This window comes from Vulpes vulpes, chromosome 4 (assembly GCF_048418805.1).
Source record: "Vulpes vulpes isolate BD-2025 chromosome 4, VulVul3, whole genome shotgun sequence".
In the NCBI taxonomy this organism is placed as follows: Eukaryota; Metazoa; Chordata; class Mammalia; order Carnivora; family Canidae; genus Vulpes; species Vulpes vulpes.
In genome coordinates this window covers 73,478,965-73,767,322 of record NC_132783.1, presented here as the reverse complement: position 1 = coordinate 73,767,322, position 288,358 = coordinate 73,478,965, and the positions used below count along the sequence as shown (strand labels likewise).

The following is a 288,358-nucleotide window of genomic DNA, read 5'->3' as shown; positions in this document are numbered from 1 at the left end:
ACACTTGGAAGTTTTATAACCATTCCAAACTTAACATGACCTTCTACTCTTCTCTCCCAATCCTGATCTTCTCAGTTCACCTGGAGAATACCAACTGCATGCTCCCAGTTGTGTGAGTCAAAACTCTTTGAGATCATCCTTGGCTTCTCTAGTTCCTCCCTACTCCATGTCCAATTCATCAGTAAATCTTGTTGGATGTATGTTTAAAATATGTCCACAATCCAAGCTTTTATCACCTCTCCATTGCTTCCACCCTCGTTCAAGCCATCATCATCTCTTGTCTGAATTATTACAGTTGTCTTCTAACTGATCTCCCTGCTTCTGCTTAGCTTCCTGTTATCTATGATCAGTCCTGCAGACAGAGGGATCCTGTCAAAAGACAATTTAAGATACACTGCATGCTTCTTCCCTACTCAGAAACCACCCAAAGGCTCTCCATTTAATTTAGAGTAAAAAGGATGCCTGTGTGGCTCAGGGGTTGAGCGTCTGCCTTTGGCCCAGGGCATGATCCTGAAGTGGAGGGATCGAGTCCCACCCACATCGGGCTCCCTGCATGGAGCCTGCTTCTCCCTCTGCCTATGTCTCTGCCTCTCTTTGTGTCTCTCATGAATAAATAAAATAAAATAAAAATTCAGAGTAAAAGCCAAACTTCTTACAATGACCTATTAGACTCTAAATGATCTGCTGACCCCTTACCTCTCTAATTTTATCTCCTACCACTCTTGAGACCCCTCACCCTCTCTACTTCAGACATACTGACCTTTTTGCTGTTTTGAATATGCAAAGCATATTCCTGCCTTGGGGCCTTTGCACTTGCTATTTCCTCTGCCTGGAATGTTCTTCCTCCAGTTTTGTCTATTTCCTTCAAGTTTTAATGTGAATATAACTTTCTCAGTAAGTCCTGATTGCAACTCCTACTATACCCTTCCCTGCTCTAGTTCTCTCCTACAATTCATTTTTACTGATTTATCGTCGTTATCTATCTCTCGGACGTAGATTGCTTCCAAAGATGACTACTACATTAGCTGCCATCCCACATGCTCTTTTCGGAGATGACATTGCCACTCCCCCATCAGGAAATGGAGTCTGTTTCCCCTCAGTCAGGTCTGGGCTTCTACATTCTCTTGGAAGCCAACAAACAAGTAGGAAGGTCAACTACCCTGAGGCCACCAAGCCCGAAGGAATTTCAAGCTAGCCCAATGATGAGAGTCCACATCTGGGTAAGTACCAAGGCTCCGGACAAGTAACTAAAGCCTTCTTGACTTTGAAAGCCTAGCTTATCACAGCCATCAGCTGAATGGACTCAAGTGAATGACCCAGCCAACACTATATGGAGCAGAGCTATCAAGCAAGGCTTGACTAAGCATTCCTGGCTCAGGAAAGAAGTTGTGTTTGAAGATGCCATGTTTTGGGATAGTTTATTAAGCAGCAGTAGATATACAAAACATTCTCATACTAGAATGTTAAGTTCTGTGAGGACGAGGATTGTTATTGGTTTTGTTGTTTGCTGTATCCTCACTGCCTATAGATAGTGCTTGGAACAAGGTAGGTACTCAGTAGACACCTGTTGAGTGAACAAATAAATAAATGAAAGGGAGAGACAACATAAGAGAAATGACTAGTGCATCTGTGTTTCTTTCTAATGCTATGAAAGAATAGGATATGGAATCTTAACTATGGCAGTGAGAAGAGAAATTAGTGGCTGCTGTGCTGCCTGCAGGGCCAACAACCCAGGCTGGCCAGGGCACAGAGGAAGCTCGGCATTGCATCTGAAGAAAAGCAGGTTTATAGATACTCTCTTCAAAATTTTTATTTGAGCTATCAAATCAATCTTTTAATAAACCAGATAAACTTTTAATATGAAGTTTGTTTTCATAAATATAACAGTAACACAGACACATTTAAGAATTTTAAACAGCACAGAAACTTGTGCAAGGTAAAACAAGTCTCCGTTTTATCCCTCTGCTAGCAGTTCCCTCGGTAGTTGGTCTAGCAAATAATGTCTAGGCACAAGTGAGCTCTTAAGATTCCCCTTATTTTTTGAGGAACCTCCACACAGATTTCCAGAGTGGCTGCACCAGTTCACATTAAAAATAGACCTGCCCTACGACCCAGCAATTGCACTGTTGGGGATTTACCCCAAAGATTCAGATGCAATGAAACGTCGGGACACCTGCACCCCGATGTTTCTATCAGCAATGGCCACAATAGCCAAACTGTGGAAGGAGCCTCGGTGTCCATCGAAAGATGAATGGATAAAGAAGATGTGGTTTATGTATACAATGGAATATTACTCAGCAATTAGAAACGACAAATACCCACCATTTGCTTCAACGTGGATGGAACTGGAGGGTATTATGCTGAGTGAAATAAGTCAATCGGAGAAGGAAAAACAGTGTATGTTCTCATTCATTTGGGGAATATGAATAATAGTGAAAGGGAATATAAAGGAAGGGAAAAGAAATGTTGGGAAATATCAGGAAGGGAGACAGAACATAAAGACTCCTAACTCTGGGAAACGAACTAGGGGTGGTGGAAGGGGAGGAGGGCGGGTGTTGGAGGGGAATGGGTGATGGGCACTGAGGTGGACACTTGACGGGATGAGCACTGGGTGTTTTTCTGTATGTTGGTAAATTGAACACCAATAAAAATTAATTAAAAAAAAAAAAAAGATTCCCCTTATTTTTTTTCCTTGTATCCCCTCTACACAATATATTAAAGAGGGTTTCCGGAATGTGTCTTAAACAACATTTAGCTTCTATTTACTGAATGTCATTATAGCCGTGGCCCATTTAATCCTTGCAACAAGCCAGTGAGGTAGGTATCATCATTATTCTCACTTTATACATGAGGAAATTGAGGCTTGAATAGGTGGCATAACTTGTCCAAAGTCAACACTTCGGACATGATAAATTGAAACTCTTAACTTCCTTCCTCTATGGCCTCTGTCACAGATACCAAACTCATTAGCCTTAAGTGCTACATTCTTATACTCCATTGCAGTATCAGGCCAGCAATTTTGAAACTATCTTCTCTGCATTGTAGGCTTGAGCAAATGATACATTTACTGAGAATAATGGGATCCAGGTTTCTACTGTTGGGTTACAAGTCTGAGAAGGGGAAGAGTAAAAAATACCCTGTATTGTTGGATTGGAATTGGAAGTCTTATGACTCCTTTTTATTACATATGTATATCTATATCATAGCTCTATCCACTGCGAAGGCCTGGATATGATGACATACCAGTATCATTGAGTATACCTAGTGCCCAGATCTTGGTTCTAAATACTCTTCTCCACTAAAAGAAACTGGAGTTCCTCATAGAAATGGCTGACACTATTGCTGGGATAGTGACAGCACAAGATAAGTCTGGAACACTTTGCTGTACCAGAAAGTACAGAAGTGCCCCCAATAGCCAAAGCTGGAACCATGGGAGCAACAAAATAAAGTAGTATTAGATTATAACACAAAGTATAAAATAAATATTCATGAATCTATACTGCTGTAAATAAATGATTGAATAAATAACAGAACTCCAATATACGTTTATGTGATATATATTTTTATATATACTATATATATTCTATATACTGTGTATACATATACATACACATATAATTATACACACACACACACACACACACAATTTATGTAGATACTTTCTTCTCCAGGAGATGGAACATAACCCTCCACTCCTTAGGCTGAGGCTACAGAGTGACTTTTTTCCAGAGAGAACAGTATGGGGAGGTGGAAAAAAAGAGAGTAACTTCACCGTGGTGAGACTTGAGAAACTCTACCTCAGCCATGTGAGCTCTTTCACTTGGCTCCTGTGTTTCTTTGCCATACCCTCAATGACTGTGCTTTTGTTTGAGTGCTTTCTTACTTTCTGATACCACAAAATTCTTCAGGCTCATCTGTGTATTTCCTGCCCTAGTCTTAGAATCAGGCATTTCTTCAAAGAACCCTGGTTTCGTTTACTCATTGTTACTGAGTATTCTTGCTTCTAGATCTCTCCGCTGACAGAGCAAGAAAATGGGAACACATGAATGTATCCATATCTATAAATATTTCTACCTGTAATCATGTATTTATAGTAAGTTAAACATGAGTTTAACTTACGTATCCAGCTCGAAACCATTACTACAGAGATCAGTGTAGCCACTTCCCCTTGATTGTATTAACTTCCTACTCAAATAGTGAGAAACCTGGCTCCCACCTCCACCATCATTTTGCCTAATTGTTCAATTCCAATGTACATGTAAAATGGCATGGCACTTTCAGTTTTAATCATTTTAATGAGTAGGTAGTAGTATCTTACTGAGGTTTCAATTTCCATCTTCCTAATGATTAAAGATGTTGAACTTCTTTTCATGTGCTCATTTGCCATCAGTACATCTTCTTTGGTGATGTATCTATTCAAGTCTTTTGCTCCTTTAAAAAACTGAATTGTTTTCTTATTATGTTCTGAAAGTTCTTCATATACTCTGGATATTTGGTTTGCAAATATTTTCTCCCAGTCTGTGCTTTGTCTCCTCATTCTCTGACCAGTGATTTTAATGTTGATGCAGTTGATTTATCAGCTTTTTATTTCATTATTCATATTTTTGGTATATCTATAAAGTCTGCCTAACCCAAGATCAGTAAGGTTTTCTCAAATGTTTTCTTCTAAAAGTTGAGTAGCTTTTAGGTTTCACATTTGGTCTCTGATCCATTTACAGCTTATTTTGTATGTGGTGTGACATATCAGTCAAATTTCATTATTTCTATATGCATATTCAGTTATTCCAGCACCATTTATTGAAATGACTACTCTCTCTCCACTGATCTGCCTTTGCACATTTGTAGAGAATCAGTTGCCCATGCATTCATAGGTCATTTTTTTTAACTATTTTTTTTAATTTTTATTTATTTATGATAGTCATACAGAGAGAGAGAGAGAGGCAGAGACACAGGCAGAGGGAGAAGCAGGCTCCATGCACCAGGAGCCTGATGTGGGATTCAATCCCGGGTCTCCAGGATCGCGCCCTGGGCCAAAGGCAGGCGCCAAACCGCTGCGCCACCCAGGGATCCCTCATAGGTCATTTTGACTTGGACACTCTCTATTTTGTTCCATTGATCTATTGTTCTGTCTTTATACTGATGACACACTGTCTTGATTACTCCAGCATTGTAGTAAGTCTTGAAATCAGATTGTTCGTCCTACAGCTTTATTCTTTTTCCAAGTTGTTTTGATTATTTGAAATCCTTTGCATTTCCATATGAATTTTAGAATCAGCTTGCTAGTTTCTACAAAATCCCTGCTGGCATTTTGATTGAGATTCCATTTAATCTCTAGATTAATTTGAGGCCTCAAACAATGAGTTGGGAAGTATAACATTCTCTTCAGTTTTCTGGAAGAACTTGTATAAAATTTGTGTTATTTCTTCCTTACATGTTTCATAAAATTTACTAATAAAACTATCTGGGCCTGGATTGTTTTTTCTTTGAAAGATTTAATTCCTTTAATAGATACAGGGCTACTCAGTTTATCCATTTCTTCTTGAGAGAGTTTCATAATTTACGTCCTTCAAAAAATTTATTCATGTAATCTAAGTTGTTAATGTTGATATAACATTGTTTATAATATTCTTTTATTATTTTTAATATCTGCAGATTCTAGTGGTATCACTTCTCTTATTCCTGATGTTGATTATTTGTTTCTTCTCTTATTTTGTTCTGATCAATCTGACTAGAGATTTATTGAGTTTATGATCTCAAAAACAGCCTTTATTTTATTAGTTTTCTTTGTTGAGTTTTGTTTTCAAGACCATTCATTTCCATTTAATTTTCTATTATTTTCCCTCTGCTTACTTTAGTTTCATATGCCCTTCCTTTTCTAGTTTCCTTAGGTGGGAACTGAGTTCATTAAAATTTGAGACTGCTCTTCTTTTGTATTATAGGCATGTAGTGCATGGATTCCCCTCTAAGCCTGCCTTTCAGCATCTTACAAATTTTGACATGCTGTGTTTTCACTTCATTCAGTTCAAAATACTTTTAAATTTCCTGTTTTATTCCTTCACTGATCATAAGTTATTTAGAAAAGTGTTATCTAACCTCTAAACATTTGGAGATTTTTACAGATCTTTCTGGCATTGATTTCTAATTAATACCACTGTGTCAAGAAACATACTTTGTATAGTTTGAATACTTGTAAATGTATTCAGATTTGATTTGTGGCCCAGAATGTTGTCACTCTTGATTAGTGTTTCACATGTGTACACTTGTGAAGAACATCTGTTCTTCTGTCATTGGGTAGAGTGTTCTATACATGTCAGTTAAGTCCAGTTGCTTGATTGTGTTGTTCAAGTCTATCTACCTGTTATCTACCTTTTATTTACCAGTTTAATCAATTAATGAGAGATGGATATTGAAATCTCTAACTGTAGTTGTGGGTTTATTTATTTGTCCTTGTAGTTTTATCAATATTTACTCATATATTTTGAAATTCTGTAATAGATTCGTAAAAGTTTAATATTTTCATATCCTTCTGATAAACTGATTCTTTTATCTTTGTGAAAAGACCTTCTTTCTCCCTGTCACTATTTTGCTCTGAAATCTACTTTATTTGATGTTAATGTAGCCGCTCTGGCTTTTTTTTTTTTTTTTTTTTTTTAATGTTAGCATTTTAGCCTTTAACATCTTTGTACATTTAACTCCATTTGTTCCTTATATTTAAAATGTGCTTCTTGTAGACATTATATAGTTCAGGTCTTGCTTTTTAATCCAGTCTGACAATCTCTGCTTTTTAACTAGACTCCCTATTTAGATAATTTGTGTTTAATGTGGTTATTGATATGATCAAGTTTAAGTCTGACATCTTGCTGTTTGTTTTCTATTTGTTCCATCAGTTCACTGTTCCCCCTTCCTTCTTTTTTGCCCATTTTAGATTAACTGAGTATTATAATAACAATTATTTTTACATTTTGTTATTCTTTTTTGACTTATGAGCTGTAACTCGTTTTAGAGGTTCTTCTAGGCTGCATAGTAAAGAACATCCTTTTATTTTTTATTTTTATTGCTTTTAAAGATTTTATTTATTCATGAGAGACACAGAGAGAGAGGCAGAGACACAGGCAGAGGGAGAAGCAGGCTCCATGCAGGGAGCCCGACCTGGGACTCAATCCCGGGTCCCCAGGATCAGGCCCTGGACTGAAGGTGGCGCTAAACCGCTGAGCCACCCGGGCTGCCCAAGACCATCCTTTTAGATAAGCAATGGTATTTCTCTGCTATATAATGCCTATCTCTTAAAACTTTTACAGAAATAACATTTTGAATATCTACTATGTGCTACATATTCTTGAGCACTTTAAATACATTTACTCATGTAATGCAACAAAACTAAAAACAGTCCCAGGAAGTTCAGGGTTACCTGAACTTAAGGTTACCACTCTTTCCCTAGCCCTAGATCTCTGAATCTTAGTAAATTTAAACTAGTTATCTCAAATCAATATGGTAAATGCTTTGTTTTAAATTGTATTTTGTGTTGTTTTTATTGTTATTATTTTAACTAACAAGCCTGTTTATGGTAGCTTAAGCATTAAATCATGAGATTTAATTTTAACTCTCATTAAATCATGAGAGTCTCTGCCTCTCTCTCTCTGTGTCTTTCATGAATCTCATGAATTTTTTAAAGATTTGTTTATTTATTTATTTATTTGAGAGAGAGAGAAAGCACAAGCAGGGTGTGGGGGGGAGCAGCAGAGAGAGGGAGAAGCAGACTCCCTGCTGAGCAGGCAGCCAGATGTGGGGCTCAGTCCCAGGACCCTGAAATTATGATCCAAGCCAAAGGCAGATGCTTAACTGACTGAGCCACCTACGTGCTTCTCCTTGAATTTTTAAAATATTTTTTATAATTAAATTGTTATAATGAATTTTATTATTTGTACAATTATTTTTACTATTTCTATTTTTATTTTAATTCCAGTATAGTTAACATACAGTATTATATTTGTTTCTGGTGTATGATATACTGGTTAAACAATTCTGTATATTACTCAGTGCTCATCAAGATAAATGTACCCTTTACCTGTTTCACCATCTCCCCTCCACCTCCCCTTTGGTAACCATCTGTTTGTTCTTTATAGTTAAAAGTCTGATTTTTGGGTTGTCTCTTTTGTTCATTTATTTTGTTTCTTGAATTCCACATATAAGTAAAATTATATGGTACTTGTCTTTCTCCTCACTGACTGATTTTGCTTAGCATTATACTCTCTAGATCCATTCATGTTGTTGCAAATGGCAAGATGTCATTCTTTTTTATGGCTGAGTTATATTCCATTGTATATATGCCACATCTTTTTTACTCATTCATCTAATGATGGACACTTGGGCTCCTTCCATAATTTAGCTATTGTAAATAATGCTGCAATAAAGGTAGGGGTAAATATATTCTTTTGAATTGATGTCTTTGTATACTTTGAGTAAATGCCCAATATGGGATTACTGAATTACATGGTAGATCTATTTTTAATTTTTTGAGGAACTTCCATATAGTTTGCACTGAGTTCACCCACTGCACAAGGGTTCCTTTTTTATCTATATCCTCACCAACATTTATTCTTTGTGTTTTTTATTTTAGCCATTCTGACAGGTGTGAAGTTATGGCTCATTGTGGTTTTGATTTGCATTTCCCTGATGATGAGTGATCTTGAGTATCTTTTCCTGTACCTCTTGGCCATCTTGATGTCTTCTTTGGTGAAATGTCTGTTCATGTTTCCTCCCCTTTTTAAATTGAATTATTTGGGGATGCCTGGGTGGCTCAGTGGTTGAATGCTTCCCTTCGACCTAGGGCATGATCCTGGAGTCCCGGGATTGAGTCCGACATCAGGCTCCCTGCATGGAGCTTGCTTCTCCCTCTGCCTGTGTCTCTGCTTCCTCTGTGTGTGTCTCTCATGAAAAAATAAATAAAATATTAAAAAAATAAATTGAATTATTTGTTTTTGGGGGGTAGTAAATTGCAGAAGTTCTTTATATATTTTAGATACTACTTTTATCATATATGTCAGTTTTGCAAATATCTTCTCACATTCAGTAGATTATCTTTTAGTTTTGCTGATTGTTTGCTTCCCTGTGCAGAAGCTTTTGATTTTGATGTAGTCCCAATAGTTTATTTTTGCTTTGTTTCCTTTGCCTCAGGAGACATAGCTAGAAAAATGTTTGTATGGCTGATGTTAGAGAAATTATTGCCTGTGTTCTGTTCTAGGTGTTACACTTAGATCCTTAATCCATTTTGGGTTTATTTTTGTGTATGATGTAAGAGAATGGTCCAGTTTCATTTTTTTGCATCCAGCTATCCAGTTTTCCCAGCACTATTTGTTGAAGAGACTGTCTTTTCCCATTGCATATTCTTGCTTCTTTGTCAAAGATTAATTGACCATATATATACTCATGGGTTTATTTCTGGGCTTTCTATTCTGTTCCCTTGATCTGTGTGTCTATTTTGTGCCAGTACCATACTGCTTTGGTTACTACAGCTTTGTAGTATAACTTGAAATCTAGAATTGTGATACCTCCAGCTTTATTTTTCTTTTTCAATAGCTTTGGCTATTTGTGTTTTTCTTTCTTTGTTTGTTTGTTTGTTTGTTTGGTGGTTCCATAAGATTTTAGGATCGTTTGTTCCAGTTCTTTGAAAAATGCTGTTGGTATTTTGATAGGGATTGCATTAAATCTGTAGATCACAGGGCATCTTGTGGCTTAGTGCATTAAATGTCCGACTCTTGATTTCAGCTCTGGTCATGACCTCAGGGTCATTAGATCAAGGCCTGCATCAAGCTTCATATGCACATAGAGTCTGCTAGATTCTCTGCCTTTTTCTTTCCCTCTGTCCCTCCCCTCGGCTTGCATGTGTGCTCTCTCTCTCTCTCTCTCTCTCTCTCTCAAATAAATAAATAAATAGAATCTTTAAAAAAAATCTATAGATTGCTTTGGGTAGTATAGACACTTTATCTTTCTTTTTTTAATAAATTTATTTTTTATTGGTGTTCAATTTACCAACATACAGAATAACACCCAGTGCTCATCCTGTCAAGTGCCCCCCTCAGTGCCCGTCACCCATTCACCCCCACCCCTCGCCCTCCTCCTTCCACCACCCCTAGTTCGTTTCCCAGAGTTAGGAGTCTTTATGTTCTGTCTCCCTTTCTGATATTTCCCACACATTTCTTCTCCCTTCCCTTATATTCCCTTTCACTATTATTTATATTCCTCAAATGAATGAGAACATATAATGTTTGTCCTTCTCCGACTGACTTACTTCACTCAGCATAATACCCTCCAGTTCCATCCACGTTGAAGCAAATGGTGGGTATTTGTCGTTTCTAATGGCTGAGCAATATTCCATTGTATACACAGACCACAGCTTCTTTATCCATTCATCTTTCGATGGACACCGAGGCTCCTTCCACAGTTTGGCTATTGTGGCCATTGCTGCTATAAACATTGGGGTGCAGGTGTCCTGGCGTTTCATTGCATCTGTATCTTTGGGGTAAATCCCCAACAGTGCAATTGCTGGGTCGTAGGGCAGGTCTATTTTTAACTCTTTGAGGAACCTCCACACAGTTTTCCAGAGAGGCTGCACCAGTTCACATTCCCACCAACAGTGTAAGAAGGTTCCCTTTTCTCCGCATCCTCTCCAACATTTGTGGTTTCCTGCCTTGTTAATTTTCCCCATTCTCACTGGTGTGAGGTGGTATCTCATTGTGGTTTTGATTTGTATTTCTTTGATGGCAAGTGATGCAGAGCATTTTCTCATGTGCATGTTGGCCATGTCTATGTCTTCCTCTGTGAGATTTCTCTTCATGTCTTTTGCCCATTTCATGATTGGATTGTTTGTTTGTTTGGTGTCGAGTTTAAGAAGTTCTTTATAGATCTTGGAAACTAGCCCTTTATCTGATACGTCATTTGCAAATATCTTCTCCCATTCTGTAGGTTGTCTTTTAGTTTTGTTGACTGTATCCTTTGCTGTGCAAAAGCTTCTTATCTTGATGAAGTCCCAATAGTTCATTTTTGCTTTTGTTTCTTTTGCTTTCGTGGATGTATCTTGCAAGAAGTTACTGTGGCCGAGTTCAAAAAGGGTGTTGCCTGTGTTCTCCTCTAGGATTTTGATGGAATCTTGTCTCACATTTAGATCTCTCATCCATTTTGAGTTTATCTTTGTATATGGTGAAAGAGAGTGGTCTAGTTTCATTCTTCCGCATGTGGATGTCCAATTTTCCCAGCACCATTTATTGAAGAGACTGTCTTTCTTCCAATGGATAGTCTTTCCTCCTTTATCGAATATTAGTTGACCATAAAGTTCAGGGTCCACTTCTGGGTTCTCTATTCCATTCCATTGATCTATGTAGACACTTTATCTTTAAAAAAAATCTATAGATTGCTTTGGGTAGTATAGACACTTTATAGACATTTTTACAATATTTATTCATCCACCCTATGAACATGGAGTACTTTTCCCATTTGTTTTTGTCGTCTTCAATTTCTTTCATCAATGTTTTATAGTTTTCAGAGTACATATCTTTCACTTCTTTGGTTAAATTTATTCTTAATTATTTTATTGTTTTTGGTACAATTGTAAATGGGAAGGTTTTTAAATCTCTCTACTGTTTCGTTATTAGTGTATGGAAATGCAATGGATTTCTATACATTGATTTTGTATCATGCAAACTTAATTCATTTGTTAGTTCTAGTAGTATTTTGGTGAAGTCTTTGGGGTTTTCTATACGAAATATCATGTCATCTGCAAATAGTGAAAGTTTGATTTCTTCCTTACCAATTTTAATGCCTTTTATTCCTTTTTCTTGTCTGATTGCTGTGACTAGGACTTACAGTACTGCCTTGAATTTTTAATTTTATATGATTTGGGAAATTGTCATATCACGTGGCTCCATGCATGACCTTCTCAGTTCCTGGAAAATAACCCATCAAACCAAAATCATCGTATTAAATGTTTTAAATATTCTTCCACTGGATGTTAGGTTGAATTCCATCACTTCTGGGATTCTTTACCAACTTTATCAGTCTTTTAAGTTCTCCTGAAAACTAAATACTAAAAAGTTATAATTTGTTTATAATTTTTAAATGTGGTATTGTCCATGTAATATGGATGTACATTTTCTTGTCCCAAGAAAATACTATACCAAAAGAATAAGAGTTCCTTGCTCAATGATTTCAGCTAATATGAATGTATATTTAGCAGATTGGTGTATAACACTGGTTAAGTGTGGTCCACAGATCCCTGGCTATGGAGGTAATGGGGTATATCTGAGACCTTTTCAGCAATATGAGAAAGCAAAACAATTTTTACAATAACACTAAAAAGATAAATTGCCTTCTTCACTATATTGACGTTTGCACTGATGGTAAAGAAGAAATAATGGATAAAACTGGCATCTTGGCAGGAACACCAGCTAGTAGTCATGATATTTTTAACTGCCATGTAGAGGGAAAAAGAAGACAGTTTTGTTTAATGCCCTTGGTAGAGCAGTTAAAAATTATTACGTTTATTAAATATTGACCCTTGATTACATGTATTTTTTAATATTCTATCTGATGAAATAAGTATGTATAAAGCACTGTGTCCCTAAGTATGATGGTTACCTTCAAGAGTGTGACTGCTTGAGTTGTAAGCCCCACTAGCCTCTCTCTCTCTCTGTCTCTCTCTTTCTCTTAAATGGAACATTTTTACTTAAAAGAATAACTGACAGACAAATTATGGTTATTTAGACTTGGTTATTTGGCAGACATTTTCTCAAAAATGAATGAAGTCAGCCTGTCACCACAGTCATGCAATTGACAGTAATTTTTGCCAATGCTAAAATTTAAGCTTTCAAGTGAAAATTAGAATTTTAGAAAACTTGTATCTGTCACCATGAATGTGACAGTTTCTTGATACTTAAAATTCTTCAGATAAGATTGGTAGTGATACCTCCCAGCTTACACTGAGCCTGCGTCTCTGATAATTGCCCCTTCCTCTGTCCATGGGGTTTGATTATTTGCCTAGGCTATGCTCCTTCCCCATCAGTGTACTGGGGGACAGAAAGGGAAGTGGAGCACTGAGTGAATACCTATCTTATTCTCTTACAATTCAAGTGGGGCCTAAAAAGTGCTGATGTCTCTCCAATGCCTGGTCCCATACTACATATTCTCTGTTACCTTATTGGATCCAACTTTCCATCTAGTGGAAGTAACAGAGCAAGTATTGGTTTGCAGACTAAGAAGAGAATGAAACAGATAAACAAAGAGAGTAGAGTTGAGAGGCAGAGAGGAAAAAATAAATTCCCAGGGTTTCCCACAGACTTCCAATACTTGGTTTGAGCACAGTGAACCAAGGGGTTGTTTGTGGGTTCCATGGAAAAGCCCACTATCAGAGTAATAAAGAATATCTTTTCCTTTAGCTAGCTTGAGTGGGTGGGTGTCTCTTACTTGAAATCACATGAATCATTTATAGTTAATAAAGTAGGACATCTGTGATCCGTTATCAAACTTTGTTAAGTTTATGATGTGCTCTACATTTTAGAGCATGATTAGGCTAGAAATACAAAGCCAATGTTTCCTGGAAATGCAAAGATACTATTTCTATATTGAAGTTAAGAAGAATTACCATAGGCTACACATGGATTAATTACTATCTTCAAAGAATTAGAGCTCTATCAAACATCTTACCACAAAATTATGCTGAACAAAAATTTAATCTTTCTGTGACTGTTCAGAAGAATTTAGAATCTTTTAATGCTCCAGGGACATTACCATTTTATAAATTGCACAAAAAAATTCTCATTATTTCAGCTTTCTGATAGTTTGGATTCAGAATAAATGGGAATTTACTGTAATACTTTGAATTATTAAGTTCTAGGGAGCTCAAAGTACTTCAAATATACATGAATTATATCACTTATCTTTCTCAACAGTAGAATGAAATTTACAAATGGGAACGGCAATGGGTAGATTCAGGATACAAAGTCATGTTTCTCGATGTTCTAGTGAGTAATCCTTCTATTTGGCTATTCTGGCTTCCTTTTCTACTTAAAAGTATGATTTTATTTTTCAGCTAAAGACCAAATAGGACTAAGGCCAGCAGCAAAGAATGTGGGCTATAATTTTATTTTATTATTAAGTACATAGTGATTTGATTATAGGTTTCAGCTCATAAATTTTCAGATGAACCTAGGTCCTGCAGTTTACTTTCACAAAAGAGAAGAACTCAAACAAATTGGGGAAAAAATCAAATACATTTACATATAATCCTGGCATTTGTCAGAACTAAAAATATGCTTTAAAATATACAGGAAATAAAATATTTAATTAAAAATTGTTTTGCTCTAGTACTTAAACTAGAGCTCAGTATCCTATCGTTTGACTTTCTATTTATGGATTTTTTGTGACCAAATGTATTTAAAATAAAAATCATCCTCTTGCCATCAAACTCCCTTCTGAACATCTCTCTCCCTTAAAATGTAATTAGTTTCTTTCTGCTACTAAAAAATTTAATGCTCTCTAAAGCAAAGCTGATTTCTGTATCACCTGCTGTTTTGGAGTATCTGTACCTTTCCTCCTGCCAGTTAGCATGGATAATCAAAAGTGAACTGTAAGGAGAAATCTTCAATTTAGGAAACATCAATTTGTACTAAGTCTAATCTAAAAGATTAATATGGAGCATGTGGTACATTCAATAGGAAGATGGCATTTAAATATTAATACTAGATAAATACACTCTTGCTGCTATCTTTGATAATTTATAAGTCATACACTTCTAGAAGGAAGTAAATCACTTTTTTCTTTTATGCTGTTGCTCAGTAACATTATACAGCAACATGTCAAACAAGGCACCATTTTCCTAGTCAGATCTGACAAGAGGAAGTGAAATATTGGGGTCCAATTTCAACCTCATTTCCTTACAGCCTAGATTTGTGTCACATGCCTGATCCTAACTGGTGCTTTCCAAATTAAATGTATATTTCTCAAACCAATATCTTAAGTGGTAATGTTCCAACAGTCCAAATGTCGATTACCAAAACAAACATTTGTTTCTCTAGTAAGTGTTTTCACACAAAAGCATTTGATTCACGTACTGCAGCAAACAAACATTTGCTTTAGGCAGTTAAGGCAGCCAAAAGTTCTTGCAGAAATATTTCACAGGCTGGCTGGCATCCCTCCCTAGAGCAGGGCTTGCTGAGGTCCGAGAATTGCTTGAGAAGCCAGTTGCTGACCAAGAGAATCCTTTGCAAGACATTGAGGCCATGAGGAGGCACAAGCATCTTCAAAACACATCTATTGAGAAAATGTGCTTCTAATTATGATATTTCCATTAGAAAATGTTTTCGTGTCTTCACAAGACTTCATTTGTTAATATAAATTCAGCCTTTGATGTAATCACAAAACTAAAATTTTATGAAAGTTTGCAAAGGCACTTTTCACATGGAAACATTAATATAGTTCAGGAATCATTATTTATGCAACAGCCCATGAGAGTTCATCACATAAATAGTCCTATTACTACATTAAAGTCTATTTTCTCTCTGAACAAGATGTAGATTATATGTGTAAATATGTTTTTCTTAAGCTCATGTCTACTTTGCTGTCAAGATGCAGCTTTCACATAAAAATCTTGTTTTCTATATTATTTAAATGCTTTTGGAATGAATCAATATTTCTGAGAAAGTCATTTACTTAAATACAAGTTCTTTAAAGCATGGGGAAATTGATTCTTAACTTCTGCTCCAAAGACAGAGTTTCCTAGCAACCAGGTCAAGATTGAGTCTTGGCTAGCTCTAAACTGAGACTAATTACTAGCTCACTTAAAAGCAAACTAAGAGGAGTTCTTCTTAGATAATTGAATGAATGAATGAATGAATGAATGAATGAAAGCACATACACACATGCACACACACAAAATATCACTTAGAATGTATTTGATGGAACACACGACAATTAGCTAATCAACTTTCAAGAAGAGCTTTCTGACTACTTTCCATGGGTTTGATTCTAGTTTGGCATTGACGGGGTGGAGCAAGTATGCTGCAGAGAGAAGGTAAGCAACTGTAATCATTAGAATAACGATTTAGCATGTATTATGGGCTGGTACACACAAGTGAAATAACTTGAAACATGGGCAGAAAATGGCAGATCAAGGTCGAACCCAGGTCTGTCTTATCTTAAAACCCTGTAAACTATATTGCCTTTACATGAGAAGCCCAAAGTGTTTCTTGTGTTCCAGAAAATTCCAACCTCACTGTAATGAAAACATATCAGAGTCTGTGCTAAGGATCTGACTTCATGAAGGAGATGGAGCTTCAAGCCTGGCCTTGAGACAGACTGGGAGAAATGGGAGCAAAAAAGGAGGATCTTTCGAGAAGAAGCAGCATAGGGAAGGTGGCATGATTTGGTATCTGTCACGCTTGGGGTGACAGGTTGGTGTACAGGATAGGCAGATTATGGAGGGCCTCACAAACCAGGCTGAGTTGCAGAAATTTGACCCAGGAGGGAAATGTGGATTCATTCTATGTTTTTGAACATTGGAGACCTGATAATTATCCTCTATAATTACTAGAACAAAGGGAATATGCATTTTCTGTTGAAATAGCTACTGCCAATATTCTCTCCAAAAGGCTTGCCATTTACACTACTGTCAATATGCCGATAGGATCTTAGAGTTTTCCATCTGCTGTATTTTCAAACATTTTAATATTTGCTAATTTTTTCTTTAAAATGATATCTCTTTTTAAAACTTTACTACATCTCTGGTTTTTTTATATGATTGTGCATCTATTTATAGGCTTACTGGATATTTGCATTTATTTTTCTGTGAATTCGTGTTTGTATTTTTTTCTTTTCTCATCCTTATGTGCAGTTTGGGTTTTTTTTTTTCCTTGTTGATTTATAAAAGCTCTTTATATATTTTGGTTTGTCTCTTTGTTTATCATATATTTGCAATATTTTCTCAGAGTATTGTTTTTCTTCCAACTTACAGTGTATTGTTTTCCATATAGAAGTTTTTACCGTATATTTAGCTAAGGGTACAAATCTTTTTAAAAATAGATACTGTGCTTCATATGCCTATAAGGAAATGCCAACATTATATAAATATTCCAATATTTTCTCCTAGAACTTAAGTTTTTTAAGTAGATTCACTTTTCTATACATTTGATCCATCTGAAATATAATTTGATTTAGGTGTGAATTAGAAATTCATTTTTATTTTTGCTATTGATTTGATATGCCTGATTATCACATGTTAATTTTCTACATGTGGGTCTGTTTCTTATCTTTATTCTATTTCCTTATTCTATGATGAGATGGTCCTATTTTGGCTTAATTGCTATTGTTTTGTAAAAAAAAAAAAAAAGTTCTGATAGAGCATAGTACAGTGGTTAAGAGCATAGATACAGCATATAGATAAGAGCACAAACCCTGGAGCCAGTTGACACTTTATTGTTTACTAGTACTGAGACAAGTTGCTTAATCTCTGGCCTCAGTTTCCCCATTTCGGAAATGAGGATAATAACAGGATGATTATGAGGATTTCATGAATTTTTCCTCCCCCCCCCTTTTTAAAAGAGAGACAGCACGCATGTGCACACATGCACAAGTGGTGGAGGGGAGGGGTGTAGGGAGGGGAGGACAGAGAGAATTTTAAGCAGGCTCCATGCAGCACAGAGCCCCAGGTCTCAATCTTAGGACCCTGAGATCATGACCAGAGCCAAAATCAAGAGTGGGGTACTTAACTGGCTGAGCCACCCAGGTGCCTTAGATTTCATGAATTTCTACATATAAAATATTTTGAGCACTATCTTGCATATAGTTAGCATTTATAAATGTGTTGGCTATTATTATTTGTCATAACTTCTTCCCTAAATTTTCTTGCTTGCCTATGCATCCTCTGGATGGCTTTTATAATTGGTTCCTAAGAGTACTGATGAAGAGATTTTCAAAAGACAATTCCCTTCCTGCAGTGAATCTGATGTCAGCTATTAAGATAATTCATTTTTCTGCCTGACACGTAGTAAGCACTCAATAAATGGCAGTCTTTATTATAGTCGTAGTTATTATTTTGGAAAGAATAGTAATGGTGCAAAGTGAATACATTTTCCTCATATGTCTCATTCTCCTCTGCCTGGAATGGAATCTAATGTAGAGAAGGGAAAGAAAGAAAGCTCAGATGTGAGGGGTATGGAAACAGAGTGTGGAAAGAGCTGCTTGTCTTAAATTTCTTTGGGGGAATTTGCAAATCAGTCTCTGTTGCCCATCAGAGCATTCTCCTCTGTGGCCCCTGCCTTTAAAGAGTTTTTGCAAGAATTAAAAAAAGCTAACCGTCCTCTGTATTTCATTCAGCACCTTCCTCTTTGGGAGACATATCTCCCAAAGGCAGATATGTCTTTGGTTCATCAGAGATCCAGCAAGGGGTGGGGGTGGGGGTGGCAGGGTGAATAATGCTCCCAAAAACTTCACTTGGGGATTAACACAGGCTTTAGCATAGAGTTGCTCTGCTGTTTTGCTAAGGCAGGAATCATTGACCAAAATGCCACAGGTGCCAGCAGGCAGAGCAAATCAGTGGTAGTCATGAACATTTCCCAGATTTTTGGAAAACCATATACCCCTTACCAGATTATGAGGTTAATATCTAAAAATTTTTTTAAAGATTTTATTTATTTATTCATGAGAGACACAGGCAGAGGGAGAAGCAGGCTCCATGCAGGGAGCCCGACGTGGAACTTGATCCCAGGACTCCAGGATCAGGTCCTGGGCTGAAGGCGGTGCTAAACCGCTGAGCCACCACCCGGGCTGCCCAACATCTAAAATTTTAATCATATGCTTAATCGCTATTTCTTAAAAAGCAGTAGTGTACTGTAAATGGTAACACTTTAAAGTCATTTACATCACTCTAATAGAATTTAGACCCCATAGCAATTTGATAACCACCATCAACCATAAAAAGAATACACAAACAAGTTCTTATTTGACGAAGAGAAATTTTACTTCCTTTTTCTCCCTGAACTCATATTTTAATTACTCTTTCCCCACAAAATTTTATTCACCTATAATGTTTGATTTAAAGTGTTTTATTCATCACACTTCCATACTTTTCTGCAACATAAATAAAAATACAAATTAAAAGTTAATTTCCTGTGACCATAAGGCCATAGGTCTTAAAATATTTTTCTTCTGGAAAAATTTATTTAAATAACCTAAATATACTTGTAAGTTTTGTGAATAATTATTAATGATAAAATTTTACTTAAACTGCATACCTACACGAGATAGATGGGATTTTATTTCTTCCAGTTAGTTCATGTATGCATGCATGAATATTATCTAGAATGAGGTAGGGTTCTGCACCAAATCTGTTCCTGTGTTTGAAGTTCATAAATATAAATGCTGAGAAAAATGGTTTATTAAATAAGTAAATGGGAATAGAATCTTTTTTTTTTTTTTTTTTGTTATGGCAGCATCAACATCAATACTGCAAATTGTCAGTTGTTCCCCAGAGGGTTGTAATACCCTGTAGCAATGCACGGTAGTAAGACCTGAGATGGGTCAAAGGTGTGCATTTCTTTTGCATAGCAGGTTGAGTTCTCTGGAAGCAGTTGCTGAGACAGAGTGTGGGAAGCGAGGTGTTTTCTTGGGATCACAAGTGCACAGAAGGAAGTGGGAGCAAGCCTGGATGAGAGGAAACTGGTGAAGGCTTCTCAGCAGGCAGCTCTGAAATGAACACTACCCGTTAGAGCTGTCTTGGAGACAGGTACCCCACATGCTCCATTGCCAGATAGGGGGCTGTCCAGGGAAGGGTGTGACTTCAGTCAGGGTGGCCTCCTGCAGCTGAAGCCAACCCTGAAAGAGCTCCGCACAGAGTATACTGGTTTTCTAGGCCCACCATAACCAAAATACTGCAAACTTGGTGGCTTAAAGTAACAGAAATTTATTTCGTCCAGAAGTCCGAAATCAAGGTGTTGGAGAGGTTGGGGCCTTTGGGAGGTTCTGGGGTAGAATTTGTCCCATGTCTGTCTTGCTGATCCTGCTAGCTCCTGGCGCCCCTTGGCTTATACGCATCACTCTGCTCTCTGCTCCTGTCTTGACATGGCCTCCCCCTCTGTGTCTCCATGGCTGTTTTCTGCTTTCAGCTTCCTTATAAGGACATTTGCCATTGGATTGACTATCTCCTGTAACCCAGGAAGATCTTCTCTCAAGATCCCCACCTTAATTATATCTACAAAAACCTTTATCCCATGTTTTCTGAGGTTCCAGATGGACATATCTGTTGAGGGTCACCTTTCAATCCACCATGGGCAGCAAGTTCTTTGTAGCAAGTTCTTTGCCATTTACATTTCCGTGTCTACTGCAATTTGTGAGGTGGGAGAAAGGTGATCTTAAAGGGGACCTGAGAGAGAGAAAGGACACATGTGAGGGCTCAGAAGGCAAGCAGGTTGCCGAACAGATCAGCCTTAGAAATGAGAACATATGGAAGTTGGGTGTCTGGAAATTGATACTTCTTGGAAAACCTTTGTGTATCCCCCAGGGTGACAAGTAACCCACTTTGAGGATTTAGTACAAGCTGACTGCTCCCATGCAGGAATACAGGCCCCAGATTGCTTGATCTCCAATTATTTAAAGAGAAAGTCACACTTTAAGTGATATCTCCTTATGTTTAAATGTTGTTAACTAATTCAAAAGAAATAAACCATGTAGGCCCACGGAAAAATGTTTGTAGGCTGAATCTAAGCCCCTGAGGTAACCCATGCTCTATATTTCTTTCCTCCTACCACAGCAAATAGAAGAAAGATCAGTGCATCTTCCTCTGATAGCCTCAAATTTATCTTCTCACCTGGAGTGCTGCATCAGCCAGGGTTCCCCAGAGAAACAGAACCGATAAGATAAATGTGTATTTATGTGTGTGTATATTAAGAGATTTATTTTAAGAAATTGGCTCATCTGACTGTAGGGGCTGGCAAGTCTGAAATCCACAGGACAGTCTGGAAAGATGGAAACTCAGGCAGGAGTTCAAGCTGCAGTCCTGAGGCAGAACTTTTTCTTCTCTGGGACACCTCCGTTTTTGCTCTTAAGAACTTCCAGTGGACTGGACAAGGCCTGCACGTATGATCGAGCATAATCTGCTTTACTTCAAGTCACCTGAGTGTGGATGTCAAGCACATGGACAAAACAATCTTCACAGCACCACAACTAACTAACTGGGTACTATAGTCTCACCAAGTCCGCGTATAGAAGTAATCACAGCAGGAGCTGTTGCTTACTTTGTTGAACTGAAGAATCTGAAACGAAGGGATCGTACAGGCTACCAGGCTCAGTAGCACCTCATGGTATAGCAGAGGAAGGTGGACCCAGGAAGGTGAAGTGACTTCTCTGAGATCACACAGCTGGCTGGGGAAACGACAACCCAAAGCAATACTCTGGCCTTGCAGCGCAGTGCTCTTTCCATTATTCTATCTTCATGCAACTCAATGTCTCAAGACCAAAATTGTGGCATTTAAGAGCACAGAAAGCATCTCAGGGGTTATACAGGCCAAACCTCTCATTTTATAATGAGGTTCAGAGGCATTAAGCCACAAGAATTTTGATTCCTAGTGAAGAGCATTTTCCATTATACTACATAGCCTTTCACACAAAGCAAAGATGATTATACTCAAAGTAAACTCATCTCTGTTAAGTTTTCTCTAAGACCAGAGCATAAATTTTCCTTGGTGACAGTGTTCTGCTTCCTTCTCCCATACCAGCCAGGATGCGGGATAGAGAGGACACAGAGATGGGCCTGAATAAATAAACCTTATTAAATAACCCTTGTCTACCATTAATTTCCCTCATCAATATACCCGTTTGCAATTTACCACTCCTAGAAACCCATACCCTTCCTTCTTAAAACCACAAAATCTCTTCCACCTCTCTGCCTCTACCCCACCCCTAATAAAACAACAACAAAAAAAAGGGGAAGAAAGAACGGATATAATTTTACAGCAGCATGGAGTTCACTGTTTCTCTAGGCAGTGCGGGGTAGAATAAAGTCTGTGGGTACCACATGTTCTCTGAAACAACAGCGAAGGAAAAATAATGTAGCAAATTCTATTTATTTTCACAGCCAATTCTCTTCCCACAGAATCGAGGTCTAGAATCCTGATATCAAATTTAACAATACCCAATACTTTATTTTCCAGGATAAAGAGGTTTGGGAAATGGCCAGTGGAACTTTCCAGTTCAGTAGCCACAGTGGGGAGTGTACGTTGTTACACGATTGCAATGAAGTTTAGTAATGAGCATCACCATGGAAAATTAATAAAAGCTCAGTATAGCCCAGCCCATTCAAGTAATTGTCAATTAAGTCTACAATCAATACCGAGGTAATAGCTCATGAACGAGATAGTTGGGTACTTACTTCATTAATGTCGCAAATCGATGTCGACCATTTGGGAGTAAGTGCAGAGAAATGAGCTCATATACTGGAGGTAATCATATTTGGAGAATTTGCTGGCTAGAAGTTGACTTGGGGATCAGAGTCTGCAAATAGACAAATGTCAAGGAATGGCCCAATCTGGTTACTAAAGTGTTCTGTTTCCTAGAAGACGAAATCTTTGTTCCAACCCTTGATGCTGAGATCTTTTGAAAGGACCTTAGTCTCCTTTCCTGTGCTTGGAGCACTGATCAATTTCCTATTCACCCTGAGTCTACTGCAGGTATCTGTGTCCTCCTTCTGCTACTAAAAATCGCTATAAATTTATTTCTTCTATGGTCCTTTGTATCACCAGGAAACCCTCCCTGAGCTAGGTCTGTTTATTCAACAGGTAGACCTTTAAGAGATGTTTGCCTAGAGGATAATCTCTTTAGGGTCTGCATTTGTTGGCACTGTGTCTTTGCCCTAGCCTCACCTCTGGCCCCTCCTTCCCTGCACTACAATATCACTTAAAACAAATACATACATAATATGAAGTTAGAATGTATTCCTAAGCCTGAAACAATTATTAAATTATATGCCTAATGGAAGGAGCCTGATCACAGAGTATATCAAACAGTGCATGGTTGCTGACTTTCCAATCTAAGCTGAACACAGTACAAATCCAGCACAGTAATCATGCTGATAAATTCTACCAGCCCCTTATTGTCACCCAAATAATTTATTTTCTTGACCTTATTGTCTAAGAATTTATGGGTGTCCTTCTTGCCTCGTGTTCCTCCCCAGAATGTGCAGCCCGTGGCATTGATAGTTCAGATATAAGCATTTCACAAAATCCTTGTCCTGCTGTATGAAAAAGAGAGACAGAGACAGGGCTGGGTCAGAAGGCTTGGAGGGGATTCTCATGCCAACTTTGTAGATTTGGGGCTCAACAACCTTCTACAGCCTTCTTTGGCTTCTGAGGCATTTCATGAGGCTCATGTGTTTCGACACTTCCACTTGGGACTCACAGAAAAGCAGATCCGTGGGCCAAGTGGAAATCGTAGGTAAGAGTATGGAAGGAGCTGCACTCTTAGCCCTCAATCTAAGAGCATCTCTTTAAAAGAAAAGTAGAGAAGAGAGCAGTAAGAGTTGGGGAAATGAATGTTTATTGGGCTCCTACTACTAGAGTCAAGCACAGAGCCATGGGCCCTAGTAACATCATCTCACAGAAAGAGCCCTCGCCCAGGAGGTCAGAGACAGGATTTAGAATCCGCCTTGTGTGGCCTTGGAGAAGTCACTTAACCTGCACCGAGCCTCCATTTTCCCATCTACAAGCCATGTCAGGATCCAGCGAGACAATATACACTCGAAAAAAGATAAAAGCTCTCTGCCCTCAAGTGCTTGATATCATCAGAACATAGCACTGGTTATGTCGGCACGTCCAGGTCTGGGTGGAAAATCCAATGAATTTAAGCTGTATTTATAATCTTTCAAAAATGACAACATTTAAAAGAGACAGTTAAGTCTCTTTTAAACAGACAGTTTCTGTTTTTATTTCCCCATGGCTTTTTTCCTTTTCCAAACCAAGTGTTCTCCCCCAAGAAGAAGCAATTGGGATTCTATACTTCAGGTGACAGTAGTGGGGACATCCACCCTTGCTACTACCAGGAGAACTGTAAATTGGGGCACACAAACGCAGCCAGAGGAAACCATTTCCTAGGCTGTCACCTCATATGTCAGCCATCAGTCAGGAGCATGTTTTTACGGCCCAGGAAATGGGGGACCCCAGTGGAGCCGCCAGCAGGCCCTGGACGACCCCACCACAAACTGCGCACATTTTTGTGAGCTTGTTTGCCAGGAGATGCTTTCTTCACAGAGTTGAAATATGAGGTGTTTACTATCGCACTTCATGAAGATTCTCCCCTCATTACAAATCCCTCATCTCTGGAGGTTTCCCTCCCCCTCATTTTGTTCTAGGGGGGCAGAAGCTTGCTCCACAAAGGGTGTGAAGGGACAGTGTTCCCCACCTTCTGAGTTAGTTCCTTCCAAAAGTATGCAGGGTGTTTGCATGTGCCGGGCTCCGCCAGACTCCAGCGTGACGGCGTCCCAGCCAGCTTGACCTTCCATGGCTCCCCAGCCTCCCCCAGTCCCTCTACTGTTCTACACTGTCGTCACCAACAAATGGCAGATCAGAATTCCTCCCTGGCCCGGTCTCCTTGGTGGGATTTTGTTCAGATGATGCCCAGATAATGCTCCCCGGGGGTGCTTCAAGAAACAGCTATTTGAAAATCACAACTGTGTTGTCTTAAGGGCGTTGTTATATACTATCTCACAGAAAATCTCTTTATGAAGACTATAAAAAAATTTCTTTGACTCAGTGCTAGAAAGAGCTGGGCCCTTCCTAAGTCCCTGGCTTCTTGTTATTGTTCTTAATTGTGTTTCTGTGAATCTAGCTGCTGAACTTTGCACTCTTGTCACTGGCTGCTAGTAGTTCTATCCAAAACTACTCATTAGGGGTTTTAACCATTCACTTTAACCCTAATTTTATCTTATTTCCCTTACCTTCGCATTTTCTTTCTCTGATTTATTATTAAAATAAATTATTTTTATTTTTTCATATTTTAATAATATATGTAGTTCTGTGTGAATTTCAAAGCAGTTTCTGAAATCCCTAAGAAGCAGACTATCAATTCCGACATTTATTGAGCACCTACTAGGTGCCAGGTATGATGCTTGTTCCTTAGGCGCATAGATAAAAGTAACCCACCCTGCTGCCCCTGGGGAGCCCAAGGCTTGGTTTCCATGTACCCTGGGGGCTGGAAGCCACCACCAGGCAGGCCACACTTGTGGGACCCTGGGGATGTGGGAGCCAGAAGCATGCCAAGGACGGGCCACCTTCTCTGGTTCTGTGACTTATGGGTCATTGTTTCCTTCTCATACTTCCTCCAATGTGTGGGAATTGTTTTTCTGAATGCTGACTATTTGTATCTGTCTTTCCTCTAGAATGTTAACTCTCTAGCACCACTCCTACCCAAGAATGCCAGGCAAGAGCAGGATCTCAGGTCATGTTCCTTGACCAGACGGATGGATGCAGGAAAGTAGCTTTCCTGCCTAAATCCTCCAGTTTTTAAAATCACATTTAGCATAAATTCCAAATTCCTTACATTGGCCTGTAATAAGCTTCCTCATCTGGCATCCATCTATCTCCCCCCAACCCCCACCTTTTCATCTCCTTTGCTCTGCTGTCAACTTTCCCCCTTTTACTATTCCTGGTGCTTAGGTTTACCCCCAGGACATGACAAGGCCAGATCCTTTCCTTCTTTCAAGCCTCGACTCAAATGTTAACCATTTTGAGAGGCTTTTCTCCCTGTGAAAGTACCACCACTGCCAGCCTCACCTCCATCACTATGGACTGAATGGCCCTGCTTTCTTTTCCTTCGGACCATTCACGTTGACGGCTGGTTCCTACACAGACTACTGAAATAGCCTGCTGATTGCACAAAGCCAAGTTTATTGCTTAGTGCAGTAAGAGATACTATCACTTTGATGGAATCATAGAAGCTCTTTAGAAGGGAGAGGTCAAGGGTGGAATATTGATAGGATTTGGAGGGTCTAGTTTAAGATGGATCTTTCAATGTGGAGCCCTGATTGGAGCTGTGCAAAGTGTGTGATATAATAGTCTAGGACTGATTACCACAGCGAGGTGTGGGCCTTGGAGGGGACCTTGAAGAATATCCTTCCCAGCTGGGTTGTTCAGAGAAGGGGATGACTACCGTGATGAGGACAAGTGAAGAGTCTGCTGCTCAGATAAATGGGTTTTCAGCAAGTTCCTAATACAAATAGTCACATTGTTTGCAACTTCATCTTTTGGGGCTGGAATTTTCCAGAGTATTGCAGTCATGTTAATGCTGAGTGCCAAAGAGTTTAATTGTGTTAGCATGAGCAGTACGCTGTGTGGCTATAATGGTTTTCATTCTCATTCATCACTCTATGAAATTATTATGTTTATCTATTTACCACCCTTTTATTGTCTGTCTCCCTACCACTACCACACACACTAATCCAATTTCACATGAATGTTATTCTCTATCCCGTTCATGTCTGTACCCTCAGTACCTGCAGTGGGACCACTAAATGGCTACCAACTTTAAAATTTTTAAAGAAGAATCAGGACTTTGCCAAGGCTCAACGCCAGAGGCCACAATGCTGAGCTCTGACTTGTCAATCACTGACTGAAGTCCTGAGGACCTCTTTGTCTGGTCAGAGGGAACCTGTATCTGACAATGTGGGTATAGTGTTTGGACTAGGGTGCTCCCAGGGCCTAAAGGGCTTCATTTATTTATTTATTCGCTTGATCATTAAGCCTTTCTGGAATCCCTCCTCTGGGGCTGGCATGGTTCAGGATCTTCCATATCAACATCTGATGGCTAACTGCTGTCTGCAAGCAGAGGGGGGTCTGAGAAGCTCTGTTCCTCTCACTCTCCTGTATGCTGGGAATTAGCGTGAGCATTTTTCAGCCATTAAAAGACCTGCTAATGGACATTATTTAATGACAGGAAAATACAGAGTAGCAAATATATATGTAATGATATTTCAAATAAAGTGTTTTATATGTCCGCACACACACACATACACACATACATGTAATGTTATAGGGGAAAAGCATAATAAAAACCGAATACTTGGATGTTTGGTATAATCCCAGTTTTACAAATACATGCCTGACAATAAACCACACATACAGATGTACATATGGAATAGACCAAAATGTTAACATGTTAGCATTGGTTAACAAATCTGGGTGGTAAAATGATGACTGGTTTTAATTTTATTTTTCATATTTCTCTACACTTTTAACAGTGAATGTATGCTTTTTAAAAATGGTATTTGAAAATGTCACTTTGCTGTTTGAGGGTGGAAAGGGTGGGAGAGTTGCCAAACACATGATGCCCAGTTAGATTTGAATTTCAGACAAACGCGTCTTTCTAGTATAAGTACGAACCCAGCATCACATAGTACATAGGAATGCTACAAGGCGTTCCTTGCGTTTGTCTGAAAGTCACATTTCACTGGGTGCCCTGTGTTTTTTATTTGTTAAATCTGGCAACCCTGGGGGGTGGGGGCAGTTCATCAGTATCATCTTGGGAGCCTGCACAGACTTGTTCTCTGCCCGTCACCCACCATCCCCCATGACCCCCACACAGCCAGCTTCAGATGTGTCTGCTTACCCATCTAACAACATGCAGAATTTGGAATCTCCAGAAGTTGTCCCAGAAGCAGGGGCAGGGGATGAAAGTGGTATTGGGAGGTTCTGTGGTCTGACCAAGCTCCAAGGATGTTTCAGTCATGGCTGCCCTGGTCCCTCTGGTAGAACTTACTGCATCCTGCACTGTAAGGATAGCACTTCTGGAAGCTGCTGGGCCCTCCTGACTGTGTTCTGATTAGGCTGCCTTCCTAACTTCCTGCTCATGAAGGCACTGTGTGGGCTTCTCTGTGGGAAAGGGCAAACTGGCTGGCGATACAGTTCTGGGGGCTGCTTGAGGCCTCTGGCCCTAAAGATAATCCTCTGAAGCCCTGGATCTCCCACAGACCCTGGGGTTGGGACAGAGGAAGGGTTGCCCCCTCCCGCCTCCAGAGCACAGCTGTCTTGGCAAAGCCACCTATGAAAGGCCAGGAGCCCGACTGAACTGTTCCACCCTCTGGAAGACTTTCCCCTCTGGAAGCCAGGGAAGAATGCCTTTCCACCAGGGGACAGCTGTGTCCAGAGAGAACAGCCCTCTTTTGGGAGTGTAGTATCTAGGCCCCTGGTAGTGGCTATATACCAGCCTGACACCAGAGCTGTGAGCAATCTGCTGCATTGCCCTTTTGGAAGACCACTGCCAAAGACCTAAAATAACCCCATGTGGCAACACCTCACAAAATAATACTGGAGATGCAAACAACTAAACATTAGCTGGGATTTGTAAACCAGACTTCAAAAAGGTGATAATTAACAAGGTGTAGGGCAAAGAGCAACAGAGAAGAAATAGTAGGCTTTTAAATAAGTCTCCCAGAGCCTGCAGGTCTCAGTTTCATCCTCTGCGAAATGGATGGGTTGAACAAGGCGATGGAAAAGTACCTTCTAATTTTGATGTTCTCGAACATTAATTTGGAGAATTAACTGGGGGTCAGTTTCTGAACCAGGGAAGCAGAACAATGACTCAAATAAACCCAACATCATTTGCTGAAACTTGCATCACAGAGGGAGTGGAGGGATCAGTATTCCCCCAGTGTTTACGTTGTACCAGCCATTGTACATGTTTGATCTATGCTTTATAACAGCTCTCGGGACTGGTATTATTATCCTCATTTTCTATCCAGGGAAATGGAGCTAAAAGGAGGTTAAGTGACTTTCTTAAGGTCACAGCTGGCAAGCGCAGAGCCAGAATTTGAACGAAGTCTGTCTTCTTCTGAACCCGATGCCTGTCTACCACATCATGTAGGCCTTCATGGGCCCCACCTTCCAAGTTTCTTCTCCACTTATTGTCTGACCCCTGAAATATCTTGAATAACACCCAAAGCTTTTTAGAGTGCAAGGAAAGAGTGTACTTTAAGTACTCTGAGTCTCCCCTCCCCATCCCTTACGAAGATAATAATAATAGCCTGGGCATCCCAGCCACTAATCATTTCTCATGAATAGGTTTTGACTGGGCAAGTGAAGAGAGATGTGGGTGGCCTCTGCCTGAATGAAGTCACCGGGAAAGAAAAAGCCTCGAAAAGGAGGAGTCAGAAAGTCTACACTGATTGCAGAGTAAATATTCAAGCAAACTTGTTTGAATACAGTGATCAATCAGAGGAATTATTTGGCTACTATGGACCCTGATATTTAGACAGGCCTCCAAGGGATAGTCACAAGAAAAATATAAAGTAAAAAGATTGGAAACAACCAATGGCAAAGAATTTGGTTGGGCAGGAATAGAAAAGTTCCTTTATTTGTATGAGCAGCCGCCACTTAAATGGTGTCAGCCACTTCACTTGGAAGAGGTAGATCTTCTTGGGGTCAGTTGAGGGAAGAGCCCTTTTGGCTGTGAAAATGTGAGTCAGAAGGCACTCACCATCTTGAGCTCTTTAGCTCTTTGGATGGTGTCCTAAGTTGAGTTCTCCAGGGGCAGACTCTGAGCTGAGAGCCCTGAGGAAGTGGTTATTAGGGAAGTGTTTCCAAAGGAAATGAGTAAGGTTGGAGGAAGAAGGACAAGGAAAGGAAGGAAACGAAGTAAGAATATGAAGTAGCTTCACCATGATCCCTCAGAGAAAACTTTTCCATTTCATTTCACCTCCAGCCTAAGGCTCCTGTCTGCTCCTGGTGGAGCACACAGTAGGACTCTAGTGAATGGCAGTTGGGGGATGATGTTAGATAGAAATTTCCAGACACTTCTAGCTCCAAGCAAAGGCAAGCCACACACTCCTACCCTCAGGGTTGTCCTCTGAAGATCCTCAGGTGCCCACACTCTATCTCTCTCTCTACATCTTGGAGCATGGAACCAGTCTCTGGAGAGTGAGTAGGTGAATCAAATGGACCTAGACCTGAACTCTTCCCTTTTGAAGATCTGATACACTGAGATGGGGTCTCAGTTTATTGGATCAGAATGAGGCCTACTTATAGGAAAGCTCAAGCTGGAAGAAATTCACCTTGAAGACAAGGTAGTATAGGTTTGTAAATGCCCCTATTAAATGATCTACCCTGGCATCATAGGTTCACTAGGGGACATTCACTGAATGTGTGAGGGAGGACATTATAACTTCAGGAGTCCAAAAGTAGAGCATACATATACATGCATAACATTGAGATGCAAAGGTCACCCTCAAACATCTACTATAGTCTCTGCTGCAGGTAACATTACGGGAGCAGTGGGCATCATTGGGCTGGGAGAGCCACGTCTTTTCAACGGTGGCAGTCTAACATAGTCATTGCAGTGAGATGGGATAAAAAGGGACATTTGTTAGTGGACTGGTTGATTTTACAGTTCCTCTCTGTGAAATATCAGAAAGCTCCCAACTAACTAAATAAACTAAATGCTCGTATTCTTGGACAATACAGCCAGGAGTTTCCAACATAAAGACGTACTACTTTCTGCCACTATGGACATTTGGTGGCTCAATATGTTAATTTAGTTTTCAAAAACAGACCTGGTGAACTTAGGTTTCTAGTCCAACAAGTAAAGTGCTTGGAATTTTCACTTGTGTCTTCACAAGAAAAAAAGCTGAATCCACTGAAAATCAGCATCTCTTCTTAGATCTAACAAAGACTTGTGGTCACAGGGGAAACTGCTGCCTCAGAAATTAGACAGACAGGTGGTTGCAGAGAAGCACAGCTTACATGGAGCAGAAACACTTTACTGCAGCCAGTATTGATAGGAATATTCTAAACTATAACTAGCAATTTGCTGAGGATTCAGTGTGGAGAAGCATGAAAGTCTAAAACTCTGAGAGGGTCCAACTTTAGGGAGGACTCCCTACATTTGTGAGTTTTGTCTCCCTGCGTTCTCCCAAGGTACTCAATGTGAAGATGGAAGAAAAGTGCCCTCATGCTTCCAGCAGGGGGAAGGGCAAAATAGCCATTCTGAACTACAGCCAGAGCTCACTCTCCCCTCCATAAGACCTGCCTTCAAGAGAAAACTAACATACAGTGTCTCCTCTACTGTGGTTTTACTGAAGCCTAACCACCCTGGGGAAAGGGAAAATACCCAACTCAGGCTCACTAAAAACCTAAAGTCTAATTATAGGACGACAGAAAATTCCCCTCCCCCTCCACCTTATTACCACATCAATACAGCTCTAGTACTGTAACAGAGGATTGCAGCTGCAAAACTGCTGGCCTCAGACCCCTTTTAAAGTGTCTAGGAAAACCCAAACAACAAGGGAGAGAAAAACAAGGAAACTAGAAGGCATTTTATTTCCTGACACCACAGCTCCAGCGAACAATAACACCACCTCACTCCCAGTCAGATAAACATAGAACTTCACACAAAAAGGCCAATCTAATTGAGCTCTTCTTACCCAGTACATCATGTCTGGTTTTCAACAAGAAATGACAAGGTGAGCTAAAAGGCAAAAGAAAAACACCCCTCATAGTCAGAAGAAATAAAATAAGTGCCAGAATCAGACACAGACACACCAGAGATTTTGGAATTAAAATCATTATGATTAATATGTTAAGGGCTTTAGTGGGAAAGTGGGCAACATGCAAAAACATATGGGCAATATAAACAGAGATATCAAAGCTCTAAGAAGGAAAAGGAAATGCTGGGGATCAAAAATTCCAAAATAAAGGAAGAATGCCTTGGTGGGCTTATGAGCAGATGAGATACAGCCAAGGAAAGAATCAGGGGATTTGAAGATATGTTAATAAAAAACTTCAAAAACTGAAATGTAAGGAGAAAAAAAAAGGAACCAAATATAAAAACTATGGAGCTTTTACAAAAGGTATAACATGCATATAATGGGAATATTAGAAGGGGAAAAAAAGGGAGAAAAGGACAGAAGAACTTTTTGAATAGTAATACTAGCTGAGAAGTTTCCAAATTAATGACAGACACCAAACTACAGATACAGAAAGCTCAGAGAACACCAAGCAGGAAAAATGCCAGAAAAAGCTACACCAATTATATCACATTTAAACTGAAGAAAGTCAAAGATTGAGAGAAAATCTTGAAAGAAGCCAGAGAAGGAAAAGCAACTTATCAACAGAGGAATAATGATAAGAATTACATCAGACTACTCTTCAGATACGATACAAGTAAGAAGAGATTGGAGTGAAATATTTTAACTGTTGAAAAATAAAACAACAACAAAAAAACCCCACCAACCTAGAAATGATAATTACCCACCAGTGAAACTCTTCTTCAAAGGTGAAGAACAAATAAAGACTTTTTCAGACAAAAATTAAGGAAATTTGTTGCCTTGCAGGAAATGTTAAAAGTTCTTCAGAGGTATGGAAAGTAATATGTGTCAGAAAATCAGACCCACATAAAGAAAAGAAGAGCATGAGAAAAGGAAAATGAAGGTAAAATAAAATATTTTTTCTTCTTCTTCTTTTTTAAAGATTTTATTTATTTATTTATTTTAGAGAAAGAGAGCAAAGTGGGAGGGGGAAAGGGAGAGAGAATCTTGAGCAGACTCCACACTGAGCATGGAACCTGACTTGGGGCTCAGTCTCAGAACCCTGAGATCATGACCTGAGCTGAAACCAAGAGTCAGATACTCAACTGACTGGCACCTGGGTGCCCCTACTTATTTAATTCTTTTTTAAAAAATATTTTATTTATTTATTTGACAGAGAGCAAGAGAGCACAATCAGGGAGAGTGACAGGCAGAGAGAGAGGGAGAAGCAGGTTTCCCAAGAAACAAGGACCCCAATGTAGGGCTTGAACATTGGAATTATGATCCGAGCTGAAGGCAGATATTTAACCAACTGACCCACCCAGGTGCTCCTGTTTTTTTCTTCTTAATTGATCTAACAGATAACAGTGTCTTCAAAACCATAGCAACAGTGTTTTGGATATTTATATCTTATGGATAGCTGAAATAAATGGCCATGATATTAAAAGATACAGGAGAACAGAATTGGGGATGTACTGTTTTCTAGGTACTTACACTACCCATGAAGTGAAGCAATATGGTGTTATTTGAAAGTGGGCTTGTTTTCCCTGAAAATGTATATTGCTAACTAGGGAAACCACTATAAAGAAATAGTTATAAAGAAGTATAATTGATACGTCAAGATAGGAGAGAAAATGGAATCATACAAAATGTTCAATTAAAACCAGAGAAAGTGAAAAAAGAGTGGAAGATAAATAAATAAAGAGGAGGGCAGTGAATAGAAAAGAGTTACAAATACAGTAGATATTAATCCATTCAGATAATCAGTATAAATGTTAGTGATCTACATACAGCAATTAAAAGAGATTCTCATAGAGGATTTAACAACAGCCAAGGAAAACAAGACCCAACAAAATGTTGTCAGCAGGTAACCCACACACACAGATCGATGAAAAGTTAAGCAACAGATAAATATAGAGTATGCTAACATGAATCAAAAGAAACCTGTAGTAGCTATATTTCAGGCAAAGTCAATTTCAGAATAAGGAAAGTTACCAAGGATAAGAGGGGAATTGCACAATGGGAAGGGGGCCAATTCTCTAAAAAGATACAGCAATCCTTACCGTGCTTGTGCCTGCTATGCAGCTGGGCTGTTGACTACCCAGAGTTAGTGCAGACCTCACAGATGAAGGCCTCAGTTCTCTACAAAACTCCCCTCATTTAGACTCTAGCTGTTAGGCACAGGGTTCCCAGACTAAGTACACTTCTAAACGACTGGCACATTTGAGGGTTTCCATTTACCCCCTAGGTTAGATAACTTGTCAGAATGACACAACACTCAGCTATGTGCTTTACTTTTTTTTTTTATTACAGTTTTATTGTGAATAATACAAATCAGGACCAGTCAAATGAAAAGGCACATAGGATGAGGTGAGGTCTGGGAGGGTCCCAGACATGAAGGTTCTTTGTCCTTAGGATACATCACCCACCTAACACATCGATGTATAATGACCAACTGGGACTCTCTCAAGCCTCAGTATCCAGTTTTTATCAGTGTTTTATTATGTAGGCATGAAAGATCCAGTCATTGGTCACATGACTGAACTCAAATCTCTAATTCCCTTCACTTCCTGGAATATCACTATGAGTTACGGTAATTAAGATAATGTGATAGTGGCATAAGCATAGACAAATGAATTGTTAGAACAGAGTAGAGAGGCCATAAATAGATCTACTCTGTATACAGTCGTATGATTTACGGAAAACATCCTTTTTCAATTCAGTAATTCAGTGGAGAATAGTCAGCTTTTTCAATAAATGTTTCTGAAACCCCTCTCTGTACAAAAAGAAAAAGGACAATCATTATTCACCCCATGTGTAAAAATTAACGCAAGGTAGATATAGACCTAAAGTTGAAATTTTCTAGAACAAAAAGTATGTGTTATGTGTGTTCATGTTAATGATCTTAGCATAGATAAAGATTTTTAAACTGGACCAAAAGCACTAATTATAAAAAAGTTAATAGGTTGGAATTGATTTAATTAAGAACTTCTGTTTACAAAGGACTTCATCATAAGTAAGGATTTGAATCCAGAATATACTAAAACCTCCTGCAAACAAATATTTGAAAGACCAAAAATTCACAATTAAAACTTCGCAAAAGACTTTAAGAAGCAATTCACAGAAGAGGATATCTAAATGACTAATTAGTATATGATAAAGTACTGAGCAGTATTAATCATCAGGGAAATGAAAACTAAAACCACAGTAAAATAGTAGAATGTACCCATTAGAATGACTAAAATTGTACAAACTGGAAATACCCGGTGTTGTTGAGGATATGGAGCAACTGTAACTTGTATACATTGCTTATGGGAATATAAACTAATTTAAACATTTTATAAAACAACTCAGTAGTAATTACTAAATATACACCTGCTCTATGACCTAGAAATTCTGCTCTTAGATATATACCTAAAAAAACTGGGTAAATTTATCCACAAACAGTCATATACAAGAATGTAGCACTTTTACCCATCATAGACCAAACCGAGAAATCACCATCTCCTCTCCATCGACAGGAGAATGAATATATCCCGTGTGGTATATTCACACAATGAAACATCTTAGCAGTAAGAAAACGACAACTATGGATACATGCAACAACATGGATGAATATTAAAAAATTATGTGGATGCAAGAAGTAAGACACACATTAGTATACACCCTTTGATTTCTTGTCTGAAACTCAACAACAAGCAAAACTAATCCATGACAGTAAAAGTCAGAATAGTGATTACCTCCAGGAGTGGAGAGACAACTGGCAAAGGACTTCAAGGGAAATTTCGGGTGACAGAAATGTTCTTATATCTTAATTTGCATTGTATTTCAAGTGCACAGACATGTAAAAATTCATCAATCTGTACACTTATGTTTTGTTAAGTGTATTGTAAATTATACCTCAATTATAACAAAGAAGAAAAATTAGATGTATTAAAGGTCTAACTAAAGCTGTTCATGCTAGTTATAAAGTCAAATGGCAAACGACGAATGAAGCATTAAGTAAACTAAGAAACACCCTTGCTACAAAACATTATTTTTTAAAAAAAAGGTCTTTAAAAAAAAGATTTTCAAAGAATTTTTCATGACATGGAGAAACACTAAGGATATTACATGAATAAAGGTCAAAATGAGGGGCACCTGGGTGGCTCAGTTCATTAAGCATCCGACTCTTGGTTTTGGCTCAGGTCATGATCTCGGGGTTTGGGGATTGAACCCTGTGTGGGACTTCATCAGATGAAGTCTGATGGCCATCAGTATACCTAGATGTCTGTTGGCCATCTGTATACCTTCTTTGGAAAAATGTCTTTTCAGATCTTTTGTCCATTTTTTAACTGGATTGTTTTTTGCTATTGAGTTATATGATTTCTTTATATATTTTGGATATTAACCTGTTATTGGATGTATGTATCACAAGCATTTTCTCCCTTTCAGTAGGCTATAGTTTGCCTTTTTATTTTGTTGATGATTTCCTTTGCTGTACAGAAGCTTTTCAGTTTGATATAGTCCCACTTGTGTATTTTTGCTTTTGGATTCAAATTAAAAAACCAATAATCAAATGGATATAGATGTGTGTGTGTGTGTGTGTGTGTATATATGCGTGTGTGTATACACACACACACACATATATATGTATATACGCACACATATATATACACTATATATACACAATGGATATATATATATATATATACATATATATACACATATAAAATGGAATGTTACTTAGCCATCAGAATGGATGAATACTTACCATTTACATCGACTGGATGGAACTGGAGGGTATTAGGCTGAGTGAAATAAGTCAATTGGAGAAAGAAAATTATATGATTTTGCTCGTATGTGGAATATAATAAATAGTGCAGAGGATCATAGGGGAAGGAAGGGAAAACTGAATTGAAAGAAATAATAGAGGGAGACAAACCATAAGAGACTCTTAACTCTGGGAAACAAACTAAGGGTTACTGGAGGGGAAGTGAGTGGGGCGATAGGGTAATTGGGTGATGAGGCTTAAGGAGGGCATGTGATGTGATGAGCACTGAGTGTTATATGCCACTGGTAAATTGTTGAACACTACATCTGATAGTAATGAGGTACTATATGTTGACTTGTGGAATTTAAGTAAAAAAAATAACCCCCCCAAAACCATCATCAAGACAGATGCCAAAGAGTTTACCACCTACCTATGTTTTCTTCTAGGAGTCTGATGGTTTCAGGTCTTACATTTAAATCTTTAACCCACTTTGAGTTAATTTTGTATGGTGTAAAATTGTGGTTGAGTTTCATTCTTTTTCATATGCCTGTCCAGTTTCTCAGAAACCATTTATTGAAGATATTGTCTTTTCCCTTTAACTCCTATGTCAAAAAATTTCTTAAATTTTATTTATTTATTCATGAGAGATACAGAGAGAGAGAGAGAGAGGGAGGCAGAGACATAGGCAGAGGGAGAAGCAGGTTCTCTGCAGGAGCCTGATATGGGACTCGATCCCAGGCCCTGGAATCACACCCTGAGTCAAAGGCAGACACTCAACCACTGAGCCACCCAGGCATCCTACTTCTTTGTCAAAAATTAACTGACCATATGTGAGTAGGTTTATTTCTGGGCTTTCTATTCTGTTTCACTGATCTATGTGTCTGTTTTTATGCCAAATACCATACTCCTTTTTTACTAATAGCTTTGTAGTATGGTTTGAAATCAGAGAGTGTAAGGAAGCTCTATTCCTTCCCAAGATTGCTTTGGCTGTTTGGGGTCTTTTGTGATTCCATGCAAATTTTAGTATTGTTTGTTCTATTTCTGTGAAAAATGCCACTAGAGTTTTGATAAGGATTGCATAGAATCTTTAGATTACTTTGGATAGTAAGAATATTTTAACAGTATTAATACTTCTCTCCCAATTTTATTTTAAACAGTTGGGGATTTTTAAAAACTAGTAACAAGTAAACTGAAATATTAGTGGCAGTTATATTTGGGTGGTAGGATTAGAGATGGTGACATGTTTAAAACATAGATGCAAATTCTTTAACCATATCATATCAAGAGGTGGTATCTATGCCCTTTCTCCTTGAATGTGGGTGGGCTTTGGATCACTTTGGCTAACGAGTATAGTGGAAATGACCCTATGTGACTTCCAATGTGGGTTCATAAAAAGACTTCCACCGTCATCCTGGGTCTCTGGAATACTCACTTGTAAATCCCCAACCTGCCAGTTATCAAATCCAACTACCCTGAGACTACCATGTTGTGAGAAGGACAAAGTCCTCACATAAAGAGGCCATGTGCAGGATCTCCAGTCAACAGCTTCAGCTGAGCCCCACTACTGATTCATCTCAGCCTAAGCACCATGCATACGAATGAAGAAGCCTCCACCTGGAGAAAATTCCAACTCCCAGACATGCAGTCTTTCATACCTGAGGTCCCAAACATCTTGGAACAGAAACAGCTGTTTCCACTGCCCTGTCTGAATTCCAAAGAGTTTGTGAGCAGAATAAAATGGCTGTTAATGACATTAATTCGGGGGTAGTTTGTTATTCAGCAATAAATAACTGGAAAAGAGGTGATATTGTCTTAAAAAAAAAAAAAAAACTAAAGCAAAACATAAAAAGTTCAGAGTCTCAGCTGCTTTCCATAGTAGATCTTTCATTAGATCCGGAAGGAAGAAGAAATTGCTTGTCTTACCCTCAAATGGTCTTTCATGAAAAATGTATCTAATACCCCTTACCTGCCCTTATCTAAGAGATACCTGAAGATGAAGAATCTCAGAGAATGTTTGCTATGATGGGCACATGATTCTCTGCTCTCTTCCTGGGGCTAGCCTAGGATAGGATGAATTTTCCAGGTGGAAGACTGCTTTGGAAAGGCCATCAGTTGGGAGTTAACTTCACAGCACACTGATTACATTCCACACTGCCCTGTGTGGTCATAGCTCCCTCCAACACAGCCACAGTTAATCAGAATATTTGAAAAAAGCCAGCTATACTTAATGAAAATCTATTAATCCAGATTTAAGCCAAAACGTACTTGGTGGAAATCTTTTTAATATATTATGGGTTTAATTGTTAAGATTGTGGTAGCCACTACAACAACTAAATCCAAAAATCTATAGTGGTTTGAATTTAATAGAAGTACCAAGCATTTTTGCTCATGTAACAGTAATGGAAGGGAGATTATATTGGTGGGATATCCAGAGACCCATTTGAATAGAGGTTGTGCTGTCTTTCACGTGTGGCTTCCAAAGGCACCTTGGCAAGTTTCTCCATTTCAACCAGAAGGGGGAAAGAACACAAAACTGGGGGACCTGTGGCAGGTCTTATGGACCAAGACTAACAATGGAACACATTTTATGACATTGACTGGTACTCAGTCACATGGCCTCTCCCTAGGGCAAGGAGGCTTGGTAACCTAATCTGTGAGCCCAGGTAGAAGAGGCATCAAATATTGGTAAGCAGTTAGTAGTTTCTGCCATAATAATTTCTATGTTCAAAGGTAGATGAACAAAACTGAGTATTTAAAGAAAATCCAGCAGGCCCCCGCCTGGGTTCATTCTGAACATTGCTGATCATTGTTCAAGAGCTAAGTGAACAAAGATGAACATGACTCCATTCCAACTTCACAAGTGTTATCTTTATTCAGTGTATTATTGTCATCCACATATTTTTAAATGAAATAAAACTGAAGAGCCTATTAACCATGTTGCCTATAGCAAGAAACATTCATATATATCATTTTATTTTATCCTCACAACAATCCTGTGAGATGTGTGTTTTTATTGTCTCCCTCCCACATTTTGCATATGAGGAAATGAGGTTTGGAAAGTAGAGGGGCTCATCCCAAGTGATAAAGCTGAACCTTTAATTCGGGTCCTTTTATTTCAGAACCCATGACCCATCAGTGTCTGTAGTGAGTTCTGATTAATAGATACAAAGCCTGTCTGTATCTCCTCGGGTCTTTCCAACTACCAACATCTGCCTCTTTGTGCTTGAGGGTTTTCCCTTACTGCTGGAGAGGCTTTTACCAAACTTTTCCTTTTACCAGATGTGCTTTAACCAATGTGACTTGGGCTCCTCTGGGGCCTCTTTCTGATAAGGCTTCATTCTTGGGCTCTGTCCTTGTCCCATTTAGTCCAGTTTTAGCAAAATCCTGCTGGATCAGCTTAGTAAATGCCTCCACCCTAGCCATCTGATCAAAAATACAAAAACACGAGTTCAAAGAGATACCTGTGCCCTTGTGGTTATTGCAACATTATTTACGATAGCAAACTATGGAAGCAGCCCAAATGTCCATCAATAGATGAACAGGTAAAGAAGAGGTGGTATATATATGTAATGGAATATTACTCAGCCATGAAAAAGAATGGAGTCTTGCCATTTGCAACAACACAGATGGAGCTAGACAGTATAATGCTAAGCAAAGGAAGTCAGTCAGAAAAAGACAAATAGCACATGATCTCACTCATACGTGGAATTTAAGAAACGAAACAGGGCACCTGGGTTTCTCAGTTGGTTAAGTGTCCAGCTCTTGATTTCAGCTCAGGTTATGATCTCAGGGTTGTGGGACTGAGTACTGCATTGGGCTCCACACTCAGTGGGGAGTCTGCTAAAGGTTCTCTCTCTCCCTCTCTCTTTGCCTCTGCTTGCATGCACTCTCCCTCTCTCTCTCTCTCTCAAATAAATTTTAAGAAAAGAGAAACAAAGGAGCAAAGGAAAAAAAGAGAAGGAGAAAGACAAACCAAGAAACAGACCCCTAACTATAGAGAACACATTGATGCTTACTAGAGGGGAGGTGAGCAGGAATGGGGGAAATAGCGGATGGGTACTAAGGAGTACACTTATCATGATGGAACAATAATTAAATGGAAAAGCAAAGCAAAACAAAACCAAAAAGCCCACAAAATTTTGATCCCCCACTCTGGCCTGTTTCAGCAAAAATCCCACCACAGTTGGTTCAGCCAGAATTCTCCTTACCTCGTGTTCCCTCTTAGTAATTCTCCCCCACTCTTCTTGTTGGCTATAAATCTTCGCTTGTCTTTGTTGTTGAGCCTGATCTCTCCTCTATGGCTAAGCCCTAGTGTAGTAGCCCTCTTGAATAAAGTCTGCTTTACCATCTTTAACAAGTGTCATGAATAATATTTTTCATTAACAGAGATTTAGGCCCAGTTCCCCTTGATTTCACAGCCAATGTTATGGTCTCTAAACTTCTTTTTTTTTTCCTTAAGAATTTATTTATTTATTTAAGAGAAAGAGGGAGAGAGAGAGAGAGAACGGTAGGGGGGGGGGGAGCAGAAGGAGAGAGAGAAGCAGAATCCCTACTGAGCAGGGAGCACAACACAGGGCTTGATCCCAAGACTCTGAGATCATAACCTGAGCCGAAGGCAGATGCTGAACTGATTGAACTATCCAGGTGCCCCTGGTGTCTAATCTTCCGACAGAAGATTTCTAAAAATTTCAAAACTTGAACAGTAAAACCATAAATAAATATGCTTAGAAACAAATACACAAATTTTACACATATTTTATGCGCAGTGAAATGGTTAAGAGAACTGACCGTGGTACCAGCCTGCTTGGCTCCAAGTCCTGCTCTGCCACTCCTGAGCTGGAAAAGTCACTTAACTCACTGAGCCTCTGTTTGTTCATCTGTACAATAGAGATAATATCAGCATGTTTCTTATGGAGTCGTTGTGAAGATTCCATGAGTTAGCATGTGAACACCTTGAACAATGTCCAAATACATTTTATATCTTGCACTAACAATGTCTAAACACTATTAATTGTTTGCTATTATTATCACAGTATATACCATATTCATTACGAAGAATATCCCTCCTGAAAAGAAAATAAAAACGATCTGATAAATAATAGATAAAATGGAAGTGCAGAATTTTCTGCCTTCCTGAATTGGCTTGCACAGCCATTGGCCTCCCTAGCCTCTCCTTTGGATAACACTAGGCTGGCCTACACTCACCTTGATGGATGAAGGGCCATGAAGACTACAGTCTGGGCCTGTTAGGATGTGCTCACAGACTCAAGGCATACCATCTTGGAAACATGCTCACAGTGAGGCCAAGTGTGCATTCCCAGTCACAGAGCCAGTGTGTGGCCAGCTCCTCACTGGGGCTAAGCACAGGCTCATACTTCAGAGAGGCTTTTCCAGACCCACCTCTTCAACTAGCCTCATCACCCCCAGTATGCTCTGGTCCATTCCAAGTGATATTTTGTTCACAGCTCTTATCCCTTTCTGAAGGGATAAATTTCTTCATTTATTGTCTGCCCCTTCATCAGAATAAAGGATGTTGTGTATTTCATCCACCATGGTATTTCTAGTGGTTAATGCCCATGCCCTGTACAGAGAAGATGCTCAACAGGTATTTATGGAATCAATGAGTGATGGAATGAACCCTCAGATGCCCCAGGGACCACAAGAAACCATAAATAGGAGAATGAACCCAAGAGCTTCTCCAAACGACTCCTCCCCTATCTTTCCCCCTTGTCCCACATCCCTGTTCTATAGATGAGGACTCTATAGCTCAGAATGGTTAGAAGATCCAAGGATGCACGCAGGGTGGGACAGATGCCTCCTGACTCTTTGAAACACAGTGACCACACCGTAGTGCTTTGCCCCATTGGAAGGAAACAGAAGAAGGCAGAAATATTCTATGTGGGTTTAATAGATTAGAAGATTGACAAACTAGCCCCATCATCTTTTCATTGTGTATCAGAACAAATCATGTCTTCTCTACGTGGTTTTGAAGTAGTTTTGACCTTGAAGGAGAGAGAGAAAGGAAGGAAGTGCTTTCCTGGGTCCCATCAATTCCATTTGCCCAAAGATTTTGATGGGATACTAGATTCCAGGTCCATTTCAAGGGGTAAGAGGATTGGCCCACTGCACCTTTCTGTTCACATTTTTTTTTTTTTAGATTTTATTTATTTATTCATGAGAGACACAGAAAGAGAAAGAAAGAGGCGGAAACACAAGCAGAGGGAGAAGCAGGCTCCATGCAGGGAGCCTGACGTGGGACTCGATCCCAGGTCCCCAGGATCAGGCCCTGGGTTGAAGGTGGTGCTAAACCGCTGAGCCACCAGCGCTCACCACCGCTGAGTCCAAAGTTGAGGCTTTCCTTGATCTACTTCTGGATTACATTCCACCTGATTTTGCTCTACTTGTATTCTGGGTAAGCCTCACCTCCTACATATCTTTCCAAATTCCCAACAAAAGTTTTCTCAGCTATTTACTGAGCTGGGATCTCTTGTATGCAGTGGATTTTCCCCCCTTTCTGTGGAGACTTCAAATTTCTGTCTGAGTAGCTGTATTAGTCCCATGTTATAGTATTGAGACAGAGGCCCAGAAAACCTAAGGAATAATTTATCCAACTAAACCACAATACTAGAATTTGAAGCCAAATCCTTCAGTCCCGAGACCAATTCACATTCCACTGTATCAGACCGACTTCCTCTTACTGCCAGGTATATCAGTGAATATTGGATTTAACTGCAAATAACAGAATACTCAATTAGGAGCAGCCTCAACAAATGGAAAGTTTATTTTTCCCAAAGAACAGATTAAGGAGGCCAGGAATCAGGTCTAGTGCAGTGGTCCAACGATGCCAGTGGAGACTCCATTCTCTTTTTGTAAGATGGCTACTTCACCTCCAGCCTCGTGGCCACATCCCCAAAGAAAGAAAAAGGGGAAGAGGGGAAAAGGCCAAAAGAATATGTTGACTGGGTCTGCCTTTTTCACAAGTCTTTTCTTTTTTTTTCATTCCAAAATTTCTGTTTATATCTCTTTGCCAGAACCACGTCATGGGGCTGATCCTTGCAGTACGGACGAAGAGAAGATTAGCTGGAGATGGGGTCAAACAACACATCTGCTCCATCTCAAAATCCTGGCTGAAAGTCCCTCTTTAAATACCTGCTTTTGCTGCTTAGTTGTTTTCTGACATTCTTCAGAAGCATCTGGCAGTTCTTTCAGTGAAGAGGCTAAGTTTTACCATCTCCTGTACCCCACGTGATTCCCCACACAAAACTGGTCTCAGCAGAGACTGATTGGAAGGGCACAGGAGAAGAAGAGCCTCAGAAATGTGTGTTGCTGGGGAGAAGACCCAGCCAAGGTCACGGGACACAGTCCTGAGGGCCTGGAATCCAGGTGAAGCCAGCTGCCTATTTGGGCCACTGAGGCATGCAGGACCTAGAGGAAGGTAGAATGGGTGTGAGCTGTCTTGGTCTGCCCAACCCAGTGGAGGGAAAGCCAAGGCATGAGTAGACGCTGTATCAGGTTTTGTCATCTGTAGAAAGGACATGCTTGCACAAATAAGGATGACATTCTTTTTTTTTTTTTAAATATTTTATTTCTTTATTCATGAGAGACACAGAGAGAGCGCAAGAGAGGCAGAGACACAGGCAGAGGGAGAAGCAGGCTCCCTGTGAGGAGCCTGATGCTGGACTCTATCCCAGGACTTATGTTATGGGATAACATAAGAAGAATGATGCTGCACCCATGGTCCTATAACTGTCTTTTTTCTGTATCTGTGCACAAAACCATTTCATGTTCATGGCTGCATGAGAACCCATCACATGGGGGTCCCATACTTTAGCTTTTCAATCAGTTGTTACAAACAATATCTCAGTGAATACACCTGCACATACTTTTTTCTTTCACTTTGTTCTATTTTCATAACCATTTGGCAAGTCTTTCTCTCCCCAAGAGGTAGTTAAGTAATAGGAATATATTTCATATACATATTTCTTGACCAACATCTCTAGGTTTGTTTATATAGGCAAACTCCTAGCAGGATAGTTGCTGAATTAAACAACACATATCCGTATGCTTATAAGTTATGGAAATTTATTTCTTACAGTTCTGGAAGCTGGGAAGTCCAAAGTTAAGGTGCCAACAGATTCAGCCTCTGGTGAGAACCCCTTCCTGGCTCAAAGAAGACTATCTTTGCTCTGTATCCTCTGGCGGGAGGGCTGAAGGAAATTTCTGGGGTCTCTTCTATAAGGGCACTGATCTCATTCACAGGGCTCCATGCTCATGACCTCATCGCCGCCAAAGTCCCCACCTCCTAATACCATCACATGAGGTGGGGAGGACTGAACATGGGAATGTGGGGAGGACCCAGATATGGTCAATGGGAGCACCTTTAAAACCAGATCGATCTTGCCAAGTTTCCTTCCAGCAACCCACCACAGCCACAACCCCCCACGCGGCGGCCCAGCCTCTACTGGAGCTGGCCTCTCCAGTCTTCTCAGAATGTGCCTCCTCACTTTACTCTCTCACAGTCTGAGTTCCAAAAAGTCTCTTGTTGCTCTTTCATTTGCATGTCTTATGAGTAATGTTGGGTGTATTTTCATATTGACTGATGATGACTTTTGATTTCACTTTTTGGTAACTGCTAATGACTGTTGTTTGTCATTTCTCTATTTTATTTGCATAAGCTTTTTAAAAATGAAAGAAATGAGCCCTTTTCCTGTCACATGAGTTACATATTTTCCCAACTTGTGATTTGTCTTTTCTCTCCATTTGTGGTGTATTTTTATCCCCCAAATTCCAGTGTGCATACTGTCAAACTTATCAGTCTTTTTTCCTTTATGGCTCTGGGTTTTGAGCCCTACTTAGCAAGGACTTTCTAATTCCTGGTGTATGAATTCAGTCATTTATTCTTCCAGAATTTTTATAGTTTCTTTTTTACATTTGGATCTTTGATCCATCTGGAATTGATATTAATGTAATAAATGAGGCAGAGACCAGCTTTATTTTTCTTTCCAATTAGTCTGTTCCTCCAATACCATTTATTGACTAATCACCTTCTCCTCACTATTTTGAAGTGTTACCATTTCAAACATCAAGTTTCCATATGAATTTGGTTTCATTTATGGACACTTCATTCTTATTCATTGATCTATTTTTGTCTCATAATGCACTGTTTTCATTATTACAACTTTAAAATGATTTTGGCATCAGCCTGGGCTGGTTCTTGTTGTGTTTTATTTTTAAAAAGTTTTCTGATTAATCTTAAACATTTGTTTCATAAAAAAATTTTAATATCATTTTTTCAAGTTAAAAATTGTTCTTTTAATTGAGATTTCATTATATTTATAAATGAATGTAGGAAGAATTGGTATCTTCCCATCAGAGACAAATACTTTGTCTTTTGATGTCTTAAGCCATCTTTGGGTCTGTTGATAGATGGCTAAAGTGTTTTAAAATAAAAGCCTTGCAAATTATATGTTACATTCATGTCACTTTATGGTTGCTATTTTAAATGAGACCTTTTCTTTTACCACAATTTCTAACAAGTATGGTTTAGGAAACGCTATTGGTTTTATATATCTACTTTGCAACTCATCTCTGAATTCTCTCATTGTTTCATGTTGTTTTCCAGTGGTTTTCTCAGGTTTTTCTGTGCATGGCATTCTCTCTTAGAATGTAAATTATCCCCATCGGGGTAATATTTGTCAAATCACTTATGTGACTAATATTTGATGTCCCTATTCTATGGGAGGATGTGCTAGGGTTGGGGTGCATGAAGTCAGTGCCTTTGTACTTCCCTGTTCAAGTACCCCAAAAGCCTTGCACTCCCACTCAACCACCCACCCCTCTGCTCTTTCTCAGTTCCTAGAACACCCCATGCTCTCTTGTCTGTGAGATTTCATGTGCCTTATTTCTCTATTCATCACTTTCCAGATCTCTGCTTAAAAGTCACTTCCTCCAAGAAGCCTTCCCTGAATCCTCGTTGCAGTCACCATTCCCCTTGCTCTGTGCTCTCACAGCTCTTTGTTATCTCTCGTAATACTCAACACATGTAGGAGCAGTGCTTCCATATCTGTTTTCCTTGCTAAATGTCAAGCTCTAGAAAAAACAGAGACGTGCTGCCTTCCTCAGAGCTATGATTGGGAATTCTTCACTATGCCCGGCACATGGGAGCCACCCAATGAGCATTTGCCAGATCGCAGCCTAAAGCAGCCTGCTGCAAATTTGTTTTTTTTTTTAAGATTTTATTGATTTAATCATGAGAGACACACAGAGAGGGGCAGAGACAGAGGCAGAGGGAGAAGCAGACACTCCATGGGGAGCCTGATGTGGGACTCGATCTTAGGGCCCCGGGATCAAGACTTGAGCCAAAGGCAGATGCTCAATTGCTGAGCCACCCAGGTGCCCCAAATTTGCTATTTTTGATGTTTTTGGTTTTATTCTTAAAACTCCAAGGAATTTGGCCTTCAATTACAGAACATATCTATGCCATTTTCATGATAAAAATCATGTTGCTTTTTTAATGGAATAAATTAGGACCCCGGAGATGGCCATGGTTTTTCCTTGCCTTTGTGAGCTGCGAGAGATTTAAACTCTCCATCTTGAACTTAAAGGATTAAGAATGATTTAGCTTCCCAGTAAAGTTATTCTATGGATCTTAGTTGGAGGTGAGTGGAGGAGCTTTATCATTCATGCTTTTCTGTGGGCTCCTTCACGTCATCCGTGTGAGCAGGACACAGAAGTGCAGGCTGTGGTGAAGGGTTGGTGATGTCTGGCTGGACCACGGGCCGGCAGAGGAAACGGCCTGCTACAAACATGCCACAGGCTGTGTGTGTGGCGGTAGAGCAAGAATACACAATAAACACATAAATGAACCTCCCAAAGATGTGCTTCTCCAAGTTTGGCTGATAGACCTGGAGAAGCTGGAAGACGGCAGTCACTGAAAGGCCAGGCACAGATGGAGAGCCCAAGTGCCCAGATGTGAGCCTCACGTTCACCCCCATCGAGAGCCTGACGGCAAAGGTGCACATCTTGAGAGGTGAATTCCTGCTGGGTCCGCTCAGGGCAAGAGGCTGGGCCCTCCGACATGAGCCATTCGTCCTGTGTTCACGATCACAGTGCTCACTCTAGTTGGGTAGTTAGGGGCCAGTCACTTACTCTTTCTGAGTCCTGGTTTTCTCATCTAGAAGGAATTTTTTTTTTTTTAAGATTTTATTTATTTATTCATAGAAAGGGAGAGAGAGAGAGAGAGAAAGAGAGAGAGAGAGAGAAAGAGACACAGGCAGAGGGAGAAGCAGGCTCCATGCAGGGAGCCCGACGTGGGACTCGATCCCGGGTCTCCAGGGTCACACCCCAGGCTACAAGCGGTGCTAAACCACTGAGCCACTGGGGCTGCCCTAGAAGGAATTTCGATGAAAAAATGAAATTATGTGTATGAAGAACTAACTCAGTGCCTTGTTTGCACTGCAACAAATGAGCAACAGGCATTAGCCTCCCAAGTTCTTTAAATCAGAGCGTGCAAAAAAGTCCATTTTTCATCCACCAACATTGAATCCCCAGATCTAAGCTACTTGCTTAAGAAGACGCTCAACCTGGTGAAGACCATTGATCCTCGGTTCCCTTCTAGAACTTCCCAAATTCTTGGAAGCTTGACTTACTTCCTGAATATGACTTGGTTTAAGCACATGGGTGGAGCATCCATCTTTTGGGAATCAGACATTATATTAAAAGTGAGGGAGAATGCTCACAGCCTCTAGGAGGATGTTTTTCTACTATACAGCAAAACATCTGCCCTCTTAGAGCCTCTATGATAGAAGAGATGATGGTCTAAGACATGCTCTTAGAACCAGAAGGTCTGGGCTTGAACTATAGCCTTGTCAGAAATGCTCTAGATGACCTTTGGCAAGTTGTTTAACCTCTCTGAGCTTTAGTGTCCACTGCTGTAAAGAAGGTGTAATCACATATCCCTGAAGGATTGTTATGAGAAAATTATATATGTGAGAGCACTTAAACATAGTACCTGGTTACACACACACAGTGGAGGAGGAGAAATTGTAAATGAATCCTCCTGGGTCATGAAAACTGGTCCCATTACTTTGCAGTCTCAGTTTCTCAGGAGAGAGCTTGGACACCCACACCTACCCTATTCTGATCCTCCCTCCCTGGGTAGGCCCGCCTTCTATTCCACACCCAGCAGTGTCCCACCCACACAGGGAGTAGAAGCCTAAGCTGGAAATCATTCCCATTCTGTTCTTGAAATCTGCAAAGTGTTGCTTCAGAAGAAAAGCAGAAGGGTGCTCTTGTTCAGTCCACGGGCACCAGTGGAGTAACTGAGGGCCAGCCCCACCTGGATCTGAGGCCAGGGGTGCATGCAGTTGAGGCCCGGGCTGAGGATCCCTGCAGGGCAGAGCTGAGGGATAGAATGATGTGCCTTATGGGGGATCCAAGCCCTGCTGAGGAGATGCCCGGCCTCACCCTCTATGTTAGGCAACCGGGGAAAAAAAATCCCACCTTGCCCAGAAGGTCAGTTGAGGGGGTAGGAAGAGAAGAAGTAGGCAGGAGTCTCCATCACACACGAGTGTGTTGGGAGGTATGTTTGTGTGAACACTGACAGGCCTGGGCTGAGAGGTAGCCAGCCAGTGATCCCAGGCTGAGGCTGGAATGAGATGGGCCTGGACCAAAGCTTGCATCTTCCACCTGCTTCCCCAGGAGCCCTGTGGCGTGCCCTTAGCCTTTCTGTGCCTGCATCTACTTGTGTCTCCAGGTTGTTCCCAGGGCACGTTGGCTAAAAACATCTGAGGCTTGTAGCAAGGGGCGGATGCCCGGGAAGGACCTGGTAATCTCGCAGGAGCGGCGACAGCGTCGCCAGTGTCACAGCGCCACTCATCAGCAGCGACGAGGACGCTAGCCACACAGGACCTTGCGGCTTAGGAAAGGTTTTCAGCCTGTGACAGCGGCACTGACAGGAGGCCAGGCAGGGGCTGTTGACACCACCCCCCTCAACCCCCACCCCCTCCACTCCCCCGTTTACAGATGAGTTACTGAGGCTTGGAGGCCGCAAACCCGCAAATCCACGTGTCTTTACTCTGCCTGCCGTGTTATGTGTCAGTTAGTTTACTTCGTAAAGTAGGAACAATTTCAAATACACAAAATATGTCCTAATACATCACTACTTTGTTTCCACTCAAATTCAGTGAATATTAACCTTTTGCCATTTTGCCCCGGATTTCAAAAGAAGTACATTTTATAGGCTGCAAAAGGCCTCTTCCTCCTCCATCAGATTCTGCTTCCTCCCTCCTATAAATAACCTGATGTTGATGCTTTGCTGCTTATGTCTTTATATATTTATGAACTATAGTTACAAGCAGTATTACCCTATTAGTTTATGTTTTTAATTCTTATCATACTGTGTGAAGTTTTTTGCAGTTTCTTTCCACTCAGCATCAAGTTTTTGGTTACTTCTTTACATGGGTACATAGACATTCAAAATATTCGTTGTCACCACTGTATACTAATCCATATGCTCACTTATCCACTCTTTGTTGCTGGATCTTTATGTTGTTTTGCTTCTCTGGGTTCCTTCGTGCTGCAACAATATCCCCCTCCTTACTCCTTTTAGTACAAGAGTGAGGGTTTTCCGGATCCATCCAGAAGTGTTCTTACTGAATTTAGAGTAAGCACATCTACAACTTGACTAGATTTTGCCAAATTGCTTTCCAAGTTGTTTTGTTAGATTTATTCTTAGTTAACATTTGCTTTTATTGCTACTCTAAAGGAGAATTTTCTTCAAGTGTCATTTCCATTGTTGCTGGTAGATAAAAATATTATGAACTTGGGTGTTTTAATGTTATATCCGTCAAATGTGCTGGGCCCCTTCATTCATTATAATAATTTATCTGTAAATATTCTTGGATTTTCTGGATAAGCAATCATATTGTTACGAAAATTTCAATTTTATTTCTCTTTCTGAAGTTTATACCTTTCATTTCCTTTCCCTATCATACCACGGTGCAAAGGACCTATAGTATTATGTTAAATAAAAGCAGTGGCGTGATGGTAAATATCTTTGTGTTCTCAAATCTTAAGAGTGCTAAAAACAAATAAAACCAATCTGATGGTAGGAATCAGAATAGTGATTGCTACTGGGTCAGAGTAGGTCAGTTGACTGGGAAGTGTCATGAGAAAACTCTCTGCCAAAATAGAGATGTACTATATTTTGTTTTTGGTCATGCTCACATGGCTGCACACATTTATCAATGTTCACTGAACTGTACACTTAAGATCTGTACATTTTACTGTCATTTGCCCATTTTCTTCCTGATTTTTAATGAATCCAATATTTATTACCAACATAAAGTTTGCATTTTGAATTTATATTTTGTGTATAGAAATTTAATTTTTACATAGACAGGAAATCATCTTTTATAGTTTCTGAATTTTGAATCACAGTTTGAATGACTTTCCCCACTCCTGGATTATAAAACAACATGAGAACATGTTTCCTTCTGTGAAATTAATCTGTGTATTGTTGTATATTGTTTGAGGTATGTGCCTACCTTAACTTTTTCCAAGTTAGCTTTTACATGTTATTACATTAAAAGAATTATTAATGTTTCACCAACTTTATATCTCTAGGATAAACTCTTCCTGGTAATAGTATAATATTGTTTTTAATACATTTCAAATATTCATGACATTTTAGTATATGTATGCACCTATATATATATATGAAGAATACATATTTATGTGTGTGTATAAATGTACATATATTCTATAATGTACATAAACTTCTACAATTTTCTGGAATTTTACTTAGGATTGCTGCATCTGGTTTATAAATGAGACTGATCTTTTTTTTTTTTTCTTTCACTGTCCTTTTTGAGTTTGGGTAATGAGGTCAAAATAAACTCATAAAAAGGATCAAGTAGTTTTTCTTCTTTTCAAGTCTCTGACGAAGTTCTTAAAACCATCTGGGCTCAGTGCTTTTTGTGGAGAACTATTTGACTCCTGATGAAACTTTTCATTGTCATTTGTATTTTTTTATTTCTTGGGAAATTTTTGTTAATTTCTATTTTTGTAGAAAAGAACTGCTTTCATCTAACTTTTCCAATGTAGAAGCTTAAAATTCATGCTATTCTCTAATAATTTAAAACGTCTACTTCTTTCTCTTTCTTAATTCTATTTCTTGGTGCCTTCTCTTTTCTTTTGCCTCATTAATTGACAAACAACTTTAGGGTTTCATGTGACATTTTTGGCTGACCACTTGAATTTCAGAGTCAGGGTGGCAGGAAAAAGAAGGAGAGAAGGCCACAATAAGAAAAACTTGGAAAGAGTCTTCTGGTAATGCAGGGCAGCCACTGCACGCTTCTACCAGTCATCAAAAACTCAGTTATGGCCTCGTTTTCCTCAGCTATAGGGTAGGAATACAGATAATAGCTACAACGCGGTGCTTGAGGATCAAATGAATCAATACCCAAAGACAAACCGACAAACAAAGCAAAACACGTAAAGCAGTGGCCAGCACACATGGAGATGTCACTCTGCATCATGAGTTGCTGTCGTTGTCACTGTGTATAAAGGAGAAATAAAGTGACAAGCCCAGCTTTCAACTACAAGGACTGAGACGCTGAAAATATTTGGTCATGGATTCCTCCCACACTTGGTCCCTGAGTCCTCCTCTCCCCACCAAATCACTTCCCTCATGCTGAATACATTCCCAGTCTCCAGAGTCAAAGATGCAATTTCCGTGGAGTGAGGTGATGTGGCTTGGACATGGCCACACAAACGTTGCAGAGACTTTCTGGAAGTTGCGTTCCAGCCTTACTTACACAATCAGATTTAACATAAAAGGCAGGACTTGATTACAAAATGTCCTAATTGTAGACTTAGTTCTTAATGTGTGCTTGATGATTTATTTGTTCATTTAGCTGAGTATTTAAATGACTATGATGTGTTGATCCTGAGTGAAAAAATAGTGTTAGATATATAGCCACCCCCAAATGATGAATGAAGTTTTGCCAGGAAGAGACACAGTGTTGCCTGCTTTAGTGCTTGTGTTAAAGTTTGCATGCAGATACTGACCTGTCTGCAGCTGAGTCTATACCTGTACTTGTACATTGACCAATTGGACCTTCTGGGGCTGTGCTGTTCAATGTAGGAACCACTAGCCACAGTGGCTATTTAACTCTAAACAAATAAAAATGAAATAGAATTAAAGAGTCAGTTCCTCTATCCCATGAGGCACATTTCAAGGGCTCAGTAGCCACACTGACCGGTAGCTACAGTGTTGGAAAACTTTGAATTGTAAAACATTTCCACCGTCCAGGAAGTTCCACTGGACAGCTCTGTTCTAGAGAGAGTTTCAACAATAATTAAAATAGTAGTTCTTGAATGGATGCCTCAGGGAACAGATCACCTTGTCCTTACTTGGTTGGCTGAATGCCTAGAGTTATGGCTAGCATGATTAAAAATAGTTTGTTCTTTTAAGCAGGTTAAACAAATACTTTGGAATGTTTTTTATCCTAGGACTTAGCCTGGAGATTCCAAAATTTAGGAATTCTGAATTAGCAAAGTCCAAATTAATGTGATTTACTATACTCTCTGGGCCAACCTTGAAGGCTATGCTTTCTTTCACGTTATTCCTGGCCAGAGGTCACCCCTTACCCTGCTCCCACCTCCTGCCCCTTATATACTTGTTGATGTAAATGATCATCCACTTCCTGGTCACTATCAGCCCTAAAACATTTGTCAACTTTGGCCACTTTCCTAGAATAAATCATTGGGCATTTTCATTGCTTTTGCACTAACTATGAGTGACATCTTTAGCAAAAGCACCCTCCTTCCCAACAGTATTTGCCAGCCAGGCCTGGTAAAAATAGATAACTTATCATGATGTTTCCTGTTGTGTATGATTCAAGTATCAGATCTATAAATGCTGAATGTGTCATAGATGGAAGAACATTTTTTTTGATGTACTCATGGCAGTTCACGTGATATGGTGAAATCCACGTGAATCAGAGTGAAGGCAAGAGACCACGGGGCTTGGGTCCTTCCTGGGTCTGGAGGGTTAGGAGTAACAAAGGGATGACAGCCAGCAAGAAGAGGGTGAAGCCCAGGACATGTTGCTGCAATTGCTGCTGGTCCTTCCCCTGATAGGAAGAAGGATCTAGTGTCTTTTATCAGAATATCTGTCCGTTCTTCCCCCCAAAATCATGGTGACACGCTTGCTAGCACCTTACTCTCTTCTGTCTCTTCCACGTCCATCCTGAGCAGATGGTGTGGGTTGTAAACTAAGACCCCCACTGAAGTTGCTCAACCTCTCCCTGGCCCCGGTCTCTGGGACCCATTCAGAAGGGAGCACACGGGGGCGGGGTGGGTACTACTTTGCGAATACCTCCTTTCAGCTCATGACAAGCTGAACAAAACCAGGGGGAAGCCTGGAGGCAGAGGGTTAAAGGGATAGGCCATTAGAACTCTTTGTCCATCGTCATTGGGTGTCAGAACATGCTGCTCTCCCAGCTTCTTGGCCCTTCTGGAATAGGCGCCAACTGTCCCATTTAATCCATTGCTAAGTCTCCTCACCCTTCTAAGTATCCCTGAACTGTGTCCCCCCTACCATTCCACAATGAAATGACCACCAGCTTGGTGTTCGCCTGCTCTCAGAAAGTGACACTGAAAGAAATCTGAACAAGTTACCTCCCTGCTTCAAACTCTTCTTACTTAGGAAAAAGACCAAAATGCTCAGCTTGGCCTGTTAGTCCTACCCAGCTGGCCTGTTACGCTCTCTCACCTCACCTCAACCTCATTCCCTGGACCTTGTAAGTCATGCTTCTGCCACACAGGTTTGTATATTTCTTTCTTTTGTTCTTTCTTCTTTCTTCTTTTCTTTCTTTCTTTCCTTCTTTCTTTTTCTTTCTTTCTTTCTTTCTTTCTTTCTTTCTTTCTTTCTTTCTTCTTTCTTTCTTTCTTCTTTCTTTTCTTTTTCTTTCTTTTTCTTTTTCTTTCTTCTCTTTCCTTTCTTTCCCTGTGATAAGCCAAACTTTTTCCTGCCACAGGGCCTTCGCACATGTGGTGCCCTGTGTTTGGACTACTGTTTTCCTAGTCAATTCATACTCTTCCTTCACATGTCAGTTTAGTCACCACTTCCTCTTCATGCATCACTTTAATTACCACCCTCCTCTCCCCCAGAACTAGGTCAGGGTGAAGTTTTGTATTTACATGGGTGACTACTTGATTAACTCTTCCTCATAAGATATATAAGCTCCAGAGACAATCTTTATCTTTTACTCACCATTGTATTCCCAGCTCCTAACACTATGCCTGGCAATTGACGCATGAGTAAATCTCTGGGGACCAAGTAAACAGGCAGTGACTTTTGTCATCTTCCAGGAGAGGACTATGGCATACAAAGGAAGTCATGGACTTGAGAGCTCTGGGTTTAAGTCCTGACTGATGGTTTGCAAGTCAGGTGATCTGGGGTGAGTTGTTTTACCTCTCTCAGCTTTAGTTTTCTCATCAGTAAAATGGGCATACTGTATTCACATGGGGTTGCGAAGACTAAAGACACTGTATGCCAACCGGGCATCTGGCAGGTTCTTTTTTTTTTTTTTTTTTTTTACCCGGCAGGTTCTAAACAAACTACAGACACCATCCTCACTGCCACCACCACTGCCACCACCACCATCACTGTCACTACTGTGATCCAATTTGGAGATAATGGGGTGGAAAGAGCCCTTGTGAGGCCCCAGTACTTCTCAGGGAAAAGTAACAGATTGCTCACACCCAAAAGGAAACAGATAGTAACATTTTTTATTAAATATTACAGTGGATCAAAAAGTACAAAATATCTCTTGCCTGCTATGTGATTGGGAAACTATTGGCACGTAATACAGTATCAAAAGCAGTAATAAGTACAATTTGGAAAACATACAAAATTGAGTGTTTATAGTTTGGCTCAGCATTCTTCTGGTAGTGTTTAAACTAATGCAAAGGTTACTCAATAACCTCTCCATTGGGAAACTATGTAATATCACTGGGCCATGTTGCTATATACAAATAATCACCTTACAGAGCATAGAGGTTACATAGCTGGAATCACCAAAAGTATACAATATTTACAACACAGGAAAGTTTAAAAAAGTATAAACAGCCAAGAGATTATGCTGCTATTTTTCAGACATATTTCAACCATGGGGAGACAAGCAGAATATCAAATACATCAACAGCCAACACTGGAATTTAAGTGCTCAAGATAATCATTGCAATGGTGTGGGTCTCACCAGGGCAAACTTGTTCCCATTTCTCTTTAAAACTGGGACAAGAATAAAACTGGACCAGATGGGACTTGGCTGACCACCACCAAATGTGACTTTGTGGGACAACAAGTGAAGAGAAAGAAATGGTTCTCTTTGAAGGCACACTACATAAAATATTTTTGTGGGATCACCTCGAAATTTCCATCAGACACACCAACACACTGAAATACAGTACTTGAGAATTCATGCACCAGGTCAGAAAGTTGTAAAGTCAACATTGAGTTTTAACAAACCCTTCTGTATATGCCCTGATAAACAAGTGAACTTAAGAGCTTCTAGCTAGTAAATAAATAAGTCAGTCCTGTGGCAAATATTACAAGTTCCAATCACTTACTAGAAGAATACTTAATTCTGAAACTCAGTTGGGCTGGGATAGGTTTTTTTTTTTTTTTTTTTGGTTTTGTTTTTTCGTTTTTTCTTTTTTTTTTGTTGTTTTGTGTTTTTTGTTGTTGTTGTTGTTGTTGTTTTGTTTTATTGAGTTGCCAAAAGTTAAACCAGAAGTTGCATGGAAAGGTTTTTCTTTTCTTTTTTTTTTTTAAATATTATTTAGAATCTCCAAATCTCCAGTAAATCATGGACTTAGTGCTATTTTGAATTGCAACATTTCTTGGAAGCCACGCTCAGTAAATAGATTTATGACTCCATTGCCAATTAGATTCCACAGTTTCCTTTACTAAACTACCAATAACAATGGTTTGATTGCACAAAGAAAGGCTTGTGCAATTCCATTCAATAATAAGGCCCCTTGAACTCAAACAATGCAAACAAAGCCCTATTTAAGACTTTTTAAAATGTAGTTCTCAGCCAATGAAGAATTCAATGGTCTTTTTGAAAGATTTCCAAGATCTCTGTCCGGAGTTTTAAAACAAATAACACACTGCTTCTGTTGGGAATGTATACCCCCATTTCTCTTTATTTGTCCTGATGTTTTGCCGAGGGTATGAGCTTCCTCAGACAGAAACAGTGAGTCTCCTCTCGGAAGAGATGAGAAAAACAAAAGCTGGACTCTGTTAACATTGTTTGAAAATGGTGTGATCGAATTCCAACATGATGAAACCAGACTGAAATCACTGTAGTGGGGAAAGCAAATGCCCATATTCCAAACGGATAGGTGAGGTCCACTAGGGACAGAAGGCCCCCATCTCTTGGAGACACAAACTCCTAGAAACCGCGCACCATCTAGCCCATATCTGCTGCGGAAATGCTGGAGATTCCTTGTTGTTCCATGTCTTCTGATTCGGCCACCATTCAATCTAGTGCAACTTTCTTCTAGGTGTCCAGGCTAGCTAGCATCCTGCCAGCTGGAATTGAGATCTCTTTCCCCCTCTACCTTGTGCAATAGCAGGATAATCTGCACTCACACATTTATAATCTATATTCTACTAGTCTATCTATGGTTCTATTAAATATATATATATATATTTAAATATATATATATATATATGTGAAATTCCACAGGAAGGTAAATAATTAATTGAAGCAAATGGAACTCTTAACACTAGATCTCTACATTCTTTTGTTTCCACCTTTGGATATTAAGTATGTTACATTGAATATTTGGCTTCATATCATGGAGACATTTCAATACAAATGCACGGCATGCATGGCTTTGTGTAAGAGCCGCAGTGTCATCGTTTACCAGTTTTGATTATTTTGCAGTCGAGTTACCTATTTAGAAGTCGAAAATTGTCATCAATTTTCATAGAATTAAATATCTCAGAGGTAAAAGACTGGTTAACTATGGTTCTAATGTCTACTGGGAGTGTTGGAGGAGGGGAGAGGGGGCTGGCTGGGGAGTTCATCAAAGCAGTCTTATCAGCAGGGATGGGACTCGGAAAGAAAAATCCACTCTGTATCGGATGGACTTTTAACAGGCTTAGAAAATGTATCCACCTTGACCTTTACAGCTCAGCAGCAAAGGGAATAATGTGGCAAGAATGACAATCCACACTCTCCACATCTTTTGACTGCTTGAACAACATGACCGTCTCTTCCAACGATAAAAGAAATCATCAAGTGGACCGTACTGCCAGGCGGTTAAAACCATGACGTGCACCACCAAATGTGTGTGCACACACCCAAATCGAACGCCCCATAAACCCAAAGAAGAGGACTTTCTTTTGAAATGGATAATCCAGTATGCCAATTATCCCCAAAGATGTGGCCTGGGAGGTTCTTCTCGGGAACAACCAGAAGCCAACTCGATGAAGGCAATGTGGCTACCTATTACTCAAAAGACCATGGCCCAGGGAAGGTATCTGGTTGGTGCCCGGGCCTGCAGCTGCTGGTTTTCTTCTGGAGAGTCGAGCTCCATCTTCTTCCCAACCCCCTTTCCCACACTGTTTAAAGGGATCAGTGCCAACACCAATGTAAATCATTTTGGCTTCTGTTCTAATTTCTGAAATTCCTAAAATATCTGTGCAGCCCACAAATATGTCCTCTAGACTCTTGTTATTCAGCAACTTGCTGCCGGTGAGGTTTTTGTTTTTATGATTCCTCTGGTATGTAGGACAGTTTCACAGCCTAGATAAGGTAAGTACAATGCTCGATATTTTCACAGACCCCAATACTTCAAAGCAAAGCATTTGGCCGGGTAAGCAGTGTATAAGCTCTTTCAACTATGCCACTTATGAGGAACAAAATCCTTAAGTTGCGGATCTGCAAAGGAACATTCTTTGCACTATTGTGTGCTCAACTGTTTCTTTTTCATTAGTTCCACTAGAATCAGTTGCTTCAATTTGTAAACAATAACTTTACCACCCAAAGCTGCTCAAAATGATAAGATGTGGAAAAAATTACAAACACACATCAACAACTAGGACAGTCAGTCAGCCTTGAAAACAAAACAAAACGAAATAAAACAAAACGAAAACAAAAGACCTGCAAACAAAAGCGATACTGTTTAATTAAAAAAAAAAAAAAAAAAGGACAAGGAGGAAGTGGGAGAAAATGGAACTACCTGTATATAAATTAGGTGAGCGAACAGTGATACGGGTAGTTTTAAGAAGCAAATATATACAGTCATTTTAACAGTGTTTACTTCTCTGGATTGTTTAATAGTGTCAAAATGAAAGATCTATTGAAGTTTCACTATACATTGCATTGATTGAACCTTGGAGAGTTTTAGGAAAAGAGGGGCATCCCTTGGCAAACGCTTTGCCAGTCTTCCTTGCCCCTTCCTGTGAAACGCCTGTCCCTTTTACTCATTTGTTTATTTATTTGTTTATTCATTTAATTATTTTGCCCAGATTGTTCCTGACCGTCGGAACTCAAGGCGGGGTCTTCTAAATTCTTCCCGGGTACCGCACCCCCCTTCGCGAGACCCACGTGCACAGTGAACCATCCAGGTGCAAGGGCATCTGCGGCGGAAGGGGCTCGGGGCTGACCGGCCAAGGCTGCAGGCGTCGCAGAAAGCAGCAGCTCAGCTCTGTGCACCTGCCTCCGCGGCCCCTTTGGCGGGGTCGGCCCTCACCCGGGCTGGCGAGGAAATACTGACTCCTAATGCCGCCGCCGCCGCCGCGCGCCCGGGGTTGGGGGGGAGCTCGGCGAGCCGCGCGGGCCGCGGCCGGGCTCACAGTTTCGTGCTGGGGTGTACGGACGACAGCTGGGAGGACGGGAAGGCAGCTTGAGGGTTGATAGCAGCGAGTGGGTAAATGCTGTTGTGCAAAAGGTCCCCGTACGAGCTTCCCACGGGGGTGGCCGCAGCCAAGTGTCTGTAAAGCTGCTGAGAATTTGTCGGCGACGTAAAAATGCCCCTTTGCATCACGAGCGAGTGGAAAGCCAGGGGCTGCATGAGCGGAGAGAGCACGGTCTGGTTCTTCAAGTACTGCAGCGAGTGGGAGTAGCCGGCGGGCAGCCGGGAGCCGAGGCCCGAGCCGCACAGGCTCCCCGAGTACAGACCCGGGAAGATGGGCGAGGACAGCGCCGCCTTGTGGCCCTCGGCCGCCGCCCCGCCCGCGCCCGCGCCCCCGCCCGCGCCCCCGCCCGCGCCCCCCGGGCCGCCGCCGCCGCCGCCGCCGCCGCCGCCGCCGCCGCCGCCCCCGAGCGCCGCCTTGCCGCCCTCGCCCTCCGGCTCCGGGCCCTTGTCCTTCCCGCAGGCCTCCTTGGGCGGGTCGAGCGGCGACACGGCGCGGGCCTTCTTCCCCGCGATCACCAGGTCCAGGTCCTCCAGGCCGCGCTTGATGGGCCGCGCGGCGCCCACGGCCTGCGGGCCGGCCTTGCGGTGCAGCACCGGGTGCACCACGCCCTCCAGCCGGCGGAGGCCCTCGAGCCTCACGTGGTGCGGCCGGCCCGGCCTGGACAGCGGCTCGGGGTACCTCCTGGGGCCCGACAGGGTCATGGGCGAGACCCGGCAGGCCTTGGGGTGACCGTCTCGGCTCTGGCCGTTGCCCGCCTGGAACTGGGGGCCGCCCTTGCTCTCCTGGGGCCCGGGTGCCGCGTGGGCCAGGCCCAGGACCTTGCCCGTGGGTTTGTGCAGGTTCTTGGGGAGGCTCAGGTCCGTGGGCTGCTCGTCGGCGGGGGCCTCGGCGGGGGCCGGCTTCTTGTCCTGCAGGTGCAGCGAGGCGAGATAATTGACGTGCAGCTTCTCCTGGTGCCTGTGCGCGGGGAAGGAGCTGTTTTCCGCCTCCCTGTACGCGTCCCTGCAGGCGTACTTGGAGGTGTGCTCGGCGTGCAGGTGGTGCTCCGCGTGCCGGTAGAGGCTGTGCAGGTGGGGCGACGAGTAGAAGTCGGCCAGGAAGCCGGGCACGTGCGCGTGGGGCAGCGCCCTCTTCTCCAGCAGCTTCTCCTTGCCCTCCGGGGCGTCGGGCTTCAGCACGTAGGAGTCGGCGAGCGGGCCGAGGTGGTGCTTGGAGAAGCTGCAGCGGTGCGGCTCGGGCCGCCCCAGCTTGTCGTGCTTGAACACGTCGCCGAGGCCCTTCCTGTCCTCCGAGGGCCTGCCCCTGACACTCTGCACGTGCTGGATCACCGACGGCCGGCTCACCGCCGCGTGGTCGCCGCCCTGGCCCTGGCCCTGGCCCTGGCCCTGGCCCTGGCCCTGGCCGGGGTGCGCCTGGGACAGACCCGAGCACAGCTCGTCCCTCGGCATCAGCTTCTTTTTGCTGATCAAGGGGGGCGGGGAGCCGTAGGGGTAGCTGCCGGAGAGGCCGGCCCCGCTCACTTGGGACAGAAGTTTCTTCTTGGCCAGCGGGGACATGATGCCCGGGTTGCCCCTGGAGTAGAGCAGAGGCGTGTAGTTGAGCCCGTGGTTCTCGTTCATGGGCCCGGTCAGGTCTTTGTCTTTGAACATGTCAAAGGACTGAACCACGAGGACCTTCGGGGTCTGCTTGAGCGCATTGTGGATGTCGTCACTGCCCAGCTGGTCCACCTTGACGGTGCAGTTGGCGATGTAGTCGGCCACGGCGGGCAGCTTGTCCTCGTCCAGCTCGCTCGGGCTGGCCAGGGGCGGCTGCGCGGCGGGGAAGCCGGGGAAGGGGGGCTCTTGGAGCTCGCTGTCCGGGCTCTCTGCGAAACAGCAGGGCTGGGGGTCTTGCTTCGAGTCCACGAGGGCACTGGGAGAGGTGAGGGGCTGCTTGCCAGCCCCGGGGCCCAGGCCCGGGCCCCTCTCAGGGGCGGCGGGGGCGGCGGGGGCGGCGGGGGCGCTGGGCAGCGGGGGGGCAGGCCCCTGCTCCCGCACCTGCTCCGCCGCCCTCTCGCCGTTGGCACCTTGATCTGCGTCGCTGTCCTTTTCTGGGTCCGCTCGGGACCCCGCGGGCCTGGCCGCGAAATCCTGGTACCCTTCCGCTTTTCTCTTCCCCTCTGCTGCTGGGAGAGGCTCAGTGATGCTCTTCTGATTTAAAGTCTCTTGTTCCTTCTCTGGCTCTGATGAGACCTGATAAAATATTTCAAAAGGCAGTCAGAAGGAAGCCAAGTGCATGGACACATTGTGCTATGAAGCAAAATATTACACGCAGCAGTTTTTCCTGAAAACGGGCTTGTCAATCAGCTCGGGGAGTATCGGTAAAGCTTTATTGCCTCCCAATCACAGCTCTAAACAAAGAAATCTAAATTACAGAAACGTTAGGCTAGAGGCGCAGATTCGCCAAGTCCCTTGTGAGACACCTATCAAAATGGCAAAGTGTTACGTACTGATGGTATACAACCCTATCACTCCTTGATTCTAATACATAGTTTAATTCTGAGGTTGTTTTCTTGTCAAATCAGTCAATTATCCAAATGGGTTTTAAATTACATGTTGTGCTTTATGACGCTTTGGAGAAAGATTTTTTTTTTTCCCCCTAAGCATCTCTCTCTCAAAAACCAACCAACACCGTGTCAACAACAAGCAACAAACTTACTAGAACCCCTTGCCCTTCTTTGAGAGGGCAGATCCCATCCCATTGCGGCCCGTGCGATGCATAAAAGTAGCAACGCGGAAGTGTTAATTTCTACTCGGTGCCATATGACATGCAGAAAATGGTAAAATACTGGAAAATTATGCAGATGCCACACCAGCCTTGTCTACCTGGGGACAGAAGGACTCGAAGCCTGCTAGGCTGCAGCAAACTACAGTTCTATTAAAGCTAAAAATGAAGTTATCAAAATTCAGGCAGTGAGCACCACCACAAATACAGCTTTTCTATTCACTGGAATACATTGTAGTCAATGAGATGGATGCTCTTTATGTGTCCCTATTGACAGAAATTGTGGGCACAATTTGACCCATTCATTGCTTTATGTAGCTGTGCAAAGTTTGACCTTAGAAGGTCATTTTAACTTTCCATCTGTGACCCAGCTGGCTGACAAGCCCTTTCAAAACTGTCACTCTGCCCTGACATGTCTTAGAGAACAGTCACAAAACAGTTGTATTGAGCTGGTCTTCTACCCCGAATCCCCGCCCCACCCCACCCCCACCCCCACCCCCACCCCCACCCCCACCCCCACCTCAGGCCCCACTCCATCTCGCGTCCCTTGAACATTGTTCTTCTTTGTTAAGAAAAGAAGTGTCGACCACATTAACATCTTTGGGTAAAACTGAGGATGCTGGTGTAGGGATGCACAGAAACAAAAATTTTAAGGAATCAAACCCTTTCGGAGATCCACTTGAAGATATCCCTGTCTTTGAGGGATGTGTTAGACCTAAGAGCTTTTGCTTATCATCTTTCTCTTCTTTCCTTCCTTCCTTCTTTTCTACCTTCTTTCTCTCCTCTCCTTTCCTTTCTTCTCTCTCTCTCTCTCTCTCTCGTACTAATAGCTGCCTTTTCCAGTACAAATATCATTACTTGTTCTACATTAACAATCACCATTGGTCTCTTGAGCTCATACACTACATGAAAATACAGAAAAATGAGTCTGGCAAGGGAAAAAGGCAAATTGCATTTAAATGTTAGTTTCTGATGGGGCTGTTGTTTGAAGTGAAGCTATAAGGGATACTCAGTCTCACTGAAGTGTCTGTGACCTCGGCCTTTGGTTACAGGGCGCTCTATGGTTTTCATCGTAAAACCCCCAGAAGAGGGAGCCTGCTTCTCCCTCTGCCTATGTCTCTGCCTCTCTCTCTGGGTCTCTCATGAATAAATAAATAAAATCTAAAAAAACCCCAAAAACAAACAAACAAACAAACAAACAAAAAAACCCGAAACAAACAGGTTTAGGGGGTCTCTGAAAACTAGGCAGAAAAAACGTGATGACCTTTTTTCTAGGATGGCATTTTATGATCTTCCTTGATAGGTTAAATGGTACCTTCCCAACAGGCAGCTTGCAATCCAATGACCTGAAGACAGTGGGTTTGACTGGAAGAGCTTTATAAAACCTCCTATCTCCATTGAGTTCACAGCTTCATATTGAAAACATCAAAAATTAAGGACAATAAAAACCGCAATGACAGCAATAAAATCCAAACCCCCAACACCCGGTCAATGAGAAGGAATACACGTGGTCCAACACGTGGGTGTACATTGGAGATGGGGAAGCAATTCTTACCATATGGGCACCTTGGAGAGGGTATGAGATGCCAGGTTGTTCAGGTGACCTGATCATGATAACCCTTGACACTTACAGGGCCCCAAGGCATTGGGGCCCGTAAGAAACAGGGAGCCTGAGGGCTTTAAGGGTTTCTTTGAGCTGGAGGGAGTCGGGGCCCTACTCTTGGTAACAGGCATCTCCCACACTGATGGGCTTTAGGGCAATGGGCTGAGGATTCCACCCCCCACCTCACAAAACCGCCATTTCAAACTTCATCCCCAAAGTGGAGCCACTCAAAGGTCAGCTGGCCTCTGGCCTCAGTTTGTCCTCTGGTGCTCTGGCAATGCTGTACATATGGTATCTAACAGAACTCACTGATCCAAAACCCTATAATAAATCACCAGGCCAACAGGATAAAGGAAGAATGGAATGTGAGCCTTAACTTGGAATTTCCTTGCTTTTGGCCATTTATGTTGCAAGCTTGCAGATGTTTAGAAATCTCTGCATCATCTCTTTGCCCCCATTTTTTTAATTACTAAAGCTTAGAATAATTATGAAACAAAAATAAAAACAACAAAAAAGCCTTTTCTTGGTACTCCTATTATCTTCTTAAACAGGAGTCAGTTGGGTAGGTTAATTTCTAGTTAGGAGGTTGCTGTGTGTTGTGTTTCAAGCCAATGTTTAATTAAGGAGTCTCTTATGTGTTCATTATAAACCTGATTTTTAGGGGGTGTTTAATATCAGTACCAAAATTCCCTCTGGGGTTGAATCCTAGAACATGCTGTCTCCAAATGTGGCTGCTAAGTTTTTTTGTTTTGTTTTGTTTTTTATGGGCAGCAGGGTTTTTTATTATTCATGTTGAAACAGAGCCCAGATCAGCCTCCATGACCGGCTGGCTGTACGCTGACAGTGATGGCTTCTACCAAAGAGCTGCTGGGGGCTGTGGGTAGCTGGGACTGGTTTTAAAAGGTTCAGAAACTACCTGTTAACATGAGAGATAATAATGGTTTCAGAGGAACGATTTCAAAATTCTCCCATAAATAATATGTACTTAAGATGTTTCTAAATTGGTCTCAACCCAAGGCTGTCGCACAGAGGTCAATTCCGGGAGGCCAACAAATCTCTGCAGTTTTGAGGACAGTCCTGCAGAGACACGGCACATCGCTTCAACATTCCTCCTCGCTAGAACCCACAAAAGTGTGTTTCGATGTCACACCAACTCCTCACACAGACTGGCTGTGAAATGGCAAAGAAGCCACATCGTTCACACTGGAGTCCCTTGGCTTCAAAGAGCTGAAGCTCTGGCTCCTTCTATCTCAAAGCTGGCATTCGCTATCTGAGCTTTCTATAGGATGATCCCATCTTTCTAGATCTGATTCTTGGCCTATCCCATGTAGCGCCACGCACTGCGTTCCAGCTCCTGAGCAGACCCAGGTCCGCCCTCTGGGGAACGGTGGGGCTGAGACTGTCTGATTTCTCAGTCTGGGGTTGCGGCTGTGCAGGCACCGGCTGTGACTCGGGGCTTCAGGAGACCTGGGACAGGACGAGTCTCACAGAGGGGTGTGTGTGTGTGTGTGTGTGTGTGTGTGTGTGTGTGTAGGAGAGCAACTCACCTCTGGTGATTCCTGGGGCTTCGGGGCATTCTCTTTTTCTTTCTTGCTCTTAGGGATTTCATGTTTGATGCGTTTGGTTCCTGATACTTTTGTTTTATTCTCATTTTCCTGTGAACTGTTCTCCTGTTTCCGAGGTTTGATTGGAGGCAGGGGCTTATCTTCCTCCCCTTTAATAAACCTTTCATACGGTAGGATTAATCTGGAATGACATCAGAAGACACGATCAATCATGAGAGGCAATTCCGGGAGCATCGATGCTATTGGGGTTTCGTTTCTTTTCTCAATACAAGCAGTTCATTGATGACTCCATCTCCAGTGACACCAGCGCGTTTCTAGAAACTTACTCCACAGTTCAGGGATATACTCCCTCAGTCAAAAACCAGTACCTGGTAACATACCTACTTCTTTGCAAGACATCTTTGTGGTTTTGTGAATCTATATACCAGAGATGCCGACGGAAGCGTACGAAGTTAACATCGTTATCATAGCTTGTGAAACAGGGCTAAGTGCCAACAACATCAGCACAGCAACAAGAGCAACACTCGTGAAGGCTGCCATTCGTTTATCATTCTGCCAGCAACTGCTTATTGAGCACCTACTGTGTACTCAGTGTTCAAGGCACTGAGATACAGCAGTGAACAAAATATTCAAAGCCTCTGACCTCATGAGGATGATTAGTCTAGGAGGTACTAGTGTATGTGCCAGGTTAGTGTCCTAGATTATTTCATGTAATCTCCACATCTTTATGGAGTATTATTATAACTGTTACTACTAGTACTACCACTGCCACTACTATTTTTATTTCCTTTTTAACAGATGAGGGCCCCAAAAGGCTAAATAATTTGCCTAAGCAGCACACCATTTGTTAGAGATGGACTTTCTGCCTGCCTCCAAAGTTGATACTTCCACTCATGTCAAAATATTGACCAGACGCTTCGGATAAAGAGGCTAACGGGAGGCAAGCACAGTGGGGCTGAGAGACAGCTGTCTTCTCCTGAGCTCTGAGGTGGGTAGGGGATTCCGGTATGAGCTCAGTTTTAGGGTGCCAAATAAAAGAGTCCCTGGTCAACAGGAGGGCGGACAGACCACTCAAGCCACAAAAATCAGAGGGCTGAAAAATTCAAGCGCTTTAATTATATAACTTTTTAAACAAAGTACATAAAATTGTTCTAAAAAGAGAAACATCAAACAGCTCTAGTTTTAATCTGTTTTCCCTTTGCGACATAGCTCTTGATCTGAAAGGGAAAAATAGCTGATGTAATTAAAAGGGATGGATTGCATTACAATCTCAGTTTCAACTTCAGTGATTAAAGTTTTTATAATGCATTTGGTATGATTAATGACTCACTGTGGGATTAATACAAGACTCAGCCTTAAAAATATGAACTTTAATACAGCAAACATAATTTGTTTTAAATAAGACAAGTTGACTCAATGAAGAAAATGTACTTGGCTTCTAAACAACATAAATCTGTTCAAATATTGGGAACCCTAATTATTTTTAAACTAAGACTTCCAGGCAAAAACTTCTTGGGTTTGGATATCAGTTAGCTATCCTGAAATTGGTTTCTAACCACGCAATCTGGATCTCAGCCCCTTAAACATACACAACTGTTCAGGTTTGCGAGTACAGACGTGGGGCATTTGTGATAATATTTCAGTGTTTAATAAAATACCAAGTAAATTATGGGAAAATGAAATCCCAATTTACAACGTATTAGAAACAGAATTCATTTACTGAGCATGCTCGGACAAGGTATGTGCAAGGAGGCGTGAATAATAGTTTCGAGCCCTCCATCTGGCAGTGGGCCAGCCATGAAGATCAACACAGCCCATGGGGAATAGTTATCTTCAGATCCCATTACAAACTGAGTTTAAACATGTTACAGCTGCTAAAACTGGAAACTGTTCTCTCTATGTCGACTTACTAAAATAATATATGGCTGCCAAATACCTGCTTCCCACTGTAATATTACAGTTAATGTTTATATAATAAAAAGCATAACTAAGCAGAAGAAGAGAGAAAAAAGCAATCTTGTTCATACTTGAATTTATCCTGTCTCGTCTATAAGTCCCCAACGTTACCCCGATCCCTTTTATCTACACAGTCCTGCCAGGGACTCGATCCCCTTTAGCAGGTTGGGGATTACTGTCTGGGAGCCAAACACATCAAATATTTTAAATTGGAAAAAAATATTTTAAATAGACTTTAATGAAAACATTTTTTTATTGTTGGGACAGATAGGTTTGTTTTACTTGTGTTTGGTTGCCATGGGAACCTGAGCAGCACTGAAGTCTGGGTATTCCAGTGGTGGCTGCTGGTTGGGACTGGGACCACCCTGCCCTCGACTCCATTCTCTAATTGAGACGGCGACACCTTGAGGAGCTCTCTCGGCAGAGAAGCACGGTAGTGTTACCTCTGAGTGTGGGGAGAGGGTGACAGGAGGCAGAGAACTGGGTGGGAGACCCACCCAGCGTGGGCCCCAGAGGACCCCTCACCTCTGGGTCTGACTGTCCTGGGGCTACCAGGCCCCCCAGAGGGGTGGGCGCCAAGGACACTTGAATTTCCTTACACAACTGCAGATTCAAGAAGCAGGGCAACATTTCCATTTCATTTCTTTCTTTTTTCTCCCCCCACCCCTTCTTTCTTTCTTTCTTTCTTTCTTTTTTTTTTTTTTTCTTTTTCACTCAACTCAGCAGCTGGCTGGCCGACAGCAGTAAAAACTACATTTCACTTTGCTGGTCAAAGGCCTAAAGCCAGAAGCAGGAAATGTGGAATTAAATGTTTCTTGTATCTGGAAAGAGGCATGACTAAGGTAAAACTGAATCCAAACACAAGCCTTGCTTGTTCAAGGCTTCCAGAGGGAGGGTATATGTGAGCTAGTGAGTGAGCAAGTGAGTGTGTGTGTGTGTGTGTGTGTATAAAGGTCAATTGAGTGGCTCCCCCCCCCGCCCCCCCCCCCCCCCCCCCCCCCCCCCGGCCCTTCTAAATCACTGAAAGATAATTATAGTGGCTCAGGGAAAAAAGGTTCCCAAAATAAAACAAGAAAGGCAGCAGCTAAAAGGAAACAAGTAGAAATATGACCAGCTAAGCCCTGAAGAACAGGGCTCGGTCTCACCCGGCACACAAACAATCGCTGTTCATATAGTGATTTCCGTTTGGTGAGATTTTCACTGAATGTTTTTTCAGTTATCCTGTCACGGTACAACACAATTACCCCACAGGATATGATCTTATCATTTGATTATTAGAAGTTTTTACAGTGCGAGAGGACGAGAGCTATGATAGGTTTCTGAACATTTAAACGTTCAGCGTCCATGTGATACCATTAAAAACAGGTTAGCCAATATGAAGGCCAACATTGCCCAATACAGGAAGCTGAGTAGGTTCGTATTGTATAAAGAATCTAGTATAATGCAACATGCCTATGCCTTGCGGATGATTATTCCTCAAATATTTGTAGTACGACAAAGATTTAATCAGTTTCTAAACTATACAGATAACAGCAAAAATGCACCCCAGCCCCCAAGAACTCATTACACAGGAGAAATATTTTCAATGGGCTGCAACTCTAAGAATGTGGGTTGGGTTTTAGGTGGGTGGAAGTAATGGGGAAGAGAAGCAATATATTCATTAGAAAATCCAGAGAGATTTTTGCCCCTGATCTACATCTACTCTGGGAATTGAGAGCGAGGCAGATAAATGGGCCTTTCTTATTACCCAGATTTCACATTTCAGATTAGCAAAATGCTTATTTACGATGCCATTAATGGATCTGAAATAGGTAAGCCATCATGTATTAAAAAATAACATCTTTCCATAGGCATAAGATTTGTAGCAGCATGAGATTTTATTTTTCCCTAGGAATAATACAAGAATAACATTTTCCACCCCAAAGCAGAAACAGTAGGGGAGCCTTTTGCTATCACCAAGATTCCTATTAAATTCAGTCACTGTGAAAGCAAGATTTTTTTTCTCCTTCTCCTTCTTTTTCTTTTTTTTTTAAATAAAGACGACTCAAAATCAACCCGAGTTAAAATTAACAAATCAATAGCATGATAACCTTGATTTATTAGCATCTGAGCCACTAAATTATCATCATCCAAGAAATTGCTGCTTTGAAAAGATTTCGGCTTTGTTAAATCTCAAGTTAAATAATGGTGCTCCGTATACTAGGTTTTTAGATCGGCCTCATCTGATATTATGAAAAATTCAATACATTTCTCTACAGCAGAAGTCAGGGGTCAGCAAATCTATTACTGTAATGTAAGTAATCTGGCAACCTGCCAACTCTTTCTCCCTTTTATTATTTTTTTTGAAACACCAAGGCAGATAATTTTATATTTACAAATTCTAAAATCCTCCAGGGTCTTGCTTCTCTTAACAAAAACCGGCAGCCTCACATTCAAGAACTGTATATGGCACATGTCCTCATCATTTGCATTTCATACAAAAGAAGAAAGACTCTTCATCTTTATTAGGCAGCGTTCCCCCTTCCCTCACCATAGGCAGAGGGAAAATAATGTCAAATCTCATCTGAACGAGTAACCACTAATAATCTTCTGTATTGATTAATGCTTGCGTGGAATGACTGAACTTTTGGGCCAAAACATTGAGCAAACAGTGCTTAGGAGAAGAAATGAGAATCCATCTATTTATAGAACTCTGCAAAACGGTATTATAATACTGTCTAGAACTGATTCAATTTGGAGAGTCGGGGAAAGAAGTAGGAAATTTTTAGGGTTGAAATTGATCCTCGAACTCACCCTAGTTACTTTATAGACATTCTCATGGCATCAAACCTGTGAAAAAGTCTAGGCCCAAAGATCTGCTGGTGACCTTAGAACAGAATATCTTAGGGGCACAGGGAAATAAAGTTGGTGTGCATGTCAAGGCAAAAATGCTACTGCTATTCTTATACATATTAGGTTTTTTTTTTCACGGTCGTAGAAAAGAAATGACATATTGGTTCCACTGGGGTTTCGGACCTGATCTGATCCCAAATGAAGTCATTATACCTCCAAGTTGATTCCAGGGTTGATAAATTCTAAGGCTTGGCCAGACATTTCCCTTCTCAGCCAGAAATTGAAAATATAACTTCACTGTGAAGTGTGGGAAGCAATCTTTCACCAAATATGGAGCCAATAGAAGGTATATTTTTCTTTTTCGAAGATGATGTATGCACACTGGTTAAGGTTCCAAGAAGAATAGAAAGTTTCTAATCTCACATACTGTTCACCTCTCAGGGTTCCAGACTAAGACCATAAAAATGGCCCAGACCAAGACCATAAAAATGGCGGAAGAGCATTTAGGTGACAGCACCAAAACAAAAGTCAAATATATAAATGTGCTGTGGCAGCGCACACAGAAGCGGGATGTTTCCTCGGAGGGCACAACACTCACTGGGTACAAAAGAAACTTTGTTCCTGTACTTTTAAAAGCCAAGCTCCATCTAAGAGAGATGTGGGCCCTGGGTAAAGATCTCCTTGATTTTATGGTGTGAGTTTCTGTAAAGCAGAAAAGAAAAAAAAGTGTGCAGAGTATGAGGAGCAAAATTTCAGTAACCATGAGAGCTGAGAAAGAGGTCTCCGGTGTCTTTCTCCAACAGATGAGAAGGTGAATTGAAGACTTTGAGCATCAAGCCATGGAGCGAGAGTCCATGCTGACATGGAGGTCATGGAGGATGAGTCTATGGCAGGACTCATGGGAGACAGGAAAGCAATGGGGAAAACGCAGTGTGGATTCTGTATAGAAGACTTAGCTTAGCCCGTGAGCTCACCAAGGGTAAATTGTACCGAGCTCTTTAATAAGGAAGTGGGTGTAGTAAATAGCATCATTTGTGTTCTGTGTAAGATACCCAAAAGGTATGTGGCACATTATTATCAACAGCATTATACGGCCACTAGTCTTTAGAAAAGCTCTTTCTTGGGAAAATGACCTGCCTATCACTACCTACTCAAGAGGCATGAGAAGATGAACAAGAAACTTTTTTTGAGGGCATTAACACTGTCCATTTGCCCCTGGAAGTGGTGGGAGGGTTGTTTCTTCAGCCCATTAATGACTCTGACACCTTCCTCTATGGTCCTGGAGTGCCTGTAACCCTAACTAAACAAAGAAAGAGAAAAAGGGTTCATGGACCAAAGCCCTAGCAAGACGGTGGCTTGATTCCTATAAACGACTGTCGATGTGAGAGAGGTGGTTCGAGGATGAGAGGCCCCCTGAACTGGAGTTACATTGGTCTATGGGGACCTTGGTTAAAAGGTGAGGTGGGAGGGTGGGGTGGGCAACTTCTGATTGTTCTCATATATTGATTAGGTATAATGATATTAATGGTAGCCACCGTGTATTAAGTGCCTATCAATACCAGGCGTTTTGTATATCTTAAGTTGCAACCAGTACAAAAAGATGTATATCCAGATACATTATTTTATCCTCATTTTATAGCTGTGGAAACTGAGGTTCAGAGTGAAATAGTTAAATGACTAGTCAAAGGCATGCAGCTAGTAAATGTCAAAATTTGAGTTCAAACACAGATCTGCCTGCCTCTCTGAGCTGCTTTCATATCAGCAGGGTAGCAGTGCATTTTCATACCTTGTCTTAAAAGTACCAACACCGAGGAGACACTGAATGAACTGATCACCCCTGGCTTAAGAGAATCCTACGTCTTAAGGCACTAAAAAATCAGGGTGAGCATTCTCCTTTTCTCAGAAGCAGCAGTCCTATAAAACACTCATGTGGCCATTCCACAAGGAGTCAGCCCGTTACAACAGAAGCAGCCCTATGGTTTGGGCACTTGGCACAATTCTCCTCTAACAAAATGCCAGCAGGTTATCTATGTCATGACTCTCTAAAAGGTGGTAACTCTGGGTTAGGTCAGGCCCAACTTGATGTTGGACGGCAAGAGAAAATTAAGAATAATATATCCTCCATGGATTTCAGCCTGTAGCACTGAATCTTACCACACACACGAGGTTCTCATGGCTTCCCCATCTAGAATGAAAGCTCCTCAGGGGGCTTTGCTTCTAGGGTGCCTCCTTGCCACTTCGGTGAGGGTCTAGACTGACATTAGCCCCATGTCTTTCAACTTAAGACCACACTGAAGAAAGCTGGAATGGATTTAAGAAAGGCTGACATTATGCCCCTAGGGATTAAAATACACGCTCACAACAGAGGGCATAGACCCAAAGCAGCACCCAGCCCTCCACAATGCCAGCAAGCAAAGATGGCGGCAATTATTCTTCTCGATGAGAAAACAATGACTAACTCAGAATCAAGTTGCGTGGATCCATTTCAAGGGCAGATGAACATTATTTCAAGAATAATAGACAAATACAACTACAGTGTTTTCAACAGAATAAGCACCCCAGAAATGAAGACAGGCAGTGTTCATTATGTAAAAACAGGCAAAGAACTATTGCATTTAGGTCCCATGTATGTGAGATAGCGTGGATTATGGAGCTTCTGAAATGTTCATCAGGTCCCCCAAACATTTATTATTTTGATCGAACTTTGTAATAACTCATCTAAAAACAAAATGTTCCAAGAGGTTTTCAGTGGAAGAGTTAAGGATATATTTTAATGGTAAACAATTACATTCTTCTGTCATCTGATACTTTTTTTCTTTCTTTTTTGGAAACAGGCTCTCTGAATTTTCAATAGTTCCTTTGTGAAGGCATCTGTTACTCACGTAATTGAAAAGATGTTTGTGCAGTGGCATGCTTGAGAGTACAGTTATTTAATCTTAATGATAAAGCCCTGAGGACAGAAAATCATAAGTAGAAACCTCTTGTTATTTATCAAAAAGAAAAGGGGCTAAGACACCTAATCTATTCTCAAATTTAAATTCATGCTTGATGAAAACTATCAATAAAACATTGGACCTGAAAAGTTTCTTAAATACTATAGCCAGGTTCAAAGGGGTGAGTTAGGGGGGGAGGTAGGAAGAAAACGAAAATGAGACAATAAAGGAGCTTGACAAAGAAAAACTGCTGTTTGGCAAGCTTTTTTTTTTTTTTTTTTTTGGGTCAAACAAAGAACTTGCTGTAGTTTACAGCATGACACACACACTTGATTAGTTTGTGCCTGAGGGTGTTTTTACACTCTATAGTGTAAACTCCAACTTCTATTAATTACAACTTGCATTTAGAGGCAAATTTAAGAATTTTTAAATAGAGATTTTTTTTTCCAAGGCTGTTGTTTATTTTTTTTTAAACAGAAACCAGTTTTTCTACTCCAGGGCCTGGCAAGGGCTTTGTTTTCCTTTTTAGAAGTTTTTTGAAATACTCAGGCATTGGAAAGGTAGCAGAGCACTTTAAGCACTCTGAGGGATACAGAGGGAGGCTTTTGCTTATGAAGTTAACTGACCGTCCTTTCGGGAGAAATTCTGTAGGTCCCCAAGAACAAGCTTGGTGGGGGTGTAGACAGAAGGGCTGTGGCTATGCCTCAGCCTGTCTGAATCTTGGTGCCTTGTTAGATTTCCCTGACCGCTGGGTATTGCTAAGAGCCAGAGGCCTTCTGTGGGTTTAGGGGAAAGGGTTGAGAGGGCATGCGTGGCAGTGTTGCAGAGGTGTTGCTGTGCCCACTGGCCAGAGCCCCCATCATTGAGATGATGATTAGAAAGGAGTTGCAAGTCCATAGACTGCTCAACCCCACTATGGGTGCCCATGGGGGAAGATGGAACAGGGTCTATCCTTTGGACCTCGGGGCAAGACAGTCAATAGGCACTAAAAAGGTAAACTGTAATACCTGCCTTGGTGTATCCAATTCAGAAATTCAGCCTTAGTACTCACCTAATAGCTTCTTCCATCACCTCATTCCTTACCTCTTAACACACATTCCCTAGAGGAAACCATCCTTTTTGTTCAAATTTAATTTAATTCATTCAATCCCAATTTCCTGAGTCCCTGATATGTTCATGACATATCACTGGGTCCACTGGAGAGACTCCAGGAAACCAATAAATAGCCCATGATCCTTGCCCTCAAAATTAGTATCTTTATCAGTCTCAAATTCAACAACTGAACATTTTAGGCAATGTATGATGATCTCTAAAGTTATAACCTAACTCTTTAAGACCCGGTCAGAATTCTAGATCCTCCTGAAGACTTTGCTCATTCCAGCTTGAAAATTCTCTCTATTCTTTCTTTGATCCCTATTGAATTTGTTATTTGTATCAATTTCTTATAGACCTGAAGTTTTTATAACCTCAAATAATTTAACTCTCTTTCAGATATGTATGGACTATGAGTTGGATTGTATGATGTTAGGTAAGCCAAGGATCACAGCACCTTCCAGTTCTAATGAGTCAGTGGTAATGGCCTGTGCGTGCCATACTGAGGAGAGTTCTGAAGCTGAACTTGGGCTTGTGGAAACCAGCATCGTGTTTCCTTCGCGTTCTCTGGTAGCATGGGCACTTCCTCGTTGTTTGCCAGCCTTATTCCAAACTCTTTGGTTCATACGTTTTCATTATCCCAGAGGGTGCTTTGCAAGTGGTAGACGTTCAAAAAACACCCATTGGCTCTTGAAGGCAGAAGCAAAGGAAAAACGGCAGTTGCTCAAATGGCAAATCTATCGTACCTCAGAAAAATAACCCAGCAACTAGGAGGGCTTCTTACCAATTTCAAATGTAATCTTAGGTTATGTTGATAGACTGATACTGCTACATCCCAAGAAGTACTATATGCCACATCTGGAATCGCTCTGGGTATTCTGAGTGACACAAATTGGAGGCATCTACATGACAGCAGGCCAAGCTGGTGAAAATCCATAAATCGTGCTCTGAGGCTTGGCTGAATGGAATAGGAGGACTTGAAGTGAGAAGGGAGCCAAACATATGGAGGCCCATCACCAAGGAAATGGCATGCACAGAAAGTCAGCCTCCACAGGCAAGGTAGGGTCATTGGGAAGCCACAGAAGGTGTCCTGCTCAGTATGTGGAAGAGTGTTTAGATGAAAAGCACGTTCAGTGATGGTTCTTCTTTCTCACCCCTCAACCGCAGGGCATTTGAGCAGAGACTGGATTAGCCCAGTGCCAAAGTTGGTTCAGTCCTCACAGAACTTGACAGCCTATAGGCTACTTTTGCCCAAAGGTGGGTTTAATTTAACTTATATTTTCAGAAATACTGGATCTACCATTTTTAAATCAGGTGATTTCACATGAAAGTCATCAAGAAACCATGGAAAGTCTGACAGCACTGAGACTCTATCTGCCCAAAGCAATGGTGTTGGCAGATCCCACTGGACCTCTCTGGCTCGGCTGTATGTACCAGCTTCCTACTTTCCTACCTGGCCACCTGCATCCACCTATGCTACGTCCCCCATAAACATCTGAGTTTGTGATCAGTGGTGTGGAGCTGTGCTTCTTCAATGACCTGACATGAAGGACTAGGTTTCTAAATTTTCTGTCTTGCTGATGGGACACTTTTGTTAAATTCATAATTCATGAAAATGATTAGTAAAACAATGAAATTTAAAGCAAGGCACATAAAATACCCCCAATGTTTTATTAGTCTCAATGGACATAAAATTATTCTGGCAAATTGCTATATAAGTGTAACAATGCTTATTTGTAAACTGTTCTGTTCGTGGAACACAGACAGGCCAGAAAGCCTCACTTGAGTAGTACTGGTGTAGAGGATGACTAAGGGACCTCTCAGATCTAAAATGCTGAGACCCTGCCTGTATCTTTCTGAATCGGGTTCTGATTAACTTCAAGGGTATCAAAATGAGCAAGAATAGATCAAATTGTGTCCTGGACATAGGGAGAGCCGCAACTCCCCTTACTTTCCCCCTTGACTTTCTCCTCATGACATGATTAGTCAAGTTCCTTAGAACTTGATATCTTTTTGGCATTTACCTTAAAGCACATATTTATCTTCCTCAAAACGTGAACCTCCCACACACTGCCTTTTCTACCTTCAGAGGAGAAAGGCAAGAGGTTCAGCAGACTGTCACTTGGGTTCTACCCAGATGCATCTGGCTTGGCTTCAGCTCCCCCCAAGCCTCCCCCAGCCCTGCAGCAGGACAGTCTTGCCTGGGGAATGCTTACGGGAAAAGCCAAAGGTTAGAATTTGAAATTGGGCATTACGCACATAAGAAGATGAAGCATAATTGCCCATTTTCCCCATAAGCAAATACATTTGTTTATGATTTTGATTTTCTAAATACCCGACAAAGCACATCATAAAGTCCTTTTGCCTTAATGCTCCTTTTTCCATCCTTAATAACAACTTCATGTGCTCCTCAGACACACATCATGCAATTTATCCAGGAAAATTCAAACCAGTAATTTGGTATTCTGTGTGAAGATTTTTTGTCCCCCTCTGGCATGTGCTTAAAAGACATTTTTCTAAAAAAGAAAACAAATCTGCATGTGAAAACAAAGTCTTTAAGGTGAATTACTATTCCAGAAAATCAAGCTGAGAGGACTCTATAAAAATAACCATCTTCCTTTTTTGTTCCTTTACTCATAAAGGTGACTCGGGACACCTTCAATGCAGAGATGGATGAGAAAGAAAATGTTCTACTTAGAAAGGTCCCACCCAGCTGACAGTGGGCATTTTTTCTTTGCATTCCAACCTCTGGTAGCTTGACTATATATCCTGAGCAAGAAGTGTCCAGAATAATCACACTTCATGAGCTTTACTGAGTTTGAGACATCCACGTAGCAACAGTCTCGCGATGTGGAAACATGAATGCTTTTTATATTGGTGATCAGCTGTAACATGAGCAATTAAGTACAGTACTAATGGACTATGGCCAGGAGCCTGGTACTAATATTAAAAACTGACAGAGATGAATAGGTTTGGAAGCAAAACCAGGCTGACAAAGACATTTTTATGAAGTGCCTGGACCTATTTGATTTAAACCAATCAGAGGCAAGTTTGGACGAGTCAGGCCTTCAGCGACAATGATGCATTCACAGGCATTGTACCATTTCTGTTATGCCTTAAATAAAAACACCCATTGATTCTTTTCAACAACCCACACTTTCATTATTACACTCATTAATAAACCAAAAGTGCTCAACTAAATATACAAGTAATATTTACTGAGGCCCCGGCTACTTTTTTCTTGTTGGAAAATGAAAACATTTACTGGAAACACGAACCGCACCACATGAAAAATAAATCAGAGGATAATGCATAGATCACTCCTTTCTTCTTCATCTTCTAGGAAAGCAAAGCTGGCGATAGGGAAGGGGGAAAGGGATCAAGTCTGTACACCGGAGTGAAAAGAGTGAGACCAGATGACTGGCTGCATAGGAGCAACCCAGTCATTCTGATCTGATGGGGAAAGGTATGAAAAATGTCCATGGGCATCTCTGGATGAGATGTTTGCCCGCAACATCCTGATATTTGTCTTTCTTACTTCTTGATCCTTCTTGAAAATGGTGAACCTTCACCAATCTAGGCCACTCTGTTTTGTGTTAGCACAGCCTGTAACTAGCAAGAAGGAAAGCGATCGGCCAAGTCTTTAAGCACGGATTCAGCCAAGAGCTCCAGCCTCTTCTCTGACCAAAGCAGAACTGTTTCTAGTCCCTGGGACAGATCTGAGTGTCCTCTGCCCTTCTCTGAGAGAAGTGTTAAAGAGAAAGAAGATGTAAGACACCTAGAGTAGTTGCCCCCAGATTTTTCTCCCCACCACAACACATAGGAGCAGGGATCAGTCCTTTCGGATCACGATTGGTGCAAAATGAGTGAGGCTGGTATAATTATAAGTGGAGTCTCATTTTTTTCTAAAGATTCTATTTATTTATTTGAAAGAGAGAGAGAGAGAGAGAGAGAGAGAGAGAGAGAGAACATGAGCAAGGGGGAGAGAGGGAAAAGCAGACTCTTCACTGAGCAGGGAACCCAATATGGGGCTCAATCCCAGGACCCAGAGATCATGATCTGAGCCAAAAGCAGACACTTAACTGACAGAGACACCCAGGTGCTCCCTGGAGTCTCTCTTTCTTTTTTTAAAGTCAATTTCTGCCAATTTTAGTACTTCACTATTATTAACTATTAGTCATTCAAGACATCCTTGGTATCTGATCACAGCAATGTGAAAGGAGCCCGGATGATGAAAGGATATACAAGGAAGGGTAAAGGACCTTGCTAATCACCCTGTTGTAACTGGAGTTTCTGAATCTGTGCAGGGATTTCCACGTTGGGGGGCCCACTTGGCAGTTGACTATTGTTGTAGCTCCAAATCTACTCTGCTCTGCTTGGTGATTCTGGGACCAGGGTTCTGCAGATGACAGGCCTCTTTTGTCAGCTGTCTTCCTTTTGGGGTTCTGTAAATGGGGCCCTAGCCAACCAGGGAGGGGAGGAAGGACTTCTATTTTGCTTGTTGTTCATTTCAGGGCCAACCCAACAGTAATTTAGCAGCAGCATTTGGTTCCAGCTTCTAGCTCCTGTCAACAATCCCAGACCAGTTTCATGGCATTTGCTCTGAGGTCCAACACCAGTCAGGGAGCACTGCCTCCTCAGGTCTGAGAGCAGCTCCTCGGTGCTCCACCTCTGGGCTCAGTAAGGACCAGCACTGGTTGAGAGCCTCTTCCCAGGAGGGTTCTAAACCCCAGCTCTGTGAGGCATACTCTCTAAACTTCTAGGTGGCAACACCCTAACCCTCTTTCCCTATTCTCCTGGTCCTAGGGAACCTGTGGTTATTACCTCTATATTAATGTTGCACTTTACGACATTTTTTTTCAGTAGGTTCTCTTTGTTGAATACCTAGTGTAGTTCTTATTTTCCTTACTGTATCCTGATACACACCCAACAAATTCCAGATTTAGCAAAGTGAGTGACATAGTTTTTCAAAAAATATAATCCAGTGGGAGATCTAACCTTTATGAAATACTTCTTTTACTCCCAAGAATGAGGAGAGAAGAGACATTTTTTTAAGAATCTTAAATATGTTTCTCAGTAAACTTTGAGGTATCTCTATTAGAATTTTCCAATTTGACTGATTGAAGGCATTTTGGATGCTACTACTCCAGGTGAGGTAGATCATGAAACAAAGTACACAATCTTCAAAAGAATATATACTGGTATTTCATTTAAGATTTAGGCTCTTTGGACCCCTGACCTCAGTCAGTTAAGGACCTGCCTTTGGCTCAGGTTATGCTCCCAGAGTCCTAGGATCAAGCCCCACATCAATGGGGAGTCTTCTTCTCCTCTCCCTTTATCCCCTCCCCCTGCTTGTGTGTTCTCTGTCTCAAATAAATAAAATCTAAAAGAAGAAGAAGAAGAAGAAGAAGAAGAAGAAGAAGAAGAAGAAGAAGAAGAAGAAGAAGAAAGAAAAAGATGATGACGATTGAGGCTATTTTTATCCAGATAGCTGCTTGAGTTAATTATACACATACACACTCACTCTACTATTAGATCCAATCCTTTTTCTATCCCAAACTCAATCTGTTTTTTTACCATGTGATAGCTCTGTAATATGTTTGATTAATTTTCATTCTTTAACTGGATAAGTTAGCTAACAGTTGGGATACACTTTTTCTTGCAAATTTTAACGGCTATCTGGTCCTTGAAGTTTGATGGTTCAGGTTTTGGGAACATTTGCAGATAGGGGTAAGGGGGGTTTCCCATCAGAATAGAAGTCCTTCGAAAATACAGTGTTTCTAATGAAAATGCTCTGATTAAAACCTTGACTCCTAAGTCAAAACCAGCCAAATGTGTTCCCTCAAGCGCTCTTTACACAGTACTCACCTGAGACATGGATACTATTTTGTAGGAGGATTTCAGTGGTGTCCCCGTGATGTACAGTGAGAATGTAGGTTTTCTATTAAATACTGAGAGAAATAACACTCACATTTGAAAAGTTGATATAATGTACTGAAAACAATGCTAGGACGAGTAATAATTCAAATTCCTGTTACCAATTTTTAAAAATTCTTTTGGACCATAACCCCAACATGTAAGGCAATCTCTTGGGAATACTTTGTGGGGATTATTCATGGGGTACTAGACCCAACCCAGTTTACTATGATTATTCCTACAAAAACTATTCTAAGTTTCATTGAATGGCTATACTAAAAGAGGCTCTTTGCTAAATGCAACACAGATAAAAATATAACTGAACTAAAAAAATATGACTAAGAGTTGATCTACTAGATAACATGATCTGAAGATGCATTTGTAGGATGCAAAGGCGGGTGTTGAGCATCTGGGTTGAAGTTGGAATGCTAAAGAGCAACTATTACACTTAGCAGTTCTGTTTTACCTCTCAAACTAGCAAGCCGACTGGCCTGTTTGTTCATCTGGGTCTTGACTTCATTCCATTCATGACCGTTATTAACACACACACACACAGACACACAGACACACAGACACACACACCTCTACTTGGATCTTACAAGCTCTGAATCTGAAACCAGGTTGCTGAGTCAGTCAACATGTCAGCAGGGAAAGGCCAGGAATAAAGAAGTTGGCGCGACCTTAACAAATCAAGTATGGAGTGGGAGCACAGAGCAAGGATAATGCATGAATTTGCTAGCAGATCTGCACTGTTGTGGGCAACAACAGTCCTAATGCAAAGAGGAAACACTCCTGTGGATACAACCGTCATAGTAGCTAATTCGGCATTACTTCTTGTTTGCATGATCATTACCTTCTGAGAGAAGCTGAAACTGTTAGAAAATGGAACCACGCAAGACTTGGCAAGAAAGGATTTTCTTGGTCAAAAGCAGAGCCGTAGAAGAAAAAATACCAAGATGGCAAAAAAACAATGGATCTTATCTGGGGCCGATTTCCTTATTAAAGAAATGCTTACTTTTCAATATTAATACATTCAACATTAATACATTTCAATGTCAATACGGTTACATGGCAACCTCATAGTAACACTGCAGACTTATGATTGCCAGAAGCTGAAGGTTCTTGTAGTAAATGAACCTATGGAGAACACACTGAGTAATCTAGGCTTGTGGGGGGCGGGGAGGTATTGTCAAATAGGTGATCACAGGATAAAACCAAACAGAAAAAAACATCTAATTTTAGCCCCTGTAACTAGAGAAAGCCATGTCCCCTAAAAAATCACAAGGCGGTATGCAAGGTAAAATGCCAGAGGATATTTTCTATTTCCAGAAAGGTCCTTTAGACTTCCCCTTATCTTATCCTTCACCAGACGCCTCTTCCAAAGAACACACTTTTAATTAAGCAACGGCTTTCCAAGAAAGGGCTTCTTACCTTTCATAATGTCTGCGGGTGCAAGTGGCGGCGCTGGTGCTCCCAGGATTACCGCCTAATTCATCATAAATATGTTTCCATTGTCGGCGGGCTGTTATCTGAAAAAATGGCAATGGGAAATTCAATCTTGCATCATAAGAGGTTCACAGTGCCAGGACTCAATACATATGCAACAGGCAGAAAAGGACAGTCTGTTCTGGAAACCCAGAGACACAGAAGTCCAAATGAGGGTATGGGGAGACTTGGGGTTTCACAGTGGGATCTGCTTCGTGGTACTTTTCTTTACAATAAACACAGAATTCTGCTTTGGGCTCTATATTTTGTCACCCTTAGAGCATTTCACCTAAGGCATCTCCCGAGATATTTTATGCAGCTCTTTCCCCTCAAGGACCCAAACTCATACTCTGATCCTTTAGGTCATGTGATAAAGCACCCCATAAAATAAGATTTCAGCTAAAGTGTCAGTTTAAAATAATCAGAATTAACACTGGTTGTATAAGGGGCGGGGAACTGGGTGGCCAAGATTATAGAAAAAGAGAGAGGCTTTTCCCCAAGCTTCCTCTTGTATCTTCTGATTTTTGACCTATGTGATGCGTTGACTACTTTAAACACTAAATAAGATTACTACATAAGTTAATTAAATTGATCAAATTGCTTATGGAATTTGCAGTCATCTCCGGGATACTTTTATGCCAGCTCCTCTAACCACCAAGACAAAACCAAAATCTGAAACTGTGTCCGTTGCAACCTGTTTACTTTTATTCACTTAGGTCAGCAAAACGGGCTATCCATCAAATCCTACGAAACCAAACAAATTCCAAAGGGAAAACACAAGCTACGTCTACTGTGGCGCTGGGTGAATAAAACCGGGCAGCTTGCAAAACTACCGAGAGGCACATTATGGTCCTGTTTAATTTCTTTCTTTAATTTTATTTTTGTACATAAATTAAGATTTTACAAAATAACAGATGCATGATCTGGCAAATGATGAATTTGGGGAAACCACGTCATCTACTACATCCGAGCGAGTCTAGCATTTCCTTGAAACCAGGAGACAGAGCACAGTCTGAGGTCCTTGTGAACCTTTCTGAACAGAGTTACAGGAAAACTCTGTTAATGGAATGTGCAGGGGGCAGGGCGTGGCAGGGGTGCCAGTGGCACTGGCTGCAATCAGAGCACCAGGCTTCTTTTGAAATAGCCCCGCAGAGCTGCCAGCGGAGTTCACTTACAGGCTAAAGGCATCAATCCGAGAGGAAAAAAAAAAAAATCTCAACTTGTAAACAGGGGCTCTGTCAACTGTAATCTAATGAGGAGGGGAGGGGTGGCTAAATATTATAGGGTAAATGGCACCTTTTCCATTTCAAATAAAACCCCCTTTATTTCTATAAGCCCTTCTCAACCTCGAGACAATGGGAGGTTTGCATTGTTCCATTTCCCACGAAGCATTCTTGAACCGATTTGTTTCAATAGTTCTCTCTAGACAGAACCACGTCTTACATCTACTGGCAGGTATGACTAGAAATAAAATCTTCCTTTATTTAGAGCTTGGCTTAGATTATAATAAATGGTTTCAAACCCCTTTCAAAACACTCAAAATACATATTTTAGTAATTATTTTATATTTAAATACAAGCTCCCTCCGATCTTTCAAATAATATGCTTTCAGGCTGGTCTATTCAAGATCTGTGTCAAGGAAGAAGCGAAACAGGATCCCCTCCCACGTGTCTATGTTATTCCTCAAAGCCCTTAGAACATTGAGGCCCCTTGAAACACACCTCCGTATTTCCCTCCCTCAGATGATGTGTGTGCACCCTGGCGTGCCTGGAATGGTCAGGAAATAGCCTATGTATGTCCCTACATGCACTTCAGAGGAAATCACCACTCTTGTCATCTTTGTATCTCTTCCGTGCACTCTATTTCATATTTTATGAAGTATTTTCACATGCATGGTATCATTTCATCCTCCCATCAACCTGAGGTAGATTATAGGAATCTTGTCAGAGATGAAGGAAGTAAGACACAGAGAGGTTGCACACCTTGCTCAAGGACACACAGCAGTAGAATGGCCATGTCAGGACTCACACCAATGTCTTATGTCCCAAGAGCAGACTTTTTTTCATACATCAAAACAAACTCCCCATCAGAATGAGCTGGTGAATGGTCCACGTGTATAGCAGGGTGATAATACAGAATCTGGGGATTGTGTGCTTCACTTGAGGCAGAGGACTGTGGAAATCATAGCTTCTGCTATAAGTTCTCAATTTTGAGCTGTGGGTCTCTTACTAGTGGGGAAATAGCACAGCGACAAGGTCAGCAAGAATCTAAGGGGGTTAGGTTAACAGTGCTCTGAAAGTTTACTTTCATCCAGCAAAACTATGGCTCCTTCTACCCTGACCACTCGTGTATCTTGTTAGAACAGAGGTTCTCCATTATGTTCACCACTGAATCACAATAACTCTCAATTATATTTAAATCCATCCATTCACTTGACCATTTATTCACCAAACATTTCTTTAACATCTCCTACTTGTTGGGTGCTATGCTAGCATCTGGGATGCAACAGTGAAAACCAGACCCAACATCCAACATGACCACATCCTAGCATGTGGGGTTGAGGTGGGGGAGGGATACCAAACATAGACAAAGGACCACACATATAACAAAATAATAAAGGTTGTGAAAAATGTAATGAATGAGAGACCACTGATGATGGGATACTTAATGTGTGGAAACTGACCACGCCCCACTCCTATACCCTATCATCTAGACTAGGAAGTAGTATCCTAGTCAACACTTGCCTTTCACAGAAATGACAAAATTCTTTAAGAACAAATAATGAATTATCAAAAGGAGGGGAAAAAGATCTTCCTTACTCTAGGACTGAAACTATGGCAGCAGGGGGCCAGCATCAAGGATTACTTGGCAATAGTAAGCCATGTGCGGTAGGCGAGGGGTCTGCGATAGCCCTTGCTAGCAGTTTCTGGTGTTTAAATACAGTTTTTACCAGTGAGGGTTCATCTGGAGCAAAGACAAGGGCCAGGCCTTCCAGGAAGTGGTCCCTGTTTACTGAGCTTCCACTGGCCAGCCTGGATGAATCAGGCCATTTTGAGATATTTTCTTTCCACAGGAAAGTCATAAAATGTGCTCTTTCCAACTGCTAAACGCTTTTATGCTCTTAAGTACACAATTCTCCTGGGTACACATCTCCATTTTTTGTGTCCAGATGCGCTTTTAATTCAAGTGCTATCCACAGGCTGCAAGGCAAGAAACATCTAAATCCTCCCGTGGTCCAAACCCACAGTGGGTCCAAGAGTCCAAAAGGAGAAAGGAAAGGCACAAGAGTTGCTCCTGGCCCAGCTACTGGGCATTGTGCTCTCACCTGTACAAATGTGCCTCCTGAACTAGTATGCTTTCATCATGCCCAAGCGTGCGTTTGCTTAGGTTTTTTATTCTGCTGTCCAGAATGTGCATTATCTTTAAAACTCCAATTGGGAAAACCCAATGTCTACCTAGTAGTCGCTAGCCCTCTGGTTCCACTCAGGTGGAAAGTCTGATCTAGCCACGGGTTGAGTTTGACTAACTGTCATTAAGCCGGAGACTCCTGGTCATGTTCGTGTTTCAATTTGACCTTCTGTTATTTTAGGTTTTTAAGGATACGAAGAACTCTGGCTCTTTGCTTCCTAAAGAAAATGGCCAAATTCATTCAAGCAATGATCTCTCTCGGGCTGTGCTTCCCCTGTCATCTCCTTTAAGATCTTCACTGAAATGATAGGGATTCATGACAGTCAACCCATCACCTACTGCCTGCTATTTTAGGGCACTGTGCCAGGTACAGAGGCATGGAGGGAGCAAGTAGAGGATGGAGGGTTGAGGGTGGGGGATACTATAAAAAAGAAAGAGAAGTTACTACTTTAAATGGTTCATAATTTAGCAGGAAGCATGATCCCATATGACTAATCACAAAGCAAGAGAAAAAACTGAGCAGACCACACCCAAGGAAAGCAAATCAATCTCATGCATGGAGACCTCATCTCACTTTGAAGACACTTGTCAGTTATTCCTTTCCCTGGTGTGAGTAAGACCCAAGAAACTTAGTGAAAAGCACTGCATACCCATTATGTTTGTGTATGTTCATTGCTTCTAAATATAGTGGTTTTCAAATCACTCTTTGGAAGCCAGTTTTAGAGGTGGCCTGAAACTAACCTCCACACCGCGGCCAAGAAAACGGGTCCAGGGGGTGGGAAAGAAATCTGTCTTGTCTATAGTTTACTTGATGAAACTATCCCAGTCCTTAAAAAAAAAAAAAAAAAAAGGAAAACTATTTTAACCCAAGACATGGCCTTGGAGCCTTGCATTCTTTACCTTTGAGGTTGCAAGGATGAAATAATCTTAGAATTTTTGTGGCCTGGTTAGGAAACGGCAATCAGGAACCTTGCAGGACTTTAGTGTGTCTATAGCTTAAGAATGTAGCAGATGTGAAGTCAAAAGGAACATTTGCCTGCATACAGTTTTGCCCAGGCTGCTCTGAGAAACAGCCTCTTTCTCGGGACACCTTGAGGGCGGACTGAATTCAAGGAAGATGACTTTTTTTTCCTGGTAGTACTCCAGGAACTGGAGCCTTTCAAAACTACATGACATCATCTTTGGCCTCGAGAATTCTGAATTAAGCAAGAGGCTTTGTCCGTCCAGTTTACTAGGGTTAGATTCAAAGGATGTCTCGAAATGATGTCAAAGCCAGAATCTGGTGTCAAAGCCTAATCCTTCCAGCAAAGAGACATGTGACTTCTTCTTCTAGATGAGAAATAATGGTCCTATCTCAACCGTGGAGAGAGATGGAGCTGCTAACTGGGCATTCTTGGAAGGCACCGCTTGCGTGGTCCTCTGCCTCTAGAATAAGGTTTTCTCAAGACCCATTTCCCTACTCTACCTTCTTTCCAAATATTGCCTCTGGTTCACCATCACATGGTTAGCCAAATGGAAATCACTTTAGCACACCACCCTCAACACGCTACATCCTGGTAATACCCCAAGCTACTCTTCAAGCTGTAATTGCTTCACCAGACACTAGAGTGAAGACCTTGCCCGCTGCTCAATGCAGCTTTATCCCATTCTCCCTCGGCAACTGCAGGTGACCTACACTCTAAAATGCTTGGAAGGAGAAGTTGGATGTATGATTGTAGAGGAAGGATCTTCACTGCCAGCCAGTCAAAATGTCAGGATATTATTTTTTTAGGGAATCAAATCCATTCAAGCCCTGTAGGATCTCTAAACCTAAGGAAGCAGAGACACAAATTTCAATCCAGCAAAGGCAGAGGAGGCCAAGAGAACTGAATATAGTCATTAGTCAAATGCTTATAAAGGCTTAAAATAAAACCTCTGCTCCTCTTTTTTGTTGTTGTTGTTTTAATTCAATTTGAGGGTTGTGAAGGGCTGCAATGAAATAATCCATAATCCACAATTCAAACCAGAAGGTTTGGAATAGTTTATAACCACAAACAAAAACAAGCCAATTAAGATGGCCTCTTTTTATAACCAGAAGGAATTCCAGAGAGATGTCTTTATCCAATCACAAGTTAACAGCAGAAGAGATACATCTACACATTTTCAACTTGCAAGGTTTTACTATGACTGAATGTTTTCATCATGCAGCCCTCTCGACCCATCTCCTAGGTTCACACATTTTTCTCAAGAATCCGATAAAATCTCAGCTAGTAGTCAGTGTGCCTGGTAAGGTTCGGGGTAGGTACAAAGAACCGACTGAAAGGTAGGCTATTAGTGGCTTTTCCCAAAATATCACCCCAAAGAGGGAGAAGGCATTGTAGACGCCTAGGAGACTTCTGGGGGTGGAAGGACAAAGAAGGGTCATTAATGCATCTCTTTCCTCCCAGTGTTGCTACAGAGGTAATGGCAATGGTGCGCAAACATTCTCTGCAAGTCAGAATCCAAAGAAGCCCACAACGACCCCTTGTGACTCATTTCACCTCACTGTGCCTCAGTTTCCTGATTTGTAAAATGAGGGTATGGACTGGAGCAGGGTAAATACAAGGCCAATTTGCAAAACAAGAAAAGGTTTCAATGCTATGCTTTCCCGCATTCAAAATGAAAATGGCTTATCGAGTCCCAACTTAGTTGGATTACCACTTCACCAAATGGAAAAACCTTCATTGGAAATTCTGTGCTGCTTCGGAATCAAAGAAACGGTAATATTCTGGCGGGCTTCTTTAGTAATAGCGTGAAGACAACTTTCTAATCTTTGATGCTTGACTTGGATGGGTCTACACCGTGAAGCAAGGAGCCACGAGGGCCAGTGGTCACTGCTACCACTAGCTTTGAATTGACATCACCCGGAGTGCTGGGAAAACAGGATTCTTGGGTTCTTAGGCCCAGGGCCCACCGCAGAGTTAATATCTCAGGGTGGACGTCTACACAGCTCTGAATACTACAAAGTTCCCCTTTGAAAATCTGAGCCCTAGTTCTTGAGTAGCCTTTGGGAACCACGGATCTAGAAGATTCCAAGATCTCTTTTGAGCTCTAGTGACAAATCTGCACTTGCTTCTGATATCAGATAATCGCATAGATAAATGTCTTTCAATAACACAGTGACGACAACTTAAGCCCTTGGACGGGATCTTATTCATACACCCGCTGGACCGACTTCAAAATCGAATCCTCAGTGAACATCTCATTTCATTTATTGGTCAACATATACCAATAGAAAAATGTATCCTGTACTTGGGGGATTCAAAAGCTTCCAGTAGCACGGGAGTGGCAAACTTCCCTGCCCATAGGGACAGCAAGATCATATGGATCATTAAGGAGATAAAAAGGAAAGGGAAGAGAGAAGGAATGGAGGGAGGGAGGCAGGGAGGGAGGGAGGGAGGGAGGGAGGGAGGAAAAATCTGACCAACCGACCAACCGGCTTCAGCCAGTTCATGACCTTGGATGTAGATTTTATAGCGAACAGAGAAATATGTTTTCTAAGTAGATTCCCTGCCTCAGAGGAGATGAAAACGTTGGAGGTGAGGAATGGCAGGGGCCCAACGGACAATGAGGGAATTGATGGGTAAATAGGGAGAGGAGGAGGGAAGCAGCTTTTCCAGGGGTTGCCAGTCCTCTCTGTGGCTTGGCTGGAGAGGCCTGCAGCTCATACATCAGCAGATGGGGAGCAGATGCGATCTAGTCTCCCACATGCCCCCATCCCAGCCTCTCTCCACTTGGCTCCACCTACACCCGGTGAAGGCAGAACAAGTGGCAAAACGTAACACTTAGCTTGTTATCAATCTCCTATACGCCACTCGTCCCCCACCCCCACCCCCACCCCCACCCCCAGCCAGACTACAGAATAATTCCAGGGGCTACCAACCAAAAAGCTCCTCTCACAGGACTCCATCCTCTCTGGACCCCCCTTTGAGGTCACTTGTCCCAGACACCTGGTCACCCACTTTAAGTTACTCAAACTCTCTATGTCCAACATCATTCTACCTCCACATCTGATTTCTCCATCTGGCTCTCTCTTCCTGGAAGGCCATGATCATTCCTATCTAGATTCCATCTATTCTCTAAAATTCTGCTCAGATGGCACGAGAGCCACAAGTCCTCCTTCCCTCATTTCTAAATGAAGTAGTACTTTCCCTGATCAGGGAATGGATCTTTTTCTACCTTGTCTCTTAATTATAATCCCTGCCTCTCCTGGACAGCAAGCAACCAGAACCACTGGCTTAGATATCATTGTGTCCTCCAGAGCATCCCACACAATGCCTCGAACACATAAGACGTACTAAATGTGTGTTCAGGTGATCTGCTGATTGCGAGGTCATTTGTTATTTCTACTCCTTCAAACAAAAGAAAAAAAAAAACTACTATGGGTTCAGAATACTGAAAATGCCCTGAAACTTATCAGAAGTTTCTTTTGTGCATTCTACACCCACTTGCTGTTGCATGGGGGGGAAAACAGATCCTTGTGAAGATACAGAGGATACAAAGAAGCAGGAAAAACGGATTCTGTGAAATTTGTTGGCACTCTCCCTATCAGTAGACAACAATACATTTCTGGGTTTAAAAAAAGACATTTCATAATATTGTACAGTATCATGTAACTTATCTGCAGTCCATACAAATGTGCATTCCTATTCTTAATATCAAGCGTTAGACTTAAAAAATCTAGGCTATGGGGCTGACTCCTGCATCCATGAGACTAGCTCTGAATAAGTTATCTTTTTCACATGGACAAAAGCTAGAATTAGCTTAAGGTTTTGCAAAACTATGAAGCCACCATGGCAAGAAGTCAATCTCTCTGCCTTATCAACAGATCCAACCAAGTGAAAAATTACGTTATTTATTTTTACCCAGGGTACTTGATAAAACAAGTATTTAAGTAAATTCATGTCTCTGAAACACACATTTTATAGTGCTTCATATGAGCTTTATATTGCTTTATATACGGGTATGTATATCCCAGGTCTTACACAAACATTTTACACCCACATTTACTCACATCTTAGAGTTCTGAGTCAGAATTCATAGCAGGTATCTCTAAAGTAAATACCAGATTATCTGAATCACTTCATGCTAGCCATCTTTTCCCATTCCAAACCCCTGACATCAAACCATTATATTAGTTTGTGGAACAATATGCTATATCTGGCAAGAAACACTGGTTATTATGGTGGGGCTAAAATGAATTTCATTTTCTTGACTTTGTGTCTCATACTGTCATTTTACTGTGATATAGAGATATCCCTGGTTACTTTGTGAGGAAAGAAAAAAATAATTTCTTATTCAATTGCAGAGGAGACTGCACAACTTAATCTGATCATTGTGTGGAGGAGAAAATATTTCCAATGACGACATCTTCCTATGTCAATTGATTTTATTACAGATTTCATCTCTGCGTGCTATATTAATACAGCTCTTTCTTCTTCTTTCAAGATTTTAATCTTAGTTCGTTGCTCTAACATTTTATTGGTTCAAAATACATGCTGTAAAATCCGTGGCCATCAAATTTTCCTGTGGGCTAAAAATAAGCCATTCCTGTCAGTTAGAATTAGCTGATAAAGAGTGTCAGAGCCTGTTCTGAATAAGTTTGATAACTTCCTGTTTATGCGGCACTGACCCTTGTCTAATAAAGCTTCCTTGCCCTAGAATAAGAGAAGATTCTGCTGCATTCTATTCCTTAATGGCCAATACTGATTACTTTTGAAAGCCTTTAATACATTTCCCATATTAGACATGAACAGATGTCAGGTATGTTGCCAAGGGAAATTTCTTTTATGCAATCTTGGCTTGTTGTACAATAATAGCCCTTTCTCAACATGGGAAAAAATTACAGACCCAACTAATTTCCCTGACAGGGGAGAGTTACATATGTTTTCCACTTGTAGTTTTTATGACAAGTTTACAATTTTGCCAAACCTGGAACTAATTGGGATCATTTCCAAAAGCGGCCCAATAAACCCCCAAAAGTGTGGAGCCATTTGAGAAGGCAGTCAGTGATGGTTTGCTTTTACATTTTCTCCATTTTGGTCAAAGAAGGGGTGGGGGAGTTAGATTGCAAAATTATTTCATTTAAGTTGCTTAAACACTTACTGTTTCATATCCTCCCAGTTTTTGAGCAGCTTGAAACATAGTCCAAAGGTTAACTGTTAGAGGGACAATAAGTATTTAGATAAGCATTGCATTAACATACTTCCAAGAAATGTCAATTAAAACATTTTGTTTTGTTTTGTTCTCAATGAGAAAGAGAAAAAAAAATGCAAAAACAAAACTAGTACCCCAGAGAGCTAAGTTCTTAGGAAACAATTTGCCAAAGGGCATTTGACAACAGGATATACTATTACCACTTAAAATATTTCTTAAGAAACAGTCACAAATACGGAAATGGTTCTACTTTGGGGATAAAGGATAACACAGCTTTAGTCATGTTGCCATCAGCAGACCCAGAGAAGCTAAGTTACAGCGTCCTTGGGAAAAGTGTGAGATTTCAAAATTAGGGTTGGTCTTGTTCAACCCTTAGAAAGAAGCCATTGATTAAAGGGTACTATATAATGCTTCCTTCAGATAAGAATTTACCATAATCAATAAATAACAGCCACTTTAATACACGATTACCTTTCTAATAGAAATGTCTGATGGCAGCACTATATTAAGAACTCATACCGTATTTCACTAACACATGGTGCCTTTGTAACAAGTAGGAAAACACATATTTTACCCTTGAAGTAGTAGTGATAAAACAGATCAAAGGGAAGGAAGATACTCATTCAGTAAGGATTGAGTCCTGAGTCCACTTGGTCTCCTCCTCACTTGCCTGTGTGATATTTCGAATATATACCTTTTTTCGCACAGATTTCTCTTTGTGGGGCTTGCATACATTTATGCTGTTAAACAACTCTGCCAAATTGCTAGCGATCCTGCTCATTTGTCCCAAATACTATGGAATGGGACTGCTATGGCTTTGACTCTTTTACAAGAGGGGAAAGTTGAATTTCAAGTAATTCCTTGGTAAGGGAAATGAAGAATAAAATTAAAATTAAAAGAAAAAAAAGGCTCTTTGACACAACATGTTGGAAAAGCCTCATTGAACCTTGCACTATTTCAAAGCTATCAAGAGCCCTGCCTCGGCCTTGATTTAATCTGAACCAATGCATAATGCAACAAAGCTGTTCATAGTACATTAATTTTACTTCTATTTCAAGCAACCAGTTTTCAGACAAACATTGTAATCATTCGTAGTTATATAAGTTTATAATGGCTGTGAGGGTTCTCTTGCAATCAGTGCCAATTGCTATTAGGTATGTAAATTGTTATGTAAAACATACAGGTTTGACATTCTTCATCAAAATGACACATGGTTTTAATCTAGGAAGATACGTTTGGAGAAAATACTATTTCAAGCCAGGGGCTCATTGCTTTGTGTGCTACAAAATCCAGACAGAGGCAAAATATATATTCGGTTGTGAAATCAGGGCTGGATCTGGGTTTCTTCTCTTTTTCTATGGAATTCTGCTCAGCTGTGAGTTTCCTTTTCTACTTAAAAATGTATTATGATGCTTAAGTGTCTACATCAAAGTAATCCAAAATTGGGCTTTCGGTTCCCATCTGTGTATTTCGGGCTTCCTGTGAAGTCAGGTTTTTGTTATCTCTTCACAAATTTGGGGCTTAGGAAATACGTTTTTGCTTTCTGGTTGTTTTGTCCACCTTTAAATGTCTTCCTCTTGAAAGCTGCCTTTTTTGCAGGCAACATCTGTGTCTGATAAAGCTACGTCATATTATTATCTCAGAAGAAAGGCGTTACAGACACTCAAGATTGACAAAACAGAAAATGAGAAACTTTCAACATGTCTATTTCCAGTCATAATCAGTGGATTCAAGCCTATAAATATCTCACTGCAACTGCCCCAGTAGGGAACAATGTAGCGGGAAGGGGCAGGGAGAAAAATCTGTGGCCTGGATGATTTGTAGATATAGTATAAACAGAGAGAGCATCATCCCCACATTAGGATTTCAACATAACCCTGAGTCAATTTTTCTTCCCAATTTAAAGAATCTGAGCAGTTTTGATATTTCAGAAATGAAAACAAGCATACTTACTCTGTTTAAAACCTAAATAGGGTATTCGTTCTATTGGCGTCTTCCTTTCTTTCATGTATTTATAGAGTGCCACCAGGAAGGCCTGCTCATCTGCCCTGCACTCTTCACCAATGGCAACCTTTGGTTTCTCTTCATTTGAGACCTTTTTACAGTTATTATGGTTATTCTTCGGCTTGGACAAGGCTGACCTGGCCTCACATTTCACCTGGAAGTGGGGGAAAAATATGCCACATCAAATCAAGTACAGCCTCGGAACGCTTACAGACACAGCCAGTGACAGCCTGCACAGTGTGGGAAGGGTGAACCAGTAAATAACCTTGCCCTGAAGTAGCTTTTTAGCGGCAACACTGAATACCATTGGGTGGTAACTTTTCTGTGGAGGGCCGGGTAGTAAATATTGCAGGATTTAGGGCCAGATAATCTCTGTTGCAGACACTCAACTAGCATAGAAGCAGTCACAGACATGTAATGGAATGGGTATGGCTGTGTTCCAATAAAACTTTATTTATAGAAACAGGTGGTGAGGGGGCCATGGTTTGCCAAATTTTCCAGCCTCTGTTAGAGTCCTTACAAGCATGTTGATGTGAAACCAGAAACAGTGTTCGGATCTGGTGGTACCATTCCGTTGCTTTTTTGTCCACATTCATTTTCCCAAGGGCCACCATCTGTTAAGGTCATTGAATGAAACCCTGTCTTCTTAATGAAGAGTCCCATACTTTGCACTTTGTATCAACATGAAAGAAAGTTTATTTCTTCATAGTAAACTTAGCTTGTTGCTACTATTTCCAGCAACCTGAAAAAAACACACGTCAATGCCAGAGGATGTTGGCCTCAGGAATAACAGCAAGATCTGTCATGTGACGGTGATGCCCAGATACACCCTCAGAAGGAAACAAAAGATTCCACTCCTAAACGAGGGCTCCTGGCTCTTCAGTCAGCTCTGGGAACGTAATAGGAGATATAAACTTGCCACAAAGCAAAGAGTAGAGGTCAGCTAAAAACCCATGGAGACTAAAGTGGAAAGCACCATAATTAAAAAACTAATGGCGGCCACTGTGCCAGATGTCATTCCTTCCACACTCTAGGCGAATGTGGGACTCGAAAAACTGAGTGGCTAACCCAATGTTCCCTCCTCACTGCCATGTTCTACAAGAGGCCTTTGATGGTTGTTAAATATAACGCCAAGTTGCTGAGCTATTTTAATTGTAAAAGGGGGAAGTACAAAGGGTCAGACTTTTGAGTTCAAGTGCGCCCATGGGGAATGTGTACATTCCGATATTCTTTACATCTCCGTATCTAACATCGGAGAGAAGAGGGCAAGCGCTGGGGAAATGTTATGAATAAAAATGTCCCACATATTCGACATTGTTTTCCATTTCAGATTTTGACCGCTCTTTCTCTTTCCCTTCGGCGTCTCCTTCCCAGGCCTTAAGAATATAAAAGGCTATGCTTATTTATAAAAGGGAATTGTATCCTCCTGCAAGGGCTTTCTTTAACCTCTTTTCTCAAGTGAACATGCGAGGTTAATATCTTTAGACTGGTTCTGGAAAAAATAAAACTTCCTGTACAACTCATTCAACCGGAGCCTCTAGACTCTAGATAAGATTTTAATGTTTAAGGGGGTATTAGAAATGGTACTAAAACACTTTTCCATGTAGAATTTTTACTGACGATATTTTCAAACTTTGGTACTTTGTCTCATTATGTTAAGGTGAACATCCTGTGAAACTTTATGTCGTCGTCATTTCTCACTGCCAAATTTTAGACTGAGCCTCAAGTTCTGATGAAATCTCTAATTGAATGGCTTTTTTGAAATCATAAAATCATTCCAGTTTTAATCTGTATTGCCCCTGGCCTTCTGTGAGTGCTTACGATGTAGCCAGGCTCCGTTCTCAGCACTTTTTAAGGTATTATCTCATCTTCTGTCCACAAGCTAGTGAGGCCTGTGATTATTCTTGTGTTAGAGATGAGGACACTGAGGCACACAGGGGATGGGTGACAGCAATAGGATCATGTCCAAGTTAGTAAGTGATGAGCTTGGGATCTGAACCCAGGTGGTCTCACTCTTGGGCTTCTGGGATTAAACACTATAATTTACTGATACTCATTAAAAAAAATGGAATCGATAGTCAAAACACACTTCCAATTAAAAGCGTATCTTATTACTAGGCAGTAAAAACCTACAGCTTAGAAACGTGATCTATCAAATGAAGAATATAAGATAAAGCTAGGTGGTTTCCACAGTATAAAAGGGCTCCATTCCTTCTATTGTATATTGAGCAAAGGGAAGGAAACCAGTATCAATTGAGCTCCTACAATGAGCTGGATACAGTGCTGAGGGCTTCACATAGTCTACCAAATGTTCCTAACAACCATCAAAGGGCGGCCTCTAGCTCCATTTTACAGTTGAGGAAAATGAAGCTCGGCGAGGTTATGTATTTTGTTAGCTGGCTCATGGCGGCAAAAGAACTCTGGGTTTAGACTCTCAGGTCGGCTTCACTCCAAACCCCGGTTTTGCACAAACAGGAGTAGATCTAAGATTTGCATCTAGAACAGGCCGAGTCTTAAATCTGCAGCGAAAATGGGCCAATTATTTATATTATGAGGTCAGAAGTGGTGCTTCTGACCTCATAGGTTAGGCAGTCCAGGTGGCCGCCTAACCTCCTGCCTCAAACTGCAGAATCACCCAGAAACAGAAAGAAAGCATGGACGAGGTATACAAACCAGGCCCAGAGTCATTCAGACTCCCTGCTTTGTAGAGAAGGCTCCTGGTAAAGCCAGGCTGCCACCTACTGAACTCTGTCCTGAACCTCCGTGGGTGAACCAGCAGATTTCTCCTCGCCAGGGGTGGGAGGTGGGGGTTCACAGGTGCTTTGTAAGAAGTCAGCAGTGGTTTCCTTTCTCAGGCTGCCCTTTAGGCTATTACTCTGTTTCTGGGTAGGACCTGGCTAAGTTCCTTTCTACCTATTTGCACATTTACCCCAAACAGTCTCATTTTAACTTAACATTTTAATCTACTGCAATTTTAAACAGGAGCTGGTCTTCATGCTGACCTTGAGAAAGTCCAATCTTTTGATGGTGACAGTTAATTACTAGATCTGTTTTTCCCAACCTGAACACCTTATTCTTGTTGAGTTCACTAAGAGCTCTGGGGTTTCTAAAGTGATTGAGGAAGTGCTAATTAAAGAATCCGCATTTAATGTTTTCAATGAACCACCACCTATTTGATATTAACCACATCCTTTCACTGGACTGAGTTATAACTAATCCAATCTTCAACTGGGGCAGCAAGATGTGATGAGCCAGCAAGAAATATGAAGCTACAGTCTAATCTTGAATTGGTCACTAACTTGCTAGGAGACCCTCAGTTTCTTCCCAGGGAAGTAGGAAGGATAATCCCTGGGGATGCTTCCTGAGGACCAAACTGGATAAAAGATAGTGAAAGCATCACATTTGTGAAATATCAAAGGGAACGTTTATGATTTAAGCGAAAGAACATGGCACACCGTGATTTCCCTTTTTTTTTTTTTTTGTTCCTTTTAGAATATAAGCCACCTGTAACGTACTTCTGGCCTTTTGAAAGTGCTTACAGAGTGTGAAACGTCATTTGCCTTCCATCAGTGGAGGCCTCCCATTAGATGCCTGGACTGAGAAGACTTTTCTCGTATAGATCACCACATGAATGGGCTTGAGCCCATATCTGCTGCCAAAGGAGGATCCCAGGGAAATAGCAGGATTTGGTTGGACATTTTGAAGACATCTTCAGAGAACTGGTAGCCTCTTTCCCCGTGTGACTTTTGCGGTTTTTGGAAAGCCATGAAATTCTCTGTCCCTTGAAAAAAAGAGTCTTGCAAAGCTGGTTTTTACATCCCCATTGAGAGACCGGCAAATTGCTCACACTGTTCTTCCAGCCATGCAGATGACCACAAATCCAGGAGGTTCTCACTCCAGAGAGTTTTGCTGTGTGCAGGAAGCTGGTATGTATCCATAATCAGAAATAGTCTGTTTGAGGCACTTTTGTAAAACACAGTCACACAGGTATTGGTCATAAAGCCAAACTGTCACCTGAAATATTGCCTCCAGTTTAGAAGTGATCAGATGGTCACAGGCTTGTAATCTCTATTACAGTATTCCATGAGAAAAGACCCCTTTAAGACATAAATGCCGTTCTAGTGATCGTCCTGGGTCCCAGAGGTGGCTTGTTCATCCTGTAGAGACTTTACATTTATCTGTTGGTGTCAATGTACAAGCCCGCCATATTTCATACCTACGAGTCTGTTTCTTTTAGTTGAAGTGGTCTTACCAGACCCATTGAAAGCAATCAAAGCAGAACTGTAATCCAAGACCCTGAGAAGAGCGGGGGATTTAGACCAGTGCCCAGGAGCTGACAGTGGCAGATGCCTCATCCACTCACCACTGAAACCAACACTGGATGGATGATCCACCTCCTTGTATAGATTCTTAACGGCAGCATTGGTGGAGGGGGGGGAGGGTGGAAAGGGTCACTCAGAAAACCCAGGTTTGACTATGATTCCTCCTAAGAAATCAGTGAAAATGAAATACAGAACAGGCCCCTGTCCTGTCCAGTCTTAAGGGTCTAAGTCAGAGCATTGAGTGGCCTTCCATGGTGAGAAATATTGGAGGTACAGTTCTTTCAGGTCAATTTGTATGAGTTTTGTAAAATTCCCAGAGGCATACTTTGTTAGTAACTCCAAATGACATGAGAAGAAGCTTCATCCTGCTGGGCTCAGGTACAGAACATACTGGGGTAAACACATGATGTCACCTTGGAGGTATGGGGCAGGGTGCCAGCATAAGACACCAGCAGTGGGAGCTCAGCTGAACATTAAGATCCTAAAACCTTCTCACTCCACTCTACAGTATCTTGCAAACCACTTCGCAGGGAATAAACTGTTCCTGCTGACATTCTTCAAGACCATGGAAGCTGATAGGTAGTCCTAGGGCTGAGATGTCCAAATTACCAGAAAATGTCATTCTTGGTACCCATGTGTACTCATTTGCACAAGGCTAAACGAGCAAGACACAAATAACTTTGGGGAAAGGCAGATCTGTGTTTAGCTAGAAAATGCACATTTCTACTGGTTGATCTCTTTTTAACCCTTTGCACTCTTGGAAGCATGAAGAAATCCTACCCAGAAAGTCCTCAGAACTTCCTGAAAATACAATCATCTGCTGAAAATAAGATTTATAAAATGTGAAGGACTGGCTTCATGAACACAGGGAAGAGGAGTGGCCTACATGGCAGATAAACAGTAGATTGCCAACACAGAACTAAATTCATATTTTTCTACATCAGAATCTCCCAAATTCACCACTAGTTAAAATGCTCTCGTTTTCATATATTTAATCCTTAGATCTGGAAACATAGTATCAGTTGGCATGTGATCTTCAAATTTAGGTCCTAAAGGGCTTATTGTTGTCTTTGGCACAGAATCAACACCTAAGCACAAACACCCAGTAAACAGAACCATGCAAATCTGACCAACCCCACAAAAGTCAAAAAGATAAGTCTAAATATACGAAGTGACACTTCACCCTTCATGGTGCTAAATACCTCAGGCATGTACTTTCGAGACTCCAAGGAATGCTTGGGCAAAATGGGCCTGCGCCCTGAAAAACCATTTAGAGTTTGGATTTTCATTCAGTGTTAGTAGAGATTTTTAAAAAGATACAGATGCATATATGGGTACATGTATACATGTAACTCTTTTTCCATACAGGTAAATATCTTCAGTTTTAATCTAAGGTAAACTAGAGGTGACTTTGAAAAAAAAAAATATATATATAACTAAAAAACTCAATTCTAGCCATTTCTAATTTCATCCTCTGTTAATCTCTGCAACATATTTAGATGAACACGTTCAGAAAGAGGATGGTTCAGCTTGGTCTATTTTTGATACAAGCAGAGTAAACTATGTCATTGTGTCACCTACTATGAAATCTCAGCTTCAATGACGTGGGCGCTTAATCATCTGTCCTTTCCCCCAACAGGCCTGACTGGGAGGTGGGAAGTCTTTCTGTTGACTAATCAAAATGCCTACACTCCCCCCTCCCCCAACCACCCAGGGGAGGGGAGGTGGCGGGAACAGTCACAGAGGGCTGTGAATACCAAAGTCAGACTCTGAATTGAAAACTGCCACCAAGACACAAGAGCAGAGAGAGAAAGAGAAAAAAGGGAAAACAGAACGATGCAGCCAAACGGATAGCAGGGACCAAAGGACCGTACCTTGGCAACAGCTTTGCCATCGGAGTTGTTGTTGGAATCTTTAACACCACTGAATGAATCTCTTCTCTGTGGGCATGGTTTCTTTTTGCGTGGTCTGCCTTTAAGATTTGGCGCTGAAAACAAATGAAGAACAATTGATGTACATTTTCATTTGCATTAAAGACCAGGAACGGTGACAGCGCGGTGCCCTCCTGCCCTCCACACCGTTCAGAGAGGCGTACCCACGTGTGGCAGCCAGCCCTCACGGTCCGCTCCGCGCCTGTCCCCGAAGGGCTGCCTCTTAGCGGGCTGTACGGTTCTGTACACGCTTCCCAAAGCCAATCTATTTCACGTTAACGTGTCTAATTAGTATAAATAAACTGAAGCTCTCGGCTCTCGAGGACAGTAAGAAGGAAAATGCACGTCCCTGTTGTTAGAAAAGAAACATGCTGAGCTGAAGGACAACCCTGGGCCAGGCTCGGAGATTAATTCTTTGTTTTTGTTTTGTATCTCGTTTTCAGAAACCTTGGTGATCTGCAAGCCCCCTGTGGTATCACAGTAATGGAGCGTTGGCAACCTCCCTCCTCAAAACTGGAGACATGAGCATTTTCTTAGATTATGAGAGATAAGTGGATAAATAAGTGGATAAGTGGATCGGATAATAAGTGGATCGGATACAAATAAGTAGAGAGAGAGCTACATGAAGAGCGTTCATGGTAACAATCAGAAAGGTGTTCTTACGTGTATTGACTAACAGTATTGCGCCCAGCATGTTCCGAATCCCACAGGTCGGGCAGATACCTTCAGATCAGCACGCTCCCCTTTCCTTTTCAATATAGAGTTTACGAAGATCTTGAGGGTCATTTAAAATAACTTGCAAAGATCACACTGGGGTTAGCCTGATTCCGTGGAGATTATACTTTCTTAAAGCCACAGACAAGACGCAGCTCAAAGCTCTGCTTCATCCTTCATGTCGAGCTTGAATCCCCTTTAAGATCCATACAGAAAGCAGCAAGAAGGGGGCTGCAGCTGTTTACCTCGGCTCCGACTGTCCTGTCCGGCATCGGCTTTCACACTGAGCCTCATCAGTCACCCAAGCCGAGCAAAACTAAAACAAACCACTAACCGAGCAGCCCTTGAACAATTCCAAACGAGTGAATTATCCCCGGAGCAGTTTTTTCCAGCCCTTCCGACGTACCCACACTTTCCTTGATTGCTTTAAGTCAAGATTATGCCAGCGCCAATTCTGAACAACTCGGAGCGCTTTGAATTGTCGCTAGCCTGCCTCACATCACCCCCTGAACCAGGGGGCTAAGACCTTTGGTATGGTGTACCCCTCTTCCCAACAGGACGAGTCCCCCTCAGTTGACTTTCCACTGTGGCTAACAGCTCTGCTGTCGGGGACGCTCAGCAAAGCCGGGCTGCCTTTGCAGTCCGGCCAAAGTTTACCAAGTGGCTGTGGGGCTCAGGCTCCCCCTTCCCAGCCCCGGTGTCCCCTCGGTTCCCCTCGGTTCCCCCCAGACGAGTGTGCACAGGTGCGGCCCCCAGAGCCAGCCTGGAGTGATCACAGGTAAACAGACCCACAGCCGAAAATCAAGCAAAGAGAAAGTAGCGATTACCCATTCCAGTCGCCGAACATCTGCCCGAGGATGTCTGTGCTCATGAAAGCCACAGCATGTGACTGCCGCCCGGCCCTGGAGCCTGGAGTCGGTGGGTGTCAGCTTCCCTCCCCGCGCGCCCGCCCGCCCGCCACTGCCACTGCCACTGCCACTGCGACTGCGACTGCGACTGCGACTGCAACTGCGAGCCGCCGGCCGGCCACTCTGCTTACAACTCCCCTCCCCCGGCAGCTCCATTACTCATGTAAACACACCGCGGTGACTAGCACGGAGTGTGTGGGATGAGCTCTGAGGACCTCGCCGACTTGCCAGACTGGCAGGGAGGCTCTGCTCTCTCCCCCTCCCTGCACGGGGCTGGTGATTTCATCGGGCCGGGCCGGGCCGGGCCGGTCGGTGGCTCCTGACCTCCCGCTCCCCTGTCACAGCCCGATGCCACCTTCCATGAACTGGCCGGGCCTCAGCCCGGAGCCAAGGCGCAGACTATTTTGGTTTGAAGACTCCGTGTAGCACAGAAGTGTTTCCACAACTGCCCCAAGTGCTAAGACTTTAATGACCGTGAGGGAAGGATGTACTTTCATGTCCCTTATCAAAATAATAGCCGAGCAGAGAGCTGACGGAGAGGAACAGAACTTGGGGTTGGTCTGAGACATTTCAGGAAAAGAAACAAAACAGTATCGCCTCTGTTCTCAGACTTGTGAACTATGATCTCTCCTTCCTCACATTTTGGCAAAAAAAAACCCCACTTAAACCTAAAAGCATTTATTTCCAGAAAGCTTTCAAATCCCAAAGGCCTTTTAGATAGAACTTGTACTGAACAGGCTGTTTTAAATACAGGCAAAGGTTCCGGGAACCGACAATAGGTCATCCTCAATTCGGGTCTATTTTCTCCATTCTTTGAGCTGTTTTCAGAACCCAGAGAAGCACATGCCCTTCCCCAGCAGATTCTCAGAATTGTAAATTTAGAACAGGCTAGCACCTAATATTCTGGTCACACAAACTTAAACTCTAAATGGGATCTGATCAGGAGAAAAAAAGCCCTTTGTTCCTAATGAGGCACGTGGCTGACATTTCAGGTAGGCTAGGCAAATCCCACCAATCCTCAAGCCTCAAGCTCCAACACCTCTCTTCTGGTTTCCCCTCGGCCCTCCTTCTCTGACTTTCTCTTCTGGAGAGTACCACTGTATTCTTGGTACTTTAGCTGTGGTTTATGGGTTATTATTATCCTCAGCCGGAGAGTCCTTAAGGGCAGAACCATGTGAGATGCATCTGTCACCTGCCCGGCACACACCCAGGAGATGGCATTACATAATATAAATCTGTGGAATGAATAAGTGACTAATGGAAATAAAGATGCCCACGTGTACCTTCTTCAAGTCTTCAAGATCCAAACCCACCAACTTGGCCCTTTGTGTACCTGTCACACCAGGCACCTGTAAAACTGTACTCACTTTTACTGTTTACACTTGAGCTCTGGGAACATAACCCAGTGACTTGAAAGTTTCCTCTGGGAATTGAGACAGAAAAACCAAAGGCCCTTGGTTCCTGATGACTCTTAAGCCTCTGTGTCTGGCATCTCAGAAGGGCTGTGATCTTGTCCCTAGTGCACCAGCGCCCTGAAGACCAGATGTTCAATGTCCCAGGGAGAATGGAGCATGCAGGACTGGGTGGGAGGCCCGTGATACAATCTGAAACCTTTTGGAACCATAAGACCCCAGGTGAAGCTTTGGGATTGAGGGGCTGGTATTTTGGGGAGGGAGGAGTAAAAATTCTGATTCCCAGGCTACTTTTTTTTCTCCCCTTACAGTCAAGAGAACAAATCATTTGCTAGGCAGGCGAGTGAATACAAATGCTTTATGATGTGGTGGTGGTCAGGAGTGTGGGAAGCCAGCAGTACACTTGCTGATAGCACAACTGGCTCTAGTCAGTTCCACTCCAAAAAAAAAAGTGTGAAGCAATAAATGCACGGTTACTTTTACATGTGTATATAATCCACAGCCCAGCCCGGGCCTGGCTCATTCACGGAGTTCAGTCAATGCTCTTTACACGAATGTTTTCAATATTACACACAAATAATAATGATAGCTGGTATTCACGGAGCACTTTCTCTGTGCCAGTCAGCACTTTGCATACAATAACTCATTTAAAACTCACAGCAAACCAACAGGAAGGTGAGATTATTATCCCCATTTTCCAGACCAGGAAACTGAGACAGAGATGAAATTACTTTGTCACAGGTCATGCAACTGGTTACTGGGAGCAGAAGGATTCCAACCCAGGCAGCTGGACTTTATCCAGAGTCCTTGTTTTAAGTAACTTCTAACAGACAGACACAGGCACTCATTCTGCCTCATAATGAGATACTTATATGATTAACTTGGGCTGGCAGTCACCAGGGAGCTTTCCCTAAACGAAAACACTCAAATACCACAGAGTACAAGGGTGCTAGAGCCATCTCGGGCGGCAACAGCATCCTACAGACTTGACACGGAGCCGGGTCCCCGTCAACCTGACTCAGCAGTAGGTGAAAGGTTTCCACTAAAGCCACACAGTTCTAATAAAACTTGGAGCACCGCGCACATTACCCCTTTGCAGTGGGCCACTGATTCTTTGGCCTCAACAGTGGAACATCTCTGTGGTTTTTAAAAAATCTTTCCTTTCCAACTACCCATCTGTTCCTCTTACTCAGGGTCATGAAATTAACGAGTATGCACCTTTGTGAAGTCACTGCTATTTCTATAGGCGTTAATCCCAGGAGAATCAGCCACCGCCAGTGCTCCAGGCTCCTTTGACATCTGACCCATGGGTTTTGTTTTTTCCTTTCCTTAATTCCGTCAAATATTAATAAAATATAGGCCCCCCCTCTTTTTTTGACAGCATAGCAAAACAAGGCTTTTTTTGTTTGTTTTCTTAAAGTGTCTAGAAGCTCAGAGTTTCCAGGCATTCATTTATATATTCACTTCACTATGGGTTCTGACAAGTTATGTGTCAGGGCAGTGCAGGTGTGGGAAACTTTCAGCTCAACCCCAACTCTTGAAATAATAATAATAAAACAAAGGAAATGTAACCAGTTACTGGCAAAGTAAATTGCTTTTGGCTTAAACGTTCCTGTTTTTTTTCTACTGTGTTCTTCCTGTCATGACCGTCTCTCTTTTTTTATAACATTTATGCTCTTGGAAATACCACGAAGATAAACTGCTATAAAAGCTGGATTGACTCATCAGTTAACAACTCTTTCTTCTCATTTTGCAGAGAGGATTCTGTTGCCAAAGCAGCTCCATATTCTCTCGAGAAATTCTTTGTGAGCTTCCACTTAGAGATAGGACTAGCTCGTTGGTGGGGACTGCAATTAGGGGGATGGAAAACCAGGAATCATTTTCCTAAGAGTTTGACCCCCAGGGTCAATATCTAGAGGAAGTTGGCAGAGTGTTAACTCACTTGATTTGCAAGTTGTGCGAGAGCCCTTGCGGGGCGTGTGTGTGTGTGTGTGTGTGTGTGTGTGTGTGTGTGTGTGTGTTTTAAGCACTAAACACAAGCCAGAAAACTAAACTCCTCTGACTGATGTATTAGGGACTGACAAACATGGTTCCATGTATAGTACGCATTGCTGATAATACTTTGCATTTCTGTAATGCCTTTCCTCTGAGGATCTTAATTCTCTGGTATATTTTCTTTATAGACAATAATCTTAAAATACTCTGGCAAGTTTCAGCACGGAGTATTACTCTTGCTGGAAAAAAAAATACCCTAATTTAGTTATCATTTACTGTGTTCTATTTTCAATGTTTCCCTTTTGACTATTTAGAAACTTCCTCTTTCACTACAACAAAAATAGGATGAGTGTTTTTAAAGTTATTAATGTATGAGTAAAAGATTTAGAAACCAAGCATGGCAGAAGGCTTGATCAAAGCCACTCCTGAAATTTATGGGTGTAATAAAAGAAAGGCATTTCACAGATAATCTCTTATAGAATTTCAGTTTTCAAATACTTGGGAAGAAAAGAAAAGAAAAACAGAAGCTCTCAGCCCTCATTCTGGCTTTAACTTAAAGCCAAGGTTTTTATGTTAAAAATTCATAGATGATTCCCTGAAATGTTTCTTCCCAGTCCGCACTATGCTCCGCACTCACTGCTGCACACCTGAGAGCGTGGGGCCTGGACGGCCGCTGTGCTGCTCAGAGTCTGTTAACGGTCCAGTCTTTCTGCGAATTCGCAAAGCATTCATGACAGCATCGATTTAACAATTTTCAAGTTTACTTTGATTTTGTTTTGCCATAAACAATCTTCTACACCCAACAGGAATGTTTGGGAAGCACCCGCGTCGGCGGAGACACGAGCACCTGGGGCCACTGAGGAGCCTGCCTCCATCTGTGGGACGTTCCGACGTAAGCGATGACTTGGAAGCAAGACGCCAGGTAAGACAAAAACTCAAACAACCCCCGCTGCAAGAGTGCTCTCATGTTCCACAATTGTTCTGCCGGTTGCCTTCGCAAGGGTCCTTTTCTTTCTCAAATAAAGAGAACAGTTGGGAGGGGTGAACTCTCGGGTGCCCCCAGAGGGCCTAGCGCACTGCCACCCTGGAGGTCGAGGCCGCCCTCCGTGTCCACGTTTGCCTCGGCCCAAGCCCTGCCCTGGCCTGGTCTGGACCACAAGCCCGGTCCCCTTCACCTCCTGTGAAGGCTGAGCAGTTGTGTTGTTAGAAATGGGGGGCGGGGGGGGGGGCTGAAAATGAAGCAGGCCTTACGTGGGGCCCAGCCACTTTGGCTCTTGGTCAGAATCACTGGGATCCCCACGAGTCACTAATGAGAGTGGAATGTCCCAGTGTGTTTGTCGTACCTGGATTGCTTGGGCAGCTTACGTCCAAACAGCCGTGGACTTCATTGACTGCTCAACAAACCATGTAAGTAAACACTCTTGTAATCCCTTCCAAAACATGCCCAGTCTTACTCACGCTTTGTTTCATACTTGTGAATGCTGGAGCGATTGTTAATGCCCCTGATCAAAGTTTTAGTAATTTCATTGGCATGTGATTTGCATAGCTATTTCCTGATCCGCCTTCTCTCTGCCCCGGAGGTCTTCATTTCTCAGAAACACTTAAAAACACAGATTATTTGACTTCTCCCCTCCCCCACCCTATAAATGGAACTCGATTTGCTAGCTCATCTGTATTGCTAATTGGTTTGAAAGCATGTGACTCCACGCCTTCTTGCCATTAAAACACAGGCAAACCTCTTTCCGTCAGGTTTTCCCAGCAGTGACAGGCAGATTTCTATCTTTATTTCCCCTCTGTGTCTTGAAGAGGGAGAGAAATTTAAATGACCAAATGTTATCTATATATTATTCTGAAACAATGTAGTGAATTCCAAAGGAATGCAGAAATGTTCTAGAAGTGTATCGTAGGCTTGTCTACAAGGGCCCTGGCAAAGAAGAAGGTGATTAGAGACACACTTTTCACTACCACTTGCAGGATGGTGGGGGGCGTCGAGGTGTAGAGTGAGGAGAGGTTCTGGGTTTTCAGGAGACTGAGTCTCTCAGGAGAGAATTTGGGAAATAGGGCAGGAGATTCAAATCCATGCCCAACCTCCAAACTCTCAGCTTCCCTTTGGTTTGGTCTGGCTACTCACAGTAGCCGCCAGGGGGTCCGTTCTCAGAAAAGGCCTGTTAAGGGAACATAGGTGGCGGTCGGCAGTTGTTTTGAAAATGCTTATTTGTGTTTGAGATGACAAGGTCCCCATATGTACCATGGCATCAGGAGCCGATGGATGACTCTTGCCTTAAAAGCCCAAATTTTACAATTGTGTCAAGAAACATCAGGGCAGGGTGGACACCTGAGGGCTTAGCTTGGCACACAGAGTACAGGTGGCAGTGCGGTCTAGGTGCTAATGCTGCACACAAAGCGTCTGATTTCTTTCCCCAGCCACAAGGTCTCGTCACAAAGTCAAAAGCCCAGCAAAATCAAAAATGGTCTCTAAAAATGCCATGGGGGCTCACACTCCTACTTTCGCATCTACTCATCAGCTCATTTCTCCTGCTGTTCTTCCCCCTGGATGTTGGGTACCCAGGGTCCATTTCCAGGCCTGGGTCTCAGGCTCTTAATGGAGAAGATCGTGTGGGATCTTGAGGAAAAAACTGCCTGAAAGCTATCAACTATTAGATGAAGTGCATCGTTTCAGTGTTTACTGTGTACTTTTAAAGATATTGAAATAACTTATGTTTCTATTTCTTGAAAACTGTTCACTAAACACGGTTTTAGTCTTTGTCGGTATGCTTGTCTATAGAATAGAATGTTCACTTAGGTACTTTTTTTTTTTTTTTAAACAATTAGGCTCTTTTAAGGATCTAGTCTGAAAATGCTTTCTGAGGACATTTGGATTTCTCTAATTTATGGAGTTTATAAAGATGGGACCTCTTATTTATTTATTTTTTTTTTTAAAGATTTTATTTATTTATTCATGATAGTCACAGAGAGAGAGAGAGAGAGAGGCAGAGACACAGGCAGAGGGAGAAGCAGGCTCCATGCAGGGAGCTCGACGTGGGATTCGATCCCGGGTCTCCAGGATCGCGCCCTGGGCCAAAGGCAGGCGCTAAACCGCTGTGCCACCCAGGGATCCCTTGAGATGGGACCTCTTAAACATAGAGAATTTTTGTCTCTCTTTTTTCTTTTTGTTACAATCAATAAACCCGCTCATTCTAGTCCATGATTGATATGTTCCATAGTGTTACTATTGAACATGACAGCACAGAAGTGAAAGTTACATTTTTGTGCTGAATAGCCTTGCAAGGAGCAGCAAATATCAGAACAGTTTTTAAACTCATATAAACAGAACATTCTTGTTCAGACATTTCTCCAGGTTTGGAAATAAGATATTCCATTTTCAACATGGAGGATAATTGATTTGCTACATCTCTAAAGAAAACATTCCCTACTTGGAAATAAGTAAAAGAGACATTTGTGTGTGTGTGTGTGTGTGTGTGTGTGTGTTAACATGGAGGTATTTAACTTCTTACAGACTTTGGACTAACACGTTATGAGAGACGTTTCAGTTTTTCAAACACATACACATACGAAAAAGTAAAAGGTCATCAAGGAATAAGCTTCCAATCCCTTTTTTTTTTTTTAAGAGATCCCCAAAGGAATTTGTACCTGAAGGGGATTTTTCACTTTCTTTTGCTTTTCCACCTTTCAGAAAGAATAATTTAAGGAGCCGGGCAGTCTCTTACCTAAAAGAAAAAGGATGACTATTCTCGTTTGTCTGAAGCTCTTAGACATTTCTTTTGCTCAGGTAAAGCCCTCCCAGCCCTCGTTCCTTCTATGAGCTATGCGTGCCATCTCTGGGCTTCATTTGTTTGTGGCTACACACAGCCGCAGTACCGGCGAATGACTTCAGAAACTCGACTGTGACACCGTGGAAGTCCCTAGCTGGTGGAGGATTGTGTGTATGTTGAAGCGGAGTGAAGTGAGGGTCCAGATTGAGAAGAGCAAGAGTCTGGGTTGTGTGTGGAGGGCCAGGGCAAGCTACAGCGCTCGGCTAGTGCGACTGAGTGTGTGCCACATTGTGGAGAAACATGGACAGATAACCATCAGATGAACAAAGAACACACACACACAAGAGGTTAGAACTTCCTCCCATTTTTTTTCAGTGTAAGATAAAACATTTCTCTAACTGTTCAGAGCTGCTCTAACACGGTCCCTACTAGCCACGTGGGGCTATTGAGCCCTTGAAATACATCTGGTACAAAGCTAAGATGTGCCATAAGCATAAAACACACACTGGATTTCCAGAAGGAAATATAAAATGTAAGCTATCTCATTAATAACACTTTATATTGATTACATATTGAAATGATATTTTGAATATACTGGATTAAGTAAGACACAGTATTATTATTATTATTTTAGATTTTTATTTATTTATTCATAAGAGACAGAGAGAGAGGCAGAGACACGGCAGAGGGAGAAGCAGGCTCCATGCAGGGAGCCCGATGTGGGACTCGATCCCGGGGTCTCCAGGATCAGGCTCTGGGCGGAAGGCAACGCTAAACCGCTGAGCCACCCGGGCCGCCCAGTAAGTCACATTATTAAGATCAATTCTACCCGTTTCTTTTTAACTTCTAAAATGTGGTTACTAGAAAATGTTAAGTTACATGTGGCTTTCCTTATCTTTCTCTTGGAGGATGCTGGTTTAGTCAACAATTCAAGGTTATGGTTACAGATATGTCCTCAAAACGTGTTAAAAAGTAGACAGAACACGATTAACATCTGAAGCTAGAATCATCGGCAAAAGTGATGATTCAAAGTCTCATTGAAATTTAAGATTTCCATTTATTGTTATACACAAGGATAGTCATGCATCGATGTTAGTATCTGAGAATTTTGCCAAAGCTGAGGTGTTTCCTTTGCAAAATTCAAATCTGGTAATCATTGACTCCAGGTTACTCAACGGCCCCGATGAAGATATTATTTCATTAACTTCCTTAACTAAGATGTCAAAGCAAATGTTCAGCCTTGACAGGACACTTGGGGGGAAGAGGGGAAGAGACAGAGAAAAAGAGAGGCTGTCTAATTATTAATTTTACTAACTATTCTCTCCAGTTAACCAACGTGGGTTGGGTATAATGTAAGCCATTTGCAAACTGAGTAAGAGAAAACAGACCTTGAGTGATTTTGGCTGGTTGGAAGGTAGAAGCTTCTTAACCACAAATTGTTGGATAAATTCATGGTCTGCCTGAGTTTACCTTTTTGGCAATTTGACTTGCAAGTAAGGTAGAGAGATCAGATTGAGTGGATCCTAAAGGCACCCAAGGGCATGGCCTTCCTGGCTTTGCCACGGTGCTTCAAGTCCCATGGTTTTATACAAAGGAAAGGGAGCTGATTCCCTAAAGACAAAGCACTCCAATGAGCCCTGAAAAGTTGATAGAACAAAAAGGTTTGAACTCAAGGGGGCATAGGAGGAGACACATTCTTTCCCCATTCATTCTTAGCACCAAAAGCCATTGGGGTGTCACTTTAAGAAGAGAGCAGCTGCTCAGTGGCCACCTGGCCCAATGTCCCCCAGCCTCCCAAATAACTGGTCACAGTAGCTGAAATCAAAGCCTCTTCCTTCCACCCCCTCACCTTTTGATTCCCATGGCAGCAACAACAGGGAAACAGAACTAGACCTTAATAGCTCTCCAAATACAACAGCCAATCAAAGGGCCACACATCCTCCTAGATTCTTTTATGGAGACCCTCCCTGGCCCCTCCTATTAGGGTTCCCATTGTAAAAATAAAAGAAGAGCAATGGTAGCAATGGAAATAAGCTTAGGAAATATTTTCTTTTCTTAGAAGGCAGAAGTTGCTATAGCATCGAAGGCAGTAACATGCAGAGAGATTAAGAGCAAATCCCTACAACGCCAACAAATTGTGCAGGGAATGTTACACATTGTACTTCGTAGTACTTATAACATTTTTAAAATGAAATTATTTGGCAGGTTCCACCCACAACTAGGCAAGCAGTCTGCACACCTCTGGGATGTTTCTGCTATCTAACTTTACCAGTATTTGTCTTTGTCCTCCAAACATTTTTTATAGCACATGGTATGCATATTTCAGCATCCAACATTATTAACTCATGACCAACTGTCAGTTGATGGTTATCTAACACATGGGGTCTCCAAAAAGGGATCCTTATTTGGGCAAAAGCTTTTGTCTGCACCAGCCTGTCTATATTTCCCCTCAGAAGAACTTTATTTGGATTATTATTCGCTGTGAGTTGAAACTTGGGAGGCCGCATGTGTGGCAATTGGAAGGCGGGGAAAGAAATCCTTAGCAAGTTAAAACACTTAGCTGATATTAAAGCCATTTCTAGCTTTGCTAGCTTGAAAGTCAACTCTCGGTTGCCCTCTCGTGGTGAGTCTCTGTGATGGGATGGGAAGACCATAAAAAACCCAGAAACTAGGAGTTTAATCAAATACAGGTAAGCACTTCATTCTTGACAGACACAGTCACAAATCACAACCTTATGTTGTCGTATGTGTTTTAAAATTTACATTTAGCAGCCCTCCCATGCAGAGTAGGATGGAGGGGGAGGGACTGCTATGGCAGGGGGGCTTGTAAGATGGAAACGAGAACTTTGTCTTTCTGGCATATGATGACTTCACTATGTTTACTACCATAACTATTATATATGCAGCAAATTGATTTTTATGAGATTTAGAAACTTCAAAAAACTCATGCCCACATTTTAAAAGTTCCTTCCTAACCAAAAATAGACTGATGTTCCAACTGGTTTGGAATTATAGGAACCAAGGAAAGAAGTCTGAATAATTTCCTAATATGGAAGAAAATCATTTTTAAAAAAAATAAGGAGCAGTTTATTTGTTTTTGACAATAGGCAACATATAGAAACTTGCCATTTATAGAGCTAAGTGTAGGTGCACAATTTCATTCATATCCTCTAAAAATAAAATTTTACAAAAATCTGAACTGCCAATGTAATAATTGGTTACTCCATTTGGTATTTAATTTTAATTTTTAAAAACATCATTTAAAATTTCTGCTGTACGCCTTTCGACAATTTCCTGCCCGACAGGCCCATCCCCAAAAAGCAAACAGACCTGGTATTAAAACAGACTGAGCAGCTTAAGAAAAAGCTGGGGGCAAAGTACATGAGCACATAAACTATTTTTTGTCATATTACCAGCAAATGTACCATTTCCTTCTTTATGTGCCTTTCCTTTCAGATAAAGGCCACTCCTCCATTCTGCTTTCACAAACATGCTCTGTATTTTTAATATGAGTTTATTATGAGTTTAATACGAGTTTAGGGGCAGATTAATCTCGGCTTGGCTTTTCTACTCACACGTGGAAGTTCAGTTTTGCAACAACAGTTGTTTGGTTTTGTCTTTGAATTAGTAAAGTTCTTAAAGTAATTTTACTAGAAAATTAAACAGCTGTGAGTTCTTTAGCAAACATGATGATTCTTGTTCTCTGCACTATTGTGCAAGCTGAAATACCCTTTCTTTCATGTCTTTCTATTCCAAAATGAATTCCCTAGTTAGCCTTGTTTAGCTTTAAACAACAACCAAAAAAATAATAAAGAAGGGAGTGGGATTTGCCGACCTCGGAGACTCATCAGAATTTAAGCGTGGGGCGTTCATACAAGGTGCACACTGCAAAGGGCTTTTGTTTCATGCCTATTACAGAATGGAAAATTATATTCCGCCCTGATATAAAGCTAATCCTGATCTCCAACGAGGCTGCTTGCAAACACACTTCTGTGGAGCAAGGCACTTTGTGCCTATTTTGCAGATGAGAAAACTGAAACACGATAAATGGTAAGGAGGCAGAAACGAAGACATTCATAGAGGCTGGAATTAAATTTAGAATTTGACTCCTAGCCCAGGACTCTAACCACGTGAGGGCTCTGACTCTTTGGAATCAACAGAAGAGCAATTTTAAAACATTCTTTTGACATTATTAACCACAGCCTCGGGGCTCGGGGAAGTGGGGGTGGGGGGGCGGGGCCTAGAAACAATGCAGAGCTGCTAGGTGACAGCCTCTTGCAACAGGACTGACAAAATGGGTTACTTGATCCATAGGGCCATATATTCTAGCAATGTTCAGAGGCTTAATGATTCCCTTTATATCTTAAGAAAGAAAAAAGAAAAAAAAATCAAAACCTAGATCCAAGGGCTGGGGTAGAGGATCTCCTCAAATACAGAGCCAGAGAATCATTACAAGACATGCAGTACAGAGAGCGCCTCTAGGCTTTTCAAAGGACTTCACTGCTAGGAGTTGGTGAATCCACAGGTGTTGTGACGGTAGGATTCTTCCTTTGAGTAACTTACAAAATGCTTTAACTCCAGAGTTTAAGAAGATCCTTAGCTACCACTAGTCCAAACTCTTATTTTACACACCAGAAAAAGGAGGCCCAGAGAGTGTGCGATTTTGCCCGCAGTCACCCAGCTAGTGGCAGAGCCGCGGGAGACACTGGTGCCTGTGGGCCGCACGGGATCAGCAGCAGCAGCAGCAGCAGCGCCTTGGCAGCAGATGGTGTTTCAATGGGCCCTGAATACCTCCTCTTGGGTCTCTGTGGGGTGAGCTCTCTCATCCCAAGACCACATTACTAAAACACACTTTCCAAGGAACTGCAATTAATAAAGTCAAATGGGAGCTGACAAGGACATTCCCACTGTGTCCAAATGCCAAAACATACAACTGAGAAAGCTCACTTGGAGCGCACGGCCTGTGGGTCCTCCTGGCGAAACTTCTGTGCACCACATAGAAAGTGTGCTCAGACCCAAACGGGAGGGACTAGGAGGCGTGCACGCGGGACGCCACGGGGCAGTCCTCCAGCACTGGCATCAGCGCCTGCCACCTGCTTGCTGTCGCTGGGCTGTGCTGAGAAACGAAGGGGCCCTCCTCGGATGAGGGGCGGCCTTGGGCACTCAGGACCTGGGTGCCGGGGGAATGGACCACAGCAGACCCTGCTTTGGACTGGCCTTGTTCTCATCCAACAATAACGGATGCTTTAGGGGGCACAAGCACCGCTCATGGCTTTACCCCCACAGGCCCATGCTCACAAGCTTCCCTCTGATAATACCCTTCCTTTTTCACCTTTGTCCCTCCTGTCCCAACTCTTACTTTTCCTCCTAGGCTGACACTGGCCACCACACCCCCTTCGAAAGCTCCCTCATTCCCCTCATCTCCAGCTGGAGGGGGAACTCTTTGTAGCTTCTCCATCATGCATGCCTCTATCCTAGCTCCTATCTTCCCACTTTGAAATTGGACGTGTCCCCCTCACCAGACTCTGTCTTGTGTTCAACAGAGTAGGTGCTCCGTAAATGTTCACTGAACCAGTGACTCTCTCCTACCATATTTTGAAAGTACTGCCTGGGAAGGGTCTAACAAATGTTTATTAAACTGCCCCAACCGCTGATCCCACTGGAGGAAATAAACACCTCTGAAGAGGGCAAGGGGGCTAGGTTGTCCTTGGTGGCTCACCTTCCTGCCTGTAGCACTTTCTGTTGGCCATAATTACAATTAGTGAAGAGAAAGAGTGTATCCCCACATGTTAATTCCCACTCTGAAACTGTGAGGCCTGGCTACTGCCAATCACTTTAAATGCTTAACAGAAATCTGCCCTGTCTGTGAATCTATAAATCTGACCTGGTTTGCCAAGACCCTCCAACCTGCAGAGACGCTGGCTCTCCTGGAGAACCTTAAACAGGGAAAAAGTCAGTGACACCTAAGAGAAATTAAGTTCCCTGGGGAAGATAAGATGGCAGGCTGCCTAGTGAGAATTACTTCTTAAGGATCCCCATCCCTGTGCAGCTGCCTAAAAAAAAATGTGCCTACAGACTAAAGTCTCAGCAAATCTATAATGTAGAGATTAAATTTAAATTCCAATAAAGATTTTTAACAAAGGGATCGATAAAATAGGAGATTGATCTTCAGTTAAAAGTTCCCAGTAATGGGATAGTCTAAAAATTTCATAAATAATGCTTTTATCTTGATTGCAAAATAATCCCCTGCCACAAAAACAAGGCGAATCAAGGTAGGAAATTGTTCAGCGGGAATTAAAATGTCACACTTTACACAGAATAAACCATTGCAATCACCAGGAAAACACACATTGCAAATGTGTTAACACAAAATTACATACATCACTTAATTATATAAGCGCATAGCTCCGAGTAACCCATTAGCTAAACATGTCGGGCTGCAGTTGAATATATACATGCAATATTTTTAGCACAGAGGGGATGTAACTATGTCAGGCCTGGCACCATAAAGCCCGAGATGGCAAGTGCTATTAAACTGAGATGCAATCATGTTGAAAAGGAAACATGAACAAACAGCAGACAATTGAGAAGAAAATACAGTGAGCTTGTGTTCTACTACATGTGCTTCCAAAACCTTATATAACTATTCATTGTCTATTTCATCTGGCTTGCATCCCGGGTTTGTTCTATGCTATACTAATTTTATAATAATAAACTGCTACACCAGTTTTATGAAATCACGCACGCAGAGAGGTTGCAGATGACATTACATCTGATTATCTTCACCAGCAAAGGACACTGTTCTGAAATTAAACACAGTCTCATGCAAAATCATCCACTTTGTTTAAAATGTCCCCTAGAGTTCGCTTCTGAAAAAGCCATAAAGCATCTCCCCTTTCATCTCCAAAATACTGGTGAAGGTGGTAAAATTGCTGCTGGATCTCCAAGTCTCACCAGGAAGTAAAGAGGGTGCAGACTTTGAAAACAGAGCTGTTCATTTACTTCACAGACCAGGCAACCGGTAATATCCCAGACAAGTCATCATTTCTCTCTGGGGGTGGGTTTGCCCATGTATCAAAACGGGATTGTATCTCTCTTGAAAGATTATGAATGGTGGAGAAAGACTACGAAAGAGATGAAATGAGACAACATGCCTGGCACATTATTTGGTACCCAGAAGACACTAATAAATGGTAGATGCCATTATTATTGCTATTACAGGCATGGACACGAGGGAATAGTACAACACTTTAAACATTTCAAGAGGCCAGTGGTTCTCTGGTGGGAGAGGTATTGACACTCTGGAACTACCTGAACCTTCGACACAGAGATAATCACCTCATAGGACCCAGGAAGAAAGAATAAGTAGAATGAAAGCTCGAGGATCATTTGACACAAGCACCTGGTATACCTCCTTGGAGGCTAACTGTCGTCTACTCTGGCAGAGCCTTTCAACATAGAGGCAATAAGTATACTGGTTGTTAAAGGGGAGAACATGTCTTGGTAATAATTGATTATAAGTTTTAGACCACTTTAAATCTCCAAACAAAAAGCAAAGAAAGAAAATTGTCACACAGTAAAGTGTTACCTAAATAGGATTAAAAAAAAAAAACACATTAAAATGAAAAGAAAAAAGCAGACAATGTTAAGTATCTTCATTCTCTAGAATTGTTGAATATTCCTGAGGCCCCCAGGCTCACTGGAATCCCCTCTACCTTGGAATCACCACACAGAGAACTATGCACATGGTAGGAGCTCAATAAATAGACAATCAATTGAGTGGAATTGCATATGGTAGGCCAAGGAGAAAAACAACCTCGTGTCCAGATGTCCCAGTACAGGCAAATCTATGAGAAGGCTGAAACCCAGGAAAAGTACAAGGCTTTCCTCTGGGTTTTTATAAGAACATTTCTACGAATCAAATCTCACTTTAACAAGGCCATTAGGTGGCAAAAGAGAAGAGGAAACTCCATCTATATGGAAGTCATGGAAGGTCACTTACGAGGAAAAAAAGGAGTCATTTAAGAAGCATTTAAAGTGCTGATTTCTTACTGGCCAAACCAAGTCCTGGTTTTGTTTCTCACATCCACTATTTGTTGACTCATAAATATTTGTTGCATTGCCATCACATGCCTGACCCTGTGCTAGTCCAGTTGGGGATAAAAGAGAGAAAATAACACAGTTCCTGACTTTAACGAGTTCACATTTTCACGGAATTGAATAAGTATACCCCTCAGCAGGAGTATTTCCTCATCTATAGCATTAGGGGTTTATTAGACAAGACTTATACATAGACCAAATCTGCTTGGTGCCATAGGTTATTTAGCTTGTACAGGGTTTTGTTTTGTTTTTTAATCACTGTCATTAATCTAAAATCTGAGATTTTCACATAAAAATCAGTGTGTCTGGCTTTTAAAGAGTTGAGAGCTCTGACAACACTGACCTCATGTTCCTGCAATACAGCGGAAGACTGGAGCTAAAAGCAACTGCTCCTTTAGACAGAGCCTGGGTAACCCACCACTTCCTGATTTCTTACAGGCCTCACCTGCCCTTCTCCTTCTGAGCTCCCTGCTGACACCTCTGAGTACCCGAGTTTGTGACCTCTGATCTGGAAGCTCACTTAGATTTTCAAATAAAGTATGATTGTGAGAGCCAGCCAATGGTATAAATCAGTAATCTGCAGAAAAGAGGCAGTTCCCTGATAACCCATGTTCTATATCTAGTGGTCTCAGTCCAAAGGTTACAAGATCCTAAAGTAGGTTACCAGAGGAGGTGCTATCATCCTTCTTCTTAAGGGCTTTCCAAAACTTCATTATCTCCACATGGATTTGGGATTGTGTAGAAAGCAGTCCTGCCTAAAGGCAGAAAAGCATATCAAGCTTCATTTTTTTAAAACATATTCCCCCTTTGCATGTGTCCAAGATGAATAGGACATTTCAGTGGGTCTCCAAGGATGCCAGACCAGATCTCATTACTCTGAAAGATGCATGGCCTGATTCCTGGGGGATCTACTTTGAAATCCAGTCATCTCAGCTGCAACTCAAACTGTATTCACTCTTCATTCATTTTTAGACCCTTTGCGCTCCAAAAATGCTTCTTGATGGTTGCTAGGCAACTATTGTTGAATACATGCAAGAGGCATTAATTGTGTGAACACTTTCAAAAACAGGGGGAAAACTGTTTAAAACTGAGGACACTGCCATACCTAAAATAAAACATTTCCTCTTTAGGTAGCTGTCCTGGCTTCTGTATGTCAGGGGGTAAGATGGTTCACCATAAATTACTCCCCTACTGACTCTGAATCTCCCATCATCCCTCCACAGTCCCTCACTCAAAGATGTAAATCGCCTCCTCTTCAAATCTCACTCCCAGGATAACCGGGACTTGTCTTATTAAATATTCTCTGCTTTCCTGTTGTGTGGTTCCTCACTGACCACATTTTTCCTGACATGTGTGTTTCATACTTGCATATCCTCGGGGCAGGATAACTTGTGTCTCGTCACTTATTACATCTAGCTTTAGAACCCACTAAACTTATCATATAGCGATCGCCTCTTTCTCTGACCCAAATGGAAACAGCAAGAACTCTTCTATTTTCCACATCAAAGACTATGCTTTCCGCTGATGCCAAATGCTCTGTGCTTCTTACCAGTAAATGCAGACTTCATTTTATAGTGTGTTTTCCCTGCACTTTTTTTTGACATTCCAATGTCATGATCAAGCTACAAAGACATAGTCTTCCATAAATTGAGTCAAACGTCTAAACTAAACAAAGGTAGAACTTGTGGCAATGTGTTCTCTCCCTTTTTGTTGAATATTAAGTGAAGAAAAAGAATTTTCCATCAGAGTCCTAAGGGCCAACTAGGCTAATTACATACTCTTTCCACTATATGGTTCACATGGGTAACTTAGTTTCATCATCTGCAAAATGGAGAAAATGATTCAGGGCTCAGAATAATGCCTGGCACATAGTAAATGGCATATAAGCAGCATTGGCAGCAATACTACTACTACTATTATTATTATCATTTCTGGGCCTTCGATTTTTCTTCCTACCATTTCTTGGCCATATAGTCTCATCTTGGTTAATTCCAATCAAGGATTACATCTTCCCTATGAAATAATGTTTTAAAATATTTATTTATTTATTTGAGAGAGAGCAGGCATGCTCACACATGCTTGAGTAAGTAGGGGGAGGAGTAGTGAAGGAAGGATAAGGGATAAGCAGACTCCCTGGTGAGCCTGGAGCCTGAGGAGGGGCTCAACAGAAGTTGTTATCAGAGATAAAATTGTATTAAATAATAAATATGATACTACACTTTCAAGTTGACTTTTGGAAATCCACAGAGATAAAGAGAGGGCATGGAGCACCTGGAATGAACAGCAGTCTTCATGGCATGTGCAAGTGTAGAATGCTTATGGGAGTAGGAAGAGGATAAAAAGAGACACAAGAACATCATGGCTCTGGAAGATTCTGGAGAGATCAATCCTAGGCCTCTCTGTGTCCCTACTGCCACCTCAAACTGTCCCGCAAGGAGTTCTAGAGAGCAGAGGCAAGCAGATCCCCCTCGACTTGGAGGTGAGTTGTGGTACACACTGTCGATCTCTAGCAAGTGTTCCATGCTCTGCACTGTGCTAAGAGCTTTAGGTGTAGTACTTCACTTAATCCTCATATGATATCCCCTGGAGGTGGGTAATATCACCAACACCAGTTTAAAGATGGGGAAACTGAAGCTTAGAGAGGTGAAGGAGTTGTGTGGGAGCACAAGCGTAGTATGTAGTGGTGAGTGGGGACTGAGACCTGGACCCATGCGGCATAAGAGTTGGGCTTCTTGGCGTGCTCCTGCCTCTGCACAGCAGCCGGCTCAAAGATCTATTGGGGGGGGGGGGGAGGCGGGGGGGTAGACTCTGTTCCCTCAGACGGGAGGTCCAGGGGGAGAAGCTGCTAAGTGCTTGCAGTGACAACTGGCACACACTTAACACACACTTGCTCACTCAGGACTGTACACTGGTGCTTTGGTGCTTATGTAACTGCTTCAAACTAAGAAAGAAGCAAGCCCGAGCTCGTTCATGTCTCTCCCTGTCCCACACGTTATTAAAGGAAACTCCTCTCATTCCTAGCTAAGGTAAATAGAATACCACAGCTAAGAATTGTTTTCACCAAATATTTTTTGAGCACCAATTAGCTTCGTGAGGGTCACCAAAGTAACGTGAGACCCATTTCTTGCTTTCTAGGCAAGCGGAACTGAGTTGGTCTGTTGGGAGTCAGAAGTGGCATAAGCCTTCCACATCCACTGGCCACCTAGGATACGGGAGGCTACTTCCTGGGGACACAGGGTTTCCCCAAGACTTCCCTTGGCCTTGCTCTCACAAAGCTGAAGCTTCAGGAAAGGGGATGGGTAGGTGCTGTCCACAAGCAAGAGTAGAAGCCCTGGGAACAGGGCGGGGTGCTCAAGTCCTGGGAGCACCTGGCAAGACCTCTTTGAGGAAGTGATGTTTAAGCTAAGGCCAGCAGGACTGGGGAAGTTCGCCAGTTTGAGGGGTGAAATGACAATGAGAATATCTTTTCCAGAAAAGACATATACGAAGACAGAGACATAGTCAACGGAGAGGACAGCAAGTTCAAGAACCTGAGAAAGTCCCAGACTGCTGGCAGTATAGACCACCACTGGGGGTGGGGGAGGGGTGCGAGGGGGCTGCTGTCTGACCAGACACCACCAGACAAATGCATCACTGTGGTGAAGACTCTCTATGCTGCGGGCTTTAGCGACACACAGAGGGATTCAAGGAGGTGAGTGTAGGACTTGTGGCAGGATGGCCCAATGGCTAGGCAGGCAGGATTAGGAGAGACGGAGGGAGGAAGAGGGGACACACACACCCTGTTTTTTTCCCTGCTCTTTCATTCCATATCAGGAACACAGGGGAAGACCAACCTGGCCACTCACCCTGCCCAGAGCCTTCCTGCCCCAGCACCCTGTCTCCGTGACAGGGCTCTACATTTGTACATGTCATTCTGGGTGATAAAGGACTCACAATGACTCCTTTCATTCCCCACCAGCCCCTGTTCGGCTCCTTCTGCAGGTTGAGGGTGACTGTTGTAATATGTGATTCTTAATTTATTCATTTTCAGCTAGCAAATAATTTTTTAATTAGCCTGCTCTTTATTAAGGACATGGAGCCAGTTATTAACTAGGTGCATCTTTCGGTCTTTAAAAAAAAGTGGATAAGGCGTAATCAATCTGTGTGTGATGTTTAGGGGTTTAATTGGTATTAGTCAACATCTTTAGAGCAAATCTCGTCAAGTTCCATTTTTAAGCCCTGACTCAACTGACAATCCCACAAGGCAGCAGGGAAGAGTGGGATTAATATATTAGTCACTTGTAAAACTTGCCAGTCCCTCAATTACCTTAGTTCCAGTAAAATATTCAAGGGAATAATCAAAATTTTAAAAAAGAATAAATATCTTCCTCTCTCCTACTAAATCTGAGAAGAAGGATTCACTTAGCACTTAAATGCTATTTAAATACTTAAAGACAATACTTAAATACTAAGTGTCTGTTTAATTCAGGGGTGCCCCCACTAGCATGAGAGCCCCTCTGAGGTCAGCTCTATGTTGTGTTCTTTATATGGTACTAGCTCTGTATCCTCACACGGGGCAACAGGCAATCACGGAGTTGATCATCAAAGCATGTTTGCTGGACACAGGAGTAAATGAACAAACTGTTCACACCGCAAGTATGTAATGTGGGAAAGTGGGGATCAAAACAACCACATGCGCTCCCAGAGAGACAGAGAAGGCCTTCAGATCACCCCATTTGGCAGACCTGCCCTGGCCAGTTGTTCTGTATGGTTCTGTTTCTGACAACAAGGATTGGGTATAATTACTCAGCATGAGACTGACTTCGCTTATGGAAAAGCCATTTAGGCTCTGAAAGGAGTGAGAAGGAGGGAAAGGAGTGTCATCATCACCTTCTTGGAAAGCCAGACCTTTAGCAGCCACTTAGTTATTTCTTTGTAATCCTTTCTGTGGCACATGTCAGAATTTGTGCGACCAAGGTCTTTGGTATGTCTCTGCCACATACAAACACCTCTTGAGCATCCACTTAATGAGAGCCATTAGAGACTATAGTTATCAAAAAATTTTAGAAGTCCCTCCAATTTGCCAAAGTTAAAAATGCAAATGTGCTTTTCCTTTGCTGCAGTCCCGTGGCCCCGGGTCAGCCTACTTGGAATGATCTGCTTGATGATACACAGAAAACTTGAAGGACTTCTGCTAATATAGGCACCGCAATTTGGTCACGAGTTACACCTACACTTCTCAACTCACAGTGACTTGATCAAGCTGATTTGTATTTAACAGGTTTTTCCAATGACACCTCTCTTGTCCTATCTAGCAGCTGTTGCAGAAGTACACAAACAATCGATCATCCAGCTAATTTCAAGGCAATAGATGCCGATTGTGGATACAGTAGCAAGACCACAAGTGCAAATGCCCACTCTTGCTACAGGGAAATGTATAACAAGGAAAGGCAGACAGACAAATCCATGTCACCTTTCCCCAAAGGCATTAGAAATGACCCAAAGTCTTCCCCACTCCAAACTCTCTTTTAAGACACCCATGTATGTCTGCTCAAAATAATGTCACTAAATTCTTTTTCTAAAAAGATTTTATTTATATATTTATTTGAGAGAGAGAGAGAGAGAGAGAGAGCACAAGCACTGGGAGTGGCAGAGAGAGAAGCAGATTCCCTGCCAAGCAGGGAGCCCTCTGCGACACCCCCCGCCCCCCGCCCCGCCGTGCTATCTCGGGACGCCGGGATCATGACCTGAGCCAAAAGCAGCCACTTTACCAACTGAGCCACCCAGGCGGCCCTGTCACTAAATTCTATGTCCAAGATCAAGAGGTTCCTTTACTGTGAGCTTCGTTCCAGCAAAAAAGAAGGCACAAATGAATTACGAAGATGTATGATAAAAAACTGTGTGGAAAACACTGTGATAGATGACACATCTCATTAAATGTAATTTTATGTGATCGGTTACTGTATTGCCCTGTTTAATTGATTTATATACACTTTAGGAAGCTTTTTACTGTTCAGAATGTAATTATACACTTTATAATTGGGTACATAGTTGATTAATTGCAATGTTGATGGTCATTTCTATTAAAAGCTGGATATCAGGCCCACGGTCAGAAATCTACCCTCCCCATCTTTAAAACATTGCTTCTACAAATAATGTTCTATGAAAATAAATTATATTTAACCTACAAGACTTTTGCTTCCAGCTCTGTTTCTAGTAGGGCATTTATATATAGCCATCAAGAGGATCTTTTCTTGGGATAATTGTCTACTCCTAAGTATCTGTGGTATAGGGTCATTCTCAGTACTTTGTAAGTTCTTTCCAAACAATTTCAGGACAAGAAAAGAACATTGATACAGATGATCATTTGTATTCAGTGGGAACCCAAGTCAATATCTACCCATGAAAACTTTTCTAGATTTTCTTCAATTCAATGGTTTGGTAGCTTTTGTACCCTTTGGAAGAACAATGAGAGGTTAATCTCTCTTCTTAAAGAAAAAAAATCAGAAAACATAATTTTGTCAAATCTCCTTCAAAGGAATTTCTTTTCTAGCTTCTTATCTGTTCAAAGCTGCTTAAGATATGGTAGTCAATATCAATCAGGAAACATTTGACCCAAAGAGATAAAGTCCGGAGGTATGATCGTTTGATGAATGGTCTACCCTTATCAGCTCATAATTGCTATTATAAACTCAACAGAAAGGTTCCCTTCCACTCTCCTTTCTGAAATAAGCCTCAAAGAAAAAGCAGTGGTGGTGTCACCACTAAACCTCACGCGCTAAGCTCTGCAGTAGCTACTGGCTGCCAAAGCCAGCAGGTGTTATGTTAGTCAAAATTAAGAGTCTCTGAAGGTCTACACTTTATAGCCTTTGATGCATTTTCACATACAGTATTTCATTTAATCCAGATATCAGTCTTTTGGGGTTTATTGCTCTTATCATGCCCTGTAATTCCTTGTGTGTGTGATTATATATACACACACATACATGTTTTTGTATATATGTATCTCCTTGCTTACTAGTCACATTCCTAGACTCTAGACTTCATGAGGACAAGGTACTTATGTCTATTTAATTCACTAAGGTTGACTCGGGGCCCTAATGCAATGTCTGATACATAATAAGTTTTCCCTAAACATATGAATGGTGGCTTCAACAGAAAGGAAAATAGATGGGTGAATAAGGAACCCTGTGTTGAGGGGATTGTCTTGTTCATTTTAAAGCTAAGAAACCTGAGGCTCGAATGTGAAACTGCTTATGTAGAGGGGGCAGGCACATAAATCAACATCCACCATGTCTTTGTGTGGATATTGCTGAGGATGCTGTCTCTTATCTTTATCCAAGATACAAAAGGAGTGAAGCAGCAGAGAGTACACCACCAGCTCCATCTCTATGTGGCCTTGATCATAACTACTATTGCTATTATTTTAAGACTACTGTAGCAGGAGCACTGTGCTAAACATTTCCTAGATGTTGGCCAATCCTTATGAAAACCATGGGAAACAGGTATTGTCATTCTTGTATTCAAGATGAAGAAAGCTCTTTCAAGTTAATTAAAACAACTAACAACAACAGAATAAAGAAGAAAGCAGACCGAACATTATGCAAATTGGGAGTAAATTTCCTCAATACCTATTATCTATTACCCAGAGGTGGGCAGACAGCAGTGATGGTGAAATGGTGGCTTCACTTCTCAGGCCACAGGAAGCCTCTAGCTCAGCATCTCATCACTAGAACATGAAAGCAGCAACAGTAACTTGAATCAGGTTTATTCCAGACTCCTCCACTAACACGTTTATGTGACGAGTCCCAGTAACACTGTTTCTGCATCTGTGATAATGGGCTCATGTTATTTTCCTCCATCCACTCAAAGGACTCTGGGAGGAACAAGAAGAATCATAGTTTACCAGCTAAATGCTACTGAGATCATTTGGGATGGAGGAAGGTGAGGCACTAGTGTGAAAAATCACCCATAAAACCTTCATAACCTCCAGAGAAAGGCTGCGTCTCCATGGATTAGTGGCTATGTGCTCTGTAGCTATTTCACCCAAAACTCCATCATATCCAGTAGGCTGTAAAATGAGCTGCTCTGAATGTCAGCCCTTAGAAGTGGGACATAAAGTCTCATCAGGTTCAAACAGCACGAGTGTGCCACACAGTATGGACATACCCAAGTCTTTTCTATCCTCCTCCAAGTTAAAGACCATCCAGGAAGCTATCCTGACCACCCTGGCCATAATTATTAACTTTTTTCAATTACACATAGTCTTCATAACACAGCTAGCTTCTATTCTTCTATTCACAATTTGTTTTATGAATTGGTTCAAGTCTATTTACTAACTCTCCCAACAAGGCTGTGTTTCCCCACTATGCCTGGGGCATAGTTCAAGGCAGAACAGCTATCACTCAATAAATATTTGTGGCTTGACTGGCAGATCAGAAATATCCTTCTTGACTTTGTCCAAAAGTATCATTCTTGTTAATATTGTAAGTAAGGCTTCCCTTCTCTGGATTACTGTGACATCTCACTATCTGTCTCTATTTTTAGAGTCACAGCTATCTTATCCTTTGTTTCTTTTTTTCCCCCCTTTCCTGGACAGGAGTCCATTGTTTCTGATGTGATGGTCTAGCTTCTTCTCCCTCTAAAACAAAGTTAAACTGACCAAGCCCTGCAGCACGTCAATATTTCATTTTTCTGGTATAAGAATATGCCTCGAAATGTGGCAATGACCTGCCCACATCTGTATAAATATGCCGTTTGGTCATGTTGGGTGTGAAGAGACTGAAAAGGACTCTATGTTATTATGTACTCATGGAACTCGGAGGGCAGTGATAGTTATTTCAGGGTTGTCAACTGTATACTATGAATGATGGCCAAAGGAGACACTGTGGGAAGAGGTTCCTCACTGAAATTTAAGGAGCAAACCCTTGGACAGTCTGAACTGATGAATATTCTAATAAGTATCTTGTTACTTTCAAACATTTGACTATCTACTAGCAAAGCATGTCCAAAGAACAGTGTTACTTTAATGAACAGACAAAAGATTTATCCATAGAAACGGGCTAAAATCCTCAAAACAAGTCTTTGCTGAATCATCCACGATCACATGGTTCTGCCATAGCTGCTAGGTGCTAGGGAAAGGGTGGGAGACTTGACCCAGTGTCTCGGAAGTCAAGGCAGAAGAAAGAGATAAGCAGGGACGCATGTCTCTTTGGCTTAGTCCCAGTATTTTCCTTGATCTAGAGACCTCATCTAAACTCTCAAGAGAAGAGATGGTTCTTGACACTGGCTCAATGGGTTCTGCTGCTCTGGTCAATGAACAAATTTAACCTTGTACTCCAGTTACAGGAGATCTCTGTGGATAGTTCACATTGAGGAGTTTTGTTTGTTTGTTTTTGTTTTTTGTTTTTTGTTTAAATTTTAAGTCACATTTCCTTGCTGGAAAGCATGCTCCCAGTTCTTTTCTGTCATTTTGGTTCTTTTTTATTTTTTTTTTTAAAGACTTGTTTATTTACTTATTTATGATAGACAGAGAGAGAGAGAGAGAGAGGCAGAGACACAGAAGGAGGGAGAAGCAGGCTCCATGCCAGGAGCCCGACGCGGGACTTGATCCCGGGACTCCAGGATCGTGCCCTGGGCCAAAGGCAGGTGCTAAACCGCTGGGCCACCCAGGGATCCCCTCATTTTGGTTCTTTATAAGACCCTGGGAGTTGTTGTCCTGAGAAAACACGTTGATTTTAACACTCCTTTGACAGTGACCCTCAAATCATATCAAGTCCAGAGACAAAGCCAGGAAATGGCTTTGGATCGCAGTGGCTGAGAGGCATAGGGGAAAGCAGGAAGGTTTTCAAAGGACCCCAGGCCCCAGTGAGTTCAAATGAAGCTGAAGTGCCCCTTAGCTGGAGTCCTGTACGCAGTCTGGAGAATCTCATCCCCAAAATGGGTTTTAGAAACCCAAGAAAGTGGTGTTCAGAGGAGGTTAGAGCTCATCTAGTCCAATCCACAGGACTACACCAACCAACTTAATTACATAAGCTCTGCTCATATCATAAAGCATGAATTCCATCTCAGACCAAAAAAAAAAAAAAAAAAGAAAAAAAAGAAGAGGACTAAAGAGCCCGGGGCAGAGGGAATGGCCCTGGGGCTTCAGAGCTACCAGAGTGATTAGAGAATGTGAAATTTACAAGAATTGAAAAGATCTATGTGATATTGGGTCTTATTTCTACTTTTCCCAAAAGGAGAAAATTACAAATCATTAATAACTTCCCTTCCTGACTCCTCTCTATGTTGTGTCATCTTCCAATTACTGTGATTGTGCTGATGGAGCCAGTTTCTTAAAGGCCCAGCTATAAAATATATGGACTAATTGTCGAACAAAACCAGGGAGCTATTAACACCCCAGCAGAGCAGCGCTTCTGGTCGGACTCTATTATATCTACACCACCAGGTTTGTACAGCTCCATCGAGGGCCTTGAAACGCTGAAATAAATTAACTCCTTTATTTAGACATAAACATCACATCACACCCCAGAAGGAGCCAGAATGGACATTTCTGGTTCACACATTCAGTCCAGGGCAAAGAGAGACACTTCCCTGTAAATATCGCTAACCATAATCTGAATTTTCTAATTTCAGAAACCCATTCCTCCAACAGAGTAATATTTATAGAAAATGAAATTTGGGTTTTCAGTTATGCCAACTTTCTCTTTCATATTCAAATGCTACATATATTCCAGAACATGTTTACAGAATTTTCCCATATTTCTAAATAAATACACAAAAGAAGTTCTGAAATATACACATTTTAAAGATGACTTTGCACACAGCAGCTTATTCCCAGATGTTTTACATTCTGAATTTCTCAATAAATGAAGAACATGCTAGGAAAGCAAACATGGGCTGACAGTATTTAGTCTAAGTTTTTTAAATGGTATAACATATGTAGCTCAAAACAATTTTCAATAACTATATTTCACCCTGAGCAGTTATTAAAGAATCTGAAATGAGCATTTGTAGGGTTCGGCACTGAGTTTTTAAAAATGCAGCTTTTAGGGTGATTTTCATTGTTTTGAGCTTCTCACAACCACACGGCAGCCACAATTCTTGTCTTCTATCTTCTGAGTTATATATATGTGTGTATCTATATTCATGTGACAAGCCCATGATCCCAGTTCACTGCCACAAGTGCTCATTAACAAGCCTCACAGCCCACAGTCAGTTCTGCGAGCTTTGAACCAGTTCCAGAACGAGGGCTACAGCAAATGGCAGCCTGGCCTTTTCACTTCTTCCAGTTTTTATATATTAAAAAAAAAAAAAAAAAAAAAAGCAGAAAACTCCCAATAACTGCTCCTTTCACACCTTTTATCTCCTTTATAAATTTGTAATATTCACTCATTAAATCTCAAACTTTGCTACATTCTTATGTAATGCTTAATTCTCTTCTTCTCTGGGGTTGGCTTGTGAAATGTCTTTAATTAAAAAAGCTAAAAGCACTCTAAATCTGGATGGCAGACTCATTTCCAGGGCATTCAGGCATGTTGTCTAATTTTAAAACTCTGACAGGATACATGTAAATTTATGCAAGTTTCATAAAAGTCACAATTTCCTCCTTGAATTCAAGCTAAAGAAAATGCCCCCGAGCTCTTTTCAAAGCTGTTTGTTTTACTGGAAAGCTCATTTTGCCCATTGTGTTGGAGGTGATTATTCTAAAGAATATCCAATGTCAGAATCCCATCAATCCACCAAGCATTAAGGAGTTAAGTTTCCCTACTATTGATCAAACAGGCTCTTTGATCACTATTTTATGGCTCTTTAAACACAGATGGGGGTGGGAAGGGGAAAATATTATCATGCAAATTATTTTGGTTGACAGTAATTAAGAAATTATATGTTAAGAAAATCAGTAATTGTTCACATGAGTCACTAATGTGTTTTCATTCTTTGTAAAACTTTCTGGCACGCCCTTCCTTTCTTGCTTTAAATAAGCAAGGACTGGAAAATATGCACAGTATTTGGAACCCAGGGGAGTGACATATTAATTCAAAGTTTGCTTGGAAGTGGAGCTTTGTGGAAATGCAGACGAGTTCCCATCCTTTTTGTTTCTACCACCCTGCACCCAAGACTTCATCTCCAGGATGTTGGGGGTAGCCCCTGTGAATGAGGGAAGGAGGGTCATCTATGGGCTGGGACTCTACTCTCCTCCCTTCTTTGGAAGGCCATAACTGGAAGACCCAGGGCTTAGGAAATCTATGAGAATAACCACCGCATGGGGGAATCACAACCAGCTCAGCCATGGGCACTGAACTAGTCCTTGCTAATTCTGCTGCTCTCCAGAAGCAAATCTTCACTCTGAATTAAACCTTTGCCAAAGTTTGTTTTGGAAAGGCCCTAAATCCACAGGAAAGGGCCTAACAGGGTATGATGGAAGGCCGAGACGGGCTCCCTCCTGAACGGTTGGGACACCTTCAAATGAACTCAGGTTAGCTTACAAATCACCGATCCCTAAAAGAGCACAAACTAAAATTACATTTGTTTTTATTGAAAGACAGCCTCAAGTGCTGACATGTAGTGTATGACATGTGATACATAATAATACTCTTAAACCAGTTCTGACATAATATCTCCGGCGGCCTAATAACCACAAATGATTGCTTTACTTAAGAACTAGCCAGAAGCAAAATAGATCCATGTAAAAGTAGCTTGAGCCATAAATACCTCAACAATATTTTATGTCACTTTGTAAAAGTTAAAGGAGTCCTATAATAATTAACAACAAAAACGCCATGTTCTTTACTATTGTGTGTTGGTTGTGAAAGGTTATTTCATAGTCCCGAGGCTGCCAGAGCCGTAAATTATGCAGACACCAAGAAACATTAAGGAGAAATAATAGCAATTTAAACGAAGGCTGACGTAATTCATGATAAACAGTCATTGGAAAATATTACAATGTTGTCTTTTTTGAGTGGGTTTAATCAGAAGAATGTGACCATATTCTAACATAAACCACTTCTCTTTTCCATTGTGCTAGCACTTGGAATGTTGGCACTCACCCTGGCTGCAAGGTTCTTATTCACAATAATTGCTGAATCCAGAGCTCTAACACCTCCAGGGAACCTAACAATGTAAATTTGGTATTCTGATTGATGGAAGGAGCTTCCAAGACAAAGCTCACAAGCTCCGGGGCTGCATGGTGGTCCAAAAGAGGGACTGAAATTGGAGATGCATGTAGCCAGGACAACTTAAAGAATATATACCAAAAAGATGCCTACGTAATGCAAACACTGAAGAATTGCTTTATTGTCACGTCTAATAGAACCTTGAGATGTGGTATAAATCCGGCAGCTGTTATGATAAAAGCAAACCTTTGTCATAAGTTGTTCTGGGTGAACTGTAAATACAACAACACATTAAGAAGCAAATATGATGAGAAAGACCGAACCTGCCAACTTTCATTAACGCAAAGTATCACCAGGTCAGTATCAGAGACATGATCACAGGGTATGGCGGCCAAGCAGAGGTTTATATCTGAACACACACAAACAATTACTAAATTTAATACGGGGACAGAGGGAGGGGAATTCTGTGCAATAAAAGACCGACTGGGAGCAGGGGTTTTTGGTTTGTTTTTGTTGAAAAACAAAACAAAACAAAACAAAACAACAAAACAAAAGGCACCAAGCTCAGAAACATGCCAACATGGAAACTGGGCAATATTTACCTCTCTGGAATTCACCCAGTCTTTGGGAGCGTAAAGGGAATAATATTGCTATTATAACTGCAAAGCCTTCCAATGTACAGTTCATTTAAAAGTCTTTAAGCCAACTATTGATTATTTGTGTCAACGAAGGAAGGCAAGGATAAGAGAAAACCCTGAAAATCCAATAGCTTATTTTTCCCACTAGTTTCTATTTCATTCATGATCCATTCTTTCCAAAGGCCATTAAGAGCAGCAGAAGTGATTTCATTTTTTCTTCCTCTCCTTTTCTCTGCCAACCTTCGGGTGGAGGTGCTAATGAGTTGGAATGAACTCAAATGAAGGCAGAGGAGGTCTGCCCAGGAAGTCAGGGACTTGGACAATCTACAGAGTGGGGACCCTGCCCCTGATAATCAAAAATTAATTGCCACCTTCCAAAGATCATTTATAATATCCATTATATAGCAAAACAGACTATTTTTGACTCTGGATAGCTTTTTCCAACTGAATCTTTTTAAATAGTCCCAGAGGTCAAATATCTGGCCACTCCTTTAAAAATATTCTTTCAAAATATGATAAATGGCTTTCTTTGGCATTTATACTAATAAAAACGTATTTTATCTCCTTTTACCACACAAACCTTACTTTCTCTAAATAGCCCATTGCGAACATTATCAGTGAATTTTGCTCAGTGTACAAATATTTTATGTATTACAATGAGTAGCAGAACGCAAAACTTGCAAATATTTATTTTTAGACATATGGGAAAAAAAGCAATTAGAGCTAAAAATGTGAAGAATGAAGAACTCACTTAGAAGCAATTACATTGGACATGCAAACTGTTCTGCCATCAAACTTTTATTTAGATGCCATAGAGCATATTAAGAAATATCACTTGCACACACACACACACACACACACACGAAAATATTACTTCACAACTGAAAATATCCAATCACTATAAACAACATCTGGGGGTCATTAATAATTTACTCTGTGGCTGAATTAGCCAAATAATAAGTGGTCTGACTCAGAATTCCTAAATTTCTATTTTTGAAGGAAAAACAAAACATAATACCATGACTTATATTCGCAAATAGCGATGCTCTCTGGGCAGTTTCTGTGTGTCTACAAATGCGTGTCCACATGGCGATAGATTTGTGAACCCACGCAAGGCACACATCGTTTATGCCATTAATCGCTACCTCGCCTAAAGTGGTGTCCTGTTTTTGTTTTGAGGAAGTTTAAAATCGTAATATTGAGTTCACTCTTAGCTCAGAGCCTTCTGTGTAATTAGCATATTTTTCAGACTGGTAAGAATCTGACCATAAGCAGCATCTGAGAAGCTTCCCATTCCAAACTACTACAAAGCCTTTCGTATGCAGCCTCATAACACATTTTAAGAGCAAGCATACTGTTCAAATATTCCAGCCCCAAGATAAAAGAACTAACAATTTTACTGCCACACAAGCCACTGTGCTGAGACACCCTAAATATTTATACTAACGGGAGTTGAAAATAGTATCAGAGAACAAAGCCAAAATATTTCTTCTACTCATTAATAGCAACAGTCTTTGGCAAGACAGATGCCAGAAAGCCAGCACTTTTCTGATTCACTGGGTCCCATCACATGGTCTGTTATTATAGGTTTCATGGGGAGTCAACAGCCTGGTTGATTTATGGGCAAGGGAAAATAGTCTTCATGACAATCCATATTTACATTTTTTAAAAACGTCTCTAAAATATCTCTCTGGAAAGTACCAAATTTCCATTGTAAGGTACATAATTCTTATCACATTTTGAGGTCCCCAGGATCAGTGGTCTCCTAGTTGGCGGCATCTGAAAATCATAATTTTTTTTTTTATTTCTTAGTGATGCACATGAAAATGACGTGTACTATGAATGATGTGGTCTTGGATCTGATGACACATAGCACCTCCACGTTTGGTCTGTATCAGGGTCAGGAAACTTTTCTGTACGGGGTCAGAGTGGAAATATTTCCAGCCTTGCAGGGCATACTCGACTTTGCTGTTGAGGCCCAAGAACAGTCGTGGATCGGACAGGAGTGTATGAGTGTAGACTGGCAGTGCTCCAATAAAACTCTTTAAGACGGCGATGGGCCAGATGTGACCCACGGGTCAGGGTTTGCCCTATTTAGCCCAGTGTAAGAAGGGACCCCGTGGGCGCTGAGGGAACCCTGGACTTGCTGCCCACAATGGGCACAAGCCAAACCTACTCCCTGGGCTTCCCATGTCACACCTCACCTACAGCACATGCTTAGTCTGTGTCAGGGAAGGCCGAAGGGACCGACCGTGCTTAAACTCACAGGAATCATCCCAAGGCGACTGTCCAGGGGCAGGGAAACACACACTGTGCAGGTGAATGTAAAGAATGTACTCAGCTACTTCCACGGGGACTTTTTTTTCTTTTTTGAGCACAGGTTGGACTCTTGCAATTGTTATTTACGTGAATCAGTGGGGCTAGTTTACTAAAAAGAGCGACACTGAACACCCCAGAAGAGCACTGGCTGTAAAGTACAGAGCTGGGTTTGAATCCCAGCTCCACCACCTGACTATTGTTGGATGACTTCCTCTTAAATGGCTCTGGCTCTGAAGCTCAATTTTTTTTTCATCTGCAAAACAGGGACACTACCTACCTCCAAGTATTGTGAGAATTTAAGGAGTTGATGTATGTACTAAGTGCTTGGTACATGTGGAAGTTGGTTTCCCTAAACTTTCCATTGAAGTGATTAATCATATAAAATACAAGGATTCATTAAATAGATAGCATTTAGGGACACAGACTATGGTTAGGCACCTAACATGGAGCCTGACACATAGTATGCTCTCAATGAAAGGTACAAGTTGGTTATTTTATTTTTTAATTAAGCAGAATTCTCAGGAAATGAGTTGTCCTACTTAACCATATATAAAGTTGACAGAGAATTGTTACAAATCATTATTTTTGTAGATAGAGTGCAAGTATGTGAGAACAGAAAGGGAACTGAAAGATCACCTGGTGTAAAAGTTCATAATCTAAGACTGACTGTACAGAGTGGACAAGTCTTGAAAAATATATGCAGATTTCCTGTATTTGTTTGATATGTTCATTTTTGCTAACATTGTTCAAAGCCATGATGATAATGATGACAATGATGCACATTTTCATAAGAAGAAAATTCAGTAGCTTTCTTCACATTCTCAAATCAGGCCAAGATTCAAAAAAGCTCAAAAATCTAGTCCAATCTTCCATTTTATGTGTAACACTGGAAACTTGGAGTTAACTGAGCTGCTGAAGCTCCCTATTTGGTAAGAGGGTCAGATTCTGAACCCAGTTCTCCTGACTCCCAGTCAAGTGTCCTTTCTGGTACATTGTGTTTTTTCTTAATTTCTGGGTAATTAATAGCACTAGAGTGTATGCTTCCAAAATCATAGCTCTGCACATTTTTTTTCCTTAAGTAGGCTCCACACTCAGCATGGACCCTAATGTGGGGCTCAAACTCACCACCCTGAGATGGAGACCTGAGTGGGGATTAAGAACCACATACTAACTGACTGAGCCACAGGGCTCTGTACTTTTACTTAAGGCGAGGCCTTTTACCTGAGCCTGTGACTGCCCAGGGAACATACCCTACCTTCTGTTGCTACTTGTCACCACACTCTAGCACATCAGCACAATCATGGTTCAGCTGTCCCAGCATCACACCTGGGTGGAAGCAAGTAAGCAAGGAGGAGCTGGCTGGCGGTAGTCATTACACTGCCAACTTCCATTCCCCATCACCCCTACCACCAGCTACAACTCTAGGTGTCCCTATAGCATCAAATCTCAATTTTCAGTGTGCATCAAGTAAGATTAATATACCAGTGACAGGATGTTGGCCATTCAAATTCAGGAGGTCAGAGGCTAAAAATCAAAGTTTAGTGAATTTTTCAGGAGACTGGAAATTTTTGCCTGAGCTCACGTTCTTGCCTAAGCCCCCCCAAGTATTCACTGAAGAGATTGTTTCCTGTTGTGCTTTAGAGCCACACAGAAACTCTGGATTTTCATTCTGAACACTGGGTTCTCAGCGTCCTCAGCGGTAGCTGAAGAAGATCCAGTAGAAAGGGCCAATTGAGTAAGCGCAGAGCTGGCTCTGCTTTGCCCACAGCTCTGCTATTGCTTAGAAGGAAAATAATTTTGGCAATAAGAGATTCTTGGAATTTATCCCAAAGAAACCATCAAAATGCTGATGGTTTTATATATAAAGATGTTCATTACAGTGTTAATTATACATTATACATTATACATTAAAGCAACAACACTAAAAACCCTAGAAGAAACGAAAACAAACTTCTAATAGAAAAGGATTATGTAAACTCTGATAAAGTAATTTGGTGCAGTATTATGTAACCGTTAACATGGTGCTTGTAAAACTGTCCATAATAATATAGGGGAGTGTTTATTTTTTAATGACTAAAATTTTAAGATGTAACAATTGCATATATAAAATGTTCTCCAGTAAATAAAAACACTTTGGAAAAAGTCTGGAAGGAATTGATAAACTCTGATGAGATTACTGACTATAGTTAGGGAGGCAATATCAAAGAGTGGATAAGCATACCAGCTTTGAAGCTAGACAGACCTGATCTGGAATCCAGCCTGACCACTTACGGGCCGTGTGACTTTGGGCTGATGTGACCTTTCTTAGCTTCTGCTTCCTTCCCTGTGAAGTGATGGTTAATACGAGATTCCTTCCAGGGGCACTTTAAGAAGTGAGATCATGTGCGTAAAGGACTTAGCATAAGGCCCAACATATGGTACATGCTCACAGAAGAGTGGCAACTATTATTATTATTATTATTATTATTATTATTATTATCCTTTATATAATGGCAATAATTTCATAATGAGAAAAATATTTTGAAAAACATATGAGTTGTTTTTTATTTTTTCCCTTCTTGACACACTGTACAAAGGGGAAGAGAAATAGGTGGCATCTGGTTGACTGAAGATCCTGGTTGATGAGGGTTTGTTGCACAGACCTCGCAGCTGTGAGGCCATGTCCTTCAGGACTGGGCCCCATTCGGGGGAACGGCCTCAAGAGCGCAAACTGAGAAGGGGGTGTCCAAGCCCATTGTGGTCTTACCACCACTGCATTCATGTTTAGCTACTGACTTTCTCAAATCAGTTCTTCAACTGCCCAGTAGGGTCATGGACGCCAGTCCCGGAGGTTATACAAGGTAGTTCTGGGGCAAGGCATTGAAGACGGGGTAAAGACCATTTAAAAAGTAGGAGGGACACTCATCCAAGTGAAGGACATTCCTCTTCTGAGTTGTTCATGGTCAGGCTGAGGGTGGGCTGAGCAGCTACTGGAGTTGGGAGCAGAGAAGCCACAGTCTCTCTGCTTTCAGAGGCCACTTCTCATCCCAGCCCTGGCCCATGACAAGGGTACCAATGGTCAGCAAGACCACTTCATGAGGGCTCCCAATTGTCCCCTTTGATCTAGTCCTGACACATTTCGATTGCCTTTCTTTCAACAACTATGGTATAGAACGAATTCTCAATAGAATGGCACCTGTCATCTGGATGCTGATAAAGACAAACCTCAGAAGAACACACTTTTATCAACATCCTTTCACTTTTGGAAGGTGTCTGTGCTGGGGACGGGGCAGTATAGTTTCTGGCACTGTGTGTAGCATCTTTTTTTTTTTTAAGGTTTTATCTGAGAAAGAGATATCGAAAGAGAGCACAAACAGGGGGTGAGGGGAGAGAGAGAAGCAGACCTCCCATGGAGTAGGGAGCCCGACGTGGCTCTCGATCCCAGGACCCCGGGATCATGACCTGAGCTGAAGGCAGACGCTTCACTGACTGAGCCACCCAGGCACCCCTGTGTGTGGTATCTTTGTTAAAATAGCTTATCTATTATTTTAAAGACCTAATGCTCATGTCTGGAGCTGTGACGAAGAAAGCGTGACCTGTTCAACTCTGTGTGTTGTGAACTTGCCTAGTCCAAAGGTGGAGCTCTCCTCCATGGAGCTCTCCTGAGAGACAGAAGGCCTCACCCTCATCTACAAATACCACGGAGCAAGTCAATGCTCCACAAAGTATCCTCCAGGTGTAAGTGCCACCCAGCAAGTAATCTTCCTAATAATGAACATTCAACTGGCTAAGTCCTTTTTTTCTCAACACTTTCCAAACGATTCCAGCCTGAACTGTGATCTCTATTATTTCCAGATCCATATAGTCCACGTTTCCTTGGAACTTGTCAATGTCCTATATGCTAATGACTGACACCGTTCCTTGGTTTTCACACTGAATTCAGAGATCTGTAGGTTACAGACTGTTAAGATCAGTGTGGTGACTTCTGGATACAGGCTACCACTTGCCTCGACTTACGGGTGCTGCTTGACTTCCTCAGAGAACACCTTTGTAGCCTGTGCAGATCCCAGGATCTATTAAACATCCTAACAAACTAATAATCTCAACCGAAGACCTTGACCAGTTTATGAAGAACTTTCCTCTGGTTTGAAGAGGTGAATAAATGTTGAGAAAAATTTCCTTTGAGTTACTTTCCCTTGAGAATTAAATCAACTGGCAATGAGCTAAACCTTAAAGATTGAGGTCAAGAAATACTTGACTCTAAGAAAGGAGATAAAATGATGATTTGAAGCCTTCTGTAATTTAGCAGGGTTTTTATATTATTTCCACAAACATATGTGGAAGATGCAGAGGTGAGTCAGGCATGATTCTTACCCCCTGTAGAAGCTTAGAGTCTAGGGAAGGGAAATGCAATAGAATCCATTAACTTTAATACCAAGCGGGGGAAAAAAAAAAGCAACTTTGGAAAAGTACTGAGGAGCACAGAAGGAGGACACAGAGTGAACAGTGTTCTAGATGATTCCTCAGAAGCTACAATTTCAACCTAGAAGCCTCCCCTTAAACACCCAGGAAAACAATGAGGCACTCCACTCCTTTACCCTCCACTGCAAAGTTGATGCATCCCTCCCTTTCCTTCTTATAGGCCCAAGGGGAAATTTCCAACTTAATAAGAGACAAGTTGATTTTTCCTCCAAGAGGCTTCCCCTGGGTTCTAACCACAACGGGGCCTCTGGGAGAAGGACTCAGGGGCACCTGGCTCCCTCAGGGGTAGGTGGCATCTTCTAGGAAGAAAAAAGTTTTGCTTGCAGAAGCTGTTTTGTTTTGTTTTGTTGTGTTGTGTGTATGCGTGTGTGCATGTGCGTGTGTTTTAAATGTCTATGTTGACAGCTAAAAATGGCAGAGGAAACAACCTTTCTTTGAGCTTCAAAGTCTGGAGTATTTTCCACCTCCTCACCTGAAATAACTTCCTTCTTTTTGTTGAATCCCTCAAGGTCCGGTTGAAGATCCACTTCCTCTCAGAGGCCTCTTTTACATCCTTTAACTCCAGGGGTGCCTACAGTTTGACCTCCTCTAGTTAGCCCTTAGTGGACTTCCTCGCGGTGTCCACCATGTGGCAAAGCTTTCCCACTTACAAACCTTGGCAGATATTATCTCCTCTGAACATCAAAATAAGTCCTGAATCTTAGCCCCATGCCCCTCTCACTTTGGGGTGGAAAAGTATGTTTCCCGGGGTCAGGGGACCAGGGTGGGGGTTGCTAACTTTGACAACATGCAAGATCTGTGATCCTGCAGAAACTATGTTATCAGGCCGCTCATGATAAGATGCAGAATTCTTTTTTATTTTAAATATTTTATTTATTTGTTCATAAGACCCACAGAGACAGGCAGACAGGTAGGCAGAGGGAGAAGCAGGTTCCCGATGGGGAGCCCGATGCGGGACTCCATCCCAGGACCCCGGGATCATACCCTGGGCCAGAGGCAGATGCTCAACCACTGAGCCACCCAAGCATCCCAAGACGCAGAATTCTTAAGAAAATCACAATAAGATTTGTAGTGGCCCATTACTCTACGTCTTATCTTGGCCAAGTTGATTTTTAAGCATCTTGACGGCAGAGACCAACATCCCAACAATGCCTGGAGTTCTGCCGTAAACAGAGCCGGTGCTCAATGAATGAATGTAAGCACCCAGAAGCATTAGAGGGTACCAGTCTTTTTCTGCCCAAATCCCATCTGTTCTTCAGTCCTCCATGATGGCAACTGGAGAGCCAAAAAGGCCGTTCAGAAAAGAGATTCTAAGGGAGAGAATTTCTAGGCAATTTCCAAAGGGAGCATAAAGCCCAGATGATGGAATCGAGGCCCTCGCCAGCCAGCAATGAGAAGATTTCCTGAGCAGGCAGCAGAGCCCGCGCCTGTGCCAAAAGCCTGGCTGCTCTGCCTCCTTCGAAAACCCATTACCAAATCATGGCAAGCGAAATTTAATTTTAAAAAGGGAAATGATTTATGTGCTACAGGAATAAAGAAGTGACAGAAGCAGGAAAGCTTGCATACATTTCATTTTTTGAAATTAGACCTATAATTTTTTCATTAAGGGAGGATGCCAAGTTGGGAAAGTCAACGCGTTCTAAGCAGAAAATTAGAGAGAGGTGTACAATCAAAGTCCTGTCAGCGTCGCAACCCCATGCCTCAGAAAGAGCCCATGAGAACACGGGGCAGTTTACGCTCCGCTCCTTTCAACTTGCAGCTCTTACAGGCTCTATATTTTTATCTGCTTCTGCTTCTGTGATGAGATGGGAAGCATCAGTCTGGCTGGTGTGTGGAAGACACCACAGGGCAGCAAAGGCTCAATCAGGGAGGCTGGTGTAATACAGACAAGCCAGGACGGTGCCTGGCTATCAAAGTTTCCTGATCCCATCCAATGGTTTTCAGATTTTGCATCATTATGATCTTTCCCTTCCCCATATCGATCTCTCTAAATCCTACAGAACCCACTGAGCCTTCATTATCTAGAGAGCTGGTGATCAGTTATCTGCTTCTAGGTAGCCAGATCTCAGGAAGCTGGAAAGATCTTTCTGAGCCTGGTCCAAGCTGAAAGGCAATCTAGTGTAACTGGTAAGAGCCTGGATACTGAGCCAGACCGTCTAGGTTCAAACCCTGGTTTTGCCACTTGATAGCCATGGAACTTTGCTGTGCTTAAGTGTCCTTATCTGCAAAATGGCGAAGAGCAATGATATTGACACATGGTATGCATGTATCCATTCACTCTTTTAACTGATATTTATTACACACCTTCTATGTGCCCAGTCTTGTTCTGGTCCCTGGATACACGGTTGTGAACATGCTTTCAAAGAGCTCGCATTATAGCACAGGTGGGGATGGGGGAGACAGACTATAAACATATAAAGAAACAAATAAGAGAGTTAATTTCAGATAGTGATAAGTTACAGGAAGATAATTATATGTTGGGTGATGGGGTGGAGCCAGACTTGCAAAAAAGGGGAAAGTCAGAGAAGACTTCTCTGGGGAGCAGACATTTGAGCTGAGGCTGGAATGATGAAAAGGAGCCAGACCCAAGATATCTGGGGAAACACATTCCATGCAGAAGGACAAACAAACAAGTATTTCTGGAATGAGCCGATGTTGAATGACTTTTAGGAGTAAATGATACCTCATTTCCCCAAGAGTCTATATAGGTATGAAATAATTCTGTAAATGTTTTTTGATGAACTACTATGGACTCGATACATGGTTATGGCTATGTTGGATGGTGGTGCAAGAGGTACAAGGAGACTTAGTTAATGAGAAGTACTTAAGTAGTACGTGCCATGTACCATCTAAGTGCTTGAATCCCCACAGCTCTATGAGGTATGGTCTAGATCCATGACATACGGTCCATGGCTATCCCATACTTTCCCAAGCCTCTCCCCAAAACTCTCATTATAAGGTTACTAGGAGCATAAATTCTTCTGTCTTGTTCACAACTGTGTGCACAGGGACCAGAACAATACTGGGCACACAGGTGTGAACAGATAATAGATATTGGTGAAATGCATAAATGGACAAGAATGTACTGTGTGTCAGGCACTGTGGTGGGCTCTCGCCGCTCCCAGACAGCTTCTCCAGCAGTCCAATGGAACTTTAATCAGTCCCTTGACAGGATACAATGACGGTGATTGGAGGGTATCTTTGATATCAAGAGGATTTTAAAAATCAAGTGAATACATACTTATTCTGAACCTCATTCTCCCATCCCTTTCCCTAACTAGCTCTTTTGCCTGTGATTTTTCAATGACCTGGTTCTTTCCTATAGTGTGTGTGTGTGTGTGTGTGTGTGTGTGTGTGTGAGTGAACTGATAAAAATATCTGTTTCACCCTAGAGAGGAATATGTTGATCTTGCTAATGTAATGGGATATAACTTTCTTGCTTTTCTAAATGAAATGCTAGGTGAAATATTAGCCAATATAGACACAAATCCTTTCTTCTGGAGTGAACAAGAGTTTATTGTACCCATGAGTCCAAATAGTTTTTAATAACCCATTGAGTCCCCTAAGCTACAAAAAGGAGTCCAGAGTTATTTTAAAGTATCCTTCCAAGTTCCAAAAATAGAAAAGAAATTCACGAATCAGACCCATTCCATATATCATGACTCTGAAAATTAGTTTATAGTAACAACATAAAAATTCTGTTCATTAACCCTTAAGAGAGATGGTACCCTAGCTTCCAACACCTCTGCCCAAGGTCGGCTCCCCAGCCCTCTTTGTGTCCCAGTGTCCTGGAAGCCAACACCATATGTGAATCATTACACGTACTATTGAGCACATCCAATATACCACAACCAGCAGGCTTATTTGGGTTCAGGTGACCCCACTGTGTGATGAACTTCAACCTTCCACTGTCCTTCCTTGGGCAGCACATGCAACAAAGAGAAGGTACCAAGCATGGTCTTGGTTAGACCATTCTTTAATGATAAACAGAACCTCTAGAGAATTTCCAGGACGAAGCAGTCCCCCAAGAGTGATCTCTGGAGGGTAAGGACTTCTGCATAAATTGCAGTATAGAAGAAGCCTGACTCCTTTCCCACTCAGATTCAGTTAAAGAGAAACATCTGCCTTGCTATCATCTGGGCGATCGGTGGGCACCGCAGGCAGGCAGGCAGGCAGCGCAAGGCTGAATGTGGACAGGGGCCAGGAACAAGGCCATTTGATCATCAAAATCCACTGTGACCATGAAACCTACTTTGGCAAGGAAAAAAATGTTTACTCACTTACAAATTCCCATGATCCTTAACAAAACAACTGCCTTTCCTTTCATTTCCAGCAAAACATGTGATGTTTAGAGGGGAAGAGGCAGAGTCCAGCTCGTCCTCTGTGCTTCAAAATAATGTTACACATCCTAAATTTTCCTTCATAAAAAGTCAAGGTTTCATCCCCTCTTTTGTTTTCTTCCCTCCCTTGGCTTTTTCTTCTTTTGTCTAAAATGTCATTATTTCACCCAACAGGAAAACAGAAAGGGAAAGTTCAGGGCAGAGTCAGAAAAGCTTCTTTAAAACATATTGTAAAAAGTAGAAAACTTTTCTTTTCCATGAAGGCTCTAGGAAGAGTCCCAGAGCCTTAGAGAAATGGATCCTTTATTATTTACAGAGCGAGATCGGTTTGGATGACTGTAAGCTGTCCAAGACCTAAGATTCTCCTAGAAATAATAGAGAATCTTCACTGATCATGAGGACTGTTTTTTTTTTTTTTTTTTTAATCAAGTGAATACAGACTTAGTCTGAGCCTGGTGACGAGCTATTACCATCCAGTGTGAAAGGTGGGATGAGGGAGACGCCTCACCTCATCTGCCTGGAGGAAGAGCAAATCAGATAGGTGAGCCTGGATTAATACCTAGCGGATCTGTAAGCCTAGCACTTTCCCCCTAAACTGTGCTATCCTCCCTGCGCTTCAGCAAAAGACATGTTTTAATACTGATGTTGCCATCTTCTCCCTAAGGGTCAGGGCTCATGGTTTCCTAACATGGACCAAACGTCAAGACGGCAGCCCATCTCATCTCTGCTCTTTTCAGGAGAATACCACATCCTTCCTTTAACCCCATCCCATTCCTCGGTCAAGGAACACCACCACCCCCCCCCCCCGCCCCCGACACACACACACACACACACACACACACACACACACACTCTGACTCCGAAGAACTTAGAAGCATGACTTATGTCTCTTTGCAGTTCAAAATTCAGACTAAAATAAACTATCTTTTATTATTTTTTAATCAACTATATCTTAATCCAGCAGTTAGTTCAACCCACATTTAAGCAGTAATTTCATCTCATTTATATATATTGGGCCCACCTTACATCTCTCTGACAAAAGCAAGTACCTTAAAGTTATCCATTTATCGACTGTACTGTGCACGCCTCTGTTTGGATTTAGCTGTCAACACTTCGCACACGCGACATCAATCCGTGTGGTGTTAAGGGAAACATTGTGCATTACAAACTGGTGGACATTTAATTGTTCTAACAGGAAAAATAGACCGACTGTTTGCACATGTCTGTTTTCTCTACAGCACAGACAATAATAACAATATAAATGATGGTATGTGTTTTACAAAAGAGGAATCAAATTATAAAAAGGTAAAAGCAAGGTGGGGATAGCCGAAGAATGCCTCACGTTAGGAGGTTCTAACAGGACAGTGGGGGCAGGAATTACATGCAGGGTAAAGATTTTTATAAAAAATTGTCATTCATAATGTCACTTTCCCCTCATTATTATTATAATCTCATTTCCTAATTGCACGTGCAATACAACCAGTCTTCGCAATGCTTTCATGGGGAGTCCGTTGCTTTAGTTTTAAAAATAGTCAATTCTCTTGTGCTGCGAAAAGATCACACTGCCTTTAAGAGCACTGTTACTGACAAGATAGAAGGATTCAGGCAGGATGTCAAGGCTGAAGCTTTTCAATCACCTGCCATTAATATGATTCAATTTATGCTTATGTCATAGGTTTAGACACTGCACAGCACTGTAAGCAGGGAAGGGACTTGAATAAAACACACGGAAGAAAGCAGATGGTACGCTATCAAAACCCTTCAAGCCTAAAATAACCTTTCCCAAGTAAGGAGGATAGTTAATTAAAACCAGGATATATTTACTCTATTCTGAATATCTCAATGTAAATAAAAATCAAAATGACACCACTGTAATGTGGGACTAAATGATGAAATTTCATCGATTCTATTTTTCTTTAATAGTTTCTAATCAAACTTTTCATTAAACAGCTTCATAAAATTCCTCGGAGAATTTATTTATAGGGATTCATTGTAGATTTAAAAGCCTCACTTTTATTGTTCAATTAAACTTGTTATTCCGTGGACAACATTTAAACAATGGAGGGAAGGGGGAGGTGTCTGAGCAGTTGGGAAAGGTGGTCACGCAGAGAAAATGTGGATCGTTCCTGCCCAAGAAAGCCTAGTTCCACCTCCAGAGCCACTGCCTGGACTTGCCCCAGCCTTGGTCCGTGGACTCACACTCACGTCCTCCTGGCAGAGAGGGCACCAGACCGTTCATGAAGGGCAAACAAAACCTAGTGGAGGCCAACAGTTGACCCACGGTGAAGGCAGCCATTCTTGACATGGAGAGTCAGGACATGAATTCTAAGTGATTTAGGTTGTTTCCGAAAACTTTTCTATTAGCCTTTCTCCCTGTTTTTGAAAACCAGACCGAGTCCTGCCTTGTTCATGGAGCTTTCCCTGACGCCTCTCATGATCACCCTCCCAAGCCCCCCACCCCACCAGCCCACTGCTAAATTCCTCCTGTGCTTGCTTTCTGCAACACTCACCAAATACTTAATCATTGACTTTCTTGTAACATTAGTTAACCTTTCAGGTGCGTTAATCCTGTCTTCCCCAATTAGAATTTTAAATCCTCCAAACAAGCAAGAACTGTGTTTTATTTATCTTTTGAACACCTCTCTCACCCCCACTCCATAATCCCATTTAATAGAAGAAAGCAAAAAATATATTGGTTAATAAAATAAACATTATTTAATCATAGGAAAGCAGACACTGTCCTTTTTGAGAAGGGCCTTGCAGGTATTTTATGGCAATTTATGAATTTCATGTGTCAAAGGTGTAGCTGCTAAATGCTATAAACTCTTTGCCATCAGCTCCACCATTCATCCACCTGGTGATATGGCTAATAAAATTTGATTTTTACAGCCTAGGCATACTGTTACCTAAATTACATTTGACCAATTACTGAAGTCACCAAACGTGTGGTACAGAATATATACTGTGTAGAAAATTCGTCTGTGGGCCCCCTGGCACTCGCGGTAATCTGACAGAAGTGTTTTGGTCATCTGGCAGTGTTTAATATTAGGAACATTTGTTTAATGCTAGTCACTAATTAAATTTATGTTCTTCTACCAACTGTTAGTTGGTTAGAGAAACCCAACCCCACATTTTAACAAACGCTTTAACCCATGTTGATTTCAAATACAACCAGTTGGAAGTTTAAAAGGGTGTTCTCTGGAAATTTAGATGTAGGACCAAAAGTGGAAGGCGGGGGTGGGGTGCTGGCAAAGGTGTTCAAATCAGGTCAAAAATAAGCTTTTTTGGTGGGGGGGAAGAGGGGTTCACTTACTAAAATGAAATACTACACTAAACACAAACTATCTGAAGTACAAACTCAATGAAAAGAAAAAATCTAATATTCTAATTATTAAACTGGCCATCTAGCAGTTCTTTAAAGGTACCTTTATTCCAAAAGAAAGTTTCCATTTTTAAGAGGCTGGAGAAGAAAAAACAGCATTAAAATTAGCTTTACCAGAAGAAAAGTTCAGGAAAACATTCAAAAGTCAGACGCTTGTGTTTGTGAGAACATTTAAAACTAATTTAGTAACTCTTAACAACCATTGTGATCACTGTTAAATTGGAACTTCTTTCTATTACCAATTCCAGACGCAATAGCTTTGAAGCCCAATGACTAATAACTCTTAAATTAGCCAAAAAGGTTAAAACATTTTTCACTATGTTATGCTGTGATACTCTTACTTTGACTACTCTTAAATGAGGGAAAGCATTCCTTCAGTTTTATTTTGTGTCAGGAATTTACAGACCTCTTGAGTGGCAAGCAGGACAGAGGGTTTGGGAGTAGGGGATATGGAAAAAAAAAAAAAACAACTCAAAACAGAAGTATTAGAAAGGGAAGATTTGTAAATGCTGATCTGAAAAGAGGGGTATTTTTTTTTTTAATGTACTGGATACTTCACCTACTTGAATAAAATGATTATTTGAATATTAAAAATATGACAATAATTTCTCTTGGAAGAAGGGATAAATAACTTGTATAAACCTTGCTGTTCTCTTATAGACCGGTGGTCATCTGGTAAGACAGAGTTGTGAAAGGCATCCAAAAAAAGTCTGTAAGGAAAAAAAATGCCATGTCCAATGAACCGAGGTCTCCTTCCTCTTTCCTCCCTTCTCTTTTGGAACATCCCTCACCCTCACCCCTACTTACAATATCCCCCTGCAGCAGCAGGTAAAGGGCTGCTGGGGTCACGAAAAATGAGAGTAGAGAGGCCACAGTGGATTTCCCAAACCATGCTGAGGCCTGTAACAGTTAAGCAAAAACTCTGAATCCGAATAATCCACAAACTGAGGATCCTTGGGAAAACCTTAGACGACAGAATCAAGGAATGTTTCAACTCAAAGGGACCCTATCAGTGCTCTCTCTGGGCCATGGGTCTCAGCCTCTTTGCCTCTGTAAGTACAGGAATTTCCAAGGAACATGTATAGCTTGATAAAGCACCCCCAGGGTATTCTGATATCCCTGCCTAGCCAGTTGAGAATCACTGATATGATCCAATCTCTTCAACAAACAGATGAGAAAATGAAGATGTGAGAGATGTGATCCTGGCTTGCCTCCAGTCATTCACTGCATCATGCAAAGGCTCCCAAACCTATGATATATCTTCTCCTTTGCTTCTATCTATAGAGACACATGACTGATTGGCTAGAAGAGATGCAGATAAAATTATGTGTGCATATCCATCTTTGGGGGGCATAGTATATAAAGAGAGAGAGATCTGAATTTAGATATATATACACACACATATATAAATATCTATACATATTTTTATACGCTGTGCCCAGCAAAGATGGATATATATGTGTAACCATACATACATATGAAAAAATGAAGGGGCACAGGGATCTATCTCTCATCAATCTATCCATTCGCCCTATAGCACTGAAGTGGTGACAACTGGTGCATTTTTACAGTTCCTTATCACACTGAAAAGGGAGTGATTAGTTAAAAAAAAAATCAGTATCTGAATAGCCAAAGCCTTTTAAGAAAGAGCGAACATGAAAGCTTCCTGTCCTGAAGTCCAATTTCAAGGTCGACCAAGCAACTTCAGACCCTCTATCAAACAACAAATGCTAAATAATTACCCTTTACCCTGGCGAACAGAGGCTGCCAAGGAGGCGATGGCACTTTCTGCCACAGTCATCTGGGGGGCACCCAGAGCTTGGGGGGGGGCTAAGCCCTGTCCCCCATCACCGCTCCTGGTGGGCACTGAAAACCAGCAAACATACATGCACAAAATAAAGAAGAGAACAAAATAAAAAGACTCACCAAACTCATCACATATACTCTCATTTTCAATGAGAGTTGGGTGGTCAAAGGTATCCCGACAGTACAGGATCTGCGGGTTCTTGCTGACCACCGCAATGCCCCCCAGGGCCAACGCAAACTGGTCCGTCAGAATGGAAGGCGGCTTATCCTGGATGCGCTTCAGCATGGACCGGTACCGGCAATACTGAGGGTAGCTGAGGACGATCACGTTCGTCTCTTCCTCGTCCTCCCCTAGACAAACAAGAGAACACGTCCGTTAGCCTCTTCCCCCCAACACCGGGCAGCCGTGGCCATGCCACAATCCCAACGATCGCTCTGCTTTCGAATGAAAACCGTGTCTGCAAACAAGACTCCCCCCCACCCCATCTCCAACACAGGCTGCGTGGTGGCCGACCCCGGCGGCCCCACCTCCCCAGCCCAGTCCCACTCGCAGGCCTCGGGGTACCGCGGAGGAAAGGCCAGGTGGACAGATGAGGCGAGGTTTGGGCCACCTGCAAGCAGCACAAAGAGCCTCATTTATATTATAAGCATTCAAGGCCTCATCAGCAGAAAAAAATTACAATTTGGTTGAGCTTCTTTATACATTTTTCCAGAGTCTGCTTTTTTTTTTTTTCTTTTTTTGAGATTATATAATCTTTCAGGGCTAGAAGTCTCTGGAAAGGTCATCTGGCCCCAGAGAGACGCCTGTAAGTTCAAACAGCATCGTCATCTCATCGGGTGGTGGTTGGTGCTGTTCAGCAAATATTTCTGGTGCTCTTTACGGTCTTGTGGAAAGACCATGCTTCCTGGCCCACTCAAGTCAAGGGGCCATGTGACTGGTTTTGATCAAAAAAATATGACAGAAGTGACTTGAAGGGCCAGTGCTTGACTACAACATACTCCCCTGCCCCTTAGCGGCTGCACCGTCAGTCAGGGTCTTGGGGCAAGTGCGACATGGAGCAGAGTCTCTCGTTGGTCCTAAATGGATATATAACACAAGCACAAAAGAAGCCTTTGTTGTTTTAAGTGAGGCTGCAATTTGGGGGGTTATTTGTTTTTGCAGCATGACCTATCCCAACTTGATTGATACATCCATTTGCCTTGTCCCCCCTTTCCTTTGCCCCTTAGCTTCTAATGTGCCTTGAATCCATCTGGTAACTTGGCACAACTCAGAGAACCATGCTGAGAAGACTCCCCAAGCATCCTGTGACAGCTCCATCAGAACCAACTTAGCTCAGAACATTTCAGCAACTTCCATGAAGCTCCTTTTTACAATGATCTTAATGCTTATCTACACCTCACTATATTAAGTGCTTATTTATAAAAACCAGATTCTGCATGGAGGACTCCTTCCTTCACCTGAAGCTTGAGAAATGGCAAAAGCACCCCTCTGGTAGCCTGCCACCTGCACAACGTCAAGCTGAATTTAGGCTCCATGACCTGGTCTGCCATCACTCTCTATAACCACACCATCAGCGCGTTTTGTAAGCAATTCCCAGATATGTCACTGGCTTATCCAAAGGGAAAACACTCAATATTTTGAGCCCTTACCATGCTGCCGGGAATTGCACAAGACAGTTGTTAAGGATACCAACATTATCGTGGCCATCTGGTAACCAGTGGGAGACAAATGAGTAAGGACAGAACAAATGATGGAATATAACCAGTACCATTGGAAGGTGTGCATGTGACCTTTTCAGATAGGAGGCCAATACCCAGATGTATTTCTAATTATGTTCACTGAGTTCCTCGGGCTGGAGGCTTTTTCGAGAATGGAGATGTTTAGCTGCTTTCAAGATGACATCTTTTAACAGTTTACATTTCTTAGACTCCTGCCTGGTTTGTGGGTAGCCACTTTGTCAGCTGGCATATTTAATTACAAGGAAATATGTTTACATTGAAGGCAAGTCCCCAAATGAAGTTCAGTTTTTAAATGCTGATATACATCCCAAGACGTTATAATTTGAGATTTTTACCGCAGACCAAGATGCCGGTTCACAATTTGGGTTCGAATCTGTGCTTTCTATAGAGTTAAAGCACATAAAGTTATACTGGAAATAATCACTGACCACCATCAGGATTCCAGGGTACCTAAGTCCTATTTGAATAAGCAGCCCCCAAATGCATCAATTGTATTGTCATACTCTCCTTGTCCAAGACACCGTGGACAAGGGACAGGGGTGTAACCATGAACCCCCAGGACTTCTGTCAGCATGCCCCACACCTACTACCATCTCCTGTAAATAGTAAATACTGTGCGAATCTAGACACTACTCCAAAATTCTATCCTGGTTGTGCCATCGGATCTCTGTACTGGGATTGTACTGGTTTCTTAGTGTTCTTAAGATAAAACGGAGGAAGTTGTGCTTTTCAGGATGAATGATGGCAGAAGAATGGAACAGTTACCTTTACAGCAGAAGATGTCACTTGGATGCTAGGGGGCATTTGCCTTCCTTCTTGTCCCCTTATTCTCCTTCTGTTTTTCTCTGCCCATTTTTCCTGATAATGCCATCTCTAACCTCTTCCTAATTCTCTGTTCTGGATGCGGTCAGCTCCCTGGCTATCTTTAGTGCTTAGAAATGACCTGGGTTTGTTGGTTGGTTGATTTTTGTGTTTGTTTCCTCAATCTAGCTTGAAACATTTATCCTTCTTTCTTCATGCAGTTCCCAAAGCACAAGCCAAGCCATGAATCCTCTTTCTGTTGGAGGAAAAACCTGCAAGCTCCTTTGGGTCCAAGTCCTGGAAATGTGTCCTGTGATGTCCATTCATTCTGGAGATAGTAGGTCTGAGCATGCTCTAGGGACTGCCCCCATCAGAATCATTTGGGGTGACTGTAAAAAGGCAGACTCTAGGGGCCTGTCCAGAACCACTAACTCAGAATATCTAAAGTTGGGGCCCAGGAATCTACATTTTTAACAAGCTTCCAGGGAACTTACGCACATTAAACTTTGAAACCACTATCTCTGAGTTTGGGTTTAGCTTTTTGTGTAGACCTATAGTAATTTATTTAGTTTGGGTTTTGATCTCTCTCTCCCTCTCTCTCTCTGAATGTGTGTGTGTGTGTACACACACACACACACACACACACACACACAATCTTTCTCCACTTTTGATGTGCTATGTCCTGATAACACCTTGTAAGTTGAAAATATCCTAAGTTGAAACTGCACTTAATATACCTAACCTACCAAACACGATAGTTTTGCCTAGCCTACCTTAGCTGTGCTCAGAACACTTACACTGAGCAAAATCATCTAAAACAAAGCCTATTTTATAATGACTATTTGACTATCTCATGTAATTCATTGACTACTGTAGTGAAAGTGAAAAACAGGGTGGTTGCATAGGTACAGAACGGCTGGGTGTCGGATGGTCACTGTCATGACCGCATGGCTGTCTGGGAGCTGCGGTTCGTGGCTGACACCCAGCACCACAATGGTATTGCTCCATGTATGGTTAGCCTGGGAAAAGATCCAAATTCAAAATTCAAAGTACAGCTTCTATTGAATGCCTATCGCTTTTACACTAGCATAAAGTCAAAAGATTGTTGTTGAAACATCACAAATTGGGGCTGCAAAGTGTACATGTACTTATAACCTGTTTCCAGTTATCTGCTTCTATCCACACTCCCGCTGTGCCCAGAACAGAATATAGGACCAAATTCCCTTCTCCTTGCCACTCTCCCAGGATGGTCGCGGGAAGCACAGAAGATGGCAAATAAAAAAAGACCTCTCAACTAAAAATAAGAGGGACAGAGGGGTGGTTTCTTTAGAAATACTACTATGACTTCTGGTACTGATGGTAAAACACAAAAATTTACAAAGGTCTTCCACGCAACACATCTCTTTTCTTCCTCACAACAACACTATTGGTAGGATTAGCGCTCGTTAATATCCCCCAACCCAGAGGTAGGATAACAGGTTCAGATACCCAAGTGACTAGCCCGGGATCTCCAGGAAGCAGAAAGTGATGGAGGTGAGACTGTCACCCAGTCTTTTAATTCCAAGTTCAAGGGATTTTCCTGATGACAAAATGTCACACCTACTAATAATAGCAAAATTACAATGCTCATTAAGCTAATACTTTGATTTCTTTTCCTATGTGGGCATGCTTGAAAGATAATCTTTGTTTATTTGACATCTTATTATTAGAGATTTAATTAATGTACAGTATTAGGGATGAGGATGATAGCCTTTGGTCACATAAAGTATGAAACTTCTGTTGCATCAAGGACTGTACAATTCAACCAGGTATAGGCCAGAATTCTACTCCAGTTAAATAAATCAGCTTGTTGTGACTTCGGGAAACAGTAATTCACACCATCATGATGTAACAGTACTGACACACCTTTCATGTACAGCTGCCCCCCCTTGCCAGAGGTTTCACTTTCTGCAGTTTGTGGTCAACGGTGGTCAATGGAAGCAGATGACCCTCCCTCTGATGTATCATCAGAAGGTCAAGTAGTAGCCTAAGACTACATCATAGTGCCTATGTTGTTCACCTCCCTCCCTCTCATCACAAGGGCATTTTATCACCTCACATCACCACAGGAAGAATGGCGAGTACAATAAGGCATTCTGAGAGAAAGAGAGAGAGAGAGAGAGAGGGACTACTTTACCATTTGATTTTACTATTACGTATTGTTAATCTCTTACTGTGCCTAACTAGTAAATTAAACTTTCTCATGGGTATGTATGTATAGGAAAAAGCCCTATAGAGATAGGGTTTGGTGTTATATGCAGTTTCAGGCACCCACTGGGAGCCATGGAAAAGGGGGGGGGGTACTAGGTATATCAACTTTTTGCTTTCTACTCACATAATAGGAAATAAAGCCAACTTTAGGTTGTGCAAGTCCAGAACCCCTGAGCCTCATGAACCTCTTCCATACTAAAAGGCTAGAGGCCCAGTTGGGACCTGACCTAATGTGGCAATGTTTAATAATACCAACACAAAAATTATGATAATTTTGTTCCTTATGAAAAGAACCCTCCATTTGGCATTGTTTGGACAGAGGCAAATTTCCAACCTTACAATTAGACATCCCCATAGGAATCGCCTTTAATATTTACCAAAAAAAAAAAAAAAAAGAAAGAAAGAATGAAACCCCAACAAAACCGAACAAAGCCCACGAGACCCTCAGGACTCCTAAGAAAATTAACAAGCGTTCTAGGTGAGAGCACAGAGAAGATCCAGAGTAAAGGTGAGACCTGGAAGAACCAACAATTCATGTAGGGTAAAGTTTCTCTGATTTAAGATACCTCAGAGAAACTTTACCCTGGATGAATTTCAGTAGACATGCTTAGTTAACCAGAGAATTTTTTTTTTTCTCGAGACAAAGCATGGTCACCTTCACAAGAAAGGTATGTATAACAGAGAATAAAATTATGAGTTTGGAAGAGCTTTCCAGATCTAAAATTCTATGATCCCGTAACTTTCCACTAAGTCTTTGCATTAAATTAACTTCTTCCTCATACAGCTACAAAACTATTAAATTGTTCAACAGCTGTCATATTTTATTTTGCCCTAGTACACTAAGAAACAAATAAAGCCAAACAACCCTTTCAAGAATTCTTATTTAAATTCCTCACTACTTCTTTCTTCCTTATGCATTTCATGTACATATAAACAAACACTCGTATGCAGTTACCCATGAAACAGAGGCTGCCAATAAATGCTGCATATGACATTTTCCCCTTTTTAATTCATAATAGGTCTAGCAGATAAATCTAAGAATGAATAAAGAATGGCTAAATTGTACATTTGTTCAGCAAAAGACAAACAAAGTGTTCCTGGAACAAAGATTTTCTTTCAACCACACCCACATAGGAAAAGAAATCAAAGTATTACCCCAAGGAATCGTACTCTAACACATTCTAGTCAGCTGTAGTTGGTTGGGTTATATAGGCATTACTTGATTTCTGTCAAAAGAAAATGATCAGCAATAAATTGTTGCTACCAAAGACTGAAATTTTTAAGCCATATTATGATACTCTATTAAAATGTCATCCCATTCCTCAATTCCCTCTCCACCAAAAAAGAAAAAAAACTGAATATGCCTATTTTTAAATGAAATATTCAAAGGGAATAAGAGACCAAAAATTACTAAACCTCATTTCAACTTCAATGAGAAGAATTTTGCCTATTAAAAGTTAATACCTAAAGTACACTGCTTGTAATGCTCAACCAAAATTACCCTAATCCTGTGCTTATATCATAATTACACGTTTTGTTAACCTCTCTCAATGTCAATTTTTCACTTATTTATATATTTTCAAAGTCCAAAACAGAATTCCACAGAGAAACTGTAATTATAACGTGAGACTCCACCCAAGCTTTTCAAACAGTAACTGTATACCATTGCTTTAATCCTCAGAGTTGGGCTGGGAATGGGGAAGGGGTGGAGGGGGAGAGGGTAAGAGCAGGCATTCATTCTGAATAGCACGTTGCTCAAGTTGTCTTTATACAAAGAGAGATGCATGAAATAGCAAACACAATGAATTAATGGAGCATTGACTTTCAAATATCCATAATGTTATTTTTTTTTAAAATAGATAATGGTGGCCAAATGCACAGGAGGCTGAAAACATAAATTCCGGAGGAGAAATTTGCTTTTATCTTTCACACAACATTTAGAAATGTAACTTTCTTTTTCATTCTGGGGGGTGAGGGGGAAAGGGAAGGCTTGTTGCGGAAACATCACACTATTATGCTTACTGAAAACCACTATAATCTACTTCTAAAATCAGTAAGCTTAAAAAAAAAAACCTTAAAAAAAATCTTTGCACTAGGATTTTATAGAGCCTGGTGGAAAAAGTATGCATGTTCCTTCCTGCACCTAATTACCTCAACTGAAAAATCTGCCAAGTATTTTGCCCTTTAGTTCTCTTAATCGTATTAGGGCAAATGCATTTGGATGCCAATAGAAACAAACATTTAAAGATTTTCACTTAAAAGATTCCAAATATGTATGAAGGCTATGCTTGAGACACAAAGTCCCCAGTCCTTCAAAGACGACATACAGTGTTCTTTTTTTTTCCCCCAAGCAAATATGAATTTGCTCATGTTATAAAACTTGATGTCTAGTTTTGAGACAATTTAAGTAAAATAATGTCAATACGAGAGGCTCTTACAATGATTTATGCTTCTTTCGGTTACTTTATTACATTAGGCATTCCTTTCTCAAAGCTTTCTACTTTTCACCGTGCTCCTAGCAACCAACCAACGGCGAAGCATCAACTTTATGTACCTGGCATGAGTCCAATTCTTACTGCTATTGACAATTATACTGAAGTTTCCATTTAATTGCTGCTCTGTTGTGACACTGAATATTTGTCATAATTAGGCATTTCCTATTTTCTGTCCATTCGCTTTTGATTATTACTGAAAAGGAAATTTTTTTTTTCATTTCAGAAAACCTAAGCATGAAAATTCTACAGATAAGAGCAGCTACAGCTGTTACTATCATTACCAATATTGTAACATGCAGAAAAAAAAAGGGGGGGGGGGAGAGAGAGAAAGAAAAAAGAGAGAATATAATTTCTCGGAAGGTGATTTTCTTTTCAGTCTAAGTGCTCTTATTCATCTCACAGTTACTCAATGATTTCCTGTTCTAATTACAGGACATTATACAGAAAGATATTTGTAAAAGCAAAATGCAGCAGTGCCTATGACTACATAGCTTGGATGGGTAGAAAGTGTTTCAGATTCCAAAGTTGTACATCAACTTTATCAATTCCTGATCGCAAGTTGGTGTGAGTGTGTAACGCATCGTGCCATATTTCTACATCTCTCCTCAGGCAGTAGGTACCCTTGGTACCAGGGGTAAATACACATCAAAGGGGAAAACACATTTGCAGTTAACTGATGTTGCAGAGTTGGGTGGGGGAAGATGGGTCGTCAGTTGTTATTTTTTTTCCCCCTCATCAAAGCTGTTAAATTGGAGGCATGCCAAGACAAGGAGTGGAAAATATTAATAATAAAAATAAATTAAATGCCTGATTAAAAGGGAGAGAGAACAAGATTCCATCCGGAATAGAAATGAAAATGCCACAAACTATTTCATAAAAACATACTGTGACGTCAATGACACATCAGTATTGCACTGTTGTGGTTATTTTGAGAAATGGTTTGTACTGTAAGTCAGCTGGTACTGCCCCACCCGTGATGATTTTGTAATTCTCTACACAGTAAGCAAATGGGGGCAGCCCTGAGATTGCTAAGACGGAAAACAGACCTAGCCATAGAGAGCTGGCAATAAAAAGATAATGTACTTTTAACATAACAGAACAAGAAGATTGGCTTTATTAACTAAAAAAACGACTTTAAATGGTCCCCAGCTTGCCATTTGTTTTGATAAATGGAAAGACAGATCTTCCCAGGATAGGCCACGAAAACATCACTGGAGAACTTATAAAAAAGAAAATGTGGGAAAATCTCTCTGTGCATGGTTGTAAACAGAACAAAGAATATTTCAAATGCAAAATCGGGGCTTTTAACTAGCTGTTTCCCAAAGCCAGCCACTTCAAATTACATGGACACACAAATATAAAAATATGTATTAGTACATTCATATTGGCTTTTGCCCTGACTGTTGCTTCCTCACTCCAAAAGGAAAACAATACCAGGCTAAACTAAAACCAAACACTGCCATCTCTCTGAGTAACAAACGAACCCCCTGGGAAGCCAGCCAGCTCAATCTCCAAGGTTCTCCCAAGTGGTCACTGAATCCTAAGCCACATTCAGGAGCCACTCTAGATTTCATTCTGAGAATTCTACATCTACTTCCATATGGCTCATGTCAGCTGAATGTGAATGTTGCACGTGACTGTGGCTAGGCAATAAGTGTCTCTACTCCTGAGACCACATGGCCAGACTGCCAAGTGGGTAACGGGGTGACCACGGTTGGAGTGGGATTCTAAGAGGCCTGACCTACCTTAACCTGCCTCCCCTTCACAAATTGTTAGGCTGTAGTTAGCCATTCTCTTTATTCATTAGGATAAATGATTTTCAGTATCAGAAGAAGAAAATATAAAGAATCTATGAGAACGCCAGGGAGCCAGGGCTTAGACAAAATTCCTCCTACTCTAAAAACCGTGGCAAAAGTTTTCTCAGAGATTAACTCACACCTTTATTTATTTATTAGTGGGCCAGGTAAGGCTGTTACGGTGGATTTGAACTTCATTAAACTCAACTTTGTCTTGACTTCAAGGAATGAGAACTAAGATCCAGTCAGCCCCTATGGTTGCCACGACAACTGAAAGGCAAAAAAACCTGACCTCATTAGTCCAACTGGGCTTTAAAAATCATGATAATTTCTGCCATCTTTCCATATATATATATATATATATATATATATATATATATATATGGCTTTTTATTTTCAAGTTGCATCTTACACGTGCCATCAGTGCAAGAACCACAATCCTACTATGCAACATCTGTATAAACCCTTTACATTTGAGAGACCTTTAAGCTCCCACACTCATGACTAACCTCTATTAAGGGGTAATACAGGACAGATCAATAGCAGAATAATTAACTTCCTCACATCAATGTCTCAGCATGTAAGATCCAAATGTGTGCCTTACACCAAATGACTAATCACTATTTGCCATGACTTTTCACGAACACAAGTAGTCAACACTGATCATGCTAAGTCTCATAAATTCCAAAGTGGTTAATATTAGGGGAAAACTAAAACAAATGTGTATGGAGAACTAAACACCAAAAGAGTGTAGGACTGACTAGTACGGATTACTCAATGCCTAGCATTTTGGAGACATTTTATGCATGTACACATACATACACACACATATACATACGTGTGCATATGTCTGTAATGAATGGTACATCTACTTCATTAAAACTGTGTGGCCCTTAAAATTAGCAAAAGGAAATCATTTTTAGGTCATGCAAAGATTCCTTTACATTAAGTGAAAAAAAAGTAAGATATAAAACAATACATTCAAACTTATGTCTTTTGTTCAATAGCGTTACTAAGCCCCAAGTCACATAGCAGACAGTTCGTTCATTTAAAGTGTATGAGCTTTTGGTCTATATAGAGGTATGCATCCATCACTACAATAAAATTTAGAACATCTTCATTCTTCCAAAAAGAACCCCTAAACCCTCTTGCTCCCACATCTACCTGACTTTCACCAGTCCTACGCAATCGCTTAATCTTCTGTCTCTACCGATTTGCTTATACTGAACATTTAACACAAACAGCATCATACAGTATGTGTTCTTTGCCACTGGCTTCTTTCATTTGGCATGAAGTTTTCAAGGTTCATGTGTATTGTCATGTGTGTCAGTACTTCCTTTCTTTTTATTGCTGAATAATATTCCATTGTATCGATATGCCACATTTTATTTATTCGTTCCATCAGATGATGAATTGTTGTTGTTTATACTTTTTGGCTATGAATAGTACTACTATCAACATTTATGTAAAGATTTTTATGTAAACATATGTTTTTCTTTCTCTTGTGCATATAACCCAGAAGTGGAATTGCTGGGTCATGAGGTAATTGTGTTTCCCTTGTTGAGGAACTGCCAGACTGGCTTTTTTTTTTTTTTTAGATTTTATTTATTTATTCATGAGAGACATATATATAGAGAGAGAGTCAGAGACACAGGCAGAGGGAGAAGCAGGCTCCATGTCGGGAGCCTGATGCGGGACTCGATCCCAGGACCCCAGGATCATGCCCTGGGCCGAAGGCATGCACTAAACTGCCACCCACGGATCCCCAGACTGTTTTTCCAAAAGGCTGTACCATTTTACATGATCTCCATTAGTGTATGAGGCTTCTGACATCTCCACATCCTCTCCATCATTTGTTATAATTTGTCTTTTGATGGCCATCCTAGAGATGTGAAGTGGTAACCTATGTTGTTTTGTTTAATGCTTCAAAATCATTCATAGTAGATGAATACCTCTAGGTTGTGAGATTACCAGTGATTATTTTCTCTTTTAAAGATGGGAACAGGGCAGCCTGGGTGGCTCAGCGGTTTGGCACTGCCTTCAGCCCAGGGCGTGATCCTGGAGACCCGGGATCGAGTCCCATGTCAGGATCCCTGCATGGAGCCTGATTCTCCCTCTGCCCGTGTCTCTGCCTCTCTCGCTTTCTCTCTCTCTCTCTCTGTGTCTCTCATGAATACATAAATAAATAAATAAAATCATCTTTAAAAAAATAAATAAAGATGGGAATATCTGGAAAATTTATATGAAATTTCAAGAGATCTCAAACAGTCAAAACAATACTGAAAAAGAACAAAGTTGGAGGACTCACACTTCCCTATTTGAAAACTTACTACAGGGGATTGCTGGGTGGCTTAGCGGTTTAGTGCCTGCCTTTGGCCCAGGGAGCTGTCCTGGAGTCCCAGGATCGAGTCCCGCCTCAGGTTCCCGGCATGGAGCCTGCTTCTCCCTCTGCCTGTGTCTCTGCCTCTCTCTCTCTCTCTCTCTCTCTCTCTCTATGTCTATCATGAATAAATTAATAAAATCTTTTAAAAAAATTACTACAAAGCTCTAGTAACTAAAACAGTGTGGTAGAGACATAAGGACAAAATGTGATTGAACAGAATAAAGAATCCAGAAGTAAACTTTCCAATATATGGTCAACTGATTTTTGACAAGGGAACCAAGGTCATTCATTGGGGAAGGGACAGTCTTTCCAACAAATGATGTGGGGAAAAGTAGATATTCAGAGGAAAAGAATGAGCTGGACTTTTACCTCACACCATGTAAAAACATGAACTCAGAATGGATCAAAGACTCCAATTTAAGAGCCAAAGCTACAAAACATAGCAGAAAGTCTTTATGATTTTGTATTTCACAAAAACACTGGCAACACGAATTTAAAAATAGGTAAACTGGATATCATCAAAATTGAAAACTTTTCTGCATCAAACGACACTGTCAAAAAAGTAAAAAGACAATCCATAGAATGGGAGAATATATTTCCATATCATATATCTGAAAATATCTGATTAATATCCAGAATATATAAAGAGCCCTTACAACAACAAAAAAACAAGCAATACAATTTAAAAATGGGCGAAGGACTTGAACAGGTATTTCTCCAAGAAGCTATACAAATGACACATGAAAAAATGCTCAATGTTATTAATCATTAAGGAAATGCAAATCAAAACTACAGTGCAATAACCACTCCACACACACTAACGTGGCTATTATTTAAAAAACAAATACAAAGGTAAAAACTCCAAATGTCGGTGAGAATGTGGAGAGATTAAAACCCTCGTATGTTGCTAGTGAGAATGTAAAATGGTGCAGCTGTGGTGGAAAACAGTCTGGAAGTTCCTTAAAAGTTACATATAGAATTACTATATGACCCAATAATTCCACTTTTAGGTACATACCCAAAAGAATTGAAAACAAGGACTCAAACTGATACTTGCACTAGCAATGTTGATAACAGTATTATTCATAACAGTCAAAAAGGGGAACCAACTCAACTGTCCACCAATAGATGAACAGCTTTGCAAAAGGTGATATATATAAATGAAGGACTATTATTCAGCCATAAAAAGAAATGAAGTTCTGGGACATGCTATGACATGGACCAACCTTGAAAACATTAAGCAAGGTGAAATAAGTCAGACACTAAAGGACAAATATTGTATGATTCCATTTATTCGTGTCTTCTAGAATAGGCAAATTCTTGTAGACAGAGTAGACTAGAGGTCGCCAGGAGCTGCTTGTGGATGGAGGGGACAGGGAATGGGATGTTGTTGCTTAATGGGTACAAAGCTTCCTTTAATGGGTACAAACTTAATGGAAAAGTTTGGGAAATAGATAGTGCTGATGGATTACACAACGTCATGGGTGTACTTAACGCCACTGTACATTAAAAAAGCATTAAATGGTAAATGTTATGGATATTTTACACAATAAACAAGGGAAATGTCTGGAAGGGGTTTTGTTTTCTGTGTGAAGGGGCTTTTAGCTGTTCTTGGGAGGAGGAGAGGTGTCTGTCCAATGAGCAACTAGGATATAAACTCCTGGAGGGCATAAATCCATGTCCTCAATTCTTGTTACCCGCCCAGACCCCTGCAAGGGTGCTGGTGAGTGGAGCTGCCTGCCAACCACACTGCAGTTAGCACCTGATCCTCCCATCCTGGAGTGAGAGCAGTCATGTCCTTGGTTCACCTTAGGCTCCAGACCAGCTGCTCATCCTATAGGCCGAGGGAATCTGGAGAAAGTTGTCCAGCAAATGGCACCATAGTCACGGGTCACGAGACCTTTCAAATGAAGGGTCATGAGTTTAGGCAGACATCTCATTTTGGGAACTTTTGGGTTTTGGAATAATCTCACCACTTGAGGAGTGTGTGGACCATCCTCAGAGTGCTGGAGCACCTCCAAACTATTGTACTAACCTCCAGGAGCTCATATCTTGAGGTGTCAAGAGTTGTATAGATGGCATTGTTTTCTTTCTTATTACTGCAGGGCTTCTGGAGAGGGTTAGCAAGGAGAAAACAGCAAGGGCCTGTTTGGTTTCAGTGGTTCATCCTAAATCAGTGGTCTTCAAAGTGGTAATTCCCCATCCAACGGGTACAAGAGGACTCTTCTAGGGAACATACAGAAGTGTGGGACACATCCTCTATGTCTATATCACCCATTCTTCCATCCACCTGCCCAGGAATGAGACTGCGCTCAATACAGCCAATCCTCTTCTTTATCCATCACTCTTTCCTGGTCTTAGGACCACTAAAGAGACCAATCAAAATACGGTTCTGAAGAAACCTCTTTTACTGCTGTATCAAGGCACTTTAGACCATAGGTTTCTGCTCTTTCCCTTCTTCCACATATTTCTGTTAAAGAAGCTTGGCAATAGAAATAGAGTACTTTGGCCTGTGTTTAGGATGCTCTGAATTCAGAAAAGCCAGAGCAATAAAGGTTAATGATGCTTATCCCTTTAAATATAGGTAGAATGCCCTGCAAGTCTACCAGATTTTTTGAAGTAAATTAAATAAAACCTTTCATACGATTTATTCAAAACTGTTAAACTTTAATAAATACAGATTTTGAAACTTAAGATTTTTATCAAATCATATATGTTCATTTTAATTATAATCAATTGCCAGCTGTATCATGTTTAACATTTGCTACCTCCTATTTACAAAAAACTCATTCATACTGATGATGAGAAAATGTAGCTGTCCACTGGAAACCGGTAAAGCCCCCATACGATGTTCTGGAAATCTAAAGCAGCCCTAACACAGCACTATTCAATGGAAACATAATGAGAGCCAAATATTCAAGTAAAATCTAAAAAGTAAAAAGAAAATGTGAAATAACTTTAATAATCTATTTATCTTTTTTGGCTCTATTTTTTTCTATTAAAAGCAAAATTCAATGAAAATTTTGTCTTCCCCTCCCCAGTTTTATTGAAATATAACCGAAGATAATATTGTATTAATTTAAGGCACACAATACAATGATATGATACATGTATAAACTGCAAAAATATTTTGTCTTATTTCATAGGACAAGTGCAAGTGTTTCTCTAGAGTACATTCTTTTAAAAAAAAAATCTATTTTATCTCACCCAGTATACCCACATATTACTTCAACACATGTGCAATGTAAAGAATTACTAGGGAGATATTTCACATTATTTTTTTCCATATTAAGTTTTTGAAATCTGGCATGTGTTACAGTTGTAGTATCTCTTTATTTGGACAGGCCATATTTCAAGGGCTTAATAGCCACATGTGGCTGGTGGCTGTCATACGGATGGCAAAGCAGTAGAGAACCCACCAGAAAAGAAGCTGGAAGACCACCATGTCAGACAGTCTGGGTCTGAAGGCACAGCTGGGATGGATGGGGCTATTCTGAGTATTTGCCACAGTCCCCACAATACCTTTCAGTCCTGGACTCTAGGACCCTATAACCTTAAGAAGAGAGGTTCAGGGGCAGCCCCAGTGGCTCAGTGGTTTAGTGCCACCTTCAGCCCAGGGCATGATCCTGGAGACCTGGGATCGAGTCCCACATCGGGCTCCCTGCATGGAGCCTGCTTCTCCCTCTGCCTGTGTCTCTGCCTCTCTCTCTCTCTCTCTCTGTCTCTCTGTCTCTCATGAATAAATAAATAAAATCTTAAAAAAAAAGAAGAGAGGTTCAGGAACACAACTGGAAGAGGAGAACAAGAAAGGAAAGCCTCAGGTGGCTGTTGCTTCATTGTTCTGATAACCCCAAGGCCCAAGCAAAGGCCAAAAGGTTGCAAGCAACCCTGCGTCATTATTTCAGCAGAGATTCTTGCTTGACACCCTTGGTTTTCTGATGAATGATAAAAAATCATTCAAAGGAAATTTTTTTAAAAAGCCTCAACTATAAAACCTGGTAAACACACTCTCTCTGAGTTCTATCTATTTTCCTGCTCTAACTAACTATAAATTCACCTGGTGCCGTTTCCACAAACCATCCGCTCTATTTTTTTTTTTTTTATCACAATGCCAAGAGAACATCAGTTGTTCAGAATGGTTTTCTTTCTTTCTTTCTTTCTTTCTTTCTTTCTTTCTTTCTTTCTTTCTTTCTTTCTTTCTTTCTTTCCTTTTTCTAGTGTGTGCAATATGAAAATTAGTTTAACATCTGAAGGAAAGAGATACTTATAAAACATACTGGAAACTGAAACCACTATTCAATCTCACGGCAATGCAGTCATATAAAAACCCCAGCACCTTCTAATGTGCTCTCACAGTGCATGGTGGAAGACTATCATTGAAAGCTGATGTTATGGCTATGCTCTGTCTTGCTTCCTTTTATACAGTGTTGTGAGTAAGCTGATATAAGACAGCAAGAGGAAGAATCCGGTTTATTCACATTTCCCATAATATCTATCATCCGCTGAAAATCATGTCCACTGCAAAATTCCTCCTTTCCCCAATCTCTAATATCCACACCTACTTCCTTTTCTCATAAAAGACACAATAAACAAATTGCTGGTGACTAATATATTAATTCCAGTTAATAATTCTGCGGTTTCATATCACGAGTTACCAGTGCTACAGATCCCCAGGCTAGATATTTCTTAAAAAATAAAAAAGATTTTATTTATTTATTTGAGAAAGAGAGTGAGCGCATGCACAAGCAAGGGGGAGGGAGAGGGACAAGCAGACTCTGTGCTGAGCATGAAGCCCAATGGAGGGCTTGATCTCATGACCCTAAGATCATGACCTGAGCTGAAATCAAGAGCCTGACACTTAACCGACTGAGCCACCCGGGCACCCCTATTCTTGATATTTCTGTGAGATGGTTTATGTTAAGCAAGGGTTGGGAAACTACCGGCTAACTCTGGCCCGAAACCTATTTGTATACAGTTTTATCGCAACACAGCCATTTCCATTCATTGACAGAGTATGGTTGTGTTTGCGTAACAGCAGCAGAGGTGCATAGTTATGGTGTTGTATTGTGACAGAGATTTTATGGACAGTAAATCTGATCTCTTGAGTCCCTGTCTCTGCTGATCCCTAATTTGGAGAACAGCTAATTGCTTCTAGGTTGTGGGTTCTCTGAAGGGTAGGAGCAGGGTCTCCAGCACGTCTGGATGATTCCCTAACATTATAGATACAAGTGAAGTACATGGTAGGCTTTCAACTGATGTTAATTTCAATTAATGTTCAATTGATATTTCAAATTAATGTTCTCTGGTTATTCATTATTTGGTGTCTTCTACTTATTATCTAGCCTCTCTACCTTGCTATGTGAGCTCTAAGGGTTGTATTACTGGGCTTCCTCATACCGTGGCTTTTTCTTAATTCAGCAGACAGAAAACACCAACAGGAGATCAGCTGGTGGAAACAGAGAAGTTGGGGTATTTCTTTCTTGCTCCCTCCCAGCTCTGGCACCACAGTTGTGCCAGTGGCTGCACCCCTAACTCACAGCAGTTCCTCAAGGACTCCAGCTTTCACCAGCTAGCAATATCTCCTTCCTTGCTTCCTGCTGTTACTAGAACCTGGGTGCCTCAACCACCCTTCTTGGTTTCCTTCATCCTAACCACACCTCTACAAGCCTTCCCTTTGATCATATCTCTTCGGTTGAACCCTCTGAGTAGAAATCTGGTTTTGCCTTAACCTTGACTGATACTCCTCCAGGGTTCTCATTTGGCAAGTGGTAAGCCAGTAGGATGTCCCCACACTGCAAGTTTAAATGAAAACCAGGAGAGGACATATGTTCTGTGGGCCAGTTGTATCAGAACCGCTGAGGGTCTTAAGATTCCTGGACCAGCCTGCCACCATGCTAAATGAAACTGTCTGTCCCTGGATTGATTAGTGCTCTGTAACAAGTATCCCAGGTGTTAAAGCACCTATTGAAACAGATGGTGAGATTCACTTTTGGGGGCAGGATGAAAATAAGAACGAGAAAACCAGTCTGAAGCATGCAGAGTGTTTGAAAAATCCTGAAGTCGGATGCACAAATACAGGAGGATTAAGCAGAAAGAGAGTCAGAGCTCTCTACCGGTCGACCACAGGTAGCGCTGTAGCTAAAAGTGGGACTTCCTCTTCTCTTGGTAGCACAGGTTAGCTCTTTAAAGTAGGCTACACATTAAAAAATCACATATTCCATAATAACGGCTTCCGGAGTCTATCTGTTGTCAGTACCAGTTTATTAGTGAGCATTAAGAGCAATTGCTTTGAGAGTTTGGGAAGCAGGAGCCCTATAGTGCGGTCATTTGTAGGGTTCAACAAAGTAGCATGTATGAAAGACAGAGCAGCAGGGCTGGATGTTTGACAACTCCAACTCCCAGCCATGAGATCTGGGGAGTGACAACCTCAGAGCTTCAGGATCCTAATCTCTAAAATGGACATAAAAAAAACAGTACTTTCCTGGGAGCATACATGAGTTAAAAGATGAAAAGTACTAGTGTAGGGCACACTAAACACTCGCTAGATGTTCACTATTAGGACCGCTTTGCAAGTGGCTTCCCAAAGTGTTCCACACAACACTAGCTCCTAGGGAGAGAAGGGAGCGAGCATATAACCAAGTGTTATGTGCGAAAGGGTACCATGGTATGGAAGTGGAAATGCTGAGTTTAACAAAGTGACACATATGGGCTTCTTGGAGTCTTCAACACCCTAATGGGCATTTCAATCCATAGGAGGGAATATGCTACCTTTCCTGAATTTATTTTGCCATAGAATCCTCTCTCACCCCTTCCCTGCATTTTTTTTTTTTTTTTTTTTTTTTGGTCATTCATGGCTCACCTCATGAGGTTAGCGTTTTCTGATCACATGTTGGGAACTACTCACTCAAATGTTGATTACAGCACTCCCCAGCTCTTTGCAACTCCCCTTCTTGCATACATATCCTGCTTAACACTGTTAAATTAGAAATAGGTTACTACACATAGTTTAATCACTCATCTGTATAACACTTCAGAATTTATAAAGCCCCTTCACATACTTAGATCAGTCCATCTTGCCAGAACCCCCTTGGAAGTCTCTTAGGAATTTCCTCATTTTACACAAGAGGACCCAGAAAGCTCAACGAGGTGAAGGACTTACTGAGGGTTACCCAGCTAATGACAGGGACAGGTCTTCTGGCATGAAATATTGTGCTATCTCCATTACATCCCAGTTGCCTTCAGTTTGGCTCCAAAGCTCTGAGAGGGGGTCTGGAAGATTCATGAGATCTGAGAGACTCTGTGAGCCTCTCCAATGGGCCGGTGGCCTTGGAAATCCTCGTGATTTTATGAACTAAAGAGAAGCAAACTTCTCGTTTCAGGTTGCGCTATTAAAGTATCCCTTCCAGTCTCATGTTCAAAACAATCCCTAAAGTGAAACTTGATTTTGCCTTATTTGGAAGATAATCTCAGAAAGAGACTGCCATTGTATAAAACATCCTTCACCAGCATACTTCTCCACTTTTAACCCCTCAGGAAGCAAATGTTAGGCTCAGGGAAGCCAGTAGTGTTATTTCTCTCTATTTTCTCCCCCTTTTTGGGTCCCAGGACAAAGATCCACAAATCATCTTATCTTTATCACACATATAGCTCACACAACTGTACCCTCTGCATCACGAAAAAGGTGGCATTTGATGTCAACATTACCAGCCATCCATTGACTGGTCAAACACCATGTCCTGTGGATTAGGAAGTGACAGATGGTGGGAGGATGAAGATCACAGAGCCAGTGTCCCTCCTCTCAGGGATGTGCAGCCTGGGAGAAGTGGTGGGCATATGAACAGATAAATAGTGTTCCCACAGAGTCACAGCAGAGGTAGGTCCTCAGCACCAACACAGTGTCAAGAAAATCTTCAGGAAGGCAAAGTTTGAGCTGAGTGTTGAAGGATACACACCCCCAAAGCTGATAAAAACACAGTCACTCGCTCAGCCCCTTTCTGTGAGTCAATCATGAACACATCCCTCTCCTTCTCTATAGGAAGTCGTTATTATTCCCATTTTGCAGATGAGGAGACTGATGAAAAGATGAAGTGACTTGCCACAGTCACACGGCTAAGGAGGCTTACAGAATGGATCTGAGTCCAGAGTCCAGGGCTGTCTGCTGCTGGCATCTCAAGGGGAAAGAGGCACATCTTTGGTGCCTTGGGGTCTAAGGGCTATGGACCAATGAAGACGATGGAGTTAAAGGGCCATGGCTGGAGTGCAGGCGTGGCACTTAAGCAGAGGCAGAGAACCTCGGGGGCCATGGTACAGGGTCCAGGGTAAATCCTGAAGGCACTGGGAGTACCATTCGCGCATCGTACTTGATTCATTTGAGCAAGGGTGGAAGATGTGTTAGAGGAGAGCCAGATCTGAACCCTGGCTTTCATTTTCCTCCTTTTCATCGCAGGAGAGAAGCCCTCCATCTGCCCCTGCAGCCTACTGAAGCTCCTCTGGCCCTGGCTCAGAAGGGACAATATTCAACATCCCAATCAAGTCTCTTTAAGGAAGAAAGAGGCCATGGTGGCCAGCGTTGAGGGCCAAGATCCCAGGAAGGGTATCATACATTGGATCAACCAGCTATTCAAGAATAATGTGTTGCAGTTTAGTCGAACATTCAACAAGTCTTTACTTAGTTCCTGCTCATCTGGCTCTGCTCATCAGGAGTTTTCATCAGTGAACATGACAGGGCTCACCCTCTAGGAGCGCCCAGTCTTGTGCTCCAGCGCAGAAGCCAGGAGATGACACCCCAGGTAAAGAAGGGATGGTGGCTCCAAACAGAACTACAGGGCCCAAGGGACAAAGAATTAAAATGCAAAGCACACCCGGAACTCCACACTTTGGAGGTGTTTATGCCCCAGCTGTGGAAGTGATGTTTTTTATTTCATCATGTTCAAGTCTGAAATTTCAAAAGCGATGGTTGGCGAAATAATTTGAACAAAAATGTGTTTTAAAAAATGCAGTTTGGATTAGGACCAGAAGAAAAACGAATACATCACCTATGTCACCTACAACTGAAATGCTTCCTTTTTCCTTTTTATATCTGGCACTTGGCTTACAAATAACCCACCCCTTCTACAGGGCAAGCGCTTCACGCTCTGTGCATGGAAGTGGTCGATAGTTCTTTTAATAATGAAGGATATTATTAATATATTTTGCCTCAACTGAAATTCAAACCCATTTCGATTTTTTTTTCCTCAGGTGGGATGTGGACAGAGAACATCTAGGTAATCGGCGTTATCATTTATAAGGCCAAGACAGAACCAATACTTCAGAGCTAAATGTAATTCAAGAAGCGCAATTTAACAGCTCTTTTTAGTGACTCTTTACAATCAAGATGATTTCAAGTCTCTGAACACCAGCCAAGATGCCACCAAAGTATACTTACATACCAGTGAATATTGCATGTTATACAAATTCCATGCTTGTCTCCTCCTCTGACTTGAGAAAATCACCCCTCTCTCTCATCCTACCTTAAGACAACGCCATTGTGGCTCTTCAAGTCTTAATGGAAGTTGAGAGTGAAGGGCTTGCATGAGGAAATAGCCTGTTCTTGCCTAAAATTAGCACTCATCTTCCACCAATGCTCTTTTTATTGGCTGTTAAGCTTTCAGGTCCTTGAAGTCGAGTGGGACACCCCCAAACACCCTTTCCTTGCTCCAATAACAAATCTCAAAGCTTAAAGGGCTTCTAACACCAGTTATTCTAAGGATTTAGTCAGAGGCACACGTGAACGGCATCTGAGCGAGCCTCCATACACGGTCTTAGGCAGCCAAGAAAGATGCCCCAAGATCCATCAGATCCCTCTGCCTTCCCCCAGCCTTCAAATCAAGCAGAGGATTTAGTCATCCCTGTTCTTTCTGTTTAGTGTACCTATTTCTAGGTATGGAAATACCTAGAAAGTTTAAGAAACTCATGTGCCTGAGTTTCTTAAAAAGGAACATAATTTACCACCTGGAGGAGGGGATTATTCTTATTGTAAGATTGCTCATGCTTTGAAATCTAGAACTAGAGTCTCATCCTTACATGTACAATAAGGAGAACCCAACCAGGGGGCTTCCAACACCACCATTTTCTTGCTGGCTGCATCTCCTCTCACCTTTCTCCAACTGAGCTGGGCTTCCGAGCTGGGACAAATGTTCTTGTGCCCAGGTTAGTGGAAGAGTCTTCCAACAAAATTTCCCACCACATAACATCTTGGGTTAAAAATGTTCTGTATCAGTGTCAATGAGTGGCTCCTTCACAGGTAACCATGAGGAGACCAGATTGCTTCAGCCAGAAGAAATGAGATAATTCTTTTATCTTTGCTCATGCCTTCTTAAAAGTACATATTTTTAAAAATTTCAGAACTAATATATAAATACATTCTTGCAAAAGACAAAGTGAAGACTCTCCTGACTTCACAGACCCTGGAACTTTAATGAAACTGTACACCTCTGCTTCAATAGAGCCTCCGAAAAACTGGAGAACTGCTTCTTCTCAAGACAGGAAGGCGGCCCGGAAGAGAAAAGAGAGGTCTGGCCCAGCAACTCTGCTTGGATCTGAGGTTTCCCACTCTTTCAAAAATCATAGTGAAATAACAGCCCTCTTCATTCTTCCAGAATATAATTCACTCAATGCAGACACACCAACAACCCTACGTAGAGGCTACCCTGTGAGGAGTCAGAGCACACGGCGAGCACGCCAACCCGTGTGGACACAACCAGCTCAGCCCCACTCTGCAGCTGTGAAACTGCTTCTCCCACCCTTGAGAAGTGAGAATGATTACATTTTGTTCAAAATGTCTCATTATATTGATTTAAATAAGATTTCTAGACCTGTAAAAAAAAGAAAACACATTTAAAAATGTCACACCATTTGTGTCAGAGAAGACTCTATAGAGACAGTTGGTGAAACCCATGTGACACTCCTGCTGGGAGGACACTGGCATCTCTCCTGCCAGGCGCATCTGACAGGAGGTCATGGAGTTCAGTTCCACCCAAGTCAGGTATTTCTTTTTCGCAGAATGCATCCTCCCGTGGCCAACAGGAGGCCATGGACAGGTGTGGAGAGATCTGCCTTGAGGGATGCACATCACGGGCTTGGAAAAGATCTTAAGCTGACGAACTGGCCACATCTCTGACAAAACTTGAGTGTGACTGACCTGCGACCATGCCCTGAGAGCATCTCACACACCTGGACCGGTAAGATACAGCCCAGTTTGCAAAATGCCAGGCACGCTTTCTGATGTTTATTCTTCCCACAGTCATCACAGAGCTGGATGCCCCACAAAAGAAAAAGTCAAACAAGGATCTTGGGGCTCCCCGTCTGGGGGTTCAGGTATCCCACCCTGTCCTGCCCCAGTACAGTAAACATCCACTATTGACAGGCAAGCGCTAAGCCCTTAATGTGTATTTAATCACTGCAGCAGTCCTGAGGGAGATGTTTACTGCTTCCATTTTATAGATGAGGAAATTGAGGCTTAAAGAGATTAAAGTGGCTTGGTCCAGGTCAGCCTCTTCCACAGGCCCTGGTCACAGCCACTGCTCCGGCCTGCTGAGAGTTGCCTATGCCCAGATAAACGTATGACACGAAGGGAGCTGCACAGGGGCAGGTCTGAGAACAGAGCTGTGCGCCGGGCCAGAGGGATGCCCAGGGGAGCGATCTCTCAGCTGAGTGATGACATTGGAGATCCAGGTGTCATACACTATGGGGACAGGAGAGAGTCCTGAGAAGCTGTGACCCTCCCCTTTGCTGTGCTGGGTGGACACTCCAAGGAGTGTCCCTTGGAGGGACGCAGGAGGGGCTCAGTCTGGCTTTGCGATTCTAATTCCTACACTGCCCACTACAGGGAAGCAGGTATTTACTGACTGTGGGACACTTAGGATTATTTTAAGAGAGGCCTTTGGAACCTGGAAGCTCGATGAATTTATGAGATCAGCAGCTATTTTTCTAAGAAGGTTTTAATACAATCCATTTCATTTGCAGCTGCTTTAACGTGAAATGTTGTTTAAGAGAGACAAATAAACAACAATTCACATTTGCCAGGCTTCTCTCTTCCCCACCCTCCCAGTTGTTCCAGAGGAAATTTTTTATTGATTAAAGTACAATTACATTATGGTTTAGAAAAACCAGCCCCAAAATAAATCGTTTTAAGAAGAAATCTCCTGGATGTTCTATAAAGAAGCAGCCTCAGAAGGGAGCGGCACACCTGGCACTGGCTTTGTAATTTGGGGCAAACTCTCTCTCTTCTCAGTAAAAGGATGGGGTCACTGCCTTCTAAGGAAGGGAGGACCAGGTGAAGGTAGCACTCCATTAAGACTTCCAAAAGACTTCCTGGTGGCTTGACGGTTTAGCGCCTGCCTTCAGCCCAGGGCGTGATCCTGGAGTCCCGGGATCGAGTCCCATGTTGGGCTCCCGGCGTGGAGCCTGCTTCTCCCTCTGCCTGTGTCTCTGCCCCTCTCTCTCTCTCTCTCTCTCTCTATGTCTATCATGAATAAATAAATATTTTTAAAAAAGACTTCCAAAAGCCCTTAAGTACATTTTTCTCCCTGAGCCCTTTCCCCCATAGGAAAATATTAAATATTGTATTGTAGGACTGCATTAGAATTAAGACGAATATATAAATATTATGTACTAAAATATTTGCTTCGACCAAAATGTTGTATTCTCCCCTGGACACATTTTTGTGGGTGACTAGAAAGGTACTGTGGACCTCACCCCCCCCCTCCCCAGTGCTGTGCCTGCCTGGACCGCAGGACAAAGTGTAAGCCCCTGTTTGCTGAGGACCTGGGGGTAGGAAAGCTAGTCTAGAGCAGAGAGGCCTAAGCCCTGTTGCTCAGCAAAACAGGGCTCCACGTGAGAGAAGGATGGAGAAGAGACCTCCTATCAGTGGCTGGCGGCTGAGGCAGGGCGACAGAAGGGTCAGGTGGGAAATGATGCTGGAGCCACATCTGGGGGCGGGATTTAGCCAACCCCTCTGCCACTGGGCCACCTACTCTGGGAAATCCTTGGTTAGTTCTCCGCTGCTCAACCAGGAACACTGAATTCGAAACGTAAAAACAAAGCAAAGAGATTGGATTTCATGATGTCTAAAGTCTCTCCGTTCCCATTCTAATATTAGACTTTTCACCACAAGTATTTAAATACTGCTCCACAATGCCAAAAGCTGCTTCCTCTCCCAGAGGAAACTCACTAAGGCAGGAACTAAGAAAGGACTTTGAGGAACCCAGATCACTTGCAAAGATGCATCGCCGTCCAACGCTGCAGAGCTGTGGGTGCAGAGCTCCCCAGCAGCCACGGTGAGCTCTGGCGCTCGGGCTGTTCCCCCGGTGACTTGTGTGTTCCTGTCCTGGATGGCCGCATTTCACAGCCAGTACCTTTGGATGTTTCTGTCCCGTGGATATGAATGAATTTTGATAACTCAAAATGAAAATGCCAAGTGTCACATTCTCCCCGGTGGGGGGGGGGGGCAAGGAGTTCTTCACTCTGTGCCTACAGCTGTTGGGCATGGATGCCCCTAAATCACCTGCACTCATCAGGGCAGCCAGTTGAACAGCCCTCCCTGGCTTGGCTGGGGGTGTTGGGGGTGGGGTGGGAGGGGGCTTCCTCCGGGCCAGGATCCTGCTTCAGCACCACCACCGTTTGCCTGCTCAGGTTTTACGCCCTGTTATTTTGTTCCTTTTTCCCTACCGATATGCACCAATTCCCTGTTTCGACAACACACATGCTAAAAAGCAATTCATCCATTTTGTCCAATGGCATTACCCAAATGCCAATGTTTTGAGCTTTGGCATTGTGTCTCATTAAGGAGAATAGAAACATGGGTAATTTAGTCTCCATGAGCTTCCAAAATATTTAGGTTTACTTCCCAACCTGGCAATTAAACAAGCAAATCTTTATTCTGGAGCTGGGCTGTCCAATACAATAGCTGCCAGCCACAGGTGGCTGAAGTTGGATGAATTAAAATGAAATAAAATTTAAAATGCTCCATGTCAGTCTCTCGGTCACACTAATCATATTTCGGGCAGTCACCAGCCACATGTGACTGGTGGTCCCTTATTGGAAGGCACAGATACAGAGCAGGTTCATCACCACGGAAAGTTCTATTGGAGAGCGCTGCCCGAGGCTCGAACACTTGCAAAGGCAAAGAGTATCTTCCTTCCACCTCTCTGTCTCCGATGCCTACCGCAGGCTCTTCCTGACACGGAGTGAAAGCTCTAATAATTGCTTAAGGAACTGAGATTCTTCATCTCTAAACACGGGAACAAAATGTGATCTCCAATAAATGTTGAGTTCAAAGAAGAAAAGTAAAAAATACAAGGAAAGGGCTATATTGGGAAAATTGTTTCCATAAACAAAAACTAAAATTCTAGTGTTAGCACAAAACAACTTTTCCTAGACCTCTCCCTAATGGAAACGAAGACTGAATGAGACCATTGCTCAAAACCTGTATCTATGAGCCATTCACGATATTAACAGACAGGCCAGGTCACCAAAGCCAGTGTAATAATAACACAGTAGCGGCGAAAACAATAATGATGCTGGTGATGACGATACTCACGGAATACAAGGCATTCTACATGTATAAAATCCTTTCCCAGCTTATCTCCTTTGAATCTCACAACGATTTTGTGAGGTTGAAATTCTTATACCCATTTTATTGGTGGGGAAAAAAGTGGAACGGAGCCTCGCTGTCTTGCCTAATGACTCGTTGGTAAATCAGTGTAAGAGATACCTGGGTTCAGGCTTTCTGCCTATCACAGCTGCTATATTTTGCCCAGAAACTACCCACTGAGCTATTCTGCTCTCTATCTATGCTGTTAAATGAATTGAGATCCCTTAACAAAAGCAGACCTATATGTCCAGTGCCCCAGAAGGCCAACTAATCGATTGTCCTCCTTAATAATAATTTTGGCTTCTGCAATATTGAAGGACAAATCTTTGGTAACCATAGGCTCCAGAAAACATTATTAATTTATCACCCAAGAAACCATTTGTTCTGTGCATTATCAATCTCAAACAGTGGTTCTGAAGCACAAGCATGATATACTGTGCTCTGGGTTGCACAGCTGCTTTGCATTTTGAATTCTTTATTTATAGAACAAGTCAAATTAATAACTCAAAAATGTTGTTTCAGGCAAAGTAATGGACACACAATAAAACTATTCATTTCCTAAAAGGTCACTCCAGGAGATGCATACATTGTTTAAAAGCCTACCAACAATGCTATTATTCCTTCGAAAACTGAAAATGTATAATAAGCAGTTAGAGCACATATCTGCCCCCAAGACCCCAGGCTAATTTAAAGTACAATCACAAGGCAATCAATCATACTCCAAAATTACTTCATTTTCCAAACTGTTTACACTTTTTAAGTTACAAATCCACTTTCTGCTATTTCAACTCACGATTTACAACTACAGATTTAGACCGCTTGGCAAGCAGCCAAGCGCTAGTCATGAGGGAACTAATGATATGAACAGATCAGTGTTTTATAAAGGAGAAAAGCGCATGTAAATTTCCAGTGTGTCTGCAAGTAATCAAGGCACTGCTGACTATAAATGAGACCGTCTCAAATTTATTTTAGGAGAAATATCTTAAAGCTGCACTTTTTATCGAGGCCAAAAAAAGCCTTTAGGAGGAACTCTGAGATTACTCAAATTATTGTAAATAAATGGTTATATGAACAATATGGAAAGAATAGTGCAATAGTGACTTACTTCAATAAATGACTTATTTCAACATTCCTGTTTTGTGTGCCCTTGTCATGATTTCTGGAATGCTAGAGTTAAAGGAAAGAGAGGAAAAGATGTGCTTGTCTCCCTTCTTTCTCCCTCTATCTCCCTCTCCCTTCCTTTTCCTCCCTCCCTCCTTTAAAATTGCTGTTGTTAACCATAGCAGCAAATCATGTTTGTTTTAGTAGCCAAAAATGCTCTGAATAAAAAAGAAGACCCTGGGGGATACTGTTTTAAATTAAATATGATTTTTATTGTTTCATTACAACAGCACAGCCAAATAATCACTTTGTGTTATTTGTACAAATAATGTAAGATGCTCATTTTCTTGCGGAAATAATTACTCTAGTCTATCATATTCTGCTCGTCATCAAAACCTCCCCCTTTGCTGTCACCAAGCATGTGCATTAGACTCTGGAGGCTAAATGTAGCCAAAGTTTCATGTGTTCTTACATGTTAAAGAGTAAAGCCAAGTAAGCATATTCAGATGTGAGGGCGCCTTGAAGAGAGAAGCTTAAAATAGCCTCGCAGTATATACATTGGAAAAGTCCATGCACTGTGATTGATATTTTAGTTAGAGAATCATTACATGACTAAACTCAATTTTATAATTGGATAAAGCCAGATACAATAAACTGGCACTGCATTGTTAAAGCATCCTACATCTTAAAACTATCTGTAATCATAAATCAACCTAATTATTTGAAATACTGTCATGAAGTGGAAAAGAAAAGAAATTAAAATAAACTAGCTGCCTGAATATCTCATTTTATTTTCTAAGGACCAAAGCTTTTTTATTGGCCTGAAAGCCCAATCCCACAATAGATGGTAAACCATACTCTTTAGATAAAACTGTACACACAGAAAATCAATAACAAAGATTAAAAGCTTTCCCCTCCTCCCCTTTTTCACACTGGCATCTGGTGTGTGTGTGTGTATGTGTGTGTGTGCGCGTGCATGAGTGCATGTGAGTTATGTGTGTATTTGTGTGTGTGTGTGTGTGTGTGTGTGTGTGCCTGTGTGTTAATTTAACTATACTCAAAATAATGATCTTCATGAATCTGGAGCAACACACATAGACCTATTTTACTAAAACTTCAATTTATCCTGGTTTTTGTCACACTCAAAAAAGCTACTAAGAGGGGAATGAATGTTTCCAGTTCTGAGTAATTTCATAATCAATTCCCTGGAGCCTCTGATATCACCACTGTGACATCATCAGGATAAATGTTCATTGGCTGCAACGGTCTTTCAGCTTAACCCTTTCCCCGATGTCCCAGCCTATCACTGGCTAGCTCTCTAATGCAAATTCCTTATATTCACCTGTGAACAGCAGAGCACAGGGAGAATGGGGATAAATGCTTCCTCCTCACACACACACATACACACACCGCACACACACACGGCATGGAGCTAGAACATTCTAAAAGGCAGCAGCGTGTGTCTCTTCTAGTAGAAAGCTTAGGGGAAATATAAGCCCTAAAGGGACACCATAGTAAGTTCTAGCAGGTGGAGAAGAAAGTGGTTAGGAACACTCTTAGATAGAGTTGGGGTATCTCTCCCAATCACAATGCAAGAACTAGAGACAGAATTCTGCATATAGAGACATGTTCTACACACAAAGGACAAATCTGCCCAAGATTATCTCTATCTAAATTTGCCCAACTTCTCTTGAAACTTGATAACATATTTTTCATTTTACATTGGCTTCAGCAATGCCAAGCATTGAAGGATTTTCAGTGTATGTGATATCCTAATTCTGCTGGAGATGTTCTTTACAATTGAACCAATATATAGCAAAAGCCTCTGAATTCAGCTTTGACCTTTGACCTCACAAGCACCACTTCTAGGAATTTATCCTGAGGAAATAATCAAGGATACAAAAAATGATATAATTTCAGGATGTTCATGAGAGTACTGTTTATAATAGTCAAAAGCTAGGGAAAAAAACCCCAAAGTCCAATAATAGGAGAACAGATAAATTACGGTACTTCCATGTAATGGAATACAGTGGAGTCCATTATTAAAAATGGTACTTCAGATCACTATCTTTTGTGTATAAAAGACCACATTAAATAGGAAAAGAGATATGAAACTGAAGATACAGTATAAATTTAAAAAAATTAAAGCTCATATAGGCAGGGAAAGAAAAGACTAGAATGAGTGACAATAAATATCACTAGTAGTTATTTCAGCATCGTGGTATTATGGGTAATTAATTTTTTTCAATTTCTTTATATCATCTTAACATGATAAAGATGCATTACTTTTTTATTTTTTTAAATCAGGCCCCATGCCAAGGGTGGAGCCGAATATGGGGCTTGAACTCATAACCCTGAGATCAAAATTTGAGCAGAGATCGAGAGTCAGACACTTAACTGACTGAGCCACCCAGGTGCCCCAAGCATGCAGTACTTCTATTATAAGAAAAGAAGCACAGTTAGAAGAGGTGAAGAAAATAAATGTGGGCACACAGAGGGAAAATGATCCCATATAAATTCACCAATGTTGGGTGGTCCAAATATTTGATCAAATCTTTTTGAAATAATATACCCAACTTATTTTTTTGTAACTCTGATAACTTCCTCACAATATATTTATTAAGGGAATGACAATCCAATACATATATTTAGTTAATAATAGTGATAAAACGGCAATACCAAACTAAGGGGGAAAATTAGATATTGGTTTACATACTTGAACCTTGTTTTTGCTGCTAATAACTTCCTACAAAATATTTTTTTAAAACTTCTTGCATTACTGTGGCATATTTGTTAAAACTGATGAACCAATGTATTGATACATCGTTATTAATCACATCCATAGTTTACATTAGGGTTCATTCTGTGTATTTTATGAGAGTTTTGCCAAATGCATAATGTCATGAGTCCACCATGACAGTATCATATAGAATATGTTCGCTGGCTATCTTTTTTTAAACTGAGATTGAATATTTCCTTCTAATAACACATACTGACTTCATGTTATTAGAATAGACACAAACATGTCAACAACCCCCAGCATAGTCTAAGCTACAAAGACAGCTACATAGTCTCAGTGAAATTAATCATTTTTGGTGCCAGTTCTAAGGGTGGCTGTGCAAAGAGATAAAACTTTGGGATCAGCTAGTCCTTTTCTCTGAAATGTAAAGAGGAAGAGGGGGGAGAAGGGAGGAAAGGAGGGAGAGGAGGGGGAGGGGGAAAGGAGAAGGGGGAAGAAGGGCCTCCTTTAAATTTTCTTCTTCTCCAGCTCTAAATTCAGAATTACTATTCAATTACAAGACAGAATGTCAAGATATAATAAACTGAACTGAAAAAGGGAAAAGAAAACATGCTCTTTTTTTCTACAAATGAGGTTCAGAGCTTTTGCCCATTAAAGTAAACCAAATATGTTTCTCTCAAAAATTCCAGCCAAAAGGCAGGATGCCAAACACACTTAACAGATAAATCACTGTTTCAGGGTCTCTCTTTTACTCTATTCCCCCTTTCTTCTTTTGTTTTTCTTCTCTTTCTTTTGCTCCACACACACAGACACACACACACACACACACACACACACACGCGCACTCTTTAAAAGCAAACTAAACACCCCTCCCCCTTTCTCAATCTATTTACAGAAAAAATAAACCAAAGGAAACAATTACTTTTGTTGAAGAACGCATTGTTTAGGGGAAAGTCACATTAAAATAAGTTCTACCTTCTTCATCAGAGATTAGCATTTCATATCTTGGGATCAAGCCATTGTCCTGCACACTATGTATAACTTATTGTACTTAATTTATCACTTTAGGTCATTGTAAACTAGGAGGGAGTTTGTAAACAAAAATGAATCACAGGTTTCATTCTTGTATCCTTTTCAAACTGGAAGACCTAACAGTTTCCTGTTCCAACATACAAAATAGTATTGCTTCTATCAACCTCCTGAGCGCTCTTGCCAGCGGTTTCCATTTAATTAAACTGACAGCAAAACAGGGCCTTTCGCTAATGGGATCCAGACCATTTTTCCTTCAATGTAAATTCTCAGGCATGAAATTACATCTGAAACAGACACAATAATCCTTCTATATCTTCGACATACATTTAATCTATAATAACAATTCCTTTGTCTATATTACAGTGTGTTTTAGATTTCAGTCAACTTGTTTTAACGGGAATTCTCAAGCGTTATCCAATTTGAATTCACCTTCGCATGCCTCCAGTGCCCTGGCTATATCTAGCCATAGATTATGGTTAAAGACCAGATGCCAAAGGCTAATGTCCACAGCAGAAAGGAACAATTATAAAACGAATGAATTATGTTTCTGTTTGTATCCTTGTTCTCAAAGCCAATTTATTTAAGTAAGAGCTTTTTCATCAACTGTTGACTCTAAGTAAATAAAAGCTATCACCATTTATAAGTATCTCTGAATTTCATATTACAAGACAGAGTTTCAAGTATTTCAATATGGCTAATCAAGGCAAGAAGATATTGATTAAGTGCAGCTTGGAGACCTGATTATATATATTAAGATAATTAGTGGGCTGGCTATTTTTCTCTGCTTGGATGTTAGTCACTTTTCTGGTAGTGGCATAACAGTATATGCTTTCAACTTGACTTTTTCCAGTTCTTTAAGTGTAATTATGAAAAACTCTCCTTATTAAATGTATCAGTCAGATAGTTTAGAATGGAAATCGAGAACTTTAGGGCAAAAGAAAAAATCTAAAAGGATAGCCTTATGGGCTACTTCTAAACAAAATTAAAGCACTTAGTAAATTGAAAATGTCAATTTATTCTGATCTTGAGACAACAGAACATGATGATTCTGCAGTGAAAACTGGTTGGGTCAAGTGCCATCAAAAAACTGCGCCTCCTTCATACTTAGTGCAGGTCTAGAGATCGGCATCCAGGGGGTATGAGCATATAAATTATTTGAAAATGCTAAGCCCTAAGGTCAGGAAGGCTGACTGATAAGGTCAACTCAGTCCTCTTCAACACCCTGATAAAATGGCAGTCCCTTGATATGGTTTGTCTAGCTATCATGAAGAGGTCTGCCTATTTCAACAAAGGAAGGGAGTTTTGTTGTGGGTATTTATTGCCCTGACCACCACCCACCACACTTAAAAAAAAGAGATAGTGGTTTGCGTACATACAATATTTTACGTTCAATTCTTGTTCCATATCCAAACGGCTACTGTCCTTTTGACCACCCCAGAAAACTGGCCACTCTTGGTAATTAGTGAATCAAAAAGAGAATCTTTGGAGCAACTTCATGAAACGACCACAACAAAAAGTGGTAGAAAATACGCCTTTTAGGACCTGCTAAAAATCGTATCTTCCAATATATGAAATAATGCCATTGTTCTCTTGAAAAATCCAAAGCAAAGCACTTTATTTGGCAGGGGGTGGGGGTGAAGCGAGGGGGTACTATGAAGAGTAGAGAAGGAACTGTCTTCAGAATATCCTGACAGTCTCTTTGAAAATGAAACATTTCATTTATACAGCAGAAGACAGTTGTGGCAAGATTAGAAATCATTTCAAATCTCCCAGGCAATCAAAATACAGTCTTTTCATGAGGATGGAAGGTTTCTTGTTTTACAGAAAATGCTAAATAAACAATTCTATGGGCAGAAATGTGAAAGCAATTTATTATTGTTCTAGTCACTTTGGTTAAAACTTTAGAAGCCACATGAAGCCTATAAATAGAAGCTCTCCTTTGTCTTTGGGATGTTGAAAGCAGTTTCTCTTAGGTCCAAGGCGAAGAAGCAGGAAATTATTGCTTTTTCTCCACCAAGGAGTCACACACCAATTCAGACAATGCTTAAAAGATAAATTCTAAACACAATGCATATGGAAGAACAGCAAAACTACCCACATGTTTTGAAAAATCAAGGGCACTGTGTCATAAATGACTACAATGGGGGGTTCTTTTTACTTTAAACATGGACAGCTTAATTACTTATGTCAATATTGTATATTAGATTATCAGTAAGAACAGAGAACTACGCCAGTAATGGTGCCTTAGAAGTAGGATACCTTGGAAGGTTCATTTCTAAATTTTGGAAAATAAAAACAATTTCTGTAGGAATTGTTAAAGAGGTGGGACACTCTGGATAACAGTTGATCAAATTCAGATCGACAAGCAGTTCAGTTTGGAAATAGTGTCTTAACCAGAAAGAAGACATTGTGCAAAACGATGCCTTCTGGGTCAGTGTTATTTAATCTGAGGCTTGCAGCCTATTAGTAGGATTACCAAATCTAGTAGGTGGGTTGCAACCATCATTTAAAAAAAATTAAATAGGCACGCCTGGGTGGCCCAGCGGTTGAGCACCTGCCTTCGGCCCAGGCCGTGATCCTGGAGTCCTGGGATTGAGTCCCACATCGGGCTCCCTGCATGGAGCCTGCTTCTCTCTCTGCCTGTGTCTCTGTCTCTCTGTGTGTCTCTCATGAATTAATAAACTAAAATCTTTAAAAAAAAAAAAAAGATAAAAAAATAAATAGAATGTAACAGAAAAGAAAATGCTAGAGCACATCATTCATAGTAGTATTAAGTAAGGTATGGGGAAACTATCGGTTCAAATATGTATACATGTACACATATCTACACACATATATATTTATATACTATAAATATTTGTGTGTGTGTGTGTGTACTGGCCTACCATATTAAATTTATGATTTGATGATGAATTATTGAACGTTATTAGATTAGTATATTTGTTTACCCACAAATTCTAACCTAAGTAGTTTTTATGAAATGATCCATCCCCAATACTGCCATACCATAAGAAAATTAATATTTTCAAGAATCTTCCTCCAAAGCTAAAGTCTAACAGAACCTGAACACAAGAGACCTGTAAGTGTTTAATGAATAAACCAATGAATGAATAAGTTAGCATAAGAATGTACAAACAGATAGTTATCTGCATGAATACAACAAGCATATCCCAACCAGGTTACATGAACTGCCCGTGGGCCTGGGCTGCTCCTTGTATTACATCTAGCTATACTAAATAAAATGCCAGCATCATTCTTCTATTGTAAATGGCACATACATTAACAGAGACATTAGCATTCACAGGCCAGCAAGGTATCTGTGGAAGCTGTATCTACATTCTAGCAAAACATCTGCTTGGAAAAGGAAAAACTGAGTTAAATGTTTGGGCAGTTTGTCTATACAATAAATCATCTAGCTGAAAGATGAGCCTTTATTCATCAACCAGCTCTGTTTATCATTCTATAAGAAAGCATATGGATGAAAAAAGGATTCTTTTGCATTAGGATACATGACACTGTGTGAACTATCTCCATTGTGTCCATTGTGTGGTTTTACACCACTCAATTTCCCCTTTGTTCATGTACAAAGAATAGTGGTGTTGGCTGAAGGTAAGGTGAGGTAGACATATAACTCACTAATGGCCAACAGATCCATCAAAAGTTTACTCCGAACTAGGAGCTCTGGAAGACAGACGCAAAACTGACTAGTAAGATAAGCTTCTTTCTGTATGACACTTGGAGTCAAGTTAGGAGGATATACCTTAGAAAGAAATTCAAGTAGGAATATGGTCACATCTAAATAATAAGAATGGCTTGTGTTTATTTGCTGATTGCTTGTTTTTATCAACTACTTGAGTAAAGATATAAAAGAATTCTCAAACTTGCAGATGACACAGTGGGAAGCTATGATCCAAATATATGAGATCCAAAGATATGATCCAAATATATATTCAGCTCTTAAAGGGCTAAAAATTGGCTGACATCAAATAATGCTAAATGTAATAAGGGAGAACACAGTCTTACACTTAGTTTTAAAAAGGAAAAAAAAAAATATATATATATATATTGTATAAGAACAGGATGGTGGTGGCCCATCTTAACATTTCATATGAAAAAGACCTGGTTTTCTTAGTTAAATATCATTTCCATAGAAGTCAAAAGAAAATAGTGCTAGGAAGAAACAATAAAACATCGGGAATTTATGGAAATATAGGTCCAGAGTAAAGAATGTAATGGTCTTATTTTATGCCACATTGGTTAAACAATATATATAGTCTTTAAAAATAGCAGATGCTATTTTTAAACAAGCACTGATTAATTGAAGCACATCAACAGGAATACAAGGAATTATTTCAGGTTGAAAGCACAAGGGATGTTTAACCTAGAAATCAGAAGATGTCAGAAGAACCAAGTAAAACCTTAGGAGCTCTTGAAAGCAATGTGACAGTTGCCTTTTAAAATACCTAATGGAGGGATCCCTGGATGGCGCAGCGGTTTAGCGCCTGCCTTTGGCCCAGGGCGCGATCCTGGAGACCCGGGATCGAGTCCCATGTCGGGCTCCCGGTGCATGGAGCCTGCTTCTCCCTCTGCCTAAGTCTCTGCCTCTCTCTCTCTCTCTGTGTGTGTGTGTGTGTGACTATCATAAATAAAAAAAAATTTTAAATATCTAATGGACTTTTGGATGGGAAAAGAATGTATACCCTCTCTTGTGGGGTTTCTTAAGGAAACCAGTCCCAGTGGGAAAATGTGGTGGGATATACTATTTGGTCCAATATAAAAACAAAGCACTTTCTAAAATTCAGAACACATAAAACAAAATCCATGGTTGTATAAGGTAACTCAAGTCAGCATCCCAGGAAGATCAATGGGAGGATTACTGTGAGATTAGATTGAACTGTTGAGGTTCCTTCCAATTCCAAGGGTTTTGGATTCGGGCAGAATTCACTGTGGGCTGGGGACCTGGGGGTAATATAACTTCTTGGGAAAAGAAGGGCGAGCTGGGCCTTTTAAAATCAATTCTCAAAGGCACTCCTTGGCCCCCTTCACAATTTACTAATTTTCTGAAATCAGTACCTATCTAAAAACTGGAATAACATTGTTTCTTGTTCCCCAAAAGCTGTTGTGAAATCAGTGATGCATCTTTACAACCAGTGGTACCTTGGGATTAAGAAATATAGTAAATTGGAGTTAAACTGTTACCAGTGGTAGTACTCTCTGGGTCATGGGACTGTGAATGATTTTTATTTTTTCTTTTTGCATATCTTTACTTTCTGCAGAAAAAAAAAGCCATATTACATTTGTAATGGGGAAAAAAAAACATTCTAAAAGGATGATTTAGAATTAGATTGGATTTTTATCTAGAAAAGTCCTGCTGGTAAAAAAATGAAAGTGGTGCCTAAATTATGGCATTTCACTGTTTCTCAGAGTAAAGAATATACCTAGTTTTCATTCAGCCGGAGCATTTACTTTCCTAGACCGTGAAGAACAACCCATGGCCTCAAACCTAATTTCAACAGCCAGGACTGAGAAGTTGCTTTTATGTTACGACTCTCCAAATACCCACATGTTAACATTTTAGTGGGCAATATTCTACTGACATTCTTTTATTTACTAAAGTAGTTAATCTAAGTTGTAAAACTAGAGCCCCCAGGGACACAAAAAAAGCCATTTTTGTTTTAAATAAGGGAAAAAAAAAAAAGCAACCTGTTAACATTTTTATTTCTCTGAACAGGCCTGGGTACACAAAAGCTCTTCACTTGGGACAGGGATCTATCTTGGCTACACTGTAGCAATCATGTACTAACTCACCTACCCTAACAGCAATCACACTACCCTTACTTAATTTTCAGAACCAGGGAAGACTTATTATTATATCCCACCCTGTGGGTTCATGAGCTGAGTTTTAAAAATAACTGTCTCTTCCTCTTCCTTAATATAATGTTAAAACCAGTATGTATTTAAAAATCCTCCTCCCCCCACAACATACAAATGAAGGCAGAGAATATGTGCTATGATCTTTATGGAGATGTTCAAAGGAGGTATATGTTTGAAATATGTAACTCTGAATATACACTGTTCTTTCAATAAAGGCTGGGCAAGGGTCATAAAACTATAAAAAAAAATACCCTGCCCCTTTGGACTATAACAGCTAATCATTAGCCATCCATTCGTAATGTTTACTTTTAGTGTGTTATTTTCACATTTTTCTTCATGGGGACTAACCATTAGTATCCCCCTAAGACTAACAAAAGTACATTCATTGCCTGCTGGCAAATGATTTCCGGCCCCAGAGCATTTGCTGGTAGAAAAAGTTAAAGTATATCTAGGCTTATATTTCTATTATTGTTGGGCATTAGCAGCAGCATAAATTTTTCTTCCCAAGACCTTCATTCCAGCTGGTTTCACGTATGACAGTAAAGGAGGCACCCCAAATTCACACATACCATTTACATGTTTGCAAATCTAATTTGGGAAAATATGAAAATGTTAACACAGTAGATGTCTCAGAAATTTTTACTAAATGGACAGATTTTTAAATTCATTCTCGAGTCACTCCCCCCCCAAAAAAGACTACCCCCAAAGCACCATCACTCCCAAATTAATATTCTTCTGCATTTTAAAAAGGGAGCTTGTTTGCATTGAAACATGGCTATGTAAACAAGGTGTTTGACTGGGATAGATTTTCTTCTCAGAGTATTCAAGAGCTGGAGTGGAGCTATTTAAAGACTGGAGTCTTCAATTCCTTAGGCCAGATGCTAGTATAAATACGAAACTATGTTCACACTGCAGATGAAACTATTTTTAGTTGGTGCATTTTGAAGAGCACTATTCAGTTAAGCATTGTAGGGTGGGCTTTCAGTCAGCTACAAGCAGAATCTAGATGGATTCTTGCCCCCGTGTTAACACACTGAGCCAGGGCCCTTGGCTGGTGTGCACCACGATGGCCTAGCCAGTTTCCAAGGACTTTCTTACCAGTTAGTAAACAGCCAGTGCCCCCAGCCCCTGTCTTCCATGCTCTCTGCCTCCTCCCCTGTCTCCCCGGATCCTCCCTTGGGACACCCTGCTCTGTCCAGGCACTGTGGGTCAACTCTGCCCAGTCAGCAAGCAGGGGCCCCCCCGAGGACCCAACAGTTGCACATGCGCTGATTTTCACCCGTGACTCCAACTCTCCGGTAAACTGGACTCTGGATTTGATTCCAGACTTCAAAATCAAGAAAGACACAAATCTAAAAGGGAGTTGAGGACCACAGATATGGGCAAAAATATCCAGTGTAGGGGTGTTGGCTGCTTAGGACATTTCTTCCTTGCACCTGCTAGATACAGTCGTTGTGAGTTCACACAGAAATGCCTAGGCGAGGATCCCCGAAATCTCCTGAAATGGGCTACTGGCACAGAAATGAGGAGTGTAGCTATCATGCGGCAAGCAGCTCTCAACAGCCCCCCAACACCACTTGGCCTGCATTTCCATGGAACTCTCTGTGGGACGCATGGATGTTACAAAGACTTGCCTCGCTCCTTGCTCAAATATAAGATGCTCTGCTGGGCCGGTCCTGCAGGGCAGTGACACCGGCCTGTAGACCAGCTGTTGGGCTGATCTTCCACCGAACTGATGTCACCAGACTTTGTTTCTGGACAAGGCCTAGCTCTCGCCCTCCCAGCGACGGGCCGCCTTCCGGAGCTGTGAGTGAAGCCAGGAGGCAGGTGTGGGTCAGCACCCCTGTGAGTGTCTCCAGCATTAGCAGGCCAGCAGGGGAAAAGATAGGGAAACAAAGTCCAGAGCTGGAATGATGAATGCTTTACTTCTTACAGCCTGAAACAGGGGATAAAACAGCCAAACTGGGGACGAGGAGCTGAGAGGCCCAGGAACTTTTTCCATTGTTGTCTTTTTTTTTTTTTTTTTTTTTTTCATTTATACAAAACTCATTCAAAGGAAAGGGATCTGGAGGGAGGGGACTGAGAAAGAAACAGGAGGGAATAATTTTATTTTTCTTTAAGTCTATACTGTTTGCTACAATATCCAAGCATTATACAAACCAAGGACCTAACTTCCTCTGGACGGTGAGTATACTCCCACTGCTTCTGGTGGGAAAGAGTTGCACATGTCTTGGTAGCCCCCCGCCCCCCTTCCGTCAATCCTCCAGTAAAAAACCTAACTGTGGCACTGAGAACATGGATCTAAATACTTCTCAAGGTTCTACTAACATGAGAAACCACTCTAGCTTCTCTCGTGGTTTATTACGATATCACCAAATGCCTGCTGTGTATTTATAGCTTGTAAGTCCTAATTACTAATCATTTGGTCTAAGACTATAAATGTTTTTTGGTGACTTAAATGGACAACTAATATTTTGGTTGACGAATTAAGGTACTGCTCCTGGATGGTAAAATATATTCTAGTCCAAATTTCAGGCGTTCATTTGTCAGATATTTTATGCTACTCTTCCTTTAATGATTCATTTACCGTTAGTAATATTTGTATTCAGAACTGTGGTGTTTCTAGCCAACGGCGCAACGCTTGGCTGAATTATCTTTTTCTTTCGCAGCATAACAGAGTAGAGCACAGTCAAATTGAGGCTGGTCTTCAGTACACGGTTGGAATCAAATTGTCTGGCAAACACACCCAGACCCATTTCTCAAACCACATGCAATGTTCTGACTACCAACGTGCCTGCAGAGTCATTAACAAGCATCCTAAAACGTGCCGTCCATATTTAAATGATTAGGAGAGTAGTATGGATGATGAGCTGGTTTCCAATTGGGCTTCTTCAGCTTTTATCAATTATGCAACACAACACAGATGTGAGCCTTCACCTTTGTTTTTCGTGTGCCACTAAAGTACACTCTCCTTCAGAGCAGGGTTTATTTTCTTCTGCTTTATTTGAACACAACCCTTGGGCAAGAGTGTTGTTCTAATCTAGGCAACCTGAAAGATTCAGCATCAGCAATCACCCTCAACTGGGCAAATTTCTGAAGAAACAAATTTTACAGTTTTGCAAGGTTACACAATCACTGTGTGGGGCCAGTGGAGGGTAATAACAATTATCCTCTCCTTAACCCCCTGGGATCCATGTTCAGAAACTGCCCAGAGTTGAGATCCTTAAGTCTGCAACCCCAATCACGGGCTGAGTCTTAAACCATTCACAAGAGTCTAGGCAGCTCAAAGGTAAGATTCATGTCTTTCTTCTACTGTTCCTACAGCATCTCATCTATTGGTGCTCAATTAACGCTGTAACGCACACACAACAAGGGCAGGTGTGTGGTGGGTTATTTTCAGACCTCACATCTGTGTGGCAGTTACACTTCCTAGCCTATAGATTAATTCAGTGTAACTGGTTCCAACCCTTCCTAGCCTGTTGTTGACATGAGGCTTGCCACAGCCTGAGCAGGTCTCTTTGCTATCAATAAGCCAGGCTGGGCTGTTGCCCAAGAGAAAAGCCTCAAAGGAAATGACTTAAGTGTGGTATACACTAGTGGTACCCAAGTCAATTTTAGGTGGTACATGGATAAACAATTTTTTTAAAGAATTTTGTATTTATCTTCACTGTTATATATAGCAAGTGATACAGGTTTTCCATTTATAGTAGTGAAATAAAATTTTCTATTAAATCAAGTTAGGTAAAAAAAAAAGGTAGCCAATTGAAAGAAAAATATTAAGTAAATTATAAAATAGGGAGTCATCAATATGACAAAAATTGTGTTGTTGGTTTATAAATAACTAAAGTCTAGGACATCGTGATGTAAGGTCTAAGACTTTAATTATGCTACTGTTTATCAAGTACTTTATTGTGCCAGACATTGTCTTAAGAACCTGAAATTTAGTATATTATTAAATCCTACAATACCCTTGAGAGGTAGGGATTATTATAATTTTTTTTCATTGGAGATCCAGGGTTCCAGTCCAGGTCTTTAAGACTTCTGCAATTATATTATGCTGCCTCCAGATGAAAGATTTAAAGCCTAGTCACCCATCCATTTATACAATGTACATTTTGAGCACCTACTGCATGCCAGACAATATCTTAGATTAAAAGTTGGGTCTGAGGAGGGACCTTCATTCCCTTCCCTGTAAGTAGTTTAGCCTAGTAAATGGCAGGTAGGGTCTTGATCAGAATAAAATAGAAAAGATTTCTCATGTTGGGCTTCAACTCATACTCCCAGGAAATAAACCAAATGCAGAGCCATAAGCAAATATACAGAGCTCCCTAAGTAAAAGACAAAAAGTCATTATTTTATAAATATTAAGAATATTGAGCATGAGATTGATTCACATAATAAACAAATTGCTGTTAGAAGTGGCCACTGGGTCGATATGACAAAAAGCCTTTCAAAAGAATCCTTAGGCCTAATTTTATGAAAATCTGATATATAAAAATTAAGCCATAGGAAATGTATTTACACTACAAAAGGGCGCTCTACTTCATCAAAAGGAGTCTGCAGAGGGTTTCCCACCATAGCAAGTCTTTTTATGGCACCCTATAGAGGAAGTGACTAATAAAGATATAATGTCTACACAGTAGTTCCAGATTACCCAGACAGTAGAAAATAAGAATTGCCTATGGCCTATCCCTGCTGCCAAAATTTATAATTTGAAAATATAGAAGAAAAATATACAAGATGAGAGAGCCACACGTACTTAAAAACCAGAAATCCCCATATCTATCTGAAAGTAGAATCCCATCAGCATTGTGAGCGGACACATTATCATCCTTATTGTTCTTCCTAGCATGATTATCTTCTACTCTTCAGAGAGAAGCAACCACCAGTCTTGACCCAAGAGTTCAATTTCACAACAGGATCCATGAGTGTCCTCAAATGTCATTCCAGTTTTGTGGATGCAAATGTTTTCTCGGCAGTGGATCCGTAGTGTTTTTTAGATTCTCAAAATCATCTACAGCACCTCTCCCCCAATGGTTAAGCACCACCAAGACAGGAGAATCCAATTATTTTTCCTCCCAATAACATGTGAATGAACCAGCAGGAAAGGGCAGGACATCAGATTTGGCCAGAGGGCCTGAAGGGTATTTTTTGGGGACAGGGGTAACTGATAATCAGGCATTTAAAAAGTATGTCATAACCTTTTTTCATCATAGACTTCTTTCGGAATCAAATGAATGCTCTGAATGGTTTCCCAAGACAATGTGTATTTGCACAGAGAATTCTGCGAAGATTTGGCATTGGTTGTTTTTATGCATCCTCACAAAAATTTATTCATTGATCCTGGGTTAAGAACCCATGACTCATGATTCCTCAGAACATTCAGGCACTTGACTTATAGCCTAAATTATAGGGGCTATAGGTTTTTTTTTGGGGGGGGGGAGGAGGCGGGGAGAAAGTAGATGATCATCAGTACATGGGCTGCCACATGGGCTGCCAAACATGAACTGGCTATCTGCAGTATGGACCTATACTATCCCTATTTTCACTCCCAGAACAGATTTGACAGAAGTTTCATTCAGCCAGAAAGCTCTGCCCAGGGTAAATTCTCTGATTTTGTGAGATCCACCGCTAGCTAACATTGCCTTCAGGAGAAATTGTTTTATATGAATTGATTTGATTAACCACACTAGCCCCATTTGCAACTATGAATAATGTAACCAGGCAGAAAGCTGACATTTTCATGGAAAAGTTCTATCATTTGCAATCTAAAATTGCCAACTTTTTTCTTAGCTTGTAGGTAATACAAGCAAGGAATATCACATGAAAATATTGCTTTGATGAATCAAGGACATCCAATGACAGGATAAAGACTTAACATTTTGAATTTCAACTGATATCCTTTTATCATCAGAGAATGCATTGGTAGGCATAAAAGTCTTCCTAGTTATGAAACAAATGGAACTCTATAAACCCAAATAAATCAAGAAAGAGCCCTCAGCTTAATTATCTTCCCTTCAACATCTCAGAACACTTTCTGGGCAGAAGTGCTAAAGCTTTGACAAAATATTAGGAATTTCAACAAGGAACAGATAATACGCATATTTCTTCTGCTAACAAGACAAGCTTGATATGAACCACAATGTGTTTATCAGAGACAATGAAAGGTCAGCATTTAACATCAAACACAGGAATTCTATCTGGAAAGCCAAATCTGAGCAAAACCCAAGTTCTTAGTGAGATGAGTTAGGCCATTCAGAAAGATCTAAACCAGAGATGACCATGAGATTCTCCATTTCTAGTAATATCCTGGTAGAACAGAGGAATCACATGGGATGGGAATCTCACTTACTCAACAATCCTAATCCCCACCCTTTAAGCATTTTCAAATTGGCTCGCATTGCAAGACATGTACCTAGGAAACTTCTGTGCTTCCGGTGTACATTGCTCACACCTTCATCCATGTACTGGCTAATCTCCACGTCACAACGTAGCTGTGTCTGTCTGCCCCACTACACTATGAATTGCTGAGACTGGTTCTCTTCCATCTTCATCTTCTTTCCATGGCAAATACAGTGCCTAGCCTTCTTAAGCACTCGGTGCATACAAACAGTGATCCTACCTCAAGTTTGGCTAACCATCACAGTTCTTCAAATCTCTCTAGATCAGCACTGTCCAATATAAATATAATGTGAACCACATAATTTAAAATTTCTTAGTATCCATAAAAAATGTAAAGGAAAAGGTAAAATCAATTGCAATAATATATTTTATTTAACCCAACATATCAAAATCATTATTTCAACATGTAACCAATATAAAAATTATTAATGAGATATATATTCGTTTTTATGGTAAGTTTTTGAAATCTGGTATTTTATACTTATAGTACATGTAATTTGCATGCTAAACATTCAGCAAAGTGATATGGAGCCCTACCAAAACAATAAAACTACGTTTCACACACACACACACAAATATTTTTTTAAACTGGAATTAATTAAAATTACAAACTCAGTTTCTCTTTTGCAGTAGCGATATTTCAAGAGCTCCATAGCTGTTCCTGGTTACCATACTAGACAACACAGTTAGTGGCTACCATACTAGACAACACAGTTCTAGCTACTTCAGTAGCTGATAAAAGCAAGTTGCAAGATAGTGTACGCAGTAAGATCCTATTTTTAAAGCAGAACAACTTACACACACACACACACACACACACACAACTGGAAGAGTAACCACCAATTATTAGTAATGTGTAAGTCCTAAAGAAGGAGTGGCATTTGAAAGGAAGAGAAGGACTTTTACTTCTGAATGGTTTGAAGTTTTATATGTATCATAAAAAAGTGAAATTAAGGGGGAAATGGTTTAAATTTTTGCAAGAATTGTATAAAAAATTAAGGAGTTACAGTTCCATCTTTTCTTTAAGTAGAGACAAATATAGTTACACTCAGAGTGGCAGGGACAGCTGAGATTCCTTTAGATGAGGACTACCAGTAAGGGGAAAGAATTAGAAGCCATGCTTCATGTGGGATGTGCGATTGAGGCTGTCGGTGTTTGACCTAGGGAATGAAAGTGTGAAGCTGGGGACAGCTCTTTTTAAATATCTGAAACACCATCAAGGAAAAGGAAAAATTGGTTTCACATGGCTGTTACAAGAATTAGTAACAGTTAATATAATACCATTAATACCAGTAATACCATTAATATAGTAGTTTGTACTATAAACCATACATTTCAAACTTAAGTCATCAATAAGTCATCATTTCTAACACAGGGGTGAATCAAAGATGAGCTAGAACTGCCTTATAAGATAATGAGTTCACTATCATTGAAAACAGTAAAAGGTCAACTAATCAAGATTTCAGCAGAAGACATTTAAGAAGTAGTAAGTGCAGGAAAGATGTCATAACTAGAAACTTGTAACTAAATTATCAACCCTGAGATTTTATTATTCTATGAAACTGATCAATATCCCAAGGGCACGTGTGAGATATTACAAATGTATATCCAACATCAATTTTCCTTTTCTTCCAAGAATGCTGTAGGTATATATATCCTAACCTCCATGAAGTAAGCCATGACCATGGAATTAATCTGAACAAGAAGTGAGATGTGAGTAGAAGTGATGTGTGTTACTTCATGTTACTACTGAGTGTAAACATTTGAACTCTAGTACTCAGCTCTTTACCTCCCTGTTCCCCTTCCTATAAGCATGAACCAAGGCGGAGCCATCACAGAGGGAAAATTTGTCTTGTAGAGTTCTGTATGCCATGATGAACTGTGTATAAACAAAAAAGTAAGCCTCTGTTGTGTTAAGCCACTGAGATTTTGGAGATGTTTGATACCTTAGCATAATGCAGGCTGTCATGATGTATATTGAAAATTCTTGCTCATGACCTCCAAGAGAAAACACACAAAACCACTTCACAATGTGGTTTGGTTTCTTTTAGAATAATCAGGCACCTCAAGGACAAACAGATTTCCAGGTTGAACCATTCCACAAACACACAAACACCATATGCCTACCTATATACACCTAATATACCATAAGAACAGCCAGTTCACAGCCAGAGAAGCACCAGATGAGGCCAGTATTTCATGTGTTTCACTTGTGATATCCCAACGTACATTTGAATTCCTGGCATCAAATTTTCTAACCAACGAAGGATCAGCTGTTAATTATGATCTAAGGGTGATCAGAGGCAGGCCATTTGCCTTTACTTTTGTGTTTGCAGGACAATACACACTTAGGTAAATTCTGACAGAAAGAATTAAATTTTAAAATATCACATTAAAAGCACTTCAGAATAACCCTTAAGGTTTTCTGGACCCCTAGAAAACTGAGATCATGACTTATTTAACCCTGAATTAACTTCTGTGCCTTAGAATAGCTACTCCAATGTTTATGAATGAACTTCAATGAAGTCAGGTACTATGATTATCTATTATCTTGGTATATTTTTATGTTGCAATTGTCTAACTGACTTTCTGGGGGAGAAAACAGCATTTTGTAGGGTTTACTTTTCTTTTTTTTAAGATTTTTATTTATTCATGAGAGACATAGAGAGAGAAGCAGAGACACATGCAGAGGGAGAAGCAGGCTCCACGCAGGGAACCCAACGTGGGACTCAATCCTGGGTCTCCAGGATACCGCCCCGGGCTGAAGGCGGCACTAAACTGCTGACCCACCTGGGCTGCCCTGGGTTTACTTGAAGGAAAAAAGAAAAGGAAAAAAAATGTTCTTGACTAAATGCTCCCACTGTGTGCTTGATGATTCCTCACGCGTGACTGAATTTAATCATCCCCAGTCCCGTGAGACAAGTATTGTTAACTCTGGTTCGAAGATAAGCAATCAAAGCAGAATTATGATTTTTTAAGGTCATAGAGCTTACGGAGCAAAAATCTGAATCCAGGCCTGTCTTATTTTAAAGTCCAGGCTGCAAAGGTTTAGTGCACCTTTAGTGTACCAAAGGTTTAGGGTCAAAAAGAAGACATCATAAAATGGCAGCTTCTGTTTGCTCATTCTAAATCTTTGATTGAAAATATTAATACAAAACAATGTCAACTAAGTGTTCTCAATTAAAAAAAAACAAAAAAGAAAAGAAAAAAGAAACCTGTACAGAAGCTACAAATGTGAGAAGCCTATATTTACACACAAGTGTCACGTGATGGGTAATTAGCCAGGTAACTATAGGTTTTTCTCTGCTAGAAAAGTATACGTTTCATCATGCTTTGAAATCTGCCTTATTATCAGCACTGCTATGAAAACAATGTTTTATTTCTTATTGAGTGAATAGGCCACGCATGAAGCATTGTTTTTGTAGGGCCTAATAGAATACCTTCTTTGTGAACCAAAGAAGTAGAATGGGTAGTTGGAAGGTGGAGAATATCCTCCATCATGATTAGCAAGTAACCATTTTAAGGGAGACGAGGATTAAAACAGTGCAATTGCCTAGAATACGAAACATTAGACGTCATGCTAAAACCATCTCCTTAATAACCTGTCACCTAAAAAAAAGACAGATTACGAACAAGCCGATAATAAAAAAGATAAAGCAGAGCAAGCCCAGTCTGGATTTGTTTATTTCCCTGCACATTTTTGTAACTGCTATAATCCTGAAACATGTAAAAGATTCCCTTGAGGAAGGGACGAATTAATAAGTGCCAGTATTAATACGTAAAATGTCTACACACAACAAACCCCTACAACACCACCAAAAATCCTCAGGCTGGAAGGCTAGCTTCAAGCATGTTCAAAATCCCTCTTAATGAATTTCTCAGAGTAAGTCTATAGATGGCTGACTACAAATTAAGCCAAAATAGTTAAAAATGGCATCCCCCAGCCCCAAGCAGGTTGCTTCTCCTACCAGGTACTGATGAGACAGCCCCTCCACTAGAGTGTATCATCCTAGAAAGTGCTGGACAAGTAGTCAAGTCAACCACTGAAAGTACGGAGGGATTCTAGTTTGGTTCAGAGCAGAGAACTCCAGAGGTTTTCAGAGGTTGACCATAAAAGTGACATGTTTACTCAACCTAGTAGGTGTAACTTTGAAGTTAGAGTGCCTACATGATAGACCTAAGACCGTTACGGGGAAGATAAGACAAACACAGAAGAAAAAGATACTGAATTATATTGCTAGTTACAGAGTAAGGTGCTCAGTAGATGGTAGAGACACTCAATGTGATTAAGAGCTCCAAAACAGGGAAAATCCTATGAGCTGCATGGCTAACGAGGGCTTCAGGTGCTTAACTTGGTCTTAAAGAGAACAGCATTTCTACAGGTAAAGAGTCCTGGAAGGGGCATTTCAAGAATGAGTAAAGGCATGAACCACTCAAAATGCACTGCAGAGATTGAGGAGCAGGAGGGTAGGTCCATGTTGTTAACGAGAAAGAAGACCAAGCAGTCAGACGAGTTAGACTAAAGAAGGTGTACATAAAGGGTAGGAGATAAGGTAGAGAGATAGGCGGTCTTAACATTCCGTGTCCACTCTGAGCTGGCAATTCCACCTTTACAGATATATAAGGAAATAGTCTTGGAAACGTGCAGAGCTCCCAGAACTTCATAGAGTTTTAGGAAAACAGAAGCAGCCCAAATGTCCAACAATAGAAATACCTCTATATTGAAACATTAGGCAGGTACAAAGAAACAGTGTAGAGCATTTTAGGACATGAGGCACTGCCATACAAAAAACATCTGTACAGATTTCAATGGGGGAGGCAAACATTAGATTTCATTTTTTTTTTTAGATTTCATTTTTATGGGGAAAGAGTTTATGCATATGAATTCCTGTCTATCCACATATTAGATACATTGGCACATAGATTTATCAAAGCGCTAAAAGCACTTACTTCTGAATGGGAGGGAAAGAAGCAACTTCCATTTTTCTGCTTTTTGTTTGCAATGCCTACATTTTGTAATATGGACATGGATAGCATTGGTAATAAAAAACCACAACAGTGAAAGTTATTTCACAAAAAAGAAAAGAAATAGAGGCTGGGGTAAACAGTTCACTGGATGCTTGCCTACAACATTCGTACTTTATCGGGTAGGCATGAGGTTATCCAAGAAAGCGAGGCGGGGGGGGGGGGGGGGACGGGGGGTTACAGCCTGAAAGGCAATATTTTAAAAGGGTCCACGGGATAAAAATGTTAGAAATTATTAAAAATTTAGAAAGCAAGTGGAGAGGTCCAAATGAGGAAAGTTCGAGGCAAGGCATGGCTCTGGGATTTCGGGGAAGAATGAAGCAGTGCCACTTCATCCCAGCACACTAACGGAGTACTCACGGGGCGAGGCAATCAGGAAACCCTGAAATGGCAGGACTATTTGCTCAGCCCCTACTGTGCATGAAGCACTTCGAAAAGGCTTTGAAAACCTACCATTACTTCAGTCTGTCCTAAATAAATACATTTATTAAAATGGGGTAAAAGTCCAAAACTCAGCTTTTCTCTGCAGTGACCTGTACAAACTACAGACTTACACACATAATGCTGGAGGAGACAAGGGGAGTGAATCTTTGACATTTAGGAAAATTAATGTTTTGCAATAAAACCTCACATTTGAAGTACTCTAAAAGATAAACGAGCTGTTTGGAAGAATCAGCGTCAACACTAAAGAGAATTAAGTCTAAATGCCCAAATCAAATATCTGCTCACAAAACCCTCTGGAAAAGTCACATCAATTCACATGTACGATGTATGTCCTTTGTGTTCCAAGGTGATACCATTGTGATAACAGCTGTAATAATGGCCCACAGTCAGTAACCATGCAGTGGCTCAAGGGATGAGAGGTGGAAAGCAAACAAAAACATTTTAGAGTCACAATAATAGGAGAAAAGCATTATGCATCTCCAACTGGAAGGGGAGCTGTTGAATCAAACCTTATTTTTAAAGCACATTTGAGGTACAGAGTCAATGTTGCACTCCTATCACCAAATGCAAATAGAATTATTGGTCCAAGTTCATCAATCTATCTATGATACCAGAAATTTATGAGCTTGCAAGAAGCTAAGGTTGCCAAAAGACTCTTTCCAGTAGACCAGGTATGTAACCAAGAACTAAAGGTGGTGTATATATATTTATATGTGTGTGTGTGTGTGTGTGTGTGTGTGTGTGGAGAGAGAGACAGAGAGACAGAGAGAGAGACAGAGAGAGCAAAGGACCCAGACCACAGCTGAATTTCTTTCATCTTTGGTTATCTTCCCATCAGATTGTGAAATTAACATTTCTCATTAATGAAGCTAAAACAAAATTAAAAAGGTTGATTGCTTTCTCCATGGTGGTCCTTTTATCATAGAAATGGCCACAGAATACCCGACTAAAGACAAAATACCAGAAAAACAGAAAATGAAAACAAAACCAGAATAGTTAAGAGTCCAGGAGGATGCTAATGCATTAAACTAACACATATGATAACTTAGGGAATAGTTGTTAGTCTTTCTCTTATTTGATTGGAACAGGTTAAAGAAGCTGGACACCAAGCTGGTATTCAACTGTGGACCTTTAATGAAGCAAAAACCAGCTGAGGCAAGTGTCACCTTAAATGCTAGAGTACACAACTACAGAACTGCAGAAGCCAAAAGAACACAGCACTGGGATTGAGCCACAGAGACTCCCACCATCTTAATGGACAATAATTTTCATTAGATAATAGTCTACATTTAATGCTACTGTTTAAAAACAAAAACAAAAAAACAAGTAACTAAAATTCAGTAGTCGCTGAATTAACATGTTTTCCCCTTTGTGCTCTGAGAATTAGAAATCCAGGCCATACAGCTGTAGAGAAGAAGAGTGTCATACTTTAGTCAGTGTCATGATCTACCTGGAGGCTGCCAAGCCAGATGGATGTGTATCACAGTCCCTCTTCCACTGGAAACTGTTCCTCATTTGGGTCTAGGTTTCTCAGCACAGATGAGCTCATAAAACATAAATGGGTAAGCAGGTATAAAAGAACACCCAAAGTAGATCCTAAGATGAGTAACCAGGATGGTGAGGGATTTTTAGAACCACATCCCGGGGAAGAATCGAAAAAATGGGGATTGTTTAGGCAAATAGAAATAGCACTAAGGACTAGTTCAATGAAAGGGGATGAGAAACATCAACTGGACCAACGTCCAGCTTCACAACTCTCTGAAGAGCTTGGAAAATAGCATGAGTTTCCTACCTTGTGCACACATTGTAGCCAAGAGGTGAATACTGGTAACCTGAATACTAAAAATAACACCAAAACTTCCAATTTCACTTTTTTCTTCCTACTTCTGCCCTGACATCTCCATTCTAAAAGAATAAACTCCTAAATCTACAAACTTCTCTTCTGTTGACTATCCATCTTCAGCCCATGATCAAATGAAGATAGGAATCTAGAATTCTAAAAAGCATTCATTACTCTAGAAAACACTAGAAGATCCGCAATCAACAGAAATTCCAAACGAGAGGATCTTAACTTGGAATGAGCCATCATGAGTGATGGCAATACGAGTATCCAGACAGCAATATCCATGACCAGCTGCCGACTGGCTCACACATACTTAGATTTTGCAGACTTCCTTTCCAGCAGGAACAGCCAAGATGGCTGAGTGCAGACAAAATACACGATTGTCATTTTTTCAAGACAGTTCTTACACACACATTCTACCATTATTTCAGGACAATGTTCAACTGTTTGATTACATGGGCAAGCTGAATTCTGACTTTAAAATGAAAATAAATAACCTTCCTGATCTGTTCCCAGATCCTTAGAAAAGTTATTCGAAAGCTTTAGATGTCTTGGACACAGACTCTTGGAAATATGAACATACTCCTGTCAGAGGTCCTTTGGGCTGTCAATTTACAGTGGCACGAAACAACCTCCTGAAGACACAGCCATGTTGGTCCCTGGATAGCAGGCTTCTCTGGTGTTAATGGTGCCACGATGAACTTTTTAAGGAATCTGTGGTTCACACAACAATACTGTCATAGGGCCTTGTGAGAAAATCCTTTAGAAAGTACCCTTACAAATTTTTGATAAGCTCCATATGTAATTGATTTCTATGTTGAACTCAACGATTCTATAAAGGCCAGATTGGTTTAAGTGAAGAGGCCCTTCTATAGGGATTCCTTGTGATATTCATGAACAGAATAATTCAACAACATATCATCTAAGAAACTCTGGAAATTTCTACCTTAAGGAAAACAGTACAGCTAACATGGCAACAGAAGTTAAATATAAATACCAAATAAGCTCACAAGACTGTTTCATATACATAGAAAGTTTATATCTCGGAAGGAAGAAAGAAGGAAGAAAGGAAAGGACTGTCCTAATAAGAAGCATGTCTTCAATCCTAGTAAGTTCACTTGATGTACCAAGTGAAAAACCCTCCCTGATAAACTATCAGCACCTTAGCATGCTTCCTATTGGAGCCCTTTAAGCAGTTTTCGTCCTCAGAGTGAGAATCCTACCCATATCCACACCCCAGGAAGCAGCTTGACATATCAAAATCCAAAGTGATCTGAAATAACCATTTGAAATACAAGGCCTCCAGAATTTCCAAGCAAAGACTATAGTCAATTTCTAACTAAAAATACTTGAGAAGTCATTGACATTACTGGCCACTTACGAGCCAGCTTATTTTGACAAAATTTTTGAGAGGAAAAAAGTTATACAACATAAAAATATACATATCTATATGTAAGGAAACATAAATATGTAATAGGGTACATATAAAATATCATTTTACAGTGTGAGTGTTGTGAGTGTGTGTGTGTGTATGCAAAGATCAGAAGGATTTTAATAATAGTATCGGCCTTCTTTTGAGGCACATAATAATAAGGGTATACCATGCCCTTAACACTAGACCGTGTGATTAGGGAAGCTCAAAATGAACAAATAAACTAATATCATACTGCATAGCTCCCTCTCATATAAATCCTCCTTCTGATAATAACACAGTCATAATACTAGGACTTCAGTATCACAAGTGATTCCATTGACACTAATTATTCCTCAGTTGATCTTCTCAAAAACCCAGTGAGATAGCGCAGGGTACATACTATTACAGCTACTTTACACAATTACAGCTAAAGGTATAAGCATACCGTGACTCTTCGAGGAAGTGACAGATCTCCAGAACAGGAAGAGCCAAGATTCTCCTGACCTTCTCCTTACTGTTCTTTCAACACCACCATGTTGTCTATTCCCCAAAGTATAACAAAATCCGGGCAACAGAAGGGACAGGGGAAGCCACACTTTCTCAATTTGATGGGCCTTTAGAAACAGAAATTGAACCAAGGGAACCCCCATCATTAAATTCAGCTGTACCCACACCCACATCCTTTGGTCTCTTTTCTCAGTTTCAGCTCAGACGCTCTATCTTTTCTTTCTTTTTTCTAGAGACACATTTGGAGATGAAACCATTCATAACTGCCCATCCACAGACAGTTTGTGGCAGCATAATTGACAATGAGTCTGCTGCAAAAAAATGAAAATGCTGTTTTAATAACCTTGGCCTAAAATACATTCTGTTGTATGCCTCAAAGGGTTTCAATAAAAAGTCAACCTGTAGAGACATATTTTCTTGGCTTAAACAACAATCCAAAGCATATAAATGTAGTCCAACTATAATGACATATTTATAGGCCAATAAAGCTTACACTGCAGCTTTCATACTTCACTTAAAGGAACTCTGTAAGAAGCAGTGTTATATAAAATAATTTGATTTTTTTCAAACTATAGCCCAAGGAATAAAAAAATGCAAGTTTCCTATGTTTAACTGATAGTGTTTATATTCCTTCGTTGCTAAAAATTTTGTAAAATGAAATAATTCTTCATTTGACGACGTCCAACTGCCATACCAAATATGGGTATCAAGTCCACTTTATTACAAAAGCTAACTACTGTAATTCTAAAGACAAAAATAAATAACTAGAAGCTTGTGTAGTGAATGATTTAATCAACCCGATTCTTCTGGAAAAACAGGTTCCTGTGTTCATTACGCTTATGAATTATACATTCCTTAACCCTTGTATTTTAACATAGCTCTTTCTCTCTCCTTTTTTCCTTTTCCTATAAACTTCAGTATGAAACTGTCTGTGGAGAAGGTAAAACATCTTACCGAGTAAAGTCACAATTTGAATTGGTTTCATACTGAACTTTCTTTCTTTGAAAAGGACAAAGAGGAGGGAAAGGGACGAAGGCTTGCTAACACATCTCAGGAGTGTTTTTGAAGATTATTGGTTTTCCCACTATCTAGATGTGTCATTTTAGTCACCAGTCATTTTGAATCTTAAACGAAAACTGCAGAGATTTGTAAAAAGCAAACATGATATCCACAAATATTGTCCTTGAAGAGGAAGAGAATAAAAAAAAAAAAAGAGCTGTGCTTCGAATCAGAGCAGTTATTGGAAGCTGCCATTTGGGGCAGAGTTTCTCTTTGCGGAGTATTAATTTGCTGGCAGACACACATTTGTGAGAACATTCTTGTTTTTTTACTCTTCAGAGAGAGACAGGAAGTGACACAAACTGGGATTAAAGGGAACTTATTCTACCTAAACATTGAGCAAGAAGAGTTCTTTAATTAGCTTTTAGATGGTAAAATCCCTTCTCTAAGAGTCAACTTAATTATTTTGTCGCTATTGATGTTTTAACGTGATGAAATCCTTCGGTTAAAAACATAACATATCGGAGTTTTATTTCAGCCACAAGAAAGGTGAGATCTTTCCATTCTTTGCTTACTTCCACCAGAAAAAAAAAGAGGGGGGTCTTAAATAATCTCAGAGTTCATCTTCTTTCTTTGGTAAGAACAATGAGGAGTTGGAAGTGTTCTACAGAAGGAAAAACCTAATAAGTGTGTGAACTTCCATTAACAATGTGGTATTGGAAGTGGTTTCAGTGTGGCCCAGAGAGAGAGAGATAAGAAAACCACTGTGTAGAAAGAAAAGTGCAGACAACAAATATTTTGATGTTGCAGACAAAAAGGAAGAGGTTGAAGAGAAAGTTGCTAGGACAGGAATGTGTACAGCAAGTGACACCCCCTGTCTCCCCAATATATACATCCTAACAATGTAGACTTGTGAACCTTAGATCAAGCAGATAATGGAAACTCATTACATTAAGGAAAGTTTTTGTTTCTCTTTCCACATTATTACAACACAGTGTGCATTCCAATTACAAAAGCTATTTGTCTCAAATTCCCCACAGTTCATACCAACTGAGTAGAATTTCAAGGCCCCAAATTCTATCCTTAAAGGGGTATTTTACATTAAAAAAAAAAGAAGGAAAAAGTAACATGGTGTTTCTTGTTCACCAGAGGAGAGCCTCCCCATCAAATCTCCTGTTGATTATTTTCCCTTTCTCAGCACTAATTGTATTGCTGTTTCCCAAATGAGACTGAAAAAAAATTCAGAATCACCTAGGAAGTCTTTTTATCAGGCCACATTCCTTGGCCTTGCCTTAATCCTACTGGATGAACAATCTGGGGAAGCTGGACTTAGCAATCAGTATTATTTTTAAAATTCCCCTAGTGAGTCTACCAAACACTAGGTTTAAAAACCACTAAGTACTTTGAATATTCACTATAAATCAATTTCTTCTAAAATTAATTATTAAAAAGTACATCATGGACTTTTTTTTAGAATTCAGTAAGATCAAACCCTCTAAATCTTTTGCTAGAATTAAGAGATTGAGTTTCTTTTCAGATTCATTAATAAACTATCAATTTTAAACAGAAAACAAGTCTGCTATAAATACTCTTGTTTATATGTGTGACATCAAGCTTAACCATCTACACATCCTTTTGTCCCCCGTGGGTTTCCTGTTTAGTTTTTTATTAGTAACAGTATATTCCATAACTAAAAAAAAAAATCAAACAAACAAAAGAAACGTTTAAATGTTAGGGAAAACATAAGACAATAGCAATACAACTTAGAGCAAACATTAGAAAAGTAATACAACACATGTATTATCCAGCATTATCACACATCAAGAGACTAGTCATTGTGTGTTCATGAAATTGGGGAGTATAACAGCATATATAGGAAATTTAGTAAAAAAAAAAAAACAATTTGGGGGCTTTAAAATAAAACACCAGATTAATAATTTTCTTCAAAAGTCAGGCTGCCATTTCCAAAATATTGCCGCCCGACATTTACCAAAAGATGACAGGAAACTGTTAGTCGTTGACTCAAATTGCAAGAAAATATTAATATGATTCCCAATGCACAGTACAGCTCATCACAAATCAGAATCACAGGAAAGACAGTTACTGCTGTTATGCAGTCTCTTTATGCCAATTAAGTAAAGAGTCTGGGTTTGTTGTAATAGTTAAATCCTAGGCTAAAGAAAACAGGAAGTTGTCACATTAAGGCATAAAATAGGGCTATGAAAATCAGCATTGTGCTAGAATGAAAGAAAAAGATGCCTTAATATGTTAAAAGTGAAGTTCCTCTTTGCCTAAAGAGGAAATAACTAGTCTAACTCAGAGGTCAACAACTTTGGTGTTAAGCAACGCTAGGAGAGTAAGTCAGTGAGCACCACAGGGAGATACAAATAGAAGGGAGAGGATAAAAGAAATGGCCACAGAAAGCCTCTGGAGAAGAACGTGTTAAGAAAAAGCAAAAGAATTCATCAGGAAGCCCCTTGTATATGCCAGTCATCACTGTGGTAAACTAAACCCTCTATATCTTAAATTTCAGTGACGCAGTAAAGTCCCCATCTTTTCCAGATGGGGAAACTGAGACTAGGAGGCGAAACAATTTGATATTGCTCCACACTAAGTAACTCATCTCTCTTCCTCGCTCTGCTTTCCACCCAGCCTTGGTAAACAAACACATGAAATCCTGACATGGTGTTAACAGATGTCATACTATCTCCTCAGAACAAATATTTAAACTCTTCATTAATTCAATCTCAGGTGCCCTAATTAAGTCTTCTGCCTTGACACCAAATGGAAGCTGCCTAAGGCCACGTGTTGTATCACCTGGTTCCTGGCTCAGGGCCCCACCAGGAGAAGGCCCTGCAATCCGGCAGCCAGCATCCATCCCTTACATACCCCAACAATCCGTCCATACATATTCCCAAGACCCTCTGAGGTCAAAGAAATTTTATGTCTATATAAAATTACATATATGACAGGGTTTCCAGAAAGGCCTACAACCAGAAAAAAAAAAAAAAGTAGGTTACTACTGTCTACACCCACACATGAGATTTGGAAGTACAAATTATATTTACCAAGGTCAGCCTTTTCCTTGAGAACGTCTTTGAAGTTGAGTCCACTGTTGAGTGTTGACTGCCTATACTTCAGCAAAGCTTCCTTCTGTCCATTCCTCCCCAAGGCCGTGGTCTTCACGGCCCCAGCCTGGAGGCCACATCTCCACTTGGAGAAATCAGAGTGTACCCACTTGACCAGGTCTTCAAGCTTCACGATTACCTTTTCAGAAACAGCAATGACTTCATCCTGCAAGAAGTGGTCAGGGAAGAACAAAACATTATTTGTGGTTGTAGGGCAAATGAGAAATGTTCAACAAAGCTCCTCTGAGATACTATTTGAGTGGTTCAACCTTATGCATGAAGGCAATGTGCTTTTTGGTGACAAGAGAATCTTCAATAACTTACTTCAGTGGTTTTTCACCGCTAGCTGCCTAGTTGAAAAATAATTTAGAAGATCTACTTGTAATATGATTAGAAAGTGTTCCCCAAATTGGGTAGTGATTCTGATAGCCATTTTTAATGCCAGTTGCCAAAGCCCACTCTGCCTGTCTGACCACTCACTCCGGTGAAAGCTAATTTTTAGGTGCAGTTAATTGCAAAAGTAAAAAGTGAGAACTAGGTGACTAATGGTTAGCCTGTCTCTATATAAATGGTCTAAGTAATCTGGGATTCTTGGAACTCTGACTCACCCCCAAATTCCTATGTTTATGGTACATTTTCCCTTGGCTTATACACAAATATTGAATTTAACTTTTGTCCTAAAAATTAAATAAAACTGTGATGTAATCCCAAAAGAAATACTTCATAAATGTTATGTGCTTCCCACTGAAAGAAACTTACACATTCTCATGTTTCTTAAAAACTTTGTAAGCTGAGAAATGAACTGATTTTTTTCTTTTAATACATATGGGTAAGAGGAGAGAGGGTGAGCAAAGAGAAAGCCTTTGAATCTACGAAAAGTAGTTGAAACTTAAGTTTCTCGTATGGATCATAAATTTGAATTTTAAGCATCTCTAATTGCTTCCAGGAAACAACCAACTTCTCTGACTCAGAATTAATCCAGCAAGATATTTAATAGATATCCATCCATGGAGTGAAGGAGGGCCTCTCTTACTGAAGATTCTTTGGAAAAGGCTTAAGAAGATCATCTCACTGGGTTTTAAGTTAAATTATTTGAAGCATTTGACATTTCAACTTGAACTGACTTCTTTCATTTCTTTTACTTCACATTTCTGAAGAAAGCTTAGCTGTGAAAACCCCTAAGCTTACAAAATCTTAGAAATATTTTTGACAAACAACAACAGGAAGATGTCTCTAAGCTATTAAACAAAAGGAATTCACAAGTGATTTTGGCTAATTTTGCTGTTAAACATGACTCTTTCCTCCTTCTCCTCCCCCACCTACACACACACACACACACACACACACGTACTGCACATGCAACTCCAAAGCAAACAAAAAAGGGTTTATTAAGATAAGCTTCACACAATAAGAACCCTGGATCTGGTTTTTAAAAATGTTTTAAGGTAGGATCTAAAATTTCACTTTTCCTCATCCAGTTCCAAGCTGCTTCTGAGAACAAAGTTTGTCAGGCAGCAGCAAAATAAATAGTCTATCAAAAATGAAAAGTAAAACTTTCGTAATGGAGTCCTTTCTCTTATCATGATTAAATATGGATTTCCACTGAATGGGACCCAAAGTGGAAACTGTTTTTATCCTCTGCTCAAGAAAAAAAAAAAATCAGTACTTTATAAACAATGGAGCACATTACAAAGTACCATTTCAACGGATGATTTCACTCAGATTCACTACACCATCCTCTTGAAATAAAAGATCTGTCGTTGTCACGCATTTTATAGCTATTACATGGTGATTATTAAATGTCAGAATGAAAATTCAGGCTGGGTATGGTTTCAAAGCATATGGGAACAGCTTCTGGACAGGGCACACGAGAAATCAAGTTTAGAATATACTGGAAAATAATTATCATGTATATAAGTCTCAATATTAGCAAAGATGGAATTTGGCAACAATGTTACCAAATATGGTTCCTCAGAAGAGGCCAGTTTGGAGATGAGTGTTATTTTCAAATAGCTCTAACTATGATCAAATGATTATCATTTCAATTACCAGTTGCTTCAGATCTTTTCCAAGAAATGGCATGACTAGCTCTGGCTGGCTTACAGCGCCCGCCAAACAAATAGTTTATTAACCAAGAGAAAATACAATCCTTATGATGTCACTGATGAATAAACCCATCTTTCAAGATTCAGTCTATAGATTTTGTCCTTCCTCCTTTTCTCTTTCTCAGGAACAGACTTCATGAATATACACACATATATAAAAACAAATGCAGGAATTCACATAAACACGCATAAGCCATAAACCCAAGTTTGGATTAATTGTGCAACCACCAGTATGTTTTACTGTGGATTCACAGAGAAACTGGCCCTGCAACATTGTCAAATGCCAGGATTTAGAAGGAAATCTGATAAGCGGAGGAGGGGGAAGCAACAAACCAACCCCAAAAAACAAAACAGCTAACATATATATAGAAAATGTCTCAGGAAACATTGCTTTGTACACACAATGGCATAAATCACATGTTCGTATTTACTATTCTGGGCAAGCATTGACTAAAGTTCCTAATACTCGCCGTTCTCGGGCAAGCCTCTATGTCTAAGAAAAGAATTTCAATAAGCTCATCTCATGATTACATTAGCTCTCTGCAAACCAAGAATTAGCACTGGATAAATATTGCTGATTTACTCTAATACAACACAAAAGGAACACAAAGGAATACACTTTGTTATTTTCATAATGTACCTTGGCTTTTCAATTAACCCAGCTCCCAATCAATATTTATGGAGGCTGCGTCGAGACGCTACCGAAGTCCAGATCCCCTGTCGCCATTGTTTGAAGTGGCTTGTTTCTGTCATTTGGATTTTGTGTGCACCACTGTATAAAAACAGCTTATTCCATCATGGAGTCCTCTCTGTCAGAGAGGAGAGTATCTAGGCGTGAAGTCACAAATGAGCCTGTTTGTGTATTGTTGGCCTCCCCACGTGTTCAAAAAGTGGGCAACTTCCCATTAGGTCTCTGGACTTCCATCTTTCCATAAAATAAAATAAAAACAAAACGGTAAAAAAATAAATAAATAAACGAAAAAGAGCTGCCAAAACAAAAACAATAAACAGTTGAAAGCGGGTGCTTTCTTTAGAGAAGATGTGAGATCTCTAGTTTACTGGTGACCCCATCACTCTCTACTGTCTTACAGCCAGTCCACTTTTCCCTTACCTGCCTGGCCCCTGGGCAGCCGGCCAGCAGTTAAACTTGCGCACCCTGATGTAGTCCACCTCTTTCATTTTATTGACAAAGATGGTGAGGTTCAGTGACATAGCCTCCTACCAACTTCCGATAGAACTTGGACAAGACTTCAGGTCCCCTATCTGCCAACATAGCATTCATCCTGGACTCCGGAGTCTCTGCCTGGGTTCGATCCTAGGCCTGCAATTTATTCACTGGGAACACCAGGAAACTTAATGAACCTCCTTGTGCTTCTATGTTTTTTTTTTTTTAATGTACTGAAAAAAAAAGGACAATAATACTCTACCTCTTAAGGTAATTGCGAGGATTTAAATGGGCTTACATAAATGCAGTGGGATGTTGGAGTCAGCCACATTTTCATTGTCATAAGTCCTCTGCACTGGTGTTTTCCAAAGCGTGCCATGCAGAGATGAGTTTAGACGGTTCAGGGGTAAACTTTTTTTTTTTTATAAGTTACTCATTGCTTATTTATTTTTGTGGTTACTTTCCATTTATGGGAAAGTGGTACTGGTTTTCCATTTATAGGAGATTTAGAAAGTTTCCTCTTTAAATAAATGTAAGTTAAAAAAATAGGTTGATTTCAACAAAACCATTAAGTAAACACAGGACATGTGAGTATGGCAAAAATAAAATAAAATAAAATAAAAGAGAAGATGCTATGAAAATGACTGAAATTTGGGACAGTGTATTATGTCAGTGGTTCTCAAAGCGTAGTCCAGGAACCCTGGGGAATCCCCAAGACTATTTCAGGTGGTCCCTACAAGCAAAACAAAGATCATAATAATACTAAGACATTATTTGCTTCTTTCAGTCTTATTTTCTTTCAAGTGTAGAGTGGGGTTTTCCAGAGACTATATGACATATGGTAAGGCAGGAGAGTAAATGCAGAAGCAGATACGAGAATCCAGCTGCCTCTCTCAAGCTAGACACTAAAGAGCTTATAAAAATGTAAAACAATGCCACTGTTTTTACTAATTCTTTGTTTTTCAAAATACGGTTAATTTTCATAAAAATGTGGCACTTATATAATAGGTTTATATTACTATTTTTATTTTTTAAATTAACTTACAGTAAAATTTCCTGTTTTGATGTACAGCTCTATGAGTTTTAACACATGGCAACCACTGATCTGTTCTTGCTATTGTGTTCTCTTTTCCAAATGTCATATAAATTGAATCATACCATCTGAAATCTTTTGAGACTGCTTCTTTCACTCAGCATAACGCCTTTGATATCCATCCATGTTGCAGATGTATCAACAGCCTGATTCCTTTTCACTGCTGAGTAGTATCTCCTGTGACGTGGATGTGTCACAAAATTGTTTATCCATTCACCCACTGAGGGATGCTGGGTTGTTTTCAACTCTGGTGACTATAACTAGAGCTGCTGTAAACATTCACATGAAGGTTTTTTTGTGAACATACATTTTTAATTCACTAGAACAAATCCTCAGGAGAGGGACTGCTGGGTAAATGTAGATCTAATGTTATAGAGTCAGTTTTCCAGAGTGGCTGGACCATTTTGTACTCCTACCAGGAAATAGATGAGCATTCCAGTTGTTTCTCTTCCTTGTCAGTACTTGATACCATCTTTGTTAATTAACTTATTATGGCCTACTCTAAATATGTGTGGAGTGGCTTCTTATCATGTTTTAATTTTCATTTCCCTAATGACTAATGATGTCGAACATCTTTTCAGGTGTTACTTTTTCATCCATATATCCTTTATGGTGAAGTGCATGTTGAAGTCTTTGGCTTATTTCTCAAATTGGACTGTTTGTTTTCTTAACATTGCATTTTCTTGTATCTACTGGTCTTTTGTCAGATGTGTGATTTGGAGTATTTTCTCCCGTTCTGTGGCTGTCTTTTCATTCTCTTAACAGTGTCTTCAAAGGTTTTAAATTTTGATCAAGTCCAGTTTGATCAGGTTGTTTCTTCTTTGAATCGTGGCTTTGCTGTTGCACCTATGAGCTCTTTGCCTAATCCCAGGTCACAAAGAGTTTCTCCTATGTTTCCTTCCCAGAGTTGTATAGTTTTATATTCAGAAATATGATCTATTTTGGCTTAATCTTGTATAATGTTTGAGATTCAGCTTGACATTTTTTCTACATATGGATGTCATATTATTTTTATTTTTAAATGAATTACCAAGTACTTTAAGTTACTTCTCATTTTTAATTTATTTTTTAAATTTTTAAAAAGATTTTTGTTTATTTATTCATGAGAGACACGCAGAGAGAGACAGAGACATAGGTAGAGGGAGAGGCAGGCTCCCTGTGGGGGGCCTGATGCAGGATGAGATCCCAGAACCCTGGGATCACAACCTGAGCCAAAGGCAGATGCTCAACCACTGAGCCATCCAGGTGCCCTTCATTTTTAATTTGTAACACAGTAAATATCAATAGATAGAAGTCTCATAAAATAAAGCTCCTTGGCGTCCTTGATAATTTGGATATAAAGGGTCTTGAGTTCAAAATCTTTGAGAATGTTGTATTATATCATGAACCCAAGACCTTTCCTCATTCTTTGTTTCCTTTGATTTCTTAGTGGCATTTGATAATGAACAACCCTTCCTTCGACAAAACTCTCCCTCTTGTTAAGAACTATGAAGAGGGGATCCCTGGGTGGCGCAGCGGTTTGGCGCCTGCCTTTGGCCCAGGGCGCGATCCTGGAGACCCGGGATCGAATCCCGCGTCGGGTTCCCGGTGTATGGAGCCTGCTTCTCCCTCTGCCTGTGTCTCTGCCTCTCTCTCTATCTCTCTGTGACTATCATAAATAAATAAAAATTAAAAAAAAAAAAAGAACTATGAAGAGTGTGAGATTTTACTCTACTTTCAAACTTACAAGTTGGCCTGCTACAGTTCTACAGATGCTGGCAGAGGACAGAAGACTCCTGGTCAGAGACAAAGAATGGTTTATTGCTCACAGCAACAGCTGCAGTGAAAGTATCGTGTTTGTGTTGTTTCTTCAATACCTAATTGCCAAAATGGGATACAAAGAGGGTGAGATAACACGTGCACATGCAGTGGGGTGCGTTACAGGATAGGACCCTGAGTGTAGAGAACCCAAACCTTTAATACTGATCAATAATCATGCCTACCCTTTGTTCCGTAGAAAGACACTAGCTCTGTCTTCCAAAGCTGTTCACTATATAGGCATCCTTGAAAAGATAGTCCAGAACAGGAAATCAGTGGCTCTGCTCACAAGATGTGCAAAAACTCAATGGATCCATGAAGAGCACCCACCCAACACCTACCACTTCTATACTTCTTTGCTTCATTCAATTTCTCTTCTTCGTTATTCCATCTCCCTACTGGGAAAATGTAGGAAACATAGATCCTTAGATATAGTCTGGGTCCAGATCCTCTTTCTCTGAATATTACTCTTTGAGGAAATCATTTTCCATGGGAATTCCAGTATTCACCCTTTAACTACATTCTAGAGTTTGGTTCCAAAAATTTATCTAGACTCTAGTCCCATATTGTCAATTTGATGTCTCAGAATCAACTCACACCTAGTGGAACTGCACAGCCCATTTGGCTGATCGTAAGAAAAGATCTTAGACAACACAAGGGAAATTTAAATCCCCCAACTGTGGCTAGCTTTCCCCCAAAATCTATTCTTCCTTTCTTCTTTAGTAATAAACTGCTAATTTGCTGCGCACAGAATAAAGACACCATTTCCCCTGCTCCTCTTATGGCTAGTTTCAGTCATGTATCCAAGTTCTTACAAAAAAAAAAAGTATGAGTAATAGTGGTGTGTGCAACTTCCAGGTCATGGCCTTAAAGGGAATGGATATGCCTTTGGAACATACACATGAGGACAAATCTCTTAGGAGAAAAAAAACCAGAGGAGTTGGCTTTCTAGGCAATCTCATGGAGCAGAACCACCATACCATCCCTGAACCATATACCTGTAGGCGGTGACACAAGTGAGGTTTTGAACTCCCAACTTACTTAAGCATTTTAATTCTGGGTCTCTCTTGCACACAGATAAACCTTTATCATGATAAATATATCATTCCTCAGGAGAGAGAACACGAACACAACCTTCCTTATAACATCATGTGGTAACTAGTAACCAATCATTGCTTAGGATAGCTATATTCAGGGGTGCCTACATGGCTCAGTCAGTTAAGCACCCAACTCTTGATTTTAGCTCAGGTCATGATCTTAGGGTCAGGGGATCGAGTCCCTTGTTGGGCTCCATGCTCAGCATGGAGTCTACTTGTTCCTCTCCCTCTGCTCCTCCTCTGCTTACTCTCTTTCCTCCCATAAATAAATAAATAAATAAATAAATAAATAAATAAATAAATAAAATCTTTTAAAAAGGATAACTATATTCAGCTATGTTAATGAAGCCCAATGATTATGAACACATAGATGTAATATCAAAGAGTTTGGCAGGAGGAGGACTGAATGAGAACAGGAAAACACAGCATATTCATCTCAATCTTCCCCAAACATCCTAGATTTTTAAAATATTCTTTGTAGCAACCAAAATGTGATAAATGTTGGAAACATAAACATGACAACAGGTGATATGTTAGCTAAATAAATAGTGAAACCAAAATAATAGTCCAATTGGTTCCACAAGAGTGGGATATTTTCATCTAGATAGAAACTAAAAATGAAAAAAAAAAAAAAAAAACAAAACCCTCTATTAAATGCTATCATTTAGAAAGACCAGTGCAAGCACATCAGCTTGTGCCCTAACCACCGTGGAAGACCGATGTGCCCATGGTGTGCAAAGGTAAGACAGTGCCACCAATGGGCCTGGCTGGGTTGGCCACTCGCATGCTTTCAAGCCCTGTCCAGATGACTGCTATTCTAGGCACCTTCATTTGGCTGATCACTCTCCCTGTTAGATGTTGGTGTGCTCCACTAACAGGATTCTTATAGAATGAGTATAAAGGTTTCATTACAGGCACATGGTTGCCAGTCAGAGTCCAACAAAGTCAGGGAGGACAGAATGGTGATATAGGTCAACAAGATGAAGTTTTCACTGGCTGGCCATGAAATGAGAAAAATAAAGACAATGCCATGAGCATTTCGTGAAGCTCCATTTGCTAGATTTCAGGGATGATCTTTGTACCAGTTAGCATCCCAGCAGGAAACAGATGGAATACTTGTGTAATGAAAATCCAAGGAAGATTTTATAAAGGCTCTAATGATAAAGTTATTGATAGGATGTAAAGGAACCACAAGAGATGGATAGTACACGAATTTGGGCTGAGCGCAGGTCGGTTATCATCACTTCTAGGCCAAAAGGTCAAAGCCAAGGAGCCAGTGGTTACCAGAAGAGAAGAAACCCTTCTATCAGTGGCGGTGACTCTTCCTTAGAGGGACACCAAAGCCCGGAGGAACCTCACAGGAAAGAACAGGGGATAAATACTTGCCTTCACCCTCCTTCCTACCCTTATCTGGCAGGGCACCTCTATGCTATGGCTGAACCCCACTGGAAGCCACAGGGCCAAGAGCTGTGTCGATGGAGCAAGCCAGTGAAACAGTCAGAGGGCAGAGAGAAGGGAGCAGTGCTGCTCTAGCGGGGCCCCTGCACACTCTTCCCATTTAAGACTTCATTCTTCCTCCTTTCATCTGGTGTAATAATATCCATTTTTCCTCAGAAATAAGGATGGCAATAGACGATAGTAGTTGTTTTTTAATGTCCTGAGTAGACAAAATAAAATGATATCAACACTAAGTTGGTCCCTGAACTGGGAATTACTGTTCTTATTACATGTGACATAATGGTAAATCTTTATTAGGTACCACTATTTCATGCTGAATTGCATAATTCTGTGTTCTACAGGAAACACCCACACCACTGAAACTTTTCAGTGGCAGGTACCCTTGCTTAATTTCTACCTCTCCTGGACTTCCCAAAGAGCTAAGGACTGTGCTGTGCCTAAAGCACACAAAACTACTTATTTTAACAGTATACCATCTCTGGCTGTTCCATGTTGGGAGAAACTAAGAGACACTTAGAAAGCACTGGCTTCCAAGTCTGCCTAAGCCAGGTTCAAATGCAGCTCTACTAGGTTTAATGTCCACATTTATCTTGGGACATGATATCATCTTGCCCAGGTCTCATCTAAAAAATGGGGTGGGGGTGGGGTGCCTGGCTGGCTCAGTCAGTGGATCATGTGACTTTTGATTTCAGTCAGGGTTGTGAGTTCCAGCTCACGACCCTGGACATAGAGATCACTTAAAAAAAAAAAGTGGGGGGGGAATAAGATAAAAAAACCCTTGCCTCCTTGGGCAGTCAGGATGTTGAAGCAATCAGAGTACAATGGTCAACACAGAGAAGGCACCCAAGACACAACGGCTATTACTATTACTACATCACATCATTTTAACTGAAGATGAGGGAGTGAAGGTGACGAGTATCCAGATGCCACCCGTGAGTAGCTGTGTGTATTCCTAACTCTTCTTAATTCTTTGTCTGGGAACAATGATACCTGTAGTTACTGCTAGGTACCTCCAAGGGGAAGCTGGGCCAGAAAGCAATCACTAATTGTCTGGGTTCCTAAGTCATTGCCCTCAGTCCTTGAAGAAAGAGCAGTGGAAAACTCTGAGATGTTTTACTTTACCTAGACACTAATCCATGAATTTAACAGACAAGCTCTTATCTGATCTCTCCAAGGACCCTCTGAGGTAGGTGCTCTCAGGCCCATTTTAGAGATGAGAAAACTGAGGTGAAACCAGAAGCCAGATTTGGTAACACCCTCATCTCATTGGCAGATTAGCCTCTGTGGTCTTTTCAGTACAGCACTCCATGCTACTCCCACCCTAGGATAAGGGAACTCCGCCCTAACAGTGTCTTGGGGGCTGGGGGTGGGATTTAAGGTCATTCGGCAGCCAAAGGGATTTTAATTTTTGATTTGTATTGTGGTTTTGTCCCCAAAGTAAGATTACAGGAATTGCCGTTCATGTGCTTTTTAAAAATGTGAAGAATTTTCTGTTGTCTGAGTGATGAAGATATCCTCTCAAGTATGCGCTAAGGTTTAATTTGACTCCCTGAACATGATGAAATGGATTTGCCATGGAGCCTCATTAGTGTATTGGGTTCCAATTTCCCAAGCCAGCCCCTTCTCTCTCAACCTCCTCCCTCCCTCCCTGCAGACATTTGGGTGAAGCTTGTGGCTCAATGAACTTTGGAAATCCATCCTGGCACAATTAGAGGGAGTAAGCAAACAGAAGACTGCTCTGAGGTGTGATTTGTCAGTTGTAATGCGACCATCCTTCACGGCATAGCCGAAGGCATTTGCGTATCAAACAAGTAATTCAAAAATCCTAAATATTTTATGGTCCTAAATACATTTTTAATACAGGCTAATCTAAAACCTGTTAGGCTGCAGCCTGCTCCCCTGACCAGAAGCCCATCTCTAAAGAAAGCCCAGAAACATCCTCTCATTAATTCCCAGTTTCATATCTTTCCTTTCAGATTGACCATGGATGAGCCTTTTTTTTTCCTCCCTGAGATTAAAAACTGTCTACACAGAAAGAAAGATACATCCCAGCGTCCTAGATATTTCCTCCCTAAACAGACAAGTATTTGATATATACTGAAAGACGCGTTAATGGTGGAGCCCGCCCACCTTCCCTTTGGCCAAATTAATAGGGTCTTAACTCCACAGCCTAGGTTTTTTTTTTTTTAACTACCTACAGGTTGCTATAATAAAAACTAGCTTGGCACCCATATTCTTAGCTGTGGCCATTAAAACATAAGCAAAAGAAGATAAATGAGCCCAATTCGAGTGTTAAAGTTCAGTTGAGAACATTCTATAAAAGCAAAAACAGTAACAATAAAACCCAAACTCAACTTCTACCCAACACGGATGATCTAATACGCTGAACAACTCCAAACCATTCCTTTGACATCTCCTGATCTTTTTTTACCCAATTTTATAGGCACATTACCTCCTGCCCAGGTCCACAGTTCAGCAGAACCTACACACCATAAGGACCCTAAAAGGAAGAAGAAAACTCTTTGCCTCTGTTGGTATATGAAAACCATGTTATTCAGGGCTGTCTGAATTATTCAGGGCTATTGGGGATCTGGCACGGAGTCCTAAAATACTGCTGTCATTAATGAGAAGAGCAGTCTTCACAGAGCATCACCAAAAGCCTCATGCCTATTTAGAATGCTTTAATGTAGAAACCAAGTAAGTCTTCCTGTTTTGTGTAGCCTCCATTTAAACATAAACATATGATTTAGACATGCTCCCTCTTGTTAAACATTTTTTTTTACTCTGTTCACTTAGCATAGTTCCCATTATTATCCTTACGTGTACTATGGTGGTGGAATAATTTGAGGCCCACAGCTTTATTTAATAATGTAATTATCCTATATTGGATTACTTAAAGGGGCTTTGTATTTTTAAGTTCTGGTTTTTCCTATACTGGTGATATGCTCTGCCGTGGTAAATGATTCAGGCTTCAATCAAAAGCTCTAAACTCAGTTTGGAAAAATATTGAGTGTTTTTGAATAAGCCAGGATTAATGCAAAAGCCAATTTGCAACCACAGTTGGTGACCTTTCTGCTCCTGTTCAAAGACTGTGGTGTGCAGGCTGGCACGGGGGACAGACCCAAGCAACTCCAACGGCCTGATTCCAACTCTTCTGACACCTCAGGGAGGTTGCATAAACCAGAGTACAAAGCCCCAGGTCTCTTCAAGGTAAGCTTTCTGAAAGCAGGGCTGAAACTTGCATGGCCTTCCATGCCTTCCAGTATCTGGTATATTCCCACATGGAGCTTAAAGAATGAGTGAGTGAATGAATGAACAAATGGATGGATGGATAGATGGATGATAGATGGACAAATGAATGAACACATGTCCTTCTGGACATTCTGACAAAACAGGTGCAGGAGGGAATACAGAAGGAACCATCTTTAATGCATTCATGGGAGCATTCACATGCTGAGCGACATCCAGTGTTATTGTCAGGAGCGATTTTTTTCCCTAATTCATCTCAATCTGATCCAGTTGACCTGTATTGACTGTGCTCTGTGCCAAGCACTGGGCTGAGAGATAAGGATGACTAAGACACTGGTGCTGCCCCTTCAAAAATGCATGGTGCTCACAGCCTCCTATTCTCAGCTAGGAAATGAAGGCTCCTCTCTTTTTAGTCCTTTGCCAGAGAATCCATTCACTCTTCCCTTCTTGATGTTCTGAGCATCTACTCTAAGCTGTGCTAGGTGCTAGGGTAGCTGGGAGAGAAACCCCTGAATCATGGCTGCCTGTCTGGGGTTGGTGGTCGGGGTGGGGGGAGTTGGGTAGACAATCAACAATAGCCCTCAGCTAACTATGATTTATATAATGAGAAACTGTCATAAGTGATTTCATTCATTCCACAAATATGTTATGTAAGGAGCACCAATTATATGTCAGGCATTGGGGTTACAGTCAGAAATAAAACAGACCAAAATCCCTATCTTCTTGGAGCCTACCGTCATTCAGTGCAGTGTGTAGCGTATGTGTGGGGTGTGTGCATTAGGGGAGAGAGGGGTGGGGCAGAGAAGCCACATCATAAACAAAAGCAGAAGGAAAAGAACGAGAAGAAGCAATCATGGAAGACTGGGGTGTTACTGGGGATGAGTTCAAAATCGAGTGGTTGGAGAAGACTCTCTGCTATTACCCTAAGGAACAGAAGGAGCTAGCAAGGTGAGGACAGGAGGGGAGGAGGGGGAAAAAGAATACAGAATACTGCATGCAGAGAAAACAGAGGATACACAGGCACAATGTCAAACTCAAGGTTAAACACACACACACACACACACACACACACACACACACACACACACCATGGTGCATGTCTTATAGCTGATGCATGCTTCTAAATCCAAATCCAGATTCCTTTTCTCTGTTTCCTGTGGGTTGAACATGGAAGCTACCCTAGAAATCAACTTCCATTGTTAAAAATGGACCAAAATTTGCTCAATGTCATCTCTTCTTCAAACTTTTATGCCTACACATGTATGCTTTGAACAGCTTGTTAAAAACCAGGTTATATCTTCCCAGAAAGAGAAATAGATAAGTTTTCCTGAGAAATAGCTGATTTCCACAGACTTTAAAAAGTAGAAGGCCAGCTGCTCTCTGACATATGCACAAGGTTGGTGGGTAGCTAGGACATGCTCATCTCCTGTAGACGCACTCGTCAGAAACACAAACCAGGACAACAGTCCCTTTCATTTGAATGTTTAGGTCTTTACATGGACATATACCAATCTGATTTATTGCCCCTCCTCAACCACTGTGCATAAAACATACTTGTTTTCTTATAGATTAAGGAGCCTGTTTAATTATATCAGGTATAGGGTCCTCCTTCCCCTTCTCTCCGCAGCCTTATCATCATACCAGACCCAATGCCCTTTCCAGCAAAACTCTCCAAATTCACTGATCAAGATGTTAGGTTTAAGAAAGACCCAATATGGCTTGTTGACATGCTCTAAGACTAACAAATCTTTAAAAGATTAAAGCAATCTGCTGTCTACCATGTACGTCTCCTATAATTAAACGCCCAGAAGAGCGAAGAGGTATTTGGAAGGAACCACCCAAGGAGAATACGTAACAACAAAAGGAGAGAGAGAAAAAAAAAAAGAGCAAAGAGAGGGTAAAAAGAGTATCATTCAACCCTCATCAGACTAGCCTTACACTAAAGTGGCTGGCTCCATTGCTGACTGCTAATGTGGCTCCCCTCAATGCCCACCTCCTCGTATTAATGCCCTTGGGTAATACTCTCCCCTTGAGTGTGGGTTGCACATCAGCCAACAAACAGAATTAGGCAAATGTATGTCATTTCTGAGATTAGGTTACAAAAGGTCTGTGGCTTCTGTCTGTCTCACACGCTGTGAGGGAAGTCAGCCACCACACTGGAAACTGGCCCATGGAGAAACCACAGCGAGGGATTGAGGGAGGCCCCGGCCACTAGCCAGAAGGAATGAGACCCTCAGTCCAACAGCCCTGGAGGACCTGTGGCCTGCCAACAGGCAAGTGAGTCCACCTAGAAGTAGATTCTACCCAAGTGAACTTTGAAATGACCATAGCTGAGGAGGGCACCGCGGCTGCAACTTGGAGAAACCCTAAGCCAGAGGCACCCCACTAAGCCTTACCCACACTCCTGGCCCACAGAAACAGTAATAAATGTGGTCTGAAGACACAAAATGTGGGGCAACTTATTGTACAATAGATAACTAAATATATTCATCTTTAATATGGGATACATGTACGCATTTTTGTATGATAATGAAATGAAGTCTATAAAAGAAGGTGCTAAATACCAGTTTCAACTACGCTTGAAAATTAGCCGAATTTCCGTTGATAAGTGGAAAAACGCTTCCTGCAACTGCCTAAATCCAGAAACAACTGCCTATAGAAGAGAACTTTTCTTTTTTGGGGGGGGTGAGGACCCACAAAAATTTCCAAGAACACTATTTAACAATATGAGCATACGTTCCTGGATGAAAGGGCAAAGTAAAAGACATTCTTGCCAAGTAAGGGTAACTTTATGTTTTCTCTCCTTGAAGCAACTAAAGCAAAAGGAGCCGATATTACTCATCTCTTTGCCCCCAAAGTACCCCGGATATACTAATAAATATGGGTTGAATTGAATTGAATAAAAATTTGCAGCCAAAAGGCCTATGTTTAAAAATAGAAATGTTTTTCAAGAGCAGTATTGTATTACATCCTTAGCTACCAGAGAAGAAGCCCAAGCCTTGTCTCTCTCTTTTCCTCCTCCCACCTTTTCCAGATTCATCTTTGGAAAGCCCTTGGCACAGCTGACCAGCCAGAATTGTGTTGCTTATGAACACAATTTCGGGCCCTGTAGATACACAATCCTCCAATCTTCATGGCCAAAAATCAAGATGTGGCTTCTCTTTGCTTAAAAAGAGAAACAAACAAGCAAATAAAAAGGGCAGAAAATTGCCTTTAAAAATTAAAGCCAAAAAAAAAAAAAAAATTAAGGCAACTGAGATATCTCAATATTCTGACATGCTGAGAATGTTTTCACTCCACTGCTTCGAGGGGTCATTTAAGGAATTCGGGGGGTCAGGAGTGATTTGAACACCTGCTTGGCTGTCTATTGAATTACTGATCTATAACATCAAAAATGTGGAGTGAGAAACAGGACCTATAACTGGAAAGAAAAAAACCAGAGCCTGTTGATAATTTTAAAAGACACTACCATTTATGTGATTCATATAATTTGCATTAGGAAAAACATCTTCAGCCTTTTTACTAGATCCTTCTTTTTGCCTGCCCAGATAGTTGGGGATGCATATTTTACAACCCAATGCATTGTTGCTGAACGCACATTCAGCTCCCAGGAGCACAAAACACAATTAGACTATTATGGAGAATATTCACAAGAAACAGAATGGAACAGATTATTTCACTTAAGACACACAGAATTCAATTATTTTCTGTATTTATAACCCATGTACACTCGATTTTGGAATAATTTGGTGAGGAGACTGAGTACTACAGCAGTGTTTTCATCTGAATTCAGTAATCTGATATACACTGTGGGATTAACCCAAAGCAAAAGGATTTAATGGCCCAGCAGGCAGTCTCTATTTTGAAGATCCTTCGTCTGAGATCCCCCAGCCATTTTGGCTGGGACCCCTTCCCTTCCCTTTGCATCCCTTTGCTGATGGTTTTTTGCTTTTTAAAAGAACCTGCCCTTGTACATCTTCAAGATACGTGCAAAATACACTCCCTACCACCACCACCAACAGAGGAGGAGGGAGAGGCAGCATCTCAGGGGTCAAACACGTTTTTTAGATCGGGGGTGGGGTGGGGTGGTAAGAATAGGAAATTGGAGAGGCTTTTTTTAAACAGCGAGAAAGTGAGGGAGACGATTTTAAATAAATTCAATGTTGTGCACATTCAGCAGATCAACACCAGTTTCCTTGTAGCACAAGGTGTGGGGGGGCAGAACCTGAGAAGCAGGTTTGCACTTTCTTGGGCGTACCAAGATGGAACATCTGGAAGGCAGATTTTGTCTCTTGATGCCATCATCCTCCCATCTCACCCTATGTTGTTGTGGTTGATGGGGAAGACGCCCCCCTCAAGGTCCTTTAAGGCCTAAATAGTACAGATCAGAACAGAGACTTGACCAGAAACCCCAAACATGGATCAAAAACTCTGCACCTAGCCAGAAAAGCCTCGGGACAGACGGGAAACCAGGAAGTTAAAACTCTATTCAAATTAAGTTTTTTTAGTTACCATTTTTCGAACAATAGTTAATAGTCCAACTGCTCAGCCAATCCATTACTTAAGGAGCTACTAACAGTCTAGCACCTGACACACCTCATTGAGACAATAACGTTATGATTTGGCCCCTGACCAGGAAGGATCGATAATTAGCACCTGCTAAAGGCCTAGGACGCCAGGCCACGGTTTGGCGCTCTGTGCCCATATAAATTTCATTGGATATTCACGGCCCTGCAAGATGAACCCATTTTACAGGTAAAGAAACTGAGATCCCAACAAGATTAAGTAAGGAGACCAAGATGACCTCTAGCTACTAACTGGCAGAGTATATATGCCCATTTGGTTTTCTCAAGCTTCTAGACGAAGAGTTTATATTTCTACCGGAAAGATAAAATGCACAGGTGAAATTACTAATCAGCATTGCCTTCAGATTCAAGACAAGACTGACCTGCTAGATCCCCTAAAGTCTGGCCTCAGTGGACCTTATTTTCCATTAAATCCCTGCCCTCTCACCCAGAGCCGACCACAGCCAATATTGCCATGTCCTTCCTCTCTATCTGCCTATGGCTTCTTCTGTCAAGGATGAATGTCCTCCTCTGTCCCCCTCATTCCTCAGAACACCCCATCCATGAGAGTTAGTGATCTTCTAGCCTCTCCCACGCTTCCCTTCCCCAGGTGTCCTGCAGCACGACCACAGGCCATGTTCCCACTCGTGCACGCTTCCTTCTGCATCTCAGGTCCTGTGCCTTCAGGCCTAACTGCGGGCCCCGGACAGAGCCCTGCTGTCTCAGCACAGCCATTCCTGTTGTCCCTCCAGACCTGTGGAACTCTGGCTCGAGAGAAGGGAGAGGGCTTTGCCTACTTGGCATTGCTCTTCTCATTTCTTTGCTGTCCCTTTAGGACCAACAGCTTTATTTGCAGAAAATGGGCCAAATACAAGAGCGGTATAAGGATGGAATAGTCCAAAGCTCTGCTCTAGAGAGTGCAAGGTGGCAGCTGGGGGTGAGGGAGGGGATGGGGGGCCACATCTAGACCCAGGATAGGTTTTGTTTGGCCCACAGTGTTTTTTGAAAGTTGAACTAAACTGCCAACTAAACTCACACAAAAACTCAGATTTCTGACACTTCTCTTGAAAAGTGGAAAGACCTGGCAATATGAAACAGCATTCCCGCCCCGCAATGATCAGCAGGATGGGAGTAGCAATATTTGTATGAGTCGTATGTCCCCAGTTCCCTCAAGCATCATATTTTCTCTCAGATGGCCTCATTCCACTTGGTCTCACCTACCTGACCTGGTGGGCACTCATGCATGTGCACCTGCCCTAGGTCCCCTTCTTCCGTACACAGTAGAAGATGTCATGGAGGAGGTGGCTTTTGAAGAGGACCATGAAAGAGGGATCCCGTTATTGCGAGGCCTCACTTCACAGAGGAACATCTCAGCGAATTTGAGACCCCTTTTCTCATAGTGCCTGTGTTTCCTCCACTTGTCAACAGGACAGTGCAATGCATTTGCCATCTGTGTTTTGGAATTGAGACAGCTCAAGTCCATTCTGTCTCTGTCATTTACCTGGTGAAGGAATTTAGAAACCTCGACAAGCTGTCTAACCTCTCAGGTTGCCTTCCCGCAAAATGGAGACAATGCTAGAACCCACCTCATGGTATTACGGTCGTAAGGAGTAAATAAAAGGTGATGAGTGAAGCCGTAAGCATCTCATTTGACTATCCCCTTTATTAATGTCATTTTAGTCCGGGGCCAGATAGTAAATATATTTGGCTTTGCGCATCATGGTCTCTGTCACAACTACTCAACTCTGCCACCACAGTGTGAAAGCTGCCAAGACCATTTGTTGACAACTGGGAGTGGCTGTGTACCAATAAAACTTTATTTATAAAACAGGCAGCTGGCCATATTTGACCAGTGGGCCTTAGTTTATTGACCCCTTGTTTTTAATATCTCCACAGGTGGCCAATGTAATTCAGCTCTGAAGATGCTATCTAGGTGTCTCAATGACATCTAGAACAATAGGTGCCTCCGGTATGCATCAGTGGCCATCTCTAACCTGTTTACTGGATTCACCAAGACTAGGCTCAGCCCAGAAATCTTCCTGGAGGGACACTGCTCCCACTTCCACACCTTGGTAAGAAACCTCTTCCCAAGTCCTCATCAGAATCTCTCTGGACTTGAGTTCAAATGTTGTTTCTTCCAAAGCGCTCTCACAGAGCTTCCCAACAAGACCAGGCATGCCTGTCATAGGTCCCTGTATTTTTACTCTGTCACGCTGTCCATGCCACACAATGACTAATTGCTTGTGACAGTTTGATTAATTACGCACTCTCCACCTGACGGGAAGCTCCACGAAGGCAGGATCTGCCTGGTTTCTTACCTCTGTCTCTCCAGGGCCCTGTGCAGCACACAGATGTTGCTCTTGGGGGGGGGGGGGGGGGGTTGAGGCTGAGTTTCCTCTCCTGTGCAATGTGTGAGATACACCACACGCCTGCCTTGGCGGGGGGGGGGGATTTAAGGAACCCTTTTAAATGTTTTATTCCTCAAGTGCACAGCATTATTACTGAGTCATCTGTGTATCTGTCAACCACCAATTTGTCTGCACGCTCCTAGAGAGCAGGATAGAAGCCATATGCTGAACTAATAAATAAAGGACTAAAAGAAACCATATTCATGAAAATTCAAAGAGAGAATTGGTCAGTATATAATGAAAGCCCCATTGTCAGCCCCTCAATATCTTCTAAAGTGAGAGGGGGACAGGAAGGTCACCAGTTCTGGGAGAATCATGGAAAACCCGGATTTCAATCGTGGTTCTGAGTCTTAACTATACATGACCTTGGGCAAGTTCCTCCTTTGGCCTCAGCCGCCTCATCTATAAAGTACGAAAATGTCACAATACAACCGACCTAAGAGAATTTCTTTGAGAATTAGAAGAGCATTTAATTTATATATTCGTAGATATGCAATGCCTCACACATAACAGCTACTCAATAAACAGAAAATGTAACTTCATTGAAAACACTGTGTGTAAAACTTTGGTGGATGGTTTTGGAAAAGAGAAAGTTGGGGCATTTTCTCTGGGCTGCGCATACATAGAAAAGAGAAAACTTTAGAAGAAGGAAGTGCGAATGTGGTTCCAAGACCAAAATGTATGGGGACGATTTTCCATCATTTTGGATAAATCAATCAAATTGCTTCTTACTATGAGAGAATGAGTAAGTTCTATGAGAACAGAATTCCTTATCTGTGTGCTAGTCACTGTGTTCACTCGTAATATCCCTACTAGAGAGAAATGACACATAGTAGGAATGCAATAAACATTTCTGAATGGAAGAAACCATCCACGAATATCAGATAGTGGCAGAAATGCCAATTCCACCTGCCGTCAAGAATGCCATCTCAGCAAAGCTTTTCTTAAGCCAATATAAATAATACCATCTGAGGGTCCTCCTAGCTTCAGGAAAGAAGATGGAAAAGAGGGGACTGTGAACATGAAGCCTGGTTTCTTCGTTATCACTGACCCTTGGGTAAGTATTTTGGCACTAACGTCCATATTCCCATTAGTGATTTTATACGAGTGATGTCACACAGAGACACCATCTACTGGTGTAAGACAGGGCACTAGAATGACCCACCTGGGACACGCCCATGGGAAACACTTGCCTAACTTTCCTCAGACTAAAACCTTAAGAGAGCAGCCCATCTTCCCCAAAGCAGCAGACCACTGTGTCTGAGGGCATTGGCTTCTAGGCCTAAGACTGTTCTGGGCCTTTCTGCATCCATTAAATAGAGGGGGCTGGACTTGCTCTCTTGAATATCCTATAAGTCTATTAAAATGTCCAGGGCAAATCAGGCCCAGTCTTTTTCTTAGATAACCACTGCAAGTCTTCTTGATCCTCATTATTAACAAAGCCAAAGGGATGTCCAGCCAGTCACCCCTGAAACCAAACATGTCTGTGCAGTTGGCAGACCAGAGGGACCGGCTGCACCTATGGATACGCCAACATTCCAGCCAGGAGAAGGTCTCTTGAGAATCTGAGCATGTTCTCAGCAACCTTCTCTGCATCGGAACCCTTCACCCCATGTCAGAGGCCCTCATTCCACAATGCCAATTTCCAACCAGAATATCGCCAAGGTCAGGTTTTCACAGAAGAAAAACAACCAAACCTGTCCTGTCGTGGAGGGAAGTCAGAGAACAAGGCAATGAGCAAGAACGTTTTTATACTCTGGTATAATATCTGGATAGTTTCTGTTTTTCCAGTGGTACCTGGAGCTGAGCTCAAACCAGAGGACGGCAAGCAAAGCTTGGACCAAAGGGAAGACAGTACTCCCTCACAATGATTTCCACCTCCATGTTCCACAGGAGGCTTGGGGAAGGCCCACAGACAAGTAACGGGTGATACCTCGGCCTGTAGCATGTAAGGCCTCCCCATGGGGGAGGGGGGTGTCAAAACAAAACAAACCAAAACCCACACATGCAGAGCCGTATATACACACACGCACACTTTATAATGTATGTATTTATACATATTTTAAAAACACTCCTCCCTTAAGAAAAATACACAGAATTAGCAAGTTTAAATTATTTGCACTTAGTTCTTTGTCTCCAGTTATACTGTGTTCTTTTGTGCTGGTAAAACAACATGTGCTTTAATTAGCAAATATCTGTAAATAATTTACTTGCTTTTCAAATACAACAGAACAATGGGGTCAATTTTCACATACATTTACCCAGCATGCATCCTACGTCTTAAGCCAGACTCTCCCATTGTTCGATAACTATATCAAGCTGTCCAGCTCTTGCTACCTCCTCGGTGGAGGGTGGGTGTAGATAGGGGGCCAGAAACCCAAGTTTTGGGAGCCACATCCCATTTTGCAAGACCCCAGAAGGCAAGAATATAGCATTGTCCAGCCCCGGTTAGAACAAACTCTTAATGATCTCTAACCCTGGAAACTTCTGCAAGGAACGTGGGACTGTGCCAAGGGCAAAGGGCATTTCATGGCTGCGGGATGCAGGTGCTGTGCTGCCCTGCTGTCCCGGACACCCCCTCCCCCAACAGCTTCAGCCCAAAAACATAAGGTGCGATGTCTGAGGCCTACGAATCACGGAGCCCCGTCTAGGCTCTGTAGGGTTAAGGCCGGGCCTCGCAATGCAGTGCAAAGAAAGATGTTAAATCAAATGAGAATGACTGCTCCAGGACTGGAGGCACTATTATTTTGAATAAGATTGAAAAGGCCAGAAAAAGCAATTCAAAAACATTTCAATTATGTATTTCCCAGAACTACATCTTTGAGCAACTAATGCAAATGTTACCACCACAATAAAACTTCTTCCCACATAAAAGCATATAAAACAGGTTGCACAGCATATACTTTATATATCATGTGCATATTTTTGACTATTAATAAAAAATTCAAAATCTATGTATGCTTTACTCTCCTAAGCAATACAGTAATTATGATTAAAGGACAGGCAGCACAAAAAGAGCCAATTTATCTTACTCGTGCTCAGGAATACTATTGTGTAACTAAGCAACTAAAGACAAAATATGGTCTAATTAATTCACTCCTATGCTTATTTAAAAGACACAATTAGAACATTTTTATTTTCCAGCCTGCACAGTAGCTCAACATGCTTGAGGGTGTAGAAAGCAAAGCCTATTATTCTCAAAGACAAGAGTTTAATGTTTAGTGCCACCGATCAGGCTTGGAACTCAGCTCCGGGGAGGAGGGGGTGTGTTACCCAGCCTGGGTGTGCTCCGAGTCACGAGAAGGGAAAGGTATGGTAAGGGGGAAAGACGTTTCTGGGGCCACTGGATTGAACAGTAATGCATGGCCTCTCCCTGCTGCGTTCCTCGCCGTGGCACAGGGGTGGGACAGGGCTGTGAACTTCATGGTCACACGTGCAAGGACACACGCCACTGTGCGTTTCTTTATACAGCCGCAAAGATTCTAGAGAAAATTCATGTAATTAAACCACACGTCCTCGTCTAGTGTGATAAATGTCAAATATCCATCTTTGACGCTGCTAACAGTGCATCTGATTTTAAAAGCGGAATTAATTTACGCAAGTGTGTGCTGGAGACTGATGCCATTAGCATGATTCTAAAGCATCCTTTCAGCAATAATCATCATCTGCATGTCGGAAATATGTTGTCGATATGGACGTTCTCAGTCCAGGATGCGAGCCGTGCTCTCTGAAGGCCAAGGCCTGGGTTCTAATCTCCGGCAAGCCGGCAGAGATCACAGTGTGGCTGGAAAAAGCCATCCGTGCCTGTGCGAGGGCACTGGAGCAGAGTTTTCAAGAAATGCAGGAAATCTGAGACCACATTTCTGGGAGAAGGATGAATCTTTAAGCCAACAACCGATAAATTTGTTCTAAATTTCTTTAAAAGCCAAACCAACGGGTAATCACTAGCTACGGTATTATTCTGAGTGGAGGATGGCAAATATCCAACTACCCTGGCTATAAAAAATGACAAGCAAATGCATTTGATTCGAGCAATTATATTCTGGATATTGGTTAAAACTAGACTTTGATAAATGAGCTTGAGTCATGTATCACTAGATGCCACTAGGAACAATGATACACTTTATTAATAATTAATAACGAAGTATTTACATGTATGGACTCGTGTACTTCATAAAAATAACATTTCCTAGTAGGTGCCTGACACTCTAAATGTCAAGGGAGGTTTTAATTGCTTACAATCTTGACTCACTATCAAACACTGGCCTAGTTAAGACCATCGGCCCGAGCAACATGCTAGCTCACAGGAACTGCCAACCACACTCAGGTGAGGAGGAGTGACTGTTCCCTCGATAGCCGGTGTCTGGTCAGACTGCCACCCCACAGCCCCAACTTTTTATGAGCTGAAGGCTGAAGATGGGATAAGTACTCAAACGTGGGGATGCTGCCTCTAGACTCATCATCACTCTCAAATATGCACCAATTTCTTTCATGAGTACTCTTCAAGAAAACCCTTTACACTTTTTTCACATCTTTGGTGTGAAACAACTGTGGATTTTAGAAGAGAAAGAAAATGGGTGAGGTGGGGTGTGCTGGAGCCAGCCCACATGTGAGTGACTGCTCCGTCGTAGGTCCTCTGCCAGGAAGAAACCGGGCTGACCTTACGGAAAGCAGGCTGTGGGAAAAAACGTTTTAGATGACTGATGTCATTCAGTCATTCAAGAAATACTTAGTGACCAGCGCTGAATACTTTGGGGGGGCCCAGCAGTGAGTAAGGCACAGCCCTCCATTCCGGAGAACAGCAGCAGGCTGGGGAAGAGGGGGAGGGGAGGGACAGGCAAAGGAACAGAACACAGATAACCATCACAGAGAGCACATGTGCAGAGTACAGGGGAGGGTAAAACCAACCACAGCCCTGGAAGAGCCCTGAAGGCAGGATTCTTGTCTATCTCGTTCACTACTGTATCCCTAGGGCCCAGAACAGGCTCTGTAGGTGCTCTATAAATGCGCACTGAGTGACAGAGGCTTCAAAGATAAAGACAATACTTTCCAGTTTTCAGAAAGAATCAGGAAAGTCTATAAATAGTGACTTTGGTTAATCTCCACTTGAACCAAGGAGTACAGAAAGAGCGTGACAGCTTTTCTGTGACCAATGTCTGTCCATGGGAGTAAATGATGAGCACTTTGAGGGCTGAGGCCATTCTCCTTCATCTCTGTATCCTGTTGTCCAGCACACAGTAGGCCTTCAATCAATATCTGCGGAGCTGAATAAATGCTTTTTCCAAACTCATGACAGTAGCGAGCCTTCCTTTGAACACACATCACATTTATTGTCAGCACAATTCACCAACGTGTTATATAACGTTCTTATGTTGTTTTTACATTTTTAAAAACGTGTTGATATCATCTCTCTATGAAGATTGATAAGCTTCTTGAGAAACAGGGTCACACCATGAACTGTTTTACATTCATCTCTGTACCTAGCAGAGCTCTGAGGACATGGTTAGCACTCAACAAGTAGTTTTTGATTAACTCAAGATAGAGGATACCAACATTTGCTGGAGTTAGGATGTGAACCACACAAAATATAACTCAGTACATATTCTACTGATTCTCAAATTTTAACATCATTAGAATCAATGCTGAAACAGATTTGTTTATGTACATATTTTTGACAGATATTGTTAAATTATTTATTATTATTACTGGGTCTTCCTCCAACCCATGTAAGAAAGAGAAAAAAAAAGTACACAATCCCGTTCCCTGTATGATCAACTTCATAGGCCAGGGGTCAGCAAACGCTTTTGTAAAGGGCCAAACAGTAAATAATTTCCACTGTGCAGGCCATATGGTCGCTGTCACAACTACTCAACTCAGCCCCTGTAACCTGAGAGCAGCTATAAACAATACGTAAACAAAGGAGTCTGACCGTGTTCCAATAAAACTTTACAAAAACAGTGGTCCAGATTTGGCCCTTAGGCCTGAGCTCACTGATGCCTGTCACCGTCCTCTAAATTCTCTCCAGAGAGCTCATGAGTTCTCACCCTAGTTCTGAAGGGCCAACCAGTTAGAGCAAAGTTACTCCTTCTCCATGTGGAAGGTCATTACTAAAACTACCAAAAACTGCTGTAACTGCATCTCCCATTTGCTGAGCTCTTGTGTAGGAAGCGCTATGCTAGGTGGCAGGCCCTTTTCGCTTGTTTCTAATTCTCTTGACAAAGTAGAGATCATTATTAGATCCATTTTACAGACGGAAAAACTCAGGCTCAGAAAAGCTAAAGAAATTGTCCAAGGCCAGTGAGGTCACTGAAGAGGGCTCGGAAATTTAAAAAAAGTCAGCTCATGGATACTGGCCAGAGACTGAGTGGCCAGCCACTCATCCACAGCCACAACAGTCAGCGCAGCACCTCCTAGATCTTAGAACGTGTCCGATGAACCTGAGATGTGATACAGTCAGGCAATCTTTTAAACAAATCCTGCCGATCCAGATGACAACATATTTTCATACTGAAATGTAAATCTTCAGGGAGCTTTTTATTTTGGTGACATAACGAAACCCATCATCTGGATGAAAGCCAACCTGATTTGGGGAGACCTGTATTGGCTAATTTGTCCTAGCAAACTCACCTATATGCTGTCCTCTCATAGAGAAAACCTTTCTTTAGGAAAGGCAGTGGTCGTGTTCTCAAACATCGAGGAGAACGACAATACGAATATTAACGATAATAACAATGAGTCAACCACTATTGAAGAATCTACTATGTGCCAATCTCAGTTGTGGGCACGTTACATGTATCAACTCATTTAATCCTGAAGGCAATCCTAGGGAGTAGTTTACTATATTTCCATTTTATAGATGAGAAAAGTGAGGCGATGTTTAAAATGCAGGATCCTGGGCCCCAATTCCAGAGATTCCAATCGAGTTAGTTTCAACGGGGGTCTGGAATATGAGTTTTTGACCATTTTTAACCAGATAAGTAGAAATCCTGACTACATGCTAGAATCTGAAGTGCTCAGTGTGCTTGATCTTGACTTACTGACATCATTAACTTACTCATCCACATGCACAGTTGCGGGTGACCAGTAAAGCTTCTTGTAGAATCCAGCCCACGGCCAGGCTGAAATCCAAGCCTGCACATCCACGTCTTTTAAGAGGGTATATTGCCAATAGATTAAGCGCTTGGCAATTTGAAAATGAATGTAATCAGAAGTTACCCAGTAACAGAACCAATTACCCGCCTACTTTGCCAGTAGTGGCTGAATGTGGCAATTGTGGGTAATTACTAAAGACACTTAACTCCTTGTAGATGGCCCTGCTATTCACTTGCATGGTAATTTAAGACAGTATCATGATTAGGCCTGGGAACCTCTACACAGGCATAAAAGTAATCCTGCTTATTGTTTATAAATTAAGAATTTCTAGAATAAAGGCCTCCACAATCATCACTCTTTTCTACTTATTTAAGGACTGCGCCGTATTTGAAGTACTTTTGCCCATTTAGTGCCTCTTGATATTCACAACAACCCACAGTAAGCCTTACTATTGTCCCCATTTTGCTGCTGAGGAAACTGAGGCTCAGAGTGTTCATCCGGGTTCAAGGTCAAACAAATTCTAAGCTGCAGAATCAATATGTGACTCCTTCCAGACTGCTCTTCCTCAACGCCAGCTGCCAGCGCTGGAAGTATGTAAAGGCGGCAGTAAGTCATTATCACAATTATTAGTACTAATAATACATTGTTAATGATTATTAATAATGGTATTAAAACACAACTGTTCTTGGTAGATACCACTAGCTCGAGTTTGCTGAACTTTATAGAAGAAGAATGGTTCTGCTACCCCAAATCTGGTGACCTCTGGCAAAATGGATTGACTAGTCATGATTCTAAAATGAACAAGGAGCTGCCCACATTAGTGCACACTTCTAGAATATAATATGATGTGTTAAAACTCTGGTGCCAGGGGTAGGATTCAGTGGGAAAATAAACTAACCCTAAAGCTTAGGAAGGCCTAGGTTCTAGCCTGGTGACCTTTGACAAACCATATAATTTCTCTAAGCCTCTGTCTCCATCTGTAAAATGGCATGCAAAGTCCTGCCTTATCCAGCCTCATACAATTACTGCAAGGATCAATAAAGCATTCCCCAAAAAGGCCCTCCGCAGATCATAGCACACCACACAGGGACGCTATTTCTAATCTTGCACAATGATAATTTTCCTGCTTTTGGAACTGACGTCTTTACATTTCAAGAGATCATAAATAGAATGGTTCTCTTAAACCAAAAAAGCATACCGAGTCCTGGCTGTCCTTTGGAAATGGATGCTGATGTCAGCTCAATCAAGAAATTATTAACCTCCATTTGGTTACTTAAAATAAACTGTACTGGCTGATTAAATGTGCTGAACATTTTCTCCAAGTAACAGTGCACATCACCAAGAAACCTTTCTCTTTCAGTTACACTTTGCAAATGGCTAAATGCATCATTCAAAACTATTTAAAATCAATAACAAAAATCATTTCACTGTATATAAACAAGTTAATGGAGTAAGTGAAAACAAAGCAAATTTCTTAACGAGAGGACCCTGTTGCCCCCTCTAGGTGCCTGCAGTAAATGCTGGTTTCTGTAGGCTCTCCTCCAGAGAAGACTGCTGCTGCTATTCAGCTAATGAATGACTAACTTAGGCCAGGGGGGAAATGACATCACCAGGGTGGAAAACCGATCTGCATTGGGAAACTTTCTACCTGCTTTACATTTGTCATAATTATTTTGCACAATGCAGCCTGCATTTGCATAATTTTGAGGCGTGTCATTATCTCAATTGAAAATTGTTTTAATATGGCTGAATAATTCACAATGACATCAGCCAAAGTCCTAATGAAATATACAAGTATAATCATACAGCTAATTACCAGCCGTGTTAGCATTAAAAAACAAATCATGCATAATATTAGACGATGTATATGCAGCTGAGGATTATAAATAGAGCCATCTCCCTCCCCAAACCCCCTAGAGTTTACTTTTAAATGGCAAGATTAATTTTCGGAGGTATGGCTCATATAGCAGTGACGAAATGTACAGATCATTACAACGGCTCGCTTTCATTTCCCCTTAATGAACAATTTTTTTTAATTCGTGTATTTAAAAATACTGTGTACTATTCATTATCAGCAGTTCTAACAGATGCAACCTTCGGCCAATACTGCTTTTATTCTTAAATCAGAATTCACTATTTAATTACGCCAACAGAAATTAAAACTGGACCAAGTGGGGTCAAATTCGGGGTCTTTAAAAATATTTCAATTTCAATTAAAGAGAGAGAGAGAGAGAGAGAGGGCGAGTGACCACAAAAATATCTCATAAAACACTGAATAATTTCCTTCTGGGTTTAGTCAGAAGTCTATTAGGCACCAGCTCTTTTCTGGATATTTAATCCTTCCCTTTTCCAGATCACAGGCCATGTTGAAGTAATAAATTTGAAAAGCAAATAATAAGAAATCAGGAGGGGGAGGGGAAGAAGACAGCTGCGCAGGAAAGTTGGGTCGGGGGAGGGGGCCCGAGCTAGACCTCAGGAGGGGGAAAGAGCTCAACCTGTTGGTAGGTTGCAGGATTTTTCACAGTATTTCCAAACAACACCTTTGCAAAATTGCAGGCAGACGTCGGAAAGTAGGAACGTTTAAAACCCAGAGCTGGCGGGGGAGGGCGCGCGGGGCGGGGGGCGGGGGAGGGCGCGCGGGGCGGGGGGCGGGGGGGCGCGGGGGGGGGACGTGCGGGGGGGAGGGCGGGGCTTATTTCCGAGGAGGCAGATCGGAGGGCGAAGGTTTTGACGAACTCCAGTAATTAACCGGCATAGACCACTGATGGGTAATTCGATCCAGGGAGAGGGAGTGAAAGGGCGATGCCAAAAGTACAATCAACTCCATCAGACCAAGAAATTCTGGAAGGACTGGCAGGCAGCTCCACGCTCCGGGATGAGTTAAACGGGGAACCATTCATTTAACAAAAAGATCCGTACAGCTCCCTCGAAAGCTCGAGGGCCTGGCACGAAGCTGGCTGCGCTCAGAAGTCTCCGTGTGATCCCCCTGCTCGCGCCCGGGCAACACAAAGCCTTGCCAGGCGGCCGCGCGCCCGCCCTCCCCGCCGCACCGAGGGCACAGCCTCCCCAACAGTTCCCCGGTGGGCATCGCGGCGCGGGGCTCGGCCGGCTGCCCCGGGGGCCCGCAGAGCTGCGGTCACACGCCAGATGACAGGGCCGGAGGGAGGCGGCCGCCGGCGCCCGGTGACAGCGGCTCACCTCGGGCGTCCTCCCGGGAGCGCGGCCGGCGCCCCCGCGGCCGCCCAGGAACGTGCCGGCGCGGCCCGGGCCCTCCCCCGAGCGCCCCGCGGGGCCGGGGCCCGAGCACACGCCCCTCCGCCTGCCGCCCGCGCCCCGCGCCCCGCTCCCCGCTCCCACGCGCCGCGAACCCCGCGCTGGAAGGCGTCCCCTCGGCGTGGAGTAACCGAGACCCAGAACATCAAATGGCTCGTCCGGGGGGGAGGGGGTGGGGGCGAGAGATAGTTGTTAATGCTTAACGTGTTTGTGCCGGTTACACGACCGCTTTGAAATCCGCCCGGGCAGATCTGCAAGTTATTTGAATGTATTATTCCAGTACCTGTCATTTATCACTTTATTCAACACGTCTTTGCCAACTCAATAGCTTTTGATCTCACTCTGCCTCCATTTCGTAATTTCCGCCCTCTTAAACATATCAAATACTTACTTTAAAAAAGAAGGGGGAAGAAAAAAAGTGAACCCTATCGAAACCCACCGAAAGAAATCCACCCAGCCCCGACCCAGCCAGACGCGAAGGTAAAAATCTTAAAAGGCAAAAAAAAAAAAAAAATATATATATATATATAAAGCATGTGATGTTCAAGCGGCAGGAGCAAGAGAGCGAACGATCTCTCTCGCTCTCTCTCTCTCTCTTACACACACACACACACACACACACACACACACACATCCTTGAACAAAACCCTTCTCGAACAAGTTATTTGATCTTGACTAAAATCAGCAGTTGGATCCTCTTTGTAAAGCTGACAGCCAAACTCTGACAATGGCAAAATACTCGAGCCCCAGCTAGTGGCGCTACCCCTTTAAAAAAGGAGTCGATCCTGCTCGCCTGCAGAAGTGAATACAGTATTTTCAAGCTTGCCCTGTAATAAGCATTACTGGTGTTGGGGGGGGGGGGATAATAAAGAAAGAAGAGAGGGAGATATAAGTTTACCACCTCGCCATGGTCGCTATTTCTGCCCTGGGGAGTGTCTTCTGGGAGGAAATAAAGTTTAGAGCTGGATAAAAGTTGCCGGCTGGTCCTCTCTTCCCACAACAGCTGGAGCTCCGCTATGCAAATCGGATCCTTTGGCGTACATCTTACAAAGAAAAAGTCGCCAAGGGACAAAATTCTTGGTTTGCCTTCAAGGTGGAATTGAAAAGCCTTGTAGAAAATGTAAGGTCCGTGCAAGCCACACGGTGAGCCGACCCACTGCAGGGGAAAAAAAGCACCAAATAAATAACGTAGCCATCAGAGCACAAACATCTATTCCCAGACACATTTACACACAGACATCCACACTCTTAATACAGAAGAGCCAACAGATATAAAGCTGGGTGGAAAAATAATAGAGCCCACAAATTTTCTGCCTCCCTTAAAAAAAAAAAAAAAAAAAAAAACTCCGGGCACCCCCACCGCCACCTCTCCCTACTTCTCCATCTGAGGCGGTAAAATTACATTATGTATGTATGATCAGTGCAGGGATTTTTTTAAACAATAAAAATGATTTGGGGGGATGCAGAGGGTAAAAGTTTGGTGAAAAGTTTGTGGGGGGTGTGGGTGGGTGCAGAGGTGTGGGTGAGCTGGGGGGCTGGGGGGTGCCGGGGGGTGCCGGGATCGGAGGAGCGGAGGAGAGCGAAATACCTGGAGTGAGTTGGGCTCCATCTCGACGTTCTGAATTGATTGAACTCAACATTCTCTCCAAACTTGTTGGCTTGAATGGATTGCATCAGGTCCTGGCAGGGAAAAACATTCTCTGCCTTCAGCTGGCGTAATGTCTCAATATAAAACTGAGCTCTTGCCTCCCCTTCGGCACCAAAATGATTGAAAATATGTCCTAATATTTCTCTGACGACTCAATTTTCAGCTCCTGTCAAAACCGTGTCGGTTTCCTTCCAAATGTGGGATGATCAAATTCATAATCGGAAGAAAGGTTCCGTCCGATCTCGGCGGGAAGCGGATGGATCAAGGCAAAAACCAGATAGGAAGGCTTGTAAAAATAAAATCCACCCTAAAACTGTGTGAAGATGAGATCTCCCTCTTCCCAATCTCCCTTGTCTAGGGGTGTCGTCTAATGAGATTTTTGGAGGAGACGAGAGCTAGCGAGCTCCGCTGTGCATCTGACAGGACCTGCTTGTATATGTCTAATATAAAGAACATTTCCTGCAGAGATTCCGGGGCGCTGCTCCTCTTTCTAATGCTCCTTAGCAGATTTGCTGTTATTAGACATGTAGATTTGTTTGATAGTTAAATTACGCTTCCTCACTGCCATGTTTTCGAGAACTAATCTGTTAAATTATCTTTTGATGCCTATTTACATGGAAGGGAAAAGTGGGTTATCGATTATATAAACATATAAATATTAATGCATTTGTTCGCTTCGCAAAAAAAAATACTCAGCAAAAAAAAAAAAAAAAAAAAACCAGAAAGACAAGTGAGCAGTGCACACACATCTCAGGATTTTGCAAACAATATTGAACGGACAGTGACTGCATTTAGGGACTGGAACAATAAACGATGCATGATAAATCAATAAATGCGAGCAGCGAGTCTGCTCGGAATATGAATTCAGGCTCCCGGTTCTGCGTGTGCATTCTTTAATTTTGAAGTATATACACTAGTACGTGTTTACAATGCTGATGGACGCCAAGGGCGCTCTCAAATGATAATGTGTTTATATAACCCAGCGCTACAGGAATAATATACCGACTCCTACCCCACCCCCACCCCCTCCCCCGCCAAAAAAAAAAAAAAAAAAAAGGGAGGGGAGCTTCCTCATAATAGTTTGAAACTGCAAAAAATCCATTTGCAAACTAGTTAAATACAACCAGAAATTAAGCTGTTGAAAACCGGGGGCACGAACCGTAAGACAATAAAGGTTTTAAATGTGTATATTTATTGTTCCGGAGCCCTGGAGCATTGCGAGGTTTGCATGCACGGCTATTATGCAAACACAGAGAAACTTAAGAGCGACAGAACAAGGAACAGGCAGAGACTGCAAAGCCCTCGCTCGCCCCGACCCAGCTGCCCGTCCTCCGCCAGGCTAGATTGCATTTTCGCAGTGTTGATGTAAAATGGTGTACTCGCTTCCCCACGCTCCCCACCCCCTTCCCCGTTCTCCTCCCACTCCTTCCAGCACCTCCCGCCACCCCCCCTCCCGCCCCGATCCTATTATATTGGCACCAATCTTTCTAAAGTGGGTCTGGCATGCTAAAAAAGTAAACATGTACTATATGGGGAATAAGGTCTGTATAGTATGACAGTTGAAACTTGATCTGTGATAAAATTACAGGATGTTGAAATTACTAGTAAGCTATTTTTAACGCTTTCGCAACGTTTCACCTCTAGTCACAGCATCTAGTTGAAACAGGATTACTTTAATGAAAATTATATTCACATGGCTGAAGTTAATACACCCGGCAGAGCACAAATGCCTCATATTCAGTGACTTGAGGTGGAAAGACCCTCTGTGTGTGTTTTTTATGCCTTTTCATAACGTCTGCGTCCGCTGCAGTAAGAATTAGGGCACTTAACATTATCTAAACCACATTTTTGATTCAGAACATGGGGAAGTAATAAAAGGCAAGATCTATCTCGTTTCTATACACACAGAGATAAACGAAAGAAAATGGCAGATCCTCCAATTACAATAAGTAATAAAAGCTCATGCCAAAGAGCCGGTATTCTTAAAGATGAAAACTATTTTAATAATTTAAAGTAATATCACAACTCTGCACAATGAAGGAGGACAATGTAACAATTCACAGTCTCCCATCTTTGCATTAGCCAAATTATGACTTGCACATCACTCTTTAATTATCTTCCTTGAAATTTCATCTGATCTTTCTATTTTATAAACATGGGTTACAAAGAGAAATTACAGCTCTCCCCTGCTTTCTCTCTCTCTCTCTCTCTCTTTAACTTTATGATGCATACTGCAGACAGACGTTTGATTAGAATAACCCATTTTGTTCATTTTTTTACATATGAATGGACTTGACTGAAGGGCATTTTAAGTTTTTTTTTTTTTTAAATACAGGAGAGATGCCTAAGGCTTCAGTTAGTCTCTATCCTGTTAGCGTAAATACATACATCCAGTTCAAGACATCCTATATTTAAAAACTTGAGTTGCAGTATTTTGACAAGATCATATTTGAGATCGACTCTGAGTCAGTTTCCTGTATGACCAATGCAGCAGCATTTATGCAGGAAACCTCAACAGTATGCCTGAGGGTATCCCTGGATTGTATATTAAATCTCTCTCTTAAAAAACACACAGCTCTTTAGAGCATCTAAGCAACTTCTGCTGGTTTTGGTGCTCTAAGTCTTTAAGTGTCTGTGAGGGACTTCATCTAATTAGAAACCCTGTTTCTATGTCTCTTCAAGGTAGGCGCTGAACTAGGCTGCATGCTGCGTAATCTCTCTTCTCGTAAACTCCCGATAAGGTTTTTCAGATGTTAACAATTGCAGGGATCTAGGTCTGAATATTTTTGAATATCTGCAGTCTTGTAATCAGATGAATGTTAAATTTCAAAACTGTATCACTGGAGTATCTTCCTTCTTTTTTACAGCACCGCCACTACCACCCCCACGAACATAATAAAATCTAATAAATCAAACCCCTGGTCCAATCCTGTAAATGGCGCTTAAAATCACAGATCACAGTAGTGTGTGTTTACAAAAAAGAAAAAAAAATCAAAACAAAAACAACAAAAACCAAAAAATATCCTCTGTTTTACCTCTTTAATATGATGCTTGATAGGCACCTGTAAATTATCTGTGTAGCAACTATCCATACAAAGAAAGTTTCAATTAAGATAAGGAGATTGTATTGAAACAGTTCTTTGAAGTAATGTAGTTAATAGCCTGTTTGATTTCTGCTTGTGAGAGAGTAATAACGTGGATTCAAGGCTCCATCAATCACAGAGCAGATGTAAGACTTGAGACACCGACACCCAGGGGAATAGAGGCAAACTCCTGCAGTGCAGGGTCCTTGGGCTAATGTAAAGTAAATACTCATAAACAGATTGAATGTTGTAAGAAGACAATCCATTCAGGACAGTTATAATCATGAAAGCAACTGCTTTATTTATCTATAAAAAAAGCTCGTAGCTGGGACTCACTGTGTATAAAAGAGGAGTGGGAAAGAAAGCAGTATATGTTTATATGACCCCCTATTTCTGGGCTCTTTCTTATACTATACTATACCCACACATCTATATTCTTGCTGCTTTGCTAGCCCCCCCCCCCCATCCAACTCTCTGTTTTCTTTGGTGTATTTAAGAGGTAAAAAAAAAAAAAATTTTTTTTTTTTTTAAATCTCACCCCCTCAAGGGGGTGGGGGCAACAGTAGACACATTTTTTCAGTGCCTGTGAATCGTTTCATAAAGGATCAGGAGGATTAAGTTAGTTGCAAAAACCAGCAGTGACATAATTAGGCAGCTTGGGCTATAATAAACAGGATCATAAAAAAAAAAAAAGTACAGTTTGAAGAAAGAAGGCAACCATTTCGAAAATTCAACCCTCTCCGCGCACCTCTGGGCCTCCCCCTCCCCCAAATTGCAAAAGACAACTGAAGCATTTTTGACCTTGGCTACAATAATACTTCATGTTTTAGCACTTTAGTCAGCATTTTATCTACTAATTGCTACACACTACCGCATGTGGCTCGAATCTGCCACTGCAGCTTTCTTTCACTGGTGAGCGAATTGCTTGATAAAGACTGGGAATTCAACCTGGCTGTTTCCTTTCCAGCTCCCCCTCGGCTCCCCCCTCCTTTTTTCCTTTCCTCTTCCAGCTAGAAGCCGCTAATTTTTTGCAGAAAATACCGCCCGGATCAGAACAGGGACGGTGAATGGTTCCCTAATCTCCTTCCACCGGCTCAACTCGGGGCCACTTGGGCGATCCCGAGGCAGAGGGAGGAGATGAAGGGGGGCGGGGAGGAACGAGTGGGGGCGACGCCGGGGGAGGGTGGGTCCCGGCCTGCTGGTGGCCCTGATGCTGGGTGATTCTGCAGCCCCGGTCCCTTGGCTAGCCCATCGCGGGCTGGAAGTCCCTGGGACTCCGCGCTGCCCACCTGGGCACCTCGACTTAGGGGCTCTCCCGTCTTGCTTGGTCAGGAAGTGGGGTCCGGGGTGGGGGGAGCCCCGGAGTCTGCAGACTGGATCGTGGATGGGAACAGCAGCCCCGTCTGAGGGTCAGCCACCGCCTCGTGCCCTCCCCCCTCCAAGGCTGGCGCCGCCGTCGGCGCTGGGGGTGGGTGGCGTTATTAATAAGGCGGCCTCCCGCAGAGCTGGCTCGCCAAGACTTAGTGCAACAAGTCTATGGGGTTGGAGGAAGATAAACCGGGTTATACGGGTCATTGCTTTCCAGGGGACCTCTAGTGGTCAAAGGTTGAGCTACATCTTCAATGTGGGGCTCCGATTTGTGGCTGGTCTCCCGGGCTGCGGGGGGGGCGTGGGGCAGCACCTGGGAGCGGGCGGGAAGGTGGGTAGGTAGCGGGGTACCGCTTTCTCATGCACTCGAGGCCAAAGCCAAGGGAGCAGCAAGGCCCTCGGAGAAGATGCCCCAGGGAGGGGTCATGGGGTGCCCTTTGTGGACGCCGAGGCCCCAAGTTCCTCTGCCCAAAGTGCAGATGGAGACTTCCTATCTTAATCTTGATTTTTCCTCCCAGGTCTGAGATTAATTAGGTATTCTCAGGGAAGGTGGGTTTAAATTTGCCCGAGCCATTTCCAGCCATGGTAGCAATGCTGAATCTGTTTTTCTAAATTTATTTGTAAATGAAAGCCAAGTCCCACTCAGTCACCCTGATCACAGAGACACCCAAGCTCCCTTAAATGTTAACAATTCATTGCCTTCCAGTGCCTTGATATTTATGGGTTATTTATTTTAGAAATAAATAAGCTTCATTTCTTCTTTTTTAAATTGCGCACACCGTGGTGGTGTACGTGACATTTGACTAAATTGGGACCTTGTTCCTCTCTTGGGATGACACACCATTTCATCTCAGGTGGTGAAATGCTGGGTGTGTGTGTGTGGGGGGGGGGATGGTTGGTGGTAACTCACAGGCTCCTTATTCTTCAGCTTCATTTGTGATCCACATGTTAATAAAGAATCTGATCAAATTGCCCCTCGGCATGGTATTGCTGGGGACGGCGATCTTAGATCATCTAAGAACAGAGATCCCAGTCATCTGAGATTTGTTAAAACATCTTGCCATACCTGATTTTTTAAAAAGAAGACAAGAAAATGTACAGACATGGACTCTTGGCTCTACTAAGGGACTCATATACTGCCTACTAAAAATTTCTCTGTGCAGTTTCAAATAGACGTTAATGATGCCTTGTATTTGGTGATTTATAACTTAAAATTACTTGACAGGCATTAAGCAACTCATTATTTAGCAGCAGAGTGGGTATGGTAGGTAAATCACTAGACAGAAAGTCAAGGGGACCATTCCTCACTGATTTCCTATGTCTCCTTGTCCATGGCTATAATTATCTGCAGGACTCAAACCCTAATTCTGGCTTTGTCAGGATTTCTCAGATAATTGTGGCAGAATTATCCAGACTGGTCATCTGTGTCGTGGCAGCCCCCTGTGCTAGGCCATCAACCAAACCCACGGGAAGCGCCAGCAAGTCCCTTGGCTGCCTCCACCTACATTTTGCCATGCCACAGACGGATAATTTTATGACTTGTTATTACAGGTTGAAATATGTAAATGTAGTAATTCACCAAGGGTGTAAAGAGATCTGAGTACTTCAGAGGAAAGATAATACCAAGAATAGTGAGATTGTTTCTGTTCTCGTCTTCAGTAAACTTTGGTCAGAAATTGGTCAGCCTTTTCAGGAAGAAGGTAGGGGACCAGATGAACCCTGGTTCAGGGTTTACACAAGGCATTTCTCAAGGTGTGCTGGAACTAACCATTTCTTACTCACCAGAGCTGATGGTTACATTTTCAGGAATTTTGTAAACTGGCTATTAAACATCTCTAGTAGTAAACATTAAATTATATGAAGTCACAATTAAGTATTATATTAAAAACAAAGGTAATATATACTCAAAACTCATCATTTTCTAATTACTACATTTTACTATTATCTATATATGCTTGAGGTTTTTTTTAGCTTTTGTATTTTTATTGTTGCAATCCTTTAAGATGGTCTACTACGGAGCATCTCTTCCCAGTCCATGTCCATTGGCATGTTGGTGGCTTGAACTTGACTGTGGTGGGAGTTTTTAGACCAAAGAACTCAGCAAACATTATAACTCAGGGCTTCTTTTATTGTTTTGTTGATTGCTTAGACCTAAGAAGATGATGGAGAAAAAATGTTAATACTGCAAATTGTGATGATTAAATTTACATATCATTCTGGGTCATGGGTGCCCAGATGTTTGGTCAAGTGTTATTCTAGGTGTGTCTATGAGGATTTTTGGGATGAGATTAATATTTTAATCACTGGACTGAGTAAAGCAGATTGCCTCCTTTCGCCCTCCATGTGGGTGGGCCTCATCCAATCAGTTGAAGTCCTGAGGAAAACAAAAAGTCTGAGTAAGAGGGAACTCTTCTTGCCTGACTACTTGAAAAGGGATGTAGGTCTTTTCCAGCATGTGAACTCAGACTAACACATTGGCTCTTCATGAATCTTGAGCCTGCTGACTTTTGGACTGGAAATTACACCAATGGCCGTCCTGATTCTTTATCTTTGGACTCAGACTGGAGACTGGCCCATCAGCTTTCCTGGGTCTCCAGCTTACCAGTTGCATATTTGAGACTCTACAGCTCCATAAATCATGTAAGCCAATATATATCCACACATCCTATTGGTTCTGTTTCTTAAGAGAACCCTGACTAATATGCAAATTAACTTAAAAGTGTGTCAAGTCTGTACCAATTATATTGCGAATAGTACAAAAAAGAGGAGGAAATACTTGAAAGTTATTATCTGATTCAGCAAAGAAGTTGCTCATGTCATTTATGAAAGATTGAAGTTCTGAGATATATCGTTGTTGTTTTTTCACTTTCATCTTACTCCTTAATATAAATGAAAAGATCAACTAACATTCACATTGAAACTATACTCACTTGGTTTTTTGTTTGTTTGTTTGCTTATTTTTTTTTTTTTTTTGGAACTATACTCATTTGTTGATGTAATCATAGGTTAGCTCTGGGCACAAGAGTTCAGCAAATAGCATTCTATGAGAATAGATTGGCTATATGAAATTTACAGGGAAAAGTGTTGTATATTTTATTATTGTTTGCACACTTATGCTACACTTCCTGTATATCAGCAAAATGTATAATGAATTTATACACCCACATATTTGGATATATCCAAATCTAGATATTTACATATGTACATATCTAGATCTAAACAGACACACACACATTTTTTTTTTTTTAAGGATAGGACGCTAGCTAAATATTTACGAGCACATCTCTGTCTAAAGGTAGCCTTGAGCCTGACATACAATTCAAACTTCTAGAGCAAGGATTGGCAAATTATAGCCTACCACCTGTTTGTACATGAGCAAAGAATGTGTTTTACATATTTAAATGGTTGAAAAAAATCTCTAGGAGGATAATATTTTGTGACATAGAAAAATTATGTGAAATTCAAATTTCAGTGTCCATAAATACGTTTTATTGGAACTCAGCCATACTCATTCATTTATGTATTGTCTACGGCTTCTATCACGCTAAAACAGCAGAGTTGGGTAGTTGTGACAGGGACCGTATGGACCTCAAAAGCTAAAATATTTACTATTGTGCCCTTTGTAGCAGAATTTTGTAGTAGAAATTGTCTGTTTTAGAATATGTAGGTATGTTCCCTGGTTGGGAGTAGTAGACACAACCAAATGACCTTTTGAAGTCTTTTCTTGCCATTGAATCTAGGAATACTTCCCCAGTAAACAGAGACAATGGAACATCCAGAATTGTGAGGGATTTAAATCATTGACGCAAGGACAGAGCCAATGCCTTGAAAGTGAGACTGAAGCCTGAGATTTCGCGCTCCTTGGCTTGTGTTCTTGACCACTGGTTGACAGTACCTTTCTTCCCTACTGCCTGTCCTAAAGCACTGTATAATTTTATTTTGTTGGGTGCTGTTAAATATTTATTGAGTTTTCTCCTCCAATGTGGTTCAGTTACAGTGTGTCTATGTGTGAGATGGGACCCTTCAGGATTAAAGGTGCCATATAAATAGAGGATTATTTTATGACTTGTTATTGCAGGTTGAAATATGTAAATGTGGTAATTCACTAATGCTTATATCAGTGCATATATCTGGGAAACAAGAATGCATTATCCTTCCATTTGAGTCTAACATCATTTACATCCTTTTAAAAAAATACCCAATCAATTTTTTTTTTAAATGAGGGAACGCAGTGGAGGAAAAAAAAAATTCCTTTAATGCAATACTTCAGCTGAAAGTTTAATGACACAAAAGGCAGGCAATTCAAAGTTACAGTTCCCACAGCAACTGTAACTCTGCTATATAGCACATTTAGGCATAGATTTCACAGCATGTACTGCAATACAAAATACTCCACACTGGGCATGCAAGGGGGCAGAGTTATGGTTGCTATGGGTACCATGACTTTGAATTTCCAGATTTTTTGAGAGTTTAAATTCTCAACCAGAACATCACATTAATAGTTCATTTTTTTTGCATCGAAAATAATAAAGGTTGTATCACTGTCTCCACTGCCAAACCTATCTCCAGCTCTGTCCACCACTTAGTGTAAATACCTACCCAAACATATTCACCCTGCTTGCTAAAATTAAACACATGACCTCAGCCCAGGGAGTATTTTAGTTTGCAAATTTATATGCGATGACTTTCACTGGATTAAGTAAATCTGCTCCCCCCTCCTTTTCAAAAATCACCAATAAATTCAGGTTAACTCTTTCAGCATTCTGGTGTATTTTATCTGTTATTCATGGGCTGTGAGGATATGATAATCAGATTCATTGTGTATGAATGCGTGATGTATATATTTATAATTTATACTCCGTCTACCTCCAAAAAGAACTGGAGGCGGCTAACTGCATGTATTCATTTATTCATTTATTCCTTGGACAGACCATGCAATCTTCTCCTTTTATGCTGGTGGTGTCAGGACCCTTTGCACTTTTAAAAATTGTTGAGGACCCCAAAAAGCTTTTGTTTATGGTGGATATATATCTATATCTATATCTATATATATCTTGATATTTAACATCTTATAAATTATAATTGAAATTTTAGAAAAACATTTAAAAATATTCATTAACTCATTTAAAAATAACAATAATAAACTCATTACATGTCAATGTAACTTTTTTTTTTAATAAATAATGACTATATTTTCCAAAACAAAGAGATTTAGTGAAGAGAGAAGCATTGTTTTACATTTTACAAATCTCTTTAATGGAAGACAGCTGGATTCTCATAGCTGTTTCTACATTCAATCTGTTGAATATCCCAAGTCATGTAGCTTCTGGAAAATGCCACTATACTTTTGTGAGAGAATGCAAGTGAAAAAAAAGCAAAAAATTATCATGATCATTATTTTAACCCTGTGGACCACCTAAAATGGTGTCAGGGATTCTCACAGGTCCCCAAACTACACTTTGAGAACCAGTGCTCTATGCATTTGCTTATGCTAGTCTTCTAAACCCATGCCTCTTGCTTGTCTGTAGGAAAACTCCTATTCATGCTTCAAGGCCCTAGGAAAACTTGTTCCCTTATCTATATTCTCATGGCACTTTATACATGTGCCAATCTAACCATTTATTATGTGTCCTTATGTTTGTTTAAATGTCTGGGGTGCTGTTGTTATTAGACTATGAGTTCCTTAAAATGGAACCATGTCTTATGCATTTTTTTTTACTCATTTTCTAGTATAGTACATGCTTTTCCATATAAGATGGATGGGATAAGAGTTCAACTCAACAAACATGTAATAAAATCATTCCTATTCACTGAGCCCATGATATACCTTAGGAACTATGTCTCAGATTTAACCCTCATAAAAATGCTATGAGGTTGGTTCTATTATTATCAATATTTTTTGAGTGAAGAAACTAAGTCTTGCCCAAAGTTGAACAGCCATGGGTCACCATGCCAAGAAAGATGAGCAATAGTGAAAAGCAAGAAACAGAGTCTCTGCCTTAAAGGGATTTACAATCTGCTTTGGGAGACAAGACATAATGCACAAATGAAAGGCAAATAACACTATACAAGTTAGCTAAAAACAGACCTCAAAGACTATAATTAAAGAAAGGCCCACTTACTAGAAATGGCTACTTACCCAATGAATTATTGAGATCCAAACTTTCTGAGGACATATTTCCTTCAGAAAACCCTTGTTTTGGAATGCACACCAGATAAATGTGTATTTTTTTAGTAAAGTATATATTTACCATTACACTAATCCATTACAAGTGCAATACTAGATACTAATCTAGTCAGACATAAATTATAAAATTATAAGGAAATTGAAAAGAATTAGATACAATACATATAAGAAGACCTCTTAAACTTTTGTTCAGCCTGCTAATAAAGTACCCCCCCCTTACTTTGGGGCCAGTAGGTTACTAGACCGGTGGCAGTCAACTTTCTGCATGCCAGGCTCATCTGGAGAGTTTTTAAGATAGGACACTGGTGTCATACCCCCAGGTCAATCAAATCAGAATTTCTGAGGGTCGGTGCACAAGTCATAGGGACTTTTTACCCTCCTCCCCCTAGCAGATAATTCTAATGTGCAACCCAAGGTGAGAGTCCCAGAGTGTGAGACCAGAGAGGAAAATCAGGGACAATAGCTTGGGAAAACATCTCGGAGAAGATGATATTAAATATGGCTTTGAAATTTTTGCTTGGAAGTATTGAAAAGTCCTGCTTGTGAAGTCGGGTGAGCTGATCTTTAAAATGTCGTCTTGCCTAAGTTAATACTCAGGTTTTGACTTTTGGAAGCAGTGCCCATTTTGAGTGTACCTGGCTTGTCAAGGTCTGAATTGAAGCACCCTGAATTGTATTTCAATTTGGCTGATAATTTTTGCTGGCTGATATTTTTGCCTGGCTGATAATTTTTGTTGACCCCTTGGGTGATTTTTTAAGAATAGTAATCTTGGGGGTGGTGATTTTCTGCTGTCATAAAGTGCTTTGTCTCAGGAAAGTCTGTTCTTTGAGTCAATATATAGCCTAAATGGAATAAAGAGAATCATGATACCATAAGTGAAATTATGAAATGTTTGTTCTAGAAGGCATTTTAGAACTGTACCCTTGTTTTACCTGTGAGGCAAACTGAAACCCAGAGATGCTAAGTGGTATTGGATGACTTTTGTAAGACAATGCTCTGGGAAGAGAGGTTTGGCATATTAGACAGATAGTTTTCAAATATATGCTGTGAAATTCCACCTTCATAAAATACATCAAGCCATTTGGGGATGGGATGTATGGACAGAATGGGGTAAAGTAATTGTGTCTCTTCATGTTTAGCCAATCTTGTCAACATTGGGGTTGAGGTTAAACATCTTTAAACAAATTACATAGAACACCCCTCAATTCCACAAGTTAGAAAGCTCCCTGAGCTCTCTGCTTGCCCATTTTGGGGTCCGTTGTGACTAGAGTGGTCTAGAACTTTCACTATGAATGGAAAGGTTGAACCAGATGAATTTTTTCGACTCTCCATGGAATTTCTGGGACGGCATTTCTAGGTAGTGTTTTAATAATTGAGGACAATATTAAAACACAAAATTGGGTTCTAACCATCCCCCTTTGTGCTGCATAACAAGGAGAAAGGAGGTATTCTGTTACAATTTATATTTTGAGATGCAGAGACCGGGGCCCATAGAATTCTCAAACAAGTGTAGCCATACTTCAACATGCTTGCTCAGCCTGGGAGCTGCTGGACCCAGGGGGACAGTCAGGCTTAGATCAAGAAAATTTCATGTTGATTTGTCAAGACTTTTTTTTTTCCATTTGGTTTAAATTGGGTTTCATGAAGTGAAAAATAATGCATGAAACCATGTTTGTTTTTCATTCTTTAAATCATATGAAAATATTGGAAAGGTTCAAATGTAGGAGCTGGCATGACACTTCATGTTCCTTTATGCTTTTGTTTATTACACTCCTTGTTTTGGATATCCTTCACCTTGCCTTCTTCACCATATCCACCTAAAGAAGTCCAACACACCCATTTGAAAAAGGGGCAACCAATATCCTAAATGCCTGCATGTACTTGGTAAGTGCTAGTATTATCCACATTTTAGATGAAGGTGCTGACACACACAGAGAGGCTAAGTAACTTGCCTGAGATCACACAGCTAGAATGAGATAAAGCATGCATTCAAACTCCGGTAATCCTGTCTAGAGTATGTGGTCTTGACACACATTTTACCATCTCTTTGATGACACCGTCAGGGATGCCACAGAAGAAAAAATTTTCAAATATTTGATGAACGTGTTAAGCTGTTTTGTTACTTTTGATTTTAAAAACAATTAAATTAAAAATGAAGTTAGATTTACAGCCTATCAACCTGGCAAAGATTTTAAAGAGTAGCCCATGTTGGGATGGAAGTAGGAGAGTGGAATTTGTCCCAAGGAGGGGAGTGCCAATTTGTACAGTTCTTCTGAAAGACAATTTGGCAGTATATAATACATCCTTTAGATAGAGCATATCCTCAAACTTAGAAATTCCCCATCTCTGAATTTATGCTAAAGAAAATTTTGGACAAGGTCACAAAAAAGAATATTTAATCTACACCAGAATGTTATTTAAAATAACACAAATTTGGCAGAAGTATGAGTAATGGAAATAGAAGAGTGCTATAAAAATCATGGCACACATTAAGAATGTAATAGAAACATGTTTATTGACATGGAAAGATATTAAAAATACTGTTGTTTTAAAAAGGAAATGTTTTTAACTTAAAACATACAAGTTTATGTCAATAGTGTAATTGAGGCAATTATGTTTCTTTGTACTTTTTGGTAGTTTCAAAATTTCTACTGTGTAATACACACACACACACACACACACACATGTATGTATGAGAAAAAGTACTCAACCTTCCTTGCCTTAGCCACTCACACTTTGTGCAGATGTGCAATACGGGCAGTGACTATAACCAGAGAAGGTTCAAGGTGAAATTAACAGCTAATATTTATTGAGCACTCATTATGTCCTAGGAGCTGAACTAAATACTTGGAATGAATTATTTCTTTTAATCTTTACAACTCTTATGATAGAAGCACTCTCGGCAGTCCTTTTTAGCAGTTGAAGCATGGAGAGATTAAATAACTTGCTCAAATTCACTAAGGAGGAAGCTTCTAAGGGGATGTGAATAATTTGTAGGATTCAGAAATAAAAAAATAAAGTTGACCCTTTGGTGTTAAAGCACCATCTTCTGGGGAATGGCACATTAGCTAGCTAACTCCCCAAAGAGGGTAAGTTTATCTGGTTAAAGATTAAACCATCCATTGTTAGAAATTGAGATCTGAGGGAATCTAAGATGGGTAAATAACTTTATTTACCAGTTACCTTTTCTGCCAAATAGAAAGCGCTTTCCTGGTAGATTTTTTTTGTCTTTTAAATAGATGTGATACAAAGGGTATCTGATCTAAGGAGGAGCCTAGAGTAGGTCAATTCAATTCATTTTGGTAATTTGGGGATTTTGCTTAGCTTGGCACCCATCTCTCCCCTTCCTAGTTCCTCTCTATAAACATACGATGTTCTCTTCTATATCCTGAAAAGTATCCTCCTTTGATATATTGCTGTTTTTCCCAAATCCTAGTTGGGAAATACAGAAGCAGTAAATGCTGTAGTAATTTTAGAACTTCTAAACATTTAGGCCCTAAGGGTGGGAGTACTGTTGGAAGGAGGTAGCAGGGAGAAGCCTCCCAATTTGTATTTGCATAGCATTTTGCATGAGAATGAGAAAATATTGTTACATCAAAGAATGGGCCACTGATAAGCGACTTGGTCCTAAGGACAACTAATGCATCAGTGACTGGTTCAAAAAAAAAAATGCGCCTCATGCCCTTGGGTGTCTGTCTAACCTCAGGGTGCCTTCAGACACAGGGGAATTGCTTACACTGTTGCCATCCATGGTTCTTAATATTCTGTCTCAAATAGTGGGAACCAGAATCTTGAAAGGACGAAAAAACCTTCATGACTGTCATGAAGTTTTATTCATGATGGTTATGTCCCTTGGAATGTCTCTACTCCTCTTTCCCTTCCTCATCATTCATTGAAACCCAACTCAAGGACCCCTCTTCTATGAAGAATTCTCTGATGCTATCAACTGAGAATTATTTTAATGTTCCTAGAACTCCATAGGCAGTGTGTATTGCTTTCTTTGGCTGTAACTCTGAATAAGTTGTATAGTTACATTGATCTTCCCCTAAAGGAACAGGAACTCTACTAAATAACAGCAATGGGAAAACAACAGCAATAACTAGGGTGGTACAAACCTATTTATTTCAATACAGAGAAGCCTAGTGATTTAAAGTTAGACATAATCTACCAGACTAAGCCTTCAATACACGAGGCTTCAAATGTTTGAAAAGTCCAGAATCTCTTCTGTGCAAGGATTTAATTAGCTTCTAGGTCAAGCCTGAGTGGTAGAAGGTACTGGTTATAGACTTAGTTTGATCATCACTAAGACATATTCTCAGTTACTCCCTGGAACCTCAGTTTCTGTCATCTGCTGATGGGACAAATGACACAAAGTGGCTCATACCTAATCAAACTATTGTGAGAGCAAAATAAGATAAGCATAAGGTAAGTAAAAGAAAAAGCCTTGATCCAAGGCATCATTGGGTATTATTTTAAACCACAAGCCAAATCTTAATCTCAGAGAGGAGATTACTATTATAAGGATGGGTGGTCAATACTTAGAATTCATGCATGATCAATGAGGCCAACTTCCTGGAAATGACACCCACTAAGGAGAGCCTAAGTGGCTGAAGTGGGCATAGGGAAATGAGTATAGCTCATGTCCAAACAAGGGGGAATGTTATATGTTGAAAAATAGCACTTTGGCAAGGTTTCCTAAAGTAACTGCCCAAAGTTTGATCTGTGAAACAGATTTTTCAGGAAGAAAAATGGATCGAATAAGTTTGAGTTAAGATTTTTACTCACAGCCTTTAGAATGCAGACATGACTCATTAAGGGGGACATAGGCAGGCAGCCTCAATTTTCTCAAGGGCAGTAACCTGGCCAAAACTGAAATTCAACCCATTGCATTAAGGTCTGACAGAAGAAAGAAAGTACTCATGAACTGCTTGAGGCTTCTGAAATAAGAACCAAAAAAGGAAGATTTGAATGATATCTATCCAGCATTATAAAAGGGGAGGCTTTGATTTTGACAGTCATGGGAATGACTTGGAAAGTCCTTGGAAAGATGGATTCTATTATGAGGGAAAAGGTTAATCAAGACACCCTTTCTGGCCTTTCTTTTCCAAACTCATTCTAATAAGAAACAGTTCCACAATTGATTAGTAATGTCTGCCGTGGTGTGAGTGGGAGGAGTTATGGCACATTTGTCACACATTTTCAATCCTACAATAATTATGTAATGAGTAATATGTGGTTAGTATAAAAGTTAGATGCAATTGTGTGTACTAAATTATAAAAGGGTTTCACTACAGATCAACTACCTCTAGAGACTTTTTGTCTCTACTCTCTGTGTGTTCTGAATCTTCATTGTTTAGTAGGTTGGAGAGAGAGTCTGCTCCCAATAATTTGTAACAGGCTAGGTCCTGATGCTTCTTAGTGCTATTCCCAGCAGAGAGATGATATTTTTATTGCAATGGTTCATAATTCAGGATTCACATATCCAAATCTCCAAATTCTGCACTGGAGTAACAGAGGCAGAAAAAAAAAAAAAAAAAAAAAGCCAGTGTTTGCCAAGTGGCCAAGGATAAAATTGGTAGTGGAAAAATTGGATTTGCAAGCTATTAAGAAATTTTTTACAATGGAGCATTTAAATAAAGTGAAGCTGAAGTCTTTCTAAACACTTGGTATTTTCTAATTTGTGTTTTTGTTAATGTTCTTTCTTACAGAAGGAGTTTTTATTCATCTATTTTATTATTTTTATGCAGATAATTTCCATTTGCACTACTGAGGAGAGAAGAAACTTTTTACTTGAGTTGAGTGACTTCAATGTTCAAGAGAGAAGTCAGATTCGGCAGTGACCAATTAAGTGGGATTTAAAGATGCATGCACTTCCTCATAGAAAAAAAATAGGGCCCGGGTGGGGTGAAGTTAAGAGATAGACAGAGGTGTATGGAGGAGGAAATGAGAAACACTACAAAGACAAAAAGAGATCTCTTCCTTGATTAACATCTCTCCTTGTTGACCCTTCATTATTTCTGGTCTTTTTCCACATCCAGCCAATAAGATGACTCCCTGGGGAAGGACTTTCATTAATTTGTAACCAGAGCAAGTCCTTCCCAAGAGCCCTGATCACACACCTCTTCCTTCAGACTAGTCTTTCTCCAACTTCAAACATTGGCATGTTTTCTTTCTGGTCTTTGGTTTCTCAATTCGCCACCTATATTTTTTCCCCTGGTTACTATTTATTTATACTGACTCACTTTTAAAACTTTTTATGACAAAAAGAAAAATGTGTCACTTGCAGTGAATAGAAAGTAGCCAGAAAAATACAGTGGAAACAAAAATGTTGTAAAAAAGTTTAAAAAATAAAACTCAACAATGAAAAGTAATTACTGATAAACCTGAGAGATTTTCAATTTTATACTGATTTCTAATTTTCTAAAGTAAGTTCCTCACTGAGAAGACTATATCTACTTATTAATAGCAATGATGGGATAGTCAACTCATTGGTGCTTCCTTCCATCTAAAGTCATATAACTGTCTACAGTTTGGGAGACAGACTTCTGTAGGGGGCCATGATTTATGGTGGGAAAAGCTTGGGATTTCTAATCAGACTGCACTGAGTTCTAGCTCTTACTGACCTCTGACAGTATAAGTAAGATGATAATATCACTTTACAGGGCCCCTGTAAGACCAGAAGGTAATTGTATTAAAAAACATGTAGAGCATATTTAGGCAATTTCAATTTAATTTCTGTCAATATGATATTTGCAGAACATCTCCAGTTTTGGAGTATTTTGTTCTGGGTGGAGAATGGCATTAAAAAACACAAACACACATAGAATCACAGAACTTGAGTTGAGTGAGATAATGAGAATTTGAGAAACGGGAGGGATTATTCAGAAAAAAATAAACAAAATTTATGGGCTGTTTTAATTTTGCATTCAAAATAAAAATAGCTTTATTGAGTCCCACAGGAAAAATGTACTGCTTACAACATATACTATCCACTTCATTGACTAGAAGAAAGTCAATGAGCAAATTGTTACAGTTTATAGTCATTCAAAGTTAATATCTGGACATGTTTGAGAAGCAGTAATGAGGTAGCATTCTAATCCTTTAGCTTTACATTCAAAGTGAGGCCAGCAGCAGGTTAGATATCTGGACCTCATAGTTTCTTGTTTAGCAGCCCTTCTCCTTAATGATGAGGAAACAGACTCAGAGCATCAAGTGTCCCCATGATCTTAAAAAACAAATAAGTCATATATAATGACAACACAGAGTTTTACTCATTGTGGACTCTCACCAAAGGCTTATTAGATACCCAACACCAAATGATGGTATTGGCATACAATTCTATAATATTAGAATCCTCAATATGGAAGAAATTTCAGAGATCACCCAGTTCAGGGGTCAGCATTAAGGAGTGATGTGAGTCGGAGGGCCCTGGGAGAACCAGAGAGATCAAACTAGAAAGGAAATAGCTCCTAAATGTTCCTGTGTGAGGCTTTAGACCAGTAGTTGTCTGGTCTGAATTCTAAAGGGAAGACAGGAATTTGGATTTTTGGATTGTTATGTGAAGATGTCTTTATCTCTTGGCAACTACGCAACTAAACTCCCCCACCTCTTCTCCCACCCCTTAACCTCACCTCTGACACATACACACAGACACACAGACACACAGACACACACACACACACACACACAGAGAGAGAGAGAGAGAGAGAGAGAGAGAAATTTCATGCAGGTCAAATAGGAAGTGTATGGTTTTCATCCACTCTGAGTGTTGCCATCTTGGTGCCTCTGATTTGGTCTAAGTATTTCTCTCCAAATGAGGAGATGGAGCCCCAGAAAGAAGTGACTTAGCCAAGGGCATATCAGAAGTCTCTCTTCTAAAACCTCCAATATCAAGCTGATAGATCATTCATTTTAAGAAAGTATGATGGAATAAAACTGTAATCTGATAATCTAGAGAGCAATAATTCTGAGCACAACTCTTTGTTTAATTGTCTGTAACCTATATTATCCAAGCTGTTGAGCACATGAAGTTAAGAAAGTGGGCCACTTCTAAAGAGTTGGTAGGGGTGGGTTTGAAAATTAAGTGGAAGTATTCATTGGTGCAAGACGTCCCAGAGATGAGTTCCTATTTCAAAATTGTCGACCAGCAGTTAAAGTAATAGGGAAATATGTTTACCCATGTCTCAGAGAGAAAGTCAAGTGAGGTAATGAGTATCATTTGCAATTCCATTGAGAAAAAATATATGCATATTTTGTATTCGTCTTCAAGGATGGGTTAATGGATGGATGATTCATTTATTAATGTGATAAATAATGATTGACCTCTTGCTATGAACTAGTCATGGTTCAGGCACTGAGGATAGGGCATGAACAAGGAAAGAAAAAAGAATCTCTGCCTTAATGTGACTTATATCCTAATGGGTTGAATGAGCTGCTTAGGCAATTCTCAACTGGCTAAATAATGGATCAGCTCTCCCATCCTTTTTAGTCATGCCGACAAGAACAAGAAAGTTGATGATGGCATTGGGAACAAAAAGTTGGCTCTCTTGCTCTTAGGCCAATATTCTATTGCCAAGGCAATGATATGCTCGCTGATCTGGATTATGGCATAGACTTTTATATTTTGAATCAAAGCTCTAAAAATACCAGGAGGCAAAAGATGCTATTAACGGGACAAGGCAGGGGGACTGATATCAATTTACTTCTTTGTTGCCCATGCTTCACTTAAAAAAATATCTGAAACCCAGTACAAACAGGGTGTGCACCTAAATTAAGCCCGTGGTCAGCTTTGCTGGGGAGAGACGACACATTGCTGTAAGCAATTCGTCTTCAGCCCTGTTGGCTCTGGCAGATTTATAGGGGTTATATTTTCACACACAAATTGTCCTTGAACAATTTCTCTACTACCTGGAAACTGCTCCCTCCTCCCTGCCTCTTGTCAGATGTGCCCATCTGCTGTCTCCCTCCCAGATTTTTTTCTTTAATAACAAAGTAATTGTTGACATTGTAAGAAAAATCCAATTCTTGGTTGAAGTTTACGTTCCACAGGGTCTCTCTTTGGGGAGAAAATCAGCAGCGGATAGAGTTGCACATTCCTTATGTTGGGGCCAGCTCCCTCTAAAGCCTGCATTACCGTGAAACAACTGCACTGCCCTTTCCAGCTGGGTCTCTTTTCTTTCTTGGGAGGGATCGAGAAGGACTAATGTTTCTTGTCCTTTACCTTCCCTCTAAGTGCCAGGGCTGCTGCGGAGCAATGTCAGCAGAAGGTCAAGGAGAAGATGGTAGATATGCCCGATAGGCCCTGAGTTAACCTGCTATGTCCACTGCCTATTTGCTAGGGGATTTTGTGACCCAGGTCATATCTTAGACTTATCAGTTCCCGGACAGTGAGGAGAACTTGGAAGTCATGATCATGAGTATCAAGCCTCCTGTGGCATCCACAGATGATGACACCCAGCCAGGCTGAATGGACCTAATAAAGATCTGATCAAGTGTGGCTACTGCTTTCTAGAAACACGCCAGCTGGTGATGTGAAGGCTGATCCTCTTAGCATATTTCATTGCAGCAAAGTCCCTACTAAGTTGGCCAGCTGCATTCGAGGTCATCTTAATTGAGAAACAAAATAGAAAAATGGTTAGAAGAAAGGAGAATCATGCAATCCTTGCTTTGTATCTCTGCTTTATCATTTCTAGCTTTAGGACACTGGATGAGTTACTTAAGCTCCCCAAACCAGACTTTCCTGTTGGTACAAAGCAAAGAAAAAAATAGCTTCTATAATATACCTGGGAGTTGTCATGTTGTCCTAAGGGTTAAATGAGATGATGTGTGCCCCAATGGGCTCTCAATAAAAGGTAGTTTTTATTCTTACTATAAAGTATAAATTATAGAATATTTTCAGCAAATACATTTTTAATTAAGAAATCTCAGTGAACAGAATCTTCATGAGTAGATCCTTATGGGACTTGCCATAACAAAGCAGTGAAAATATTTCCGAATTGCTGTATTACTTATTTATAGGAAGATGTCGCTTTGAAAATATTTCTTAAAGTTCAGAGCAAAATGCTTTGAAGATTAACTCAAAACTAGGGTCAATACTCCTCTTGAAGCCTTGTTTACATGTCCAGTCCTTTTTTTGTACTTGGTGCAAAGGCATGTTTAGTTAACTCCCTCCTTGGAGTGATACATCCTGAATTTGCAGTGTCTTGATTCCTGAAATTTTACTATTATTCCAAGCCTCAGTTCCAGAGAGATCCTGAATATTTCATATATGAAATGATGTGGTCTTACATACAGTGTGGTTGACCTAGAAGATGGCTTGTTAATGACATGATTTTGAGTCATGGGTCTTGAGGCTGATCTTCAGTAAGATAGTGATAAAGATACTGAGGATAATACCCCCACCATCTGTGTAAATCATTTCATGTGTGCTTTACAACAATCCTGTGTGACAGGCAGAAATGCATACTATATCCCATACTTTACAGTTGAGGACATTGAATATTGGAGAGTACGTCACCTACCTTGTGATACTGGCTTCAGTGTCTTACAAACCTTTCTGTAGTTATTTAGCTGCAGAACCATTTCAGAATCTGAAATGTTTTCTGGAAGGGGGAAGAAAATGAACCAGACAATAGCCTACCAACCTCACTCTCCTGTCCTGTCCTAACAACCAGTGGTCCCAAATCTGAGGCAGCCTTCTTTGACGATGACCATAGTGGCACTGGCAGGTGGTCACGAGAGAGTAAAGCTCTTTGGTTCCAGATTTCTACATGGTCTTGAAATCAAGCGGGACCTAGAGATGAGATGTGCCCTGCTGATGCTGACGGAGCTGCCACAGTGAGTGAAACCCTGTCCCCAAGGGTGAGTTGACATGGTGCCACAGCCTGAGGGGCTCTGCTCCCTGCTCACCATTGGCTGAAATTCTGTCTCTTGCCTATCAGATGTACCTGGGGATGGCTAGAGTCTATAGAGGAGCAAGAGACTGAATGTTGGTGATGCTGGCACACACAGAGGAAGCAAGGAATGAAACCTGTGTTTCCAAGTTGAGGAAAGAGCAAAGTGGCTAGTGGGACATGGGGGCCAATTATATAAAACCCTTTCCTGTAGTCTCCAAAACAGATTACAATCCTTTGAATACAATGATGATGCACATCCTTGTCTGTCTTACTGGTTTTGAGCATAGACACACATTAGCAGGGACCTAGTTAGAGAGATATGGGAACACAGTCATCAACAATTGCTGAATGCTTTCTGCTTACAAAACACCTTCCCATATACACACATGCTCATTTCATGTGGCAGGACTACCTCTCTGGTACTTCATCAATGTTAATTGAGTAAACAAAACTGTCTATAGAGTAGATATTTTTATCCCTATTTTACAGTGAAGGAACTAAGAGATTAGGGGATATGTCTCAGGTCATGCAACTGGAATAAGGTGATCTGACTGAAATCTGGTGACCTCTCGGTACACCAAAGCATATTCTCTTTGACACCTTATCCTTGCACCACTGCAGGCTCTTGCTCACACTCTTGTCACCACGCTGCAGAGAGAGACCTTTTATGCTACAAAGAGATTTAGGCCATGTCTATTCTGTGCTTTTCTTTGTCTATAAAGAAAAAGGGACCCAGAGGAGTTTAGAGTCAGAGGTTTGAGTTTAGAGATTAGAGTTTAGAGATCTTTTCCTACAGAGAGACTTGAATTTCATCTTCTTGTTATCTGCTCTCCTGAGATTATACAACTTATGATGTATTAAAGTTTAGGGATGTACAAAATTGCCCAGGAAAACACAAAGTTATTCAAGAAATGGAAATGCGAGGTGGCTGTAATAGAGAAAGATATCTGTATTGGTTAGGAGTATAACAGCTGCTGTAACAAATTCTGAAATCTTAGAGGTTTAACACCATAAAAATTTCTCTGTCATATAACAGCCTCATCCAGATAGTGTTCATTATTAATGGTAAGAGGTTGCTTCAGGAGTCATTCAGATGTCGAGATGAACAGAGGCTCTGCCATCCTCAAATGTGGCTTCTCAGCACAGGTCATGTAGGACATCAAAAGAAGCAGGCAAAAGAGAGAGGAGAATGTGGGGTTGCATGGGACAGTATTTTATGGGCCAAGCCTGGAACACAGCATTACTTTTTCCATGTATAATTGTTTGAACACAGTTGCATGGCCATTTCTGCTGCAAAGGATGCTGGGGGATGTAGTTGTATTTACAAGGAGAGGAGGAAACACTGGTGACCAGCCAGTCATCTCTGCCACAAGATCCAAAGGCAGGATGGTCACTACGGGGAAGTGACAACCCACTCAGGTTGAAAAAATTCAAAAATTGTGGCTGCCCTTTAGATGGAATTCTTAGAAGATCACAATTCTGAACTATAGCTTTGATCAGGGAGGGTGAGGGGAGACAAGGAAGGGAAGAATGCCCGCCCCACTTATGTTCATCCTTTAGTCCTTATATCATGAAGTTTCTCCTGATCAGTTTAGCCAAAAGAAACTGTTTCCTTTTCTAGATTCCCACACTATTCCATTTCCACAGCTTCCATGTAGTCAACAATGAAGCTCATCCTTTTTCTTCCTTCCATAAACTTTGAATTATGAGTGATTTCTGGAACTATGCAGTTTGGTTCTACATCCCTCTTCCTTCACTTTCTGGGTGACCGTGGGCAGGTCATCCAACTTCTCTTAATCTCAGTTTCTTTATACACAAAATAGAACCTACTTCCTATGGTGCTGTGGAAATTAATTGAGATAATATGTGTGCAGGGTTTAAAACAGTGACTGGTACCTAGTAAGTTATCAGTTACTAGTTGTCAGTTACTAGTATTTTGATACTGTTTACAAGTTCCTGAAAACTGTCTTCCTTTGATTTCCATGGGCTTCTAGATCTGTTCCTTCTTCTTTTGTAGGTTCTTATTTTACTGCTGACAACTGAATTGGGAACTCCAAGAATGTACTTTCCTCAGTCTTCACCTCTTTCTTCCTGCACACTTCCTGGGAGATCTCATTTACTCATGTGCCTCCATCCACAATCTGCATATAGATGGATGACTCTAGAACTGTATCTTGGCACAGTTATATCCAAGTTAGTATAGTCTAAGTAGGTGTCAAATGGTATCTCTATTCAGGAATGGCACAGCTGGCAATATCTCAGCATGTTCAAGATGGAATCCATAATCTTTGTCTTCACCACTTGCTCCTCCACCTATACTTCCAAACTGGAGGCATAGCATCATAATCTGCTCTACTCCCCAGACTAGAAACATGGGAGTCTCTTTAGACTACAATCTTTCTCTCATTCTCAATATTCAAACCGTAACTGTGGAGGACCGTATTGTTACTTTTTCTTTTCCCAAATATTTACTACCCCCTTAACTGCTCTCATCTTTATAGGATTTCTTTCTCTACAGGACCTCCCTCTTCATGGCAAGAATGCATCCCAACTATTAGCATCAGGCTTTACCGTGTGAATTGCTTTGGCCAATGATAGGTGAGCAGATGTGTTGCATTATAGGTCTGAGCAGAAGCTTTAGGGACCATTCCTTTCTTGCCCTCTGCCATGAGAATGCAATGTCCTCAAAAGAGACTGATTCCTAAACCTGGGTCCTAAAATAAAGAAGACTCATAGGATGGAGCTGTAGCTGTCCTACAGCTGGCATGCAGTATGGGTGGGAAATAAACCTTTATCATCATGAGTTGCTGATTGGATGTCATCTACAATTACTTGGAAATATGAGAGTTTGGGAAACAGAATATTACTAGTATGCCTTGGTTCTGGTGGCTGCATTTGACAAGGAAGAGATGAGCTTGAAAATGAACTGGCAGGTTGACAGGTAAAATTAAAAGGGCATATATAAGCTCCAAATTGCAGGACTTATGGAAAGTGGAAGCATTTGTCATCTACAGTGATACAACTCAAGACTGAGAAAGCCTTTGAGTGCCACAGTTGGATTAAAATTTGGTCTCTTATAACAATAGAAGTGTTTCTAGAGCCATTAAATGATTATACTTGTAATGATTCTTACTAGGCAGTTGCTTTTGACCAACCATATCCTTCCCTTTTAGTCCTTTATCAAGTGTTATTTGAAAATGGAACTCTGCCCTTAGAGATTTTTGATAATCAGTTTTAGTCACAAATGATAGGACTCTAACATGACTTGTTAATTTATCCAACAAATATTTATTAAGCGCTTACTGTGAGTAGGTAATCAGGATGCGTCAATGAACAAAACACACACAAATTTCTGTCATAATAAAGTTTGCAGTCTAGTGTAGATGACAGACAACAACATTTAGCAAAAAGAAAGTAGACTTGGAATTGGTGGGAAGGTAGGAGTGGCAGTCACAGTGGAGCTGACTGAAGAGGAGATGGAAATTGTAGATATTCTTCAAGAAACTTAAAAAGTGAGTAGAAATGCAGGTAAAAATATGATGAAGATGTTGGGGTGTTGGGTCACTGAGGTTTTTGTTTCTTTATTTTATTGGTTTTAAAAATGGTAAATTGGGGCACCTGGGAGGCTCAGTCGGTTAAACATCTGCCTTTGGCTCAGGTCATGATCTCAGGGTCCCGGGATCCAGCCCCATATCGTCCCCCATGCTCAGTGGGGAGTCTGCTCCTCCCTCTCCCTCTGCCTGTCCCCCCACCCCTGTTCATGTGCTCTCTCTCTCTCTCTCAAATAAATGAATAAAATCTGTAAAAAATAAATAAATAAAAACAGGAGAAAATAAAACCTATTTAGAGCTTAAGGAGCAATCTACAGAGAAGTGGATATGGAAAATGCAAGAAGTGGGGCACTAAAAGAGCTTTGCCACATGCCTTATGCTGCATCCCAGGGGAGCCATTTCAATTCCGGGCCTTGGTTTCCCTGCTTCTAAAACATGGATGTTGAACTACATCAGCAGCTTTCAAACCATATTCATGAGTTTTTTAGCCATTTAACTTGAATTTTATTTTACAGTCTATTTCTATTCAATTTTAAGAATTTTAATAACAAAACCCATATACTCCCAAATTCTATATATTGCAGCTCATCAGTCCTTTTATTTGTGTGGCCATGTGATCTTGTTTTGATGAAGGCCTTGGAATACAGTGTCCTCTGACATTTGAAATTTATGTATTTATTTTTTTACGGAGGCTCCACACCCAGCATGGAGCTCAACATAGGGTTTGAACTCATGATCTTGAGATCCAGAGCTGAGCCACCCAGGCACCCCAACATTTGAAATCTTTTAGATCAAGTTTCCTGTTTATACTTATATTTTACTTTTTAAAAAGATTTTATTTATTTATTCATGAGAGACAGAGAGAGAGAGAGATGCAGAGACACAGGGAGAGGGAGAAGTAGGCTCCATGTAGGGAGCCTGATGTGGGACTCAATCCTGGGTCTCCAGGACCAGGCTCTGGGCTGAAGGTGGTGCTAAACCACTGAGCCACCTGGGCTGCCCTGTTTATACTTTTAAAATATAAAATTGTTACTGTATTACACTGCTTATTTGTGTGAGAAATGGTGCTTTCAAAAGCAAGGAACTAGATGCTGAGGCAGATATAAAACTGTTGTCATAAACCCAAGTATCAATATTTTCTATTTGTCAAACCAGTCTTGTCATTCTCATTTGTCCATGATATAAAAGGTTAAACGTTAAAATCATGACTTCTTTCCTGCTTTTAAAATACATTTATGATGTTAGAATGGCTGTTATGGTTAGTTAGAATCTAATTTGCATGTTGGGGTTCTTCTACACATGATTCCATTGACAAGATATTCAAAGTCTGAAAGCTACAGACTAGGATAATCTCTAGAATTCCTTAGAGCTCCACCCAATCTACAATTCTGTTGACCAAACAACATAACCTGGATTTGTAGGATAATTGCCAACTTCCCACTTCACTTTGTAGTTGGAGCAAGCTTTTGATGAAAAGAAAGGAAAAAAGGCTCCGTGTAAAGGAGGGGAAATTCAGCTGAACTTCATGAGACCAGCTTAGCTCTTTCAGGGAAAACGCTAAAGAGCCAAAGGATTGGCTTTCCATCACTGTTTCCATCACTGTTTCATAGGTTGGTGGGAAACCGGTTCCCCTTAGAGGGCCATCTCTGTCTCTTCTAAATGACTTTAATTCCGTTGGTTGCATGGAAATAAAACACCATCTAGGAGCTACTCCGAACTGTACAAACTGAATTCTGTTATCTGACCCAACCCCTAATTTTCAGTCTGTCAGGGTGTAAGTATATGCTTTTGGCTTTCTCTGAATTTGCATAAACTCCAGTAATCTTTTTTTTCCCCCTGGGTTGATAATAGTGTTTGTGTTAAAATCACACCTTCTTTTCATTTCTTGCATGCATATAGGCTTTTCTCCTGTTTGTGGACACAAGTGCTTTTATCTCACTCTGCAATCAGTCACAACCCCGGGTGGAGGCAGGGAACATTTGCTACAATATTTCCTATATAAACAGTTTCACTGTAAAAGGAACAATATGGCTCTAATTTTGATGTATGATCAGTTTAGAAATATGCAAACACATTTGAATATACATCCTGTACATGACAACAGCAATGTGAAATTGGATACATGAAAGGGTTTTGTTGTTGGTTTTTTTTTTTTTTTTTGCTATGGTGATTTCCCCAGCCCCCCCCCCCCCAGATAATATCAGCTTTATTTCCAAGCTTTTAAGTGAAAATGCCTGCTTTGATAGCTTTCCCAAATTGATAAAAAATATATGTAGTCAAATGGAATTTTTTTTAATGGTCAAGTTATCCCCTGGCACCCACACTCTATCTTAGTCTGAATACAAATAAAAGCAGCTTAAATTGAAGAGGGTTTAAATTTTTCCAATGTAGCTGTGAAGTAAAATTGGAAGTGGCAGGGGTAGACATACAGCCCAGGGATATTTCAGATGCATTTGTTCTGTGTGACGAAAAAAGCACTTGGGTCATTCTGTCCTATTCAACTGGGCCGGGAAGGAAGTGAACGTTTGTCCCTCTGGTTTGGTCACAGGCTGCCTAGGTGTGGTTTAGTATTGATCGGGCACCCTGGTGGTAGTAGTGGTGACTTTGGTCTTCTAGCTCTTTCCCACAGTACAGCTTTGGGGTTGAACAACAGAAATACAGTGAATGTAGTTGTAATTTGGCTACTTTACATTTTCTATAGCCAACAAAGATCCTTTTTTTTTTCCTTTTAAACATTTTATTTATTCAAGAGAGACACAGAGAGGCAGAGACATAGGCAGAGGAGAAGCAGGTTCCCTGCGGGGAGCCTGACGTGGAACTCGATCCCAGGACCCTGGGACCACGACTTGAGCCAAAGGCAGATGCTCATCCACTGAGCCACCCAGGTGCCCCAACAAAGATCCTTTTTTGAAGGTAAAAGTATCACCCACAATCCTAAAACCTTAATATTAGTACCATTTCTTGGGAATTTACTCAACACCAGAATTTACTAACATCAGCTAAGCCAACTTGGGAGGTGGATACTATTATTAATATCCCTGTTTTCCTGAAACGGAACCCGAGGTTTAGAGTGACTATGTAATTTAGCTAAGATAACATTCAGGGGGAAACCTAACTGGGATTAAAGTCCAGTTTAGTGGACTCAGGACTCACTTCTTTGCCAGACTGTCTCTCAGCTCTAATGCACAAAAAGTCTTACTTTACTACGTTTTTATTTGTCTGGGTCCAGAAATATGCACAGTGTTCCTCACGTGAAAGTAGAGTGAATACACATAAAGGCACACACTGGAATGTATTAAAATGGGAATACTGGAATTTTTGGAGTATCTTTTAATTGCCTTAAGGGTTTCTGATAATTGCTTTTATGGTCTTCTTTACTATGATTTCATCATTTATAATGGCTGCATAGTTTATCCTAAAAGTATATTTACTGCATGATTTCAAATTACGTGCTTAGGCATTACGTATTTATACACACCAGGCATTTTGTCTAGCCTCTGCCCCCTTCAAAAACATTGTTGCAAATGTTGATCATTATCTCCATTTTACAGACATGGAAGTGGGGAGTCCTACGATTGACGTAACTCACCCAAGATTATGCATCTGGTCAGTGTCTGGGAAGAAATATAGGAGACTTGGCTCCATATAACCTCACCCTTTCTACTATTCCACAGCTGCCTTCAGAAAATTAGCAAACCAAAACCTCCAATACTTGGGGCATGGATAGGTATCATATCCCTTGTGGGCCATCAACCTTCTGTGTTGATGGCAGATGAGTGTGACTGTATGCACTGTCTCTCTCCAGTGAGAGCTTATCTTGTGGACTACAGCGACAGGAGGTGTGCTTGGATGTGCATTCTGGTGATCGGGATAGATTTGGGCAGATTTATCCAGGCCCAACCACCTGTCAGACAATATGAGTTTGAAGGTTTGGGGCTCTGGGGACAGAAGGACAGAAGGCATCTTGAGCATTTGACTTCAGTGCTTCATCTGGGGAGTGTGTACACAGAAGGGGAGTCCCCCCACCACCTGACACAGTTTGGAAACCCTTTTTCTACAAATGCTAAGCCCTAGCTATTTTTTTTTCTCACTCTTGCCTTTTCCCAGTGTCTTCTTCTGTGTCTTCACCTGTTCAGGTGAAATCCCATAGACTGGGTGGTTTAAGCAACAGACATATTTTTTTCACAGTTGAAGAATCTGGGAAGTCCAAGATCAAGGTGCCAGAAGATTCCATGCCCAGTGAGGGTCTGATTCCTGGTTCACAGACTGTCCTCACAAAGGGGAGGGCAGACTCAGAGCCAGCTCTAGTGTCTTTTTATAAGGGCGCTAATCCCATTCATAAGGGCTCCACCCTCAATACCCAATTATCTCCCAAAGCCCTCACCTCCTAATGTTATCACGTTGGAGGGTAGGATTTCAACCTATGCCTTTGGGGTGGGGGGATACAAATATTCGGTCCATAAGAGTAGGGTTTCCTGAAGTGTGCCGTGAGGATGCCTGGTGGTACACCTGAGATCGTTTTTAGGGACATCAGGATAAACTTCATTTTAATGGTTATGCCCTAATTTTAATGTATATTAGAAACAAACACGAGCAGCTCGTTAAGCAGTGACTTTCACAGATGCGAGTGCTTGGGATAAGGCTGAATTGAAGGAAAAAAGTGAATCATCTGAAGAAAATATTAAATAAATAATAATAATAATAGAGGTGGTTCTAGGACGTGCAGAAACCCTGAAGGTGGTCTGTGCGGGAGGGCGGTTTGGGCAACACTGCCTCGCAGACACTATTCCCCTCTCCTTCTGCACTGCCACCACAGCACCAGGCATTCTCGAACTTTCTGGCTGTAACTCTGCCTCTCTCACCCTTTGAATCCACCCCTCTGTGGCCCTGGCGCGTGGTGCAGTGCCCAGCACAGAGTAGGAAGTTTGGCAGGGACCTGGGGTGCTGTGCTTGCCGGATGGCAAGCTGGCGGACCTGTGGCCTGCCCCTGCGTCCTGTCTCCCAGGACTAAGTTCTGGGATCCAGGGCCCCCGAAATCTGATCTCCTCCTAAGAGAAGGAAACAAGGGACAGAAATAGAACCAGAAATCTTGAACACAGATAAAAGGCTTTTTGATATTTGCATGAAATATGCTTCTTAAAGAGGAACTATTTTTATAGCATTATCTATAAGAGATTATAGGCAAAAATTAATTTTCTAAGTCTTTATAGTTAAAACAGTCTGTGCACAGAAGGAATTTAAATTCCTCTTTTAATAAAAAACCATGCATTGTCCTGCAGGCAAAGGGCTAGGTTGTTGTTCGTAGTGTGTGTGTGTGTGTGTGTGTGTGTGTGTGTGTATGTGTGTTTTAATGTGATTATTTTGTGATTTGTGAGGCCAAGAGAAATTTGTGAAATGCTATAGACTGCTGCGCTTACCTCACTGCATACTGGGCCGTGTCTATGCTGCTTCATAAAGGGTTATTTGGGATGGGGGTGGAGGGCAGAAAAATTACAATATAGCAATTCAATAAAGTATTGTAAAACCATAAAATCTAGCAAGGATAGGGACTAAAGCTTTCTAGGTGAAGGAATTAAGAGACAGGCGAGGCAGGTCTAAGTGCCTGAGCTAAATGAATAGAAGGCCAATAATTGAGTTTAGGGCTGAGGGTTGAACCAAAGGCATTTGAAGTGTTAATTTATTAAATAACCCTTTGCTTTCATGGCTTACAATAAAAAATATTTGTGGTCAGGAAAGTTAGGAGACAGGAAACTGAAGTCTTCTAAGCCCATTTCTACACTTGGAATGAAACCAAACTGTTATCCAATCATAAACCTTATGTGTTTATTTGCAGGGGAGTGGGGAGGGAGACAGGGTAGCAGTATGTGATTTCTATTTAAAGTGCCTCTTTTCGCCCTGGATTTCGGTCCTAACAGGGTGTCTTCCTGCGGCTTAGAGGAGACAGCTGCGCCCCTACCTCTCTACCGCCTTGATCCATAGCACCCACCCTCTGAGCTGAGGTGCATGCGTTGGCTCAGTTTCCCACTTTGGTGAAAATTCACAGGGAAGTAGGGAATGGTTTAATGATCAAAGCTGAACTTGATCTGTATCAAAAGGATCCTTTCCATCCTGGACATCTGAGCCACTTGAAAATAGTTTAGATCCAAGAGAGAGACTACCCAACTGTCCACACAGGCCAGCTTGAAAGGAGACTGGGGCAGATCACCAAACATGCCTTGTCTTTAATACGATGGAACGGTGTATTTGAGGGCGAGCCACTGCCCTTCAGCTCCTCTTTAACAGGGGCTGCATCCTGGTCTAGTCTCAGTGAAGAATTTGATGGGAAAGACCCCCCCCCCCAAAAATAAAAACCAGGACAAAAATATGAATTTCTCATACAGTTGGATATTGCTGAGATCTTTATTTGATGGATGAAGTAAAATGACTTGTCGTGGTGTGTAGCCACTGGGGAATGAGGCACTGAGTCCACTGGATAGCAGAGTGGTCTTGAGCGAGTGACCTAGCCCATTCTAAACCTCCATTCCCCTACCCCCCTTGAAAATGGGGTTAGTGACAGTTTGCATTGCCATGTTTGTTTATAAACAAACATCTGGGTTCTCCATTCGCAGTCCAGGGCTGAATATGGTATAATTTTGCCTTCTTTACAAGCTTTTGTCACAGCGTGGAGAGAGAACATGTGTAGATTTGGTATAATCTGCTCACTCTTTACCCAGTAACTTTCTGAGATAAGGTGGGCCAGAGGGGAGATAGGAACTTAAATTTACAAAGTGCCTACTATGTACCAGGCATTATACATACATCATCTCATCTAATTCCCACAAAAACAAAAAGAAAATTTAGGAGAGATTATTATTCTCTTTCTCAATCAGGAATATTGAGCCTCCAGTAGTTTGAGCGAGGTGACCAATATAGTGTGCAGCTGGGGGCCCAATAAGGTCCAGACCAGGTTGTCTTGGCTCCTGAGTGTATGTAGGCTTTTTCTGTAGCAGTAGGGTGGTGGGGGCAGAGAAGATGATAGAGGGAGAATAGAAGTCAAAACCCTGGGACATTAGGCACGGCTCAAGTGGCATGAGATTTCCTCTTGGTTAGCTACTGAGAAAGGTGCCTTGTGAATCAGACCTCCTGACATATAAGGAACATTCAGATTCCATGTTCGGGTCCTAGGGGAGATGCCCTGGAGATTACAGGGACGGTGTACACATATGGTGGCTATTTGCTGGGCATCATTACATGCCTGGTTTAGTTTCTAAACTAACTATGAGCTCAGCTCTCACTTAACCCTCACACTAGCCCAACGAGGTGGGCATTGCGGCAAATTGAGGCCTATGGACATTAGGGTGGCTCTTAGTGCCAAGATTCAAGGTGGTGTTTTTAGGTATTTCATTCCATTATCTTCAAACAACATAAGGACAGAGCCCACAGTAGAAACAAGATAGTACGGTGCTCAGGAAGCCCAGGCTCCCTTCTGCTAGAATATGGCACATTAGCCATAGTCCGGGGGACATTTGAGAAACAGAGTTAGGCAGGACTTGGTGACGATCGCTACTGCTGGGTAGTGATCTGGCTTTGGGATCAGTCATTCCCAGCTGGTGTCCAGGCACTGCCTCAGGCAGGCACGGGGAGGGAGCTCCCCAATATCTCTGGGCCCTTTACCCTGATGATAAATGGTAATCCTAATAACACTCCCTCCTGGGGTTGTTTTGAAGATCAAATGAGAACATATTTGTAAAGAAGTAGCAAGACAGAGGCAGGATCCAGCCCATGGGTGGCCTGTAATGGGTTTTGAAATGTTTTAAGTTGCTGCTAATTTTTAAAAATAAAGATATCACTGAACTGTCTGCCTGCCTGTCTACCTATTATCTATCTATCATCTCTCTCTCTCTCTCTCTCATCTATCATCTATCTATCTTCATTTTTTTCTTCCCCAAATATGAAATCAAGGACGCAGATTTTCTCTGACAATTCAGATCTGGCAGCAAAGGACTTTTTGTTCCCACAATCAAATCAAGATAAACTGCAGCTACTAACTTGGAAAGCACACAAAAGCTCTAGTTTGCCTCAGTCTCTCACACTCCCTACTGCCTGCTTTGTTTATCTGGTTTCTGTAGATTTTAGAGTATAGAGCCTGGCATATGGCAGCAGTGCTGTGCTTGGCATAGAGTAACATGCAGAAAGTAGCAGTCAGGAGCTGAGCCCTGCCAGTCTGACTCCAAGCCAGCAAGATTAATCAACCCCTCTAGTCTCTGGCCTCACTACTCAAAGTGTGGTCTACAGGCCAGCAGTCCTGGGTCACCTGGAGCTTGATAGACAGGCAGTATCTCAGGACACCTGGGTGGCTCAGTCGGTTAAGTGTCTGCCTTCTGCTCATGTAGTGATCCTGGGGTCCTGGGATGGGATTGAGCCCCTCATTGGGCTCCCTCACCCTCTTCTTCTACCCCTCCCCACCATTGTGCTCTCTCTCTCAAATAATGAGTGAAATATTTATTTATTTATTTATTTATTTATTTATTTATTTATTTAAAGATTTTACTTATTTATTCATGAGAAACACAGGAGAGAGAGAGAGAGTGGCAGAGACACATGCAGAGGGAGAAGCAAGCTCCATGCAGGGAGTCTGATGTGGGACTCGATCTCAGGTCTCCAGGATTATGCCCTGGGCTGAAGGTGGCACTAAACTGCTGAGCCACCGGGGCTGCCCTGGGTGAAATATTAAAAAAAAAAAAAAAAAGATAGGCAGCATTTCAGGCCCCACCCTAGACCTGCTGAATCAGAATCTGCATTTTCATAACCACCCTAGGTGATTCTCATGCCCATTGGCATTTGAGAAAGACTGTTTTATTGCTCTTATTATTACTATTTTTTAAAAGAATGTATTTATTTAGAGAGTGTGAGCAGGAATGGGGCAGAGGGAGAGAGAGAGAGAGAATCTCAAGCAGACTCCACGCTGAGCGCGGAGCCTGACTAGGAATCCATCTCCTAAGATCACTATCCTAAGATCATGACCTGAGCTGAAATTAAGAGTCCAACACTTAACTGACTCAGCCATCTAGGCACCCCTGCTCTTATTATTAACTAAATGTTTGGACCTTCAGCTTTATGGAGTAGACCAGTATAATAAATGGGAGACTAGCCTGGGACCTGAGAATGGAATTCAAGTATATGTCCTTTGAGACTTGATCAACTCTACTCTGGGCCTCATCATCTTTCTCTGTAAAATGAGAGGACTGAGGAATATTTATACTTTGCATTCTACACAAACACCTATTTACTAGTGATGTGGCCTCTAGACAAGCGCTTTCAACACAACGCTGGGTGCTGACGCTATGACGTCTGATGAGGCACAAGCAACTCCCGCCCATCCTCTGGGGCCTCTCAGTTGAGTATACCAGAGAGACAAACAAATTAACAATTACTGCACTTATGACAAATGCATGCCCAGATCAGACCCCATGCTAATGCTCTGTGATTCCCCAAACAGCATCTAAGATGCACTAAATGGTCCCTAATGTCCTGACCCAGGTAAAGGAGCCCCCATGTGAGTCTGAGCAACCCTCCAGCACAAAACATGCTCAGTGAGGAAATGGACCTGCCACGTTTATTGCCCGCAACTGGGTGCAGCCCCAGGGGAAGACATAGGTTGGACCAACACGATAAACAGTGTAGATCTCACAGATCTTTATTTATTAACATTTGTCCTGGGGGGGGGGGGTGGTGGTTGGTGGGGTGGGGAGAGAATGCTTTTTAATTTCATTAAAAAAATAAAATAAAATAAGGCCTCTAAGCTACCACTGAATTATAGATAGTGCTAATTTGTTTCAATTATTTTGCTCATTATGGGCAGAAACACAAGTTGCCATTATAGGCCCAGGACTGAGAAATCAAGTCCCAGATTACTCGTGTGAAAATACAAGTGGGATTTAAAAATGTATCAAATAACTAGCTGTCACACCTGATTAATACCACCCGATCTAAGAGAAGTGGCCGTTCTATCTTCTAAAATGTCATTAAAATATCAAAAATAAAGAGTTCACATAATTAAAGAAACATTATTTTGTTCACACAGCCTGAAAAAATGTGATTAGGCAGCACTTCTGAAATGCTGATATTCAATCAGGTAGGTGTGCATGTACCAGCTCCGAGCAGACGTTGCTGGTTATGGGAAACGTTGCCTCCTTACGTGCTGCGTGGGGACAGGCGCCAGGGAAAGAGAGAGCTGGAGGTGAGGGCACATGGTTCATTTGCTCTGAAGTCAAAAGAGTGGAGTTTTTGTTTCAAAGCCAAAATAGCCCTGTTTTATCAAATAAGCTATCCGGGTTACATTTCCTGTCAGCAAAGTGACAGGATCCACGTTGACGCTCGGGTTCCGAATAAGACTGATTTAGTTATTCTGTCACTAAACACAAGCTTAATTTCCATTCAACAAAAACAAGAATAATTGGTTTGGTTTTAGAAAGACAAGCAATCATTTTTCATTAGCGTATGCAGGAATGAAGCATGCTGTTGGTTGTTAATGTATGCTCACAATGATGCCAGGGGCTGGGCATGAAAACTCTACTTAGCATTCATTTTTTTGTGAAATAATTTTCTTAAAGTGGGAGCTCTGCCTAGAAGAGTCTCTTCAGCCTCATATCTATGTTGGCTCAAATCGTTTGGCAAAATAAGTTTTTATTTGTTGTGTCTTGTTCAAGGTAGGCACTCAATAAATGTTGATTGAATTAATTTGCAGGAATATGAGTAGAAATTGGCCTAAGAAAACACGGTTTTCGTGTAGCGGATGGGCTGTACACTTTGGCCTTGGAAGGAGAGGATGCCAAGAATGCTGGTGCTTCATAACCGAAGGCCTGGTCAGACTACACAGCCTGGCTGTGTCCACGTAATGTGTTTCTGGAGAGAATGAGCTGGAGACGTGCATTCTCTTAGGTCTTCCAGCATTCGCCAAATAAACCAGGTCTTCCTGGTGTATAAGTGAGATATTTTGTGAGGAATATTCATGCAAGCAGTGTGTCTACTCAATGCTAAAGCCAATGGTTGAAAAGCAAATAATTCATCTGATTTGACCATGGTTGCCGTTATCTCAGGAGTGATTTTAAGTGTCCGTGAATCCCAGACAGGATCAGGGACAGTGCCAGCCACAGATTGGTGGTTTTCTGGACCGAAGTAAGAAATACTCAGGCGAGCCCCAGCCCCGGAGTGCAGGTCTGTCATCGACTGTGCATATAGGGAGCTGTAATTTGATTAGGGCAATGCTTGGCCATTGGGGGCCCAGTCCACTAGACCAGTGTTCTTCAATGAGGGGTGTGGGAAGGAAATATTAGGACTCTTTATTTTTTTTTAAGATTTTATTTATTTATTCATGAGAGACACAGAATGAGAGAGAGAGAGAGGCAGAGACACAGGCAGAGGGAGAAGCCATGCCGCTCCTCTCGTGCATGGAGCCCAACGTGGGACTCGATCCCGGGACTCCAGGATCTGGCCCTGGGCTGAAGGCAGCACTAAACGGCTGAGCCACCCGGGCTGCCCAAGGACTCTTTATATTAAATGTTGGCCTCATCCTTTTTGCTTTCTGTTTGTTGGTTGGTTTTGATGTGTATACACTATACTACACATATTTGAAAGTAGAGCAAAGACACAATTTATAAACAAGTAAATATACATTTATGAGGGATGCTTGCTCAAAAGTCTTTGTAATAATGGAGTGAAACAATCCAAATAGTTTAGAGGTATTGTGCTTGATGAAGCTCTGTGAGAGTGATTTATCTCTGTATAACCAGTTTCTAGCACAGCATGCAGAAAGCACTTTTTATATTATAGCCTCCAAGAAAACAGGCTCTTCTTTCTTTTCTTAATGTCATATCCCAGGTATCTAACACAGTCCTTAGAATTTAGGAGGTGCTCAAAAAAATTTTTTTTTAAATTAATGTCTACTAGATAAACCAATTATTCCACCAGAAGGTGTTTGTGTTGTTGTTGCTGCTACTGTCGTGTTATTTTATTTTTATTTTATTTTTTTGTTTTCTTACACAATTGAGGATCTCTACCTTGGGAGATCTTTGGAAGTATTTTGGACATATTGAATGATCTATTTGTCCAAATCTTTGAAATAGAGGGTAAGATATGCTCTGTCTTTTACATATGATCTGCATGCCATCAGGATTCCCTTTCTCTTTAAATTGTAGACCAAACTTATTTTTAAGCAATCCTGATTGATTGATGCCCAGAGTTAAATCATGACACTCATTTTCTTCTCAACATTCAGATTCTTCACTTTGCAGAAGGATTATCATAAAATCCCTTTAAATAAAGATATTTCTATATAGTAAAGTTTGACTAATAAAAAGTAATGAGTACCCACATTTTTAGGAATACTCTTCTGTATTGTGTGAGGCAGACCTTCAGAGTTGTTTAAGGTGCTAATATGTCTTAATTGGAGAGAAGAGCAGAATGACTCACAGAAGTCATTTAAAATCTCATGGCAGCATATATTGTGTGTATATGTATATGTGTGTGTACGCTTTCCCTTATCTACATTGTGCCAGGTTTTTAATCACATGACTGAGAACAGGAAAGTATAGAATTACAAAAGTCCAAATCTTAGCTGTGATGTTTATTAGCTGTAATTTGCCTATAGTGATGTTCTGGAGTCTTAATTTACAACAATTACTTCTAATAATACTTCCTTTATAGGCATATGGACTAGGACTCTTTTGGTTTATGAATTATAGAAAACCTAATTCCAGTCAACCTACATAGGTAAAAGGAGTTAATTTGCTCGTACAAATGACAAGTTCAGATCATAGGAGTGGCTTTCAGCCTACTTTCATCTAGGGCTTATCCAACATCATCACAACTATGTTTCCTCTGTCTTTTTGGAGGCTCAGGTGGGGCAATATGGCTATAGCAGCTCTTTCATCATTTCTAGGAAAGAGTCTGTACATTTATCTTAACAGCCAGGCTACACTTCTTGCCTATCACTGGCTTGTTTGGTCATGTGCTCATCCCTGAAGGAATAACTGTGGCTAGGACAATGTGCTGCGCTAGTTGGCTCTGCTCTTGGCCATCTGCCTATTCACTGCTATGTGCTGTTAGCACCTGTCACTCCACCAAAATTACTTGGTTCTGGAGTAGGAGATGGACTGTTTTGCAGAGAAACATCGGAGTAAGGTTATAAGATGAAAGAAGAGTGAATTCTAGAAGGAGGCAGAAATACCAGCTATCTTGGCTAGTTTGTGGTGAGATTAAATTTAGGTCACGTATGTGAAAATGCACAGGATATAGACAATCAGTGAACAATCAAAAGTAGAAAATCAGATTAAGTCAATCTCGAGAAATGAGACTCAGAGCAATATAAGTGGGACAAGTTTGAGATTAAGTGCACAAGCCTCGTTTCCTTGGAATAAATTGGCTGACTTCACTAAATGTTTCTTCAGCATCTGTGCTGTGCCAAGTGTTGTATATAGGCCTATGGGTATTGAAATATAAAAAAGAGTTGGTCTTGGCACTGGATTATTTTATGGTCTAGCAAGGGATACATACAGGTGTGCATATCCTTGCAAACAATGTGTGGTAGTGTTCCATGGAAATGTGCACCAGGGCCAGTGGGAGCCCTACAGGGAGGGGCTCCTAGCACAGGCTTGGGGGATGGGTGTAGTGATGAGGGAGGCATTAAGGGGGAACTTTTTTCTGGAGGAAAAGTTCTTGAGGAGAGTTTTGAACAACTAAAGAGAGCTATCCAGGTGAAGAAATGAGGTGGGGAGAAAGCTTTTTAGGAGCAATGGAATGGTATGGGTAGAGATGGCAGATCAAAATGCACAGTATGATTCCTGAGAGGATGGAGTGGTTGCTAGAGGCCATTTTCTACAGCTGGTGTGGGGAATTGGAGGCTGAGAGTTGCAGGAGATGATACTGAAAACATACTTCTGGGGCCCTGACCGTCCAGGGTCCCATATTCCATGTGATGGACACTGGGCATTAACTTTAGCTTATGGGGGGCACCAAATGGCTTATAAGCAGGGGAGCAATATGGTCTAACTGGAATTTTAGACTATTCAGGCTGGAGTCGGTGAACTGAAAGGAGTGGGCCCTGATGGACTCTACAGAGCTCAATCCAGGAGAGAGATGTGGAAGGCCTGGACCACTAGTGAAGGAGGAAAGACAAGACGGCAGGAAGGGAGGAGTTAAGGCTGCAGGAGTCAGTGATTGGTCAGATGTATGAAATTAGGGGTATAGAGGAGTCAAGTGTATGACAAATATTGGGGTACATATGAACCTGTTCCTTCATGATAAAAGGTAAAAGGAAAACTGAAACTGGACAAACAAATCCATCAAAAAAAAAAAAAAAGAAAAGAAAAGAAATGGTTGAGGACATAACAGTACTTCCACATGGTAGGGTAAAATTACTCTGCAGAAGTCAAAAATAATATTTTAGTAAAATATTTAATGGTTGGGATATATGTTCATGATATAGAAAGGGAAAAAAGCAAGCCATAAAATAGGATAGCATTATGACTTCAGTGCACATAGTTATAGGAACATCTGTATTATATAATTCCAATTGACTTACAGCATATTAATTACTTTTACCTCTGAAATGACCGGGCATTTCTATCTTTTTTCACTTTTAAAAACAATGAACTTGTAATACTTATTAAAATTAGATAAAAATCAATGGTAGATTATACAAGAAAACCCAAACAGCCATTTTGGATAGACATTGACCTTCCAGGAAAAAGGTTCCCAGTGAAGATGGGTAACTGGGTTTGGAACTTAAGTCCTGAGCCTGGGGAAAGAGTGTCTACTTGGGCCTAATGCATTGGTGGGTGAGAATGTTCATTCATGTCACAGGTTTTGAGGAGGAGCTCTGACATTTGATATATCTACCCAACTGAAGCCTGAAGTCCACCATTTGCTATTGGCTAAGCCAGAGGATCCCCCATATCCAAAGACCGTGAAGTCAGAATGTGAATGTGAAGCTTTACTCTGTATTTTTTAAGCAGAGGGATCATGCAAATCACTTATCTTCCCCAAATCTCATTTTTCTCACTTCGAGAATGGGGTGACTACTACATGCCCAACCTAACTTATGGGGTGAGGTTGATGCAGGATTCAAGAGATGATGGGAAAGGTCTTCCTAATGGGTAAAAAGTTACCCACCTCTGAGCTATTATTTACCTTTGTCTTGTAATAGCTTCTAGCTTAGTGCCACCTCTTCTCCCCAAGATGACCTCCCACCCCATGGTGGGGAACTGGTAGGCTCATTCAATGTGAATAAGTTTACAAATAAACGTATGCAGGTATTCACCCACATCCCTTCCTCACTCGCTATAGCAACAAAGATAGTGTGCCACATATTCCTACTGAGAAACATGGAAGTCTGTGTTTGCTTTTTCTTCTTTTCCCCAGTGATACCAGCTGGCTTATACCTCACATTTGGGTTAATGTGCCAGAGATTGTAAAATTCAAAATGTTGAACAAAAGGCCAGAGAGGAGTGACACTGTGGGTAAGCTCTGGGTCAAAGGCATTTTTAAAGTGTATTAACATATGAGTGGTGGTATTTCACCTGAAAAACCATGCCCACAGAGCATGACTGAAGGCAGGTGATGCAGGGGGAGTAACCTGGAGGGAGAGTAGCTGCTCCACTCCATCTCCACTGAAGTGAGTTGCCTTCCACTTTCTTGTCAGGATTTTCCTGAGGAATTGGGACTTCATCAGGAAGGAAGAACACAGATTGCAGTGTGAAGGGCGTCCCCGAGAGTTGTACCTGCACAACCATCTGGCACAGTGGCCCTGGAAAGGAAGGTAACATCAGCAGGGAGAAAAGTGGCAGCTCTTGGCCTTCATGACATATTAGTTCATACTCTAGACTAGGTTGATTTGCTGTAACAGCGTTGGCTGCTTTACACAGACGTATGAGTGTGATGCTTGTACCTCATGGCTCACTCTCAGGGCCTTACATGGGCATCATCGCTGTGATAAATAGCATTGGTGGTGTAGCCTTAGTGATTGGCTGGGAATAGAGCAGCTTCTAAATATTTAGTAGAGTCAACTTATTTGATGCAGAAACCACAAATTAGAACAGAAGACTCATATTTTTAGTGGACTAAGTATCTTTTGAATTTGATATTATTAAGATCCTCTGGAATGGTTTAAGATTTCTCCATGCAATTCAGGCATTGAGAGTTTGTTTCACTGTACCACTTTTCTCTCCTGAGCTCAAATCTGTTTCTCCCCAAGTTCTCTTCATCTCTGTAAATGTCCCGTTGCCTACTCAGCTGCTAACCTTAGAGTCTCTGGTCTCCTCTGTCTTCCATCACACTCCACCTCTAACCTATTAGTATTGACTCTCCATCCCCAGTCTGACCACTTTTTCTCACCTCCACTGGTTCTATCATCTCTTTCTTAGACATTGGGTTAGCCTACATGGCGTTTTCTTGTTTCTATTCTCTTTCTCTTTTTTAAAGATATGTATTTATTTATTTAGAAAGTGAGTGGGGGGAGGGACAGAGGGAGAGAAAGAGAGGGAATCTCAAATAGACTCCACGCTTAGCGTGGAACCTGACTCCAGGCTTGATTTCATGACCCTGAGATCATGACTGAGCTGAAATCAAGAGTCTGACACTTATCCATCACGTCACTCAGGCACTTCATTCTTGAGTCTGTTCATAAGTTCACACAATCTATTGTTCACACAGCAACAGAGTGATGTTTAGAGAAATATCCGGAGATGTTTATCATTCCCCTCTCAGAATCCTTCAGTGACCGTATCTCACAGTAACCAAGAATGGATGAGAAAAAATTTCTCTTTATAAAAATATTTCTGCTAATAAATAAGGAAACAATGATAGAATTAGAAAACCACCATTTAAAAGCTCTCTAGTAAAAAAATAAAAAATAAAAATAAAATAAAAACTCTCTAGTGAAAAAAACATACTTAGCTAACAGTAGTGGCTACTAAGATTAGACTGAAAAAGAATGATAAACTGCCATCATGTGTGGATGTATCTGCTATTACCTACAAAATTTTCTTGTTAAAATAGTAAACCCAAATCTGGCCAAACTTCTACATCTAATTGTCAATGCATAGGAAATATGAGGGACAGAGGTATATAATAAATGACACAATGGGAATGCACTTAGCAAAAGTCAAAATGTGGGGCATGCTACAGGACAAATAACTTGACCACTTCAACAAATAAAGAGCAAAAGGGTAAAGCAAAGAAGGTACAAAGAAACTTGTACCTGTTTGCACAGGACTTTCTTGGTTTTAGGACTGAAAGTCAAGCATTCTAGAAACCTGCTCAGTCCCAGGCAAACTGGGAGGGTTGGTCATCCTCAGCAGTGGTGGAGGGGGTGGGGGTGGTAATAGGAAGAGGATCCCATGGATTAAAAGAGGCATAATACACAGATATTTGGACTTTATTTATATCTTACTTAAATAAAAATTGTACTCCTGTGTATGTGGGGGGGGGGGGGGGACATGACGGAATGTTTGATGATATTAGGAATTTTTTTAAAGTTGTTTTTTAGGTCTGATTATGACCTAAAAGGTCACGCTTTTAAACAAAAAATTATTTTTTAGATATATATGTTGAAATATAAAATGACATGATGCCTAGGACCTCTTCTGAAATAATCCTGTGTGTTTAGATGGAATTAGGCCACCTGAATGGACGATTGCACCAAGGTGATAAAAATATGGGGATTTGTTATACCATTTTTCTCTAGTTTGGTAAATGTTTGAAATTTTCTATAATAAGTCAACTTGCAAACCAACAACCCCAAAATTCCCTCCCAGTGTCTTCCCTTTACACTCAGAAGACAGATCAAACTTTGGACTGCCCCTCCAGGGGTTGGCGAATTCATAGAGAGAGTAAACAACTTGCCTTGGGGTAGGGGTCTGACTTTTGATATGTAAACCAATCAGTCCAGAGCTGTACTTTCACACCTCCCTTTTTTCAAACTCCTGTAGTCCCAGACCATTGTCCCTCTGCACTAAATCAGCCGGACCAGGACCAGGTACTAGGGACCACCCCGGTAGCCCAGAGCCCAGGGCTCAACTGCTTGCCCTGCCTCACCCATTCCTTACCCATTCCTTAGCCATTAAAACCACAACAAAAGCTTTTGCTCACTTTTCCCTTTTACCCCTTGTGCCTTCTGACTGATCCTGCTGCTTCCCCATGCGGCCTTGCCTGACATGGTGAGACCTCCTTCCACTGGGAATGGTGAGTAATTATCTTTTCAATGGCACCCGTCTCCTTATCTGTTGGCCTCACCAACCTGAATAAAACCCAAATCCTAAATGCATTTTGAAACACCAACACTTGTCTTCTATTTCCTTACTTTGCTTTACTTTTCTCTAGAGTACTTATTACTATCTCTAAAGCATTACTATATGTATGGCCTTGAGAGTAGGAATCCAGTCAGTCCTATTCATCTTTTGATGGCCCAGAACCTAGAACAGTACCTGCTGGGTAGTATTCACTCGGTAAATATTTGGGAAATAAATTAGTGAGAGAATAACCCCCATTTGTTGCTTGGGTAAATAGAGGTTTGGGAAGGGAGATAGCATTGCAGGGAGTTTAAGGCACTTCCACCTTAGCAGTTATTCGTAGAAGTTTTCCACCTTTCAAATGTCAGAGAAGGCGTGATCTCTGGCTGATGCACCTGATGCAGGCGGTAAGGTTGTGACCTTGGGAGAGAGCAACCTGTTTTCTGTTCTGAATGCCAGTTTCAGTACTAACAACGTCACTTTGAACAGGTTATAGCCCCTCACAATCTCTGTTTCTTCACATTTAAAGTGGAAAAAGAATCTAGAGTGAATGAGTTAATGCGAGGACAATTCTTAACATAGTGCCTGGCACGTGGTAACTACTCAATAGACAGTAGTTTTTACGACTAGGGTGATACCTGCTATCTTGACTGTTTTCTTCTTGGATCAACAAGAAAAGTGGAAAACTAATGAGGGAGAAGGTAAACCTACTATGATTCTTATTGGTCAAAGTACAATTGGACTATGATAGTCATAAATCCATTTGCTCACATGGATCCAAGCAGGGATGTCAGGTAGACTGGAGACCACATCATATAGAGATGACTGATACATTGGGAGAGCTTAGCCCCCCAAAATAAGACCTGAAGGAGACATCACAGTTGACTTCTAGTAGCTGACATGTGCTCATGCAGATGAGACAGCAGATATATTTTGGGGGCTCCTCAAAAGGAGGGCTAGGACTCCTAGCTTACCTGAGCTGTCCTGAGACAGAGTAGGCTTCCTCCAGCTGACTGCTACTTCCCGAGGCAGGGTTATGTCTACAGGAACCTCATTGCACCCCCTGAGCCCAGTCATAACAGACACCAAATAAGTATTTATCTCATCAAGGAGAGAAACGGTTGCTGGTCAACCACTCAGTGATTCTAAGGTCTTCTGCAGTCCAGCTTTCCATTTCTGTGATTCTACTCCAACCCAGTCAGCTTTAGAGAATGTTCAACCCTAGCTCTTGGTTAATTACTTCTTTAACTCATCATATTTCACTGGTAAAATAATTCAATAAATGTGGGTTTCTCTTAGATAAACATCATTAATAATGTCCTCCTATGTATTACCCTAAAACTGCAAACTCAGAAGCCTTTGAAATTATCTACTGATATTTGGGAATTATGAGACTAGTCTTATGTAAGTAATTTTATTATCAAGGAGCAAATGGAAATATAAGGCTGTCAGAATTGCAAGGGATTTAAATGGTCATTTGGTTTAGCCTCATGTGATACTTCAATCCTTTCAACAATATTTCTGCCAAGCAGGCCCCCAGTATGTATTTGAATATCTTCAGTGAAAACAAATGCACCTCCCTGGAAAAGAGGTATAGAATAGGATTTGAGACCACGGACTTCGGAGTAAGGCAGACCCAGGATTCAAAGCCCAGTGCCGCTACTTAAAGCTCTGTGCTCTTTGGAAGTTATATGACTTTTATGAGCCTTAATTTCCTCATCTATGAAATGGGAAAATAATGTTGTTTGTATCACAGAGTGATCATGGACTTTAAATGAGATATAAAATGGTTGTGACTTTGCCTGGCACGTGGCCCATAGCCAATACACTGTAGTTCTCTGGGTTTTTTGGGAACTGCTTACTAGATTCACTATTGGAAAATATTCCCTTCTACAGTTGAAGATTGACCAACAGGGTCAGAAAGATCAGTTGCTCAGAAAGATTGTAAGGCCTTCTCCAACAGGAAAGAAAGACAAGAGGACTTAGTGATATCTGCCATGGTTTAAGAATTGGGAAAAGAGGAGTGGGGGGCTCCGAAATTCAGTGAACAACAGCATGGGTTCAGTTCATTTGCTAGTTCTGCCTATTTTCCCCTCGAAGTCCCCTAAAATGCTGCTGTTCTCTCATGTCTCTGATCCTTCTCATCTCATGAGCCCTGTACCCAATCCTTACATAATATTTTTCCTGTTGGGTAGCCGACTGGCTGTCCTCACATCAATAATGCCCCTCTTACTTGAAGAGTAGGAACAATGCTGAGTAGCTGTCAAAAAGACCTTACTTTTTAACCAATTCATCAAATTCAACAATGGCTTTTTGAAAATGCGATATGAATAAGGAGAGACAAGTCTCACTTTTTGATGCTAACAGAATGATAATTACACCTTGGATAAGGAAACAGAAACTTCAAAATGAGACTCCAGCAGTAATAACATGGAACCGTAGGGTCTTTTGGTGTGGGGGCCAGCAAATCTACTTTCCTTAATAGCCCCTGAGGGCTTCATGACATGATATCAGAGTCCGACAACTGGTGCCTAAAGTTGCTTCACTCATCAGGAAAACCATAATTATAATCATTGCACTCTGTTTAAGAAAGCAGGGAAGTTTGTAATATTTTTTACAAAGGTTGCCAACAATTAATGGAAAAGAAGGAAATAGTAATCCTGGAAAGAGGATTGAAAATTTTATTATGTGAAACACCGCATTCTTTGATGATATTGCACAATTAGAAATGTTTTCAACCTGAGTCTCACTTGGGTGGCATGTAGTATTTAGGAGCAGAGACTATTCAGTGCTGTGGAGAGATTATAAATTAAATAGATAAAAAAACAAAACTGAGAGGGAATGAGGGGTTCATTGGGAGAGATGGTAGATACCCATTTAATTTTGTTTCAACAGGCATTTACCAAGCACTTTTCGTGTGCCAGACACTGTACTGGGGCCTAGGGGTATTACAGGAAGGTGTTCACTCGCTCAAGGAGTTCATAGTCTAGCAGGAGAGACCACCATGTTGTAAATCATTCCAGCCCAAATGGAGGAAAATAATTCTGCCCAGCAGAGGATAAACGGTGTGGCAGGAAAAGCTAAGAGGAGTACTAAGGTACTGAAGAGTAACTAGGAATTTGCTATTTTCTAGACGTGCAAAATGAAAGGCATCCAGAGAAGTCACTTTTCCTGTTATTTAGAATCACCTGCAGTCATATCATCATAGAAGAAATGATGAGCCCAAAAAGTGTTTTGCTGGGAAAAAATTGGATTTTGAGAATGCATATAGAGGGAAATACTGGAATTGAGTCTGAATCAAGAAAATGGAGAAAACCTGAAAATATTTAAATAAAAGGAAAGGCTAGAGAAGGCATGGGATTTATATGACGAAGGAAAGTACGTACTTAGGCCAAGCCAGGAGAGCCACATTTTAGTGTGTTGCTAGCTCTGACTGTTATGAAGTGATCTTTCTGAGACACTGTAAGTCATGGCCATCTAACTAATTGTTCAGATGTTTAATAAGAAGATGAATGAGCTTGTAAGCAAGTTTTCTTCTACATCCAAAATGCCCCAATGTCCTACAAGATGAGGGAACTTGGATAGAGACAGCATCTGGAAGAACATAGTGGGAATTCAAAGGAATGAATTCATGGCCTTTCCTTTAAGAGCTGGAGGCTACTTGTGGGGTCCCATGAAAGGCACTGGCATGGGGCAGGTGTCTGATTTTACAAGTGGTTGGTATTTTATAAATAGCATTGTGTAATTGGAAATCTCTTTGAGCAGGAACTCAAAGTGAGATGGCTGGTAATGAGATGATGACCGTAAGAATAGGGCAAAAGAGGAGTGTCTGAGGACTTACTGATCTGGGAATGTCAAGAAGAGGTCAAGTATTGGTAGGGTGTCCACATTTGGGAATATTCTGGGACTCAGAAAAATGGCTTAACCTGTGGGATAGTGTTTAGATTTCTACACTGAGATTGTGACTGCGATCTATATCCTTGGGTGTCTGGTCTGAATAACCTTATATAGGATGATCAAGGGCTCTGTAAACATTCAAGCAAGACGATGAGCCACACGTCCACCTTCTCTTACAGAAAATTTATGGGACTTAGAGAGGAAGCCAGGATAGGCTATCATGCACCCAATGTAGAGCATTAAGCTTAATGCCACCCACTAGCCCTTCTAATGGTTTCGAATACATTTTATATTCTTAATTTTTGCAACATCTTGGTAAAAACCTCCTTTGACTAGTCCATGGGGATCAGTGGCATTGTGTCATGGGGAGAGTCCCAGGAAACTAGTCATGATTTATAGATTTACAGTTTAGCAGCAGCACTCAAGCGTCTCACTCTCTGAAGCTTCTACAGTTGTCAGAGGCAACAGTTTTAGTGGGACAGGTTCCCAGACACCTGAACAGAAGGAAGCAATAGCATAGGAAGCGACCTCAGGGGAAGAAAAGGGGTGCCTTGAAGGACATGTCATCCTACCACAATCATGGAAGCTTTGAGGGCAAAGAAGGTAAGTGATGGTGCAAATGCCAATGTTGAAATGAGTAGCAGTTACCTGTGAACACCATTTTCACCCATAAATATGTCATGGATTTATGGAGATGGAATTTTGTGACCCATGTCAAGCTCTTTGATAAATGATATTGTCTTAACTGGTACTAATGTGGTAGGGTTTTTGTTGTTGTTGTTGTTGTTAACCAAAAAAAGAGTTAAAATTACTCATATTGCCATCACTTTTTAACAATAATATGAAATTAACCATTAAAATCTAAAAATGGCGTTCTCATCCCAGTACGCCTACCAAAGGTAACCACTCAACATTTTGCTGTGCATCTTTCCTGAGTCATTTTGCTGTCCTCCTATCTATCACCTATTATATGTAAATATGTATATATATCCATCCATATCTACATGGACAGGATTATCCTACATACATTTGCCTGGACCTATTGATATATTGTAGATATGTTTACATACTGGTAAATATAAATGTATAAAATTTAAAAAAGTAGCTATATAACTTTCTATAGCATGTGTCATAATTTCAAGCAGTGCCCTCCTAGTGGACTTTTATGTATCTTTCCCTTCAATTTTGTTGTAAACAATGCTGCAACAAAATCCAAATATATGCTATGTGTGCTTTCATTTCTGTAGCCTCGATTCCTAGAAATGAGATTACAGGGTCAAAGGCTATACATATTAAAAATTTTACTTTCCAGGAAAAGTTGGGTCAATTAATATTCACAATATCAATGTATGAGAGTGTCTATGTGTATTACCTCTGGCACCACTGAAAGTGTAACTCTCAAATTTCTCCAAATTGAAGGCTGAAAACCAGTATCTCATTAGTGATTTAGTTTGCAATTCCTGACAGCTCAGAGGTTGAACATTTTTCTATGTTTCCTGTACATTTGTTTTTCCTTTTTTCTTAATTGCCTATTGAAATATTTTGCTTATATTTCCCTTGAGTTATTTGTATTTTAAGTTAATTTTCAGGAACTCATGATATATTTCACATTAACCCTTTATTGACGTTTTCTTCCCAAGACAAGTGACCATCAAAGAAATGCTTAAGTAGCAAAACATTTTATTCTATGGGATATCATGCCAAAGCCCAGTAAATACAACTGACAAAAGTGAGGCCTCAGAATATGGTCTTTAAATACCATTGCTCATTAAAATAAAGCAGGGCTCTTTGGAAAAATGGCAAATTCCAGACATGAGGCAAGAAAAGTATGAGAAGCACCTAGAACATCTAGGCATAGTAGAGAAAAAGTTATCAAGGACTACAGGAGTCACACGCAAGGACCCAGAAAGCCAGTCTAAGTTAGCTCCACTGGACAAAGGTATGAAAATGTGAGGCTCAGGAGGACATTAACTGCAATGAAGTAAAACATCAAATTACTCGAATCCATGGATTTATACTGATAGTTATAAGAACGCTTGATTAAGGATAAGGAACAACTAATTTTGAAAATGGATAATAATGAAAATGAACATTTATCCTGTCTTTCCTGTACCTCAGAGTAACCAGAAAGCTGATGAGAAGTTCTCATCATAAAAGTATTTCAGCTGATAACGTTATCAAAATTAGAGTATCAGCAACTGAATAAGGGATCTAATGCAATGATTCTGATGAATTCTCTTAGTGATTCACAAATTATTTCATGAACCCCTAATGAAATGAGGGATCTAGGCAATGGCCATACATGGCTGCTAACTTCACAAAAAGTTCAACATCAATCAGATATGAAAAGCCTCCTGAAACACCTCTGAAATGCTTTTGCCAAAAAGTCAGAAGCAACTCTCAGCAAATGTCTGGCTGTAACTAGCCCATTACAGGAAATACTCCGGACAGAGGAGGGACATGTTAAATGAGACCATGGGATGCAATCAGCAAAATCCAGACTGTACAGAACAGAAGACATGGTTAATCCAGCAAATTTCAACCGAGAGGGAGAGAGAGAGAGGAGAGAGGAAGGAAATGTTTTAGACCCAAGGAGAGTTAAGAGACATATCAACTAATTTCCATATATGGACCTTATTTTGATCCCGATTTGCATACATACACTTAAAAAATATGAGACACTTGGGGGAACGGTAAGTGAGATTACAAAATTAACGCTAACTTTTTAGGTAAGAAAATCAGTCATTATTATTTTTTAAAATGTCATCTCTGTCCTGGAGATGCATGCTGACAATATTTACAGATGAGTTCCACAAAATACTATGCCAGAGGGTAGTGACACTTGGACAACCTCTGGGGTGGTATTTTGTGGAATCAACATATGCTTTGAGTGGCATTGGGCTAGTTTCATCAGAATCACCAGGGGAACCTCTTACATCACAGAGGCTTGGACACAAGCATGGGCCCCACACTTGGTGTAAGCAAAGAAGCTCGTGGCTCATTCACAAAACTAGAATGTCAGAAATCGGTTTTGCCTTGCAAGCTAGGGACTTTGACAGCCTTGTGACTCACATGGCAAGACTGACCCAGCCCACAAGGTCCATGGAGGTCTCTAATCCTGATGGTCTCCCCGTCGGTTGTGCAGAAGGACCACCTGGAAGGGTGGTAAAAATACAGTCCCCTGGGCTCTGCTTGCAGAGGTTCAGACTCCCTATTTGCAGGCCTGGGGGCCCAGGCAAGCTATTGCAACACAAAACTCCACAGGTGACTCTGAGGGCGATAAGCAGTTCGCCAGATGATTTCCTCTGCCCCATCCTGGCCTTGGCCCATGGAGCTGAGGTTTAATAACATGCCTACAGCGTCTCCCTGTTGGCGGGAGGCCGACGGCCTTCCCCTTGGCACCTGGGCAGGCTCACCTGGGCACAGCCATGGAGACGCGGGCTCATCGTGATCCTCCTCCTTGCTCCTCAGCTCACTTGCCAGTATTTGTTTTCTGAAGTCGAAACATTTTGCTTTCATGGGGCCCTCCCTCCTTGTTCTCTGTAGGCAGCCCTCCTGCCTTAGAGCGGAATTGTCCCGCTTCTTTGTTTTTAACTAGCATTTTTAACTAGTTTCTGGAGGTGGGGCTTCCTGCTGCTCCACTGGGTCCCTGGGCTAATGCTTCCAATTGCTATTCCTCCTGCAAGTTACCTCAGAGATAAGGCTCCTTCATGGCTGCCGAGTCTGGCTGATTTCTTCCTCAGGCCTTGACTGACTTTTGCTTTCCTATTATATCACTTTATTGATTGATCAAAACTATTGCTCACAGCTGCTGGTTAATGGATGATGGCTCTGGAGTTTTCCTGAATACAATTATTTATTGCTTTATTGATGTGCTACTTATGACTCTGTTAAGTACCACGGGGTGTTTAATTATGTGAAAGGGAAGTGCCAAGGCAGCTGCTGAAAGCTGGAGTTAAAGAGGCCCGGCACCTGAGCTCCTGACAATGTGCCATAAAACAGCCTTAAAACACATGCACCCACAACGGACAAGCCCCACTCCCGAGTTTAACGAGCCTGCCAACAGCATGGACTCGGGGAACTGCCGTGCCACGTTGTTGCTCATACTAGCCACCGCACCGGCAATGAGATCTCGATGTTTCACATGAAAAGGAGACTTCTGGGGGAGTTTTCGTGCATTTTCTACTTATTGCTAATGATCGAAGTGGAGCCCACGATGGACACCACAGTTAGAGGATAGATGATGGGATTGAAACACGGTAGAATGGGGAGGGTGTGGCCCACATGGCCTGCAGGCTACCTGGAATTGGGCTCCTTTCCGGTGGGTGGTCTACCCTTGCCATCCCAAAGGGCAGCCACATTGCCCCAGGAGAAGCCTTTGAGAGAAACGTGAGCAGTGGACTGTTGGAGTATTCACCACATTTTGCTTCTCGTTCTGTCCCTGCCAATGACAATGAGTTCCCCAGTATGACGCCAGTGAGGTCAGCACCTCAGAGGCCTTGGTGAAATGGGATTTGTGCCGGTGTTTGAGTAAACTCCTTGCTACTAAGTCTGAGCCCTGATTTGATATAGAAGGAGGAAGTTCCATCCTTTGAATTCTTCAGGTTGGAAGTTTTCAAGTTACACTCTGAGCAATCCTGGATTCCTTGTTTCAAAGGTGGGCAGCCTTATTTACCATGCTAAGCTGAAGCAGAAGGGTCTTTGGGCAAAATGCCTGGATTGGGGGCCTTGTGGACAGCTTCCTTGGGAAGCCAGCACCCCACGGATACCTTGAGCAAACCTAGCACACCATCCATACAACTTGTAGGTCACCTCTGTCTTAGGAATCTCTCCAGTCTTAGGAAGATACTTCTTGACAGTTTTGATTTACAGTAAGGAAAATGCCTTTTCCTTTCAGTCTCCTATAAAATCAGGAACATACCATAAATTAATATCTCAGGAAATAATCTTGTCACAGACATGTATAGATGCCAACATAAATAATTTGTATGATGGGTCATATTGTAGTGCAAAGAACTCTCAGTCTGGAATAAGAAAGAGTTGGAATCCTGCTTCTGCTGCTTTTCAGTTATATGACCCTGGAACAGTTAATTCCTCTGAATCTTGCTTCCTTATTAATAAAATGGACAGAACCATAGCTACATCACAAGCTTGTTGTGCATATTAGTTGAGATGATAGAGGAAAAAAGCCCAGCTCTATCCTTGATAATTGTGAATGAGAAAACACTAATAATCAGTTGTTCCCTGATAATAATATAAGTTGTTCTCTCAGATAGGAAAAAATCGAGATTATTTTTTGACTTCTAATGCATTTCTTTCTAGAGTTTTTTTCCATGCTGCACTTTATGGAGATTGTATACTCATAAAATAAGCCTATGTTCAGGATGATAAACTTGCATATGAAATATGGTGTTTCCTGAAAGAATATTTTTACAAACATATTTATTAAAAGTTTTAAAAATGTGTATGAAATTGGGATCATATATTGTGTGCAATTGTATATTCTAGTTTGTTATACAATTATGTCATGAGTAGGCTCATTTTAGGAAGCTTTGTTTTGTTTTGGAACGTAAACGCTGTTCTCAAGAATTCCTCGGAACTGGGACTTTGCTCAAGTACTTAAAAAAAAAAAAGTTGTTTATTGTACTTAAAAGCCCATATTTGTCCCATGTAATAGGGAATGCCTAAATAAAAATGGGTACTTTTCCATCACTAGGATCTGAGGCTCCGGAGACAGCAGAGCACTGTGGATGATGGGTACAGTGGTCCTGCAACCAGGGAGTCAGGATTGGGATCTCAGTTCTTCCCTTCATTAGGTTTAACTGGACCTTGGAGAAGTTCTTCAACCTCTTTGCGCTTCGGTTTCACATCTATAAAAGGGGAAAATCAGAGCGCTTAACCCAGAAGTATGTGGTGAGGAATACCAGCGACAAGCTAGGTAGGGCATTGAGCCAGTGCCTGCCATGGCATAAGTGCTCGGCAAATGAATAGTTAGTGATTATTATTTGATTCTTAGATTGCCTTAAATTAAAATGAGCTCATTGAGATGCAATGAAGGAAACTGATCACAAATAGGACCAATTACTTACATTTATTTGTGTTAACCGGCTGAGTTCTTACGCCAAGCCTAGCAATGTCTTGGAAGAAGGGCATTTGGAAAGCTGTGGCCATGACTTTGTTTTCTCTTGTGGAGTGGATTTGTGATTCAGATGCTCAGTCCAGCACCTGAGCTGGATTTTGCTCAAAGCTTTGTTGTAAAATACTTTTCCCTCAGGATGTTGAAAGTTGAAAAATATATATTATCAATTTGATTTTCTTTATTTAGTGTTTCTCTATTATAGTTTCAGCTTGAATGGTATCAAATGTTATGATATGGAAAACCAGTGTTATGTAGTGGTTTAAAACCCTCTGTCTGAGGGGCACCTGGGTGGATCAGTCAGTTAAGCATCCAGCCCTTGATTTTTGCTCAAGTCATGATCTCAGGGTCATGAGATCGAGCTGCCTGTTGGGCTCTGTCCTGGGTGTGGAGCCTGCTTGAAATTCTCTCTCTCCTTGTCCCTCAGCCACTCCCCTGAACCCCCATGCCTGTGCTTTCTAAGAAGCAATCTCTCTTGGTCATCAGGCCGAGCTAGGTCATGGCTTTGCATAAGTGAGGCAAAAACTTCTTTTCTAAGCTTCAGTTTTACCAACTGGGAAATAGGGATAATAAGAGGAGAGTCATCTTTGTATCCTTTACCATGCCTGACATATAATTACTGCTCATTCTGTTGGAATCATCCTCAGGCTACATTTTAAGCTTCTTTGTCCTGGTTTGGCATGTGTGAGGCCTACCCTACCTGCCCATCTCAGACAGGCCCCCTCAGATCCCTGACTGCATGACTTCATTTGTTCAGTGGCCCCTGGTATAAATTCTACTCTTGGCTCATTTGGGATCTTTATTAACACTCCAACCCGACATAATCTTACAAGATCCACTTGGGTATGCATGATTCTCATGCCCACCCTGACGGCCTCATCAAGCAATGATGAGTCAAACCCCACTTCCTCAGGGTTCCTATGAACATTTCATACAGGTCTCTGGATCATTTAATGGCCTACAACATAATCCAAGTACAAATCAGACCTGAGGGCATTTGGAGAAATGGAGAAGCACTCCTCTATATTGGAAGAATGAAATGAAATGGAAGTCCAGAATCCTTTTCTGTTCAGAAATGAGATGATATCTATATAAGGATTGTATAACCTATAAAGTGCTTAATCAGTGTGACTTATACCTGTCATGATATCTGCTTAGGGCCTCGCTCTCTGGGGAATGAGCAGCAGGCAACTTTCCTCTCCACTTTCAAGATGCAAAAGTTTGTACTAGAAGGCTAGATGATTGGCTTGAAGAT

At 41.1% G+C, this 288,358-nt stretch overlaps 1 protein-coding gene across 2 annotated transcripts; it reads right to left on the bottom strand.

The window, feature by feature from the left end:
• Positions 1-59,030: 59,030 nt before the first annotated feature.
• On the bottom strand, positions 59,031-234,158 carry ARID5B (AT-rich interaction domain 5B). Of its 2 annotated transcripts, XM_072756122.1 has the most exons (10): positions 233,661-234,158; positions 232,974-233,228; positions 202,711-202,936; positions 146,285-146,515; positions 99,166-99,278; positions 92,919-93,123; positions 90,915-90,967; positions 81,330-81,427; positions 65,152-65,350; positions 59,031-61,469 (listed from the first exon to the last, which is right to left on the bottom strand). In XM_072756122.1, the coding sequence occupies exons 1-10, from the start codon at positions 233,679-233,681 to the stop codon at positions 59,172-59,174; spliced, it is 3,699 nt and encodes a 1,232-aa protein (XP_072612223.1). In that variant the 5' UTR covers positions 233,682-234,158; the 3' UTR covers positions 59,031-59,171. The 2 variants fall into 2 exon arrangements, with proteins under 2 accessions (XP_072612223.1, XP_072612224.1); XM_072756123.1 differs by lacking the exons at positions 146,285-146,515; positions 202,711-202,936; positions 232,974-233,228; positions 233,661-234,158 and adding an exon at positions 100,764-101,305.
• Between the last annotated feature and the right edge of the window lie 54,200 nt (positions 234,159-288,358).

Bases quoted from the DNA above. Each gene is read 5' to 3' on its own strand.
- ARID5B (XM_072756122.1), bottom strand. From the start codon at position 233,681: ATGGAGCCCAACTCACTCCAG. The intron at 99,279-146,284 runs GTGAGTCTTTTT...ATTTGTTTTCAG, and splicing joins GAGTATATGTGATGAGTTTG to CGCCAAATCTTAAAGGCAGA. The intron at 90,968-92,918 runs GTAAGTATGCTT...TCCCTCTAACAG, and splicing joins CTATTTAGGTTTTAAACAGA to TTAACCTTTGGACTATGTTT.